The sequence below is a fragment of the Hippoglossus stenolepis genome, chromosome 5 (genome assembly GCF_022539355.2).
Source record: "Hippoglossus stenolepis isolate QCI-W04-F060 chromosome 5, HSTE1.2, whole genome shotgun sequence".
NCBI lineage: Eukaryota > Metazoa > Chordata > Actinopteri > Pleuronectiformes > Pleuronectidae > Hippoglossus > Hippoglossus stenolepis.
In genome coordinates, this window is record NC_061487.1 from 16,671,160 (window position 1) to 16,958,722 (window position 287,563).

General features: G+C 43.0%; 15 protein-coding genes and 1 long non-coding RNA gene across 23 annotated transcripts in view; 7 read left to right on the plus strand and 9 right to left on the minus strand.

Annotated features, from left to right (window-relative positions):
• The first annotated feature begins 17,795 nt into the window (after positions 1-17,795).
• Positions 17,796-29,100, plus strand: ttc23 (tetratricopeptide repeat domain 23). 2 transcript variants are annotated; one of them, XM_035156286.2, is made up of 11 exons: positions 17,796-18,162; positions 18,856-19,015; positions 19,209-19,332; positions 19,475-19,622; positions 19,707-19,832; positions 25,270-25,441; positions 25,594-25,699; positions 26,021-26,148; positions 26,493-26,642; positions 28,519-28,601; positions 28,965-29,100. In XM_035156286.2, exons 1-11 carry the CDS (start codon positions 18,122-18,124, stop codon positions 29,014-29,016), a joined length of 1,290 nt encoding a protein of 429 aa, XP_035012177.1. In that variant the 5' UTR covers positions 17,796-18,121; the 3' UTR covers positions 29,017-29,100. The 2 variants fall into 2 exon arrangements, with proteins under 2 accessions (XP_035012177.1, XP_035012178.1); XM_035156287.2 differs by having other exon boundaries at positions 17,815-17,893.
• A 130-nt stretch (positions 29,101-29,230) lies between these two features.
• synm (synemin, intermediate filament protein) lies at positions 29,231-37,315 on the minus strand. The gene is made up of 4 exons (XM_035156284.2): positions 36,385-37,315; positions 35,202-35,326; positions 33,794-33,873; positions 29,231-33,605 (listed from the first exon to the last, which is right to left on the minus strand). Exons 1-4 carry the CDS (start codon positions 37,180-37,182, stop codon positions 31,546-31,548), a joined length of 3,063 nt encoding a protein of 1,020 aa, XP_035012175.2. The 5' UTR covers positions 37,183-37,315; the 3' UTR covers positions 29,231-31,545.
• Positions 37,316-37,422: 107 nt separating this feature from the next.
• pgpep1l (pyroglutamyl-peptidase I like) lies at positions 37,423-40,654 on the plus strand. The gene is made up of 5 exons (XM_035156288.2): positions 37,423-38,254; positions 38,327-38,379; positions 38,508-38,624; positions 38,865-39,091; positions 39,161-40,654. The coding sequence occupies exons 1-5, from the start codon at positions 38,224-38,226 to the stop codon at positions 39,396-39,398; spliced, it is 666 nt and encodes a 221-aa protein (XP_035012179.2). The 5' UTR covers positions 37,423-38,223; the 3' UTR covers positions 39,399-40,654.
• Positions 40,655-41,921: 1,267 nt separating this feature from the next.
• On the minus strand, positions 41,922-125,064 carry igf1ra (insulin-like growth factor 1a receptor). The gene is made up of 21 exons (XM_035156283.2): positions 123,791-125,064; positions 112,805-113,368; positions 64,332-64,632; positions 63,197-63,333; positions 62,438-62,582; positions 61,414-61,622; positions 61,167-61,293; positions 60,125-60,360; positions 59,854-60,021; positions 59,209-59,416; positions 55,404-55,687; positions 55,158-55,300; positions 54,502-54,667; positions 54,280-54,382; positions 54,009-54,079; positions 53,688-53,917; positions 53,018-53,122; positions 52,462-52,621; positions 52,107-52,236; positions 49,740-49,874; positions 41,922-45,457 (listed from the first exon to the last, which is right to left on the minus strand). Exons 1-21 carry the CDS (start codon positions 123,894-123,896, stop codon positions 44,932-44,934), a joined length of 4,254 nt encoding a protein of 1,417 aa, XP_035012174.1. The 5' UTR covers positions 123,897-125,064; the 3' UTR covers positions 41,922-44,931.
• A 695-nt stretch (positions 125,065-125,759) lies between these two features.
• LOC118109287 lies at positions 125,760-129,812 on the plus strand. The gene is made up of 4 exons (XR_004696806.2): positions 125,760-125,923; positions 127,403-127,486; positions 127,605-127,908; positions 128,388-129,812. It is a non-coding gene; the product is annotated as an uncharacterized LOC118109287 (long non-coding RNA).
• LOC118109284 (high-affinity choline transporter 1) lies at positions 126,627-135,840 on the minus strand. Its single transcript, XM_035156285.2, has 9 exons — positions 135,562-135,840; positions 131,593-131,782; positions 131,340-131,453; positions 129,802-129,957; positions 129,540-129,688; positions 129,265-129,411; positions 128,382-128,535; positions 127,972-128,189; positions 126,627-127,882 (listed from the first exon to the last, which is right to left on the minus strand). Exons 2-9 carry the CDS (start codon positions 131,774-131,776, stop codon positions 127,364-127,366), a joined length of 1,641 nt encoding a protein of 546 aa, XP_035012176.1. The 5' UTR covers positions 131,777-131,782; positions 135,562-135,840; the 3' UTR covers positions 126,627-127,363.
• A 1,266-nt stretch (positions 135,841-137,106) lies between these two features.
• cfap161 (cilia and flagella associated protein 161) lies at positions 137,107-141,259 on the minus strand. Of its 2 annotated transcripts, none has more exons than XM_035157367.2 (8): positions 141,119-141,259; positions 138,767-138,856; positions 138,440-138,657; positions 138,267-138,348; positions 138,066-138,101; positions 137,827-137,949; positions 137,663-137,736; positions 137,107-137,401 (listed from the first exon to the last, which is right to left on the minus strand). In XM_035157367.2, exons 1-8 carry the CDS (start codon positions 141,185-141,187, stop codon positions 137,212-137,214), a joined length of 882 nt encoding a protein of 293 aa, XP_035013258.2. In that variant the 5' UTR covers positions 141,188-141,259; the 3' UTR covers positions 137,107-137,211. The 2 variants fall into 2 exon arrangements, with proteins under 2 accessions (XP_035013258.2, XP_035013257.2); XM_035157366.2 differs by lacking the exon at positions 141,119-141,259 and adding an exon at positions 139,845-140,056.
• A 1,033-nt stretch (positions 141,260-142,292) lies between these two features.
• Positions 142,293-146,223, minus strand: cers3b (ceramide synthase 3b). The gene is made up of 10 exons (XM_035157243.2): positions 146,051-146,223; positions 145,655-145,772; positions 144,989-145,107; positions 144,838-144,895; positions 144,525-144,575; positions 144,343-144,435; positions 143,778-143,906; positions 142,837-142,943; positions 142,592-142,745; positions 142,293-142,500 (listed from the first exon to the last, which is right to left on the minus strand). Exons 1-10 carry the CDS (start codon positions 146,221-146,223, stop codon positions 142,381-142,383), a joined length of 1,122 nt encoding a protein of 373 aa, XP_035013134.1. The 3' UTR covers positions 142,293-142,380.
• A 2,198-nt stretch (positions 146,224-148,421) lies between these two features.
• LOC118109027 (anoctamin-1) lies at positions 148,422-166,006 on the minus strand. The gene is made up of 28 exons (XM_035155816.2): positions 165,862-166,006; positions 161,820-161,989; positions 161,266-161,556; positions 159,521-159,619; positions 159,171-159,343; positions 158,914-158,968; positions 158,775-158,826; positions 158,572-158,627; positions 158,223-158,270; positions 157,621-157,685; positions 157,397-157,531; positions 157,148-157,308; positions 156,726-156,808; positions 156,030-156,041; positions 155,453-155,527; positions 155,306-155,362; positions 154,661-154,735; positions 154,062-154,263; positions 153,400-153,511; positions 153,255-153,312; positions 153,074-153,174; positions 152,820-152,983; positions 152,556-152,708; positions 152,227-152,279; positions 151,099-151,277; positions 150,787-150,892; positions 149,728-150,307; positions 148,422-149,621 (listed from the first exon to the last, which is right to left on the minus strand). The coding sequence occupies exons 2-28, from the start codon at positions 161,946-161,948 to the stop codon at positions 148,963-148,965; spliced, it is 3,933 nt and encodes a 1,310-aa protein (XP_035011707.2). The 5' UTR covers positions 161,949-161,989; positions 165,862-166,006; the 3' UTR covers positions 148,422-148,962.
• A 1,274-nt stretch (positions 166,007-167,280) lies between these two features.
• Positions 167,281-185,806, minus strand: vwf (von Willebrand factor). The gene is made up of 53 exons (XM_035157443.2): positions 185,624-185,806; positions 185,466-185,517; positions 185,226-185,369; positions 184,879-184,981; positions 184,553-184,761; positions 184,072-184,193; positions 183,470-183,689; positions 183,265-183,387; positions 183,074-183,185; positions 182,952-182,998; positions 182,709-182,845; positions 182,487-182,625; positions 182,295-182,395; positions 182,002-182,197; positions 181,499-181,714; positions 180,963-181,209; positions 180,788-180,885; positions 180,072-180,223; positions 179,882-179,985; positions 179,661-179,799; positions 179,447-179,581; positions 179,208-179,354; positions 178,981-179,121; positions 178,196-178,294; positions 177,943-178,099; positions 177,101-177,268; positions 176,894-177,029; positions 176,500-176,809; positions 175,198-176,329; positions 175,012-175,116; positions 174,644-174,787; positions 174,421-174,564; positions 174,152-174,316; positions 173,789-173,835; positions 173,516-173,693; positions 173,157-173,398; positions 172,853-173,042; positions 172,416-172,760; positions 172,063-172,301; positions 171,763-171,865; positions 171,554-171,625; positions 171,087-171,191; positions 170,777-170,982; positions 170,472-170,621; positions 170,275-170,391; positions 169,831-170,011; positions 169,482-169,522; positions 169,276-169,392; positions 168,882-168,980; positions 168,156-168,284; positions 168,000-168,039; positions 167,814-167,911; positions 167,281-167,579 (listed from the first exon to the last, which is right to left on the minus strand). The coding sequence occupies exons 1-53, from the start codon at positions 185,627-185,629 to the stop codon at positions 167,394-167,396; spliced, it is 8,535 nt and encodes a 2,844-aa protein (XP_035013334.2). The 5' UTR covers positions 185,630-185,806; the 3' UTR covers positions 167,281-167,393.
• A 3,294-nt stretch (positions 185,807-189,100) lies between these two features.
• cd9a (CD9 molecule a) lies at positions 189,101-196,383 on the plus strand. 2 transcript variants are annotated; one of them, XM_035156998.1, is made up of 8 exons: positions 189,101-189,294; positions 192,152-192,254; positions 192,348-192,445; positions 193,086-193,160; positions 193,374-193,475; positions 194,780-194,869; positions 195,227-195,310; positions 195,412-196,383. In XM_035156998.1, the coding sequence occupies exons 1-8, from the start codon at positions 189,226-189,228 to the stop codon at positions 195,475-195,477; spliced, it is 687 nt and encodes a 228-aa protein (XP_035012889.1). In that variant the 5' UTR covers positions 189,101-189,225; the 3' UTR covers positions 195,478-196,383. The 2 variants fall into 2 exon arrangements, with proteins under 2 accessions (XP_035012889.1, XP_035012890.1); XM_035156999.1 differs by lacking the exon at positions 189,101-189,294 and adding an exon at positions 191,184-191,365.
• On the minus strand, positions 196,379-200,920 carry bbs10 (Bardet-Biedl syndrome 10). The gene is made up of 4 exons (XM_035156996.2): positions 200,820-200,920; positions 200,067-200,266; positions 199,006-199,974; positions 196,379-198,844 (listed from the first exon to the last, which is right to left on the minus strand). The coding sequence occupies exons 1-4, from the start codon at positions 200,820-200,822 to the stop codon at positions 198,004-198,006; spliced, it is 2,013 nt and encodes a 670-aa protein (XP_035012887.1). The 5' UTR covers positions 200,823-200,920; the 3' UTR covers positions 196,379-198,003.
• A 3,177-nt stretch (positions 200,921-204,097) lies between these two features.
• syt1b (synaptotagmin Ib) lies at positions 204,098-207,602 on the plus strand. Its single transcript, XM_035157058.2, has 8 exons — positions 204,098-204,245; positions 204,917-205,098; positions 205,505-205,618; positions 205,705-205,872; positions 205,956-206,123; positions 206,423-206,540; positions 206,874-207,007; positions 207,094-207,602. The coding sequence occupies exons 1-8, from the start codon at positions 204,098-204,100 to the stop codon at positions 207,298-207,300; spliced, it is 1,239 nt and encodes a 412-aa protein (XP_035012949.2). The 3' UTR covers positions 207,301-207,602.
• Positions 207,603-210,585: 2,983 nt separating this feature from the next.
• On the plus strand, positions 210,586-235,139 carry otogl (otogelin-like). The gene is made up of 57 exons (XM_035155771.2): positions 210,586-210,936; positions 211,542-211,584; positions 211,881-211,926; positions 212,192-212,270; positions 212,369-212,461; positions 213,763-213,917; positions 214,705-214,826; positions 215,034-215,239; positions 215,916-216,040; positions 216,279-216,385; positions 216,512-216,618; positions 216,893-217,018; positions 217,105-217,213; positions 217,294-217,340; positions 217,424-217,569; positions 217,657-217,783; positions 217,932-218,109; positions 218,193-218,317; positions 218,569-218,778; positions 218,927-219,095; positions 219,187-219,261; positions 219,461-219,504; positions 219,794-219,959; positions 220,358-220,465; positions 220,709-220,847; positions 221,665-221,799; positions 221,943-222,089; positions 222,181-222,300; positions 222,481-222,597; positions 224,582-224,738; positions 224,879-224,905; positions 225,030-225,209; positions 225,291-225,569; positions 225,660-225,777; positions 225,869-225,948; positions 226,043-226,902; positions 227,274-227,451; positions 227,538-227,680; positions 227,773-227,796; positions 227,896-227,988; positions 228,583-228,772; positions 229,066-229,283; positions 229,541-229,682; positions 229,779-229,964; positions 230,110-230,322; positions 230,515-230,619; positions 230,757-230,864; positions 230,998-231,099; positions 231,181-231,285; positions 231,484-231,524; positions 231,638-231,701; positions 231,958-232,136; positions 232,233-232,337; positions 232,419-232,538; positions 232,734-232,779; positions 234,240-234,319; positions 234,443-235,139. The coding sequence occupies exons 1-57, from the start codon at positions 210,864-210,866 to the stop codon at positions 234,641-234,643; spliced, it is 7,788 nt and encodes a 2,595-aa protein (XP_035011662.1). The 5' UTR covers positions 210,586-210,863; the 3' UTR covers positions 234,644-235,139.
• Positions 235,140-236,254: 1,115 nt separating this feature from the next.
• ptprq (protein tyrosine phosphatase receptor type Q) lies at positions 236,255-276,662 on the plus strand. The gene is made up of 63 exons (XM_047339727.1): positions 236,255-236,299; positions 236,689-236,814; positions 236,899-237,043; positions 237,133-237,420; positions 237,500-237,717; positions 238,674-238,854; positions 239,079-239,429; positions 239,509-239,820; positions 240,576-240,851; positions 240,947-241,246; positions 241,972-242,102; positions 242,340-242,469; positions 242,562-242,715; positions 242,869-242,975; positions 243,781-243,878; positions 244,308-244,476; positions 244,644-244,904; positions 245,042-245,202; positions 247,068-247,179; positions 247,865-247,973; positions 248,594-248,708; positions 251,961-252,030; positions 252,213-252,412; positions 252,555-252,783; positions 252,881-253,009; positions 253,108-253,254; positions 253,467-253,630; positions 254,213-254,729; positions 255,342-255,503; positions 255,584-255,763; positions 255,854-255,961; positions 256,620-256,901; positions 256,991-257,272; positions 257,698-257,818; positions 257,907-258,061; positions 258,152-258,297; positions 259,553-259,724; positions 261,126-261,446; positions 261,523-261,798; positions 261,902-262,053; positions 262,334-262,475; positions 262,710-262,985; positions 263,129-263,494; positions 264,291-264,400; positions 264,567-264,753; positions 265,921-266,162; positions 266,323-266,392; positions 266,841-266,999; positions 267,195-267,486; positions 267,601-267,674; positions 267,780-267,879; positions 268,356-268,484; positions 270,713-270,757; positions 271,453-271,479; positions 271,640-271,721; positions 272,115-272,205; positions 272,349-272,425; positions 272,536-272,670; positions 272,860-272,985; positions 273,224-273,369; positions 273,686-273,821; positions 275,878-276,001; positions 276,090-276,662. Exons 1-63 carry the CDS (start codon positions 236,255-236,257, stop codon positions 276,125-276,127), a joined length of 10,776 nt encoding a protein of 3,591 aa, XP_047195683.1. The 3' UTR covers positions 276,128-276,662.
• An 861-nt stretch (positions 276,663-277,523) lies between these two features.
• Positions 277,524-287,563, minus strand: part of iqsec3b (IQ motif and Sec7 domain ArfGEF 3b) — a 38,634-nt gene continuing 28,594 nt past the window's right edge. For 2 of the 5 annotated variants that reach the window (XM_035156350.2, XM_035156348.2), the window contains 7 exons: positions 284,724-284,863; positions 284,452-284,583; positions 284,227-284,326; positions 283,117-283,275; positions 282,923-283,015; positions 281,277-281,323; positions 277,524-280,278 (listed from right to left, as the gene is read on the minus strand). In XM_035156350.2, coding sequence (XP_035012241.1) covers positions 279,859-280,278; positions 281,277-281,323; positions 282,923-283,015; positions 283,117-283,275; positions 284,227-284,326; positions 284,452-284,583; positions 284,724-284,863 — 1,091 coding nt within the window. In that variant the 3' untranslated portion in view covers positions 277,524-279,858. The remainder of the gene's footprint in view (positions 280,279-281,276; positions 281,324-282,922; positions 283,016-283,116; positions 283,276-284,226; positions 284,327-284,451; positions 284,584-284,723; positions 284,864-287,563) is intronic. The other 3 variants (XM_035156349.2, XM_035156352.2, XM_035156351.2) reach the window with 3 other exon arrangements.

Here is a 287,563-nt window from a genome sequence, read left to right on the forward strand (position 1 = left end):
ATAGTTTTGCCATCTGTCTTCCATCTGTCTTTATTACCTGGTAACACTTGCAATGTTAAAAAAGTCTAACCTGGAATTCCTGGATCTGCCTCTATTTGACTGATCTGTGCCAAAATAAAGGCCTCATAGAAAGTGGGTTATGCCAGCAAGAGGATTCAGCCAGGGCCTTTCTTTGTGGAGTTTGCATGTTCTCCCTGAACCTGCATGCATATGGGTTTTATCCATGTATTCTGGCCTCCAGCTTCCTCACACTGTATTTTTGCAGGTGACTCTAGCCATTTACAGTCACCGGTAAACTTACAGTAGTCGTGTGTCAGCCCTATGTTGCGCTGGCAATCTGTCCAGGGTGTACCCCACCGCTTGCCCAATGTCAGCTAGGACATTGGCCGTTAGCCATGTAGCTAATGGATGGATATTTTCCCCCATACAAAATGATTTGTTTTCATTGTTGTCCTCAGTAGTTCATAAGGTTCAGATGAAACTTCATGAGTGTTTATTTTTTTCATCAAAATTCATAAAGAAGAAAAAAAGAATTTCAAAGGTTGTATACTAGATGTCGCACTGGGGCACCAACATCTCACGGCCGTCTCTCTTCATGCCACATACACCTCAGCAAGGTGTTGCGAAGCCAGTGAGAGTGGCCTCTAAACACACTAGAAGGAATCACACCTGAATAAAGTTAAACTGTGTATACCTGAGAGCTAACAAATACAATCAATCCACAACCATTAGCTAAGGCTAGCATTGCCATAACACGCTCCACGGCAATGCTAGCAGTAAGTCAGAAAGTCAAAACTATCCGTCAACGGTCTCATGGCCATTGACGCTGGCCATCAATTTCTGATGTCTGTGTTATTTATGTTATGAGGTTCTTCATGCTCTGATTTTTTCTACGCTGTATGGTTTTTATGTATATACATTTAATACAAGCATAATTTTAGCTGTGTTTTTATAACCCCTTCAAAACTTGCACTTGATTCTTTTCTTTTTATTGTTGAGCCATATTAGGTTCACAGACGTGCTTAATCGCCGTCTGTCTTACAGGATTATTTTCTTTGGTGAAATTTGGTACCAACTGAACGAGACATATATAACAAATCAAACATTATTCTTTATTCAGCCTTTTATGCTCACTTTAGCAACTTAGCTTTCTGTCATGCCTACTCTATACTGGTCACCACTGAAAACAGACAAAACATTATGAACGTATCAAGTTCCTTCAAATCAAGGAGAAGAAAAGTCAGTCAAGTCGGAGGCTTTTCGCAGCTCTTACAGCTCCACAGCTCCAAAAAGCCAGAACAATATTGATTCTGTTCTTATGCCTCTTTTTGTTGGAGGCCTTGTTAGCTGAAGAACTCGTTCTGGAATGTCTCTTTCACCTGAACGTTTCACAATAACTACACTCGCCATCTCACTTTAAAAACATGGATAGCAACTCACATGCACAAATACGCACATGCACTACGGTGAACATGCACCGGGGCCAGCTACCAAAACAAAGATCTGAGAAGATTGGGTTACAGCACACAAAGAAGGAGTGAGACTTAATTTTCTGCTCAGGACGTACTGTAGTTGTTTCTTGTTGGAAAGTGTTTGAACTCTTGTATATATTACTTTGAAAGTTTGGGGGAATAAATGCTTTTTTTTCTGAAGCACTGCAAAGCAACACAAAATGACAGACTGTTCATCTGTGATCAAACGTGATCATTAATTGTCGCAGTCGTTAAAAAAAAGATGTGGTTTCATTTAGTTCTAACCCTAAATGAAATGGAGAATGCCTGTTTGATTTGCACTAAATGCTGGCACAGCTATCCTCCCAAAAGTCAAAAAGCAGACTACGTAGGTTCCCATTCTTTCTTCTGTCCGCAGAATTCATCTGTCTCCTTTGGCAAGCTGCCTGGGTAATCGTGGCACGGCCTGTGTTTTTCACGACAGCACTGTTATTTTGCTGTGAAAACTCTCAGCATGGGGTGGCACACCCACCTCTAGCAAGACACTGCTGTCAGAGCTGATCAGCAGAAAGCAGCCTTCCCTTTCAATTAGCCTTGTCTGTCTAAGAACAGGGCCAGGAGCGCCAGCACACAGCCACACGAGCGCCCAATGAAGCAACAGCGAGGAGAGCAGGTGGGAGGAGAGGGGAGAGCTGGAGAAGTAAGCCCCAAAACTCCAGACAGGGACTGAAATACCCTCCACTGCTGTGCACTAAGTCCCCTCTGTACCAGAAAGGGCCCTGCCATGGCACGTCACAGTAAACACAGGCAGGCACCATGGAAACACGGCCATTTGGCACAAAAGGACCGGATGAGATATGGCACCAATGAGGAAAATAATTCCCTGAATAACTATATCTTCCCCCTCATGTGCTATCACAGCGATGGAGAGAGAGTGCGCAAGTGTGTGTGAAAGAGAGACAAAAAAAAGAGCATGAGGAGCAGCCGTGCACACGCTACCTATTGGACATAACCCATCTTAGTTTACATGGCAATGATCAAGGCACAAATTAGAGGTTGTTTTGGGAGTGCAGAACAGTGTTGAAGGGGCTTGAGGAGGAGCGCTGGGAGTTTAAAGAGAAAGGGTGGCAGCCATGCCCCTAGGTTGTTTACTACAAATGCCACATCCAGGTGGGATTTGCAGAGTTGCACCCTAGCCAGCATCTTTTTCTCAGTGGAAAGAGCCTGAGGTGGAGGATGGTAAACATGGGCAGCTGTAACACAAGCACAAATGTCCCTGTGGGCTCGACTGAGGACTTTCAATGGAGAAACTGCAAGGAGGAAATACTGTATCGATAACCTTATGAAGCCTGTGGACGTTCAAATATACTGCTCAAAGATTCACTTCTGCAAAGGTCACAGCGGACTGACCAGAAGGAGAACTTGCTTCAGAGGCTCATCTCAGGTTAAAGCAGAGCACAAGCTCAACCTTAATCCTTTTCTTCCTGTTTCAGTGTATAGTTCACCATACGTCAAGTGTGCTGAACAAAAACAGGCAACAAGAAGTCACAGAGAAGAGGAGAAGACTTTATGGTAAACGCTCCACGCTGCAGTTTTCCAAACTTCAATTTTCCCGAGCAGTTGAAATGATGCTCTACTATAATGAGTATCATGTGTCTGAAGCCACTGTAGAGGGCCATTGCAGCCATAAAACCAGCGGCTCTGTCACCAGTAGACTGGGACCTGGAAAACCCATCACTGACTGGAGCCTATAAAACTTAAGGGTGAGTACAGTAAAGTATGGCGGTTATTTTGTCAACAGCTGTTAAAAACGTAATAATGTACTTTTAGGCTGCTTTGTTTGCGAGTGGCACCAGTGGGCTCTAAGCAGGAGGTTAATTCAGTCTCTTCATGCGCTGCAGCAAAGCCAAGGTAAAGACATCTGTTTCAGTGTAAACATGTTGTTCTGGATGCTCGTGCTAATGCACACATTTTTTGTGTTTTGTGTCAGAGCCATCACAGGGAACAAGACAGGCTATTGTTGCCTTGTGCATCGATGGGGATGTGAGATACTAGCGAGTGTAATGCTATTAGCAGTGGACAGGTAATTCTGTAAGTAATGCAATGCATTACCACAGAGCAAATCTAATGAGGCAGCTATTACCCATGTCACAGCACGAGTACAGTGTTATTAGCTGTCCTCAGTAAACTACCATTTGATTTATCTTTACTTTTAAGACTCAGGAGTTGGGTGAACGACACTCGCTCACAAGTTCATTATGTCATTTATCTATCTACTAATTCCAGAAATCTATGAAGCTCATATACCTCAAGAACCATTCATCTTACTGGCTTCACACTTTGCATATGTATTGTTAAGAACCCAAGAAAATGCAGTATTAAATTTTAAACATGAGGTACGTTCAATTATAACACACTTTCAATAAACAGGTGACCAGAACTCTGTAGCAGATACGGTTGCAACTAATCAACGCATGTGACGTTGTTTATCACAACATCAGCACGGTCGCGACAACAGTACTGTCACGATGACAACAGCGTTCATAAAAATAGGAACGACAGCTGATTCTCCAGTTGGCGGTTCTGCGTGCTGAGTCGAGCTTCGCTGAACTTTATACAAACAGGTGAACAGCTCTATGTGCAGCAGCTTCAGGGGTCTGTGGACTGAGATCTGCAGCCAGTCCTGACCCACTTACTCATTCCAAACAGGCAGGTTTACAACGGGCACTGAATACAATACTGGGAAAAAACTGCATTCACCTCTTATGCTCCTTACAGGTGGAATAAGCTTTAGGACTTAAATTGGACACATTTTATCTCTGGAACAGCTTAAGACTCTGTTAGGAGATGTTTTGATGACTGTTCTTGTTTTTTCTTGAATAACAAATATATATGAAAAAAATTATATATATATAATTTTTTCTTTAAAGTTGCATGACTCTGTATACCATTTTTTCATTACAGGCTGGACCCAGTGTCTCAGCACACTTTCAAGCAATGCCAAACTAAAAATCCAGCTGCTCTGTCATATCTCTGGCTCCATACGCATCCTGTTCAATCCATATGTAACTAAGGATATGACTGTATCTCTTTGTTCTTCTGCCATTCAAAAAACAGTAACATTTCTAATAACATCTGTTCAATACTTTATTTTTATCTTTTTTGACCAAACGACTTGTGCTGATGTGGTTTGACTTTGCTGAAAACCAGCAGAATAGAAACAAAATCTAATCTATTTATTTGTGTATCAATGGAGCAGAATATACACAGAACATACATCAACCATCTGTTTCTCATATGCAACATTATGTCATGTGACAGAACATTTAGTTGGTTGTATATATTCTACATTTTCTATTGAGTGTTGAATAAATACTTTCAAATCCACAGAACATCCATTTATGTTTAAGTTAGCAGCTGCTAGTTCAATGGACATGGTGTCACACTATCAGGGAATACAAGGAGAGAAGACACACTCTGAAGAGTAAATATAAGAATTTTCCGTAAGGAGGAACAGTATGACTCTTAGTACAGAGGGAAGGACAACATCCCCTCTCGCCTTTCCAGCTGATGTGTGGGACGGGGGCCCCTTTGGTGAGTGTTGTTGTCAGCCGAGACAAACTGCAGCTCCTGGGAGTGCCCCAGATCTGACAGAAACCTCCCCCTCCATCAGTCACGTCATCTGAGTCAGTGAAGGAGTCTGCGCCCCGGCTCGCGGTCACACTAACCAGGAGACACAAGCTGTTCCTCTCCAGGTGCTCATTAATGCACTTGTCCTTGATACCTCCGCCATACAAAAACACAAAGACAAACACGTGCCTGCCGTGTTCTAATTACACTTGTGTGCACAGACTTACAGGGATGGGCATTGTGTGTTTCACTGAGAGACTTGTAAATGTCAAACAAAAGCCAGACGCCCCTTCGCTTCCCCCTCCTATTGTTGCTGCTGCTGCTGTTTTTGTTTATATATATATATATATATATATCATTTTTTATGCGCACTGATAGGGAGATATGAAGTTCTGAACGCAGTGAAGATGGTTCAAGTCTTTGAAGTGGGGGACGTTGGGGACAGCTGATTGGAGAACCAGTCGTGAAGTGGCGAGCCGGGCTGAAGGAATTCATCAGGCTTCCGTGGCAATTAGCATATGAGCCTAATTATCATATGAAACCAATCCTCCATAACCAGCCTCTGCCTCCAATATGGCTCCCCATCCTTCTACATTATCGCCCATCCCACTGAAAAATGGTGAGCATCAATGACCCTGGTATTGTCTTATACCTCTCCTCTCCAAGGCCTGCTTGAATAACTACCATACCTCCAATGGTCTTTTTTCCCATTATGCAGTTAAGCCAGACAGTTAATTATCCAGGAGCAGGGAGGCCGGGTCTCTTTGCTGGCTGTGATAACGATATGCTTTGCTGGGCAGAGAATGAAGAGGGCCAGCCCACAGGGAGCCCTGCTGATGTCAGGCAATCTTTCAAAAAAGGGCCCAGGCAATTAGATGCACCAGCGCTACCAGGGATGACTAGTGTTATTGAGGATACTGGCTAGCTTCTCTAATGGGGGTATTTAGGGCAATTATGATAAAGATGTCAGGGCGACCTCCCTGCGACTTCTGCTTTTACAAGGGGTGCCTCTAAGTGCAAGATCACAGTGCAGAAATAAGGAGTGACTAAAGATGTGGCCGGTCCCGCGTGGAAGTCTCGCCACCAGCAGAACTGCACTTAAGACTTGTCTCATGTGGTTAATACTGTCTGGAGATGCTAAATGGGCTAATCTGCCTTCAGAGGTGGGTTTTTATGGGAATTTTGAAGTCTATTATGACATTCTCAAGAAAGTAAACACCCCAGTGCTCAATTAAAGAGTAAAGCGGGGGCTGATTTGTTTCCATTTAGCATCTTAAGGCTTCGGCCCATCTGGCCCGGGGAGAGATCGGAGCACTGTTGTTGTTTAATGGACGAAGGAAGCTGACCATCTGTAAGGTAGCAGGGGCCCCACATGGGGGCTTTTGTGTGGCTACTGCTGTACACTGCATGCATCTCAAGTGTGTCCACACCCACATTTACCTCGGCCGTCACCTTTCCACTGGCATCCATCACCTCACATCAAGGTTTCAGATCAGGGATATAACAAGAAGCTACTGGTCACCACACACCTATAACAAGCCAGCCCAACTGCACTGTTAGCATATGCCATCCACATGGCTGGCATGACACTAAACACACACTGACTAATGTTTGAAGTAGGTTCAAAGAGGCAAAAGCAGAGGAAAAGTGCAATGTGGAGGCAGCATGTATCCTCTTTCCTCCTTTAAAACAGCCAAACAGCTGGGGATGTTCTAGCAAAGTGCTCAGTACATTTCCATCATTGTTTTTTGAGCATGTCTGTGGATAATGCACCATGATATTCCTCTTTTTGTAATAGCCTCTCTGGATAGGTATTAGAAAGTCAGGAAACAGCCATTCCACTATTCAGATGAAGAAAGGCTCTTCTTTGAAGCACATTCCAAACGTAAGTGTTTCTTTCTGTTGTAGTTCATGGAGCACAGCCACACACTCAGGAGAGACCGAGGAGATTAGATATGAGGTTTAATGCAATAAAACCTGCAAAGAACACTGAGCCTCTCATTATAATGTTGTAATGAACGAGTTCGCATACAGAAAATTAAACGGAAAATAAAATTCTGTAATCTTGGTTTTAGCAATGCTTAAAACCTCTATAGGCTTGGTATTGTATATCTATCTGTATCTATTTGCTGGCTGGTCCAACATTAGAAATATACGGAAATATCTCAATGGCCTGTGAATTGCCATATGCACAAATTCAGAAGTGTATTTATTTCTAGCGCCAACAACAGATTATTGGCATTGGTAATTTTAATGAATTGCTGTATCTCAGCAGGTGAATAGCTACAAATTCGGTGCAAACAAATCCTGATGGAAGATGTGACAGCTCCCCAAAAGTGAAGCCAACACTACTGCGCAGTCTTTTACTCCAAAAGGATGTAAAACCGTATCTTAAATACTTTAGCTTCATTTCAACGACCGATACGTCATACATCTTTATGACTCAGTACCACCATAAAGTAAAACTGTTCTCAGTATTTTGGTTTCTGACTAACTGCCTGCAAAAATACGGGAATTCCCCATCATTTTTGCGTTTAGTGCAAATTTCCCCATGTTAGCATGCTAGCATTACCATTTTCGCATTAATGTGTCTCACAGGGCACTAGCATGTTTCCATATGTGTGGATACAGTATTTTAAAATGGCTGCAACTCGTCCTTATATAGATGCTTTATATTATAGTTCTGTTGCGAGTGTATCATTCAGTTACCATAAGTGAGTTACGCTCCTGAAATCAAACTAACCAAAAAAATATTGAATTTACTCATGAAGCATCTTTTCCTTATAATGAAAGACACTCACAATAAGGGAGCTTTTAGGACCTATACAGCAGTTATAATGTATAAATAATATAAACACTATGATGATCTCCTTGTATGACCTCATTCTCTTTTTTTACTCAATCTTTCATCTTACATGAGCCTCTTTTTTGTTATGCTACCAAAGAATTACAGCATCATAATCAAATGGGCACGGGGGCCTCTCTGATATACTCGACAATCAATCAGGCAATGTTTGCCCTTCTGGAGCAACAAGCCACCATCCTGCCCAGCCATCAGTCATGTCCCACCTCTGGTTGTCCTCTTACCTATTTTCACACCATCTCTTTCACTCCGCTGCAAGCACGATGACTTATTATGTTTTCCAACTTGATTCCCCTTGATGTTTGCTCTCTAGCCCTCTCGCTGCCAGCGAGTTGCGATCCTTTCTGCCTATTTTCCGTCATGATAGCTGGAGAATCAGCTCCAAATGTTTGGCAGAGCGTCAAAAGCAAGCAGGAGGGGGACCTGTGGAGAAAAGACAGCTTTGCATTTTTTTTTATTTTCCATTCACTTTTATCAATAATATGTACCATTAAAAAGAATATCTGCTTGGTTTGGATACTTGCAAAGAGTCTTGGGAAGATCTTCTACAGCCTCTAAATTATCTGAACTTGGCAAGTTAAAAGTTTCCGTGCACTCTTCTGCACAAGGTCAGTTGAAAAAGAGAGGATGTTTAAAAGCTTTCCATGACGAATTGCCACTTGAGCAAATAAAATTTATAATGTCAGGACTGTGTGGAGGTGTATTGTCTTCTTGTGAGTACAGCTTCACCCCAGTGTAATAACAAAGAAAAAATAGTTCCACAAGGTTGCAACAAATGCCGGCACTGTATGGGTCACCTTTAAGGCTGCTGCGCTCCAGTCTGCAGCTAAGAGGTACATTGAAAACATCAGCGAGGCATCAACTCAGTGATTACACAATTGTTTGTGTGAGTTCGCAATAAGCTTCTCCTCTCTCTAAATTCATCACAGATGTAGAGAGATGAGTTCAGGGAATTCATTTTGCCTTAATAAGCCGAAGTTCTGAGCAAGTCATCCAGAAAATTGCTGAAAAACTTAATAAATCAAAACCTTCCAGACTTCCACCCCATCCAGCAAAGCATGACCTTACAAATTGCGGCCTTCTGACTCATTTAGTTCCATTAGAAAGAGGTGTTTCTCTTAAGGCGAATGGATTATCAGGAGCTCTGCATCAGGTCTAGACTGAGGACCAGCCTGACCTGCTGTGTGTACACAAACCACAGCTGTAGTAATGGATGGCAACCCTGACAGAGTGTTGCTTTGCGATGCAGAGAAAGAACGATCCCACTGAGACTCCCATCCACCATCACGCACACAAACCTCTCAAAACACCACATGTATCATTGTCTTCAGATGCTGAAGGGAGCGTGTGAAACAAAAGGAATTGTTTGAGAGAGTGGGTGTAAGGTAAAGATGTGTGTGTGTGTGTGTGTGTGTGTGTGTGTGTGTGTGTGTGTGTGTGTGCGCGTGTGTGCGCGTGCGCGTGCGTGCGTGCGTGCATGCATGTGTCCGTGCATGTGCAATTGCATAATCAGGAACACCAAACAGCTCACTTTTCTGATTATATCAGAGACCTTTTCCGGCTCGACTCCTTTGCCGTTTTCTCATCCGTCTCTGGTCCAGAGGAGGATAACAAAGAGAAAAAGCAGAGAAAGAGAGTGAGAACAAGACCCGTCATACTTCCAGGAAAGGACCCTGAAGGGTTTTGGGCCCTGAAAAATAAGGCTAATTTGAAGGTCATTTAAAGAGCGAGAGGCGCTGCAGCTCAGGAGGGGGGCCTCGGAACAAGTGCAGGGGGAGCGGCTTGGGTTGCACCGCTGTGAGGTAGGCGGCTCCGACGCTCTCCCTGGTGCTCTTCATCAATCTCTGGCATCCACAGAGAGCCTCCTCTGACCCACATAGCAAGAGGGAGGGGGTTGCCTTTCTTCCATTATTGATACCACTGCATCACACAACCTGCACTCACCTGAACCAAGTCAGCAGAGGAACCACAAAGGTCAGAGAACCACAGGCAGACATTTAGCCTTTCATTCAGATTCACAGCCAAAGGTAAGCAAACTCCTCTGACATCCCTATTGTATGATCCACTCATTGTTTTATTCACAGGTGTTCAGGTTTATCCGCCTTTTTCTTCTGTTTTTATTGTGCAGAATAACTTTCCTTCTTTATAAAAAAAGTTACCTTATGTTACCTTTGGAAACATATTCTTGGCAGTGGTTTGAAGTGGTTAATGTGTGGTTTGGTCAAGTCTTAAGTACAAGCAGTCCATTTCAACTTAAAGAAGAATCGATCAGTTTTCTCTTGCAGGCAGCAGCGTGCTGCTTTAAGTGCACTCACTCTACAAAAGAGCCAAAGTTTTCTCATTATGACGAAAGAAAAAAATCATCTGAGACGTCACTGACTGACTTAGAGACATTAAATATGCAACTAGACCATATGTTTGTGTGGAAAGAGAAGTTGCACCAAAATCAAATGGGTTCTCCCCCGACCCATAACACGTCCTTCCACCAAGTTTCGTGGAAATCGATCCTATTGTTTTTTGGGTAATCTTGGGTACAAACAAACAAATCGATAAACAACCGAGACACGGGTGAACACGTAACACATAGGCAGATATAATACGTTAATTTGACTGTGGACTGCTGCACTCTGACTTGCAGATTTCTCTCTGGTTGACATTAAGATGAGAGGGGTGCACGGCTGGACCCCAGAGAGCCAAGGAGGAGGAGCGGCACCATCCTTCCATCAATACGGACACATGTCCGTGGGAGTGCTATCTTTGTGTGTGTGAGCGTTTGGATTTGGAGGCTGCAGGGATGCAGACAAACCCTCTCTGTGTAATTTTGGAAATGTCTGGTGAACAGTTGCTGATCCGTGTTTTAGCAGCTAAAGCTTGATCGTGGAGCCATTGACAGGAAAAGATGAAACTTCCCCCATAAACATATCTCCCTCTCACAATGCCGCTAAAACAGCAGCTGTGAAAGAATGCACATGCTGTCGACGCACAAAACACAGTTGTTGGTTTAGTGCGCCATTGTGTAAACTGAGAAAAGGCAATATCACCTTCAAAGCTCCCTATAATCTTTTGATTTTGACATTGAATAGAAAGAAGAGAAGAAGCTTTAGTGGTGAAACAATAGTAGATTTGTTTGCTGCATATGCCTCAAATTAGGCCACGGTTTGGGTAAGGATAAACACAAGTTTAAGCCATCCTAAGTCTTCGCCATAGCAGGGAACAATTCACATTTGAATATGAAACTATTGTTTAACAAAGCACTAGCATGGAATGAAGCCGCTGGATGGAAAGACAGCTTATCTTATCGCACCGTAACTATCGTGTCTCTGCTGCGGACAGCTTCAGTCGGTTCAGAGGAAGGGGTGCCTGGCTTAAAGTGCTCGGCTTTGTTTCTTCCTCTTAACAGCGGCATTACTCGCACAAATACTTTGATTACAGTACTGAAACACATTTCTCATTCTGTGTGCAAATAACACGCTTTATCTGAAGTGCAGCAGCTGTGAGGACATTAGCATATTTGCCATGAGTCAAAATAGAATGCCTTTGTTCGAGTGGCAAAAACCACTCATGCCGTTTAGCAGCAACAGAATTGTGCCTTTTTGACTCAAATTTAGGGGAAATTGTGAGTAAAGAATAAATGCATGATTGCACTAAGATAAATCAAGGATGTCAGACAGGTAGTGTTGTATTTTTATTGAATCGAGAACTGTTAAATGTCTGGGAGAGAAAATTATTTTGTCAATTATTTTTTTAAGTGTCTAAGATTCAGTGTATGTCACGTAAATAAAACCCAATCGATCCGCCCCCTGCTTTAAACACTATCTATTCCAACAGGGGCTTGAGTTCACTGCTGAGGGGCGGGTGTGTGTGGGTTAACTAACACAGGAAGTGGGGACAGCTGTTTAAAAGCTAGGTGCTAGTTTGTGGTTTTAACAAATAACTGTGACATCTCTGACAAGTATGAGCATCATTTTACTGATGACTGAACCCGGCTGCAATAAGAGCTGAGTTTGTTGGGCCTTCATGTGACTGTGAGTTGGACCCATAAATTGTTTTGCTGTTTGTTATGCAAGACTGTTCACATATTCCTGTGTTGACAGTTAAAGCTGGGTAGTTGTGAGATGATAATGTATCTCGGTTTCCTTGTTGGCCGACTGCTGAATGTAACAATCACACAACAAATGATCTCTTTATGAAACAGCTGTTACAGTTCCAAAGAGGTAATTTTGTAAGTGTATGACATTTTCTATTATCCTATCAAGCAAAAAAACTCACATCAAACTAAAACAATATCTTATACGACTTTGAACCACTAATGATGCATGACAAGTAAATTAAATATTTTGTTTTATTGTGGGGGTTTTTTTCTGTGAGAATAATCATGCCTCCAATTATATAATTCATGCAGCATGTCAGTAACCCTGTTCCTGCACAGGCCGGCAACAGTGTGGTTTGTTAACCTGATCTGTCTGTGACCGCACAGTTGTGTGGCAAAAGTTAAATTTGAGGTATTTGACCCAATCTCTTTGTGCAGATGGAAAACTTAAGTTTCATATAATCACAAGACTTTTTTCTTTAAATTAACCGATGAAAATCAGCTTTTTCGAATAAGTCGAGCAGCTGATATCCAGCCAAGTGTTTCGGCTGCTGTCACCTGCCAACAGACGAGGAGTTTTCTGTTTTCATCCAAGCTCTGGGTTTACAAGTCAGTTTGACAAGGTTGTCATGAGCCTGCTAAACTGTGAACAGGAAGGACAAGTGCTAAAGTGTTGGAGGGCAAATTTTCTGGTCCAGATGGATTAAAATGGAGTAATTGCATGCACAGAACCTACGTCAGGCAGTGGATGATTTGAGCTTGAAAACAATATTGGAAGTTCCTCATATTGCATTGGTCTAGCAATGCCAAAGGGCGAGCACTATTAATCCATTATCTATACCAGTTATCCTTTAAGGGTCACGGGGGAGATGGAGCCGACATTGGGCGAGAAGTGGGTTACACCCTGGACAGGTCCTCAGTGTATCGCAGGGTCAACATATAGAGAGAAACAACCATTTCTTTAAAAGTCTCATGTCCCAAAGTCTTTAAAGTTTGGGAGGAAGCCGGAGTACCCACAGAAAACCCAAGCAGACATGGGGAGCACATGCAAACCCTATGGATTGGGATTTGAACCGGGAACCTTTTTTGCTGCAAGGCAACAGTACAAATCACTGGACCACTGTGCCCAAGAGGGGAATCAAAGCCATTGTATTACTGAAAGAAAGCTTCTCATGTGTCTTTTACTAAAATAGCCTAAATAAACGTATTCACCATTAATGTTTGTTGGAACAGGTCCATGGAAAATGTCTGAGGTGTTTAGAGCAAACACACATTAAATGACGTGTTTTTCTTCCGCTGCCTCTGCAGTGTGAAACCAAACCTATGTACAGTGGTGAAACCAGGAACTATCGGTATCTCACATTCAAAGGACACCCTGTAGATCAAGATGTGGACACATTTCACCTCAAACCACAGGCATAAAACTCAAAATGGGTGTCATAGTTTTTGCTTAGATTATGGTCCGGATTCTCTGCAGCTCTTTTATAGAAGGTATGCATCGTTCATTGGAAGGCCAATCCTGATGAAAGAAAGAAAGTAAAAAACACAAGGCAGGATAAAACACTTTATAATAAAGATTTGTTAAAGTTTGGACACTGAGCAATGTTTGATCATGTTTGCGTCTGCTTATTCTACACAATATTAAAATGTCCAAGTATTTCAAAGCCCATTAATCCATATGTTCATCTAACAAATTGGCATTTGCAGATATCTTTTTTTTTTTATTGATGTTTATTAAAGTATGTTTAACTGGAAAACTGCACCAGAAGATATTTGAAAACTGATACTGCAACACCATTAGATGGCAACTTCAAATTAAAGTGTAACTCTTTCAATAATTTGTCCACTTGCACGTTCACCACACGTTTTACTAAGCAGCCTCAGAGTGTGATTGCGAAGAAAAAACAGAAGAATGATTAGATGTGTTTGAATGGAGTTTGGCAAGGGTGAGAAATTTTAAGTGCTCACCCTCCACCGCTCGTCATCCGCCCCCACACCCATGAGTGTCTACACACACACACACACACACACACACACACACACACACACACACACACACACACACACACACACACACACACACACACACACACACAGATGTCAGAGAGGTTTGAGTGACTCTCCCCCTGTCACTGGGTGCCTGTTGTGAAAACAGCACCCCACCCCGCCTCCTTCTCTCTCCTCTCCTCACCCCCTCCTCCCCTCTCTCCCTCTTCTCTGGACTCCAGCCTGACATACCAGACCTTGTTCGTTAGCACATATTTTTACCCACCGTTACTAAATTAGGAAGCCAGAGGGAGCAAACGGAGTGTGGCTGCCAAGGCAGAAGAAGAAGAGTCTGATCAGGCCTGGGTTTGCTGAGGGCCTATGCCAACCCGACCAGCTTCATTAGGAGCCACTTGGGTTTCAGAAATAGAAGCCCAACAGGGACCGGGGCCAAACAGAGCCCTGAACGGCCAGCCAAAAACTCACGGGACAAACAAACAAATAAACGGGCCGTCTCATGGCGTGCCAGAATCAACCGGCAGCAGCCATCCCAAGGAGCCACGAGAAGTTATCTTCGGCAGAATTGCACACAAAATGTGCCCTGCCCCGAGTTTAAAAGTGGTGACAGTGCACACACTGCCAGCCCGACACAGAATAAATTAACCTAGAAAGCTGCCTCCAGAGAGCAATTTCTCAAAGCAGCCACAGAGACGTTACTTCGTATTTATTTGGCGTTTTGGGCACTGATGTAAGAAAGAATATTTGTACAAGGAAATCTACATTTCCTCTTCTTACTACTGGCATGAAGCATTTATGTCTATGAAAGTACAGAATAATAATAATAATAATAATAATAATAACAACAAAGTCTTCCTTATCTATCTATCTATCTATCTATCTATCTATCTATCTATCTATCTATCTATCTATCTATCTATCTATCTATCTATCTATCTATCTATCTATCTGAAATCTGAAATCTATCTATCTATCTATCTATCTATCTATCTGAAATCTATCTATCTATCTGATATATTTCAAGTTCATTGTTTACTGTCTCATCTGAGTGACACCTCTCCACTTGTGCACTACATTGATTTCAGTCCATTTAACACCCACCCATTAAAACTAATGAGCTATTAGCAGTTGACTTTCAGCAACTCTAAGGTCAGTGTTGTCACTCCCTTACACCAGCTTGTATTAACCAATAAGGAAACAGAGAATGTATGGCCCTGCTGTCTGTATAGGATGTGTTTTCCTCTATCAATGTTGATGCTCTTCATTATATGGCCCACTCTGGTCCCCGTCATCATAAATAAAACTTTGATGGCATTGTGACATCATAATTTTGTATCTTTTGTTAGCCTGTTGGCATGTGTGACCAAATAATGGTTTGATTTACGAGTGACATCATAAGAGGTCAGAGAAAGCATGAAATATAAATGGTCTGATAAACGCTGATGGTGCAGTTATTTACAATAATATAGTAATACTGCAAAAAGAAAGGTTGTGCTATATATTGCTAAATGTAACATTGAGAAGTGTGACGGCTATCAGGTGAGGCCATCACTTCCTAAAAGAACACAGCAATAACATAATGTTCCTCCACTAAGTCCACAGCATGTGTGGGGGACTCACTGTTGTGCTAATATACTGACATCTTGTGGAGATATTTGACTATTACAATTCATATGTTCACAACACAGTCAACGTGTTCTCACATAAATTATGCACTACCCTTAATGTGATGAGAGAAAAAAAACAATCTTAAATGATATGTTTATCCTGCTCATTTCAGAGAGTTGTGCTGGAGCTGCTTGTATCAATCACCAGCCAGATTTAAAACGGTGATTTGACCCAGAACCTTGTGTCATTTCTAGTTTAGACACAGTACATGCATTTCTAATATGCATTTAATAAAGCAAAAGGCACCAACGTTTCACTAAAAATAATGATTTAAACTTATATTATCTGCTGACATCTATTAGCAATTGGATCATAAGGTCCAAATGTTTCTTTTTCTTATACAGCAACAGTTACCACTAGTAGGGTTGTTGTTGTTGTTCAACCTCAAGGTTCTCGAGTCCTCATCATTTTGCCTCGGTTACATACCCAATCCATGACCTCACTGGGTCTTTAGAGGTTATTTACCAAGTGGAAACCTATCATCACGTCAGCCATTTGTTTGGGAACTGCTATTTTGAAGCAGAGAGTTTTTTTATCTGACCAATTTTTTATATAACGTCAATGTTATTTACTCAAATCAGACAAACCTCCTCCAGGACCAGAGGAGACATTATACAACTGTTAGGATGAGAATGTAAACTGGAAAAAATATATATAATATCTGAATAAATAAGAGTAAAGTTGAAGATAAATGGAATAAGTATGAAAATGCAGATAAATTATGTTAAACAGCGTCAAACATGGGTTGGTAATATTCTAAATATGATATCTTTGTGTGCCAAACTTTTTCACCACCATAACAAACCACAGCCTTAACACACAGCCAGTGTCTCTGGATGTCATCAGCTGCTTAAGCTCTTTATTGAACTAGTAATTTTTCTAGATAATGAGTCCAGATAGTGAACATGCCCTCAGACAAAGCTCGTCATTCCACCTTTGAATAATTGCCTGTACTTTTGCTCATCGTATAGATGCCTATGTGATCATTGTTCATGTCATTTCATCCCATAAACCCATTAGAGCAGAGATTGCCTTTCTTCATTGACATTCAAGGTCCAGTGTGTAAGATTTAGGTGAAAGGGATCTATTGGCAGAAATTTAATACAAAATAATCCTGGTGATGTTTTCACTCCTGTGTAAAAATCTAAATTGTACAAATTGTTGTTTCCTTTACCCTAGAATAGGCCCTTTATATTTAAATACTTTATATTTACAGCAGGAGCAGGTCCTATCTATGGAGGCCGCCATGTTTTTACAGTAGCCTAGACTAGACAAACTAAATACCTTTTGAGTTGAAGGGACCACAGGTTCTCTTTCATGTTTGGAAGGGGAGGGTGAGGTGAGGGGTATTCAGCTGCAATATACAACTTCACCACTAGATGTCCCTAAATCCTACACACTGACCCTTTAAATGAGACAACACCAAATACAAACTGAGGTCTTTACTGAGGTTTTTAAACATTTAATTCCCAATGTTCAGCCAATGAGATTGTGTGCAGCTTTTCTAACTTTAAATATGGAGGAGTAAAAGTCATGATGGCACCAACCTCTGGAGAGAAGTGAGTCTGCAGAAGCTTTTACCACAAACACGGGAAACTTCAGGCTCTTCTCAGCTGTGACATGAAGACACTATCCGGAGCTGGAGGAGGGTCACAGCTTCCTCATCACAGATCTTCGATGGATGTGTTCGGGAGGATGGATCACTAGTGGAGGGAAAGCTGAAGTGGTTATATTTTGGAAAGAGGTCTCACAGTGGGAGGATGACCCTAAAATGTTCACTTTAAACCCTGAAGTTTGTCAAACACAAGAAAGCCATGATAGGCTACTTCCATTACTAGATATGTTTAAGTTAATGTGAGCTAACCCTAGCTCTGCTCCTATTTATTAATTTAACTACTTTTCTCTGTGTTTTTGTGTTTTTGTTTGTTATGCATGTTATGTTTTTTATTTTTTATTATTTATTTCGCTCAACCTGTGACATAATATTTGGTCAATATAACAGGAATGTTTGTTTATATTTGAATACAATTGAATAAAGAAACAAATGTATAGACTGGAGAAGTCTGTGGTGTTTTGAAATGACCGTGCGGCTCGTGAACGCAGCACAGTTCCTTTCCTCTCTGTAACAGGAAACGCTTCCCGAGCGATGATGGCCTCAGCGCCGCAGACTTTACTCAGCGTGAACAGGTGACGTTTTACTTCAGGTGCATTAACAAGACGATAAGATCATACTTAGAATAGTTTAAACCCATTCTGAACAAATGTAAGCAGCAGGTAGCACCGTTAAATCAGCATTTAGCTTAGTTAGCAGTTAGCTTAGCTCGCTGGCACGGTAACCAGGGAAACACAGGCAGCGTTCAGGGACGGTCTGTTGCTGATGCTTCACCCGTCACCCTGACCGGTGGTTTTCACACGATGGCTAAAACTCCACCATGTTCCTCCGACTCTCCTGCTGAGTAAGTGATTTGTCTTCTCTACACAACATGGAAGACACGATTCAACTGTGGATTCACTTGTTACAGCAGTATTCAATAAACATGAAACATTAGATACAGAATATGTAACATAATATACACCTTTCATGGGAATATTGTTTTGTATAGAATGTAATATAGTAAAGTGGCACAAGAGGATTGTGGGGATGTAGACTGTATTTTGTGTACTAGTGTATGAAGATGTTGAAGTATACTTAACCATACATAAGCATATTAAACTGTTTATATGGATTTAGGCCGGTGTGGTTAAAAAAGCTATGTATGTATATATCCAACTGTGTGTATAATCACCATAGTTTACTAAATTGCAGTTTATATCTTATAAAATAGGTTAAAACAATATATCTAGATAATTATCATAATATTATTTCCGTCACTAACAATAACACAGAGGTTTAGTATATATGCTCATGTATTGTATAAGCACACTGAGGAGATATAACACACAACTGGTCTACCTCAGATTTATAAAGTGTTAGTCTCATAATAAATAATAATAAGAAATCTACTATAAAAGTTAATTTATGTATTAAACAAGTCTACTTAGTTGGTTCAGATTCAGAACCTCTCCCATATCACTTACTAAAAGTATTTTCCTCCATATGTCCACTTTTTCAAAACACCATTGTTTGACCAAACCTTCTGTACATCCAGATGCTCTGAGAGCGTGGGGAGCAGCAGCAGGAGCGTGGACGATCCTCCTCCTTGTGGTTCAAAATCAGGTTTCACTCAGAGGGAGTTTATGATGGTGCCTCCAGAGGAGAAGCTCAAACACTTCTATAGCCGAGCTCAAGCCCATGAAGACAACCAGGAGGTGGGTTCAGTCAGTGCATGTCTTTCTGACTCTGGTCTTGTTTATAAATACATGGATAATCTGCACACACGTTCAAATGAATAATAAAAGAAATGTATGACCTTTTCATCTGATTCTTTACTGACTTTTCATGCATGGTACAGTTTTCTATCAGGAGATGTGATGCTGACAGATTTTGAATATGTTTTCCCAGTTTGATGCCTGCATCCAGGACCTGGTGCGTTGTGTGGCTCTGACCAGGCTGGTTTATGGGGAGGGACATCTGAAAGTAGCCCAGGCCCATGCCAGACTGGCTAAAGCATATTTCCTGTTAAAAGGTAATTTCAGAAAGACAATACTTTAACTACACTAACGATACAGTACAAATCATATGACAGTCTCTGAGGTGTCTACCTACAATTCACATTTTTACCCTATAACCGATTCCTCATGTATAAATAACTAAGTTTGTTCCCTCAGGCTGGGGACTGCAGGCCCAAGAGCACTCGGCCTTGGCCAGAGAGCTGCTGCCCGTCTGCTCCTCCATCTCCTCCTGCAGAGGTGAAAAGCTCCGATGTCTCCTGAGCATTCACCTCACACAGGGAGGTGCTGCGCTGCTCACAACCAAATATCCTTGCCATGACATGTTTGACAATAATAAATAAGATCAGAAGAAAAACCAACAAGCCGAAATGTCCTTAACTCTTTCCACTCTTGAGGAGGCAGAATCCTCTTTTCTGAGGGCAGAAGAAGTGCTTAAGGATCTTCATCAACATAGTGCCATCGACGAGGAAGACAAGATGAAGACTGCGCTGGAAATCTCCACCAGTCTATGCAGGTAGAGTTGTGAAAGAAATTACTAGTATTTATTTCCTGAGACTCTTGGAGTATCATGCTCAGGCTGAGCTGAATGACCTGGAATCATTCCCAATTAAAATGAGACAAGACAGGTCTCTCCAGTGGGGGAGAAGAGCATATAGCATTTTTATATTTTCATTATTTTTTTGTTATATTAAATAAACATTTTTCTTTGTGTCAAAGTTTCAAACCCACTTTCAAAACCAATACATTTAAGTTTAGCCACAAGATGGCGATAGACTCATACAAACCTTTGGAGTGTAGGGGTTTTTGTTGTCATAGTAATGTCAGAGAAGGGGTTATTATTTCTCGTCCTCCTGGGAACAGCAACTAAACAAATCAGGATTTCCCCTCCCTGACACTGTTCAGTCCACTCAGCAGTCTGTGTGGGGGTTTAGTGATGATGTTACAGACCTGCTGGGTGGAGTTTCTGCTTGTCCCCTCAGTCACCGCTCAAGCAGAGGTACAGATGAGAGGGAAACATGTCTCCTCTTAAAAGAATTTCTCCCTTTTCTCTAAGGTCTCTGTTCTTAAACAAACCTCAGCTGCTTTGTTCACTTATACATAAAGTACATATAGTATCATTTTACAATATACAAATGTAATATACTGTATCATAGCAGGTACAAAGAATCATACTGCATGCTTTCGGAAAGATTATGAAGTAGTGGTTCCTAGGTGGAGGCACCAAGCACAGACATGAAGTGCAGCAGAGACCCTTTGGTAAACTGAGAGCTCTGGTCACAGACAAATGGCAGCTTCTTGTTCCTATCTTAGATTACAGTTGGTGAAATTAGAAGCACAGACGGGAAATAAAGTCTAGAATCTCAGTTGAGTTATGGTAACCCTGCTAATGTCTCTATTTATTTTATTATCATAGATAGGGCATTTTCCACACACCAACATATTAAAAAAAAAAACTCAACAGAAATAACCAACACTTGAAGTGTGGCATGACATGTCACCAAAACAGCTCCCATGGGATTCTTGTGCTATTATGGATTTGTTTACTGCAATTTGAGGTCCTGTTACACTTGCATTGAACTTTAAGCAGCTGTCTAGGTCAACACTTGGTCCAGACCAGTCGGACATCCTCATTTTCATTTAAAAACATAGTGCTTGTGGAAAAATGAACAACTCTGAACAAGTGTGAGATGCTGCAGGACAGCCACAGATAAGCACCTCCCCGCTCTCATTCCTATGAAAGTAAAGGATCCTTGTATATGAAAAGATTACTTGTTTTTTAATATGTGTATTCTGACTCAATACATTTGTCACTGTTGGCATTGTGTACATGTATGATCTCTACAAGAGCCTTTATAATCCAGGCACTAAATTTATGGAATTGCAAAGCCATTAAAACTCAAAATTCAAATATGTCTTCATCAAAACGTTTGACCAACTCACAATGTCTGTAAAGCCTTGTAAATAAGTTATTTAAAATAGTTTGTATTCGTTTTAGAAAGGGAAATAAACATTGTGCATCCCTATGCAAGTGTTTCGACAACAGGAACCCACATTACAAAAATCGTGTTGCGGGGTAACCACTGGAAACATTTAGTGTAAATAGACCTTATCAGCAACAGAGCTTAGCTCCGCTCACAGGAATGTGTAAATGATGCCTTCTTGGTCTGTTTCAGAGAGTCAGAGTTTGTTGTCATGATGTGTGTAATTGAATAAATGTGCAGACTCTGGCTTGTGTGTAAGCTCGCTAAATCTCTTTTGTTAGGTGATGAGTAAGAATTTGGCATGCCTCTAAAGCTCTGTCAGTCAACACTGTTGTGGTGCAGGGGAATGTTCCCACCAAACCCTGAAACAATAAAGTTAGCTCGGCTCTCTTACAGATCCTGCTCCAAATATTCTGCTCATTTTCTGATTCACTCAAGGTGCATGGGCACTTAGGTGTATCTCTGTCAGGGGGCAAAATTTATTTGGTTTAAATTTACTATATGCATAAGATTGTATAATATGATGATGGCCATGGCTGCTTAAAGTATCTATTTGTGTCTTTATAACTGCTGTTAAATTTCTACATTCTGGTTACCTCCATCAAGGAGTTTATGTTTTCACCCCTGTCTGTTTGTTGCTTTGTATGTTTGTTAGCATTTTTGTCAGCATGATTACACAAAAGCAACTGAACTGATTTCCATAAAACTTGGTGGAAGGATGGTTCAGGGAAGAACCCATTAAGTTTAGGTGGGGATCCAGATCAGGGGGCAGATACAGGAGTTTATTTTTACCTTCCTAAACATTTTGAAATTTGAGGTTTTTTAAGATTTCATTTTACCATTTTCCCAGGAAATTATTCATGGGTCTTGATTTAAAAAAAACAGGCACATTACCGGACTGATATTCATGAGTGTGTGAAATTTGATGCAGCTTCATTGAATTTAATTGGACTGTTTGTTGACATTCTAGTTGACATTTTATTTAATTACATTTTGAGCATGCACTTCATAAATTCTTTCAATTTAAATAATGAACTTGCATAAATTCTTCCATATTTTCTGCACAATTAACCTTATATTCATGTGTATGCAAATTCATTTGAATGCCTTGTCTGTTTGACAACGTTGTGCAGAGTAATCAGTCATCCTGTTATAAATACATAGGATACAGTAGCTAATACCAGTATTACCCTCATGCTCAGGTTCCACAGTCTGGATTTCATTCAAAAAAATAAAATTGATTTAAATCATCTTATTCCAGATGTCGAAGGATGAAATAAAACAGTCTGAGAAAGTCTCATCCGACAGAACTTTGTCAGTTTAAAGCACCACACAGATTTGCTGGAGCATGCTGGCTGTGTTTTTGTCCCTCTATTTCCACTCCGCTTCGGCCTTATTATTGTATCATTTTCCGAGTCAGGGCCCAGAGCAAACTTACGTCAACCATGTTGTGGAAGCGTTTACAAAAGAGGGCTGTGTGGCTTGCTTGGCAATACATCTACAAATCCTTGATTATATAAAGTCCCTGCCATGCTGAATCTTAGCAGATTTGGGTGGGATGTGGCACATTACCAGGAAGTGTGTAAGGATGCGGAGTGAATGAGAGGATAGAGAAGCATTGTCTCTGTCTGACCACGCAGGCAGAAAGGCAGGACTCAAGCCACGGTGCAGGAATGTACTGTGCTGTGACCACCGCTGCTGGCCTAAAAAGGACCTGAGAGTCTGCCTCATGGACGCTTGTGGACAGGGCTCTCCCACTATCCATCATGGCTTATTAGGATAATCTTGGACTCATGGGAAAATTCATAAAAGAAGCATCTACAATGTTTTTGTAACCTGTGCTTTTGACATTTAACAACAGGAACAGAAATACCCAAACCCATGCTGCTGCAGGGATGAGAGCAGACGTCCGGTAGACACAGGCTTTTTATACTTTTGATACTGGAAGGCAGCTTGGATTAAACCTTAAATCAAAAGCTGTGCCCTTATACAATTACTTTGTGTACAGTCTGTAGATAAATGATCAGTTAGTGTGGATGTGGGAAGACAGATGTGTGAAATGGAGTTTCCTATATCCCCGTACGACAGCAGTGTAGCTAGTGGTGAGTGTTGTGTGCTCTGAGAAAGGCCACCCCCCTTGAAAGGAAAGCTGAATTATATTTAGAGTCCATTAAATGGTTTGGAGCTTTTAGTGGAGTCGACTGATGGACCCAGGGTCCTTGCAGTGGTTAGTGCAGCTATCATCACATCCTCTCTCTGCACTTGCCCAGTCCCAAGTCGATGCAGCATCACAGGACGTGTCGGTGTTTCAAAACAGAAAACACTCTGTTGTAGGTGTCGGCAAAACATGTGCAGCTTATAACCTTGTTAGCAGCAGTTCATATACAGACGGGTGACTCGCCTTCTCTTACAAAGATCCATTCTTCGATCTTCAGCTTTGCATCTGTGGTTTCCTGACACTACAAGGGCATTCCCTAATCTAGCTGCCCAGTAATGATAAATAACCCACTGCAGGAGTTATTCGTCTGAGGCTGTTAAAGTGGTGGGGGGGTTTAGCGGTGGTGTAGCTGTCAGAGGAGAAAGTTATAGACTTGTGAAAGGGGCACAACAAAAGCAGTTAAAATGGCAACGAGCAAGCTTTCCCTATTATAGTCTGCACTACTCCAGGCTTTAGCTGCAGCCATTAGCCAAAAGCTTTCACATCGCTACAGGACATGGGTTTGGCTGCAGACCAAGCAGTTACTTCAGTAATTTGAAACAGGCCCATTTTAATGAAGCAACAGGCGTATGGGTGAACACTAAATTTGGATAGAATTTATTAAAATGTCATTTCGCAATCATTCCAATATCTGAATTGGGTTCGTCTTAACCTCTTATCTACTGAACGCAAGAAAACCTTCAAACGTCCTCCAGCAGGTTGTTGGTGTCCATTTCAAATGATTTAATGTCTAAAAATACTCACTCTAGGGATGAGTGAGTCTTAACCTTGAGGAACGGGGCGTTGAACTTAACAGAAACAATATTCTCTATACATTTCTTCATAAATTCTGCGCACCACTGTACCAGTACTTCAAAATAAAGCTCACAGATAGTCCAAACTGTACTAAGTAATTGTAGCTAGAATACTGACGGTATATGCCGTCATGTTTTCTGGGCATGCCCTACGTTATGTAACGTAAAGTGTCCTGGAATAACTTCTTGACAGACACTTTTTTATTCATCAATTGCTCTGCCCTCAGTGGTAACACCAGATTAGTCCTAATGAAAAAAACACTTGTGGTTCTCCCCTGAGCATCAATTGATAAAAGATCAGTTTAATCATTTTAGGGACGTCGCTCTCACACAAAGATCTTTAGCTGTAATTCATAAAGCGCAGTCATCCACTGTAGAGCGTTGGGATATGCTCAGTGGTTCTCCTATGAATCCACACTTTCTTGTATGCCAGGTGCACTTTGACAGGATGCAGGAAAACCTACCCACACATTATCACATTAAATGAAGACTATAAATTGTCTGTAGATGTGAATGTCAGCCTGAGTGGTTGTTTATCTCTGTGTCAGTTCTGCGGATTTGGCTCAGATTGTACCCCGCCTCTACACTTTATCGATACCTATCCATCATCCATACTATATAACCAGTATAGATGATGGAGTATTATTACATTTTTTGACAATGCAGTGGTAATTTGAGTATTTTTCGGGCTTATTGCTGTTTGTATATACAACAATCCTTGCCTGTGTTACCATGTGTATAAAGATTTTCATATGAAAAGTAATATTTTGTTATTTCTAGTTAACCCTGGAGGGTATTTAAAGAGCAGCACTAATTACGTAATGGTTTTGGTGCATTTCTATACCCTGCTGCCTTGTGAGGCAGACTCTACTGGTCACTGTCTGTCTTCCTCTTTGTCTTCCTGTTTGTCTTCCTGTTTCTGACAGTCTGCCCATTTGTGTCCTTTCCGCTCTATAGGGTCTATAAGAGACAGAACCGACCAGATGAGGCTTTAAACCAGTGTGAGAAGTCTCTGCAACTGTTGAAGGACGGCGATAAGCCAGATAAAACCTGCTCTGTCTACAGAGACATGGCCGCCATTGAACAGGACAAAGGTCGTATGGACCAAACCATAGAGCATCTTTCAAAGGCAACTCAATTATACCAAACTCTTAAGTGCAACATACATAAACACAGGAGGGCCTCTTGACAATGGGCCAAGTTGGGATGTTATGTAATATTTCTGCTCGTCTTATTTGCTGATATGTAATATGTCTCTTTCATGTGGGTGTCTTCCTCTAGGCTCATGCCATCGCTATGAGACACAGCCCAGGGGCGTTAGAGGAGGCTCAGATCTCCCACAGCCTGGCCCTCATCCACTCTGCTGCAGCAGAGCCCCATCACAATGGTGGGTCTATTCACAGACAGGCCTGAGCAAAGAGCTTAATTAGGACTTGAATCTCCCATTGTTTTCCTATATGTCAAATTCTTTAAGACGGTGTTATGGAAACCAGACGTATAATAGCCACTTTCAAGACATGTTTAAGTTCGGCCACATCAGTATGATTCACTCATGTCAACGTATGTTCCACGGTATCTATGAGGCATAACATCTCAAAATTGGAAAGATGTATTTTGGGAAAATGGAACTACTGACAATTGCCAATTGTTGCCATGATTTAAGTCGCCAACTTGCATTGTTGTGTATTTTTTCCTCATGCTGGTGTAGAATCTGCAGGTCACTACTTTGAGCAGAGTCTAAGTGCCTACAAGAACTCTGTAGGTCCACAGGATCCAGCCTTCCTCGCTGCCCAGGATCATTTCTGTCGTTTCCTCCTCCTCAATGACCAGCAAGAGGTTACACACACGCACCACACACAGCACACACACACACACACAGAGACACACACACACACACACACACACACACACACCACACACACACACACACACACACACACACACGTCTGTAAGATGATTCAGAAATGTCTCCACTAAGACTACCTTCAGGCAAATCTCAAATTTCTGTTTGTGCAATTTTGGGATCCAGAGCAGACTGTCCCCTCCTGCAAATATTTTGTTTAGACAGCAGCACCATGGAAACCCTCCCTCAGAGTTTGTTATTGTGCAGGGGCCGATTCCCCCTGCTGAACAGGATGTGGCTCTTTCTAGCTTACCTATTTATGAATATACCATTGCAGAGATGTGTGGAGATCCAACGAACCTCTCTCACTCCGAAGAGATTTGCGTTCGGTGACCTGAGTGCTGAGGTTGCAGACACCCTTCAGCTAATAGGAAGTGTGGAGATGAGTGAGGGCAGGATGACGCAGGCCCACAGGACGATGAAGAAGGTAATCACACATTACAGAATGGAAAGGCACAGTGTTGTGTTTATCACCTGTAAACATATATTAGAGTCGTAGTTACTGTCATCAAACATGACATTATTCCTGCCAAACTATTTTGGTGTGGGACCACCTTTCGCCAGTGAGAGGCTTGTTGAAAATACACAAGGTTCCTGTCAAATTGCGAAGAGCTATTCCCGCCATCCTTTTTAAGATCAGTGCTATCAGAGCTGCATGCTAATCTTGGAAGGGTGCTGCGTGCAGAGCCGCCCTCCCTGGTGTAAAATATCACACAGAGTGACTTTGTGTTTCCTCCGTCTGGATGGAGCCTGGGCAGCTTTGGTAAAGGAATGGTAGGTTGTCAAGCACCGTCAGTTAAAGGGACACTGACTCTCATTAGTCCCCATGTCACTATAGCAGTTTTCAGACAAGAAGTCTGTGTGTGTGTGTTCTTTTAGTTTTTTATTTCAGTTTTGCTTCTATCACGTTAGAAAACATCATCAACACACCCACTCGCTTGTGGGGAATCCCCCTGACAATCTCCTGCTGTGTTCTCACATTGGCTCTTTCGGACATTACCCACAGCTTTTACGGGAGGGTTCGGAGAAACTCTGGAGAATGTCCGGAGCCTCTTATTTGGACATTTGCATTCTCACATACACCCCCTCGGGAGAATGTCAGGAGATAATCCGGAGCTCAGTGCACCTCTGAAAGCAGCTTGATTCACAAAAGTGGCCTTCTTATGCACTAAATTAAAAACAGCCTTGTAGCTCTGTGCTTTTCCTCTGTCACTGTTTTTCATTATTTCTTACATAAGGAGTGTTTTTACTTTGCATGTACAGTATGACTTCACATGTTTCCCCTATGAGCTCACTTCTGCCGCCCATCAAACATACTAAAATACACTAGTAGAGGAGGATTGCTTCACACTAGTAATAACATGCCTGTAAGCTAAGGAGGCTGGTTGCTATGTTGCTTCGTTGTGACATCTAAGTTCAGGGGTCGTGGTTTGACAGGGAATATCAGAGCTCACTCTTCCAACACCACATCCAACAAGTGACCTTTCATAAGAGCCCTGACACAGAGCAGATACGTGAGGACAGATTTTCCCCTTCAAACACACTCTTGAGTAAATCTGGTTTTTCCAGAGGAAAGCTGGCTCTTACAGTAGATACAGAACACAACCCTCAGAACAAGAGAACAATGGTGCACATACACAGTGACACACACTTCACATGCCCCCCCTTTCCTCTGTGGTGCTGCTGAAAAAACAGCCTTCCATTACATCAACCTTAGCAACGGTGAAAACAGCCATGAGAACAGATGGATCTGTTCCAGATTACCCAGAGTTTTACTTTCCCTGGTGAAGAAAGAAGCTTCACGCTCCGTCTTTTCCTCATTTAAAGTTCCTTTTACAACTTATTTTCCCGATGATTGCTGAAATGCTTGGCAGGGTTTTATTTACGTGTGTCGCATCACTATGTGAACCGTGGAATATTTTATACATGTGTTTGTACTTAAAAGTTGAGTATTTTCTGGATTTTGTTAAATTAGAAAACATTCTCTGATCCCATTCAACGAAGCAGTGATTGCTTATTCATCTCCGAGTGGAAAATGACTCAGGCCGCGTCTCAAATATATTTGCTGGTTTGGAGCCCCTGTAATAAATCTAGCAGATTCCCTCTTGTTGACCTGTCACTCCGAGTGCTCAGCGCAGGTGTTATCTAAACCTTGGGACTGCTACCGGGGTTATTTTAGGATGTTTAGTGTGTTCACACGTTGCTTGGTGGTGTTTATTCCCCTCCGAGTATGACTTTCCCCTCTCATCTTCCACTGGCGACTCATTCTGCTGCCATTAATGTTTTTTTATTTTTAATGTCAGTGCCTGGAGATCCAGAATTGGATGTGCGGGCCTCAGCACAAGAAGACAAAAGCTACACAAAAAGCCGTGGACATGCTGGCCCGGTAAATCTGTAGAACTTTCTTTTGTCGGCAAATAAATTGTATCTTAAGTAAACTCATGTGGTTTTCCAGATGATACAATGCCAATTGGTTGATATCATTAAATAGTCAACTACAATTGATAAAAAGTTCATTTGAAAAAAACTGATATAACTTGAGAAAAGAAAAATGTACCAACTTAAAATACTTTGGTAACACACCAATTATTTAGGTTGGTAACTTAATGTTAATAAGTTGTTTTAACACAATTTCATTCTTTAATGTGATAGAAAATGTATTAGTTTGTGTGTTACCAATAGAACTATTTATTTGATTTTCTGAGCCCGTGCATGTTTCAGTGTGTAACCAAATACCTCTGTCTTGCAGGGCACCAGAAGTGGCTGAAAGACTACAGAGGCAAAGCAGAAGAAAAACATAACTTTCAAATTGTACCATCTGACAATGATGGACACTCAATATTTGACCCTTGAAATAAAAAAAATATATTTTGTCGCTACAATAACTTTGAGGATTTGTGTTACATTATACAAGTATCACTGCTGATAATTTGTTTGGAATTTCTCTATTCGTGAAGATTTAGTGTCATTCACACAGTATAGTACCATGGAAGAAAATATTACACTCACAAAAAGTACCCACAATAGCTTTTAATCGTGTTAAGAAATGAATCAATTACAAAGTTACGGCTGGAACCAATTTTAAACAATGCAATGATAGTTTCAGTAGAAATCATCACTGTATGTCAATAACAGCAACGATGTTGGGGTATCCATGGTGAACGTCCTCAATCAACACTGACTCAAACATTCTTTACACGTTTGTAAAGGTTTGTTTACGCTCTGACATGGCACATGGTGTTCAGATTACAATGTGTACAAACATACAGTATACACTTACAAATATTCCTTGTTAATATTTATGTGCAACAATGTAATAATATCTAAATTACTGCGGTTAGCAGATGATCAAATGTTTGGAAATCTCCTGTATCTGGGCACTTTAATGCAACAAATTTGAAATAGAAGTTCTTTTTGTAAAGATGTTTATAAAAGCATGGCATTCACACTGAATATTTTATTTCTGCAGGTTATTTTAACGTAACAGTGCCAAAAAGCCAATCTGTGAAGACATTGCTCAGTGGTTGCTGTGTAAAACATTTAAACAGGCTATAAACAGACGTTTCTGCCTCTGCAACAAGAACACAACACAACAAACCCCAGAGAACGCTCGGTGCCACTAAGCTGTCCATCCAAAAATAGTGAGCATCATGAACACACTGCTATGTCAGAGTAAAGGTGAATCCCTCAAGCCAACGTTGTGATAACAAACACATGTGGACAAGCAATCGGCGTTGAAACACGAAATTAAAATTGGACATGACATTAAAACTCAATGTGATCATATTTTCTTTCACAACACTTGCTGCATCCTTGAATCATTAAGTTCTGCCGCTTCCTTTCATTCTTTCACCTTACTCTTTGCTTACTTTAAATGGTGTGATCCACCATTTCTATTTACCAACTCACAAATCACAATATTGGAACTAAATATTCACATTAGAGATTACATTGTTTACATTGATTATGTAACCTGCATTTCGTTATTAGGTAATGAAATGTGCAGTTATTTTTTTGAATGTGTAATGTGCTAATATTCTAGTTCAATCATCTGACCATACCTTACTTTGTGAGTTACTTAAACAACACTTAAGTTCCACATTACTTGAACTACACCTTTACCTCAGAATTCAAAACTTGCAATATATCATGAATCAAATTACCATCTATTTCTTCACTCCCCTCACACCACCAGCCACGAGTTTAACTATAAATCTGTTCACACTCCTAACAACTTAAAATAAACCATTGTGTTCCAGGATGCAGTACACACCAACATCATTCCATTAGCAGTGCCAGAGAAAAATAAAAAGGCCTGCGTAGGGTGCCCAGCACCTCACAACTATCACATCATGGCTGACACGACCACGATGTGACAGTTGGGTTGATGATGTGCTGTAAACTGTCTGTTGAAGCTGTGCAGTACAGGTTAGTACAAAAATAGAGAAATCTAGAGAGAATAAACAAAACAGTTTGAAAATAAACTACAAGCTATAAAAAGAATAAAACACACTAGCGCAACCCTCCCTCAGTATAACTGACCCTAAACATTGCTACAATGTTACAATCCCAACTTAAGCTGGCATAATTTTAATTATACTTCTGCAAAAACATATACCATAAAAATATGTTTTAATCTGGTCATTTTAAAGAAGACATGTTTTTCTCTTTCCTCTAGAGTGTTTTCGAGTAGAGTTTCTGTGTCTGTAAAAGTTCTGCAAAGCTAAAAAGCCCAAAGTCCACACTTCCACACCATCATGATGTCACATGACATCATAATAGCCAACATTTGCATAATGTACGCCTAGCGTCTAGTCTGGCACGCCCCCTAACGAAGCCCGGTACAACAAGATTGGATGCCAACATATCCTACACATGCTGGAAGCGGTTGACCAATCACAACAGATTGGGTCAGCTGGCCAATCAGAGCGAGTGGGCTTTATCGTTATGTTAAGAGACAGGAGCTAAGACCAAGCGTTTCAGACAGAGGCTGATAAGAAGTGCTGCAGCAATGGACAGTATGAGCAAAGGATGTGTTTTTGAGCATGCAAACCTTTTCAAATACCCTAAATTAAAACTATAAACGTAAATATAAGCATAATATGTCTATGTATGCAGTTAAGTTTTAGGTAAAACACTCTTTTAAGTCGGCACAGTAAAACAGTGTACCAAAAGGAATTAGATATAAAATGTTTTACTGCAACAAATTATAGCATCATTACAATGTTTGCTATCAGCATTTATGCCCTTTGATCTCTCTGTATCTGCACTTCGACACTTGATACGACTGGCAGGTACTGAATTTAAAATATTTCTGACCAAAGTCTCTTTTAATCATCTTGGCTTTCAAGGTATATTGTTGCAACTCTTTTCTCTTGAGAAAACTCCAGTGGTTTCTCTGTGGTTTGAGACTGCAGCTCTCGCTCTGAAGATGCCTCAGAACGGCTGTCTTGTATGTCCATCTGGAAGATGGAGGATTTCTCTGATGGCTCTAGTTTGATGTGTTTCTCAGTGATTTCAGACACAGATTCTCCTTGGTTTGCAAAGACATCAAACTCTTCGTCATAAGCAACATCCTCTTCTTTGGAAATTCTGAAGCTGTACCCTCCTCCAGCACCACCCTCAAACCCAAGGTTGGACGATCTGAATGCTGCCATGATCTGCTCCTCAGACAGATCATCTCCTTCCTCCAGCAGCCCAGAGTCTTCCAGAGTTTGAGAAACATTTAGCTCGGCAACTATAGTCATGGTTCCATTGTCACTTGACTGCTGCACTCTTTTGACAGCCACATTCTGTGGACTCTCTTTACTCAATTTAGTGAGGAAAGCCAACTCCTCCCTCAGAGGACCAGAAACGGAGCCTTGCAGCTGCTCTAGAGCTCCCTTCAGCTGGTCCTTGGGCTCCAAAGAGTCCTCTCTTAGGAACTCCAGCACTGACTCCTGCACTACAGGGGAAACACAAACCTCTTCTTCAATGATGCACTCTGGGAAACTCTCTTTGACAAAGTCGTGATCGTCTGACATGAACTTGTATTCATCACCTTCCTCTACAATCACTCTTTTCCGTGGAAGACTTTCATCTTGGTAGTACCTCTCATCTGACAGGTCATCGACAATGCCATAGTGGCCATAAGAGGACATGCCACCACCATCCTCGGTTTCAGAAAGGTTATCATCTGGTGTGGAGACAAAATACTCATGAGGCTCTTGGTCGTGGGAGAAGTATGAAGATTCACTATGTCTAGAGACCTGTTGAACATGAACAGATCCGCCCTTGGACTGATCTGTGTCTGCCTCGGAGGATTTCATGGCATCATCATCATCACCCTCTCGTCCGTGTACGTCATCAGGGATGTTTTCTAGCTCCTCAATTTGGAAATATGTTGAGGAGGGGGCATAAAAAGTGGATCTGGACTTCTCTTCAACCTCCAGCTCCTCATCACTGTAAGAGTCCACCGGTTCCTCAATGATTTCCACCTTGACAGACTTATTTCGCAGGTTCTCTGCTCCCTGCAGGCCACTTAAAAGATTCTTGATCATGCTTCCTGTTGCCGTGTCCTCAATGTCCTCCAGTGACACCTTCTTCATGCCTTGGCTCATAAGTTCCTCCAGGTCAAGGTCTTCAGAAAAATCCAGCTCTTCCTCCACTTTGGACTCCAGCACAATCTGTGTTTTAAACGTGCCATCCTCCTGCTCGGTTTTCTCAACATGATATCTGATCTTGGATTCTCCCGAAGAGCAAACCTTAGCTTCCAAACCAGCTGGTCTAATCACTTTCTCAATGATCTCCTCTACAGACACAGAGTCTAATATCTTCTTCTCACTTGGGCTTACCTTATACTCTCTTCTCCCTTTGTCTTCGAACTCGCTGTCATAAACAGAATCCATCTCCTCTTCATCCAAAAGTTGCTTTTTGTTTTCTGGTTCAGTTTTCGTGCTCAGCATCATCATTGGCGGGGACACGACTCTCACTGATTTGGTCTCAGGAGTAGAAGACTTGATGGGACTGCTTTCGTTTTCCATTGAAGAGACTTGTTTGATTTTCACAGTTTTCTCCTCTGCTGTTGGTTTTTGCACACTGTGACTCATGGGGTTTTCCCTCTTGCTTGTTTGTTCATCTTTGGCAGCAGTGGTGGTGGCAGTGGCAGTGGCAGAAGCGGCAGCCTGAGCTTTGCTGAATGAGATCATGTCCCTTCTGGATTCAGGACTTTGATAACGATCTCTGCTTGCAACTGAAATAGGAATGACTCTAGAGGGACTTATGGACCCAGAGGGACGCACGGGGGATCTGCTCAGGCTTGACGTCTGTGGCCTGTACCTGATATCCGTGTGTGGTCTGGTTGTTAGGATGGAAGCTCTTGGTTTGTAGGGATGAGCAGGCATCTTGATATCTAAGGCAGAGGAGTAATTCACATAAGAAATTCATGTGTTGACATTTTCTGTTTAGTCTTGACACTTAAAACTGACTGTTTATTTATATTATATATTCATACATATTTTCCTTTATTGAGGTACTACGAGTCTTAAAGGGTTCTCTTGTGATCAATAGCAGTAATGAAGTCGATAGAGGTCAACATACTTATTATTCTTTCTCTCTGATGCTGATTCACCCTCGGATGAGCATCCTGCAGACCCACTCTGTCACCTTCCAGGAGAGCCCTGAGCAGAAGAAACAAGAGAAAATGCTTAAACACATATAATTATACATTTATAACTATTTTTCATATACATGCAATAAAAAAGAATCCAAGACAAATACCTCACAAGATGGTGGACATCAATCTGCTCTGCCATCTCCACCCTCTCAAACTAAACGCAACAGGCTTACAAGACGGTATGAACACAGGACCTGGCCATGTAGGGTAGTAATCACCAAAAAAACATAACAAGCCACTGTCTTGTAATAAAGACTTTGTGGCAACTTGATCAAAACACCTCACCTTTCCTTGGCCATGATTCACCAAATATGCAAGAGCAAAGTAGGTCCATCAAAAAAGGGAACAACCTCTCCCAATAGTGTCTCCCGAAAGACTGACCTAAAAATAGCGGCTACAATGCAGAGCACTTCCCGAGGAATCCCAAAGCAAAAGCTGACTCGTGACACCTTCAGAAACACATGCCACCACCGCGTCTCCCAGCAAACATTCGGTCTATTGCAGACATTCAACACACACCAGATGTGCCAGTGGAGAACCGGCCATGTAGCGGCGCCCCGGAGCAAAATTAGATGACCTTCTAAAGAACTACTTTGGAATTGGCTGCATACTGTAAAAAGATGTTGGTATACCTCAACAACTAAGTCTGTTTAATATCCTGTCAAATGAGGTAATAGTTAATAATATGCTGTTATAAATAATACTTTGGAAAAAACAGCTAGATTTAACATTTGAACCCTGAAAATACAATGTGTTTATCAACTGCTTTAAAGATAACTTTGCAATTTGGTAAGAAATTGTCTATTTGTGCGTGACCATGTCTGTGATCCGGCTAAGTTAAGAACATAAAACAACACATTCCAGGCTATTGCAGGATATGAAGATATGCTGGTTAAAACTTGACTTGCTTCACACAGGGAACAGGCCCCAGTGAAAGTTTAAACAACTCTGTTAAAAAATGGAACAGTTTGTGTAATATTTATAGGAAAGTGAATGTGAGGTATTACTTTTCAATTTATTTTATTGAAGGAAAAGTCTTCAGACCACTGCACTCGGTGCCAAGACCGAGAGGAATTTAATCATCAGATTTGTTCTAATGCATTTGATGAAATAACTAATTAAGCTAAAAGTACTTGAGGCAGCAGGGGGCAGGTTTAGACATTAAGCTCCTGTTTTCATCATGCAAATGTCCCTGGAATAATGAGGCTGTAGTTGACCTTTCAAACTTGTGTCTTTCCAAATAAGACAAATCAAATGGTCTGTTGTGAAAAGTGAGGATTCTACCCAATGAGAATGTATTCACTTCAGTCTTGACTGAGAGCAGCTCATCACCTGTAGGCAGCCACCTCCATGCCCAGATCCATCTTCACCTGGAGAAGGTGCTGATGTTCTCGCATCTTTGTTTCTATGGTGTTGGCCATCGCGTTTCTGTCGTGCTCCAGCTGCTCTATAATCATCTAGAGGAGGAAAAAGAAAAAAGACATTTTCACTTTGCACAAAGTTTAATTTTACAAGTCTGTGGTCTGTCGTATATATTTTTTAATGACAATACTAAAATCATTCAGCTCCCTCGTTAACTAAAGTGTGTAACCACATTTTATGCAGTGTTGTTAACTAGATAAATGTTTTTTCTGTGTTTGAGTCCCCACAGATTGTTTGTTTACATCTTATGCAAAAAGTACACTTTTTTTTTTTCAAAAATCAAAGTCATTCTTGTTCACACTTGTTTTACTTTGTGTTTGAGAATTTCCAACAACATTTAACATCCTACAACACATATCTTGCTCATTTCTAAAGATCCCCCCTGTGCTTTAACTGTGAGGAATGTGTCCTTGTCGGCCGCACAAGTGTCCGTCCATGTGTAGTATTTGTGTCCGTCTGACCTGCCTGGGACTCCATCTTTAGGAGACTAATAGGGATTTGTCAGTCTGACAGCTAATTGGTTTAAGTGGCTGGTGTAATCTAGCAGCTATAAAACACATGGAGGGACATAGTGTGTCCTTTAGCTACTCAACCTATGCAATCCTTCTGGGGGTCAAATGTTGCACGCACGATCCATGATTCCAACAGTTCTGGGAACACAAACGTGTCAGGCACCACTTAATGTTGGTAATGTCATTATGCACTGAGGGAGGGTTACATTCATTTTAAAGCCAACATCCACTAATTGTATAGGACAGGGTTCAACCAGAGTGAGGTTGGTTACTGGTCACACAATCATATATTATTCCAGTTGTAAATTTCAGCCTTGATTTAGAATCATGCTTAATAATGAGATGGACCCTTTATAGATCCTCAGCCACTGCAGCAGCTGCGTTAGTGGGTGTGGCAGACAAGAGGGAGTGGCCGCTCCCTTGGCCCAGTGGGATAAATGGAATATTGTTGTGTTTTCTTTTTGTAAAATGTGTATTTAAGGGCTTCATAGTATATATAAACCTTAAAACATATCCTACAGTCAGGTCTCTTTTGAATCATTGTGGATGTTATGTGTCCTGCTCTCTCGTCGTGTTCTCACCTGATATTCACCGGAGTCCACATGGAATTTTTCCTGCATGTGCATCAGTTGCTCCTCCAGACGCAGCTGAGCGTGGCCCTTTTTCTCCGCCTCCGTGCGTAATTTGTCCAACTCTGACGCGTACAGCATCTTCTCCCTCTGCAGGTCGCCCAGCCTCGCCTGGTCCGCTCTGATCGACTGCTCCATCTCCTCCACCTTCTGCTGGTACATGTCAAACGTCTCCATCCAGCCCTCGGACAGACCCCGCGCGTACTCCTGCACCTCCTCCACGGACGCCACCGGAGGCCCGCGGTAAGTTTGCGTGATGATGGGCACCACCCGGGAGTCCACCTGACGCTGGAGACGCTCCTTGTCCTGCCTGTGCGCTTCCTCCATGCTTTTACACTGGCTCTCCAGCTGGAAGAGCCGCTGCTGGAGGCCACTGTTGGTCTGGTGGGCGAGGTGGAGCTCCTTCTCGCAGCCGTGCAGCTCCCCGCTGATGTCCCGGCACACCTCGGTCTGCTCGCTGCACAGACCCTGGACACTCTGCAGCTCCCTCCACAGCTTCTCCCGCTCCATCTCCGCCTGGGACTTCTCCATCGACAGCTGCCCCAACATCCCCCTCAGGTCCCGCATCTCGGCCTTGTACCTCGGCTCCCATCCCGCAGTCTTCGTCTGCCTGAGTTTGTTGATCTCGCTCACCAGATGCGCGTTGTCCTGCTCCAGCTGCTTGGTCCTGCACAGATACTGAGCCAGTCTGCTGTTGAGCTGCTGCAGCTGCTGCTTCTCGCCCTCGAAAGTTCTCTTGAAAGGCAACATGGTGGCGTCTGGTGACGAGGAGAGAGTTCAGAAAGTGTCCCGCCTGTGCGCTTTAGTGTGAGGAGCCAGGTTCCCCCGGTGTGATCAGAGTCTGCGGCCACAACTGTGATGTAATGTGCGATCAGTGGCCTTTGACAAGTGCAGGAGGAGGAGGAGGAGGAGGAGGAGGAGGAGGGCGGGTCCTGTCCTTCCTCACTGGATCGTCCGAGCAGGTCCTGGCAGATGTTATGCTGCGTTTAAAGGTTACCTGACATATCAACTTCATATGATCCCTGGTGGGATCTCAGGGAGGAAAGATGTTGTAAAACGCCATTATTAGACAGTGAATTAAAAGATGAACCAAGTTTTGGAGAAACAACTGCAGAAATATCACGTTTATTAAAATAACAATATATTTAACTCATGATTAACTCTCTTAACTGTGCAACATCCATTCTGTCTGTGCAATACAATGGTTCATATGCAACCCACTCTCTTCATATGTTTCTATATTTTATTTATATCTCCACACACTTAAGTATTGGATGTTACTTATTATTACTTACTCTATTTTTGACTCTAGCTGCTATTCTATTGCAAATTTCACCATGGTGGGACTAATAAAGGATTATCTTACCTATTGATAGATTTATGGACATGACACACTACTCCATGACACTGTTGTACTCCATTACATTGGCAGAACAAATTCTTTACTTACTGTCAGTGGGGTATACTTGTCTAACTAGGCTACGTTTTCCATCACTATAAATAAACGTAGGGATTGGTCGCCCACAGTACGATTTTCTCATACATTGTTGTTTTTAAAAATGAAATATAAATAACATCTGGTAAATATAAATAAATAGTAAAAACTAAGTGAGATTTACAAATCTACTGTCGGCCCTGAATGCATCACTTCCACACTGACCATCAACATTTATTTGGCTGGGAAGAGCGCCCTCAAGCGGATAAACGGTGAGTTGCAGGAGCGCAGATGTTTTTTTTATTGTGCGGACATGAAATGAGCAACAACTGTTTACAACAGCGAACACGTGGAGCATGACCGGAAGAGAAACTGTGGTGGTTACAGGTGAGCCCACAAAGGTTAGTTCATGAATACTCTGTTTTCATTCTAACGTGAGATTTATTATCTACCTTCAAGGGTTTGGACCTTTCAGACAGTTCCTGGTGAACCCGAGCTGGAGAGCAGCTCAGGTGAGGTGTGTGTGGGATCCTCATCGAACCTTTACGCATTTCGTTTTTCACCCAAACGTCTCCAGAGGGGCTCCACAGTCATTTGTTTCTATAATGCAATGTGATTTTAAACAGTCATTTACCTGCAGGGGTTGGAGTCGGTTGGACTGGGAGAGCAGGTGGATGTTTCCATCAAGGAGCTCCCAGTGAGTTATGTGAAGACTCAGCAAATCATCGCTGAGATTTGGAAAACTCTTAAACCAAAGGTAAAGATACAGTTTACAAGTCAAGATCAGGGCTGTGGCCTGTAGAGTATTTTGTTATTTACTTTACATGTTATATTGATTTTATATTGTAATAAATCTAATTGGGGGGTAGGCATGTTGTGGGACAGACGTCAGACCCATTTAACACTCCAGTACAGACGGTAATAAATGTGTATCATTTAAATGTATAATCACTGTTTGAATATCTGACTTTACCCTTTGTGTTTGTGTGTGTTCCAGTTTGTGATACATCTGGGCATAGCCAGAGGTTCCAGTGTCGTCATGGTGGAGCAAACGGGGAAGAACCGAGGCTACAGAGACAAAGACGTGTGTGGATTCTGTCCTGAGAGACACTGCTGCATGGAGACAGGACCAGAGAGACTCTGCTCAGTCGTCAACATGAGGGCTGTTTCCAAACAGTTCCAGAAAGCAGGGATAGATGTCATTTACTCTGGAGATGCTGGCAGGTAGGACTCTGTCTGTGGTGGGACGGAAACTCAAACCTCATGAGGTCATGTTCTCTTTCCTATTTTCAGGTACCTGTGTGATTTTGCTTATTACTGCTCTCTGTACCACGGGCAGGGGAGAGCAGCCCTCATCCACCTACCCACATCTGGCAGCCTGGCCTCAGCCGACACTCTGGTACCTCTGCTGCAGACCCTCATTCAGACCATGCTCGCTCAGCATGTTCAGTCACAGCATGAAGGGAGGATGACGGCTGATTCTGCAGCAGACACACTCAAGTACAGTTTAACTTCTAGGAAAGATATTTAACAGAAAACAAACAGAAACCATGTCACTGAATGAAGAAATCAGAGGGAACTATGGCACTGAGGAGAATGTTTACCTCCGCCGAGGCCCTACAGCCAACTTATAAAACCACTTTTAACTCACTAGATCCAGGTTTTTATTTGGATCTGCACCAAATTGTACACACTCATAAAAACCAGTCCCCTAAACATCCCTGATCTTATTCATCAAGATCCAAATCAACCATAATGTTCACAAACGCCTTATACCTCAATGTTAAAGAAAGTAAAAAATATTCCTGGATCCAGAACTAAATTTAACGTATTCTTCTCTGACTCATATCGCATCCCTCCACCAAGTTTCATGGAAATCCGTCCAGCAATCTTTTGCGTAATCTTGCTGAAAAACAAACAAACAGACATAATGGACATGGACAACCTCCCTGGTGGAGGAGATTGAGTAGAACAGGCTTTCATAGTTCTCATTCATTTATTTATTCAAAATTTCAGAGAGAAAAAAAGAAAATACAAGAAGTTGTCAGATACACATTTGGAGACGGCACGTCAGAAAAAATACCATCTCAGCTATAGGTGTGAAAAAACTTTTTGAGGCCTCAGATACAGAGTTTGAAAGAAGACAGAAGAGTCTAGTGAAGGTTTTTTTTTTTTTTTTTGATTATTTCTTTCTCCAATCAGGTAATGAACACACAGATTTTTTCTTTTTGTGAAAAGTTATTATAATAAAATGATATTAGTGAAACCAAGGCCCCCTCAGAAGGAATGCAAATCATAAAAAGAGAGGCATGATAATGTTAAACCTCAAACTTATTATTGCAGTTTGTTTCAATGCACTGACGCATCCTCCATAAACCTGAGGTTTGCATGAAGAACATTCTGAAGAATTGAAATTAAAGATGTTTTCTAGCTAGTGACGGTTTATATTTACACTGGAAATCTGCAAACAAGCGACTAGTGTCAAGCTGTTATCTTCCATGTTTCTTTTATTTTCTACTCATGTTGTTTACCATGTCTACCCGTAATCTATGCAAAACATCCCTGTCCTACTCTTCGTCCACGTGTTTTATTTTAAAACGCTGTATAGTATGTGACAGGTTTGTGATCTAGCCAGTAATCCACCTAACAACAGGTTGATGTAATGTCTACTCTCAGAATTTGAAAAGATGAAATATATAAGAAGTATTCATATTTTACCCATCGCTTACTGTACACCCAAACCGGAAAAACAGAAACTAAATAAACGCACAGATATGTTCAGTAACTACACAAGATGTTTGCTTGTCTGGTGATTTTTTGTTGTTGTACCAATGTCGTGTAAAGCAGCTGTTTTTCAACCCAAGGATTGTTCACTTTCTGATCATTCTTCCTTAAAATCATGCACAGATTCAATCCTCAAGGAGAACTTAGATTCAGCACCTAAATTTCACATTAAGTATCTTTTTTTTTTTTGCTTTTTGGTTTTAATTTCCAAATTATTCCGTCTTCAAAAAGTAGAACTGAGGTTTTTTCTAGGTGAAGCTTCGAGATGTTAAAGCTCCGTCGTCACCGTTACGAGAAACATTGGTGACGACGGTATAAGATCCACTGAGGTGTCTGTTTGAACCAGCAGCATTAACTGTAAGTAAGTAGCAGTACAACAGGCCAGGAACAAAAGTGTGTTTAGGTAACTCTAGAAAGTCATGACATTCAGCAGGTAGACGTGGAACAGGGGAGATGAAGAAATAAACCAAAGTGATCTTTGAAAATAATCTTAGCAAGGAGATCAAAGTTTCTTCTGCCGCTTTGATTCCAACACCGACTGACAAAGTAGAAACATGTGGGAACATGTCTCTTTAAAGTGTTTGTCTATTGAAATATCTTTTGTCACATTCACACTACAGATCCAAACACACGACTAAATCTGATTTTTTGAGAACGTGATCTGGATGTTTGGACTAAATTCCATTGAAATTGATGAAATGGGGAGTTGTGTGGTCGCAGGCTGCAGGTGAACCGCAAATGCTTTTTCCCTTTGTTACATATTCCTCACGTTGACTGGTCGGACTTCTACATGAGCCGCTCTAGATTATTAAAGTGTTTGTGTCTTTTGAGGATTGGAGGTTGTGACGATGATATTGGAGATGGAACGTCTGCGCTCGGCCTCTTACGTGAAAACGACTCGCAAATTAGAGCGTAGTTTGAGGAAGAATATATAATAAAACAATAATATAAATTATTAATCATATCATATTTTCTGGTGATCGTTGAGCTGAACTTCCAGCGCATGAATTCCATCTCTCGTCCTACATCGGCTTTGTGAGGTTTATCTAGAATCCCTGTGGGTTTCATCCAGATGATGAAGTTTGTATATAGACTAATGAAACAGAGTGAGATGTACTTGTTTTTCTTTCCATACATACATTTAAAAGAGTGAGGTAGGTAGATATTTATATATATATATATATATGTGTGTGTATATATATATATATATATATAATTGAAGAAGGAAAAAAAGTTTTTTAAAGTCCCCCAGTCATGACACAAAAGAAAATACATACAAAAAAACTTTATACTGAATCATGGGGCATTTATACAGTGATTCAAACTGATATCACAAAAAAAAAAGGAAGAGGAAAAAAATAAATAAATAACACTCCTACAGGAAGAAAAAAATAAAACTTCAAAAACAAAGAGGGGGAGAGAGAGAAAACTCACCAGGCAACATTTCCAACAATGAGGAGAAAATCCTTCAAAAACACTCTTTTGACCTTTTCAGCCTCCGTTTTAAGACCTTTTTTTTTCCATTCATGCCGTTGAAATGTGTTCCCTTCCCTGGACTTTAACCCATTCTTTTATTTGGCTTTCAGGAGCAGTGATTCTTTATGAAGACAAACAAAATAAGACCTGTTCTCGCTTTGAAGACAGAAGTGGCGTCGTCGTATTGCGCTTGTTTGAGTAATAATGATAACAAATTTTTAAAAAAGGGAGGGAGAAGAAAACTGATTTTGTGAATGGGTGAAAGATGGTCGGCGTAATTAAGGCAAACAAGACAACCCAAATTAGCCCTATAGGTTTTTGAGAAGAGGCAAGAATATGGATGGGTTAAAAATACCAGCTCTAGTACAAAGGTATACTGGAACTCATCCTGACTTCAAAAGGAGGCACGGAAAGGGGGGCAGGTACAGTTTGTTGTAGAGGTCACTGAGGGGCCAAAGGGAAAGATAGGGGGCGCTATTGGACTCGGCACAACAAGATGACCACGGGGCGGGTGAGGAGGTACAGGGGGAGACATGTAGAGGACGATCATGAGAATGTGTGGAGAAAGCAAAGCCTTTACTTGACCTGAGATTGAGACGCACCTAGAGGGCGACGCTAGGCGCAGTGCTAGACAACAAAGTACAAAAAAGTGTGCAGAAAGTACACGCTCACACATCGAGCTAAGGTGTCCATTCCAAAATAATAATAATATTAATAATAATATTAATAATAATAATAATAATAATAATATTGACATCCACAAAACAAATACAGAAGAAACATTTCATAAAAAAATTAAAGGCAATGAACATAATGTAGTGTTACAGAAAAGAAAAAAAAACTTTGGGGGAAACAGGAGCAACACTTTTTATTTTCTTTGTTGTTTATGTCTAAATCATTTTATTTTTGTAGTTTTACTTTTATTATTTTTTAAAGATATAAGAAATGGACTGTAGTGGAGACCATAAAATACCAAACCTGAAGGATTCCTTTATATAGAACATCCAAAAAGAAGAAATAAAGAATAAAATAGCAGCTTTTGTTCTGTACAACAATAGAGGCAAAACATTTTGAACTGTAAAAAGTTTTCTCTTAAAAGTGACAAAAACCAATGATGTGTATAAAAACGATCCTGCAGTCTAAAATGCAACTGTAAGACCTTTTATATGTGTTTTGAAATGTAGAGAAACGAAGGACTGTTCTAAAAGAGACCTGCTGTGGTTTAAAAGTCGTCTCTAGGCTACTTCACCGATCCAACACCTTCTCGTTTTATTCGACTCCGTTTGCCGCGGTGTCATTTGGTGCCGTTTCATCCGAGCAGCAGTTTCACCCTCCAGGTGCAACGCACACTTAAAAAACGTCAGATAAGGTTTTGAGTAAATGGGAGCGGAGGCGGAGTCGTGTCCGTCCATTCTGGAGTTGGGTTGTTTTTTTGCAGTGCGGGACTTTTGATGCTTTGATAGAACAAAGACAGAGAGAGGCTGTGATTCAGAGCGGACTGACTGGAGTCACATGTTTCTTCCCTCAGATGCTCACAACATGAAAGTGATGACGGGATCAAGTTTTTTCTCTGATCTAAATGGATTTGGGTAGAAAACTTAGGTGAATCCCTCGTTTGCAACAGCATGCAGGTTTTTTTAAATGTAATGATACAAGAAGAATATGTTGGTGCAAAGAGAATTATTAGCATTATCAATTAGTCAATCGATTCTTTGGATTTGGTTTGGAAAAATAGTGCAGACAGCCGGAGGTGATATCTTCGAACTCGGGAAAAGCTGGAACCAATAAAATCTTGTCATTTTGTTTAATAAAGGAAATTATCCCTCCATAGATTTTTGTGTCTATGGATCCTGTTGACAAGTTTTTATTCTACTTAAAGATGCCTGTGCTTACATTCTGAAATCCTGAAGGAAACTAACATAGTCTTGCTTTCATACAGGTTTCTCTGCAATTCACTTATTTACTGTTGTGTTTCTTTCCACAAGCTTTTCTAGGTTTAGTCCAGCCCCAGTGCAGATGCTGCATTCTGAGACACAGACACACACACACCAATTTTGGTAACATTTCCGCAAAAATGCAAATCTCAACTCTGAATCACAGCCTTAAACTAGAAGGGAGGCCTGTTTGAAATAGGAGAGACAAAGCTTGATTTTGGCAACAGTTTGGCAGATACACAACAGGCCCCTCCTCTTCCATTGTGACCCACTCCTGACGGGATCCACACCCACAGAAATATCAACAGGAAAACAAAACAATTATCTTAGTCCAAACTTTCTGATTGAGGCATCCTCACATGATACGAGCCGGTCTGCTCACGACCACAAAGTCATTGTTGATGGAAAGTCACTTTTAGAACATATTATAGAGAGAATCACGTGTTTGTATAAATACACACTCAGATATCCACAACATCCTCTCTGATATCATCAGGGGAAAAAGTGCTCTTCTGTTCGATTTGCTGGCAGATATGTTAAAAATTATTTTCTCAATGTTCGTGTCTGTAAATCAGGACACGTGCCTCTGTTTGTTTTCCTTCTTGAAGGACTCGATGACGGAAGCACAGGCCGCACAGGAAGGAGATCCCCAGTGTCGAGTCTGAGCCGCCAAACTCCAAATGCTTTAGCAGGTTTCTGTCATTCTTCAGTTTTTACACTTTTGAGTTTGACCTTAGAGGAGTGGAGAGACCATCTACTGGCACACAGTAGAGAAGCAAGTCATTTCTTACCTCAGCCATCCCTCCTTAAGAGATGGAGGAGAGGTTTGTGTTACCCTGTGTAAGAGGACAATGAGGGACTGGTCTGATATCAGCAGGCCGACGACTGGGGCAGTGGTAATGCCCGTTCGTTCTTTCTGCCCCCGTTCATGTGTGCATAAGGTTGCATCTCATCAAAGTTGGGCCGCAGCAGCACGACAGGCCCGTTGGCCGAGACATGTCCTGAGTGCTTGTCCAAAGCTTGGCCCGGAGACGCCAAGGCTGAGGCAGCCGGGCCCGGGGAGGAGGGAGACACAGGTCCCAGTAAAGGAGTACTCGGGCCTTGCATGGGGGATAACTGCTGCGCAGAGGGAGGCGGTGTTCCTCCCGTGCAACCCGACGAGGGGGCGGCGGCAGCACACGGCTGCCTGGTGGTTGCAGGGTCCAGTGGAATGTTCTCCATGTTTTCTACCTCCATGTCCAGCTCCTCGGTGTCCGGCGGCTTGTTCTCCTCACTGTAGAAGAAACTCATTTCCCTGAAGGGAGAATCCAGTTCCTCTTTGATGCTGCTGATAATCTCCAGGAAGGACGGACGCATCTTGGGGTTATACTGCCAGCACATCCTCATCAGCTCAAACCTGCGAGTGACAAACAAAACAAGAGTTAGTATTGTACAGTAGACAATTCAGTAAGGTCTTTTTTTTTTAATAACATAGGTTTTCTTTCATAAATATATACAGATATAAGTATAAGTCTATACTTCCATCTATAGTTATATATTATTTTAGGTTATATTTTTGTCTGCGTTTGTTTGAGGCATGTGTGCAATTTAGTGCAAATAGCAATCTGGACTGGACGTAGTGAATTTAAATGTGGTTTCACGAGGGGACTGTTGGCCATTCCAGTTCATACTATGACTTCCGGAGGTTTCTTCAAAGATCATAACTTTGGATTTAACTGTTGAAGCCTCATATTACTTGAGGCTGAACATAATGAAAACTGTGGATTTAGTTTCCCCATCTCTTTCATTACAACTGTGCTATGACGGGATTACTACAGTCAGTACAGACAGGTGGAGTGTTGAAAGCAATGTTTAATAAGTGTGAGAACACTTAATGGGAAAGTTGGGTCAGACTATTGGACCACACTGTAGGTTCATGTTTCCCACCAGCAGGTGGCAGAAGACACTGAAGTTTAGGTCCATTTCACTCAGTTTTCTACACAGTACTGATGTCTCTCTATGTAGACAGTATTTATACAGTACATTGATGCAATGCAGTAATTTAGACTGATATACCACAACTTACAAGATTATTATTGTTAACTACAGTAGATTTAAAATATTTATTCTGAGCCTTTCAGAACAAGTTCACAAAGTGTTCCAGCCCATTGACTGTGTATTAAGATGGAGCGCTGTTCAGAAATGAAGCTAAAATATCCCAAATACACACACAGCCATCCTGCACATTTGTAGCCAGCGTCTGTGCAGTAGATCGAGGGATGAAGGTCGGTCTCAGCTGTCAATCGGACGTTTCACCTTGTTGTTATAGCATCAAATAACTAATCAAAACCAAACTTACTGGGGAAACGAGCCCTTGGACACACATCAGTGATAAAAACCACAAATACATGGCAAACATGTATTTGACATGTACATTGACATCTTAATTAGGAAGGTGTATTTATGACCTATACTGGAGCCAGCCACTAGGTGGCGATTTAAATATTTTGAGGGGGGGGTGTCATGTCATCCGTCTTTATTTACAGTGTGTTAAAACCACATAAACAGACTCAAACATTCACATTTTGTGAAATAGTCCTATGTTAGTGTACGTGAATGTAACACATGTACCTTCAAGTCTGATGGCAGCAGCTACAGACGTGTAAATTCACATATAAATACCTTAGTAATGGATGAGCTGGTGAATGTAATGAAAGGCTGTTGCGAGGTAATATTAGTGAAATTTGTAACCACCTCACTACAAGCACATTCATGCAGAGGTATTCTACACTTGCTGACAGCCACAACAATGACTCAAAAACTCTTCTTCTTACAGCATTTAAATGGAGACGTCTGAAATGTTGACATGATTTATGTATGGCTACATGACTACACATACAGTAAGGCCCGTAATGTAGCATGTACTCAGCAGCGCGGTAAATCATGCGTCAGGTCGCTGTGCCAGGCCAGCAGCCGAGCTTTGGGAATGTCAAAGCAACATCATAAAACGGCAGCAATATTACAGTTTTGTGTGGTGCTACACCGCACACCACAACTTCAATTACACACAAACAAGCTAAGAATACTCTGAAAGACCCGCTGACATAAACACCTTGGTCAATTCTCCTCTGCTCTTACGGTTCCCTCACTCTTGTTTTCTTTCTCCCCTCAATCGCCTCTCTGCAGCCTCTGCAGCTGGATGCCAGTTCCTCTCCGCGCAGAGGAATTATGGGTAGAGCTTTTACTTAAACACACGCCTCACTTCATACTCTGAAGCAGCAGGGGGCTCTGACTTGTTTTTCAGCAGTGCAGCAAGTGTCTCAAAGCTGACGTTCAGATGTCCAAATCCAGGCACCGAAGACCTCCCATGAAAAGATGTGTAATGCTTGGAGCCGGGCCGACACGCCGGAGTACCCTGTCTGCTGAACCCCCCCACCATCTGCTGCTGTGCATGATGCTCATTGATGCAAATTTGGAAAACAAACTGCAGTAAATCCTGACGTCTTGTCAGCGTCATGTCAATCATGGCAACACAGACACATGGTTTTACCATGAAACTGAATTGACTTATATTTGACCTGTCGTCAGTGACATTGGCAACAAGCAGCGGCTCAGTGCATGTACTAACCCGAACATGGAACTGTGTCAGAAAACACTGGCCCCGATCTTCAGCTGCTATAACGCTCCTCAAGGTTTAACTCCATCCTCTGTTAAAGAATCCTTTAATGCACCAAATGATCTGTTTAAATAAAGCTTGACGGGCTGAAATTTAACTTCTTAGCTACTTTTTGAAGACGAAGATGTCGCCACAGATGGCTGCTTCAGCTTGTTCGTCTCATCCATTTTTCTGTAACTCCGCCAAGAAGGTTATGCAAACATGCAAGGATTCTTTTATCTATATCTTATATTTTCACCCCTGTCCATTTGGTTGGTTTGTTTGTCAGCAGGATTACGCAAGAAGCATTTTCAGAGAACATTGTGGAGCGGTGGAACACAGGCTAAAGAAGAACCCATTAAATGTTGGTGTGGATTCGAACAAAGGGGCAGATCCAGGACTTCTTTTTTCCCTTTCTTTTAAATGGCGAGATGGAGCATTAGCCTTGGTGGAGGGATGCACTCTCTAAGTGCTTCTAAAGCTTGATATCTTTGATAAGTTGTACGTCTGTACCTGGATCCTCCTTCGCCATGCTCTGTATATAGAGACAGTTGCTATGAACTGGAGTTAACTCCCTGTGTGAACATACTTTTCCATCACATCAATATATGCTGTGAGTGTTTTCAGCAAATGTCTAATAGCGATTGTGTTAAAATGATAAGTTCAAGATGAGATTTGGAGGCAGTCAGGCTTTTTGTGAAAAATTGCAGGGACAAGGCCAAAATGTATCAAAAGAGATGGACAAAGAGTCCTTGAAACACTCGAGACAAAATCAGAAACAGACACACTTCAAGGCCAAGTGTGAGTTCAGAGCAGCCTTCCACCATCCACAGTGGATGTTGATAAACCTAAACAGGAATCTCTTCCAGAACTGCAGAACAGAACTGCAAAACATCGCACATGCAATGTCCCCAGTGTGGTGAGACATTTATTCACAATAGCACTGTAAGTGATAGCGAGCATTCCACAATAAAATCACGATGTTTAATGTGATCACGGAGTCTGCGTTTCTTTTTCGGCCAAACCCTGCAAGACAGAATGCACTTTTGTCCGAGGGGAAACTGGAGACCGAAACATGGGAAATCCAATCAGTGACCCGCAGTTACCTGACCATGGGAAACACACACAGCACAAGGAGGAGACATTCATAGCTCTCCAAATGTGACTCATCCCTCTGCCTATTATTCTGCCAACTTCCTCTTCTTGTATCTTTCTATTCACCCTTTGTCAAGGACGTCTGGCCTCGCTGCACTCCAGCAATCTTCTGGAAATCTCCATTAAGTCAGTGCAGCAGAGGCGACCGGCCTGACTTCCCTGTGTTCAGCCCAGAGACCCAGAGGCTACCCCACCACCTCTGTAACACAATCCACACACTCCTGTAATCAGGACAAAACAGCCGTGCTGCCATGGAAACCAGAGGTTTGTGTCTGCACAACACTCGGCCCTTTTTCTTTTTTTTTTACGCTCGCACTCTCTTTCTAAGGTGAGGTCAGCCGTGGAGAGTGGGAGGGAGCAGCATGCCTTCTTATTGAGGTCAGAGAGGGAGTGGAGAAATGCATAGATGCAGCGCTGCACGCCGACCAGCAGCCTGCGCCGGGCCCTCTCTCCTCTTCTTTCATTCGTCCCTCACTCCCTTTGCTGACGCCAGACACGGTCGGTCCACGGCGGCAGGAATGATGGGCATTTTTCACACGGGTCATGGCATCCCTTGTATGGGCCGGCGATGACGGGTGAGGAGGGGGGACAGGATTCTTGCTGCCAGCTGACCACTGCAGCCATGTTGTCAACGGACCGCATTTAACCTGTGACGTTAATGTCAGGCCTCATCTTGGCTCTGCCTAAGCATGCACACCACATGATATCCTACACACTTGGAAGCACGACTCAAAATAAACGCGGGGTGAAATATTACCGGGGGCGGGGGGGAGCGAAGGACCGAAGAGGACGAAACAATACATCCTGCAGTGGTGTTACAACCTAAACCTGGAAGGTCAGAAGTGGGTGATAATACAGTTATTGATCAGGGATAGAGAGAGAGACTCACAGCATGTCAGGGCAGTTGTCAGGCTTGTCCAGGAGTCCTCCCTCCATGACGAAGCGCAGCACTTGCTCATTGGTCAAGCCCTGGTAGGGCTGCTCCGCTAAGGTGGCGATCTCCCACAGCACCACGCCAAACGACCTGTGACAAGAGAGGAGAGTTTCATATAAACAGAGTCCGTCTTATCGATGTTAATCCATTCAGGGTTTCTGCAGATTTCAACAAGGTACATTTGAGACTTTTTAAGAGCATAATTAAGTAGATTCAAGACTTTATGACAAGTATGACAGAAAGAAAAAGGAAAAATCCATCCCAGAATCGTTAACATTTCCCAATAACTGAAGATAAGGTGAAGTGGCCTTGTAGAGAAGAACCTTCGAACCGCCACAAGGATGAGGAACAGATCGGTGAAGAACCCATTCAACTTTGGTGCAGATCCTGAAATTTAATTGTTTTCACTTTCTTCAACATAGTTTTTTTTTTTACTTTTGTCACTATTTACTGATGGAAAAAAAATCATGGATCTTGATGACACATTTAGGGAGCTTATATTTATGAGTGTGTGAAATCTTTTCTAAAAGCCACAGGTATAAATTCTTAAATACAATAGTTTTACTTTGTTGTTTTAAAATGAACAAACTAGTGTGTTGGACATTTTCTCACCTCACGTTGTTTGACTGCAACAAATTTACTCTGAAGACACCAAAAAGTCCCACAGCCCCCCCATCACCTACAGTCAACTTTAATGGCCGTAACAAGTGTAACCTGACAGCGTTTGGTGATTTAAAAAAATGTTGCAGGGCTAAGAGAAGCACTTTGTATGAGCTTCTTCTAATGTTATCGCCATCACATTAATCCTAAAAAACTGTCGGCCTAATGAGCAAGAATAACGTAATCTGTGCACCATGTGTGCCAGTCAGTGGATCACAAGGATGTCATTAACACGGGACGAGCCAAAGTTTTAAGTGTTTACAGTAAAGTGCAGCGTGACCTCGAGCTACCTCGCACTGAGATAACCGTGTAACTATTCATGAGGAAAATGTTCAAACCCTACTCAAAAGAGACCACAATAATTGCTCACTCTCGCAAGTCATATTTTCACCACTGGCACGAGTTCTGAGAAAACACTCGCAGTCTTTAAAACAGCCTTGTTACGACACACTGCACATCAGCGGCTGAGGCTGTTTTGTGCTGACAGACGAAGCCGCATTCGGGCAGCTTTTCTTCATCCGCAAATTACAAGTCACCTCCTCGCGGATGGGTTCATTTTACGCTGAAACTTCACGTGTGCAGCTTTAAAGAGAAAGATAGAGGGCGTGAATGTGGAGGTGGGTTTGTGCGAAGCGGCGAAGCCTCTCATTTGACAACATCTGGAGCAGTTTAAGCTCGACTCTCAGGGACCGGCCCCTGGGACACTTGGAGTTGGGAAACAAAAACTTTCATGGGAGCTAGTAAACACTTGTATTTCTCGAGAACAATATCGTCCCTGAGAGAAAAAATGTGCACGGAACAATGAGCACGGATTTCACCAAAACACTCTACTGGTTCTTTCGTGTTCTGTCTGGACGCCGCTCTGAGGAATTTCCAGAGAACCAGCTGGAGGAAAAAGGGATTTCGGTGGTTTTGGAAGCACCACCTGTTGTGACGTTAAAAATGTCTGTGAAGTGATCCTTGACTCCACAGCATGAAGTGTTTTAGCGTATCCACAAGCTCGAAAACACAAAATATGCAGACATTTTTTAGATTCTTTGTAAACCCCCTGGATTAAGGAAGGTTTGTACATGTATAAGTCAGGCTGCAATATATAAATCCAATTTGTTTTTCTTTTCTAGATCCGATGTTTTGATGTATCTGTTCACATTATATTTTTTAAATGTGGCCTGGATCAGACAATGTGAGCTGGTCATGGCCTGCAGGCGCAAAAGAACAACAGGATGTCACACGCAGCCCCAGGGTGTACGGAGGTAAACAAGGAGGAGAGGCCGGTCATAAACATGGAGGCACAGATGTGAGCGTTTATGGTTTCAGTTTTCTTTTGATATGCTTTCAAACAAAGACTGGTAACAATACAACCCCTTAAGTTTTGCTTAGACAGATGTGTCACCCCAAGGACTTATGAGGTCTAAAACCTCTCTGTCACATGGCTGTTCAGGCTGAGGTTGCATTTCAAAAAATCTGATCTGTTTCTGATTTAGAACCACATATGAAAGTGGCCCGAATCTGAATCTGAAAAGCACAGATTCCATGAGATTTCTGCTGTTCACACTGTAATTAAACAATCAAAAAATATCAAGAAATCTGATTCTGAACCCTGTGTGAACGTAGTCTAAGTGTGCGTGTGCATGTGTGTGCAAGAGGGATGTGTTCTCATACCAGACATCAGACATCGTAGTGAACACGCCATCCTTAAGTGACTCTGGAGACATCCAGCGGACAGGCAGCAAGCCCTTCCCTCCTTTTCTGTAGTAATCCGTCTCGTAAATATCTCTCGTCATGCCAAAATCTGAAGGGAAAAAATGAACACAGAGTTGGGGGAAGCCACTGAGAATCACTCACTCTTTGTGTGGGAGAGGAAGCTGCTGAGAGCCTCATCCATTCCCCTCATCTCCTCCCTCCCTCTGTCCATCTACATTAAGACTCCGCAGCCTCCAGCACTCCCTGAAATCCAAAACACTTCGGTGCCGAGCGACCACAGCCGGCTGCAGGCGCTGTATTAACATCAACTCACCTCCGATCTTCACGGTGAAGTCCTCGGCTACCATGCAGTTCCTGGCAGCCAGGTCTCTGTGGACAAATTTGTTGGCGTTTAGGTATGACATGCCGTCAGCGATTTCCCCCGCCATCTGGGTCATTTTCTTGAGCGGGGGTAGGACCTGAGTGGTGGAGTTCTGCAGCAGAGTGAGAGGAGATGAGGTGAAGGGGGGGAAAGAGCACAGTGAAAACCCTGTTCAGTCTGAATTCATTTCAGGACTCTGCTTTCCTCAGTTTTGCATCACAAAGGGAGGGATGGATACTGTGTGTGGAAATGCAGGGACAGGATGTGTGTGTGGTCGCACATCAGTGTGTGCATCTGTACGAAAAGAGGCCATCGGCTGTTTCTGTAAGAGACCTGATCTGGACCATAGAAAGACATATTCTGGTGTGTGTGAGACAGCGACACTGCTTGTTGAGAGTTCAGACTTGGTTTGAGGGTTTGCAGTTTGAGCTGCGGAGTTTTTCAATAATTGGCGTCAAACCGGATAGTGAAATGTGTGTGTGTGTGTGTGTGAGGAAAAGCGTCTTACTTCTTTGCGCAGCGAGCGCAGGTGGCTCTTGAGATCTCCTCGTGTCATCAGCTCCATAATCACTAAGGTTGGCTGCCCCTGTGAGACCACGCCCAGCAGCCGCACCTGCACGAATCACAGCACAGGTCAGGAGGGAGGAGTCAATGGTCCCATCCCAAATTAATACTTCCACCTAATTTTAAATGTTTTGAGAGGAGGTCCCCTATGACAGATTACTATGAAGATTAGAATAAGTATAGACTGTACGATGCTCAGCTGTTTTGCTAATACACATCTGAAATAGGATATACAGAGTTTCTCTAAAACATACTTTAATAATTCAGTGTTTGTTTTTTTGGCAGCCAGACTTGATAAAAAGGTTTGAGCAGCTGCTTTCCACGGGGAGAATGGTGAACGCATCCGTTTAACGTAGTTAATGAGGCTGTGATCACGCTGATGAGAGAATGTGGACGATCTCCAGGAGACTAAACCCTACCTCAGGCTGCAGCTGCCTGGGTAAAGACAGCCACAGCGCTCCTGACCCGCTGACCTCTTTCTATCTACTTCTACGCAGATTAATTAGGAAATGATTAGAATCGAGAAGCAACTGGGTTCAATACTGTGTTGGATTATTTTTAGCCTGATTGTGATGATCTTTTTCAGTCTTTTCTGTCTCGTGCGTCCTCCTTACCACATGGTGACAGTTGAACTCCTTCATGACGGAGGCCTCGTTCAGAAACTCGATGCGCTCCCTCATGCTCGCCGTCTCGTTGACCGTCTTGATGGCCACTCGCGTCTCTGGCTCGTCCTTGACCACACCCTTGGCTAAACCTTCATACACCATGCCGAAGGAGCCCTGGCCCAGCTCCTTGTGCATGGTGATCTTCTCCCTCGCTACCTCCCACTCGTCCGGGACGTACACTGGCAAAAAACAACGGACGGCAGGTCAACACCACGTACGTGCAGCAAAATACAAACAGCAAATACTTGAGAAAATATTGAATAATCTTACTCTCAGCAGCACTGAAGTATTCTGGATTGACAGATGCATAAAGGACTCCATTTCCCAGTCTGTCGCTGTTCCTGTTAACATGAACACGGCTCGGTTAGCCGGCACACAGCTCTGATTGTGTAAGGCTCTACAGGAAGTCTACTCTTAACCACAGTGTAATGTTAAAACAACATCTAATCATCTCTAATTAACATTACAACAGGAAGTAAAGGTACATAATCAAGCTCCACCAATCAGGCGATGTGTGGAGCGCGGTGATAAAGACGCTTACCTCTTTTTGTTCACAAAGAAGAGAATTGTGGTGAGGCTGGCAATGACGAGCGTCGCTATGATGGGGATTATGATGACCAAGTAAAAGGCAACACCGTCGTCTCCTGTCCGGGAAAAGAAATATGATGGTGATTTCACTAAGAGGTGTTTATATCTTATTTACTTTAAGCTAGACAAGAAATTAAATTGTTCAGGACTGAATGTGTGAGAGCTGTTGCATTACGTTTGGGTGGAGGCACGTAGAAGAACACGCTCTCCGTCCAGGAGCCGTTCCCTGCGAGAGAAGTGGCGCGCACACGGGCAGAGTAGTTTCCTGAACCGAGGTTGGTCAGACGAGCTCCGCTGTGCTCCCGGTAGTGGTGCCGCGACACACACTCGTGTTTCTCAGGCTAAAAGAAAAGAGAAAAGTAAGATGTGTAAAACACCACTTACAGGGACTTACACTCCAAATGACCTTTTGCTTCTTGTTGTTGGATGTTTGACCTTCACTGTGCTGAATGATTTGTGTGTAGAGTTTAACACCACAAGGCTGTGTTCACATTGCTCTCCTGTGCTCAACTTCAATCTCAGTTAAAGACGTCAGGATCCGATGGAACAGGATTTTGTGTCATCACAACTAGTTTGTAGCTATTCCTGCCACAATAGGTGTTAATATGTCTGTGTGTTAAAGTTCACTTACAATGATCATGATCCTGAATTTTTTTCCTCACATTTAAACTTCAGCATTTAAAAGATGCTAAAATGTTTCAATTTTCTTTGTACAAAAGAAATGTAAGACGAAAATGTTTTTTTATCCCTATCGGTATTTTTATACTGTATATAATTTGAATTGTCTTTATTTGTCCAAGGAGTTCTTCAGTTTCATCCAGTCTGGCTCACCTCAGTCCCCAGACGGAACTTGATCTCATACATCAGGATGAGTCCGTTGGGCATGATGGGCTCCAGCCAGTGCAGCAGCACACAACCCTCGACCTTGTCACTCCGCTCATAGATCACCTTTCCAGGGATGTCGTCTGCTTTGACTGGGAAACACACAAAAAACACACATGCAGGATATTATTACAAGAATGTGTTTACATTTGTTACATGTTTCCATCATAGATCGTATCCAGGTCCGTTTCTCACCTGCAGGTTTGGTCCTGGAGAAGACGAATGCTCCGGCGCTGCAGCGGCCCACCTCCTCATTGCAGGCGTGGATGTCGAGGCGGTAGACTGTGAAGGGCTGCAGGTTGGGGATGTCTAAATATTCTGCTGCGCTCTTGTCCTCTGAGAACGGATACTCTCTAATAGGAGGAACGCCATCCGTACTGTTGCCCGGCCCGAGGCTGGTGTTCCCCTTCCCGGCGCTGTCGTGGAACAGCGTGTCGTTGGCCACGCCGAACACATCTCTGCGTCGACGGTCTGGAGGTCTGAAAAACAGGGAAAGCTGATTTAAAGGTTCAGTGTGTACGATTTCGGTGTAAGGGTAAATTCAGCTGCAACATGCAAATTCACCACTAGATGTCACTAAATTCTACACTCCGAGCCTTTAAGGACAGTGATTAATATTATGACAAAAAAAGGCAAAAGAGGTAAACTGTAAATTCTATTGTAACAAATATTTGTAGGTTAATGACTCCCACAAGCATTTTAAACAAAGGTTAAGCATCTTGCTGGACCACGTGGAGTGAATGTGTGTTATGGTGTGTGTGTGTGTGAGTGTGTGAGTGTGTTGTATGCGTGCACAGCATGTGTCCAGATGCTGCAAACTACTCCCTGTGGAGCTGTGTAGAAGAAGGATGAGGTCAGACGGATCATAGCAAGGTGGACAGACAGCGAGAGAAAAAAGAGATTTGAACTAATGCTGCTGTCCAGTTTTATCCCAAACAACAATAAGCAAGGATAGAAGCTGAAAGATATAAAGTGTGAGAAAATATGACTTATTCTTTCTGTTTCTCTACCGACTTTCTGAACCAACATGTTCAATCAAAATGTCCAGTTTTCAGCAGCGACATTAACGCCACCGAGGTGAACAGACACCTCGTCTCATAAGCTGTGGAGCCTCCTGGAGCTGGACGTCGTCATTACTGAGGGTCGGCAGCCGCTGACAGCTGTGACTGTAGCAGCAGCATCAGAAACACACAACACTGACCCTCAAGCCCCCGCTCAGCGTTACTTGTGAAAAATGTCGGGTCCTTAGGTGACACAGGGCGGACAAATAAGAGAGTCCTGGTTCTGACAGAGTGGGGAAATGAAAGGCAGCAGCAGGTAACACCAGAATGTTGAGCCTTTTAAAGAGCTCCTGCAAGTGAGATATATTTTTAGGATTTTCTTTGGAACAGTGTGAGGTCAACAGGAACTAGAAGCTCGATATTTCTACCTACACAGCTCAGCTCAGACTGAAGTAAATCAGGTTAACACTAACCATTATTTTCGAACCTGGACAAGTCGCCATCAGGGCCAACATACACATTCACGTGTACTGACAATGCTACATCCACATACCTATGTTTTGATTTGAAAACACATCAACTCTGCTACGTCCACACTACTCCAGAGTTTTAGAGCCGCTACAACTGAGAAGTTTGGAAACGCTGCTGAGCCCATTTTAGTTTAAAAACCTCGGGACTGTCCCTGATCAACCTAATCCCAATATGCATGTCTTTGGACTGTGGGAGAACAACGCAGGGAGAACACGGTGCAAAGTCAACACAAAGAGTGCTGGTCAAACTGAGATTCCAACCAAAAACCTTCTCTCTATCTTGTTGTGCTAACCACTGCACTAGAATATTATATTTCTGTCAAGACAGCTTCTTCTTTTCAGCACGAGCAGGAGAATTAAAATCTCAAACGAAGAGATCTAACTGAGCAAAGCTGAAGTCGAGCACCTTCTGCGTCGGAGCAGACATCCACATACAGGAGGAGGGTGCAGGCACACACAGATCCGTGGGAAACACCAGTCGCACTGACATGTTAACATTCCTCTCCGACTGTCATAACTGGAGCGGCTCTTCAAAACAGATCAGTGACCTCTGACGACACATTAAAAATATATGACAACTGACTGGAAAGCAGATACACAGATGCCGCGGGTCTGATTCGAACTGACGCGCGAACCTCTCGAGCCGCCTTGTATCAAAGCAACAGAAGAAGAGGGACGAAGGAACGAAAACCTGAGGATCTAATTTTTCCTAACGAGCATTAAGAGGGTTAAGCACGGCGGCTCTAACACTGTGAGAATGCTCTGCAGCTGATTTAAGCATGACCTTATAACTAGAGAGCCACCACAGTCCGTGTCCTGACCTCGACTGCTAAAAAAAGATCTACCTTTACGCAACGGAATCCAGTCAGGAAAGCCATGACTACACTCTCAGTCTTCGGCCTGTGGAGCACATTATTAGTGCCCTGGCCGCAACATATAGCAGACTCACAGAAAAATGACTGAAAGAGCCACAAAGGAAGAAGAGGTAACCATATGTATTCATCGTGGGTTTATCAGCAGGCGGGTGACACAGTGAATGAGTTGTCCAGGCAGCTGATAACAGGTTCTGGATCACACCACAAGGTCGTCTGTTCAGATACCGACAGACATCCTCTTTGTGCATCTCCAGCAGTAAATCAGTCTGCCCTCCTTCACTTGTCTGTTTGTATTCTGCTGCTGATGGGGCTCTTCCCTCATTCATTTAAATTCCACATGGATTCACTGTACATTTCCTGGCAGCTGTCTCGCTCCAGAAAGCAAGAAAAAAAAAAAGGAGTCTCAGACAAAGAGAGCATGCGAAGAGGAGGCGGAGGAGGAGAGTGCAGAGCGACAGAATGGAAAACATTTCCTCTTCTTTCTGTTTCTGTTTGCAGCCGCCCTCTCTCTCCTCCTCACCCCCTGGTCCAAACCCCTAAACTTTTTGAAAAGCCTCCCCCCCTCGATTTTTCAGGGGGCCTTTCCTTGGAGTGGTTTGTAATAATGGCCGGCTCTGTTACAGTGGAGAGCCTGGGCCTATATACAGGATAAGCCCCTCGCTGCAGGCCTGGGACCTGCCACCCGTCTGTTTCCTCGACAGCTATACTATAGCAAATCCACACAGCCAGATAGGGAGGAGGGAGGAAGATATGAGTTCAATTACAATAGAAAGCTGTGTTTTATTATTCTTTCTCCGCAGATATATCGATCCAATTCCACCAGAGCATTGTTAAGAAGAAAAGGGCAGCGTAACACCGTTAAATGGATGACCTTTGATGGAATCCTTTACAAGATGTGGATCTATAAGATACCTGCTGAGTGCAAAGCAATAAGTATATCAAAGGTCTCCATATTTCACCAGCATGTGCTACGGCACCGGTTCACAGAGGCTTAACGTGTGAACACAGGCGTGAGGGAGAGGAAAGAGAGCTGGAGTCTTTGAAACAGTTAAACGTCTGTAGCCACGAGCAAGTTCAATGATAACACAACACAACAGTCAGTCCCCATTGTGGCGAACAAAAGCCTAAGCAGCGACAAGCGTGCAGCCAAAACTAGGCCCTTCAGACTCCTTAATCATATCTCTCTCCTGGGTTTGTTTGTGTTGCCTAAATTGCTGCCTGCTAGGTCCCCAACATCCCCCCCGTGCCACCGTTGCCGTGGCAACAGAAAGCCACAAGAGCGCTAAGAAGGCTTTGGATCCTACTCAGCGTGTCTCCTCATCCATGCTGCCTGACAAAAAAGGCCGAGCCCAGCAGGCCGGCCAAGCCCCCGTCCGGTCTGTCAATGCCCCCGTGTTTGGATCCTGTCAGCTTCAACAGAGGAGCCCTTACACCCGGGGCCGCCACCTCATTCTTCATTTTGCCCCATTAAGGCAAAACAAGCTGCGGCGGCTCTTTGACTGCCTTTTCCTCGCAAGCGTGAAAAGGAGGTACAGAGCAGGAGCTGTAAACAGGAGATGACTGATATTACAGCGCCATACGTGGCTTACTGTACCTCGGCAGAAAGATGGCATTGTGGAGGAAGTTCTCGAAAATCTTCAGAAAGACGCGGTCGTCCTTCTCCCGGTCCTTCTCCTCGGGCGTTTTCTGGCAAGCGCAGCACGGGCCCTTCTCTCCCCCCGCCAAGTCGGACTTGGTGGGCTTGGTGTTGTCGTCCATGTCTGTGAGCCCTGTCGCTGAGATCCGGATCGGGATCTTCAGCTCTGTTGTAAGGAATAAACAAAAAGAGTTTAGTGATCCTGCATTATTAAAACAAACATTTCCCTTATTATAATTGAAGACAAATGACATTACACCTAAAGACATGAAAGACAATAAGAAGTTTACAGTTGTGCATGGGTGTGTGTGTGGTAGAGGGTGGGGGTGGGGGGTGTGTGTCAGTTTGGTGGGTGAGTACAAAAAAAATCCAAATCTAAAATAACAACACTTCTTGCACAGATTACGTTTTTAATGTTTAAAGACTAATTTAACACTTTGGGAAATATATGAATTCATATTTTACATACAGAAAGAGCAGTGTTCATCTTCTCGACTAACTCTCATCAAGAGAGGAAACAACCATTTTCCTCAAAAGTCTTGAACTATTCCTTTAAACAACGAGGAAAGCCGGATCAGTGGTTTTTTGTAGAGTAATGCCGACCTTTGGAGCAGTAGTTGTGTTGGTATAGCTCCCTGTCCTCAGACTGCTGCTGCCAGCGGACCAGGTAGTAGGTCAGGTTGCCGTTGGGAAACATGGGGGGCGACCACTTCACCACCAGCTTGGTTGAGGAGTTGGCGAACGCGCGGGCGTCTTTAGGCACAGAAGGAGCTGCAACAGGGACAGAGTCATGGTATGTTATATTTATATGTTGCATCACTTGTAATAATGTACTGTATAGTTATGGTGTCAGCAGACCGATGGTGAAACTTACGCGCTGGGCGTGTGCGGACGTAGATGATGTCACTCTTTGCCCCAGTGATGTGTTTGCCCACCACCTGCAGGGTGATGGCCTTCACGAAGATGGCGTACTGGGTCCAGGGCTTCAGGTGCTGAAGACTGACGTTGGGTTCGCTGTTTTCATCCTGAGGAAGATCCACGTCCACCATGTGCCAGCTGTTTGAGCCGCAGCCGTCCTGTCCGTCGAACTCGGTGATGTTCTGGAACGGCCTGGTTGGAGACACAGGACATGGCTGCACATTTAGAAAAAAAGAAATTGACTTGAAACATGAAATCTTCAACATTTACAAAAAAAGCCATATCAAACTCATCAAAACTGTTTTATTCTAGGTTATGTTTGAAGATATGATTCATCTCGACAACTCTTGCCAATTGTTTTGCATATTTTTGCCCGTTATTTATGCATGTTTTAAATTACCACTGACCATTTTCCAAAGAATATCATGCAGTTGTTTTTAACTGATATTTTTTTGGGACATTTCGCTCTTATTGACAGTACAAGCCTGAAATAGTGAGAAACAATAGGGGGAAGACTCTGGGCTATAAAACATAGAGTTTTTATTTAATTACCAACATCTGAGGCAGAACTTTGCTTTGCTGTGTTCGAATTCAAGAAGAAAACTATAACTCAAACAATAAGCAGATATTTGGTTGGGTTTTTTTTGCGAATGAAAAAAATCTTCTCTCTACAGCTATATTTAATCAAAGTACCTCAACCAAGTCTTTTGAAAATATGAAAATAACTGACAGTAAGATGAAGTACACACAGATACAGCAGGAATGACTTGTGTAAATAATCCTAAATCAGAAAGCTGCAACAATCTAAAGTGTTTTTTCTCCATAAATCTTGAGTTGAATACTGTCTAAAACATGATGTTTTAAATTTAAAGTAATATCTCTAAATTAGAGTAGGTTTTTGTATGAAAAAAATCCATATCCACTCTTCCTCAGTGTGGAGTTAATTGTATAATATGTGTTACAGGGGATAAGGAGTTGTTTGTCTGGTGGATACTCACGACTCCTTGTAGTAGACGATGAAGCTGATGAGGTCTCCGGGGTCTGACGGCTGGTAGCGCTCCCACATCAGCTTGATCATGTGACTCGTTGATTCGTTAGACTTGAACGTGAGGGTGTGACTTTCACCTGTCGTGACAGAGCAGGACCCTCAGTGAGACGCACGTATCGTGTATACAGTCATACACTCAGAGAATGAGAAGAGGAGCCCACGGAACCCACTGTAAAGGATCATGTGAAAATACTCACAGCTGGCTCTTTCGCCGTTGTTGCGGAAATCCCCCTCCTCTGGCTTCACGGTGATCCCCGTCTTCTCCCACATGGTGTGGATCTCAGACATGCAGAGTTTGGGGTTCAGGCGGAAGAAGAGGCGTCCGGCTCGAATAGTCAGGTTGTGCTGAGTCCAGTCCCACAGGTACTGCAAGTGCTGGTTGTCGATGGTGGAGAAGGAATACATGCTGAAAATGGAAGATAGAAATAAAGAGTGAGGTTTCAACCATCTCATACAGATCAAGAAAGTATTTGTTATTGTCACTGAAACATGGAAGCTGAGCTTGACTAAAATGTGATTTTACAGGATTTGTTTTGCCACCTGGTGGCAGCATCAGGCACTATCGCAGGTGGCCATCACTGAGCTCAGGGTTGTGAGACCGGGTTTGCACAGAGGAGGACGTGAAAGAGAAACAGCATGGTGCTAACACTCTGAGCTCTAACCGGCCATGTAATGCAGCAAAGCGAAGGGAATGTCTGCCATCCTCGACAGCATTCCTGACTGAAACTTTATCCTGGGAGAGACAGGGCAACAGACTTTCCCGTGACCCCTTTGGCCAGTACCAAAAAAACTTTCCCTCGTAGATCAGACTGGTGCTGATACCACAGTAAATACAGGGGCCGGTGAACATGAGACCCGCTGTTCAGAATAGTAGCCACGCTCACTTATCTGACCTGTCTGAATCACTTTTAAATATAATCGAACGCGTCTAATATAATGTTATCATGTTATCTATGATCTATCCATGTCACGCGATTCTACAAGAGATTCTAATTCCATTTATCATATTGTGTGAACGTGCGCATCCACCATCGAGGGCAGACACTCGACAACAATAAGTCCCTCTGACATTTATGCAACTTCAATGATATGTTGGTGACAGCCTCCCTGCTAGGCTGAGGTTTTGCTCACGTCCTCTAATTCCCTGAGTCACCGCACACACACACATACACACACACACACATGGTCACAGACGAGCAGTCGCAGACAGACAGGCCATACTTGTCGATGAGCTCCTGCCCATTGATGAAACGCAGGCTCTTGAGAAAGGACAGCGAGCCAAGCGCGTGGGAGTGTCGAATCTTCACAAAGCCCGTCACTGTCTGGATCAATCCCATGAAGCTCTCCAGCTCAGACGCTATGTTATCTGGGGACAGGAGATAAACATAAACATAAACATAAACACACAAACACAAACACACACACATAGCATAGGAAATAAAAGCCCGTGAAAGCCTTGTTTAAAAACACACAGGGACCTCTACTGCTACTGTTCTGGCTCTTAATGCAAATATCCCACCGAGCACTGAATTGTATTATCTTTATCAAATGTGGAGATTAGCTCATGAACCATCCTGTCAACTTAGCAATAAATAAACCACATTATAGTATAATGTGACAATTGGGTTAAAGTGCAAGAAGCAGATGGACTGTTGGGTTTGTGACCCTCCTGTGTGTCCCTGCAGCTCAGAGCGCCCGGCCCTCGTGCTTTAACTGCCTTAGTGATCATCATATGTGCAGGGCAGCAACACGGTGCAGCACAGATAGTAAACTGTAGTCAGTAAAGAATCATTACAGGAGACTGTATGGCAGGTTGTAGACGAGTTAAATACTCTGTTGGCGAATGTTTCAAAGCAGAGAACCATTAGTGTGTTTAATCTGCTTAGTCCACTAAAATTGTGCTGCAGCGTAGTGTGGTCTACGAAGCTAATTCACACTTAAAAAAAACGTTCCGGCAGGCTTCTGCTCAGATGCACTCACTTCCACGGCGAATGTTGATGTCCAGATTGCCCTCGATGACGGTGCAGTCCTTCAGCGACTGGGCAGCATCCACAGAGTCGATGATGTGGGGTATGCAGACCTTGTCGCACAGTCCGTTGCAGGCGCTGCAAAACATTCTGTGTACGGGGAAGAAGGAGAAGAAAGACTGAGAAAAAACAACAACCACCTTACTATCTCACGCTGAAATCATCTGTTCACTCCCCGAGCTCCCGAGCATTCCAAGGGATTCAGGCAAATAAATTCACTGCGCGATACAGGGTCACCCCTCACACGGAGAGTATAATCTTTTTATGGGCCCTCATCTGAACCCTCTCCCTCTCTCTTTCGTGAGAGAGTGATTCACCGTATTGACCTCAGAGACTAAACAGCAGCGGTGTGGCCAAACAAATATACGGCAGCAGAGAGTTGGCGTGGAAAGTTTGGGGAATTGACGAGACAAAACAGGGAGGGAAGCGTTAAACAAAGGAAATGTCCAGTGAAGGAATTGTTTGACAGTTACGAGTCTTGTCCTAAAACCTTTGACTGTTAATCTGTCAAATCTACAAGCTCAGTGTTTCTGGGAAGTCCAGATGTGAATCATTAATAGTGCAACAGGCTCTTGATCTTCACACGCTGACTCTAAGAAAGGAACCTGTGAGTGAGGGGCTGGTTCAGGAGAAGTTCACCTCAAGGACACTTTATACAAAAGTATTCATTACGCACAAGTGCACGGTGCACACATAAGCTGCTGTAGTGTGTGTGTGTGTGTGTGTGTGTGTGTGTGTGTGTGTGTGTGTGTGTGTGTGTGTGTGTGTGTGTGTGTGTGTGTGTGTGTGTACAAAAGAGAAGTGGCATGTCTATTTACAGAACAACTTGCCAGGAAATGAAAAATACTAAGTAAATATAAAAATACCTGTTTTCTCGCATTATGAGAAAGATCAGGTGATGATCGCCAATAAATTTAAATACAGAAGACTAAAGAAAACTTAAGCCTTGAGAATTTTTTACGAGACATAAGGTAAAATATCTAACACATTTTTTTCAAGAGCTCCTCCTAATATACGGTAAATTCGCTGTCACCCGGCACAGCATTTCCAAATCACACCTAAAGTAGAAGTGAAGGGCACGTCTTTACCGATTAGTCTCGTTGCGTGTGAAGCCGGAGGGGCAGTCGGGCATACATTCTCCCCCGTGGATGACAAAGTGAGAGTCGCCGGGCAGGTGCACTTGAGAGCACAGGTCCATGGTGATGCAGCGCCAGCCCTCGAACTTGTAAGTGCCCGGGGGGCAGTCTGGCACGCAGCGGTCCTCGTGGAAGTAGTGGAGGCAGGCGGAACAGGCCATGTCGTTGTTGGGTTCGGTGCAGCTGCCCAGGCACTGGCTGTGGCAACACTCCCCCTTGTCGGTGCAGGCGTGCTTGCAGTGTTCTGGGCAAACTGAGGAGGAGGCAGAGAAAGATGGAGGAAGAGGTCAGTTTTGGCGGGTGCAAAAAATAACAGTCTGCACTGCTGGACACAATTATGACAAAATAGAAAATGATAAAAATTAAAAGATGGAGAAATTAACAGATTTTGATTTAAATGTCTGTGTAAATCTATAACAGCTTCAGAACAGGGTCAATAATGAAAATCAGGATGTATTAATGATATTATCTGCTTACTAACAGGCCAGAAAGAAAAAGACAATGCAAATCTCCACTAAGGCCCAACAGTCCCCTTTAATTCAATCAAGCTGCACCAAATTTCACACACTCATAGATATCAGTTCCCTAAATGTGCTTGATTTGTTTTCATCAAGATCCATGAATTATTCTCTGGGAAAACAGAGACAATGTTGATAACGCCCTATCTCACAATGTTACATAAAGGGATCTGCCAGGACGACAGAAAACAGGAGGATAAAGCTCAAAAAGACACAAAATGATCAGCTATATTTGCACCGATTGTGATTTCAAAGTCAGTATAAATGTACAATAGCTTCAGATTTAGGTAACTGATGAAAACCAGGATGTATTAATGATATTATCTGCCAGATAGAAAATAGGTTAAAGTGCAGTGAGGGAGAAATCCAGTACAACATCTGTGCCACATGTTCTTGTAATGTTCAGTTTTTCTTTCAGAAATCAGTTTAATTCAGTTTCTGTTTATTATTGAGGTCATAGCTAGTGATTATGTTGTCCTGGACTGAATTATACTGAAATGTGTTTCTAATAGTCATCCTCCCTTTGTGTAAATATGGTGACCAAAACATTTGAAACGTCTCTAAATATAATCCATTCCAGTTCCACACGACTGTAGACTACGACCTCAAGAATAAACATATAGCTAATTTAATACAATACTAAAAGCTGAACATTATTATCTGTGTAAAAGGGGAATTGCCCTGAGCCGTTGCAGTGGATTGCATTGAACGTTACATATGTACCTAATAAAGTGGTGCATGAACAGGAAGATCTGACAGGAGACAGAATGAACGTGTAGACACTAATACAATATGTGACATTTTCAAATCCTTAAATGTCAGGTTTTAGGATAAGAAAGGTGCAAAACTATAATCAGCCAGCGGTGTGTGTGTGTGTGTGTGTGTGTGTGTGTGTGTGTGTGTGTGTATAACAAGCTGTTTTCTGCTAATGATTGTTTGAGGAGTCTCTGTCTAGAATAGATAAAGAGCCGGTCTGGGAAAGAGTAAGTCAAGAGTTAAGGTTTCTTTGGAGGAAAACGTGTGACAAAAGTCATTCGTTTTAAAATCTCTGAATATTAGAAACTCTGCATGTGGCAAACCCCAACCCCCACCACACACACACACACACACACACACACACACACACACACACACACACACACACACACACACACACACACACACACACACACACACACACACACACACACGTATTGTTTGTATATTGGGGGCTTTCAGTGATAACTGTTTATTGTTAGGGCCTTTGTTATTGCTGCAAGACAAATTTCCCCACAGGGGCAGAAAAACTGAACTGAACTGAAATAAGAGGCACATCTCGCCTGGTTCCTTAGCAACTGCCTCCTGGTGCAAAGCCAGAGCTGGAAGGAAATGTGCACACATGCGTGCACACACACGCAATCATACAAACCCAGACAAAAGTGCAATCAAACACACATTTCAACACTTTCCTTATAATTGTCAAATCTGAGACGTCTTTATTTTAGCCATCTTCATTGTGCACATAAGAGTGTAAATGATGAACAATGAGTGCATGTGTGACACGTGCACACATACTGGCATGTGCATATTTGTGTGTCGAAGAGGAAGAGGAGAAGGGGAGCTCTGCTTGTTTATTCACTTTTAAATGAAATGCGGGTGTCAGCGCATCAGTGGTCCAAACTGACGCCTGAGCTAATCTCTCGATGAATATTTCATGACGCTTTGCAAAAACATTTGTGTAGGTTAAGAAAGTGACAGTGCACTAAAGAAATGCTGCAGAGCCCCCCCTGATAAACACAACAACTCCCGTTTCGCTTCACATGGGAAGGGGTGGGGGGGAATGATCATTCTCACTCCTGACAGTTTCTCAAATACTTGTCATTCTTTCTCACATTCAGTCAAATCCAACTGTGCAGAAGAGGTGAAACCCCTTCAAGATTATTTATGACAAAAGAAAAAAAAACGTCTTTAGCTCTATCGTCAAAAAAATAAACAGATCTCATTCAGTTACACCCTATACAATCCTTTTCTTCTATACACTGCAGCACCTCAGGAATTTTAGATAAATGTCTCCTGATAAGATGGATCTGGAAGTGACTGCACTTTCTACACTTTCCCTACAGCACAAGTAATAAAGTTTAGCCACAAGGCCTTTAGTGTGTTATGTATAGCTTCACACATCGTATACGTTCTCCCACTCTTGCATTACTGCATCTTTTCTGGATCTGGTCCAAAACAAGCTCTTTTTTAAAGCTACAACATCAAATGCCAACACACACACTTCCACATAACAGCTGTGATTTGATGGTAAATATGATGCAGACATTAGTGTGTTAAAAGCAGTTAAATTAGTGAAACATCAGCCAGGCTTCATTTTCTTGGAATCCTACCAAAAGGGGGCAGCCAAGGCAAACTCTAATGAGCCTCATTGGAGGAGGTCCCTTTCCCCTCTGCATCATTTTAACAGATTCCTCAATGAAGAGAAATTCCAAACATGCATACCTTCTGCCAGAAGAAAGCTGGAGGGAGGACGCATTGCTGCCTCGAATCCATATAAGTCAACCGGGTTTCTGTGTGACACCAAACAACCCGCGGTATCAAGGATACAATCCTCTATTTATAGATGCTCCGAATGCAACCCTATTTCCACACCGCAGCTCTCCACACATCGCTATGCAGGGCATTGTGGGTTTGCACTACTTCAAAGCAAAGGGACTACCTAACAAGGGGCTCCTCTTAAGATAAGTCGTCATCGTTCCTGTCGTCCCCCGAGTGGGCATTTGATACGAGCAGGAATAAATGAGAAGCATCAGCCGGTTGGTATTTGACCCTATTAAAGTGCATACCAGATTATATAAAGCAATTAATGAGGAGCTGGACTGCAGTCTGTGGAGAGAAAAACTTTAGATACATTAACACAGCTACATTTTCTTTGGAAATGCACCAACTTTGCTACGGCTAAAGTTTGGAAATGCTGCTGGCTACGTCTTAGTTGGTAACGATGATATAGACACTTGCTGATTGGATCTTTTCGAGTAGCCTTTGCTGATTCGTCAGGATCCTATCACGTGACCCCCTTACGGAAAAGAAAACAACTTGCACTAGCCTCAACTTCCTCAGTAGACGGAAACACAGATAATAAGTTACAAGTGTTGCTGACCCTGTTGTCTTTGCTAACAGCTAATTCCTGCCGATTTAATAACTGCTTACATGCAAAGAAGACAAGCTATTTTACTAACAATCTGTGACAATTCAACCAAATGTTTCCTGTTTACACCAGAACACGCGAGTGGTCACATATATGCAAATGTAGCTGTGGAGAACCTTCACCTCCCATTCACCTTCAATCTTTGCGAGCAAGGAGGCAAATAAAACATTCACTTCCTGAAGCGAGGCAAATCGCAGCGTTGCTTGGCCTGGAGTTCTACTTTAGTGAACTTTCACCTGCGATATTCGATTTGTTTGTATGACTGTGCCCTTGTGTGTCCACTTGTGTGGGGAGATTGTTTAGTTTGAAAAACGCCATTTGAAAACGAAAGCCTGGTAGTATAGATGTAGCCCTTGTCTGCAGGATCAAGTAATTTAAAGTGCAAACAGGGAAGGATGGGGAGGTTTATGATGTTGTACGTCTCATACACTACTTCAGTTGTTACAGCCTATAACCCTGCTGTTCACCAGAGCACTGCGACATGAGCAGCATCGAAGTCCATGTCCGTGTCATCAATAGTAAACAAGACAAGAATCAGCACTGAGGAGTCTGCCTCCGAGCAGCCGGCGCATCCCTACGTCTGCCGTTAAATAAAGCAGCTGAGGGAAGGAGGAGGAGGAGGAGGAGGAGGATGCATCACTAATAGGCCCGAGAGACAGACAAGTGCTGTTCACTGTTGTTTTATTTTTTGTGTGTTCTAAGGTATCCTCCAGTCGCTGGACTATGTGAAGAATCCGCAGAATGTCCCAGACAGCAGAGGATTCGGGGGGGGGGGATGCTAATCCCCCGTTCTGCTGCAACTACGCAACAACAACTTGAGGAATTGCTGAGGAAACCTGAGAGGAATAAGCTATTTGAGCTGCAAACATGATCAAGGGAGAGAATGTGAGATAAGAAAAAATAGGACGTTGATGTGTTAGATTCCAGTTTTCGACCAAAAAATACAAAACATGATTATTAAGATTATTCCTCCATCAGGAAAAGCGCAGCATGAAAAGCGGGAGTCAGGGTCATGCGACTCCTATCCCCCTCTACTTCGCCTCACCCCTTCCCTTTCAACACAGTCTGACACAATCGACCCAAAAAAGTATCTTTTGCCTGATAACAGGGATGGATTTCTACACTGTCTACTTGGAGAGGGTGTGTGTGTGTGTGTGTGTGTGTGTGTGTGTGTGTGTGTGTGTGTGTGTGTGTGTGTGTGTGTGTAAGACAAGACAATGGGTTCTCACTCCTGGGTTTCTCAAACAACTGATCTTTATTGAATAAAACTGGAGGTGGTTTAAGAGGAAGAGGAGTGCAGCGCGGCGAGCCATCCCATCTGAATGCAAGTCATGCTCAGTTTGCAGGAGAGCGTGCTGCGTAAGGAGACTACTATGCTGTTTACATACGGAGGCTGGTGACTCATTTACTGCCAGAGGAAAATTTGGTCAAACTGATATCATTTTCCGATGATCCATCAAAGCTCTCCACCGTAGAGAAACGTAGAAAAAAACAACTTGTCTCATGAAGGATGAAATGTGTCATTCTTCATTACATATCAAAGCATGGTGTTTTTTTTCCCTGTGTCATCGGCGTTAGTATAGGAAGCGTGACAGACAGTTGGGAAATCATTCATTATTCACAGCGGGGCTGGGGGCGGCGGGGAGGAGGAGGGTGTCGGGGGAGGAAGAGTGGGGGTTAAACTCGGAGCCATCTGCCGGACCAATGGCAGGCGGGCAGGGGCGGTTCTAACTCCGATGACTGACATGTTATTGAGTCTGGAGCAGAGATGGTAAACAAGTCCTCTCTTGAGCAGGCGCTGGGGGGGGGGGGGGGGTTGTAACCATAGTGATTAAGCGCAGCTTTTCCACAGATTCCGAGGAAACCGTGAGTTAAGGAAAAAAAAACTGGACACACGCAGTTTGCACAACAACGAGCCTTAGTAACATTCTTCCTGTAAATAGTGCCGACCCTGAACTGGGACATCAGCAAAATAAGAAAACATGACTGGTTTGTACTGGAGCACGGATGAATTTCAAATCAAGGTATTTGTCAGGAAGTAAAACTGATATTTTTAAACTTGTGTAACAATATATAACCTTTATAAAATAAATATATCCTGTACATACTGTATTTTATAAATTTTGCTCAGGAAAATAAGAGCATAACACTATGAAGTGATTTTGAAGGAGTTTATTGCAGTGTCAATCACACCGACTTTCTGTGCTCCACTGTATAAACGGGGCCATAGCTCCATTAGGACATGATTAAATTTATCTCTACATCAGCTTCATTTACCAACGTATTCACTCTGCTGCACACTACAATAATCCAGTGCACTGTGGGGATGCAAAGCCTTTCTACTGTGTGCAGAGTCGGTGCCGGTGAGCTCAGGTTACTGGAGCTGAGAGCAGTAGCAAACAGTAAGGTAGCTGAACAGGAGTACAGTAGGAGACAGCAGGGCTGTCATGGGCCGCCGCAGCCTGGATCGCTGCCCCCCCCCCCCTCCAGTTCCCTGAGCTGCACCAGGCCACATCCTCATCCGGCAACCCGATCCTCCCTGGGAGCCCCCAGTGGATCGCTCTAGACACTTGTTTAAACCACATCAGCCCAGACAGCCAGAGAGAGGATGCTTCCTCCACTCACCGCCACAGGCAAACCACATCAGGGATTCCAGTGCTGTCTTACAGCTACAGTGATAGAGTCTCAACACGGACTGATCTAATCTGGAGTGGTGTTTTTCACCTTTTCAGGGAGAGAGAGAGTGTCTGTCTGCGCATGTTCGGCAAGATCGAGCGTTCTGCTGATCAGAGGGTTTTTTTTAGAGAGAGGGGGGAACACAGCACAGCGTCATGATGTGATTTTCTCACACAGACAGCTGGCTCAGGAGAGCTTGGCTAAATCTCTCTTCAGTCCTGTGCACAAAGGTGAGTGTGAGCCCACTCCTCCCTGTCCCAGTGTTTCTGGGTCTCTTCCACTCCCGTGCCCACTAAAGACCAGCAATGTGTTTTCCACACAACTATGTGCTGGTCTGTGTGTTCAGGCATGCGTGGCATTTCCCCTCACTCGCGTTCAGTCACAACAACACACAGATACACACGCACACCCCTTCCTTCTACCCTCGGGCCTCGTCCCTCTCTGCAGCTGCTGCTGCTGATGTTGTTGTTGTTTATTGGACTCTAACAGGACACAGGTATGCAGCACAGTCACATGCGAGAACACTTAGTGTTTTTAATCACAGAGGAGGAAGAGGATGCTCTGAAAGCTATTAAAGACATGTTAAAACAGTGGAAAAAGCCAGTAAGACCTACTTTAACTGGCATTTTACCAATATAATGCTGAACACAATGTCCCTGAATGCTCTGCTACCTTTTTCTTTATGAGTACTTCTCATCGCTGTCTGACTGTCACGCTACTGAATGGATTTTCTTGAGGTGGGGCGTGGGACAAGGAAGAACCTGTTCACTTTTAGAGCTGATTCAATCAAAGGGCAGATCCAGGATTGATTCCTCACTTTCTTTAACATTGCAAATAGGGCATTTTTCAACATTCAGATATACTTAAGAGGACTGATATCTATGAGTCTGGGCAATTTGGTGCAGCTTGATTCAATTTAAGGAGACTGTTGGGCCTTGGCGGACGTTAGTGCTCAACTGAGTGCTATTCTACTTGTAATTGCCATCATAAGCCCGAATTAGAGCCCTTATTATGAAACATAAACCAATATCAACTGTTACCTCCATGCCCGACGTCTAGTTAGCCAGAAGTCCCAGAGCCCTCATACATCCCTCGACAGAACCCCCCCCCCTCCCGAGTCGCACTGTGTTTGCAGCATGAAGACAGTCTGAAGCCACTGTCTTCCTCATTAAATCAGACAACTCTCCAGTCTACTCCGAGGACTCATGTCAAAAAAAACAGGCCCACTACGCTATCAGAAGAATTCACGTTAGAGTATCATTTCACACACATCTAAATCAAGAACAAGGTCGTGCTCTGTGACTTCTGTTAACCAATGAGGGGCGAGTAAGTGCGTCCCCCTGCTGCATTTCTGCCGCTGATCTAGTCATTTGAGGAAAAACAGAAAATAATGAGTGTGACAGTCAATCTATTCAGCAGGGGCAATTCAGAAATACTGCCAGCTTTTAAATGCTTTTGTTTGTGTTCAGCCCTTTGGTTAAACTCGCTAATGACACTCGCAGAAATTATCATGTCATTTCCAGGCACCGACAGTGACAAGCTCAGTGAGATGTTTGAGGCAGGAGTCAGTGTGGGGAAAAAAGCAACTTCGGGAGTACTCGGGCAATGTAGGCGATGTTTTCCTTTTTTTTTTCTCTTAACAGATTCTGAGATTTTTCCTCTCACTAAACGTGGCTTCTAAAAATACCTGACTTCCCAGATCTGCTTCATTAAATACAGTGTGTTTCCTGGCAGCGCTGTGCTGTGCCGCCTGACTGTTTTTGCACGCTGGGTGACTGGTTGGGGTTAGTGAGAGCAGCAAGTCCTCACATCTCTTCAGACTCTATACAATATATAATAATCCATACAATAATCTCTCTGGTGATATAGAGGAGAAAGACATGGGGGAAAAAAACCCACTAAAGACTTTTGTTTGTATAAAGTGTAAATGATATCCATGAAACGCTGGCTTCACTTTGCAACACTGGACAAAGTGTTCACATAAAATGAACAAGTTCGTCCTTCATTTGCTCAGGTGCTGCATGTTTGCAGGCTCAGACTAACACCTGGATGTGTACCCACCTGTCTGTAGGCCGGCAGCAGCCCAGAGAGAACTACAGCCATATGCACTAATGTTGATTCTACACATCCAACGCCACAGCACCTCAATTTTAAGCATGTTTTTAAAAAAAAAAACCTGTGAAATGTTGCAAGCAACCACATGCATCACTTTATGTAACATTTTTACTCCGTGCCCAAACTTGGTTCAGCCCATCATCACCAGAGCGTCAGAATAGTAGTGGTTCTGATGCCAAGGTCTATTTCGGTAGATGACCATCTGCAGGCTCTGTGGCGCGCGGTGCCCAGACATCATACTGGCACGCCGTCCGGCATACATTCTCTCTGCTGGCATGACGTCTAGATCCAAAATGACACATCTTCATTTCACGTCGACTGCAAGGCGGGCCCTAATCCTGACTAAGCATGGCAACATTTGCCTTGAGCTAAAAAGCTGACGGGGATAAGTTTGTGTTCATGGCGAGCATTCCTACCAGGTTAAAATGGAGTGCTCAGCAAACACAGCGGAGGCCATTAGTTGATTATGGAGCTGATAGTCAGTGGACTGTAAATCCTGAAATTACATTTCAGTTTGGTTACGTTTTACATGTGTATGTTGGGATTGATGTTTGTTTGCACGTGTATGTGCACGTCCGGGGTCATATTTAGGAGCGTGTAACCGGGCTGGATGTCATATACGTCTCTTATATTGCAGTCTCTGCCCGACTCCAGTTTCCTCGTCTGTCAGATGACGGCGGCTGCTTGCTGGCACCTGCACACAGACTGTGGTGAAACGCCACTCGCTCGGCCTGTTTCTCCAGTGCATCTCCCACTTACGCCTCAGTGTCTGCCACCTCAAAGGAGCCTGACATTCTGTACAGTCCTATTAGCCACATCAAACATGACATCTGGATTTAGGGTTTCCCTCTTCTTCCATTTAATTTATTTTTCACAGTGAGGTCCTTGAGGACGCACAGTTTACTTTTTTTGAGGCAGCCCCTCCGTCTTTTAAAAAAAGGACAAGCTACGGCTTCAGCAGGGACAGTTGTGCCCGGAGTAGACACCTGCTGCGATAGGAACCTGAGACTATTCTCCCAGACTCTTGCCTGCGCTGAGACTCGAGTCTCGTCGGACACGATAGCACAGTCCCAGACGGTATTGCAGTGAAACATCATTTTATTGATCCAGTATCTGTTGTACACAAAGAGTCATTTCACATGAAAGAGGCCGGAAGGTGGTTTACCTTTTTCTAATGCTTGTTCTACTAGTTTCCTGTCTGCTGAGGGAGTTCAAAGCAGCGTGCAGGACAGGTACAGCACAGAGGAATAAAGGCACATATTGCTGAGTTTTATTGCGTTTGCACACTGATAAGGCCGACGGTGGGAAATGTTTGGCAGCCTCCAACAATGCACTATATTGTTCATTTGATCCCTTTCCCATCAAAGAGTGCGCCTGAACACCCAAATTAGAGGCTACATTACCTTAAACGTCTCCTTTATTTCGAGTGGTTAAAGGTGACAATCAAACAGCCGGTGTGGGTTACCATTTTAAACGCAGAGGCACCAATTACACTAAAAAGCCATTACGCTGCAGTAAACAGTGAACTCATAATAGCTTGTCCTCATTGGTAATTGGGTAACAACACCACAGAATATGGCAGTCGCACAAAACCTGCGCAGCCGAGTGTGAAAAAATGTCACTGTTTACAAGTTTCTGAACAAATTGGGAGTTACGTCACTTTCGGTAAGTTTCACTCGCGGGCTCAGCGCAGACACAGCTCCTCAGTTTCAACCCAAAGTTTCAGTGTTAATCAGATTTTACCATGACGCAAGTCTCCCATTCACTCCTGCTCCTCAAACACAAGCAGTGCAGTCATGACACAGAGAGCAGGGAAACATAGAGGTAACAGACGGCAGGCTCCTATCTAATCTCTGCCATATTTAGTCTGGGGACAGAGTTTCAGTGGGAAATCAACTTCAGAGGGCAGGGCTCAACCATAGGGCCCAACACAGTGATATGATATACATGGCCCATGATACTTGGAAAAGGGGCTCGGGACAGGCCGCAGGGGGTCAAAGGTCAGAGACCAGACGTCCAAGACGGGGCAGGGCATGGATATGGCCATGTCTGGCCATACTGTGCCAACAGGAGAAGAGGAGGAGCCAATGTAGATGGAACAGGACAGCTGATGGGCCTTAAACAGTCCCCCAGACCACATCTCCTATTGGCTACCGGTGACATCATGGTTCTCTCCCCATTTTTCAACCCCTCTTTTCAGAGTGGGCAGAGAGTTGTACTCTTTCTCCTCCTCCTCTCCATCACACACACACACACACAGTTTTATTTGCCCCTTTTAGGGACCTCAGCTGCTCACATGACCTCCCTTGTTCTAGAGGATGAAGGGGCAAGAGAAGGAAGTTGCAACAAAACAAAATAAGAAAGGAAGAGCTGTGAAGGAATAAAACCTACGATGCCTTTGATGGAGGTGAGTGAGTTCCTCAGTCAGTGTGGACATTACATGCTGCGTGTGTGTGACACTCACAGCAGGTGGCACGCACACAGGGCCACAGAGTGTACCCTTCATAATGTCTCCCCCCTGCCACATCATACTTAGTTACTATTCATTTCCAGCATGTGGTCTCAGATAGGTCAGCATGTGGTCCAGTAGCCCAAGATACAAACAAACACACACTGCAAATACAGTATGTTGTCTTTCTTTCCCTCCAAGCAAACCTTTCTTCATAAACACAAGCCAGGTGAGGAGTATTGCTCGGTGCATCGTGCTTCACAACGTTCCATTGTGGAAGTCCAGGTTTGACATTTTCACCAGCTGACAGCTCACTAAATTACAATCCAAGCTTCACTGTGATACAGTATGTCTCCAGTAATGAAACAAAGATATATTCAAAGGCAAAGGGAGAAAGAGATCCCTGTGCTGTGCAGGTGTTCTATGTCTGAAGAGGGCGGGGGCAGAGGATGGAGCAGGGAGGTGACAAAAGTGAGTGTAAGTCAGACAGTCAGCTGACCTGCCGCTGCCCTGCGACAATCAGATGCAGTGTTCAGTCCGGGATCACATCCCTCCATTAGAGATTAGCTTTTAGTCGGATTAAAGAGGCCTCTCGCACCTCAGAGAGGTGAAACGTCATTATGGCCCCACAGGAGGAATCAAGGGGGCTGCAGAGGGTGAGAGGGGACAGGGCAGAGGGGTTTGCTGGGACTGAGGAGGATGGACAATGGTGCGCCTGACCTGCATGGACTCCAGATAGATTAGATACCAGCAGGGCACAGCACAAAAGTGCTTAATTTCCCTTCCATCTAGTATGTCCGACAACTAAGGCTACATCCACCACTACGTTAAGTTTTAAGTACCTAAAACGGAGAAGTTTTTTAACACTGCTGGTGCCGTTGTCGTTTGAAAACACCAGGGCTGTGTTGTAGTATGGTCAGTCAAAAACTGATTGGTTGTTCTCGGTCGCGATTCGACTACCGGCAGGTGAAGGCAAAAACCTCCACAGGTGAGAACATACAGTAAATTCAAGCGCGGAGGGAAGAGAGGAGATGTGCCAGGAGAAAGGCTGAGAAACGGGCACGGAGAACAAGCCTGCCTCCGAACACAGGAAGTGCTAAGCCCCCACCATGTCAAACACAAGACTTCCAGAAATGATTGAAACAAAATACCCACGCTTTCTCTCTCGAACAAACAATGGCCTCCATTGTGAGATGCAGTGGCACACTCACAGTCAGGGGAGACATAAAGACACAGTTTGAAAACAGTGGGCTGTTACCCCCCCCTCTCTTTTCTCTCCTCTCCAGGCCACGGACAAACTTTCTCCTTCAGCAGGGACGGGGACAGGGGGGGCACGCAACGCTGTGGCCCACTTTGGACCTACAAAAAATATGCCTTTGTTTTCGTGTCGTTGCAGACCTCACACGACTCAACGGACAAGGCTGCAACGGTATTAGAGGACCAACAGGGGGCCTAAGCCGTGAGGGAGAGAGGCATGCTTCACTGCAGACATGTCACACTCTTTCACGGAGACTGTAAACACAAGTCTGGAGAGTCGTTTGTTTCCTTGTTATGGCCCAAAATCCACAGCGTCTCATAAATAATTGAGGAATAATCAATAATATTGTAAGCAATGTCTTACACAGCAATAAATATATTGACAAAGATTAGTGGTGCACATAAAAAACCCATCTAAAATACAGCATATGTTCCTCAAAGCACAATAAACAATCTTTACCTCACACAAACTCTTGCTCACAACAATATTTCAGACTTATTCTAATTCCTGCAGCTCAGTTTCCTTCAGCCCGAGGATTTCTCCCATCAGATCGCTTCACATCAGTTTGATGCCATTCTCCAGAGATCACCCTGCTCCTCTCCTGTGCGTGTGGGAGTCTGCAGAAAGAGGACACTGCACCAACTGCACACGCCGCGTGCACCGGAGGAGCTGATCCTACATTTTACTTAGGATCTACTGCATCCTTGCTTTCCCCAGATGCAGTGATTTGTAGGGGTTATTTCCTAAATGTCTTGTAAACTATTATTAGTCCAAAAGCTGCCAAATTGCACATCATAAAGTGTAACTGTATAGCTCGAGGCTATATTTACTGGTCTATAGTAGCACTGCTGCAGCTCTGGAACTGGTTCAGAAAAAGGTGGGGGAATCCCTACACCTTGTAGTGATTCCAGTATTTAAATAAACCAAAAGCAGTGCAATGCAAAGACCTTGAGTGACATTTATATCCCTTATATTATTTCAAGCAACACTATGAAGTTTTTCTAACTTAAAGTAATTATAATTAATTAAATAAATCATTCTGATGAGACAAGTAGGACATAACTTTTGCTTGTTTGCCATTCCGTGTGCTGTTCTGCTTCCTTGACATTGGGTTGTGTAAGCGAAATTGCTACTTTATCATCAGAAGCAGGAAAATCTAATTTTGATGGAGGTTTAACTGTCAAGTTAGACAAATAATTAAATGCGATTTGATACATATTCTACTGGGACATCGATAACAGCGTCTGCCACTCGTTTGATGGGTTAGCCTGTTAGCTTATATGCTACTGTTCTACTCTGAGTTCAGTGCTGCGAATATGCAAACGTTTACTGTAAGACCCTAAGAACTGTGTCAGCATTAGTTCAGGAGATGTTTTCAAGACTTAAGTTGACAAATGCTATGTCACCTCTGCTCCTGAGGCTGCTGGTCTCTTCTCCGTCAGCTTCTCAACAAATGCATGTGTGTAAAGATGTGTGCGCACTGGGAGGCTCAGACGGTAACGCCTATTTGCAACAGTGAATGACGCATCCCACCTGTAGGGGTAGCCTCAATTTTTTCCGTGAGTGAATCTCGCATTAAGTCGCTTTAACTCAGAGATGTGAAGTGGTGTTGAACAGTAGACCTGTGGTTGAATCTGCTCAGGGTTTCAAAGGATCTAGTCCTCACTTCTGAGCAATGAAATCACAACAAGAAACCAGAGAGGAGCATGATTCACACCTGCTAGGATCGGTGATCTCCTCCAGAATGCACTTAGACAAACATGAATGTGCACACACACTCACATAGTTTTGGAACAGCCGGTGCTGACTGGCTACAGACAGCAATGGGACAGATAGCTGGCTGAGAGAGGGAATGGGAGCACGCTGCTCAATCAATGAGCCATCAATCACACACACACAGCGAGATGGCACAAACACAGGAAACAGGAGACCATATGTTTTAACTACCACTCAAAAGAAAGCCATCAAAGTGCTGGCTCTGACTCCAGGCCTTTTTCCATGGCCAAATTTCCAAGCACTGCTTTGTCTTGTGGTGGTTTGGTTAGAGTTAATATTACTTTGCCCTGACCCCTCTGAGAGGAGTTGTGTGCATGTGTGTGAGTGTGTGTGTCCTATACAGTCCGCTGTACCACAACAGCTGTCTGCTGTCCTAACCAGCACAATGCTGCAGGGCGTCACTGTACTTTTATCTGCAAAAAATCTTTTTATCTTAAAAGAAGTGACTGCCATGTAGCAATCCAATACAATCAATGATGCAACGGTGAAGATGTTTAAATACCCCCCACCAACCATAAATAAAAATGTAAGTGATACACACATTAGAGGAGAATTTGAAAAACAGAATAAAGTAGAATGTCACTCTGGGAGCATATCTCTCTGCCAACGTCCAGCTGTCCCCTTATGAAACCAGATTTAAATTCACTGAATCCAGACTTTTATTTGGATTTGCACCAAATTGCACGCGCTCATAAAAACCAGTCCCCTAAATATGCTAGATAAATTCTCTGAGTAATGTTGAAGAAAGTGAAAAAAAACGTTCCTGGATCCACCCTGCCACAAAACTGAATGGAAATCAGTTGATTATTTTGTATTTAATCCTGCTAACAAACAAAAAAACTAAAAGATACATAAATGAAAACATAACCTCCCTTGCAGAGGTAACACTGGCAAATAAAGGTTAGTAAAATAACAAGATGACATTAAAACCTGGTAAATGTCTGGATCGTATCTGGTTAATGTAGAAAACTAAAGGTTGTAGTTGGAAAACTGTATATTTGGATATTCACGATGGTTTCCTATTTGTATGTGTCAGCTAATTTCCGCCTTTATCTGTTTCCTCTTATTCACAATACATAGTGTGCGCCTAATCCAAATTTAGTCAGGGTATAGAACAGTGTAACACAGTTCCAGTCATATTTTAAAATCCACATTCTATCAAGAGATTTGGCGTCAGGACGAATGTTACAATGTGTCTTTGGCTTTATTGTAGCTTAATTTATGGTTGAACACAGAGCTGTAAATTAAAGTTGAATTGTGAATGTATTTTTAAACAGGGGATTTTATGCTGAAGGGCCCCACTGCACACTTTATTTGACACTTAACTCTTTTTTTGGGAAAAGCCTCTATGATGAATAATATGTAAAGAATGCTGAGACAGAGGTGAAACATTCAGGAGACTTGGAATAAATTACAGGTAAAATCAAGATCAGCTGAAAATGAATCATTGGCTCTCTACCTGCATGCCAGCCTGAAGAGGAGAAAAGTTTCTAATGATAAATTAATAATTGATTCTTTTAAATGGAACTGTTCTTAAGTGTTACATATTTTTCCCCCAGAATTTATATCCTGCCAAAAACATAAAAAATGACCATCACAATGTTCTGAGAACCGAGGACACATTCCTTTATAATTTCTGGTTTTGTTCGACAAACAGTCCAAATATATTAAATTTTAAATCATCTCACATTCGATGACTGGAACAAGCAAATGTTTGGCAATTTTGACTCATGACTTCAATGATTGATGACTTATACAAATTTGTGATGATTAACTTCTTGTGATAGACAAATTGTTCCAGCACTTCATCAGTGTCATCAGCTCCACATCAGAGACATTCCACTGTTTCTCCCCGGCTCCAGTCCGCCTGCAGGAGCACATTCCTGCCGTGAGTAAGCACACCTGAAGCACGTTATTGCTGCGTCGTCTGACCTCCAGCGGGGAAAAACACGGGTTCGACAAGTTGCCCCCGAGAGCAAATGAGCTCACCCAGCTCTTACGGCATGTTCCCAAATGTGTCTTGGTCGCGGAGCACGACCAATGCGTAAACAGAGTTTTGGGTCATCTCCAGGTTGAGCTGCTCCTCTTCTGTAGCCTCAGGGGGCGGAGATGGGGAGCAGAAGAAGAGGCAGCAGCAGCAGGAAAAGGCGGCCATCGGTGCAGGCAGGATCAGTGAAGAGTAAACAACACCAGAGGACGTCCTCGTGTCCCTGAGCATGTGACAGCATGTCCTCCTGTCTGCTCCGTCGTTCTGTGTCAGCTCTTATTACCTACAGCACTACAGGGCCAGCACTGACGGACTGACTGACGGACTGGCTGGCTAATGGCACCTGCCACCTACTGCTATATGTGTGAGAATAGGGGGCTGAGATCCTCATGACAACACAGAGGCTGAACTATCCCTGACCTCGTTCACAAAGACTGATACTCAAATATTAGCCATCAATTATTAATTGATACTACATAGGAAACAAATTTTAGACGTGTGTTTTAACGTCTTAAATATTTATAACCTATAGAGCAAGTAGAGCAGTGGTCACCAGCCTTTTCGAGCCCAAGATCGCTTTTTAATTCCAAACTTAAGCCGAGATCTACCATTACATTACATTTCATTTTGGTGACACTTTTATTCAAAGCGACTTACAATAAGTGCATCAACCATGAGGAACAAACCCAGAACAACAAGAATCAAGAAAGTACAATTTCTTCAAAAAAGCCAAACTACAAAGTGCTATAAGTAAGTGCCATTTAAGTGCTACTAAATTGTTTAAACTTTTATTCAAGGTATAGTCGGAAGAGGTGTGTTTTTAGTTTGCAGCGGAAGATGTGTAGACTTTCTGCTGTCCTGATGTCAATAGGGAGCTCATTCCACCATTTAGGAGCCAGGACAGCAAACAGTCGTGATTTTGTTGATATCTTCCAAGAAACCCACTTAGGAGGGTCATACTTATTATTTTTTGCAATTTCTGTTAAAGGCTGAATGTACAAGAAATAAATATACACAAAGAAAGGCAGTTGTGCAATTTTTTCTATTCAATGCACAATATTCAAATTAATATCAATTCATATTTACAATGCAAAATATGTAGCTTCTCAGTTCCACAACATGTTCTGCAGAGGAGCTGCTACTGCAGCACAATGTTTTTAAATATAGGCTTTGATTTGAATATGGCCATAAATATGATTATGTCCTTATATGAAAGAAGTCCCTTGTACTCAAATAAATACCAGTACTACACAGTATGAAGCCGTGCATCTTCTGCTCCAGCAAATATTTCACAATAAAAAAACCTTTTTAAACAAGGGAATGGATTCCATCAACAGAAACGCTCGAGTGCTTTTATTTTGAAAAGGCATACAGAAAGTGTTGCAACCATTTGTTTGTGACATAAATTCATCAGATAAACATTAAAACTCAGGTGAAAGATCATTTTCTCTGTTTATTCTGCTGTGAACCACAATGTTAATCTATGACACAAACGTATTTACATCACTTCCCAAACCCGTTTCAAAGTAAAAGCACTCCAGCGTTTCACCTTCTGAATCCACTCATTTGTTCCAACGGGGCTTTGATTGTTATCGACAGACCGAAAGATGCGCATCTTCATACCGTAGAGTCCTGACATTTACTTTAGTACATGAACCAACTTGTTCTTGAAGGAAATGCAGGAAATAAACCTGCAACTCCACCGCCAGTAGCGGACACAGACGCATGTGAAAAACAGACAACCGACACACAGCTGATCTGCGGCGCAACGACAGCCAGTGAGTCCAGAGAGTTGGGGGATCGACAGTGAAGACTGGGAGATCGACCGGTAGATCGCGATCGACAGGTTGGCGACCACTGAAGTAGAGGGTCTGCCACCAAACTAAAAATGTAACTATGGGCGTTTTCACATCTGAATATCTGAACCAAGCTTCATTTCTTTGTTACATTGTTCACATTTGATCTGGTTAGTTTTGGTTTCACATTGCAATTCAGAGAGAGGACCAAATTATTGTTTTATACATGTACGACCTGTCGTCATCACCAATGTGATGTCTGCATTTTCTCAATTTGGTTACTATATTCCATAACTTTCTGTTGTGCATAGAAAATAAGTAGTCATTCGGTTTGATGGAGAAAATGAATGATGTTGCCGCTGTAAGATCATTGTTGTGTTACTACCTGCAAAATTAACTTCCTCGTCGTTCAAACAAATCTTCGGGGTGTAGACGGCAACCAATCCAGTGAGCAACTTCTGCTTCTTTTCTTCTTCTATTGTTTAATGCTGTCTCAACTTCATGCAATATGCCTGAAATTCCAATTTTTTCAAAAAAGTGTTTTCACACTCCAAACAATCCAACAAATGAAATGGCAGATCAGGCGTGAACATTCAACCGCTCTCCCTCGGTCCCACTGCGCATCAAACAAAGCTGCACGCCCCCCCCCCCCAACTCCCAACTGAGAGCTGATGAACGGCCATGCCAGCATTGTGTCGGGCGGGTAAAGGGGAGACGCATGTCAGCCGCGTGATAGGATCAATACATCTTGGCAGCTCGACGCCCCATGTCATGAGCACCCATGTAATATACTGCCTCAGAACCAAGGAGAGCAGAGGAAACACTCTCTGTGAACTCACAGACAATCAAAGACAAATGTGACCTTTTTCAAGAAAAGAAAAAAATGTATTGATCATTTCATTCTGAGGAAACTGATCCACTCAAGGTTGCATCGTTACATAATTAATAGTGCAACGGAAACAAGGTCTCTAAAATGCATATGTCAATAAGAGGTATTTGCCAACATCTCCTCTGAGGAAAGGAAAATATCTTGGTATTTCAATAATAGTGCAAATAAACTATTGTTGTCTTCTCTGTTGAGCCCCTGGGACTCTCTCTACAGCTTGGATTCCATTGTGATGTTTCCAGACGACTCACACCTCACAGATACACAAATGCAGCTCAAAAGAAGAACATCTCTCGTCACCGAAGCTGGTGAATACTTAACGAAAAGTAAAGTTGTGCCTGTTACTCTTCGTCGTGACGACTGATCTGCCGCGGTGGCTCCTGAAGCGAGCAGCCTGACTCGGAAGCGCAGCCCAAATTGGGCCTTTTGTTTCAGACGGCACAGTGTCTCCGCAGAGGCAGGAACAAAACACAAACACACACAAAGCCTGTGAAGAGGCAAGAGTGCATGTGTGTGGGCCTACCCCAGGCTCCTCCTCAGTCACTCACCACACACACACACACACACCCACACATGCACGCACACACACACACACTAGCAATCACAGGCACACATTCACACACACATGCATACATACACATAACCAACCCCACCACAAGCGCCTCTGAGCCGCGTCTCACCCACCCACACACATACACAACACACAACCTGACCCGCCTCCTCTCCCTCTCCCTCTCCCTCCTTCCTTATTTCTCATCTCTCATTCTCTCCTTCCCACCCTCATTCATAAAATGGCCGCTTCACAACTCCAGCTGCTGGCATGGAATTTATGGATGTGGGGTCAGGGGCAGCAACGGGCCAGGAGGGACTTGTTTGTTCTATCTTCTTTCTTTTTTTTTTACCCCGCCCCCCCCTTCCCATCTCCTCATGGCCGTATACACTCGTCCGTCTGGCAATTTCCATGCCCGCACCAGACAGCAAAGAGTTGTCCCCCCTCCTCTTCACATACACCAGCCTTCCTCATATCTGTCCCCTTCCTCCTCCTCCTCCCCTCCATAACAAACCTGATACCCTCATGGCCTGGGAGGGAAACTGAAGCTATGCGTCTGGCCGAGGAAGGCAGGAGCAGAGCGGGGGCAGGAGCGAGCTCCGGTGGCTCCTCCTCAAGAGGCCAGTGAGAGGGGAACGAGGACATTCTCAAGTTCCATCCCTGGAACACAACCTCCATGTTTCTGTAGTTTTACCACATCACACACACACACACACACACACACACACACACACACACACACACACACACACACACACACACACACACACACACACACACACACACACACACACACACACACACACACACACACACACACACACACACACACAGACTCTCGAGGCATGCTTTCAAAGCAACATGAGATTCATTGCTATAACGTTAGCCTTTTTTTTTCTCCTCCAACTCTTTGTAGTCCAGATATAAAGAGGTTTTTTTATAACCAAACATTTTGCAAGGTGGTATTTGCAGGACGGACGATCTTTTGTGGAAGGAGTGACAAAATAAGGCAGGGCAGGCAGCTTTCCTTTGAGCTGCCAACCACTGTGTTTTAAAAGCTGATCAATCAGACAGGATCAGGAGAGAAAACAAAGCCTAAAGTGCCAGAACCATTCAGACGACACCGCAGGGTGCAATAATAAGTGTCGCCGCGTGCGTATTTGTACGTGTGTGTATCTAGTCTGAGGTGAATGAGTGCATGAGCGCTAATGCATCTGTTCCTCGCCACACACACACACACACACACACACACACACACACACACACACACACACACACACACACACACACACACACACACACACACACACACACACACACACACACACACACACACACACACACACACACACACACACACACAACACCACTCTGCGGCGTCTTCTGCTGTAAGCACACAAATTAAAACTCACTCAAGCAAACACTTTGGCTGCAACTCACACATACCCCCCCCACCCCACGTTCAAAAACAGAAAACTCATCCCTCTCTGCCCCGCTCCTCTGCGGCTACAGCCCCAAGGAGACAAGGGGACAAGGTAGGAGGGAAGGAAGGATCGAGGGGCAAAGCAAAGCAGAACAGACCAACCTCTTGCTGGAATTAGTTTTAATTTGGGAGGGTGGGGATGGGCCTGGCTTCTGTGACATGCACATGTGCCACACAAAAGGGGTATGTGTTTAGTCTGTGGCATGCACACGCACATGCATACACTCACACACACGGTAGACAAAGTGACATGGGTCAACCTTGGGATAAAAAACTAAAATTCAGCACTGTGGTTTACTCATAAATAACATCTCTCCTGTTTCGACATCAAGTGAGGACACCAGACTCCACTGAATATATTTGTAAAATAAAAGGTACGCTCTGGTTACATACTCTCTGTAGTAATGGAACTGTTACTGTGCTTTGCATTTCATAAAAGCAGCGCATTTGGTTGTTCAGCTATAACCAGGATATTGCATTTCCCCTCCTCAGCCCACAGGCTTCAGCCCACGCAGGCCACCGCCAGCCCACCCACCGCCCACCCTTTGCCTGTGCTTCGATCCTGGCCCCACTTCACTTTAACTCTCCACAGATGGGCACAGAGCTATGTGGACTGCGCTGAGCATTCAGCATGCGTCAGTCACACCACAGCCCCAGGATCAGGAGGATCAGAGGTGGCACTGAGGAACACACAGAGGTGGGGTATGCGCGGGGAGAGGGGGTGGCGACACCAGACCCCATATCTGAGCTGGCGCGAGCAAAAAGAGGGTCAGCAGCAAACAAATGAACTAACATCCAGGCTGCGCTACATAGTGTGGTTATGGCTGCCTGGCTATTTATATGTGTCCCTACTTCAGAGGAGGAAGCCGCTCCTATTGGATCCAGATGTGAGAGGAAGGACAGACAGCAGCCTGACTGAAAGGTGGCAGCCTGGGCCCAGAGGACAGCTACTGTGCTGTCATTTAGGAGAAAGCTGCTTTAGTCCAACGCGACAAGGACAAAGATGAGGTTACATTCACCTCTGGAGTCACACAACAGGACAAATTTGCTGCATGACTGGTTGTTGTGGTAAAATACATTCAAGCAAATTAGGCTTTCAGTGAAAAACACAGATCGCATGTAAATAAACACAACAATAAAGAATTGAACTATAACTGGACATAAATCCTTCATTTACTCCGCTCATGCAGCACAGGTGCGTCACGGGATGAAGTAGTTGAGGTAGAAAGCGTTCTTCTGACATGTTAAGGTCACAGCCCCATCAGAGGCTTCAAATGATTAAATCACACTGCTCTCACTCAGCCAACTAAAATAACTTAACACTGCTCTCCTCCTCCCACTGCCTGACCATGGCACTTGAATGAAAATGAGTGCTTGTGAGACAAGGCTAAATGTGTTGTGACCCCTGATGATGGATTGCCAGTAGCTGGCCCCCAGTGGGCTACAAGCCCATTGATCCACTTGAGGATCCAATGACACATCATCAATCCCTGGGCTAAGCTCCCTGTAGGGGTGGAGACTAGTTGAGAGGAGATAGGAAAGAAGGCCCTTGATATTTTCCACCAGAATACATTTGAATGATGGCGGTCATCAGTCAGTCGGTCCATCAGTCCACAGTCCCTTCTCTTACTTGTGTCCTTCCGTCTAAAGTGGGGCGCTCTTAGCCACTGTTGATGACGCCGCAGACAATAAGCAGTGCACAGCTGCAAATCTAGTCACATCTGGGTCCATCAGCCCACACTTACACCTCGTCCACGGTGAAGGGATACAGACAGGGAGGAGTGTTTTTCCGAAATGGCATACTGATCCCTTGATCCGCTGTTGCATCAGATATGTCTGGCATGAGAAAGTTGTTGCAAGCACAGACACATGCACGTACACACGCACACAAACACACACACACACACAAGTGCTGTTTGCGGTTGTGGGACGTGAGGTCTGAACAGGAGCCATTGTGGACTGTGCTACCGGGCAGCCATACTGGCTGGGGCCCACTCGCCCCTCTGATATGGCTTGAGTCTGAACACTGACGTCAGCCCACAAGCAGCCCGCGTGACGTCAGCACATGTGTGCTTTGACCAGGCGCCTGAATGAGATGGTTTCACACAGAGGGAGGTGGAGCAGATGGGACGGGAGGTGAATGAGCACAATCCGCATGTCACCGTCGTTGGCGGGGTGCCCCCCTCCTCCCCAAGAAAACTGAAATTGTGATCAGCTTTGATTAGAGCGAGCAAAATAAAACACCAGTATTTCAAGCGAGCATCACTGTCAGTGTAATGGTATAATTATGTGTCTGCTCTCAAATAACTCTGAGGCATTCCTGTTGCCCACAGTAGGGCTAGTGTTCAAATAAAATAGCACTGTCTGGTTGACCAGAGGTTGCTGGCTTGTATTTAAAGAGAAGTGATGGCACATGGCAAAGGGGAGAGAAATACAAGTAAATCATTTCACCCGTGAGGGGTACATCGGCGTCATGCCAGATTGGATAAACAGGTTTCTTGGAGTAAAATCAGACCTTTGCGTAAGTCAATATTCTCCTCTGTTCCTCGTGCTTCTTTTGTAATACAATATTCTGTGTCTTTCCCGTCCAGTGCAGGGTAACAAAGACAGCCATGGCTGGTATTGTATTGCATAAACTAATAAATGACATCCTGATACAGAGAGAACCCAGTTGTCTGTTTGGCTGGATGTAAGGTGCCAGGAGGTATCTCTCAAAAGGTAAAAAACTAGGTTTGCCCGTGCAACCACATATTTCACTTTCCATTTCACAAACACAGACGCACTATAACCGACTCCAGAGCACATTCCATTGATCCCTGTGTCGCCCCTGCACCCTCCTGGTACCCAAACTGCTGGCTCCACCCTCCCAGGCCACCCGCCACGAGCTAGGCGGGAGGACGGTCCACTATTCCACAAGCCTACGTGCTTCACGACACAACTGCAAAACAGCACACTCACCCACACAGAAGGGCAAGGTAAGGGTGCCCCTAGCCTCACAGCACACCCTGTCACTCTCAATCACAACACAGACAGACTTGAAAACACTTTGGCACAGGCCAGAACATGAAAAACTGAAATGATTTTTGATTTGTTTGGTGTATCTGTGGCCTTCAGTCCACCGTTTGGTCAAAAAGAGCACAAAGCTCCACCTGCTGCCCCAGCCACAACACTATCAAAACAGTTTTGAACTTGAGGGTGTTGACCAATGAGGAGTAAAGAGGGCATAATGGGCTTAAGTCATGGCCCAGACTGCCCACTGCTCTCCTAAGCCTGTTTGACCAGCTGTCTGTCTGCCTAAAGACGGACTCGAGAGCTCCTCACGCACACGCAGCCATCCACTTGAGGGAGGGAGCACCAAACACACTCCAACCTTCGGTCACCCCTCCCATCTGCTGACACCAACCAACCAACCGCCAAAATCAAATCACAATAGCAACAAACCTTTGGTTCGGCTTCCCTCATTAAAACACATCTATGTTGCAAGGTCACATGAAACCTGAGTGAGAAAGGTTCCCGAAACATCAATTAAAATATTTGTTAGTGTTATATTTTGATATGGCCTAATGGTTTAATGTGTAATATTGATGTTTTGTTCTTGCTTGGATTTAAGATCTCAGGACAATTATAGAAGTAAAATAAATAAATCTGTTTCAAATGGTGTAACAGTCCCTGCCCAAAAGGGAGGGATGGAGTTTGTTAGACCTCTGTTATCAGTGTACAAGCTGCCCTCCCCTGCTCTCCCTCCACTCCCCGGTCAACATTTCCTCTGGTGTTAACCAGATAGTGCTGTGAGATGAACGATTGCATTAATTGTCTTTGATAGCTCGTGGGATCTGCCTTGAGCACAGGCGAGAGCAGCATATATGTGTGCTGGATAGGGTCATCCGGTGCAATTGTGTAAGTGCATGTGACTGTGTGTGAACGTGCTTGCGTGCACGTTTACGGAAACAAATAAAAACTGCCAAGTTTGGACCACGCTCAATGGGCAATTCGTGCCTGTGCACCCACTGTCTCCGGCTCTAAATGAAGCCCATAATGGAACATGGCAGCAAGCTCTTAACCCCACTTTGTCAGATGGACACATGACTGTGTCTGCTCTTGGGACCTCCCATCTCCTCTTAAGGTAAATCCTCTGTTTACAACACTACCTCTGACTCTCACATCGCTGCAGCGGTCAGGGAGAAGACTCTGGCCTTTTTCCTCCCTGAAGAGATACTCCTTTTCAGACATACTCACTCTCTCTGATGCAAACGCACGTTTTTTTCGTCCATCTTCCTCTCCCCTTGGGGGGCAAGCTGTGAAGTGGTCACGCTATGAGATATGTACACACAGCAGGAGAGCATTGTAATGAGCACCTGTGACTGCTTTGACAGATGTGATACATTCCCTTACCCACACATCTGTGAGATCTTAGGATTCTCTTTTGCCCAAACACCAGCCTGCGGACTGTGCAGCTGAGCCATGCATTCAGTGTTCGCCTGCATCTGTTGTTGTGCAGCAGTGCAGTATCATTATGGCACCTTTCTCCAGAGGGTACCTCTAATCTAGTTACAGCTTTAAACAAGGGAAATGGTTCCAAGGCATCCATCCCACTTATCCGTGGATCACAAGGAGAGCAGAAAAGCTTCTCGTCAACCCAGCGGGGACTTCAAAGGGTTCGACAGTCTAAACAGTTCTTGAAACCTGTGGAATTCACCGTACTTAATTGCACCTGACCCGCAAGTGGACTTGAATTCTAGCCCATTAATCAAATCCAGTGTGAAAACAGTCACAAATTCTTAACCTGGGAATGTGAGGCATGTGAGGGGTACAGGGAAATCAACGTCTATTCATTCTTATTTACGCCGGAGGAAATGGAAGAAAGGCAGGCCGCCTGGCACCAGCTACAAGAGACAGCGAGCAGTCTCGTAGTAGATGCCGTAGTGGCATGACATCCAAAGTACATGATCGTATATCTCTGGAGTTAGGGAAGAATGTAGGTGACCAAGCCAAGAGCAACAACAGCAACACAGCTCAACTATTCCCACAGCAGGACTTCATATAGAAACTATCAGCACTCCAACAAGCTCCAGGAGAAGCCTGCATGCATGCGCACACAGACGCACACGCACGCACGCACACGCACACACACACACACACACCCTGATGTTCAGTATGGGAATCAGTCCAACATGTGACAATGCAAAAACAACAGTGACTAGATGAAAAAAATAATTATTTAACAAAGAAATAGCAACACCACCTAGCCTGGCTTTTCACAATACACACAGCTCAATAATACTACCCAAGTGGAGAAAAATATTAGATGTGTCGTCACTGGCTAATCACTGTTAAGAGGGAGCGGAATTTTCTAAAAATACCCTGATTTGTTGGGGTATTAGAGGCTAAACACTGCATTCTGGAGGAGCTAAGCTGAGTGCGAGTGACGTATCAGCAGATCACTTACTGTCATGCATTCTTAATTTGACCTGTGTCCTTCTTGATTGCCTTAGGTAACATCGCAAACGCATGCTACGGAATATGAGCGTAAACAGGTCTCCGAGGGAGGACTACAGTATATGATCCTGGATGTGACCAAGAGCTGTTTTATCTGAGACTCTCTTGCTGGTCTGGTGCACGCCATAAATGCCAATTGCCAAACATCACGAAGCTCCGGCATCTACAAAGAAAACTTGATTTGATAGCCGTCAAGGACTCTTCTATATTTTCCACTTGATTGTATAGCGAAGAAAACAACACAAGGAAAAAGTAATGAGTCACCTAGTAAGAATGCTGGCTTTCATTGTTTAGCCGCGCTGATCTGGTGGATGGGGGTTATAGAGTAAGCTGGGCTGTTCAGTGGCCATAGGGCAGGGCAAGCTCAGAGGTGGTGGAATGAGGAATTAAGTTTTTAGGGGACAGGGGTTATGTCCTCTTTCTGTCTGTGACGTTACATAAAGGCACCGGTGTTATCCTTTTGTAACAGTGGAAATGAACTGTACTGACAGCAAAGACAGTAGTCTTTTATGTAATCCCTGTCCAGACCGAGGCATTTTTTTATCCTGGGTAAGCAGGCCAACACTGCCCAAAGGCTGAATGGTCTTCCAGCTCGGCAGCTGTTCGGGTGAGGATCAGCAAGAGGATGAGGAAGAGGCCAGAAAAGGAGGACATCAGATGAGGAAGAAAGGAGTATGGGAATGCAGCCGGGTGGCAACAGAGGGAGGAGAAGTTGGTAATTGGATGGTGAAGGCTTTTTTGCGTATAGACTTGGTCTGGAGTTTATCAGACAAAGCAAGTGATGACGATAACAATAGGCATTCTTCCAGTCCTCCCTGTGAGGGTCAGACGGGGGAAAAGAACAAAACCCCCCCATGCTGTGCCCTACAAAAGCATTTAAAGTAAAGCACTGTTTGTGTGTTACACAAGCTTTAACTAAGGCATACACTGAGCATTAAGAACAACAGACAATTTCATGAAGCAGACATGACATCATCAAGGGAATAATACCAACGCTGTGACAATATGTGAGATGCAGTAAGCCTGGGTCAATACCAATTGGCTCCGTTTAACAGAATCTACCCATTGTCTGCCCTCTTTGGCCTCGTCCATTACTCTCCTTATCTCCCTCACAGACAGAGGAATCTTCAGTATGCACTGAGAATGCCAGCAGGGAGAGCAGCAGCAACACTGCTGTTTAGTAACCCTGGCTCTGAAGGGTAAAGTACTAAAGTATAGTCAAAATAAAAGCTGTTTTCAGACATGAACTGGGTCTGGACATTTTCCAGAGGTTGGCTTTCACACATGAAGAACGCAGCAGGAGATAGTCCAGGTCAGACGGGTTCACAGCAACAGGAACAGGTGAGGGGAGGTGTCCAGGTAGAGCACGCAGGAGGCAGGACATGAATCTTCTGATGTGGAAATCACGTGGTTTTGTTTTCACCAAAAGCTCTCGAATCGCGTTGTCTTCTGTCTGGATCGTATAGGAGACCAATTTTTCATCCTGAGGTATTTGTATTCTTTTTGTTTTTTCACTTTTGCGTCAGTCATGTGTTAGAAACATCATCAACATACCCGCTTGCTCAATTTCTGTACATTTTACTGAAGGGGGATGTCAGGAGAAGTTCCGGAAAATTTCTCGAGCAACCGAGACCATTTACATTTTCACTTAGAGAGAACATCCACTGTTTTTGAGCATTTGCAGATTTGCCAGATTGCAGTGCTTCAGTCACAACTAGTGACGAATCAACCCTCTGGTTATTTGTCTAGACAAAAATACATTCCGTGTGAAATCAAGAGAGACTTTCTTTTCAATAACATCTGCATGGTCTTGTTTATTCCTGTTTGAGGCACATTTTTTTTCCATGAGTTTAATAGTGTGTCACAATTTTGATTAGCAGATTTATGACCCTTCAGCCTTTGGTCACAGGCATACAGGGCAAGAGAAAATACAAAAAGCCAGTTAACGGTGAATGAAGGCAGGTGGATAAGCAATGAAAAGCTCAATAACACAGGGCCCATGCAGCTATTACCTCTTAGAGATCAATTTAGAAGCGACAACAGCAAAGATAACCGATATTCAGATTAAGTAAATAAACTACTCTGCTGATTCTAACACAGAAATCTAATTTCTTACTCAATGTAACCTCAATTTCATTGTCAATTAGAAAACAATGACAACAAGGAGCTACATGTATCTAAAAAAAAGTGTGTCCAATAGAAACGGCAAGTGCAACGACTCTGGAGCTGCTGCATTGCATAATAGAGTCAATGATTTAACCGACTTGGATAAAGAGAACAAACTAAACTAATAGACTAATGGCCATTTTTAAGAGGCTATTGAAACAAAAAGGCTAATTCTTTTCTGCTGAGTGGAGAAGCTTGTGTAGAACAATGACACTGGGCATCGATGAGCGGATGAGGCCCCACTTGAACTCGCTTGTGATTCACTAAAGACGCGGGGGCAGGGGAACAGAGGGATGAGGAGGGGAGAAAACTGAAGAATCTTGAAACAATAAAGCAAATGTTTCTCTGCTGTCTGAGATCAGAGACCGCCCAATGCAGAGAGGTAACAGCACCAGTCATGCCACTGCAATTCCGATCAGAGAGCCTTTTTTCTCTCTGAGGATGCCCAAGACAGACCTAAGATGGGGAAGGATGCCAAGCAATTAACTGGAGAACTCACTGGTTCAACAGTCATGGTCTGGAAGCGTTTTAATAAGCTGGAAACTATTTCCAAAATGGTTGACGGTTCCGATGCCGACCAAAGACAAAGGCCTGCATTGTAAAGGCAGAGCGTGTATTTTTCTTCGCTGATCAAGTTTACTGCCAAGAGGCAGTGAACAGGCGACAGACCCAAGAGCAGTCGCCGTTGTTTCTTTAGGCCCCACCTCCCCCACCCCCTACTCCACCTCCCAACACACACAGACACACACACACACAAGCACAGCCTTCTCCACCACAAAGGCAGAAATGTGAGACCTCCTCCATTGAGCTATGTCAGAAAAATGCCACGCTACAGACCATCCCCACAGTGGCCTGTCGCCAATATCCTGAATCAATGTACAGTATGATAACCCTAATTCAAGCCAGTAATTCAAAAAGTATTTACACAAGAAAATTAAAGTCAGTTAAAACCACTAGAGATTCCTGGAATGGGTGTGTCGGCGAGTTGACAGAAACAATGTAAGGAGAGCCAAAGAAGTAATGTGACAAACACACTTCCCAGCGTTATCCCACAGACCCACGGCAGAGATGCTTTTCATTGGTGTCTATTTGTGTCACCCTCGTACAACACAACAGCCCTATTCCACAGTTCAGTCAAACACAAACATACACACAAATACATACACAAAAAAACAGACACACCCAATTGAAAGAGAGATTTTACCACTTTCTATTTGAAAGTTTTCAGGCTCTTCTCTTCACACCTGGCGTCCACACTTCTCCAGAGTTTCAGAGCCAGATAAGTTCAAACGGATAAGTTTGGAAACATTGCCGGCCCCTTTTTAGTTTAAAAACAACGCGACTGCATTTCAGTCTGGACGGGCAAAAACAGAGATATTTGAAAAAAAAATACGTCGACCCTCACAACAACTTGCTGATTGGGTTGTTTGGTCAACACGTCGACTTTGCTGAGTTGTCAGGCTCCTATCACATGAACCCATTCTGGAAGAAATAACCAGCATTAGCCTCAACTACCTGTGTAGAAGGCAATATGGATAATGAATTACAAGTGCCCTGATGTCTCTGCTAGCAGCTGTTGCACAGTTAAATTTTGCATTTTATAATGATACATCTGCTTACATGCAAAGCAGACAATCTATTATTCGAGCGATCTGCAACAATTCAACTAAATGCCTCCAGTGAACACCGCCACAAGCATGTCATTTGTGTTAGTATGGATGGGGATTCAAATTGTTGTATAGAAACGCTTGTATAGACAGAGATCGCTTTAGTTTGAAAACACTGTTAAAACAAAAATGTAGTAGTATGACTGTAGCGTGAGGCTGATGGCTGATTAAGTTGAGGGAAAGCTTTCAAATGTGGTCTCGTCATAGATCAGAGCTGTGTGGGGAGGTTTCTGGGACTAAGGGGGTGACAGACCTGATTGATCTTGACTTTGTCTCACACAGATGCCGAACTGACCTCACTGCTGGGTGGGGAAATGAGAAGTTCTCCGCCTGCTCTTTTTGTCTCAATCCTTTTTACACTCTTGACATTTTCCCTCACCCTCTTCTCCTCCAGTAGCCGTCTTCTCTGGCAGGATATGACCCGCCCAGCTCATAGTCACTTCATAAATCAGTAGCCGGGTCTCTGTCGCTGCACTTTAAAAAGAAGCCCGGGCCCTGCCTCTTTCTTTCTTTGCTGCGCCCCGTGAGGCTGACTTCCTCCCACTGCACCAAGAGCCGAGAGTTTAAACATATGCTCAGGTGCAGCATTTTCTGACACCTGGAGGCACAAAGTGACGCGCCGAAGGGAGAGGTGTCTGTCTCCATGGTAGCACCAAAGAGCACGTTGGACAGAGCATGTACTCACATGCTAGGAAATGGCAAATCCCTTTTGATATTTACACACAGCCTGATGCAAAGTCACAAGAGGCTACTGTGTGTTGCTATGTGGTGTGAACAGAAACAGATACTGTGGTTGTTTTTTACAAGAGGATTGTCAAGAGGATACACCAATTTAAATTGTGTGCGTTTAAGGTAGGGTTGGTTAGCTGAAAAACGTTTAACTTATTTATTGAAATCCGTTCTCTTCCCGATAGCCATTAATGAAAGAAGTTGTCCGAAAAAGGTTGGTCTGTCTGTGGCCCACGCAGGAATGTAATAGACACAACCCATCATTTAATTTGGACATTCGCTGGTGTACCTGTTTGTCACTAACCGACCTGTCTGCCTGCGCACACCTGCCTGTGCTGTCACTATGCATGACCATAGTCTTCAGTTGGAGAGACGTACACCACTGAAGCAGAGACGATAGTCAGAAGTTAGTGAGCGAGTCACTGAAAAGTCAACTTCTAGCAGTTGTCGGGCATTGCATGTTCATGTGTTTTAGGGGCGTAGCTTCAGGGGCCGATAGGATAGGGTGGGATGCATCGGTTGAATCGGTTGAATGTGTGGTCTGCTCTTGTTAGCTTTTCCATGATAACAACACTAGCTTTAACAGAGGTTTAAGTGCAGATTAGCAAAAAGTAAAAAAAAAAAAAAAAGAGAAAATCGCTCAGAATACGACCTCCAAAAGAAATTCCCTAATTAAACAAAAACAGTTAAATCCAAATTCCACGAACTTAATAACTGCTATTAATCCTCAAGTAGCAGCAGAGGCAGTGTCTGGAGAAGGTCACATCCCTGGTGGTCTGAACTATTTCTCTTACTTAGGGCCAACATGTTTGTGTATTTACACCAGCCACTTTTAGGGTTTTACTTAATTAAAACACTAGCCAGTGTACCACAGGATGTAACAACTTCAAGAGCATTCCACTCTCGTGATCCTGTACGGTACCTGGGCCCCTCACCGGGCCAAAGGGGGCAGCTGGGTTGTTTTTATGACCATGAGGCTTCCAGAGACACAGGATGCTAATAATACCACGGCTGCAGTAGTGTAGGCCAGAGTCCAGCATATCTGACTGTTCTTTAATGTGCCAGTCATGGCACCGGTGCCAGCCCAGTTACTTAACGTCTGATTCATCTGCACAGCCTGCACACACAGGTCCGTCCTCAAGCACATGCAGAGGAGACAGCGCCTGAATCTGCCAGCTACAGTTCACATTTTCAGGTCATAATCCATAATGATCCAAAGAAGTGCTCTGATTGAACCGACCGCTCTCATCACCGTACTTCACCGTGAGTTATGGATTCTTCAGTTCTAATGCCGCAATTCACAGACCTTTCCACACCTCAGTGATAAAACAAAGTCTGTGTAACGGCCTCTTCACTTCCCACGCTCGCACTCTTTCTATTGCTCACTTACACAAACAAAGTCAGAGTGCGTCAAACAAACAGGCTACGGCCAGTTGAGGGACAGTCGATAGCGTAAAAGTGGCAGTGTGCTTCAAATGAGAGCATATTCGGCATGTGCTCCCAGACAAAAGTTAAGACCATGAAGTGATATTTGGGTTGGAGCAGCGGTAGCAAGGTCCCGTCAATACAAACAATTGCGATTCTGTTTCAGCTGTCAATCATGATGGTTCACCCCTTTTTATAGCATCAATACTTACTGGAAAAAGAAAAAGCTCTCTCTTTGAGAATAATTTATTTGACTAAAACTTTGACTTGGTTTGGTCCGTGTCCCATCGATTACCATGGACAAGGCGGGAATTATGACCCATGCTGCAGCCAGCCACCAGGTGGCGAGCAAAATGCTTCGTCTTCACTTTTAGGGAGCTGTGATGCCATCGTTATATGCAGTCAATGACTCTGTCAGATATGTCATGGTTCATTTTTATCTCTCAATTTTTATTTGTGCCAGTTCCCAGAAGGACTTCAGGTGAATGCACGGATGCCACTGAATGAACACACCTGTAGGTGCGGTACGGTGTAAGAGAGTAAGAGAGAATACATACTGTCGTAACCAGTTACATGATATCATTCCTTATAATCAAATAATGCAGAACAGGGCAGGTAGAAACAAGTTAAGAGCAATAAATAGCGTTTAACATTATTTACCTTGGCGCGATTCTTAGTTTAATTTGCCCTGGCACAATTACATAATTATCTGAATAACTATTTACAATTGTAATAATAACATAGAAAATGTCTAACTTTTGTGTTTTACATTGTTGCTCCACTGTAGCAACAACGGAGTGTTTTTTCTCTGTCTTCTAACAAATCAGTAAATGTGTATATAGATCTGTGAATGTGTAGATATATCTTTAAATACGTACAAAGATACTAATGACTGAACCGTAATTTTGCTCCAGGAGCTGGAAAACACAGAAAACTCATCAGTTCTAGCTCACACAGCTCTGTCATTTGTCTGTCTTTTTACGTGGCTTTTGCTAAACTTCTGTGGGGGCAGAGATCTGCGGACTTGTGTGGCAATTTGCAAATGTCTCTGCGCCCCAGCAGCTATACAGCCTGGTTTTTAACTGCGGTCATGCTGCTGTTCGCTTCTCCGTGGTCAAAACCAGCCGCCCCTAAATTTGGAGCATTTCTGACCTTTATGGTAAATGCATGGAAACGGCCCAGAGCGAGCTGGTGTCGTTCTGTTGCACTCTCCAAAGACAAGAGTTGCAGTCTATAAGTCTTACCTGAAGTGAGGCTATAAAATCATATTTTTATACAAACATCCAAACATTTATTGGAATTGATTCACAAGCTCTTGTTAATACTTTTGTTTACTTAAATATTGCTCAAATCTACCCACATATGTAAAAGTTGACCAACAGCAATGATTAATAAAATAGAATATATGTAAGACTGTCAGATGTGACAGACATGTTTGCATATCTCTTACAAACCATGAACTTCATCCTACATTCAATAGACTTCTATTGTCCCTGTGAGATGCTTGTGAAAAAGCAAATACTTGAGCAGCTCATAATGAGTGAACATGAGCTTAACATAAATAATGAAATGGAGTTTGTTGCATGAATAATCCGATGATAACCATTTGTCACTGTTGACCATTTGTGTGGCGCAATGCAGATGGTCTTGAGGCTTGGACCAGCGCCTTGCTGGCAGAGCTAATTATACTCCTTTAATTGCTCTGAAGTAAACAGAATTAGCCACTCATCTGAACATTTTTTTCACCATGGAGCAGAAGAAAGGGGGAAATTCTCCTCTACAATTCTCCTCTGAATGTGAGCCTGAGGAAACTGTAGTCTGCAGTGCGGATGAATGGCTCTCATAGGCAACGCAACAACACTGGCATCACAATTTAACAACTCCTTGAACAAAGCTACTTTGTGTCCGAGCACGCCACAGGCGCACAGGCACGTACGTACAGTGCAGTGACACACACACCTCTGGTTCCTGATTCATTGTCAGGACACGCACATGGAGTTGACTTTTGACGTCTACTCTAACACATACGCTCAATCTAAATTCGTTAACTTCAGAAAAGTTGCAATGCCATCGCGGTGACAACCGGTCTTTTGTGTAACGTTTTCGACCTTCAATCAGATTTGGACAAAGCTACATAAACAGAAAAAAAATGCTAAACCCGCTTGTGGAATGTAAATATTTCAAACAACCATTCAGATTCAAACGTCTTTTCCCCGAACAGGAAGTTCTGCATTGACAAGGAGACAAAGAAGAAAAAAGAAAAGAATTGCACAACACCCTGTACAGTAAATAAAGCATACAGCGGAAAAAAGGCGACCGTAACAAAAGAGAAGGAATAAAAGACTCTGGTTCTTTTGACTATAATGAAGAAAACAGAGGGGCTTTCACTAATGCAGCATTTGGATATATGAATACAAATGTGTCTCTCTTCTTTACATGGAGCCACACTAATTTATTTTAAATGGGCCATGCATCCTTTTTTCCATGTTTCTCTCTCACAACGACGTTAAGGCCTCATTCCTGGCCACAGAAAATTGATATTTTCAATGTGCGTCCATACTGTAGCTACGAGCGTAAACAGCAGATAAACAGAAAAGTGTGCGGTCCCCTCTATTACCGCCTGAGAAGACAACAGAGAACGTCCACAAGCGTGATGACGTTCCAGGGGTTTTCCTAAACAGGAGCATCGGTATCATTACCCCACACACAGGCAGAGGAAGGGAGAAGGGGAAAGAGAAGGGTTGGAAGATAATACCATATATTATGCAGAGAGGTAGGTGGAATGCAAAAACAAGCTTTTTTTACAAGCAAGTACATGTCTGGTCTGGGAAAGTGTGAGTAACAGTACCTATGGGACGGAGCGATGTCTCTGAGACACAGCAAAACACAACAAACTTGTTGAGAGCAAAAGTTAGTCATCGACAGCAAGTCACAGCAATGTTCAAACCACATCATAGCTGAAAGAGAGACGTGTACGAGAACAATCGCTGAAAGGAAGCTTAGGGCCACGGCGTGGGTCCGCTGAGGAAAAGGCTACTCTGAGTAAATGAGTGTGAGTAATAAAATATGAATGAGAATGGGGGGTGTTTACATTCAGGCTGTGGGGCTCATGTCCTGACAAACACACTTGAGTGCAAACAAGCCCCGAAAGCCTTGTCTCCGTAATTGATGCACTAATGGGAAAGGGTGGTGGTAGTGGTGGGAGGTGGGAGGTGCCTGGTGCTGGGTGTTGGCGTTGGACTGAAGGGGGACAAGTCCAGACTGGGACTTCAAAAGACCTGCTGGACACTTATTACCAAATGTGCTCTCATCACGCACAGGAGCAGGGACCAGATGAAAGAAGTGCTAATGCTCCTCCAGCCTGTTAGCAGCAGACCCGAGGAGCCCGGCTGCTGGAGGAGGACACACATTATCAAAACACACACACAAACAAAAACACACAGACAAACAGTCTGGGTCAGTGAGTCCCTAAAGTCAGTAAACACTCTCATGAGAGCAGATCTTTCACCAGAGAAGGTCACGTATATTCAGGAGGCTTAGACGAGGCCAGAGCAGTGATTCAATATTATTATTTATAGTTCTTCATAGCAACTGTAATGTGACAATATGATGATGCCAAGTTAACACTTTACAGAATTCAGTTTGACAAATATCAAATCACACCAAATTTAATATAATTTAATTTAATTTGTATCTTATTTTATTGCCCTTCGATACACTGGGGACTTGTCCTGGGCGTACCCCACCTCTTGCCCAATGTCAGCTGGGATTGGCTCCAGCTCCCCCGACGACACTCAAAGGATAAGCGGATAAAAAAATAGATGGATGGATATTAATGACAATTTTCATGCTGATTTGGTCACATAAGAAACCCATGGAACTGAAATTTCAATTAAGGGAGATATGAGCCAACAAGGTTTGAACTTTTACGTCACAGAATCTCTTCCAACTCCATATTTATATAAACAGTATGCTATGCCCAATATGAAAGATAACAACATTAGGAGTGATCATAACACTGAAATTGAATTGCAAAAAATGATTTAGTCAAATTTTCCACAAAGTCAGTTATAATATCATCAAGCCCTGCAGAAAAAATAATTTTTAGTTTTTGACTTGTTGCTGAGACGTCATTACTTATCTGCAGTGGAATCACATCACTAATTCATTACAATGTTGTTGAACAAACGTTAGTGATCAGTGCATGGACAGGAAGATGCACAATACCAATATATTACTTTGATGATGGGCTCCTATAGGCCACTGTATTAGTGTGTTCAAAAATATACAAAATGGTAGAATCATGCGAGTGTAATGATTTGACATTAAGTTAAAATACATTTGACAAAACAATGCAGACTAAACGTTCACTTGCTTTGATTGTAGTGTTCAACACATTTATTCTCCCATAAACTAATCAAAGACCATCCACAATGAGACAGTTCAGTGAAAGAAAGTAATGGAAATACAAAAAAATAATCTCATGACAGCAACTACTATTAAAAAACATATTAAAAAAATAATAACCTAACATAGTTGACTAACATGTCCTTCTGGATGGCCCTTTCTGGGACCTTCTGAGACCACCCTGGGAAAATCTTATTATAGTAAGGTTCAAGGTCAAGGGTACTTAACCTTCATTCATATATATATATATATATACAGTGCGTTTTCTCAGGACCAGAGGAGTGAAAATAATACTTAAAATAATTTTACCCACAGTGCCACCCCTGGACATGATCTCATTACAGGTCAGCACTGTGCTGTGGACTTATGGGAAAACTGTGGTCAAGACGCCATGTCAACATATCTTACCGGATCTGCCATGAAAGAGTTACAACAATGTTTAATGCCTGTGAGTCTAAAGTAAATTTAGCGAGGATGAATGAGGAGAGTGGCAGCTCCCGGGTGACGCGGCCTTTCCCTCCCTCCCTCTGAGCAGCGGGCGGAGATAGGGCTGCAGCGGGGAGCTCCAGAGACCTCTATATTTATCTGACACAGTAACAAGCCGCTGTCTGACTGGTGCAGTACAGCTGTACAGTTTATCTTCAACCAAAACTCCTGCCCCCCCGCCCTCCAGCCCTCCCTATCCCTTCTGCCTCTGCTCCACTGTGGCCAGTGATGAGGGAAGCAGGGATGACCCAGCAATATGTCATCACTTCTGTGAGTCATCATGACTGAAATGACAGCTTGTTTCCAGGAGGAAGAAATGCACAGAATTCTGTCACTGTATAGCTCATCAGCATTGCTGGATTTCTCTACAGGGAAAGACATATTTCAAAGTTGAGAGCTATATTTCAACCCGGGCCACCCCGGTGCTAACAAAGCCCCATCTGGTGATTGCTGTGTTGGAGTGGCCCATTGAAGAGGCCGGCCAAGGAGCTGCCAGTTTGCCAAGCGAGCCGTGCCAAGAAGGCCAGAGAATGCAGAGGAGCCCCAGCCACCTGTGCCCATTAGGCTGCGTGCTGACAACTGCACCGGACCCCGGGGACACCACCCAAACAAGCCGAGGAGAGAGGGAGGAAGGGGAGACACCAGACAGGGTCAAGGTCATTGTACAGCCATTGACAGAAAGCCGACTAATGACATTAGACAAGCCAGGCAGCTTTATGGATTGTTGACACTGAAAGTTATATGGGGGAAGATTTGCAAAGAGCTGACATGATCAAAACTTTGTTTGGAGATGATAAAACACAAGTACTCATGCTGGCGCAAGGTGAAATGGAAGAAACGGTTTGAGGGGAAGTGTGTGTGGCGTGTAATTCATGAGATCTTCTTTGTAATTCTATGAAGTCCCTCCATCTCCTCATTGTGCATGAAAAGAACAGTCGGCAAAACAGTGCTGGCACGCTGAGGCCTGCTTGATATCTCTTATGTGTAAAGTGCACACAAAAACCACACACAACAACACACACACCCATGAGATCAATGACTCATCTTGAGCACGGCTGCTGCAGGATACAATAAATGTCCTTTAGTTATTGCACAATAACTGATGATGTATGACGCATCCCGATTCAAACGGCGTGTGTACCTGCCAGCTTACTTAGTACCAAAGCCACTCGGTCACAAAGATGTAAAACAAAGTACGTCCCACATCTTCACACAGACACGCCCTTGGGAAGTGGATCCGTCTTCCAACAAACACACATTTCAGCCATGTGTGGAGGGAAAGGTAGAGGGAGTTGATCATATCCACCCCCTCGCCTCCTTACCACACACACAACAGGGGAAGAAAAAGAGGAGCAGTGTTTCTGTGACCTCAGTGAACCTGACTAACTATTCTGGCAAAGCAGAATACTCTCTCTGCTGTACGCCAGCATACATCCTCAACTCTGCAGGAGAGATTTGTCAGCAGGAGATTTCTTTTTTTCCGCTGCAGAATTAACCCATGCTCTCAGAGCTTACTTGCAGGCATGGCACATTATCTCCCAGGAAGAACTGCCAAGCCGGCCCAGCAGTGAGTAAATGGCTGCTCTGGCCTGCGCTATACGGAGGGATAGAGCTGGGGCGGGCGGGTAAGCAGACAGGGGCACAGCCCGGGAGCCAAGGGCAGGCAAAGGCAGCAGGCGAGGGCATTTGTGTCTCTCACTTCTCTGAGAGGCATCACTGAGAGGCGGAGATGGCCCTCATCCTTCCTGCCATTTAGCACGGGATTGGGGGGGGACCTACCACACAGCCGGGAGGCCCCGCGGCTCTGTGAGAGGAAGTTATAGTATTCACGCAGATTTATGAATGGGTGTTGAGAGCAAAGGATGAGTCACGGCTTCTGAGCTGCACAGCCAGAAGGCAGCAGGCGGCCTATCACCAGAGGCACTGGGTGGCTCAAACGGGCATCAAGCAGGATGGAAACACACTACACCCTGCACTTACACACATACACACAGACACACACACACAGACACATCGACAAACACAGCAGCCACAGTGGGCATACACAACCTGGGCACAAGGTCAGGAAAATTAGTCAACGAAAAGAGATGGCACGTGAGGGGATGGAGTGTGTGCATGAGTGCCTGTGTGTTTGAACGTGAGTGCAAGTGTGTCAGTCAGTCTTTTTGGAGGAGAGCAGCATGACACACAGGTCCTATTTTGGTCAATCAAGTCTATGAGAGGAACCATAGAAAAAAACCAATCTGTCAGTGCTTTGAGAGGAGTCCTTTGTAGGCCAATGAGGACAGGAGTCGGATAAACTCACAGCGCCAGCCATCAATGGACAATAAGCCCTGCTGTTCGCACATGGACAATAACACACTGTATAACTATGTCATCATGAATGAAGTTTGCTAACTTGAAATCAAATTGAAAATTATGCCGAGAAAGACGCCGTTGTCGATATTAAAAGTCAGCGCCGTCAGCCGACACGTGGCTGTGGCTTTTTGAGAGTTTCCCCACACTTTGCTAAAGCAATGAGGCAAATATAATGTTACAATTTTGCATTGGGGAAGAACTCAAAACAAATTAAAACATGAGGCAAAGAGAATTCCACTCTGACCAATCACGCTCGCTGCTCATGCTGCAGTTTCAGGTCTCCCAAAGTCCAAAGGCAACTAATAAAACCAATTGAGCAGAAAAACTATTTGTAACCAAACAGAGTTTTTCCCCTTCCTTTAAGAGGGCTCAGGTTCTGGGTACTCAGTGAAGAGGGTCTCTGTTTTAGGTGAGTGTACTAACATTGGCAGCTAACAGCTCCCCAAGAATGACATTCACGAACGTGACCTAGATGGACAGAAATGTGGCAAAGGCCAAGAGAGAGAGGGAAGGAGAGGGAGGGTGAAGGGACGTAGATGGAATGTACTAAGTCACACACACACACACACACACACACACACACACACACACACACACACACACACACACACACACACACACACACACACACACACACACACACTTCTTATCATTTCTGTTCACATTAAAATTAGATATTAGATCTAATAAAGATATAGAGATGGACATTGATAAGCTTATATGGCTATAGATTATAGATGGATGAACTCTGTGGGGCTGTCAATTTGTAAAATTAAAAAAAATTAAAAACGAGAAATTAATCTGAATGTGTAATGTCCTGTGCAAATTCGAAATTTAATTTAAAGTCTAGAAGTGCATCAGACCTTGTTAAATAGTTTACCTTGTCAATCTCTACTGCATGCCCTCTTGATCAATCAGTAAATAAGCAAATAATGTGGTGTTACTTTGCTACGAAAATGGAGTGCGCAAGCAAGCAAAACAATGTTTATGTTAAGCTCGCCCTTGTTAGCAAAAACAGTTCAAAATAATGCATTACGCTGGATTTCACACAAACTAACACAGTCGTAAAACGTCCACAGACAGTAATTGGACAGTACTGTGTGTACCACACATTTAATGACAGAAGTGCTGATAAACAGTCAAAACTACAGCTCTCACCACTGTTGATATACAAATGCGCCATCTAGGAAATCGAAGTCAGGGGTGGTGGGGTTCATCCGACCTTCCGAGTCGAAATTCCGAGCTCCGCGGTGTCATGGCACGCGGCATAAGCCCTCTCTCTACACCCACCCACCCACCACACACCAGTCTATTAAAGGTGGGTCACAAAGTGAGGACCGGCCAAAAGGTCCTCACTTTCCCAAAATGTCCTCAAGGTTGTAGGCTTAAACTGGTCCTCACAAAGAGAGCTGTACAAGATCACACACACACATCTGTACATCTACCTTAGTGAGGGCACTCATTGACATAATGCATTCCCTAGCCCCTTTCCCTAACCTAAACCTAATACAAACCCTAAAACCAAGTCTTCACCCTCAAATAGCCAATTAAAGTGTCAGAAAGTGAGAACTGGCCAAAATGTCCTCACTTTGTATAGGCTCAGAATGGTCCTCACTAGGAATCTATACAAGTACTTACACACACACACACACACACGGAACCCTATTTAAATCCTGTTGCCACTTCTCTTGTCCTTGGACGACTGTTTATAAAAGGCAAAAGCATCTGAGAACACAAAGAGAGGGAACGGCTGCTGTGAAGGGAGCTTTGTCTGCTTTCTGTAATGTAGTTATTTCAATGACACTATGGAGTTGTAAGTGTGAATCAATAGTCCCCAGTACTTTAGGGAAATAATAGAGACAAGGGCACACACACATGCATACACCCACACACACGCAAACACACACTATGTGCCAGCAGGGGGAAGAGTTAAGGGCCAGCACAGGTCAAGAAAATCTGAGAGTGGTAGTGGAGAAGATGATGTCTGATTATTCCATCTTTAGCCTGACGGGAAGGCAGGGATGAATGAGCCTGATCGACATGAGGGCCATCACTTTGGCACTAACAATGGCACGCTGCCTGAGCTTTGTACAAAATGGAGCAGAGCGCAGGCGAGCAGTTCATGCCTCATGGAAACAGCGGATGTATGGGCACTGAGTCATGTTGCTGAACGTGCCCCCAGGAAAGCACCGGACTCTCAAGACTTGGAATTTGAGCCCTTTGCTGCTTCCCGTCCTTGTGACCACAAGAGTTTGATAAGCTTCAGAAAAGCTAATAAATATCTAAAAGCTTCCTTGTGTCTGCTGATGGATGTTGGTTAAATAAAAAAAAGGACTGACAGATGGATCATGTGAACTCGGCCCACTTGGCTTACAACACCCTCGCGTTAACACAAAATAGACGACACCCACATTAATATCATCGCCGCCTTCAATTTAACTCCTCCTCACTCCCAACAAATACTTTCTGTATGGCTCTGCACATACAGCCTGTGCTGCCTGTTTCCCCCTCTTTATCCCCTCACAACTGTGATGACTAAGCCAGCAGGAATTTCTACCTTATACATTTAAAGGGGCAGTCTCAGTACACCCACCCTAACATACATGCCTTGTACTTAAAGTGTCAATATGTCTAGCTCTTAGCCAGCACAAAGGAACCATAAGTTTCACACAGTTTGATCTCGCTACTAATAAATTTGACCCCAAAAAAAAGTATGAGCCATGTGGTAGCTGCTGAAATCTTTTTACAAAAGTCTCTGAGAGAAACGGATAATGGTCAATCTGTTTTCTCTCTGACTACTTTTTATTTCTTCCGTCAATAACTTTGTGATTGAATAAATTTGCGCAGAGAGCCAGAAAAACAACCAACAGGGAAAATGGAAACAAAGCAAAATATCCTAGTTGGCATGTAACTGTGCTAAAGCCTTGTGATATTCCATACAGTATTTTCCATGTAAAGACAAAACCAACTATGACTTGATCCGATTAACAAGTACAGTCTGTGTGCAGAGCCATACACCTTCTGTGGGGTCCAAAAACGACCACACCATTTAACATGATGGTGAGCATGGGGATTGAATTCATTTTGAGTTACACATCATTCTAATACTCTTTTTTAAAGTAAGGTTTGCAAAGAATTACTTTGCCTTGTTTTAATGACATTATTTATCTATGACCCATGTTAATGTCTTGCACAGAAGTCAGAAAATTAGATGTCTGAGAAAATGTTTGTTTTAGTGTTTTATATTTATTGAAGAAACAACCTGATGACGCCAGCCTTCCTTTAAACTCTATCCCCAAAAAAGATCTTATATAGCTACAGTGTAAGATTCTCTCTGCCCGTCAGCTGCATCTCGTAAAATAAAGTGCTCTCCCTCGCAGTGGAGTGGGCTTCGGTCAGCACACTAAGACCAGAGATATCAAGTGGGTCTCTGGCAAGAAGGGAGTAAACATATTATCAAATGCAAAAGTCTTGCAGGCCGGTGGCAAAGAGCTCTCCTGAATGCTTTCGCTCTGCTGAGTTTCTTCTGGGTTCAGGACAAGGGCACACAGAGCAGAGACTGTCTGCGGCAAAACAAGACAGCGGGCCTCCTTACGTCAAATTGACCTTACATCACTATGGCTCAGACGCTAAAATGCAAACTGACAACTCACCACTTTCACACCAGTTACACCTCAGTTTTGTTTGCTCAAAGGCGAAAGACAGTTTCAGTTTGTGGACATTTTGAATCATTTAACATTCACAAGCAGACTTGGCTTCTCACATTTGTCTGTCAATATCAAAATACAACATTGGGGGACATGATGTTCCCTAGAATCAGAGACTAACACAAGGTATGGCTTGAAATACTAGAATGGAATGCCTGCGAGGCTGAGCATGCCATAAATTTATACTCTGTCACACAAAGGAGAGGAGAGCTATGGGACGTATAGCGATTGTGTGTGTGTGTGTGTATGTGTGTGTGTGTGTGTGCCTCCCTCCCTCCCTCCCTCCCTGTGGTGCTATGAAGACTAACCAGCCCTGAAGCAAGGCCTGAAAACAGCAGCTTGCTTTCCTGTTCGTCTGTCTAATTGTAAAAGCATCTTGTCTACCTGGCTTTGGCTGAGCTCCAGATGCAGAAGGCAGGGCTGTCTGCAGCAAACACACAGACCTGAGCAGGCCAGACACTCTTTAGTCATAGGATTCCCAAAAACTAAAGCAAACAGCGCATCAAGGGATCCAGGGCCTGGCCAAACTAGCTGGTGGTCTACGACCGCTGCAGTGTTGAGAGAATGCCTCCGACAAGTAAACAGTGGGGAGATATCTGACAGCCGGAGCTGTTAACAGCCCCTGATAAGCCCTGCAGAAAAGAGTGAGGTGAAAATAGAGGAGGAAACACCAGCAGAACAGCTGACAGGGAAAATCAGAGATGAGCTCCAGGTTGAGGTTAAGTGAGGTAGAGAACGCTGGTGAAGAAGAAGAAACAAACAGACAGCGTTTACAAAGAGGGGGAGAGCAGCGGCAGGAGAGCCGGGGAGAATTTACGAGGAAGAGGGAGAAGGTGGGATGAAAAACAAGGGGAGGGACGGGCATTTTTCAACCTTCCGAGCAGTGTGCTTAAGGGGCGAGCTTGCCGTTGAGCTTGTATACTTGACATTTGTCTGACATTTCCCCTCAGTGCCCCTCCTCCTGCGTACGGCTCCTCAGTCAGGGCCTCTCTACGCATCGCTGCCTGCCACTAAAAAGCACCCTGAACCAACCTCTGCATTTCCCTACACTGTCACTCCCACTCGCTTCCATCCTGCCACAAGCACAGCGTTAACATGGCTCCCCTCGTATTCATAGTCACATCCGAAGGGGCTCATGGAATACACCCCAAACTGTTGTGGGGGAGCAGTATCTGGTGAGTGGACAAACATATGGAAAGAGGGTTTTTGTTGTTGCTCCATGAAGCACAAGAAGGCCCAGAGGCTACGGTAGTGTGCTAGGCAGACAGCGCTCCCTCCTCATGTAGTGTAATTAAAGAGGAGAGCGGGCCGTATTGACTAGAAAACCACGGCATGCCCTTGAAGGAACATCTGTACTGGAGAAAAACAAGGCAATTATGCAGAGGGGTGGAGGGAGGAGAGAGGAATCTTAAGCCAGAAGGGGAGAGGTAGACACATCAAGCCTTTTAAAAGAGGCAGGATGAGAAACATTATCTGCGCACATTCTAACACATATCACGGACCCGCTCTAGCTTCATTGTGTCCTATTATTGTTTCAGTAACTCCTCCTTTTTCCCCACTGTGTCCCACCCTGAAGCCTTTATCTGAAGCCTTGAGACCTCAAGGCCCTCTAGATGAATGCGTTTACCCTGACCTCGGCCTGGGCCTCCGAGAGCAGTGAATCGCCTCAAACAATGCTCCTGCCCTGCCTCGCAAGTCTGACATGTGAGAACAACACTGCTAAACACTACAAAGTATCTGCTGTGGGACCTGACTCAAAGGTCATTGCAAATGCTACGTGCTTGCACAATGTAGTATTTTTTAAATGTGCGCATTTAACAAAGAGATATTCTTATAAAACCCCGACAAATGTTTTAGTTCGCTTCGGCAATTGTGTATGGATCACACATGCATTGGTTTCCAGCGGGTCAGAATAAACAGAGGCACAATGATAAACATCGTATCTTTTCTGCAGACACACGCGGTCACTAGGGAAATTATGCAAGTTAGATTTCCACTGTTTGTTCTAAAGGGTTCCCAAGGGTGAAGGAGGGTGGTGATTGAGACTCTACTGGCCATGGGAGCTGTACACAGGACCCCTATAGAGACAAGGCAGAGGAACATTTTCCCACCATTATTTCACGCAGATGAGAGAATAGAAAACAATGGTTCAGAGCCTGGACCAGCTCTCAATGCCAAATCAAGAGTTGACCTCATCCTATTCACGAAGAAAAACACATTGATCATTTTATCTTTTATTTACTCATTTGAGTTGTGGCACAGAGTTGATATTCAGACTCCAGAAAGAGAGAGATACAAGAGCCAGTCTCTACTCAAGTACTAGTGCATTAATGGTCTATGCAAAATAAACAAATACAGGGAAATGGTACACAACGCCTGTGCTGCAACACTGACATCACAATTTTGCCTGCAGATAAACTACATTAGCATCTGCTAACTATCAAAGCAAAGCAGTGAAAAGACGGGAGGCAATGTGTTGCTCTATTGCATCTTGTTATCAGCATTTAAATGGCCTTGAAGGGACAATTTTCACACAAACACCATAAAATTCAGCGATGGCCATTAGGACAGATCCAGGTTGGCCACAGCTTCTGTGGGCCATTGGACCATCCAAAATAATCAATCAAAATCGAAAATGTTTTTACAGGTCCGGTCCGTCTCTTTTTACTGGAACTCTCTCTATGCCAGTCATTCAGGGTGTGTATGACAATATGCTACATGCATGTTCCAGGGGGAAAAAAGGAAGCAGGCATTACAGGCACAAGCTTCCAAATGTAAAGAAAAAAAAAAAAGTCAACATACTGTTTGGGCCTCAGCTTCCACAAGTGGCCACCAAGGCTATTTCTGAGGAGCAGACTGAAGCAGTAAGATGGAGGGTAAATTACAGGCTGGGCTACATGTTCAGTTAAAGCTGCTGTAACTTGCGGTTACAAAACGACCCCACTGATGGGCTACTTGTGACTATTTAAGCCTTGCTGATGGTGTGTTACAATATAAGTCTGTGCCCTCTGAATTATGTCCTGGAATAGACACATGCCACTTACAATTGCAAAAGCCTTTGAATTCATCCAGAATCGCCTGTCAATAATAGAAAAGTGACAAGGGTGCTAAATCTACTGGGCTATGGCCCTTATGAGACTGTAAACCTATGTATTTAAAGAACGAATAAATAAATGAAAATAATCCAATGATCATCATAGTTCAGGACACGTTTTTATGTTCGGGTTCCGGTTAGGGCTCTTGTGTCCACAGTGGAGGAGAGCAAAGAGAGATGTGAAGACAGAAAGGGGGCAGGGAGGACAAGATAGAGGGCATACCAAGAGGAGGAGAGGAGAGGGGGCACGAGAGAGGTGGTGAAAGGACAAAATAGCAGGCATGTGGGTACAGTTTCATGAAGAGGAGAAAAAGAGAGGATATTAGACACATGAGGAGGAAGAACACAAGATGAAAGCAGGAGAGGAAAAGACTGAGGCACCAATCGATTAACACATTTGTTCCAATCCTAAAAGGCCTTTGGTTGTTTTTGGCGTGCCACTCTAAACGAGATGCAAATAACACAGCCGTGCAGAAAGACTTGTGGTGCAAGGTTGGCCCAAATAAAAGATGGCTAACCTTCTGCCAAGAATGTCACACATTGCATTGCTCTGTCTGCATGGCATTTGCTAAGTCAGCTGATAGCTTACCCTTCATAAGTGGCAGGGCAGACGGGAGATGGATTCTCAGAGGAACATGAATGGAGCACTGGCTCACTGAATATGTTTTCAGGCCTACTCTTTGAAGGCCCCCAAGTCTGATATTAAAAGCTTGTTGAGTAGTTGTCTAAAGGGAGTAGAAGTCAGGTCATGTGGTGAAAGCGATTAGCAAAAGAAAACTTGGATATAATTGGTCAAGGCTTGATGCTGCACAAATACTTGAAGACATCAGCGTCAATCATGGCAACTTCTTGGAGGTCATACTTCCATCGAAGTGGCCAAAATGTGTCCATTTACAGGTTTGTAATTTTAATTTGAGGGTCTACTGAAATGTTCAAATAAACATTACTTGTCTCATACCGTACATTGCTGAAAAGCCTCGTTCCACCCTCTCTCTGAAAGACTCCTGAAACCTCTTGCCATGACCCCCAAAAGAGCCCAGACAGCTCTGGCCCCCTACTAGTCCACCACTTAGAGCGTTTGTCAAGAAAAAGGCACGCTTTTCTGAATTTCTGTGATTACTGTTCTGATGGTTGACATGAAAAATTGCCTGTTAAATGTGGTATATGAAGGAATTTGAACTTTTAATTTTTTTTTAAATCAATGGCTCCTTTTGTATTAGAAGAAAAATAAAAATAAATGTGACCCGGCTTGCAAAAAAAAAGACCTTGCAGAGGAACATTTCTGCCAGAATCGTCATGTACAGCTCAGTTTGTCTGTGTCAAACACAGGCTGTGGAAGTATACAACAAAAGGCTAGTACTCCTCCTACAGTATTCTTAAAGAGTCACGAGACGGCTGATCTGTTTGTACCAGTTTCTAATCAAAAAGCACAAGCTGTCCCTCACTCTGAAATCTGCAAGAAAAGGAGCAGCTCAGATATGTAAAGTTGCCGCAAGCTGCTCCTTGAGTGCTGTGGCTGTGTATGAGACAAACTGAACACGGAGACATAACTAAACCAATTCAAACCTGCACACTGAGAGGACTTTAAAATGTAATACACATTAAGACGTATAAATGATATGACCCTCCTCTGAACTGTTTTAAAATAAGCATGACCCAGCCGCGGGGGCGAAGTTAAACGAGGATGACCCTCCCCCAGATTCTTCAATATGCCCCTTTTCATGAATTGCAAAAAGTCCCTAAGGCAAATATTTAACTGACATGGTCCAGACAGGTAGACTAGCTCATTTCTTGGCAGAGCGACTTTAACCTCAACTGAGCATGCCTTTCTAATACCTGGTGCTCTATATTGCAGCCATCCTTCACTCCACAAATAGCCTGATCTTAAGACAAGGTCTCTATAATGAACAGAGAGGAAATGTTTGCACTGGCCCGTGGACAATCCTACAGTCTGACGGAAATGAAGGAAAAACACTGCACAGATTCATGGGACTTGTTCAGAAACGCACAATTTAAGACTGTTTGTGAGACTGGAAACCACCTACCTCGATCAAAGTCACATCTGCATTTACTGTACTCGCAATGCACAAACACTGCCGCTATTAAAATGAATTCTGCAAAAATCCCATTGAGAGCATCGTCTGCTTCTTTCTTTCTGCACATTCTTTGCTATGATAGAGAATTAAATAAATCATGGGTTTCAAGTTACCTTTCTGGCACTGGTAAGAGGTCCAGCAGCGGTAGTCGTAGTTGTCATTGAACGACGTCCTCTGACAAAGTGGGTTATCCTCCATGATTCCTGGACAGACATTGTCGCACTCCTTAGCCTTCTTATTTCCATTGATAATGTTGTTGAACTCCGAATACATAATGAGAGACCAGTCCACCGAGTCAAGGTAGCAGAGCTCCGGGTTCTTCTCAATCCTCAAGGCTCCCCGGGTGATGTTCCTCAGGTTGTACAGGCCAATGTCCTTCAGGCTGGTCATCTCATAGATCACGAGGGCGTAGTTGTAAAAGAGCTGGCGCCCACGGATGACGCTCAGATTTGGGAAGAGCATGCTGAGGCTGTCCAGGCCAGAGACGCGAAACAGCAGCAGGTAGTCCGTGATGACGGTCAGCTTGGGGAAGCTGAGGGAGCTGAAAGCCTCTGGATGGATGTTGTTGGTCTTGTCGTTGATGAGGAGGATCTGCAGGTAGCCCTCCACCACCGTGCAGTTCTCCAGCCGCTTGAACTCACTGATGTCATTTCGGATGTCGATACTCGGACCACAAACTGTCGGACACAGAGAGATTACAGATGATTAAGAAACATGTAATCCAAAAAAATGCATTTACAATAGAGAGCATTACTGATTTTCTTTTGTATCATAGATGAGTGTAATATGAAGTGGGGAGTACAACAATGCTATGTATAGTTTAGCACCTGGATTACTTTTCCAAAAGATATTAATTATAATAATCTTCTTGAAGCATATAATCCTGTTAGTCAAGATAGTAAGGGTGCGACTTAGCTGGCAACACGTTATACATACAAATATACTACAGCTCGTAACAAAGAACGTTTCAACATTCTAGAACAGAAGTTAATCTTTGTTCTGAGTGTTCTCTCTGGTTAGGTATTATTATTGTAAAAAGGGAGAGACATTATCATCAGGGTCGGCTGAGGTGAACACGTTCTTAATAAAGAGGTGAGTGGGTAAATTGTTATTTGGTTTCAGGTATCCATCACATCAGACGCGAGCCCCGCATTTCTCAATAAAATGTTTTGTGTGTCACCTCAGATAACCCTTCTGTTTGAACAAGCAATTCCTCTGTGCTCGGAAAACAACGCTTGAAACCCCAGTGCCTAGAGCGTCCTCCAATAACACACACACACGCACGCACACTCACAAAATATTAACAATAAAGACACCATTTATTATTGACGAAAATCAACTCCGCTTTAATTGTGCCTCTCAATTACCACACCAGGGAATTAATGGTAAACAACACTTTCATAATGTTATTGTGCTCTAATGCAGCCGGTGGTTCCATAACCTCTTTCATCTGATGTACGTTCACTTCACAGACTTCATCAGATCTTTAACAACCCGCCATGTTTCACATAGTGATCTGATTTAGGTCTATCATTTAGACCTAAATCATTTAAAGATATAAAAGGTGGACAAAGTTAAATATATATATATATATATATGTTTTTTTAACAATTGAACAATGTTACGGTCAGTTTTGTCAAGTTCATATTTGTACTACTCAGAGTGGCAAGATATGTCAACCATTTATCCATTACTTTTAATAATAATAATAATACTTTTAATTATGTCTCCATTACTACTTGATAACTATTGTTTTTAGATATATATTTATTGGATTTTGCAGATTTAACACAACAAAAACACGTTCAGAGATGAAACACATTGAAAAACGAACTAAACCATTTATCCACAAATTTTAGCTATTTCACACTACATTTATAAGCTTTACCTAACAATTGTATCCATTTATAAATTATATCTTTTAAAATTAATCTGACACTTTAAGATTTCTATTTTCTCTCATTTTAGCTATTTCAACCATTTATCTCCATTGATTAGCTTCTTCAGCACCCATAACATTAAGCTGATTCAAATATTAATGTTAATGTAAATTTAAATCAGCATGTTAACACTATTTACATTAGCTATCTATTGCAACAATTTGCTCATAAATTTGAGATAAATGGTTCAACCATTTATCCAGAAAGCACTTTAGTCTTCCTACCTTGCTTTCTTACAGGTTTTCACACACTCTCAATCATTGTGTGAATACATGAAGTGTTTGACTGATTTGATCTATATTTTTTTAATCCAAATAAATAAAAAAATGTAAGAATTAGGCTACTTGAGCTCTCAAATCTTTTCACATGGCTCCAAGCAGCTACTGCAGAAGTAGCAACTACATAGCACTGTCTGGGAATCACTGCTTTCATCTAACAGCCAAGGTGTTAAGTTCTTCTGTACCAAGGTATTGCTGTTAACAAGTCGCACATTATTTTGAACTGTCTAAAAGAAGGTTCAACAGTCAGTACAGGAAATGCCTGGACATATAAGCTCCTTGGTTAAACCTGTTATGTTCTTACAGAGGCTTAGGATGCCGTAGCACTGAGCGACACTGTCATAGGGCCTGTCCAATGAGACAAACAGGCATGTTTTCAATAAGAGACTTTGATCCTCATCAAAACACCATCTAACCACCACAGCTCAGGGATAAAGAGCTAAACTGTTTCTGGTCCCAAAATAAACACTGCCACCAGATTTTCTTTCTAAAATAGGAAAAAGAAAACAGAGAAAATGTATAAAAAATAACAAATAGAACCAATCCTTGCACATTCAACCATAGGATGTGTATGTGCTGTCAAAATGTCCCTGTGAGTGAATTGACCCTCGAGACAACAACAAAAAGGCCATGTTTCATGTTCTTTGTTTAAACTAGTCTTGCCACATTGTTCAGGGGGATGAATGGGCTAAATTTGCTTCCGTTTCACTTCTCCAAATTTAGAACAGAAAACGATTACTTCAGTAGAGAATAGTATTTGCTTTCTCCAATCAACACCAATGCCCCTGGGATCCACTTGTGAGCCATCGAGCTGCATGTCTTCTTTGTTTCATTGAGAATTTTCTTCCAGCCTCTCCAGCAGCCGGAGAGAGGGAGGAGGGGTGGAGCCACTCCAATACAAAGACTAATTTGTTTGTTAGTAAAGAGAAACTCTAGGCTCCACTTCCTGATGAGGGCATTAATAAAATCAGAGGGTGTCTGGCCAGAGAATGGAGGGGGAGGGGGCATAGAGATTCTGTGGCGAGGGAGAGATAAGGTTTTTGCCAGCATAGCTAAGAAGCTGGAATAAAACCAAACACTACATGTGTGCAAATATATTTATTGACCAAAGGAACATATTCCACTGTCTCTACATGAGATGGATTGTTAGTCAAATAATGTTGGTAGAGAAAGAAGAATAGGGACAAAGGATTTAAGAATGAAAGAAAAACCTCTTCTTTGTGATTCCCTTGTTCTCCTCATTAGGCATGTTAAGTACAAGGAATTCCAATCATTTCCTTGGACAAGGCCTGAGTAGGATATTGCCTCTAACTAAGCCCCCAGGCATTTCTGATTCTTACCAGTCAATCCATTTGTTGTGAAGACAACAGTGCCTAAATAAGATTGAGAAAACCTTCATTCACCATTACATAAACAAAAAGAAAAGGGGGACCCATTAAAGTGCTGACGATAATGACCAAGGAAGGTTGTGGATATATTATCGTCAGTGTCCACAGAGAGGGATGAGCCTGCATGCGTTTGTCAGTATCCCCCCCCCCGTCTGTATTTGCTCTTCACACTGCTGAGCAAACACGCATATCTCCACAGCGTAACGGGATCCATTGGCTCATGTGTATGATTGATAAACCTTGCCCTAGTCCTCTGTGGAAATGTCATCACACAAACACAATCGCACACCTGTAAGTACACACAGTCAAACATGACCCTGTGTAAGTTGGTCAAATTAAGCCAAGGCTAATGGACACCATTTATCTTGACTTCACGTTAATGTAGATTAAGTAAACCTACAAAGGAGAGTCGGGGATCTCTGAGGGAGCCAAAATGGAGGAAAAGCTCTACAAATTGTAGACTGTGTGACAAAGTCAACAAGCAACCTGGGCAACCTAAGAGGGTAACAGGGAAATGAGCTGGAATTAAATGTTAAGGATGTCACAAGCCAGAGAGAGTTTCATACGACACCCTATCCAGCTCCACCTTTCTCTGTTGTTGGTACAGCAACATGGAAAAAGGCCCCTCTGCAGATTCTCTAAACTCCAACCTTCAGCACATTCTGTCCAGCTGTAAGACCATGTTGGCTAAAGGTTGCTACTGACAGCGACATGACCAGGTGGTGTGGAAAATGGCAGAAACCCTAGAGGCCGTTTAGCTGGAGCCAAATATTTCCTCAATAAACTTTGAAACATCAGATTGTCCCCTTCATTAGACCAAGAGGCAGAGGGCAGAGCATCCTGCGAGGGCACCGGTCCTGACACCTGGCAGCAACTGGAGCCTGAAAGTAGACCTGGACAGGAAGCTAACCACCACAACGGAAGCAATAGGAATCTCTCCAGCCAGACATGTCTGCAAAGACAAAGACTACCATGCTGGTGGAGCTGGAAGGAGTCAAGGCTGCAAACGATAGGAAGATAAAGTATGCAGACCCGAGGGCGGAATGCGTAGAAGCAGGATGGAGGGCTTCCATATTCCCTGTGGAAGCGCTGCAACTACAGTGGGAATATGGTTCTGCCATCTGCTGAGGGGTGTAGGAGTATCAGGGGCCAAGCTAAAGAAGACACTAAAACGGTGGGTGGAAGACGCAAGGAAAGGAAGGTTCTGGCTCTGTTTGATAAGACACCACACCAGGGAGGAAAGGATCCTATAGGGACAGCTACAGCAGGTGGTAGGTAGAAGTCCCCGATACTGCTCCCCCACTTGGTGATGCTCTGAAACTAATGGGGCGAAACATCAATGACAGTTGGCTCACAGCTGAGGACCTTGTCGTTGGCCCTATGGACCCACTGGAGGTGCAAAAGCCAAAATGATTTGCAAGTGGTTCATAACTGTGCAGCAACTCATATCCTATATAAATACATTGTATCTCAGAGTTTCGCTCACATATGTACATGAAACTAGATGAGTGAGAAATGTTAAATATACTAAGGAGCAGGTGTAAAGAAAACTTGTAGCATCTAGGCTGAAAAACCAGATGACGCTGAGGTACACAACTGATGATATGTCCCTTACATCTGCTGGTGGTCGATAATATCCTCTGGTCGTGAAACGTACGAGGGATATTAACCATCTTGTCCTATGTTCTAAATTTAAAAAAATTCAGCCAAGCAGAATCTATTTTTTAAACAAAAAAGTTATTAACACATTGGCAATGACGCAGTCACTGTGTTGTCCCCTAAATAAAAAAGTCACTTGATTCCGCGTGGCTCGCTGACTAAAATCAGAGCGGCACAAACAACATGCTCTCAAAAGCTGCTGTGTCTCAACAGGCTACATAGACTTGTTTGGCCTCTAGAACAAAGTAGAACTACTTCATTATAGAGATGTCACTATAATACTCCACAGTGACGCATCCTGCTGCATAAGACTGTGAAAATGAGTGTGTGTGAATGTTACAATGAATGACTTTAAGTTTAGACACTTAGGGAGTTCGGGAGTAGACACATATTCACTAAGCTCCAACACTAATAATCATTGGAACATCAGTGTAGAAAACCTTCAGCTGCAGCTTCTCTTTTTAAGCCAGTTCTTAGTAACTGTCACTGGTTAGAACAAAAAACATAGCAGATATCTCATCAACTGTAACTAATCAAACGAAACTGTTGTCAGAACTTGTCAAAGATAGTTTGTGAGGCCAGATCTGCTGCTCTTTACCAACACTGTACAACCACAAGTGTTTCAGGAGTTCCAGCAACAGAGTGAGACATCGCAATTTAAGTCATTTTCATTCATATCAGTAATTTTCTATCTTTAAACTTTATTTTTGAATCATAACCTTCAGTATTTGTAACAAGCTCATAAAAAATAAGGTGCGCATGATTAACTAATCCTCAGCTGTGTTATATCAATATGTCAGATACACTGGATGTTTTATCAACATAACATAAATATAAGTATGGAATAGTATACCCAATAAAAAAGGCTCAGGAGCAAACAACTTGAAACAGAAATACTTGAAAACTTAAAAACTTAAAAACAAAACTTAAAACTTCTATTCACAAAAAGTCCTTCTGCTTGTAAACGTCTCTGTGTATCCCTTTATTGAAGAAAATCACATTATTTTCAATTTTCATTGCGCCCCTAAAGTTTTAATGTGCCCCTACATTTTTCAAGTAAGGAGCATATGTGCTCTTTGGGAAAAAAAATAAGAGTCAAGCCCTGAATCTGAGTTTTGGCAAACGGAAACATAGGACTGAAATCTTTTGGATTTCCAGACATTCATCTGTAAACTTCAGGGAGGTTATTGAGAAGATAACATTAAGGACAGAGTATCTGATCTGGGAAAACCAAACAATGAGTGAGCCAAGCAGAGCTGCAAATAATTAACACAATTAATCCACTGATGGCTTTAGAAACAAATGATCATTTTACAATTAGTATTCCCACCATTTAAAATTGCTCAAAGAAGGAAGAATTAAATAAATAAATTTAATATGTTTAAAATTGGTATAAATATTCAAGCATATTAACCAGTATTAGTGTTAAAAGTTTTCCACTGAAGTCCAGCTCTCTGCTGAGAGCAGCCAGTCGTCACTGAGCAGGCATATCTCCTCACACCTGCCACATCAACTGGCCCTAATCCCCAACATACTGGAAGTCATCTGACCAGCGGTCTGGTGGGCCACTTCCCCTCAGCGGACCTTACTTCAAACACTGGGGCTCGGATATCACCGAAACCCCAAACAGTAACACTACACCCCCATCATAACAACTCTCACACAAAGACTCCCCTGCTCCCAAAACAAGGGGAGAGGGCAGGAGGTAACGGAGTCTGTGTTTAGCTGGACACTATCACGAGATCTCCTTTAATAACAAATATTTGATTTACTGTACGGTGTGCAGTTACCTGATTTTTATCAAATAATTGTTTTTTAATGTCTGGACTAATGTGAACAGGAAGTTTACAAGAGATCAAAGGAAAAAAATGTAATCAAGCGCACATTGAAATGTTGAATAAATGACTCAGTTTAACATCAGCTTTAATCTGAAGCTTTGAACAAACTTTCCTGCTACTTGCTGCTATGTATTGTGCACCTGTCCTCTCTGATCACATGTGTATACAACTTAGAAACTGACACCAGTGCATTTAAATAAAAAAAACTTGTGTATATATATATATATACTATATCCTATACTTTAACAGCTGTTTGCTACCTACCCTGTATGGAAGTGATGATTGCTATCATTGAATGGCCTAGCTCAGGTTAAACCCTTTGAAAAACAAATACATACAAAGAATGAATGCCATAGAACTTATTTCATTATCTAGTTTGACAGTCATAACTGAAAAAGAAGACAAATAAATCAATCTAGGAATACGCAACAATGAACTCAACAAGTTTGCCAGTTATCTTTGTTGCTTTGGGGCCGTCTTTGTCGCATTCATGGCGCATGTCAATAATCGGAGGCCGATACTTTCCGTTCACGGAATGGGAAAGTCTCTACTTGCACCTTTAGAGTTTAAAAGCAACCATCAGAAACTTGTATTCTTTCTTACAACAATCACAAACGACCAGGAGATGCCTGATTATCAAATATGAAGGATTTCTCACTAGGATTCTGGGAACACCTCGGTGAATCCTCTTTGACTGATGAATTCTCTCTTCAGCGCTGATTCACATTCACTCCTTGATGAACAGCTTTCATCTGATAACACCGAGTGCCCTCCATTCGACGAGCTCACATTTACAATTATCTCCCAAATTGTACGATACTCCACGGGCCATTAAACCGCGCAGCCAGTGATGATGTATGTGCGGCTGGCCAGAGAGACTGCATTTGAGCAAATCCAATGACGGCCCACTTGAAATAAAGTGTTTAATTAAGCATTGTAAACCTCAGCTGGCAGCCTGGAGGAGCTGTAGGACAGCGTTTGACTGCACTCTCACAAACTAGCCCAGTGACACACTTTCACATCCTTACACGGGGGCACGCCACTGACTCAGGCTGTCACGCTGAGTCCTGCTGCACTACAACACACACAGAGCTGCACAATAAACTCACATGCATGCACACAAACACTCTCGTACACACACCATAGGGGCCATGAACGCTCGCTACACTTTCATCGCAGGGGGTGAGGCAAGGCATCCCTACGTCCGGCTAAGCCAGGAGTGGGGGAAGGGGAAGCATGGTGAAAGGGCCTGGAGATGGGGGTTATGTATGCAACCATGTAGCCCCAATCACAAGATGCAGCGGGGCACCTTAGAATAGAGTGACAGCGGTCGTATCTGAGCCGCATGCCCCCGTCAGGACAAGGAGAGCCGCACTGCAACGTGCCATACCCCAGAGGGAAAGGTAGACAGGGGTGCCTGTCAAACACAATGCTCACTGACGTTTGATTATTTATGCCGCCATTCAAGTTTTCCAGAGCAACGTGTCCTTTCATAAATAACTGAACGGGAACACTGGTGTGCCCTCATGAAACGGGACAGAGGGTGCCTGTACTCACACAACCCGTGCACCAGTGTTGTTGGTGACACATCTATTTATAACTCCTAATAGTAATGGTGCCAAGTGATGCAGTTAAGCGCATCGCTCTATAAAAGAGGCCGCTCCGTGCGAACAGCGAAAGAGCCAATAAAACAGTAAACAAACTCTCTCCTCTTCCAATCAACAAAACCAAGTCTGTTGCTCTTGCATGTGTATTTTTGCACCTTCTATTTCCAAACACCTATCTCCCTCACACACTCTCTCTCTCTCTCCTCTCTCTCTCTCTCTCCCGCTCCCTCTCTTTTTAGAGGCTTGTTTGCTGCATACTTGGAAGCCGTGGAAAGTTTACTGTGGTGAGAGTTAAAAGGGAGGCTTAATTACGTTTTATTGGTGTGGACAGATTATCAAAATGAACAGAGCAGAGAAGTTTTCAAACGCCTAATGGAGCTTTGGGACGTCTGTGATTTTCCACTGATAGAAGCTAGAGATTCCGACCCCCACGCGCCACCCAGTGAAGTAAACATCATCATCCGCAAGTGATAAACTGGTGAAGCTCATGCCTCTCTAGATATTCACTGTAGCCATTGTCTCTGAGCCCTTTGTTGTGGATGGCCTGATGTATTATACACCACAGAGAGTCAAGATCTGAGACCCACCACTCTCCCAGCCCCCGGCTGCGTTCATGGGTGTCACTGAGCTGGGAAGGGCTGCACAGAGACACACATCGGCTGTGGTCGTATCACTGGTCAATAGGACTGAATTAAGTTCTTCCATTTGAATGCTAATGGGGATCAGTCTACATGTCTCCTTCCCATGTCTAGTTGTTTCCAGGATCCCATGTATCCTCTCCGGAAACAAATTAGTATAACAGAAGAGACGTAAGTGGCGGACACACACACACACACAAACACACACACACTTACACACAAACAAATCAAGCCATGCCACCCACGTTGGTCCGACACACAGTCCCAGACCCTGAGCTCACAGATCCACCTGGATGGGACTGTCAGGTTTACTGACCAGCAGGTAAATGAACAACTTCTTACTTGACAAATTAACCCATGAAATGTCTCCTACTTCAAAAAGGATCATGACTTTGACATAGTGGAAGTCAGAGACACATCTTATGACTAAAGGATATATTTTGTCTAAAAAAAATATTACTTCTCTTGTTAGGGTCACATTTAATCTAGTAATATTAACATAAATTATCACTTTTTTTTAAACAATGTATGATAAATTTGTATGAAACAAATGTTTCATACAAATTGCTAAATCATCTCTAGGGTATTTAGAGTTTGCAATGACAAGCTTGAAACATCATAAACAAGGAGTTACAGAAGAACATTCATGATAGCTGTAATAAAATAGAGGAAATCCCCACTGATCCCTCTAGATAAGAGGAGAAAACTTGTGAAAATGTGCTCATCAAAGCATTGATCTGCCCTTTCTAAATGTCAAACCATGAAATAAGATGATACACTAAACACAAAGAATTTTGGGGGGAATTTCCAGGGAAATTATTACTTCACAATCATTAGGTTAGGATACAACTTTAAAAAACGATCAAATAAGCACCCTCAGCTTCTCACAACAGGTTTATTGATTTATTTGAAAATGTTTGCAACAAAACTAAAATGTTATCCTTATAGATAACATATAATGTCTTTGATTGAGAGTGTTAAATCAATGAAAAGGAGCTTGATACTATGATAAAAACACTGAAACTCTGGCGCACATGTATTTCTATTCTTGCCTTAATCAACACTGCACTATATTTAATTGCTACAGAAACAGGGAGCAGAAATAAAACATCTACCACTCTATATTGTATTTCCCTCCGTGTTAATAGCCTAATCTATAACAACAATCGACTCACTGTTTATGTTTATTTATGGCGGCATCCTGGTGTGTGAAGAAGCAAAGGTTTTAATCTGATTTGGCTTGTTCATGCGCAGCGACGCCACACTACGAGATGCAAAATGGCCACATGGTAGTAACCTTCAGCTCTGGATTCATCCTCTGCTTTCTGCATGACTACTGTGGAAACCATGGCGACATGTGCAATGTTGTTGTTTCCCTTATTTTATTTCTTCTAAATAGACAGCACCGATCAATCAAATACTGGGATGTTGTCTGTGATGATCCAGATTCTGGGTTTACTGAGTTCACCTCCTGACGACAGCAACACCACATGGTCTCAGCTCATGCACGTCCACAGTCTACAGGCTCACTATGTTTGTTATGATACATGATTTAAGTCCTAACATAACACATATCCACATTAAATCGGATAAATCAGAAGCTATTTCTGATTTAATTCCTCACTATTCAGCAGAAGGACAGAATTAACAAGACGTAAAAATGGGCTGCAAAACCACTTGATCTAGCACATTGGGACTAAATCCATTTATCAAATAACATTTCATAAAACAATAATAGAATAAGTACTCACTCTCTCCATACGTGGGCCATATGCAGACAGTGGAGACAGACAGCATCAGACTCCAAAACAAGGTCGTGCTACCCATCAGTGAGTCAGATCTCATGGTCCTCAACATTATTCTCCTCTCAGAAATACAAAATAAGGCAAAAGGGACCAAAGCGGAATTTTAAAAAATAAAAATCCTCTGGGAAAAATAGAGCTTTAATACGATTTTTAAACTGAGAAAAATAAATGTATGCGTGTGTGTGTGTGTAGCCCAGGTGGCTTCTCTATGGTAGCATGCAAAAGCGTGGTTGCTTGTCTACCAGGATTTGATCTAGAATATATATATTTTTTTTTTTTTAAATCGAAATGAATGTGTAGGAATTGTTATAGAGCTCCCATGGAGAGCAAAAAAAAAAAGAAAAACTATAAATATATTAAAAGAGCCTCCTGTTTTTGCCAATCACAGGATACTTGGATGCTGGTGTGGCACACATGCCAGTGATTTGACTGGATAAATGATGGTAATCCCCATCTTCAGTCTCCATCTCTTGAAAACAGCGAGTGCGCGTTACACGGTGCGATCCGGGGCCTGGCGGTAAACAAACGAAATGAATATATGTGTCAAAGATAATGTGAAGGGTTTATTTTTATCGCCAGCAGCGTCCACAGAACATGGTGAGTTAGCCCAGGGAGAATGGTGAGGAAGGGTGGAGAGGGGGAGAGAGAGAGAGAGAGAGAGAGAGAGAGAGGTTAGGGTGGCGGCAGAAAATAACGTCCAGATCCAGAGGGGTGGTGGCTGCGAGGCTGGGGGGGAAATGAATGAAAACCCCTTCTATTTCTATTTGATTTGTTATTATCCTAGCCTATGCCATTCAGGCAGCACGGGATCTCGATCCACAACCAGGCCAGTCCAGAAAACAAAACCCCTCGGACCTCGCTGCGCCGCCAGTCAGGGATTCGCAGCTGACAGAAAAATACCAGACTTGTGCCACGCAGGAGGAGAATGGGTCTCCTGCTCGCTCCTTGCTCGCTCCTGCTAGACGACCTCGGCTCGGAGTGCGAGGGAGGACATGTCCCGAGGAGTTGCCTTTGAAACGCTTCAGCCTTTTATCCTCAGACAGGGTCCAAAAAACGAGAGAACGCCGAAAAGTCCCGTTGCGCGTAAATCCAGCGAGTGAAGTCCCACGGTCAACGCAGGCTGCGGGTCTCCGCTCCTCCGTGGAATCTCTGCTGTAAACAAGAGTCGGCTTCTCTCACGCAGGAACACATAGTGGTACGGATAAGGTGGCCGGCTGGAGGGCGCAAAAACCCGGACTGGATCCACACCAGAGACTGGATTTTAAAAAAACAAAACAAAAACAAGATACCTCGAACAGGACGCACAAAAGGAGCGCACGCACCCCCTGCTGGATGCCTCTGAGTATGACATGGTTTAAAACACGATTGGCATCTATTGAAGTTATAAAGTTCCCCCCCGAAAATAAGAGACCACTTCAGATCTCTACGAGTTCAGTATTTTCTAATACATTGCTGAACATTTGTTGACCATTTTTTACTTTACATCCATCGTTTTCTATCTATCTATCTATCTATCTATCTATCTATCTATCTATCTGTCTGTCTGTCTGTCTGTCTGTCTGTCTGTCTGTCTGTCTGTCTGTCTGTCTGTCTATCTACAACACATTTTTTTTAATTTTAAAACATACCCAAACATAGTAAACAAGAGAAACTGGTCATTTTCCAGGCCCATCACTTACTGTCAATATACCTTCATCAAAGGCAAATTGATCTTAACTTAGCTGAGGAGCCCTGAATAGATTTCATCTTGGAGCAGAACCGATCAGTTTTTCTTTAGATCAAAGGTAATTTCTCAGTATTTGGCGTTGGAGAGAAGAGGTGGCTGCTAAGTTCATCACAATTGTTTCATATCCTCACCCGTCCTACAGCTTCAGCGTGTAGGTTGTAGTGACATCTAGCGGTGAGGTTACACGTTACAACTAAATGAATACAGCTATGGTGGCCTGCAGGTGAGGTAAAAACCTGAAAGACCCCTTTTCCTTAGAGAATATATTTTCTTTTGTTTGTTTCTTGTTTGTTCTGGGCTACAGTACGAACATGGAAGTACACTCCATGGAGGAAGAACAACTCCCAAGATAGGTAAGGGTTGTTCTAAGATAACAATTCTTTGTTTCGGGGGTGAGTATACACTGATGAAAACATAATTAGGATTATTTTATTCAATGTCTGCCAATAGCGGCCCCACCAACCCAACATACCTGACCTTTAAATAATGTGAGCTCTCAAAGGCACCGTGTTGCCTGCGAGGTAGTAGCTGAAATGGGCGGTTCAGTGAGATCCTTTAGCAATGCCCTGTGTCAAAATGTTGTCTAGTATCATTATTATCTGAGTCCATATTACATGGATCATATGCTTCATGCTCGAGTTCTGCGTTCAGCAAACCTGTGCATTACTGGTTTTACGGAATTAGCGTAACATTTGGTGTATGGGCAAAATGTGTTGAGGAAACAAGTGCAGGGGGGATTCTGTGAGATTCAGCTTCAGCCGGTTTAGGCCGTTTCAGTGTTTATCTGTCGCCTTCTGCTGCTGCAAATGCTGCACTGCAAATGCAATGTAGATGAAGAGTAGTATATGTCAAATAGCACTAGAGTATGACGTCTGATGATTGCTCTGAAGGGAACAACGGAGAACACTTTAAGGTGGTGTAGTTAAATGCTGTATGTGTCTTTTAGGTGAAGCAGCTGAAGTTGTGGCCTTCTACTATAGACAGTGATTTAAATTTACACCCTGTTGCTTTTTTGTATTTTTCTCTCTTTCACGCACAAACACACAGATTCAAAGATCAGACACATAAATCTTTTATAATGAACACTGGTGATTACAAAACATTAAAAAAAAACAATTGCATTTAACAAAAAATAATAGCGAACACTTCTTCCAAAAGGCACCTCCTGCTGGACTGTCTGTTTCTGAGTAACACTTATGTACCATTATCTGACCTTACCACAACGTGTCTTGTCTCCTTGTATTCAATCAAGCTAGACCTAGACACTTATAGATTTCAGTTCCCTCAATGTTCCCTGATTTCTTTCTTCAAGATCCATGAATTATTCCCTGGAACAAAACCAAGGTGAAAATGTTGAAAGATACCTCTCATCTTGCAACGTCAAAGAAATTGTAAAAATTCTTAGATCCATCCCCTGATCCAGATCCTAACCCTAACCCAATTTAATGGGTTCTTTGCTGACTAATACCTCATCCTTCCACAAAGTTCCATGGAAATCTAGTCAGTTGTTTTTGTGTATCTTGCTTACAAACAAACAAACATCACACAGACTGGGGTGAAAACATAACCTCCTTGGAGGAGGTCATGATGTATGCTTGATAGAAAAATGCCAACTGCATCTGTTTGAAAAAGACACTTACATTGTGAATGGCATTGCTTTGAGATAATACTGTATATATACTATATTTTCTTGAATATAGCAGTATCAAACACATGTGGTATACATGGGTGGTAGGTATTTGTATAAAAAGAGGTTTGTGGATACTTTGGCTGAAGTTGTACTGAAGTGAAGCTTACAATTTAGTACTAAGAGTTTTGTTCTTTTCCTCCAGAGGAAGAGGTTCTTCCTGCACTTCTCCTTCTTCCTCGTTCTCCTTAAAAAAGCCCAGTAAATCCCAGGACCGAGGAATGACCTGGTGAGAGAAGCCGAGCTCCAGCAGCCAGGACACGCTAACAACACTTATCACAGAAGAAAGCATTGCCAGGGTTCTGAAGGGAAAGTGCTGTATTATAACTCCATTCTCCTCCGTCCAGCCGGGATACAAGACAACAGCAGGGATCCCGAGTACTGGTTCTCCACCCACCGCACGCAGCAGCATCCCAACTACGTAGCCGGTGATAGCGCCGTAGGTATTGGCGTGGCGGAAGTGCAGCACGCAGGCAAGCTGTGGGAAGACGATGCAGTAGAGCAGGTCTCCGCTCAACAGCCAGAGGGCAAAGACGCTGTCATCACCAAAGGCCAGGCCTGTTCCTGCCAGGCCCACCAGCACCACGCTACCACGGATCACCCACTGCAGCTCCCGCTCCGACGCCTGCAGAGAGGGGAGGTGAAGCGACGGTAAAAACTTACTTAGTTACTTAGAGCTGTATCAAACACACACTCACAGACACATGCACACACCTGCTTTCTCAAAGTCGTCCTGTAAATGTTTTGTGTAAACATTGATGCTGAGGACAGCAGCACTGAGTCCATTGAGGACATGACTGCTGCAGCCACAGAACCAATGCCTAACACTGATACCCAGTTGGGTGTGAGATATTGCAGGGCCAGTGGCAGGATCTTCACCGCCTCCCCTCGTTCGAAAGGAGGGGGTAGACCATACGCTGTCTGGTTCCAGTCTTAGAGAAAAGGAAAGGGGGAGAAGTATAGTGATGGTGCAAAAAAATAAAAACTGGGGAAAAAGAAGCAAAATTTCACACACACATACAAATGCAGTTATTTATCAAAGTAGTGGTACCTAACTGTTAGAACATGGTGTCTAACTGAACATGTATGAATGTACTGTGCATGCTGTTGACGTTCGTGTGTACCTGCAGAGGCCGCCACTGCTCCTATGATCACTGAGGGCATTCCCATCATAAAAACTGTCCCAGCAGCAGCGAAGCAGGTGATCTGAGCCTGAGCAGAGGAGGCTGCAGAGAGGATCCTCTGGTACAGAGACTGATAGGCCAGTCCGCCCACACTCTGTTGTATACAGAACAACAACAACAAAAACAAGCTTTGTCAGTGAACAACTTGGCAATTCATGCAGTCCGACAAAACGTCCTTTCTCACAGCGGACAATTTGACTGGTCAAACAGATTTATCATTTACATAGACCCATCATTTTCAACAACAGATACTGTACAAAGAAGTCGAATAAAGCTGCCTGAGTCAGGACAAGTAAGAGGACAATGTTGCTGCATGTAAATAAAAGATTACATGTTGTTTCTCTGCACGATTTTAGTGCAAATTTTTTCGAGGGATTTCATGAGTGTGTGAGCAAGTGTGTGATTCAAAGTTCAGTTGGGAGAATGTGATTAGAAAAAAGATGATGCCTCACTAATTTTTGGAACTGTGGACACTCTTCAGTGCACTTGTGGTTGTACAGTAACGTTACAGAGTGGCGGTTCTTCTCCCCCGAGGCTATCTTTGCAAAGTAGTGACGCAGACGTGCAGAAACCACAAAACTCAAGCCGCCAGCAGATAAGTTTAATTAATAACAGCTGATAAGACGCACCGCTCATGTTTGATATTTTAACCAATAGAGGCGGCGTTCAGAAAAAGAGAATAGAAAAAAGACAGCCCTATTATCATAAAAGTTGGCTCTCCTTAGTTCAAACAGTCCGCTAAGTTTGTTTTGGACACAGACGAGGTCACTGGTCCTGCAGCGTTTGTAAGCAAGTCGTTTGACTCGCACAAAACAAATCTCACCACTAATAGAAACTCATCCATCCATATTCCTGTGTCCGCCAGCTCCATCTTTCCCAGCCATGAGTTCCCACTCGTTTGGTTGACGTGGGGTCTTTGTGACAGGTCAGTAACAGCAGGACTGAGGAACATAAAAGGAACACAGAGCCACTGAAAGAGAAAGGAAAAACAGTAGTTATCGAACAAGCCACAAATTGACTTACTCGAATTTCTTAATGTTGTCGTCTCTCCCTCATTTCTGTCAATCACTACTTTAATACACTCCCTCTGTTTCTCACCATGCTGACAAAGATGAAGCAAAACTGGATGACATCAGTATATGCAACAGAGTACAGACCCCCTAATACTGTATAGATGATGGAGACAGCGGCCGAGATAACAATAGAGAGGGCTGACGACAACTCGAGAATCATGCTCATCGTTCCTCCTGGATATCACACAGAAAATAAACCAGAGGTGAACACACTGTGTAATGTGATGGACTGATGACCACTGTTTTCATTTAAAGGCACAAAGACGTACGTATAAAGATTGACCTACCCAGAGCAGAAAGGATGCAGGCGACCCACAAAATATCGCTGATCAGAGCAGGAAGCAGTAGCATTGCGGTGAACATGTTGCCATAGCGATACTGGAACGGGTCCAACATAGTCACGTAGAATTTTGACCTCATAGGTTTTGCAAAGAATAGTCCCGCTTAGGATGTACACAAAGAAAAGAAAACAACAGACGTGTCATTGAAAATAATCAGATGATTTTAAATTTAAGGGGGAAAAAAGTGTTATTAATTAATTCTAGAAATCTATACGGCAAATATGTTTTCAATTACAGCAATAATTCAATGTTTCTAGATTCACTAATGTGACTATTTTCAGTTTTTCTTAAATCTTCTATGACAAATTGAATCTCTTTGGGATTTAAGCAGTTGGTTGGACAAAGTGATCTGAAGACATCAGCACAGCATCTGAGAACTTTCACCTTCTGGCTCACATTGTAAACACCAAATGATTAATTTAGAACAACCTAGGAACTGGGAAAATTCCAAATATGCAGACTTCACCTACTAAACATAGTCGTCTATAAGATGGTCACAGAAATAAGTTTATATCTAATACCCCAGAATAATTTTATTTCTCTAATGCAAGAAAAGCAAAGCTCTTTGTGTTGGTATTCTTATTCACATACACTTTTTTATTCAATAAAATGTATTCTGTTGTATGTGCTTCTGTTTGCCAATATATAAACTTGATGTACACTCTATGACTCTATAAAAAGATAAAAAGCACTGTCAGTGAGTAATTCGTCTTGATTATAGTATTTACTGCTTCGTAGTTTATGCCACTGATGCTTATCTCTTTTACATGATGAATACAGATGACATAACTTAGAAGAAAATTTATTTAAAACTTTGGCACTTTACACCTGTGGATTAACCTTTAGTCTCGTAGGTTAGCATTCAGTTTCATCCTGTATTTGGTTGCAACAGCAAAAGAATCTAAATTAGTCCTGTTGCTTAGAAGACATGCACAACCGTATGCTTGAATTGAACTGCCTGAAAATCAGTCAACTATCTTTGTACTGAAGGTACCCTACATCTTGCCTAGTGCATGCTGGGATGTGTGAAAGCAACACACCACCATTAAAAAAAAGCAAGCAGGTAAAAAAAAAAGTAAAATAATGAAATCCTGTTCTTTGCTTTAGATGCACTTCTGCTGAATGTAGAGTTACAGAGGCTGATGTATCTCTGTAAGAATAGCAAAACCTGATCTGCTTCATGTGCTGTTGTTTCAAAGGCAAACTTAACTTTCAGTTTTGAACACAGCCTTCGGTTCTCTGTACATTTTCAGACACATCTCTGCAATTTCAGTTCAACGTCAACATATCATTGCACTCGCTGTTGAGATTCTATCGACTGTACAAACATAAATTTATCAGAATTTATGCACTTTAAACCGTCCCTGCATGACTTCTGGTGTCTTCATTACTAAACCATTGTTGAAGAGTATCAGCAGAGCACATGTGAGGGATCTCACACTGTGAGGCTGAAAACACAACACCAGGGCATTTCAGCTACTCACCCAAAAGAAAACCAAAAAGATGTGCAGGTGGCCCCAGAGCCCAAATGACACCACGGGTGGGAACGTAAACAGCCTCAGCGGTTCCCATGATATAACCTCCACCAACCCATGTCGCTGAAAGCAAAGAAAGCACAGAAAGTAAGGCAGGACTGGAGGAACAGAACACCAAGAGAGGAGCATAGAACACACACAAAGATGGAAAACCTAGTCTAGTACTGTTATTTGATGACGGACATGAAAAGAAGGCTTCAACCTGTCATGGTGAAAATCCCAACAACGACATTGATGTTGCGGCCACCGACGATGGTGACCTCGCTCTTGCTTCCAGTACATGTCTTCTCCTCTTTCTTGGATTTTCGAGATGCCCAGACCCCAATGACCAGGATGACCATGTAAAAAACCAACACAGCCACCAGTCCCGGGACATTCACTGCCATGATTGTCTGAAAACACAATGTGCAGCCCTTCAACAACACAAACTTATCAAACATGACAAGTACTGTAGAAGAAAATATTTCACTTTCTTCTGTTGATATTTTCTTAACGCACCAAGATCAAGTTCCCTCTTCATCCACATGACACAAAGGTCTGTGCTGAGACATGGTTTTACATAAATTTCCCAGGAAGCTGACCTGCCAGGAGAATTTTCTTACATCTGTCTTCAATTTAACTGAACTCCGCTGATGCAGACAGAGATGTCTTGTTAGGAAACGGGATGAAGGGGCTGACCAAACCGGTTAGTGACAGATAGAAGTGCTCAGTATTGTAAATCACCCTGTCCAGGACTTTTGAAGTTGTATTCACCTTTTGTTCTCATGCAGACCCTTTGTTAAGCTAAATCCACAGACAATTGTTTTAGATTTGCCCAAATTTACAATACTAAGAAGACCTTAGTATTGTAAATTAGCCTGTCCAGGACATCTTAAGTTGTATCCATCTGTTCTCATGTGGACCCCTTATTTGGCTTAGAAACAGCTGACTGTTTTAGATTTGCCTTTGTGTAATACTATAAAACTTCCTTCTGAATGTTGACCATCCTTACTGTGATGCTGTCTCCACTGCGCAGTGAATAAAACTCATCTTTACCAGCCACTGAATCTGGACCTGATGGAATTTTTCTTCTTCCACAGTCCAAAAAGTATTTTAAAACAGAAGCTGTTGCTGGTTTAATGCATCTTTTTAAACCTTTAGATTGCGTATGCCGAATATCACGCCTGACCTAAGTTTTGCCTAACAAGTGGTTGGCGTGAGAGGTCTGAAGGAGCTGGAATGTTTTAGATTAGGATTTTAGGATTTGTTGTATTAGGAGGTGCCATCCCGACCTTGGCATTTGGATAAGATGCGTGTCCACTCTGAAGGAGAAAATAAACAACCCTGACATGACTTGTAGGGTCCTTGACTTGTTATCTGCTCCCCCTCCTGTTTGTAAAATACTGAAATGCTTCTATTGTGCTTCCAGGTTTTTAAGTTTAACTGTTTGTGAGCTGTACTGAGAATTTTTCTGACAGATATTGAATATTCGAGTAGAGGAGAGGGATCCCTCACATGTGGCTCTCTGAGGGTTCTACGTTTTTCCCCCCTGTTTATAGTTATTCTTTGGTAGTTTTTCCTTAATCTTGTTGAGGGTTAAAGGCAGAGGATGTTGCACTATGAGACAAATTGTGATTTGTGAATATGGGCTATACAAATATAATTTGATTGATTGATTAAAGTAGACTCATCATGGAGATAAGTGTTTTATTCATCAATGTGGAGACTGATCAAAGGTTCAGCCATTCTTCATCACTAGTTTAAAATTGGGGCTGTGCTGCAACCCCTAATGAGAGTTGGTTCTATTGCCAGGAAGCACCCCTGTATAACGCGATAGGCCCTTTCCAGCCAGTCTCAAGTGGCTTTGAATTAAAGACAGTTTTACAGACCAATCCGTACATTAGACTTCCATTTGAACTCAAAATAACTAACATAACTCTATTGCTCATGGAGAAAGTCAATATTTACCTGGGAAACCCATTATTACGGGGTAGTCGTATGTGACCAATGTTACAGTAGCTCACCTCATACGATGCTACATGAAACTGATACAGAGCTACAGCATTACCTGACAGCACTTAACTTCTGGGACTAAACAATGACTGTACACCACTGTTTATAAGACTTTCATGCCAGGGCTATAAAACCTTGTAAAGAGTAACTCAAAGTGATAATCTCTGTCTGAAACCCACAATAGGCAAATAAATGATTAATTACCCAGGGATGCTCCACATAAGATCGCTACGCTGTAAAATTTGTGCAGTTGATCTTACTTAAAAACTATTGGACTCAAATTCTGTTATATTATACGTACATGTTTTTGTCAAGTTATTCCAACCTAAACATGGCAAGTGCTATTGTTGTTCTTGCGCCTTAAAGGTCCAGTGTGTAAGATTTAGGTGAAAGGGATCTATTGACAGAAATTGAATATACAATAATCCTAGTGATGTTTTCACAAAAGGGTCTTTCATCTAAATTATACAAATTGTTGTTTTATTTGCCCTAGAATGGGCCCTTTATATTGAAATACTTTATATTTACATATATGCTTGAGCATGGCTTTCATTGTCGTCCATGGTGACATTACCTTCCAGTATAATACTTTGATTGTCTGGGATTAACAAAGACAAGATATCAGGCACAGAGTAGCTTGCTGAGAATAGCTCAATAGTGATAGAAACCATTTTTTGCCCCCCACAGACTGTATATAAAGATAGACAACGCGTGTCTACTCCCCGCCCACTACCCAGGAATGAAGCCAATGCACCCTGGATAAGAACACTGCAAACTTGCACATTTGGACCTAGAATCAGCGCAGTAGCGACCAGGGGATGGAGCTGCCGTAGTGAGGTCCTGCCTTTAAACGCGCTCAACCACTCGCGGGTCTGTCTCAGCTGTCAATCATGTCTCATTTCATTATAGCATCAAATAACTAATTGAAACCAGAGTTACTGGAAAAGTTTGCTCTTGAACACACAACAGTGTGATAAGAACATACTGTAAACGACAGACGTCATCTTTCAGACATTTTATAAGCCGTAGTGATTAGATGCATCTTTATTTACAGTCTGTGGATCAAAGTAGGCTTGTGAATGGATTTCATCATAAAGCATGATACCATTATCTTCCAAAGTGATATAGTAATAGTATTACCTTACCTTACCTTACACAACTCAGGAATCTTTCTGACCTGTTTTTCCTTTTTCCTTACCTTCACTCCTGGTATCAAAATGCATCTTTTACAACAGCAACTGTACCTACCATGATGAAAACAACTGAAACTGACCTTTACCATGTAACATCTATAAAGTTTTAGAGCACAACCTACACAACCTAAATTTAGTTTACCCATCTCAACCCCCAACACACTACAATACCCACACTGGATATTGTAGATAGAAAGATGGATGGATGGATGGATGGATGTATAGCTAGATAGATAGATAGATAGGATTTTACAAATTACGGTGTATTTCAAACGAGTTTGACGAATTATTAGATAATGATTATGATATCATAAAGGATAGGTATATATATAGATAGATAGATAGATAGATAGATAGATAGATAGATAGATAGATAGATAGATAGATAGATAGATAGATAGATAGATAGATAGATAGATAGATAGATAGATAGCCTATTACCTATTATGGTGTATTTCAAAAGAGTTTAATTAATTAATAGAAAAAGATTATGATTTGATAAAGGATAGATAGATAGATAGATAATGATATGATAAAGGATAGATAGATAGATAGATAGATGGATGGTTGGATGTATAGATGTATAGATGTATAGATGTATAGATGTATAGATAGATAGATAGATAGATAGATATATAGATAGATAGATAGATAGATAGATAGATAGATAGATAGCATATTACGGTGTATTTCAAAAGAATTTGATTAAATATAAGATAATGATTATTATGTGATAAAGGTTGGATCATTCCACCACAGCTTAAAATAAATAAAAGCACCTTCTACTGTGGATGCCCGTAAGTCACGTGATCGCGTGCGTAAGACAATAGGTTGCGTGAATCTGATGACATTTAGTCAAATTAAACATTGCGCAGTGTGTTTTTCATTTAAAAAAAAAAAGCAGATAAATATTAAACGGGAGATTATAAATTGTATTCCCGGACATAAATTGTATTCCCATTGTATTCCCGGCTGAGGTAACGTACCTTTCCGCAGGTTCCTCTCCTCTGCACATCCGCAAATCTGCCGCTGGTCTCCTCTTTTGCGTGTTTATATCCCCCTGACGCGTGACGCCCAGGGTATGTGTTCAGCGCCGGCAAAACGTTCAGCGGTGTTTTTACCGCAGGCTGCGTGTTTATTCTCAGCGAACAAGTGTCGCCGACGTGCTGTATCGAGCCCCTGGTGGCTGCTGCTGCCGTGCTGCCCTCAGTCGAGCTTCTGGAGACATCCGCGTGTGACGCTGACGGTGCGTGCGAGAGAGTTGACCAAGTGTTGGGAAAACGTTGCAAACGTGAACGCACCCTAAACATGCGGGATAATTACTGACAGCGTTTTCAATGACTGATGAGAATAAAGATTTAACGGATAAAAAAGGATTTGAAAAAACATTACAACATTATGCAATAAATGAAAGAAAAAAACCCAGCCCAACTAAATTTAGACTTGTCTACTAGACCATGACTATAATTATATAACAATGTAGCAGGTTCACACAATAGATTGACTGATGCAATTCAGATCACAGAGTATTCACGTATTATTGCCACCACTAATATAATTTGATGACATGATACATAATTAGCCGAAATAGTGTCCACAATATTTGATAAAACCTGCATATTGGCCCCTAAACCTTCCCTGATTATGGTCTTCACACAAAGAGAGGGGTACCTGGACCAGGATCATGTTTGACCAGGAGGACATGAATCCCCCTGCCCTCCCCCTTCTCATTCGTTTGAAACCTTATCTTATTAATATCTCAGCTCTGGGCCTGGACGAGAGGAGCAAAAACATGCTGCAGGCAGGACTGGGGAGGAAACTGAACCAGCTGGATATGGACCATAAGAGATGAGGAAAGCTGGAAGCCTGGAGCAGATAGGAAGTGATTTGGCCCACCGCTGCTGACCCACCAACTGGAGAGTGTCGTGGTTAAGGGTCGACACACTCGGGTACCACCCGATGAGGTCAGCTCCAGGTGGAAGGCTATGGTTTACCTTAGGCTTATCTCATTAATATCTTCCATAAAACATTATGTCAGAGCAAATTTCTTATTCAGAGACGACTGGCCCAATCACCCAACTGTCCAGTATCATGAGTCTTCTGTATTGACCTTATGATGATGAGTGAATTATATCTATATTACATGAAATGTTATACAGACATGTTCTGGTGAACTGATGATGACAGCATAGAAGGGTTGTTTAATTTCAATACTTATAAGTTGGCTACTTTTGTTTTGAAATCTTTGAACAAAATGTCAGGAAGGTTTATTTGTTTAGTATCGTTCTTGATGCTGCTGCTGTGGTTTCTGGCTTTTATTCACTTCTCTGTTTTGTACTTATTTCTAAACAATGGTGATTGTAAGCCTCTTTCAAGCTGGGCACATACTGTGCATGACACAATAATAAAAATCAAACAATCAAAGGAAGAAGCATAAAAAATGCTTCTTTCAAAAGAGTTAACTGTTGGTTTTGTTCACATGTGTCAGGAGTCCAGTCTGGAATCTTTGCACAAAAGAAAATAATCCGTGATCCAAAAAGAAGAAAAAAAAACTTTATTTCAAAAAGGTTTAGGTGTTGTTACTAATGTGCATCCGTCTGCTGTATTTGTGTTAGACCACATGAGAGTGGATTGCCTCAGACTCCGTCTGTGTTCCCCTGTGTGGGCTCCTTGTTGTCACCCGCTGACTCTGGGTGGTCCAGAGGCACCAGCCTCGCTCCTGCAGGGTCGGGGTTGCACAGTATCCAGTGGTTTTTGTCCTCCTCAGCTTTGTGGGTGTCCAAGAAGGTGTGAGCTGTCACCTCGTACTCTTTGCCATATGTGGTCCTGCAAGGAAACAACTGTCAACCCAAAGAACGACAGCAGGTGTGCACGTGTTGTTACATTACTTCTGGCTGCCATATTGTTATAATCCCTCTTCTTTTGACAACAACTGGCAGAGAAGAGATGGCTGGCCATTTTTGGGGGGGCTCTGATCTGACATCTGACATATTTTGGTCAAATGAAAGCTGCACATATCAAATAACTTTATATTGTATTTTAACATGTTTTTTTTGTGTGGAGTTCTTTTGAAAACATTAAACATACCAAAGGATGTGATCACCCATAACAGCAAGAGCCTGGTTTGTCTTGCAGTGTACGATCACCACCTTCATATCAGCCTGTCACAAAGAAAACAGAAAGTCTTCTGTATTATTGCACAAAAGGCTGACGCTGCAACAGTTAATCATAAAGCTCCAGTAAAGACTTACAGGGACAGGCTCACCCTCGTATTCAAGCCTCTCCTGTGGGTCAAAGTGCACTATCTTCCACCAGGACAGAAAGGAGCCCTCGTCCACCAAGTTCACCTCTTGCAGACGTGAAATCTTTGCACACTGCCACAACAATATGAGATAGACTTTGGTTTGTAAGATTTATGCATTTCCACTTTCTGAAGCATGCTCTGAAATGACACTCTTAAGTAAATAATACAAATTAAAACATGATCTACCTTTTGGAAACTTTTGATATCACTTGTCAAGTAAAGCTGAGGAAAGAAGACAATATAAAACATGTTAAGTGACACACTAAAGAAGCGATTCATGTGTTTTTTTTTCTTCTGAAGTATTCATAAATATAACGCAAAGTTAACATTTGATGTTCAAACATCAATTCACAGCAAAACTGTACAACTTCATTGAAGTTCACGTACTCCTTGGGCAAAGCCACTTGTGGTTGTCAGGGCAAAACTTTGCTCATAGAGCAGAGTCGATCCTTCAGGGCTGCCATCCACACTGCAATCACACAAACAGCGTTACAACTTCACATCTGAGACTTTTACGTTGACAGGTATGTTGATGTAGTTGTGGGTGTGTTTGTGTGTACCTGGTGATGATGAAGGCAGTGCGCGTACAGGGCAGGATCCCTCTTCCTGCACTGACTCCACAGGGGCTCTGAATGCCAGGCGAAGGAATCGTTATCAAATTGTTAACGTCAGCGTTAATGCTGACTGCGCTGCACTCCCTGTTTTCTCCTCCCATGTTCACCAACATAACAACGTCCCCAAAGTGCAACCGTCCATCATTTGACATCGAGAGATTCACCTGCACACATAGACAAGAACCATCAACCTGATCATTTACCATCGCCATCATCAGTGGGATATTATTGCTGTTGTTAATGGTGTTCTTAATTAGGTTAAACTCAATTCACCGGTCCGAGAATGTTCTGTTTGAGGAAGTCTCTTTTTTGAGGAACAAGCTCGCCTCTGTCCTTTTTCTCCAGATACGCTTTCTTTGCCTCCTGGAAAACATTTACAACGAGTGTTATTATATATGTGCTCACAACCTCACTACTGCTGGTTAAACAAAGAAAAGTTGAAGTACAAAACTAAACCAGAGGGATCATTTAAATATTGTCTTTGTTGCTCTGAACCCTTTGTCTTGATATACTGATTAATATGGAAATATATCATATTTTGTCCTCTGTCCTTTGTCCTTTGTCACTAAAATACCCATAGAGCATTTATTTTTACTTGTGTTTTTTTTTTAAAACCTGTACCCATAAAGTTTAAACCCACAAAACTTTATTTTACCTGCTGTTAGACATTGAATATACCAAGTATGTCAGAATGAATTTCAGGGAATGTTCTATGAAATTATACATAAGACATCTAGAAACCCATGGGTTTGATGTATTCAACTAAGGGTTAACTTCATGTAGCTTTGATGAAGAGCTGGAACAGGTCAATGCTGTACATGATACTGTACATGATACTGTACGTGATACTGTATGTGATACTGTATGTGATACTGTATATGATACGTATATAACAAGCTGAGATGATAGATAAAGGAATTAATAAGGTTATTGTATCATCATTAGTTATATTTTGTTATCTTTCTTGCTGTAAACACTTTGTCACACAAACACACACACACACACAAACACACACACACACACAGACACACACACACACAGGCACGCACACACAGACACACACACACACACACACACACACACACACAGACACGCACACACAGACACACACACACACATAGCTAAACTCTAGAAAGAGGGAGGTAGAATACAATTGAGATTAAATTCACTTTACAACAATGGGTAGAATTTCAGAAACATTTCCAGTCATCATCCGGCTGCAGAACAAGTGTAAACACGTGACAACAACCATGCTAATGTTTTACATCAGTGCAGTAATTTAAGTTGTGATGTTAACAGGCGGTTTTTAAGCAAATTTCTCCCGTAAAAAACTTTCATCTTTAAAACAAACCTCTTCCCGGAGCAGCTCCTCGTTCCAGTTTCCTACTTTCACAGTACTGCTAAATACTCTCCTCTGAGCCATCCTGCCTGTAATACTGTGCTATAATACTATACTGTAATACTATGAGACTAATGTCCTGTAAATATTTGTGTGCTCACGATATAAGTGAAGCTGCGTATAGTCCGTGTACGGGTTTCTATGGTAACAAGACAAGTTACGTTCCAACTTCTCTCAGTTCTCGCGAGGGGGCGCGCGAGTACAACATTAAGGTGAGGGTCATATGTTGTGTGATGAAAAATGTCACTTTAGGAGTTATTGACTAATTTCACTGTGTTTATGTACATATGTAAATGAATGTTGATGGTAAATGTCACTGTCTTTTAGCTGATGATGTAGAAATCAAGAGACTTGAGGTCTTATTAGCTGATATAGTTAGTTTTCTTTAATTGAAACATATATTTAAATATATATATCTATATAGATGTATATCTATCTATATAGATATATATATATCTGAAAAAAATAGTTGAGAAAAAAAAGTGCATTTAAAACAGAAAACAACACAGGTGTTATTATGAAAATAGGTTTATAACCAATAGGAAAGTAGAAATACATGCAAATGTTTCTGGCTATTTTATGATTTTTTAAAAAGGATTTAAAGATACATTTAAACTAATTGATATAACCGGTAAAGAAGGGCCTATTAATTCTCAATTTGCAACAATGAGTACGATATTTACCAGTAAGAAAAACTATGTTAAACATGTCAGAAATAGAAGGGTCAGTTTAAGGAGCGGTAAACTAAATGGATCAACAGATACATTTAAACAGCGGCTATTGAACAATAAGATCATACCCATCAACATGCATACAAGAAATATTTAGTTTACCTTGTGGTCTAGGCCACCTTCACGTGTTTTCTTGTTCCAGCCCTGAGTTGTGTTCCAGGTTCAGTATTGGAGTTTGTGGCCTTACATACCTGTGTCATGTCAAGTCCATGTTCTGGTCACCTTCTGGATTCCTCTGTCCTCGTCCACTAAGTCCAGCTCCACATTAAAGACCATCCTGGCCTGGACACCTTATACGCCACAAATCCCTGACCTGAACCCCCACACCTGACCCACTCCCAGCATCACCTACTCTCCTCATTCACCTGAGGTCTCAGGTGATAAATTCAACAACCTGCTAATGTTTTACATCAGTGCAGTAACATAAGTTGTGATGTTAACAGGCGTTTTTTAAGCAAATTTCTCTCTTAAAAAACATTCATCTTTTAAACAAACCTCTTCCCGGAGCAGCTCCTCGTTCCAGTTTCCTACTTTCACAGTACTGCTAAATACTATCCGAGCCATCCTGGCTGTAATACTTTGCTATAATACTATTCTGTAATACTATAAGACATTAAGATTTGCATAGCTTGTGTATCAAAGAGTTTACACACATGGGTCAAAAAATGTCCTGTTCACAACGGAACACCTGCCATTCATTTCACACAGCTGCTCCTTTGAAGGGCTTCTTTGCTCATCAAAGGAGCCTTCTCCTAAATGACGAAGGAAGAATAAGCCATAAAAGAATATAGCAAAGAAACACCCAGCATGAAGTAAAAGTAGCCATCAAAGGGGCCTTCTTCATTTAGGAGAACTGGATTCCAAGACACACCCACAACTCCAGCTTGGAACATAGTAGTCTAGGTCATCAGCATCCGAGATTTCAGACTCAGGATCAAGGCCGTTTTATTTTGTTGATCTAGCTATGGTTAGCTAGCTAGAAAAGAAGCTAGCTAGCTCTTCTCACTAGTAATGGATTATAAAATCAGATGTTCAAAAGCAGCTGTGTGAAATGAATGGCAGGTGTTCCGTGGTGAATACATACTGTACAGCAGGGGTCTTCAACGTTTTTCAGGCCAAGGACCCCCAAACTGATGGAGAGATGGAGCAGGGACCCCCTACTATATATATATATATTGTATAAAATTGTGTTTTATATTAAACTGGGCCTAGTGCCATGTATAAACATAGCTACCCTGTTATTGTGCATTCAATACTAAGCTATTCAAATAATACACAGGTTCATATATTCATGTTTTTATTTTAAACATGTGCAAGGTATAGGAGCTGCAGTGTGTGCATTGCTGACTGAAAGATAACGTCTTCTGCCTCCATTTATCCGTTCGCTACAATATGTTGGATTCATGTTAATGTGTATTTAAAGACATTTAAATTTGTGGGAATTTTTTTTTTTAAATATTAAAAATTGTCTAATCAACCAAAAATGTCTTCTCATTAGCATGATGCAAGAAACCTTGGACTCACAGACTGTGAACATACATGAACATAACCACACATGACTTGAGGTTTGAAGGGAGTGAATTCAGAAAACATGCGGTGTCCAGTGAGTTTATGTATAATCCTTCATAGTTCCTATAAATACAATATTCTGTGCTAAAATACTGTTTTTTAAATATGCAATTAGGTTCTAAGAGCTGCAATCCAGACTGAATCTGTCCATGAGTCTGCTACTGACTTTCCCTGTCTGTCTGTATGTGTCAGTGGCCACTGGCTCGGTCTCTGGCTCCAGCGCCATTAATGTGACTCAGTTTGTGGTTTATTTCCCTCTGCGAGTCACTGTCATACTCCTCTTCGTCACTCCTGTCGTCGCCCTCCAGCTGCAGAAGAAGACGTGGACAAAAGTGTCAGAGGACGTGACAACTTGATAGAGATTTGCCACGGTTTCATTAAGAATACCATTCAACACACCTTGGAGAAGATAAACTTGTAAACCATTCGTGAAATGAGAAAAGCCCAGTAGAGGTGCAGCATCTGCAGAACCACCAGCATGACGTTGAAGAAGTAGTAGCCAAAGAAGGGAGGGAACCGCTCCACAGGGTAGACCCATGTGCAGTGGATAAGCCTGGAGAAAACATGCACCTGTATCATCTTCAAACTAAACACCAGAATCACAATCCTGCCTCATGTCGTGTCTGTTTATCTCACACACTTACCAGAAAGGAAAAATGACGAGTCTTGTCGCCATGAAGAGAACAGTAAAGACCACAAACATGGCGTTCGAAGTCTGGTGCCACTTGGCATAGTTGAATACTTTTGCCCCCTGTGACACAAAAACAAGGAATAGAATCAAGTTCATTTTTTTTTGTTTTTAAAGTAGCCAGTCAATAAGTTACAGCAGGTAATGTATCTGTTTCTATTTTGTTTGCATATAATGATAACCCTCATATTATGTGGACATTTTAGTATGTACATACATTACACAACTCTTCAATTGAATCAATGCAAATCAAATGCAATGACAACAGCCCAGCTTTCTCCTGCTGGTTGAAAGGGGGAATAATCCTTGACTCGTCTGTCTTCTTCCCTCAGGTGTGTCACGTATGTCAAAACCAATAAAGAGGGGACGGGGACATTGACCCTTTCTTGTATCTCTCTTTGCTGCAGCAGTTGTGTGTTTTGTGCAAACTTATGATTTAGGGTTATGTGATGTTGCTTCTTTTGTTTTCTTTTTTGATGGGGCCAATAAGTCCTACATTTGAAGCTTAGGTTCAGATCGGGTGTTGGTTTAGGTCAGAGGGAAGACATCAGATTCGACAACCTCTCGTCTGTGTGACTTCCCTTCTTTTGTGGATCTTGATTGGCCAATTGGTTTTTTACACGTCTTTAATTATAGACACAGAGTTTTTGCTGATGAGACATGAATTATGAATAGTGTATAATAATGTATGAACTTTTAAAATATGAAATAAAAGCATATGCAACTTAATTTCAGCCTTTTTATTAAACAACTAACTTGATCAAAGCTACACTTTAATCTTCGAAGTTACTTTACTTTTTTGAAGATGGGTTAGGGTTGAGTAAAATGGATTTTATCTGATTCTGTGAGAATTCTAAATCTCAGTTATCAGCTCACAAATGTAAGAACAGCACTGACCTCCAGCAGAATGTCGGCAGAGTCGTGAACTGCCATCACGAGGGTCCCGATACGGATGTAGTTGGAAATCCAGGAGAAACTCAGAAGAGTCAGAGTGGCTATATGATGAATCACCTGCTCTCTGAAGTCCTGCACACACATACACAACTGGTTAAAATGCATATGACACCGAGACACTTTAAAGTTCCTGCAAAACTTTGTGAATACTTTAATCCATAATTAAAATGATAAAATCAATAAGAACATTTAAAAAAAATACTACAACTATTGAATCAGTGTATTCATTGATTTTATACATACATATGTGTGTACTAAGATTCTCAGTCATCCACATCATAGTAATCCAAGACAAGTTGAATCGAGCACAACTGGATGTAGATAGAAGAAAGTAGAAATGCATTTTAATGGCAGGTGAGATCAGTAGTCTCAGAGATATTAAATACTTGGGTCTCCTCACCAGCCATTCAGAACCGAAGGTGGCTTATTAAATGAGAGGTGAAACATTTTTCAAGTATCTACAGTCCAGTTGACCTCGATTCGACCTTTTCTATACGTGCTCACTTACTTTCCGCTTCACATCAAATGTGAGGCTGAGGAGCAGAGACAGGTAGAAGCCCATTTCCAGGAGGTAATACCAGTACTGAGACGACAGCATGGACTGCATGGACACATGAAGCACACATGTGTAAACGTTGAGTACTGTAATATCATGTAAGACATCCTAATAGTACTGGCAGAATTACTTACCTGTTTGGGGAAACCTGCCCAAACCTCCTTCAGATTGTAAAGCCAAGGTTTCTACAGAGAACAAAAACAGAGGGAGAGGAGTGTATGGTTGGAGTCGTGGTGTAGTAACAGAGCGTGAGAAAAACCCTCATGAAATCAGTCGTGCACCAAAATATGGAGGCAAAGGTGAAAAGTTAAGAGATAAAAACAAACGAGAAAAATGTCCCCTAGCAGCAAATCAAAAAGTTCATGAAATAGAAAAAAATGTATACCATAAGAAATAAACTCTCTCGTTAACAGTCATCATGATACAGGATGGAAAAAAACTACTTACATCATACAGAGCGAGAACTCCGCTGACAAATGCGAAAAAATAAAATGAACATCTCCAACTGTTGACGGAAGAGAACAATAATGTCACATATTTACACACACACACACTTATATCGTTGTACAATCACACATAACAACACACATACACACACCTGGCCTCACAGAACCTCTTCCGAAGCCCCGGGCGCTCCTGGTTCCTCCTCCTCCTGAACCAGACCTGAATGCTTCTCTCTGACCAACTCGTCTTTTTACATAGTGACCTCACATCAGCCTGAAACACAAGGGAAGAGACTTTAATACACACACACGCAGTCATCATCAAAAATCCAGATTCATCAGACCAGGTTGGGTTTTTCAGGTCTTCCACCAGTGAGACTGTGCCCGTGCACTGCAGCAGATCTCGTCTCCTACTGTTGAATTCTGTCCACCTCAAAGTTTGACATGTTTTTTTCTAAGATGCTCATCTGTTCACCTGTTTTAAAGAGGGGTTATCTGGGGTGCCCTAGTTTTTCTTACAGCTACAGCCAGTCTGGTCGTTTTCTAAGTGGATATTTATTTTATTTTTTGGGTCCATTCAGAGAAAACTCTGTGAAGATTGGAAATCCTGGATCAGCGCTTTCAGAAATGCTCAAACCAGCACACAAAAACTGTCTGATATGATCCAATATCTGAAGCTCCGGACCCACATCTGCATGATTATATGTGTTTGTTACACTGCTGCAGGTGTTAGTACCTTAGTAGTACACATGGGTTGATTCACAGCATGTATGAACAAGACACAACTTTTTGTTTTACATTGAAAAGGCTCTTTAACAAACCTGTGATGGAACCCGTGCTTGGTGGCAGAAGTAGTTTTCTAGGGTGGGGTTTGGTTCTGCTGTCTGACGTATCCTGTCCCTGATCCCCCAAACATCAGCCAGTGGTGTGGCCAGATACCTGTGACACACACACACACACACACACACACACACACACACACACACACACACACACACACACACACACACACACACACACACACACACACACACACACACGTAACATTACAGTAATATTATATATTAAGTATATTTGGCATAACACAGCTTTGTGTCCTCCATCTAAACACAACAGACGTGTTTCTTTAGGCAACCAACATTGCTACAAACAGCTTGTGCAACTTAAATCCCAGTGTTTTGAAACCAGCTCGCACACAGAGCACAGCATAATCTCACCTTTCAAACACATATCTGACTAGAAGCAGGCAGAGGGCACAGGGCAGAGCTGCGTAAAGTTGAGAGGCTTTAGCGTAGACACGACCTTCACTGTCCTCCAGATCCGACCAGGAGACGTTTGCCGGCAGCCACAGACGCTCCCACCACAGCCACTCACCGACTGTCTGCAACATGCTGCTGGCAAACATGAAACACACCCACGGAAATGTATCAAGTTTTACAACTGTCATGCAAAACAATGTGTTTCATACTCAGGATTCAGGTATTAAATATTTCAATGATTATAAAATGTGCTATAAATCAATAAAAATATGTATTTGTTATTTTTATTTTATATCATATTATTATTTATTGTGTATTTATAAATTTGATAACATATTATTTATTTCACAGTTTAAATTCAATATAATTGATGAACATTTACAAACAAGTGAACCTTATATTAAAATAGATGTTTTTTTTTTCCTTTATGAAAAGTCAAATCTTCTCTTGAATAAGATTGAGATGAATATTAATTTTTTCCTCATTCACTGCAAAAACCTGTATCTGCTTGACAAAGTTATTGTGACTCTGTTGCAGTCAAACCCCCTTAAAAAAGTATCATTCACATTGGACACAGGCCGGCATGATGAAGCAGCTCGAGCTGTGTCCCATGAGCCTTTACAGCCAAATATGCACCACTTGAATGTGCAGTGCCAATTCAGCAGTTGTGGCCACCATGACTTCCAACCTCCCAGTGCGACTGCTATCTGAGCATGTGGGGAGTGAGGAGCAATTCAAGGCGATGGAGATTAGAGAGAAAGTAAGAGTCCTTCTTCTCGTGGACTCTGCCCATAACAGCACATAGATAAAAAAGACATGTTATCTGAGCAGTTAGGGAACTCCTTTCAAGATAAGCATGAATTATCAAGAGATATTTACTGCCGTTCTTTAATTCGCTCAGTGAGATCAGTATGTCATACTAGTGTGTGTCTGCACCTCGATAAGCCAGCATGGGAGAAGGAGCACTCATACCTGCAGGCAGTGTGGACTGAAGTTCCAACAGAAGAGAGGGACGCTGAGACACAAGAAAAGACGGAGTGTGACAAAAATCCACCCGAGGCTGAAGTAAAATCTGGTGTGAAACCAAAGCAGGTCTCTTTCTTTTTTACTCTGACTCCAAGTTCCTGATTACATCCCTCTCTGTAAAGCCATTCAGAGCACATATCAGGGAGAGTAAATGTGTGCACATGCCATGTATACAGACCCACTCACCTTCAGTATATCCACAATGCGTTTTGCAGGGTCCTGTGCAGCCAGTCTGTTACTCATACACTATATACACTACACGTATCCATAAGAGATAACAGCCCTGTTAGATCCAGTAAATCCACTGTTACAGCTTTTGTTGAGTCGTTTTCCAAAAAAGGACTGACAATAGCTTGAAGATTAAAAATTAAGGCAAATATTTACTCATGAGCTAATGCTTTCTCACACAGGCTCCATCGAGTGTGTTGATTCTGGAGCTTTTGTGTGGCCGCTCACCTGTTTCAGAGAGAATAGGATCCTGCCCTCCCACTCTGTCTGCTCCGCTGATCCCACCCTTGCAGTCGCAGCACGTCCTCAAAGGTGAGGTTATGTCTGGGCACTGGAAACTCCTGACTGCTCTCACAGTCCTTTTGCATTTGGAGTTGTAAATCCTAAGCTGCGGCAGTCGTGTGGGGATTGTTTGCATACCCTCACCTGCAAGAATTCCCTTGGAATGCTGGGAAGACCCCAACAAAGGCTCCATTCACTGGTGGGGCAGGAGGGGGCGGAGGAGGAGCCAGTTATGGATATGGCAGAAAAAGGGAACTTTTGCACCCAAAGAGAGTGTAAAGCATCACTTTGCATAAATGGCAACAAATATATAAATACATGCAAACTATCTCCCTGCTCAGTTTCTAGGGGAAAACAACTTTATTTCTGTTATAAATAGTTTTCTCTCTCCTTCTTAGTGATTTTGTAGCAAAAATGTGACATTTCACATGGATACAAATGTAAACAACACATCACTGATCATCCATGTTTAAATATATCACACTCAATACCGTGTGATGGTTTACCACAAACCAGAGGGGGGCAACAGAGACAACACAACAGGCTGTTAAATCTCCCAGTAAAGGATTTACTATAGACACGTTGTGAATGTTGTGATATTGTTGTTGTTGTTGTGTTTCTCATTGTTGCGTTGTCATCTCTGAATATCTGGACATCGTTACTTTGTCACCACATATGATATGGATGATTTATTAACTTCCATAAATTCATTTTACAGTTTTCTACTTTTCTGTCAACAAGATGCAGGTGTACCACTCATTTAGTTTTGAGAGTTCAAAATGAAAACCAGATATCAAAAATATGTTCTTCTTTTATTATAATTTTTCACATTTTTTTATATATCAAAACCTCTAAAAAATAAACAGTAGATCTACAAGCAATACTTGGTGAGACTAACTGTGCCGTATACATTTCCTTCTTCCTCTGGTCTACACGGCAGCACTGCTGCATGTATAGGACTGAAAATAACAGAGGAGCTGTTGCTAGTGAGTATGTGAGCTGTGGGCGATAACAAATCAACCAAATATAAAGAAAAGAATACAAATAATTAATGTTGAAGAGGTGTTTTCTTTGGGCATAGCAAGGGGAGTTTCAGAGCAGTCTTTCTCTGAATTGTCCAGCACCTCCCTTGTCAGGATCAGCCCTAAACCACTGAGCGGCATGAACATCTCTGTGAACATTAAGAGGATAGAAAGGAGGTTCATTGATCTGGATTGTCTCTCTTCAGGGGTGAGGCTCCAGGCACTGACAGGAGAGGCTAATCTGCATAGCCCTCCCCCTCCCTCTGTCACCCTCTGTCCCTTCAAGCTCTCCTCATATCAGCGAGTTGCGCTTCAGTTCACTGGGGGAGGGGGGGGTGCGGTCTCCCAGCTTGAGCTTGTGAAGCTGGTGGAGTGGCTAGGCTTGGTGGAGTGCTCCTCGGGACTCGGGGCTCTTTGTCGCGGCGGCAGGGTGGAGCACCGGGCTTTGCCTCTGGAGCGTGGCTTTTGGGGTGGAGGGCCCTTCAGCACAAACAGTTCGCTGGGGGCTTTGTGCTGGGGGGACTCAGAGTTGACTGATGGGGACTGTGTGGGTGAAGGTGACACTGGAGTGCACGGGGGAGAGTGCGGGCTGGACGAGGCAGACAGCGACAACTCCTGCAGGGGAATCAGAGGAGCGAGTGACGCTGGTGGCTGGAACCTGGTGAGGCTGGTGGAGTGGCTGGGCCGAGGCAGGCTGTAACAGGCCTCGTCCCCTCTGTGACGGGAAGGCAGGGTGGAGCAACGAGCCTTCGCCCGTGAGCCTGGCTCTCTGGGAGGAGGAGCAATCAGTGAGAAGAGCGATGTGTTTCTATCTGGTGTTGTAACATCAGCACTGGAGGCCTTCACGCTCTCACAGGAGCCTCTTTGAGATGCCGGATGTGACGGAGGCTCCTGCTCCCTCTGGTATTCCTGTTTGGAGGCTGAACGAGGAAACCCTGTGTCCATAGCTTTGCTCGTCGATGGTTCCTCATCTACATGATAAGAAAAGAAGAAGAATTAGACTCAAGACATAAATAAGACAGCTCGGTTAACTCTAACTAACAAAATGTAGAGCAAATGTAATGGACATCCTCTCACCTAGCAGGCCCAGCTCGCTCATGATGGTGTCCACATCAACGCTAAAATTCATCTCATCTTCCTCATTCTCTTCTTCTTTTTTTTGTCCCGCTTCCTCTTTATCCTCCACCTCCTCTTGCTCATCATCTCCCTTTCCACAATCCTCATTTCGTTCTCCATCTTCACCCTTTCCTCCCCCGTCCATCTCTCCCCCGTCATCCTCTGCTTCACCTTCGCTCTCTATTCGTCTATTTTCTTCAACTTCTCTGAACGTCTTTCCAAACTCTGGATCACTGTCGCTCCTCGCTCTGGGTTCCTCCACATTGACCTCAATCGCCTCTTCCTCCTTCTTCTCCTCCTCCTCCTCCTCCTCTTCCTCTTCCTCTTGCTCTTCTTGAGGCGCCTCTACCACAATGTCTATGTTGGGGGGGAAGCAGGGGATGGAGCGTTTAGGCATAGGGGATTTGGCACGTGCTTCCTGGTCTTGATTCAGCAGAAACTCCATCAGCATCATGTTCTCTTTCTTCAGCTGTTCCCTCAGAGAGCGCGGCACGTCTGGGATCATCCAGGCGACCAACATGCTGAGGAACATGGCGAGGTTCTGTAGGGAAATAGAGAAGAGGTTAGTTACACTCAGGACAGATGTCACTTTTAAATTGAGGGCTTCCATTAACAGATATACTTTTACAGTCATGGTTGCCATCAGACACTGTTTTTAGCAACATAGCCTCCCTGGCGTCATGTCACATAAAATGTTGGATCAGAGCGTCCCTTCTAATCTGAGGTATCACGTGTCAAGAATTCTTGAAGCAAGATCAGGTTTGTTTCATAGGATTTATGACCTATACTACAGTCTGCCACCAGGAGGCGATCAAGACGCTTTGGCCTACGTTTTGGAGAGCCGTCCAGTCATCCATCTTTATAAACAGTCTATGATTTGTTTACAGAAATATTTAAACCACTGAAGAAATACACACAGCAAATGGGCATTTTTAAAGAAAGACTTAGGGATCAGACACCACCGCCATTTTCAGACGATAACAAAGCCACAGTTGTATAATATGATAAAAATGTTCTTACCTGGAAGAATATTACAAAGGCTAGTTTTGCTGCCAGGACAGACCAGTACTGTTTTGAGAAGGTGTAGGCGTCTGATGCCCACGGTGGGTCTCTGTAGTCCTTATACCTGAAAAACACAAACAGTCTGGGTATTAGTCAGGAGGCACACAAAGGATAACATGAACTAAGGTGATTACAGATCAGAAAAAATGCTTTGAAAGGCGTGGAAACTCCAGACAAGTTTGGGATTTAGGTAAAGTAAGAGTTAAGCTGCTGCTCTCAAGGGTTTACAGGAAGCGCCAGGTAGGTCAAGGTCAAGAAAGTCACTCTGACCTGCACATGGCGACTCCTGAGATGAGGGTGGTGGTGGGTGCGGTGCCCACTGGGAAGTTGCTGACATTGAAGTAGGACAGCGAGTGCTCGGTGTAGCCGTTCATGGTGCCGTTCACGCTGTACATGTACTGGTAAACCATTCGTGGAACGAACTCTGACGTGAAGGAGATGACAAACGCCTGAGTAGACAAACAAAGGATGGGATTAACAGCACTGTAGTACCACACATATAACACATGACCATGTACTCGTAGCACTAGAGCTCATTAACGGCTAAAGCCCCATTCATTAAGGCAAATAATGTAACATCAATAACAACATCTAATACAAATATAATACTTTTACCAAACATTACATGATGTCTCTCCATGTCTCTTGTGATACTGCTGTACCCCTGAGATCAAAGCAAAAATCAAAGGATGGATTTTTGTTTGGTGTCATATAATTTACACTGATACTATTCATATTTGTTACCCATCCTTCAGAGGCTTAGAAATTCATGTTTGACCTTTGCGGAGTTATTTTTTATATCCCAGAGGTCACATCTTATTGTGTTAAGTCTTGCTGCCTAACATCCTGAGTGCTCTAACACATAGTAGGTTTGGATCATTTTCAATATAGTGCAGTAATGGGTCAAAAAGGGACAGGAAGAAGAAATGACTACAATTTCATTAATGGCAATGAATTAACATATTAGTAAGCAAATGATTTAATGCGGATGCAAATACATTCAAAACATTTGTTACTTGTCTTTAGTACACACGTTTGAATTAGAGATACTAAAGTGAAAAAGACTATTGTAAACAAAAACCCTGCATTGCACACTGAGCACATGAGGCTGTGCAAAAAGTAACTGTGTTGCAATGAAAAAGAAAAGACGTATTTGATAATGTAAAAAGAAAATCAATGAATGCATTTATTAACATTTATTTACATGTGGATACTGTGAATGGTCTCTGTTTAAGTGTTTCACACACATTCATGCACAACTACACATTCATACACAGTGCTTTTTTCTTCACACACCATTCAAACCACCGGCCTTCATGTTGGTACCCACCCCACCTGCTCTACCTCCTGAGGCAATCTCTTGTCAATACACACACACACACACACTCACACACTTACATTGGTAATGACAGAGAACTTGCTGATTCCACAAAGAATGTTGTACCAAATCCCTGGAGAAAGCGTGGGCATTATAAGAGAGAAAGAGGGAAAGGAAAGTGTGTGTGTCCATGTGTGTGAGTGTGGTGTGTGACAGGCAGGAAGTCAGACAAGCAGACAAACGGACGGACAGACAGACAGACAGACAGACACAGAGACAGACAAAGAGACAAAAAAAGGGACAGAGTGGAGTAAAGAAAAAGAAAGTGATTAAAAGTCACAGGACAGCTTATTTCAGATTCACACAGAGACTGACAGAGAAGACGTGATGTCACGCGTGTGATCTGTACCTATGTCTTTACACCTCACGGCATCGGGCCGCCGGATCTCAGTGACGAATTTTGCAGCGTCGAGGCGAATCTCGATGACGTTGTTGAGCAGAGCAAACGCTGGTGCGAGCGGGAAGGAGGCCACGAACAGAGACACAAACCCGTACTGGATTACTGCAAATACAAACACATACACATGGAGAGGGTTGAAGATACACTGTGTGACTCCAGGAGCAGTTGAGTGAGTGAATAAAAGAGTGAGCAGAGAGACGTAGGGAGACTCACTCATCTCCATGTACTCGGGGGTGACACCCTCAAATGGTTCAAGAGTGAAATCTTTGTCAAACTGTTGTTTTGGTCTCCTCTCTTCTGCTTCATTCTCCTCATTTTCTGCTGCTCTTTTCTTTCCTTTTTCCTCCTGCATTGTTCTGTACATCTTTTTCAGCTTACTGCGAAACAAAATGCAAAGACACATTTAACGATAGAGTCCCAGCAAAGACATCATAGGGTAAAACCTTGGTGAATAAAGAAATACGTACGGTATGAGGACCTCAAAGACGTTATTTTGAATCAGCTGCTTCCCGAGCATGATCATGCTGAGCTGGATGCAAAGCTCAATGAGGCAGCCTGGAGGAGCACACTGTGGAGCATAAAGCACACATTTACTACAAAACTCAGCGCCAATATACACAATGAATGAACGTGTGTATGTGAACTCACTTCCTCCATTCGATAGTCTCCAAAGACGTAAACATAATCACCAGGCCGCCCAGCAAACCTGTGGGAGGAGAAGACCGAGTCACGCGCTGAGAAACAAAAGACCAAGGATGATGAGTGAAGACAAATGAAAGACAGAGACACACACCTGCCCTTGAAGAAGGCCACATAGAAAATAGGTGCAAAGGCGTTCATGGATTTGAGAAAGAAAGACTTGAAGATCAGCCGCTCTTCAAATTCTTCCTTGGTCTTCGGGAGTTCTGTCGGAGCAACGAGTATAAGATCATCATCCTCATCCTCATCCTCATCATCCTCACCCTCATTATCATCATCATCATCATCCTCATCATCATGTTACACACACCTTTTTTTGATGGTTGTTTCACTCACAATGAACCTTCTTAATCAGTAATATGGCCTTTGACATTGAACCAATCTGGGTTGTAGAGTTTTAAAGTTAATTTCATCACATCTGTGTTTTTAATAAGCCTATATAATAATATATAATACACATAAAAAGCAGATATTAAATTACTAAAAAGGAAATAATTAGATTTTATTAGATTCCCATGTCGAGCTTCAGCTAATGAACCACACAAAACATCAGTTAAGAATCTTAAAGACAAACAATTATGATACTAAAACTATATGTATATTCCAATACACCATATATATGTAGAAAATGAATGCACACGTACTATATTCTTTTTTGTTAACTTCATATACTTATTCAGGCATTATCCAACATATCACTATTTTCTACTCATACATTTTTAAGCCTTTGCTTGCTAACATGATAAAATACAATACCCAGTTCAGTGAGCCACACAGCGATTGCTCCATAAACCTCCTCCAGCACCAGAACGACCAGCATGTTGAGGATGATGCCCGTGGTCGTGACGGTCATCCTCACGCTGGCCTTGGCCTCAGGATCGGGGTTCATGGACCAGACGCTTAACATGCAGATGCGGTAAACAGCCACGCCAAACACGGCCGAGAAGGTCACGAAGATCTGAATACACAGAAAAGACACAGTTACACACCTTAAAAAGGTGAGATATTCCTATCTGGAGGAATATCTGTGTTTTTTTTATATTTATTTTCAGCATTCTGTTATATTCAATTGGACTGAGTAATAAATTAGGATCACTACTGTTGAGATGTAGATCGATGAGAAATGAATGGATATAAGAACTGTGAAGAAATCATGTAGATAAATAAAATGTCTATAAATGGACACATTTTTTTATAATGTGAAAAAAGCCTTATGATATCTACATAAAAATGACTATAATCATGAAATATTATGTGATGTGAAAACATTATAATAATAATAATTACTAACAATTAATGGGGGGGTACAAATATAGTTAATAAATATAAAATGATATATGTATAATATACAGTACCAGTAGCAGTAATGTGGACACATTGATGAGGTAACCTGACAGGTGATCCTCAATGTCCAGAGACTCAGGCTCTTGCTGTGAGGAAAAACATCCATATTAATTTGGTACACAGTAACAAACATATTAATATATGCAGTTGTGTGGGTAGAGTGTGTAGTGCACAGGGCTACACACAGGGAGGGGGGGGGAATGCTGATCACATGTTTTGCACACAGACGTTATGTTTTCTATCTGCCAGGCGCATGTTTGCCATCTGAAAGGACAGAAATCCCCTCTCCTTCCTCCTCTCCCTCCTCCCTCTCCTCTCTCCATCAGTAATCTGAGCTAATCTCAGCCAGGTAAGCAGCTTTGGACTCAACCACCCACAGCAGGTGAAGGGGGTTTCCTCTCCCTCCGCAGACATGAACTCATACAGTCGCAGTCTGACTGCAACTTTTATTGTAGACGCAGAACCCTGCGATGGGCTGCCAAATCTGCTGGGTCAGCAATATTCTTGTTTACCATCTTAGAGAGTCGTCTGGTTAAGGACGTTAGATCTGTGTTAGTGTAATAAATGCGGAGCAAATTTAAATAACCCCAGCTCTGCCCTTTCACCCTCCTCCTCCTCCTCCCACCAGCAACTCCCACCGAGCGGTGCAGTGATACCTGAGAGGCCAGCATCTGGTCAGTTTCTCTGTCTGCACCCTCTCCAGCCTGATTCAACTGCACCAGAGAACACACAGGGAAACACGTGTTGGTAAAAACAGTGAGTGAAGTTTGTGTCACAAGTCATGAGACTGCATCTGAAAATACCTTCTTCTTCGACTGTGATTTCATCTTCGCTTTTTTCTCCTGCAGAGCTTCTTCATATTCAGGCCTCAGCTCCTCCTGCAGACAACCAACACACACACGTTAAAACATGTGCACATCACATTCAGAAATATAATCACCATCATACAACACTTCGTTTCCAATATTCTCTGAAAGTTCTTTTTCGCCATTTCCTGATAAGAAGACCCAATTTACCTTCTTTTAGATTTCACAAGGTTCTCTCGTTTATTTAAAAAGAAATCTAATAAATACCAATACATCTTTTGATAAAAAAAATAAAATTGAATAACTAATAATAATAGATATTGATAATGACACAGCTTGATAAACCACATCCTGATATACTCGCAATTTGAATTTAATATATGTGCAATACGTCATGCATATCACTTTCTATTTTGTTTCTTTTGTTCATATTGTATTTTGTTTCACATTTGTATTACTTTTACTAAGTGTGTATCTCACAATCCACCCTTTGCTGGTAAATTCACCATAGTGGGACTATTCTATCTTACTTCTTGAGTGTCAGGATATTTAATGGGTACAGAAACTTGCCCACCTGGACTCGCTCCTTCAGGCAGCATGGAGGAAGACAGAATGAAAGAGAGACAGAGAGAGAGACAGACACAGACAGAGAGAGAGAAAGTGTTGCATTAGGCTCAGAGTGTCGATGTTGCGACCCTGCTGCGTCACCTTATCCAGCAACCGTACTGTTTTAAGAACAGACCAATCCCATTACAGCTCTTCACAGGGTAAGAAGTGCTGTTACTGCATATATGTGTCAGTGTGTGTGTGTGTGTGTGTGTGTGTGTTAGAGGGGAGGGCTCTGTTTTGAGATAAATGATAATCTGCAAACTAAACCACAACTGATCTCTCTCGTCACCATTGACCTGGGACACGAGGTTAATGTTCTCACCTTGCCTGACTTGGCTCTTTAGCAAACACAGCTAATACCAGAATAGAAAGTGCAAAATATTGACTCAGCAAAAATGTATATTATATCATGTGACAAAGAAAAACAAGCAAAGGCTTAGACTGCCTTTACTCTCTTTACGTGTGTGTGTGTGTGTGTGTGTGTGTGTGTGTGTGTGTGTGTGTGTGTGTGTGTGTGTGTGTGTGTGTGTGTGTGTGTGTGTGTGTGTGTGTGTGTGTGTGTGTGTGTGTGTGTGTGTGTGTGTGTGTGTGTGTGTGTGTGTGTGTGTGTGTTTATTGTACAGTATGTGTAAGTACAGTATTCTTTAATCTATTTTTGTACCTCCTCATCCTCCAAGCTGGTCAGGTCCCAGGTATGTTTCAGACACATCTGCCGCCTTTTCCAGTGCTCCAGGAAACAGGCAGCTACAAGAGGATACACAGAAGGAGGGATACAGAAAATCACCAAAATGAAAAAGACCCTAAATGAAAAAGTGAAAAAGGAACTAGTGCTTGTTCAACAAAGGGTAATGATATGATAATATGATGATATGACCTAATTTGTATTCAGCTCTGTTTCTAGTGCAAAGGGTTATTGCTGTATATATATACACATGTACTATTTATGTATAAAATGTACTTTATTGCATTAAGGGGCAGGTGGAATTGGCACATATTCCCTGCGTCTAAACGAGTCTCCTCTGGGCTCTCTAGCTTCGTCCCACACTCCACACTGATTGGTTCGTTATGAGGAAAGCATATTACCCCACAGAGACATGAAAATAGCGAAGAGGACAGTGACTCCATTGTCAAACAGGTATGAGGTTCGGGCCAGTGAGCACACGGTGCTGAGAAGCCAGTAGTCACACACTCCGTCACACAGGGGACACATGGTGATGTTCAGGTTGTCGTCACACGTCTCCTGACTGAAATAAATGAAGACGAGAAAGATATAATTTACATGTACAATGATAATACAATGTGCTTTTGATGAGAATGCCTGTGTCTGCCTACCTCGGTACATTGGCGTCCACAGTGAAAATGCCGTACAGGAAGACAATGATGCCCAGGACAGAGGGAGGGATGAGGAGCTGAGTATAAACACCCAGCCAGGCAAAGTACAAGCCAATCTGCTCTCCAAAGTATTTCCTGTTAGAATAAAGGTATGTTTTATAGTAGCTGCCATATTGAACAATTCAATCACAAGCTCTGGCTGGACTTAGATGTGAAGTAAGTACCTGATCAGGTCCACAGGCTGGTATTTATGCATTACTCCATAGTTAGCCCATTCTTCATGCAGGAGCTGAAGGAAACACAAGCACACGATCATAGTACAGGGATACAAATTAACCATAATATATTATAGGGATAACAATTAACTGTTATTAACAGGTAATAACAGTTCAATCATTAAATATACAGGGCAGAGGAATCAGACACAGAATCAATGAGCACTAATGGATATGTTCTATGAATGAATAACAAATGATCAATTGCTGCAGACTTTCATAAAATCATTTACCGGGTTTGTTACAATGACTTTGCACATTGAGATGTGCATGACTTAATACCCCACTTCTAAATGACACAAAATAATATATATTAATATTTTAAACAGTCATTTTAAATTTTGTGCCGTTTCTGAGAGGTCTGAAAATCAACTGAGATTTGAATCCTAACAAAACCACATCACTTGTCACGGACAAATCTGGATTCTAATAGTGTCGTCTGTTGCTCTCTCGAGAAGCATGAATATCATCATCTCCAGTAAATCCTGTGAATGCAGTAGGTTGTATGTGAACAATTCGTCAATCACATTTGTCAAAGCCACTCGACTCACCTGTCTGTCATTTCGCTGATCTTTCCGTCCTCTCCTTGTGAACGACCCCTGAAGAAATAAGATGACAGGCACTGTGAATGAGATCGATTTCTATACAGTATGTCATGTTTCATACATCAACATGGATGCACATTCGATTTTGGGATATTTTTCAAAATTTCTTTTTAAAAACACCCCTGTTTTTCACAATTATCTCCATAAAAAAGCTAATATGTTGACTACATGAAACAATAAAATACTTTTTTGAACAGAACATGAAACAAATAAAAAAAAATCTAATAGATACAAAAGCGCTTATGAGGAAAAGCAACAACAGCAACATCACAGTGTCCAGGGATGTTGCACTCACATCGTGCAGAGGGAAGGCAGATTCGTAGACACCCCGAGCCAATAATGAGTTGATGCCTAGTGACACAAAGGATTGAGTGTATCACAGTGGACATGGACACAGTCAGTTGTGTGACTGCTGGCATATGGAGATCATTAAATCAGACTGACAGGAAGCACATAAACATTACGAAGAGGCAAATCACAGCGAGAAATAGACCTCACCAGTGGTTTGGATAGTTTGTCTGCAGGTAGTGCGGGAAATAATCTCAGCCACCTGGAAGCACGAGATAAATCACGTGAGCTCACATGAGATTGCAAAACAGACAAAAAAGGAAATTGGAGGAAGTGTTTGTGGACTCACTATTCTGCTGCGCGTTGTGTTATCAAATAATGTTTCTGTCGATTTGATGTCATACCTGCAGGAAATGGCAGGAGGCAGTCACAGTTAGCAGCAGACCTGCTCATCATGTGGATATACAAATGGTTTCTTTTGTTTCTGTGTCCCAGCACCATATATATTATACAATTTCCATTTCAGTTTCATCTATGTGAGAGCTGCACGTTTAGGTATGCTGGTGTTACCTGAAGCCAAGAGGACGACTCAGAGCAGGTACTCACAGGTGAAGCTTGTCTCTGATGAAAGGGTGTTTGAGCGTTTTGAGATGGGTGTGCGTCTCTGAGTCCCTGTGGACGTCAAAGTCTGGGACGTCAGGATGAAACGGCGTGTTGACTTTGTTCACAATGGAGTCCCAAATCCCAGCGATGCCCGTCCGTTTCCGCAGCTCACACTTCTGCTCGATTAAGAACACACACATGTTTTTTGGGGATCAAATCCACTCAGTCCCGCTCTGTCAGGTTTGTTTCTCTTCATGTCACATTCTACAGCATTTTGATTAACAACTCGATTGTGATGTAAAACCAAAATCATGTTATATTAAACGACAACATCAGTAACTTAAACTTCTGACCTTTTTCACAGCAACTTTAATCTTCTGGAGTTCTGCTTCTCGACTGAGTATCGGCCACGGGATGTGCAGCCGGCTGAAGCTGATGCATCCATTTGACCTCTGCACATAAACAATAACACACACAGGTAAAGAAACATATATAACACACATAACATGTGAAACACTGTGTACATTACCTCATCACCTCAACCAGTGCATACAAGTCAAATTAAGACAGAGAATATCTGTTTCAGTGTTATGACTGCAGCATATATGGATAGACTATCTGAGTCTTCTTTACTCTTCGTCTTTGCATTAAACTCCTGCTGCTTCTTGTCCTGACGTAGCCAGATGAGCTTTCTCTAAACCTGTAAGTACACGACTTTGTGATACATTGAGGCCTTTCTGAGGAAAATCCCATTATTTCAAGCCCGGAAAACCTGTGAACATGCAAAGTATTAAAAAAAAATTTGCATAATAATGTATTAACCATTGGGATCGGTACCTGATCTTCAGTTAAGCCAATTTTCCGTTTTCATGTGAAAATCAGTTGCAGAGGCTGAATCACTGGATTACAACCTGTCCATGATATTAGAGCAATGACCTAAGTACAGATCATGTACAACTGCACCGGCTCAAACAGCAGCTGCTACACCTCTGATATTGTGTTTCATCAGCAATTTACAGGCACTTTTTCAGTTGCAGCATGAGATTAGGAAATGAAAGCTGAAATACATCTATACAGCAACTTTTAACCATAGCGGTTTGCAAAGAGCTTTACAATTTCTGCCTCGGATTCATTATTTCAAACACACACATGCACACAGCAGTGGTGGCAGAGCTGCAACGCAAGGGGGAGCAACCTGGGGTTCAGTGTCTTGCCCAAGGACACTTCAGCACAGACATCCCACTTTACCGCCTGTCGTGTCACTGATCAGAAATATGAATATTACAATTAGGCAAGATATAAATAGAATAAAATCATTGCAAGATTATTTAAAGGAGAATTGATGAAAACATGCTCCAACATTTGATTAAATCATGCAACATTTTCTGCCCCTTTATTCTCTTGAATCCTTCACTGTCCACTTCTCTAAACATTGGCCTGATCATATCTGGCCACAGACAGACTGTAACAGATTCACTCACACTGATACAGTGACCACAGAGCACGTCCTTCCACCCATTCAATCAAAATGAAACCCACTAATCACACATCCCCATCCCCCCCCCCACCAGCCATACCCGCCCATGTGCCAGCACACATACTTCCGAGTAGTGGATCACTCTCTAATAAGGTCCTATAATCTGGCCTTTGGCTTCACACTTACGGTCAGCGGTCTTAATCCTCAACCAAAACAGCAGCTGATTTAACATGCAAGCGTTTCACAATGCGCACAGACACAAAGATTCATGCACACACATATACACACGCACACAAAAAAACAACAACACACGCACCCAATGGAACACACTGTGGAGCACGTGGCAAAGTGACATGCGACACATTTCTGGTTGTTATTATTATTATTGTTGATGTTATTATTATTTGTATCATATTGTCCTGTGAGATTAATAAGTTCTCTCTTTAATGAGGGACGAGGCGTGAGCTGAGACAACAGACCCAGTCTTATCCTCCACCTGTTTGGCAGCCATCCAGTCAGAGGATTTGAGGTCACTCAAGGACTGACCCATAAATGTCCATGCAGCAGATGGAAAAATAATCATGGTGAAAGTGCTGTAATAAAAAAAAATCAAATACACACCTCTTTATCGCGCTCTATCTGTAGTCCAGCTTCCAGCAGCCCCGCCTCAAACTCCTCCCTCATTAAAGCCTTCTCCTCCTCAGACAGCTTCGACTCCTCCACATCTCCTGCAGGTGCGTCTGCCTCCGTATCCCATTGGCCCGGGATCACTATTGGTATACTCCCATTGGACACAATGGAGAGGCGTGGCTTGGAGGATCGCCTTTTCTTGTATTTGTAGCAAAGGACGTAGTCAACTTTCCTCTTGCCATCCGAGAAAAAAAGCCCAGGGCCTAGATCTATGCCGGAATCCTGACAGACACACACACACACACACACACACACACACACACACACACACACACACACACACACACACACACACACACACACACACACACACACACACACACACACACACACACACACACACACACACACACACAGGTGATTAATGAAGATGTAAGTGAGACAGACAGGCAACGCTCTAAGTGTGTTTGGTCAGGGAGCAGGAGACCTGTGTTACAGGATGTTAAAGCCACAGGATGAGTGTTTACAGTGAGAGGGGGCCGTACCGGGTGAGGGGGGTCTTGGATGTCAGGTGGGACGATGGCGCCTCCATTGGCGGCGTCGAGCCCGAGCCCGGACAGTGAGCGGGCCAACGAGAGAAGCTTCACAGAATGAACTGACGACGACTCACTCATTTCTGTAGTGACAGGTATACGCTCTTTTCCGTTTCATCCCTCTGTCAGCACATGGAGAGAAGAACAGGAGGTCAATATCTAGAAGCTGGGCAAAAAACATGTTTCTGATAAAGGCAGAACAATTGATCCCAGCAGGAATTTATTATTTCAGCACAGGGAAAAACAGTGGAGCAAATTGTTACTATGCTTTTCCTAAAAAAAAGGAATTCAACTCCATAGAGTTAATTTGACTACATTACAACATGCAATTACGTATTTTTCCTGAAAATATCAATTAATATATATTAGAAATTCACCCATAATTCTACTTAATTAATACTATGGTAAAAATAATCAAATCATGAGAAAAGAACTGTTGCAGAAATGTGGTTACATCAGTTCAACATCTGCAGACCCGTCAGGATTCCAAACCTCAGATTGAGAGCCACTTATGAAATACAGATAATATATAAATGACCATATAAAAATATATAATATGAAGACTTATTATTCAGATACATAATGAGCCAGAGATATGTAGATCCGAAGGTTTCAGGTTGATTTCATTGTCGAATACCATGTGTGAAAAATCAGAGTAATGTGTGTTTTAGAGCGGCAGATCAAATCGAAGCCAAAGTTAAGCTGTTTCGTCTCTTTTTGACCCAATGGAAGCTGTGGGCTCAGATTAAGCTCCCGCTGCAATCCAAGCGGCACAGTTTACAATCTGTTGGGGTAATTTGGTGACTTGGCTCATTCTTTTAGAGATGAAATGTTACTGAGTGGTTAAGTCTCACACTGCACTGTTTCCCCAGACTCACACACATAAAATATGGAGCTTGTTTTGTATTTATTTAATTTTTTTTAAATCGCAAAACGACACAGCTAATCCTCTTAATTTTTGCAATACAATCTCTCAAATGTTTGTCGAACTCAGAAACTACAAAGTAGATAATGACACTGGTGATATGGATAGATTTAAGTACGTTTAGGTTAGTTACATCGTCATTTGATTATGAAGAACACTGATCTTTTTTGATTAATCCCCTACAGCCACATTCAATCTACGTTCATGCAAATGCTCCTAAAGATAAAGACATTTGATTCATTTGTTGCAGTGATCTCATGTTTGTTAGAGGTTGTTCGTGGCTCTATCTGCAAGACTCACATTTTTATTCACTAATTCTTCACATTTGTATTTGTGCTTTTGTGCCAATGCTTATGTTTTCATATGCCGTACAGTTATGTCTTTGATTCAGTCTTTATTTATGCTAAGAATATGTACTTTATACATTTGTCTATATATTATTATAAATGTTTTTTACCAACAACCTGTCGGGAACTGCAGAATGAAAACGTGCCTACACGACTAAATCTGGCTGATTTACAGGTTGGACTTAAGAATGCATGTTAATGGATGTGCATTGTCCCTTATAAATAAACAAACAAACATTTAGCACCTAGCAGCTGTGAGAAATGTGAGTTTCTCATCTGTGAATCATTATATATATAATTATCTAACAATATTTAACACATTTTTTTAAAACAAAATTGAGCAAGAAATGTCATTCATTAAAATAACCTCACAGTATAAATACTTAACTCCATTTTGAAATTTTACAGATGCAGTTTTTACAGGTCAAAAAAGGAAGCTAACATTTTCTGAACCCTCTCTGTTCGGAGTGGATAAATAGGAAAATATATTTACGTGATTCTCAGTGATCACACTGGTTGATGCCCTAATCATTGAACTGATCCGACACCTATACTTCTACTTAGACACGTGAAACATTTATATTTTTAACATTTAATGACACGTATTAAACAGATTCACTCGTCTCAATGTGTCACTGGGTGAGGAGGATTGCATTGGAACAGTGGTGCGACATGTTGTGGTGGCCTGACACAGTGGGGAAGCTGTGAGACAAGTAAATACGCCAACAACAGACGACCAAACACTGTACACACAACACATAGAGGCCTTCAGCAGTCAATCCCCTTACACATGTCCACACACATCCACCGTAATCCCCGTTTACCATGTGTTAGCAAACACAGAGATGGAAACAAGGAATATGCCACTTAAGCTTCAGTCCAGCAAAGACATTATATCAATTCTGAATCCATAAGAACAGAGTGACATTTAGACATGTGGTTCTCGAGGGTTTTCACGTTATCGTCTTAAAGAGCGCGGTCCAGCTCTTGTTTCTGACGCCTCATTGTGAGCTATTCAGCCAAATCAGAACAGGATTTGAATGATTTTTAAAAGAAGATGATAGCATCAGTTATTTTACAAAAAGGAAGATGATTTAGAAAAAAACAGGAGATAATTTGAGTCCCACAGCGACAGAGTTAGTTGAAACATTGAGGTTTGTTTATCTCATGAGACGTTATAGCCTCAAGTCCAATGTGTGGTGCGTTAGCTAATTACTGAGCCTCCAAGAGTGTCAAACATCATAATCAATATGAATGTGCAGTTTGCAGACACTAAAATCAAACTTCCACCAGAACATGAGTGATAAACGACCATTCCTTGCACATTTTCATCCTTTGATCTTATTCACACTCTCTCACTGAACAACCAATGCATTTATTTAAAATAAATAGAGCAAAACTGAAGATGTAAATCATATATTGTGAGATCAGTTTAAAGAATCTGGCTCTTAATTTATTGCGGTTTTTAGAAACTCATACTTCTTGTCTTGCTTGTGCTTCTTATCTGGATGTTGTCTATATTCTTTGCAGCATGTTCACAGACTGTTCATGAGACTCCTCCATTGTTTCTATGACGCCCTCTTGGCCAGATCTCTCTTGATTCTTCTTTAAGATCTGAAAACGACTTCTACCTCGTTAAAAAATGGACAAAATATTTGAAAAACCAAATCAGCAACTAACTTTCTCATTGTTTGCCATTATTTTTTGTATGGACAAGGAAAATAATCTAAGTGCACCAAACCTCTCGCCATAGCAGATCCTGCAATACAGTCATTATATAAAATACCAACTATTTCACTATATTAGTTGTAGTTTGCATCTTCCATTTGTAGTTCTCATGTATTTCTGCCAAATACACATACTTTAGGAGTACTGGAAGAAAGAAACCCATCTGAGTTCCACTATATGATCACACACACCACATTGTGTCTCATGTTTTTGGTAAATTTGTGTATGTCCCCCTTGCCTGTTCCTCTTTGCACAAGTGGAGCGCGCAAATGAGTCCAAGTGTGCGTCTCTGCGCGGGGCTTAAAAGTCTGTAAGCTTGCTGACAGCTCAGCACCAGAGGCTGGAGGGTCAGCTGAACCCACACCAACACAGGGGAGTGGTCTAATACTGTCTCTACTGGAAAACAGCAGATTATTCATTGCTAATTTTAACATCTGCTCGCCCCCTTTCTAATATTACAACAGGAGCACACATCCTCTAACAAACGCACACACAAACACTTTCAATTTGTCAAATCAGTCAACAACTACATGGACTCACACCAAACTTTCACTTGGTCTGAGTTTTCATTTTTTGGGGGGACAAACCCATCAACAGCACCGACTTCATCCAACTGATTCATTTTTCCATTTGGGCTAATTAATCCTCAGCCAGTTGTCAAGTGATGCAGTTTTCGACAAATGTGTTTAATTAAACGCTCCTGTGCGTAAAAGTCGTGTGCGCACAGATGGCAGGTTGGGAGAAAGGCTCCAGCAGCCTGACGCACAGCGCTGCAGCCACCAGAGGACTCACATGATAAAAGCTGGTTTTAAGGTCGAGCTTTGCTTATGGACAAGTGAACACACAAGCAGCTTCACTCCAAATATGTGAGTGCGTAATTCCAAAAAGAGAAGAGTCCCCCAAATAGGACAACAACAACAGTGGTGAAGATGATGAAGAGCGCAGTTTTTATCCCTATTGTCGTTTTAAAAGTGATCAAAATAGGTGGACTCACCAGTGCTCGTGGAGGATCAGTTCTTGGAAATGGAAACGGATGATAAGACGCGCGAGGTGCGCAGCCTGGCAAAGGGGCTGAGATGGTAGACAATCCGCGCGCGCTCCCGGAAACCCCTGGCTTAACGCGTGCGCGCACAAGGCGGCTAATTCCCTGACCGTTCCACAAGGGAGGAGAGGAAGGTGTGATATATGTGTGTGTGTGTTTGTGTGTGTGTGTGTGTGTGTGTGTGTGTGTGTGTGTGTGTGTGCGTGTGCGTGTGCGTGTGCGTGTGTGTGTGTGTGTGCACAAGAGCTTATCTGAAACTGAACCATGTCTACCCTCTTATTATCTCAATTATTATTTATACTATAAATATATTAATTCCTTATTTTTGTTATCCAGATAATAGTAATACTATTAAATGATATCTATATAAATGTTAAATTAGTATGAAAGGCAGCAAGAAAACCCCAAAATATTTAATTATAAATAATATTCAGGGCAATTCTTTTCTATTAGCCACCTCTAAATGTTTAGTGATTTTTTAGTACTCAAATCATTCAGTAAAAAGTAACAATATCTCAACATAAAAATACAAGTAAAATCCCTGCGTTGAAAAGATCACTTAGGTTGAAGCACATACTAACAACAAAATGTATGAAAAGTGAAAGTATTCAAAATGCTCAAAAACACACGATCATATCTCCCATATTTCAGGTTCCCTTGGTTGGCTGCCTGTGTACTTTAAATATTGAAATATTGCTGCTGTTAGACTTAAGGCTGCATGATTTGCCACAAAGCTGTTTGGTGGCGCTCCCATTCACCAGCCTGTAGTTTGAGATTGTCTCATAAGATCCTGTTCGCTATTCCTCCCTCAAGGCTGAAGACCGAAGATAATGAGAGGGCCTCTGTTGTTGCTATGTTACTTGTTTCCCTTTATTCTAAATTATGTATTTTTTGTAATCAGCTGCTTACTGAGACAAACAACCAGTGATGCTCACATTCACACCTACGGACAATTTTAAGTCTCCAATTAAATGAACACTAATCTGCAAGTCTTTGGACTGTGGGAGGACGCTGGAGTACCTGGAGAAAACACAGAGACAGATGGAAAACCTACAAACTACACACAGGAAGACCTCGGCCTAACTGGGATTCAAACCTAGAACCATTTGTTTACTGTGAGACAACAGTGCTAACCACTGCATCACCGTGCCATCCCTGGTGCTAGATAAATAAGGTAATATTATTATTATTATTATTAACACTGATCTTTTTTAATGTTAAATTGTTACATAGCTAATCTCAGAAATCTGGAAAAACTGTCATCTCTTTTAAATAACTCAAACATCTAGACAACAAACATCAATCTCTAGAAAAAAAAAACACCATTTCAATGGGAATATTCACATGACAACAAAACACAGACAATCAAAGTGGTGCTCACAGAAACTGGCAGGTTTGTTTTATTGTGACTTGTGTTGCTGTTTTATACGGGTACATTTAACTCGGATACACACATACCATCTGCATGTCTAATCTCTCTCTGTTTAGGTGCAGCGTTTGGACAGACAGTCGCATGCGGTGACTGACAGGACAGTGTGGTGGCTTCTAGTGCCGTTGGCACACAGGACGGGTACTCTGAGGGGCTCTGTCTCCACGGCAGCACAGCACACACACTCCTGCTCCACAGCGGCCCTCTCCAGGGAGTACATGGCCTTGCTGCGGCATTTGCCCTGATGGACGGACAGATGGACAGCACCACAGGGAGAGAGAAAGGGTGGGATGGTGAGGGACAATGTTATGATTGAACTTTGCTAATCCTCGAGGGAAAACCTGTACAAATATGTGTGTGCATGACTGCGTGTTTACTTGGTCTCTTAAATGAGCCTTTAGTCTTTAGGAAATTAATGCGTCTATATAAAGTCCCCGAGGTGACAGCATGTGTGCATGTGTGTGCAGTCTCTCACCTCACAGTAGTGCAATTCTATCTGCTGCTCTGACTGGCAATCGTCCACTTTGATGAAGTTAAGAGTTCCCACTGTCCTCCGACACTCTGGCTCCGTACCTTTGCATAATCACACACTCTAGTTAGAATCAGAGCATCTAGACTTGTCACAGTAGTTTGGTCTTGCAGAGGCCACAGCTCAACTTACACATCTCACAGCAGGTCGTTCCAATCTGGCTGACTTTCCCCTGAAAAACAAACAGAGCAGCACAGAAAGTCTTTGTTAATATTTGTGGCAGACACTCAGGTGTGGGTGTGGGAACACTGTGAGATGGACGGCGGGCGGTTGGTGTGGTCATCGTACCCCCTCATCCAGACAGGCTTGGCGGTTAAAAGGAGGGCAGGTGGTCAATCTGGTCTGCTGGACAAGATCTCCTTTACTGTTTACACCACAGGTATGAAGGCTGCAACCGTCCTCCTTGGTGGTGTTCACCTGGAGGAACAGATAATAGTATAGTATAGAATATTATAGTACAGTACAGTAAACCATGATGTACTGGTGACAGTACTGGATTGGTGTATACTATACTATATTGTACTATTCTATACTGTACTGCATCATAGTACATTATACTATACAATACTACTCTATTCGGTACTGTACTATACCATACTATACAATACTACAGTATACAGTATTATACTCTAGTGCACTATACTATACTGTGCTATACTATACTATAACATAATGCACTATAAAGTACTGTACTATGCTATACTATATAGCACTATACTATACTATACTAAACTACTGTACATTGCACTGTACTGTCCTATACTACACTATACATTTAGTTTAGGTAAGTGCAGCACAAACCAATCAGCCACAACATTAAAACAGGTAATTTTTTTAATGTTTTGAATGAAAGCATATCATGACATGGCACAGTAGTTTTTATAGTAAACTATAATATAGAAGAGTATATTATGACGCATGAGCCAGTCTGGATTAAATGATAAGAAGATATTTTCTTGCAACAGTAACTGAGTGTTACATGATGTCCGGAGGCTCCGACCACAAAGCACCTACCTCCACAACGATCGTTTTTCCATCCGGCCTTTGCAGGAAGCAGGCGGTGGGAACACAGCGGCCACAGCAAGAATTTTCCTCCTTCTGCAGAGTGTATCCCTGAAAGTGTTGCGGTTGATACCACATTTTATTTCATATTTCAAGACATCGGAATGACATTACTGTAAATACAAAGATATAAATGGTTATAAATAATGAACTATTTACCTCTGCGAATAGAGTAACTCGGAAAATGATGTGGTCAAAATTTAAGGATGAAGAGGGAGGAGATTTGATGAGAGGATTAGAGAATATTTGATGAAAAGGATGGACATTAGAATTTATTGGTTAGTTATGATGATAATAAACAATAATGGGGATAATACAAAAATAATAACGAGGGAACGATGGTTACCATGGGGCAAGTGGGGCATCTGAACCGTCTGCAGGATAGACTGTATTTATTGATAGCACCATGCTCTATCGTACAGTCACAGTGTGTACACACATCCACCATCAGGCTCTCCCCTGCCTGCACAAGCACACACAGATCAAGATGGATGACTGAAAGTACTATTCAAATTGTTTCAATATGAGGGTCCTGCTTTCTGCATGACTTACTCCTATCACAGTGTTGTTGAGGACACAGGCGTCCATGGGAGCTGTAGAAAGAAAAGCACAAATACTTTATTGCCATTTATTAAAAAAGGAAAATAAACCCAAGGCTTTATCAGGTCATATTCAGGGTAATAGACAAAACAAGGTGAGAGAGCCCCCAGCTGGACGGATACTGTAACTGCAACTTCTGACTCATAAAGCCAGCTTGCTGTACCAGATTATATGGCTGCAGCTGTGTTTTCCACCCCTGTGTGTGTGTGTGTGTGTGTGTGTGTGTGTGTGTGTGTGTGTGTGTGTGTGTGTGTGTGTGTGTGTGTGTGTGTGTGTGATCTTCGTATGCATGTGTGTTTACCACAGTGGCAGCGGGGGCAACAGTCCTGGGTGTCGCAGCGTAACTCGGTTCCCAGCGGGCAGGACGGAGTGTCCATGGCGGAGCAGCTGACGTTGGTGGCGGAGACAAACACGTCGTCTTTCCTTTTCACACACTCATTTAACACACATTTATCATGTGGGGACTGCCACACCTCACCCACCTATAAAAAGACACAGGTGAGATTAGACTCAACAATAAAATCAATGGATGTTTAGATTTTTTCCCCTTATAATCTACATCCAAAGCAATTATGAGCAAGGTGCACATGAAAAAACACTTCTAATATGTCATAACTTGTATAAAGTATTATTTTAATGAGCTTTGCCATGTAGGGTATTACAATAACTGCCTTTAACCCCAACAGGAAATTAACAATTCTATGCATTTATTATTTGTATAAGTACGATTCATCTGTACACATACACTTCTGAGTCTTCCCCGGATTAGTGTGTCTCCTCGCATCGTTCCCCCTGACTCCACACAGCTGCTTGGTGAGCACTTCCCACAGCACGCTCCTTGTGATGAAGTGTATGCTGAGCCCTTGAATGTACAACAAATATGTAATAATTAATGGTAGCTAGAAACATAATGCAGCCTCGTTTGGTGTGTGTGTGTCTTACCCAAGGGCATGTCCGATCGCAGAGAGGCGAAGTACACTGATGGATGTGCAGAGATGTCTCTTTGTCCTGCAGCTGGGTGCAACTGCACTTCTCACATCCGTCGTCCCATCCACTGCCCAGTGGGTGAATCACCCCACCGACCACACACACCTGCAGAGACACACAACAAGAAAACAGGACAGTGTTAAACAGTAACAGCACAGAAATGGAAACAAATGCACTGAAAGTTGAACCCAAACACACACACACACACACACACACACACACACACACACACACACACACACACACACACATGCACTCACCTTGTCAGGCAGGCAGCTGGTCTCTGTGCAGCCACAGTCGTTGGTTGAGGAGGATGTGATGAACCCGGGGGTGCAGGTGTGTGTGGAGTTATGGCAGCTGCACGCACATTCAAACGCATCACAGCACGTTGTCTTTTTCACTGAGAGCTGGCGATGTGAGGGACAAGTCGGGGGGGCTCGGAGAGGGCACTCTTCCTTTTTGCAGACTGACACAGAAAAGAGTTTTGAAGCATCATATCTAAGAGAGTTAACATGGATGAGCTCTCTCTTTTACAGAGTCTGTATAATGGAGGGTGAGTTGACAGCCTACCACATTTATGTATGGGCTGACATTCCCCGGGGTTTATCAGAACCACAGTCTGCCCATCCTCACAGCGCGGCACTTCAGGCGGGTCACACTTCTCTCGATCACACACTGAAAAGTCAGAGTGATAAGGTCTTTTGTGGATGTGCATGATGAAAACAGAGCATAGGAAACTGCTTATACATTATCGTGCCAATATATTTCCTTCACTGTCGAGGTAGCACAGGTCTTTTTTTACTACAAGTTAATTTGTCTATTGCAAATAAATGATCTCGGACTTAAACAGAGTCTAAATTTGTAGCATCAAAGCTGTGAGGTTTCAGCGCCAGACTTCCACCCTCTCTTCTGGGATTGACGTAGTTTCACACACGCACTTTGCTCATTTCTGCATTTCATGTACTTGTTGTGTTGTGTGTCCATCTGGAGGTGCCGAATAAAATCTCAGAAAGACCAGCAATGACTTGTTTACTTACCACACTCGTACTCTGGGCAGCACTTCGAACCTCTCTTCTCCTTCAGGATCTCACAGGCTCCACACACTGGATCTGCACACAGACACACACACGGACAACTCATTTGAAAGGTGTGATGTTTAAATCCACAAAGCAAATAATTCAGGCTTTGCAAAACCACAAAAACAGACACTATGAGTAAAAACAATAATAAGAGGACGGGTGATTACTTCTGACGTCATTGCAGGGCCGGGCAGTGCAGTTGATGTGTTGTTGGTCCAAACACATGCAAATCAAACATGGGTTCTCATCTGGTACCCAACTTTGCATATACTGTAAAAACAAAAGAAAACCATATTCATTTTTATTGGTTACATTAAACACCAGGGGGCGCTCACAGCACACTTTAATAGTGCACACTTTCTTTGCTCTGTTATCATTTATAAGCATGTGTTTTTCTGTCATTAAGACGTTTGCATTATTCCCTCACACATTCAGTCATATTGTTCTTGTCTTGTCATGTGTCTCACCGTATACGTGCGTCCACCGTGGTCGACACACTGCCTGCAGGCCTCTGGTGACACACACTGTCCGTGATGCAAAATCGTCCCTCCAGTACAGAAACAGCCTTCAGTAGGCGTGTCCATGCAGGATGACGCGTTACCCCTGGCAACTGACCAGTCACCACGCAATGTCTGTATGTTGTCACATGTTTGCACACAACCTGTCCGGCATGCGTAATAGTCCGTGGATCTGGGGCACGGGTATGCTACAACGTAAAACAGGGAGAAGTTTAGGTACATATTCATATTTTACATGTGTCCACTATTGTGCATGAACTGAAACCTTTACACCTCGGTGCATCAGAAAAATAGAGACTCACGGCAGAGGTGGTGTCTCCTCCAGTCCACACACACGCCCCTCTGTCTGCAGAGGCGTGCATAGTGCGTAATGAGCTCACACACATCTGACTCCATGCATGCCTGCTCCTCACAGTTGGCAAGGAACACCTGAACGGGAACGAGCTCGTGGCACGGCTGAAACACCTCTGAGCGCAGGGCCTGACATCCCATTGCTGCGGCAGGCGCACACCTTTCTATTCCCTGCCTAGGCAGACACACACTGCCATCGGCAGCCACGGTCCAGTCTGAGGTAAAGGCTAACAGGTCAGCGGTTGAACTGCCGTTACGTAAAGAGAGGACGCTCGCCTGTTCCTCCCCACAGGCACCTGGAGGAAAGAGACAGTGTTGCACTTGTGATGGAAGCAAATAAGAGGAAGAGAAACAGGGGGAACGTATAATCGGGTGTTGTTTCTGTTACCGCAGAGTCCAGCAGTGTGGCTGGTGGTGGAGGAACTCCGCAGCGTGATGGTGAACTCGTTGTTCTGAGGTGTGAAAGCCACGACATAACCATGGTCTGATTTCAGCTCCAGCATCACTCCGCCGTAACGCACCACTTCCAGACCACCAAAACGCCACGGCAGTCCAAGCTCTTCCTGGTCAATCACTGCCTACTCCAAATAAAACACACACACACACACACACACACACTTTTATAGTAATAGTGTATATTTCAGTATATCAGTCCAGGTATCCAAACCAGCAAAACTCACACACACACATACCGTCATATCATCCTTCAGCAGCAGCTTATGTGCTCCGTGAATCACTTCCACTGCTTTCATGCAGACCTGGTTGTAATTCCCTGCGTCCTGACAAGGTCCGCTGTGGAGTTTGACCTCTGACCCCTCGCCGAGGCTTCTGCTGACAGTGAGAAGTGTGTAGGAGCACAAGCCCTCCCCGTGCAGCCTGAGTGCCATGCCGTCAAACCTCACCACATGATTGGTGGAGCTGCCCATACACATGCCTGTCAACACACACCAGGCAGGAGCAAGAGAGGGTTTTGCACAGTAGTCAGGACAATGTGTGATGAGTTAAATGTGATTGCTAGAAACTTTAAATCTGATTTTGATGATGCACATACAGGGGCACTCCCAGTGGCAGCCGCAGGCCTCCTGGACTTTGACGGGTGTTATGTTGTTTCTGCAGGCCGGTGGCTCCAGTCGGTCACAGCTGACTTTGTGATTCTGCACAGTCACCACCCCACTGGGACGGCACAGAACAGAGTGGCAGCCGTCCTCCAGCAGCCACGACTCACCAGGCTGAAACACACGAACACAGATCGAGATGCTCTGAGGACTGTTGAAGGTTGCTGCATTGATGTAAGTGGTTTTCAAACTTAACACACATTACTCACCTTTCTCTGAATTCCATTATCATCCACACACATTCCTGGTGGACCAGCTGGGAAACAAAGCACAGAACATCTCTACTCATGCCATCAATCGAGGTTAGGGTTTCAAACCTGTCTGTTTGTTTGTCAGCAGGACGATTCAAAAAGTGTAGTGCAGGTGTTGCCTGCTCTTGCTAGATTTTCCAGGATTACCAACCCTAGCTTTAAGGGGACTTTGGGCCTTAGCGGGGGTATGAGCTTTACTGATTTCCATTCTAGTTAAAAATGTAATATCTTTGTTAAAACTATATCAAAAGAGACAGAATTATTTCTTGCCTTTAAATAGTTATGCCAAAACAATCTAAATGTATCATTCTGTGTAAGCACCTCTGCAGATCCTCTCTGTGTAACCATGGTCCAGAGTCAGCAACATCAGTAACTGATCCATGCTTTTCAGATGCAGGGTGTTGTCTTGGTTGCCATGGCGCCCGAGTATCCCAAGCTCACTGCTGTCATAGCTTTGTCCCACCCCGACGGGGAACACCGACACACCTGAGGGATGACACTCTTATCTGTGAACTCTGACAGAGGAGAGCGAAGGACTGAATTCTGAATTGAGGCATCCAAAGTTCATTTCTTAATTGCGGCTCACTTACCTGCCACCAGTGCTTCATTAGCTGCTTCTTTGACATCATCGCTCGATTTGTCAGTCACCAGCATCACCACGGCCTTGGCGACGCCCACTCTTCCACCACTGCTTGGTGAGATGGACATCCGCACGGCAAACTGCAGCGCGGACCCTGCAGAGAGTCGGACTTAGCAGTTAAACTAAGTGTGAATTAGTGTCTGCTTTAATGTGCGTTTGTGTGTATGCACTACCGAGGGCGGGGGCAGCGGTGGTCCTGCTTGGGATGCTCTCAACCAGGTTCAGGAGCTGTGATTTGCTCTGTTCTTCCTTCCAGGTGAGCTCTGCCGTGTTGGTGTCTCCATACTGAACCACACTCACCTGAGTGCCATTCAGACCTGCACTCACAAACAAGGTATTAAACCACTGGATCAATGCAGGGGAGGAAGATCGTAGTAGTATATACTGTATGTACCTTATGGATAGAACAGAGCATTGGGGCCATAATAAAAAACTGAAGACAGGTGGAACTAATAACAATACTACACAACAGTAAGAATCAGCTCACATAACGACATGCAATAAAATGTTGTAGTACTTTTAGGTTCTGGGTGGAGCCTACCTATGTCAGCATCCTTGATGAAAGCTTTCACAAACGTCTTCATGTCCTCAAACTGGTTTCCGGCCTTCAGCAGGAACATCACATCCACAGGCTTCTTACACGGCACTGTGCAAAAACATATTCACAAATAAACAGTAGCTAAGGACCCCGTGTCGACTGAATGATTAACACGTCTGTCTTCCATACCTGAGGGTGGCAGAGTGGAGAGTGTTGGGGGGACCAGTGTAGGGGACTGGGCCACCACTGTGGTGTGTATGATGTTGACTACGCGGTGAACCACGGACATCAGATTGTTGGGGTCACTAACAATAATCGGACGGTCAGGGTAGCTGTACTGCATCAAGTCTATCTCTTGCAATTTTGGTCCAACTCCAATAGGATACACTTTTGTGGTGCTGGTGCTGTTGGGTGTAGGACGTGTCACCGTGTCAGTGGGGGGGTTTTCTGTCACCAGGAATACGAGCTGAGAAGGGGTGTGGCCACGTGGCGGCTTGGTGCTTGCAATGTCCTGGAAGATGGTGGAGATGGCTGCGCCTGTGTTCGTCTTGCTTCCACCCCTCCAATGAATCTGCCTCAGTCGCTGCAGCAGCTGGGTCTTCTGTCGCCGAATTTCCCACCGACTGATCTCCACAGTGACTGTTACTGAGTATTGGATCACAGTGATGCGAACAAACTCCTCCTTTTCTGTCAGCTGTGAAATAACTTCCGTCAGGAAGAGGAGCGACTTGTTAAAGTTGCCCTCACCAACCGCATCCGAGCCCTCCACTATAAACGTGACATCATGGACAGGAGAAATGGGAGATGCTGATGTGGTGGATGGAGAGGTGTTGTGGAGTTGTTGTGTGGGGTTCGGCTGCAGACCAGGAGTCAGGGTAGTGGTGGTCGTGAGCTGGCGTTTTTTACCCATAGTGGGCTTTGGCGCAGGAGGTTTCGGCTGCTCAGGCTCCAACCCCAAGGTGCAGAGGTAATCTGACAGCTCCATCATACGATCAGGCAGCTCAGCGGTGCTGCTCAGCACGTAGGCCCTGTTTTCTTGGTTGGCCTTTGTGATTTCATTGATCTGACCCATGTTTACCCCAGGACCCAGCGCCACTGTCAGGGTGGTGATGGCTTTTCTACGGAGCATCTTGACAGTGCTGCGCATGGACCGAGGGTTAGCACTGGCAGTCAAGATGATGGCAATACGGCCAGCATGCTCACGCTTGTTCTTATCATAGATGTTGATTACCAGATACTTGATAGCCTCATCCAAGAAAGCTGAATCTCCCCCCGTGTAACGCAGATCACGCACAGTCTTCTTAAAGAGCCATTTCTGAACCTGCAGGCAAATGTGATGGAAAGAGAATCAGGACGATGAGGAAACCATGTTTATTTTGAGCCAGCAAAAAGGTTATTTCTGAGCTACAGGCACCAATGACACATTATTCTACACTTGTTGATATGTTAACAAATTTACTCTTTATTTTGTGTACAATATTCAGAATCTACCTGCAGGTCATAAGTTTTCACTCCAGAGTGGTAAAGCAGCACTGTGGCTCGAGTGTGAGCCGAGCCCATGCGAAACCGTTCCACCACTCCCAGTATGAACTCCTTGGTTGCCTGAAATTCCTCTTCGCTAAGGGCTTCCGAACCATCCAATAGGAATGCCAGATCCATGGCGCGGTCACACGTTCCCTCGGGCATTAAGGTGGTGAAGGGCAGGGTCGTGAAGGCGCTGTAGGTTGGTGTTGGTGTGGGAGTGGTAAACGTGGTGAGGGAGGTGCAATCTTCACAGCTGAGGGTGTTGTTGTCACAGTGACTGAAAGAAGAGAAACGTCAAACACCCGGAAACGTGCAAAGAATCGAGTGCTGCAAAACGCTGAGTGTTGTGATGCAGCGTTACCATATTCTGCAGTGGTCTGGATCATCATGGTTCAGAATGACCTTGTTGCCGTGGGAGATTCTCTGACCCTCATGGATACACACCTGACACTGAGAGGGATCCACACAGCGCATGGCCACCTCGTCCAGTAGTTGGCCTGAGAAAAAACGTTTGTATTTCAACGTGTCCAAATATATCAATAAAGTGAGTGTTGAGTATTTGTAGTACCTGAGGGGCAGACAGCATGGCAGCCTTCCACACATGAGAGCGAACAGTGGAGGGGATCTGGGTGCTGGCAGGTGATTGGGCAGGCAGCCCCACAAGTGTTATACCTCCACTGACATGACTCCTCCCCTAGGCCTGGGCTCCTGGGGTTCAGCTCCTCACAGCTCATGGCTAAGGAAACAAAGGGTTCAAATTAAAGCAGAATTCTGGTAAATAAATGATTTGGAATCTGTCCAGTAGATCACCTCCACTGGAATTTAAATGTAATCATATAGGGCAACTTTGACAGGTCACGAAATGTCCACTAAAAAAGATTTTTTGTTGTTATTCTGGATAAGAGTCTGGCAACATTACACACGTGTCGCTCAACAAAAAGTCTAAAAATGTGTCCAATTAGTGGACTGGCGCTGTTGCCCCATAACATTACCTTACAGCCACTGCTGCCGTGTCGTGACTGCCGGCAAAGAGATGTATTGGTCCGATTCCAAATGAAAGGACCATTCATTCACACACACTAACATTTGTAAACATAAGGCCCAGATAGAAAAAGACTGTAATTCTCTTAAGCCTCTGACAAAATTTGACCTAACTAAATATGTCTCTCTCTTAGTAGTAAAAACAAGTTAATTTTCTACTTCTACCATTAAAGAAGAGTTTCAGAACATCGCATCACATCTTATATGAAAAAATAGATAACACAGACAAAAAAAATGTAATAATGCTACAAGTAAAAAATGAATACAAAGACAACATAGACAAAATAGGGCAACTTCCAGTTCAGTGAGCGGAACAACAAACGTGTTAAATAACATGATGCAAAAGATGGAGAAGTTCTTCACACGCACGGCACAGATCATTAGACCTCCAGCTGATAGCCACACCCCTCTCGGAACAAGCTTGAGCGTAGGACGCGATGACGTCGCAGAAACACGCGCAGTCGCCCACTGACGGGCAGTCGCACGCTGCCTCCACGCACATGTCCACATACGGCTCTGCATCCACCTGGAGACACACAGGACAAGGTAAGGAAAAGACCAAGAGTATGAGGAATGCACATGGGATCATGGTGATATCTAGTGTGTCTGTAATAACACTCACCTGGCTGTTGCATTCTCTAAAGGGGGGAGCTGTGATCACACGACAGGACTGCTCCACTGTTACTAACTTGACAATGTTGTCGCTGCATGGAATCGGTATCTACACAGACATGTACACAGACATGTACACAGACATGTACACACACACACACACACACACACACACACACACACACACACACACACACACACACACACACACACACACACACACACACACACACACACACATATGAACATATATACACACACCCTTCCATTGTATTATGATGACAGCATAAATATTAAAACTGGAAACAGGGCAGGAGAGAACACATGATATTTCCCATTTTTTTAAATAGCTTCCTCTCTAAAGCTGTGGACATTTTTTACTTTTCCTCCACTGTGCAATATCATCAAATGTATCGTGTGACATTTTTATTTATCGTATTCATCATGTCACCTTAAAACACTGTGCAATAACTATCATATTTATCATACCTTAAATACATTGTGCATTATCCATCTTATTTATATTATATCATAATTATCTATATCAGCCACTTTACTGCTGTTGTATGTTCTTTGCACACGTCGACCTGTGTTTACTATATTTTATTGTAGAACTATATTCTTTTTTTGTTCCTGTCAAAATCTTTTTGCTTTGATATTTGTATATTTCCCTGTTAAATCTTTATAGGTACAACTGATATGAGAATGGTACTTTTATAATTTCGTCATCCTTGCACAATAACAATAAAGTTCTTGAATCTTGAATCTGAGTTCCCTAAATGTCTGAGAATTTACCTGTGTTACGTCGGCACAGCTTGGAACCACCTTCCAGGAATTTCCAAAGTGTGAGAAGTCGACCTCGAGCTGATTGTTACTGCTGATCAAGTCGTTGTTGACGTTCCCATCAAAGTTACCACACAAACCGCACACCCGGCCCTACACACGATGAAAAGAATGGAACAAAAAAGTGAATAAAAACGTTTCAAACAGTACAAACAAAAGGTGTTTTCATACACATGTACCCTGTACGTGGCTGAGATGTGGACCAGGAGACGGGTTCCCTTGTCCCAGCTGAGGGAAATGTGCTTCCCCAGCAGCAGAGTGTAAAACTGACCAGATCTCACGATCTCCACCTGTGAGCCTTGCAGCACCGGTTTCTTCATCTTCACCTGTATGAGAGAAAGACCGAGTGATGGCACAGTCACACTCACATGTATGCAATGTACTGTATGCCACATCCATGTGTCTCTGAGTTTGTTACCTCTCCATGTTGCATTAAAATCAATCCTCCATTGTAAAAGACTGTGACAGATTTTGCACAGCGATGTCCCACAATTCCACAGGCCTCATTCTCCACCAGCACCCTGAATGAACCCTCTTCTCCATGACACATATCCTGATAAATGATAGGTTAAGAGATTAACTATATATATTTTACATCTATATTAACAACAATCTTTTTCTGGATCTCTTACCTGGACCAGGACATACTGGCAGAGGCCAGGAAACGAATACTTGTGGCCATCGAAAGTGATGTAATGCCCCTCCCCCACCGTGCGGCACACGCCATCACACACCTTCTCTGTGCAGCGCCACTTCCTGTTCTCACACACACTGCAAAACCAAAAGACTGTTGAGCCAGCACAGTGCAGGTATTACCCATCATAGACCCACACATGAAAGCCATTCGTTTTACCAAGTGTTGCAGTCCACAGAGATGGCCTGTCCTGATGTATAGGGTCGGTTGTTATGGTAACAAGGACACTGCTCCGGTGCAATGCAGTCTCTGCGGTGACGCACCTGAAATCAATCAACTCCATCTTAGATGTTTGGTACTTTATCTACAACACACACACACACACACACAAAGGAAACACGCCACTTACTGTGCCGGGAGGACAGAGGCAGCCGGGGATGCAGGCGAGGCTGACACAGGGCAGGTCCAGGTTCTGGCAGGTCCTGGCACATTCCAGGCCTTGTTGTCCAGCATCGCACTGAGCACGAAATAACGGAGGAGGGCACTGGGTTGACCGCCGCTCTGCATCAAGAAAAACAACATGTCGTAGTTGAATTAGATTAAGTTATCGTTCAATTTCTACAATGAAAAACTTATTTGGGGCCCACAAGAAATTATTAACTCCGGGAAGAAGCTTATGTTTTTGCCCCTTTCCATTAAAAGCATCAGGCAAAAACTACAAAACGGATTTCCACGAACATGGGCCAGGACAGATTGCAATGTTTTATGTGTGGATCTGGACAATCTTTTTCTTTCACATTGCAAGAGTTTTCGTGACTTTTTCACCTACTTCCTAGAGAATAATTCATGGATCTCGATGAAGAAAATCAAGTATATTTAGGGGAACAATATCTATGAGGTTTGACGGAAATTTGGTGCAGCTTGATTGCGTTTAAAGGGAGTGATGGGCCTTGGTAGGTGGTGCGAATAATTTAACTTTTTGGACAATCAGACTAAAGACAGACCCAGTTGTTCACTGTGTAAAAGGGTAAATCTCAAGTTAAATACAGTCAATCAAATGAAAGATGTGACAACACAAGTCATATAAACTTATATTCAAAGGTCATAGGTCAAGTCTAATTGTACCTCTGGTACCAGGTGCCAGGTCATCATCGTAGAAGAGGTCAGACAGAAAACTGCTAATTTCAGGGGAGCTACAGCGCATGGAGCCATTCTCACAGTAGCTACACACACAAAAAAAGGTAAATTAATATCATATAATTAGATTCGTTTCTGAAGATACACACACACAGTCACTGACCAGATACTGTTGTGATCCGCGTAGACGTCATTCGGCTGGTAGAGCTGTCCGTCATGCAGGCAGGTGCACTGGTCAGCTGTCACACATTCTCCAGTGTCGCTCAGATAGGTTCCACTGGGACAGAAACAGCCCTCTTCACACACCCTCTCCCCCTCGCATCCGGCCTCAGCCCCAGACAGAGCAGTGCACGTCCGGTCACACACACTCCCACAGGCCTCATACACTCGGCCTGCAGGGCACTCCAGCTCTGACAAAACCAAACCAGGCCCGCTCCTGATTAGTCATCTGTTCTCAGTTCAGTTTTTATCTGAATAAACATGTGTAAACATCTTTTTGACAGAAACCATTTGAACCATTATGATACGAACAGATTTTCATGTGGATTTGATGTCCTGCTCTTTACATACTTAAAGTTAAACCTTACCTAGATTATTACTGACTTTTTAATTGTTCCACAAAGCTCTGTTCTGTCTAAAACTGCAGTGAAACAGTCGTATATAGTGTATGTGCATATGAATGTTTGGAGTGAGAGTTACCACAGAGTGAAGGAGACCTCCAGTTGAGCAGCACTCCTTTGGCAGCGCAGGCAGCTGCGTAGGCAGACAGAGAAGAGCAGAGACACTCCTCGCCATCCACACACGCGCACACGTCGTAACGACAGAATCGCAGGAACTGAACCGGGTTCACCAGAAAGTGGCACGGACTGAACACGTCGGACATTATCACCGCACACGCCTCCTCTGCAAAACGTACTGAAAGGGGTAGGAGGGTAAGAAGAGTTTGGTTATTTTTATTGGATGACATGTCTCTTTGTAATAATAGTAATAACAATAATAATAATAATCATAAAACTATATCTCTGTTGCTTAGAATCTTAAAATCAATCAAAAATGTATCTGGCAGCCAATGAAGGGAGGTAAGAATAGGAGAGATTTGGGCTCTCCACTCGGTGTCCATCTAAAGAAATGCGAGCAGCAGCGTTCTGCACCTCCTGAAGCTGAGACACTGAGGATTGACTAGCACATCTTAGTGAGGATACCTCTTTTGGGGTTCGTGGCACATGGATCGATCTCATGTTTGTGCACGGATTCACAGTCTCCATTGATCCTCCAAGACTGGCCGAAAACCTGAGGAGCTGCCTCCACCAGTCCAGAACCAGTCAAGAAGTCGTCACCTTGGTTACCGTTGAAGTTACCACAGAGACCACATGTCTGGCCCGCCCATCCTGGTCCCAGCTGGGGCGGTAGACAGAATTTAGTACAATTGTTTGATTCTCTTTTTTACGCATGTACTGTCACCGAATTTTTTTTTTATCTTTTAAACATAATGCACCTTTAAGAGCACCCGGCCACGCCCATCCCAGTCGAGACGCAGGTCATCTCCGAACTTGACGCGTACAGAGGACTGGACAGACCTCTGGATATGCAGACGGCCTGGGAAATTGCACAAGACAAGGAAATGAATCGTTGAATTCAACACATGTGGAATGTAACTCTAATCCACTCATCTACCAACATGGCGTACCATGATGCATTGGGGTCTGGATGTCCATGCTGTTGACGGAGACAACTCCGCCGTGCTTCAGCTTCACTGTCATGTCCTCCAGAGCGGGCAGGCTGAGCGTCACCGAGCGCGTGCACACAGCATCCTGATCATCTGCACACTGAAACAATGACAGGTTAAAAAAAGGCTAGTGGCAGGAAAGTGACAGAAAAAAATCTGTTAAAAACAAGAAACACTGATTACCTGCACATTCTCAATGATGACAGAAAAGCCGTTCTCTGTGCAGTCTCTAGCCAGCAGATACTGACAGTGGCCAGTGAAAGTGAAAAACTTGTTGTCGAAGGTCTTGAAGTGCGACTGTCCCACCACCAAGCACTCACCTACACACAGACAGAACAGACGGAACACAAAAATATGAGAAACACAGCAAATGTATTAACTAATGGGATAAAGTGCAAATCGACTCATGCCGTGGATCTCTCTCACCAGGGCAGCCTTCGTTGGTGCATTCCCAAGAACCGTGACGACACACGCTGCAGGAAAGAGACACCCTTTAGAAACATTTTGAAAGAACGTCCGTGAGGTGCATGCATAGTGCCCCTTCTCACCAGGTGTTGCAGTCCTGGGAGATGGTGGATCCTGGAGGGAAATGTCGTCCCATATGCACACAGGAACACTGAGATACCTCCACGCAGCGATCGCCGTCCAGGACCTTACCCACTGAAACACAGGTACACACCACATCACGACGGCTACCAGAGAGACAGAGCGAGAGGAGGTGCAGCGAGCGGGAGGTTACCAGGGCATGTACAGCCGTCCACACACTCCTCCTTGCAGACCTCCTGGATGTTGAGACTGTGGCAGTTGGTGGAGCAGGACTTGGTGCATTCACTGTACTGCATCCCAATTGGACACTTGGGGACTGTTCGGGAGAAAAACACATATTATGATTACTGATGTAACTTGTTAGGTTTCTATGACCTTTTGTTGACGGACACACTCACAGCACTGGCTCTCCTCCTGCCAGCCTCGCAGCAGGATTCCATGGGCGTGGCACGTGCGGGCATACTCCAACAGGATTGGACAGTAGCAGTCTTCGCCCTCCTTCTGGTCACAGTGACACGCCTCCTCCTGACACAGTACCAGGAAGGCCTCAGGAGAGACCAGGTGGGCACAGTGCAGGAAAACACTGGAGGTCTGCAACACACTGCAGCTGGACAAGATCTACACATACACATGCACAGAAACACACGCACACACACACACACACACACACACACACACACACACACGTGCACACACGCACACACACACACACACACACACACACACACACACACACACACACACACAAACATACGTACAATGTGAGGTATTGAGTTACATAAAGAGGAATTTCATTATGAAAAACGTTCTTTATAAATACTGTCCTGCTTGATTAAAATATTAAACCTAAAAAAAGACCTTGATTGTTGTTGACTGAATAAAACTCCCGACTTTGTATTGTCCCTGTCATATCGCGTCAGCTTAAAAAAACTGTGGATCAGCAGTATGGCATTCAGTGAGTAAGTTTAAAGATGGCAAATATAAAAAATAAAATATTCACCAGTGGAGTCTCTCTGGTGTTGTTACAGGACTTGCTGAGCTTTGAGACACGTCGACAGGACTGCTCGGCTCCCTTCACCGCCCACGAATTTGCAAAATCATAACTGTCCTCTGTTAGGAATCCTGAAAATACACACACACACACACCGACCACACACAGCACACGCGCGCGCGCACACACACACACACACACACACACACACACACACACACACACACACACACACACACACACACACACACACACACAAATGAGTTGACAGATTTCTCCTTAATCTCATCCTACCACCACTGTTTCTCTTACCTTGTTATCTTTTCCTGTTCTAAATTGCTTCTCTTCCTGTTGCTGACTGGTGGTAACCCAAATCATTTCCTTAATTCCAGTAATAATGGACCCTTCCTACAGTTTCTTATCCATACATATCCCTTATAGGCACAGTTAAAGACGTTTGACTCGAACCCATTTCCCCACGTGTACCCACCCTCTTGAGCGGTGTATTCATCAGCCGGTACAGAGTTGAAGTTTCCACAGAGGCCGCAGGTGCGGTTGGCATGGTGCTTGGTCAGTGCCAGGGCGATGTTGGCTGCATTATCAATGGTGACAGTGAAGCCAAACTCCTCACTCCAGAGCTTATAAAAGCCCAGCTCAGAGCCCACAAACACAGCGTGAGACGCATAGGGCAGAGACAGTCTGCAGAGAAAGGAGACACACATCAATCTTGGTGGATTTTTTCTGCAACAAGTCGTAAGTGAACTTAAGCATAACTGATGATTGTTGCACGACAACTTAAATATTGTATTACTCCACCTTGTTTCGCCTTGTGTGAGCCTGCCATTTACAGACAGATGCAACTCAAAGGCGTCTCCCAGATACAGAGTGACTCCTGTTCTTTTGCCATTGACAAAATCACCTGCAGATGCACAAAATGTCGTTTTTTTACCACAAGAGCCTGAAACAAACAGGTCTGTACTTCGAGACTGCATAACATTAACAATGAGGGTAAATAAGCTTTGAAACTATTTTAATTGGTCTAAGGTACATACACTATTTTATATCAGAGTGAGTATCAAACTCCTGCCCGATGCACAGTATGAGCCACCATTAGAATTCAAATGTGCTTTGTTCTTTTATTGAATCGTCTGACTATGACTCACCCAGTAGTGTGAAGGAGCGATGGTTGCAGTCTCCAGCCAGTAGGTAGCTGCAGTCTCCAGGAAACTCGTACAAAACTCCATCAAACGTGTGAACGTGGTGTCGCCCGAACAGACTACATCTCCCTGTCAGACCTGCAACACAAGCTGGAAACACAATATATACAAATATATATGAAACAGCTCAGATTTGTGTGCAAACCTCAGAAAGAATGTGGACACCCCCTCTGATGTGACACTCACCTGTCAGATGCAGGAGAATCCAAATCCCTGGCAAACACTTCCTCGTACACACCTGAAACACACACATCTCCATTATCACCTAAACTGACATCGACACCATCCTCTGATGTCTAAATATCACCTCCTTCTCCAGCTCTCTAAACTCCAGTCAGCCCTACCTCCATGGCTCCAGATGCAGGTGATTCACAGAATTGCAAAGAAAAAGGACACAATCCGCATGATGGTATAATGTGATGCTCTTTGTCGAACAGGCGGAACGGAGAAGACGGTGAAACACTGTTACACGCAACCCCAATGGAAACTATTTTATAGCAAAGAATGTGTCCACCCCCAGCTATTGTTGACTTTCGTTAAAAAGGTCCCTCCCCTCGCCAGGTTATGTCAAGAAGGGCAGAATATCATTCTGTCCACAACTCGGTGCCCTCAGACTGACACCATCAAACAGCTCCGGCAGGACAATACCAGGATATGCCCACTGATCGCCTGGCCGAGTAATTAGTCTACACATGCATATCTGTGTCGGCGCCAACCCAAACAATTCTGGTGGAAAGCACACTTGCTGGAGATATCTCACGCAACAACAGTGCGTTGCTGGTGCCACATGGAATAACACATGACTAAGATGTGCCAAAAGGACACGCACACATTAACACACACACACACACACACACACACTGGGAACGTGTAAGGATCAACACTCTCAGGTGCAAACTGCATCGATGAGCTAAAACAGAAAGAACAGAGGAGGAGAGAATAACATCTCCTCTGTTCTTTCAAACACGTTGACTCATTCAAACAGTGAAACAATAGATCAAATATAAACTTGTATATCTTTAACATCTGAAACCTCTGTATTTGTGAGTCCAAATAAAAGCATCTAATGATTTTGAATCTTTGCATATTCTCACAGAGGCTATGTTGAGTAAAGTTATGCTGTCAATCAATCAATCAATCAATCAATCAATCAATCAACCAGACTTTATTAATATAGCATTTCCATACAAACGAAATGTAACAAATTGCCCGCACACACACACACACACAGCAAAATAGAAAAGTAAAGTGAAAAGAACAGAAATAGATTGAAAGATAGAGGAAAGAAGATAAAATAATAAAATCCTAAGAGAAACAATGTATTAAAATGAGCAAAATCCTAAAATAAAATAATCTGAATGAATGGATAAACTCAACTAAACTACTAAACTATGACGTAGGTAGAAATCAAGAGAAGTTCATGAGGAAGGATGTCAACCAAGCAGATGCGGGAAAAAGGTCTAATCAGCCATGCTAGTGTGTGTGTGTGTGTGTGTGTGTGTGTGTGTGCGTGCGTGTGCGTGTGTGTGTGTGTGTGAAAAACTGAATTGAATTACTTTGCCCAAAGAACATGGGGAGGATAAAACAAATTTCATCAACAATGCATAAGTTCCATCTAATGTCACTGAACCATCGTACCAGTAAACCAGTACAAACACCAGACCTCTGAAACACACTGGATTTTCACATTATTATCGTTCTTATTACACCCCTTCATTTCCTGGTGTGACACGTCAAAATGTTTTCCGTGAGAACAAAAATGTTTTCTGGTACCACCCTGTAACAATGTGTTGTTAAAAAATGTTTCTTAAGACTGTGTGGGTGTGGTCAGACGAAGCTGTGGCTGAAAGCACTTTCATTTTTGAAATAACACATAATGCAGGTATTAGCCATGATAAGAGCTGATCTAAATCTCTAAATTCTGAGGAAAGGTGCATCATTGCTTCCATTCTTATCTGCTTTAGCCAAGGGTGCTCAAGACCAATAGTTTATAAAAGGAAAAGGGATAATGCCATCCCACAATTCCTTGCAGCTGCAATATTTAAAGCGATGCACCTGTCCATGTCAATAACATCCACAACCGCATGATGACTGGTCCATGCAGTTGGGTTCTATTGGAACCGCAGGTTAATTACAAATTCTCCTTCACGTCTTTCCTAGGTCTCATGACATTTTTATTGGGGTCGAGGAAAAGTGAATAAGGCTAGTGATAAATTGACTTGACTGTGTCGTGCTTGATTTGTTGCATCTGTAAGGAAGGAACAAATTTCATTTCATTCTATGGCAATTCTTCAATGATATAATATCTGAAAACACCTGCAGGACCAAGAAAAAAGGTTTCTATGTTTAATCGAATTTAAATGTTTCTCTCACTTTTTCTGTATTTATGTAAAGTATTTAATACAGAGACATGGATTCCTGACTAGTCTGTAGTTTAAAATGTTAAATCCATTAATAAAGTGGGGTTCATATTTAGTAATAAGCCAACAAGAGACCCTGAATAACATGGATATTTTGGGGGGTTTGATATTGATTCAAAAAATGTGAACTTTTAAATTCAATTTAACAAGTTTGGCAATGATTCCCAAGATTACATTATAAAACCCTTGTGACAAATAAATTAAACTGGGACATAAACCATTAACTTAAAGGTTCAGAGTGTACGATTTAGGTGAAAGGGATCTATTGGCAGAAATAGAATATAAAATAATCATAGTGTTTTCACTTGTGTGTTTCATCTAAATTGTGCAAATTGTGGTTTTCTTTACCCTAGAATGGGCCCTTTATATTTAAATACTGTATATTTACATCAGGCGATGGTCCTCTCTACGGAGGCTGCCATGTTTTACAGTAGCCCAAACTGGACAAACTAAACACCTTTTGTGTTTTTATGACAACCGAAGTCTACCACAGGTTCTCTTTCATGTTTGGAAGGGGAGGCTGAGGTGAGGGGCATTCAGCTGCAACATGCAACTTCACCACTAAATGTCACTAAATTCTACACATTGAACCTTTAATTATATTACTATAAATTAAATAAAACACAAATACAAACAAATATAAAGAATTTGAACTTATATAGGGCAACCGATAAATTGGTTGGGTTCTATAGCCATCAGTAAAACTTTTTTATAACAATCTATCAAGTGAGTGATTTTAAAGGTTAATAAATTAGTGATGAAACATTTTTGTCCAGATGCTCTGCAAACACTCTCAAAGAGATAATTGGTCATTCTACTGGGTTGAGTTTTTATAAATGAATACAACATATCTATGTCTTAAAAATGATTTTGTTCATTTATTAACTTTCATTAATTAGTAACATCCAAATTGACTCATCTACTACTTATTGACCCCATGTGCTGTCACGTGATCGAGAGGGCATGCCCGTGCACCGTGTTCATTCATGCACACTGGACCATCGCTATAATACAACCCGTGAACGCGCTTTTCTTATTCTGGGAGAATTACGTCATCGCACTGGCCAGGGAGCTGCTGCAGAAAGTTGCAACCAAGAAGCTGCACAGCAGGAAACCCACATAGAATACAGGATGTGGGCTTAACACTTATAGGCGGCAATATGAAAAAGAATAATCATCTTAGGCCACTTTAAAGACTAAGGAAATTTAACAAAGAATATGAGTCCAATACATAATATATGAAGTAATTTATAAAAATAGTAAATATTAAGAGTTGGGGTTTTTTTAATGAAGAAAGAAAGACTGAAAGAAAGAAAAAGAAAGAAAGAAAGAAGTACAGGAGGCTGTGCAGTCCGTTATGTGTGAGGGGGCGGACCACGAGAGGCGCGCACAGCACGACGCGCGTAAGAGCCGTCGGCGCGTCGGCAAATAACCTCATTGTGCATTCACACAGTTATTCTGCTTCTCTTCTCCTCCACCGTCCGTCGGAGCCGCTGAGAGCGTGAAGCCGCAGCTCGTGTTCCGCCATGGCTGCGCTGTCGGGGGGAGAGATGTGCGTCAAGTACCTGATGTTCGCCTTCAACCTGGTGTTCTGGGTGAGTTTGAAGCGAGACAAGCGCGTTGTTCTCTTAAAAAGAACAGCCCGTGTGCGTGTGTGAGCTGGACGTGCACGCGCATCCGCGTGTGAGCAGGTCTACTACACTGTGAATGAGATGATCCGGGTGTCTCAGATGTACTATGGGATCGTGACGAGCCCTCGCGGAAAAGCCCCGGGTTAATTATCCCAGTTTATTCGGCGGTGCGCCCTCGGGTGGTTTGTGGCTCCGGACGCCGGTGAACACAAAGTGTCCCAGTGCCCGTGGAGGCTGATGGAAGAATAATCCCCAGTGGCCAAGTGACCCAGTTCCACAGCAAAGACCACACTGTGGAGTTTGCGCGCACGGCAATTGAATAATTGCAGTGTGGGGGGAGGAGATACGCTGCTTTAGTGTGGTGGTGATACTGACTACTGATATAATAAGAATTAAGACTTCTGCTCCGTCACGTGACGTGAAGTGTTGCGCATGTCAGGGAGCCAGACTGTGCATGTGTATGTGCATGTGTGTGTGTGTATATGTATATGTTGTGTGTGAGTGAATGCTGGGATCACATATTGGCTATTTGAGTCGCACTGAGCCTGCAGGGTGTGTCCTGGCTGCTGTGTGCGTTTGTTTGTGTGTGGTTTCAGATGGATGTTTTTTCCTTTTAGGGACGTTTGTAATTTGTGCAGCTATACATAGAACCGAGCAGAGGCATTCATCGCAGGGCAGACAGGGGTTTCCCACCGCTTCAATGTGTGTGTGTGTGTGTGTGTGTGTGTGTGTGTGTGTGAGAAAGAAATGACGAGAAACCACAATCGATCTGAGATATTCAATACTTTGCAAGGCCCAAATAACCCCCCTATTTGCTTAAACAGCACCAAATTCACCTAAAGTCACCTAAACGTGCCGGATTTTTTTTTAAATCAAGATGCATGGATTATTCCCTGCAAATGTAAAAAAACTAACTATCTTTTAATGTTAAAGAAAGTGATAAAAGAAAGTCCTGGATCCAGCCACTGATCCAGATCTGCACCAGAATCTATTGGGTTCTTCCCTGACCAATAATACTGCACCTTTCTACTAAGTTTTGTGGAAATCGATCCATAGTTTTTGTATAATCTTGCTTATAAACAAGCCAACCATGCAACAAACAGACTGCAGGGGTGAGGTATATGCAAAAATACACAGAAAGTGCAGTGTTTCAACAATGAAACACTTCAAGAAAGGAATAAGGTGACTGTCCATTTTAACTCCCTTTAAATCAACACTTTCTAGATTATTTAGTTTTAACACAACCTGTTACAATCTCTTAGATTCTTTCCTTTTTGAGGTTTATTAAGCATGAGGTGAAGACACTCTTGTCATATCCGGTACATGCAGCCACAAATCACAAATCACACAGCACACACACCTCGGATTTCAGCTCAATGTGGACACGACACGAGAGCACGTGTTCCACATGTTCAGTGTTTGGTCAGTTGATCAAACTAACACACAAAACTACTAATAACGGCTTTTGGGAGTATATACACAATATACAGTAAATACTATATTCCCATGTCTATAGGAATGGGAAGTAGCCATATTTAAGAGCAGCCGATTACACAGTTCAGACAGCAGAGCAGTAAATATGCTGCCGAGCAGGTATTTTACTAAATGTTGTTTAGTGAACGTGTCTGAACGTGCAGAGCCCTCCGTGCTGCTCCCTCCCACATCCAACAAACTCTACGTGCCCACAGGGTTTGCACACATGCACCAGTTATAGACGGTGTAGGAATTGATAACACGTACACAAGTAAGGACAGTTTCTCATGTAACACCACCACTCCTGCTCCTCCTGCTCCTCCCGTGTGATCAGGTGATCATGTGAAGGTGTGGTATTGAAAGCATGTTCCCTTTCCACTAGCTGACACCATTCCATTTTTACTTCCTCATTGGAAGGTGTTATCCAAAAGAACTCTTGTCGGTACAGTGTGTGTGTGTGTTTGTGCGTATTTCTGCGTGTGTCGACGGAATCAACATGGCTGTCGGTGGGGGAATCAAGTGTGTGAAACATCTCATGTTTGTCTTCAACCTTATCTTCTGGGTACGTGTGTTTTTTATTGTCTCCTACTCTGCTGTGGAGTGTTGTGTGCTTGTAACTCTATCTTTGTGAGGACCTGCTTAAGTTACAGAGTTACAGACTGAAGCCATTTTGAGGAAGTGAGGACATAGTTAGGTTAAGGTTCAGGTTAGGGCAAGGGGCTACGGGGGGGACAGAGAGGGGGTAGAGAGAGAGAGAGAGAGAGAGAGAGAGAGAGAGAGAGAGAGAGAGAGAGAGAGAGGTGGACAAGTTTCCTCAGCAGTGGTGTTATAGATTTACACATTTCCGATTGCTCTGATCTGCCTTTTTGCTCAAACAATGGAACATAAATCATACAACAGGAATGAAAGAGGGTGAAAAATTGTTATACAATAGAATACAAAAAGAGCACCCACACCCTTTGCATAAAAACGTTTTGTTTCACAAGGATTCTCTGGGCTGACCTGTCTGTGCTTACAAGGCTTTTAAGTAAGTGCCTGTCTATGCACGTTACACAGTGAGGCTCCATACACCGACACTCGTGGTGCAAAGTGCAACTCAGAACAGAGAAGTATGACAGGATATAAGAAGATGCACTCAAAATATCATGACGTCTCCCAAAAGCGCATTTACACAAAAAACAAACAGGCAAAAGCCACAACACAACTGCAAGAGCTACACAAAGGAGACACACAGCCACAACAGAAGTGAGCGAAATCGGATTTGGACCATTGAACATGTGACATTGTGCAGAATGCATTGAGGGATGTAACTGCAGACCTGTATGTGAGAATATGCTCTTGTCTCCAGCTTGCAGGCACCGCTGTCTTTGCTATAGGCCTTTGGCTGAGATTTGACCCAAAGACCAAAGGCCTGTTTGAGGGACCAGACTCTCCATATGTGTTCTACACGGGTAAGACACTCTCAGTCTTAAAAGAAAGATTATGTGTACTCTGCAATACATAAACTATATATATATATATATAATTAAATATTATGTGTGCAGGTGTCTACATCCTGATAGCAGCTGGAGCACTAATGATGCTGGTGGGCTTTCTGGGATGTTGCGGGGCCATCCAGGAGTCCCCTGTTATGCTGGGACTGGTTCGTACCACTTTTTGTGTTTTCATCTGCATTTCTTTGACTGTTGCAATTTTAATGAAATGAGGAGTGGGGCATGACTCAAGAACTTTTACAATTTTGGAGTGGATCCCAATAAACCGGCGGATCCACTTTTTTAAAGACATGGTGAGATAGGGCGTTGACCTTGCCAGAGGTATGCGCTCTCCATTTACCCTTCTAGTTCTTCAAGGCCTCTCCCTTCTTGTTCTATTCACTTCTATTTACTCACAGTAATTTGTAATATAGAAACTAAAAGCAAGGATTTTCTTCCTCCAAGTGTTTTTCTAGTGCTCTCAATCAGCGGCACTTGACTTAACATGTGAGAATTGTAGACTGACCTTGGGTGCAGTAAGAAATATAAGAGTCTGCCTTCGTCGTTGTTTACTGAACAGTATCAAGGCCAGAGAAGAGTCTCTGTACTTGTCCAATCCTTCCCTGCCTCCCTCCCTCCATGTCTGGCCCTAATCTTCTTGGACTAAATCTCTCAGGAGGTGGAGCCTATGCAAATTAGTTTCAGCTACACTCAGATGACCTTACGTGTTCATACATGCACACAAAGCACATGCGCACAAGCCTGCATGGAGGCAAAACATTCACGCAGTTTTGTGTTTCCTTTGCACAGTTCTTTGGCTTCCTGCTCATCATATTTGCCATAGAGGTGGCAGCTGGAATCTGGGGATTTTCCAATCAAAGCAAGGTAACGTAAAACCTTATAAGTACGTTCAACTGATTTAATTTGTGTAAGCTCTTTTTAACCAAGTTAAATGGAGTTTACGTAGCAAACTAATGGCCGACAGCAACAAAGTGAGTGAAATACTGCTGCTGAGTTTAACATGAAAATGCTGCATGAAGAAATGTTGTCTGCTTGAGTGATCCATGTTAATAAACCCTCCTTGCTGCTGTGCTGCAGGTGGTGAACGACATCACAGCGTTTTACATGCAGACCTACAACAACTACAAGACGACAGGAGATGAGCGCCTCAAAGAGACACTGCGATTGATTCAAACAGGGGTCAGTCTTCTCCACTCATTGGACATGACTCAGATCTTATCGAAGGAATTTGGAACAAATTGCATTTTCAAGTGCATGCAATGTTTTCCCGTGGGAACTTTGCAAGAAGTTTCGGTCCACAGTAAAAAGGATCCATAATGTTTTTGATGACTAGAAAATGTGAATTCAGCAAATTAACTTAAAAAAAAATCAGCATGTTGGTATATAAGAGTATATAATGTAGAGAGTTGTATAAGGAGATCGATACCACTCATGTCTTTGCGTTAACAGTGGCGCTAAAGCTGGGAGGTGCTTAGTGTTGCTTAGCTTACACACTTGAAGCAGATGGAGACACCTCATTTCCAAAGGTCACACACTTACCAATACATTTCATGTTGTCTGCTGATTGTTTGGCTGACTTGTTCACTTTGTGCACAAACAATAATGTAAAAATCAGTCGTCGTTTAGGGCGAGTTGTGCTGTAACTATGTCTTGATGAACAGTAGCTCATGTATACATCCAGGACATCTGTGCGGCATTTCCACTGGTTGCCTAGCAACCTCACTGTGACTACAAGACTGAAAATTATGGCTTATCTGAATTCACTCATTATATATATTCCCCTCATGCTGAATGCTGAAAAACAGCCAACGCACAAGAGGAGAGAGTAATGTATGAAGGCAGGTTGAGTTTATTTGTATAGCACATTACAACAAGAAGACAAGGGCTTTACCTCAAATACAAAAGGCATAATTACAAATTGTAAAAGCAACATAAGACAATACAAATAAGAAGCACTGAAATATGACCAAAAACAAATGACATTGAGAATTAAATGTTTTTATTATAAAATATAAATAAAAAATAAATAGAATAAGACGTAAATTAAGAGGTAAAGGAGTTGAGGCGGACCTGCAGTGGCTTCGGAGCTGCTTCTCCATGTTTAGTCGTTTTTTTGGAAAAGTCGTTTTTTTGGAAAACAAAATTGTGCCATGTCTGAATAAAAAGCCTAAATAGCCTTGATTGAAAAAGATTTGAAATTTGAAGTTGTGACACACAAAATGCTTTCTATATATTTAAGTAGGAAAATAGGCTTAATATGACATGTACACAATGATGCTGATAAGGTGTGTGTGACAATAGTGCAGAGAAAATGACCCAAGTACTGAAAGTGAGTAGAGAGGAGTGAGTAATTTCAGGCATAACCTAAAATTGGAATCAATTTGTTGAACTATCCCTTTAATAGGAACACATTTGTAAGACATATGTTTTCTTTCTTCAAGTCTCCTTGTTCACTAACATCATGATTTTGTGTGTGTGAACAGCTGAACTGCTGCGGTCCAACTGGTACTGCAGCAGACACTGCCAAAGACACCTGTCCCAGAGGGGAGCCGCTTGAGGAGCTCATTACTAAGGTACAACCATCCTGAGAATGTGTGTATAGATTGAATGCCAACACAGCTAGATTCGACGAATATTTTTGTCGAGATGGGAGACAAGTCATTACAGATCTCGGACACACCTAAGCTCTGTGAGCGCTGATACTGTGCGTCAAAATCATAACGATGGTCTGACAGGTGTCATTATTTCATCAAGTCTTCCCTTTGCAGACTAATTTCCTCAGCCTTTTTTGCAGTGTTACTATGGCAACACTGGTGTACTGAAGCCTGTGCGCTCCCAGGCTGTCTGTTACATGGGCCATACCCTAAGCCACGTTCAGCATAGCTATATAGAGACATTCCGCTGCATTAAATCCTGCCCGTGTGTTGCAGAGCTGTCCTGACGCCATCGATGACGTTTTCGATTCCAAACTACACATCATAGGAGGAGTGGGCGTCACCATTGGGGTTATTATGGTGAGTGTGTTTCACTGGAGTTCACCAAATTTCAATGTCTGCTGACCTGGAGGATGAACACGGTGCAGACCCAAGTAATATGTCCTCCCTCTCTCCTGCAGATGTTTGGAATGATCTTTAGCATGCTCCTGTGCTGCGCCATCAGGAAATCCCGGGAGGTGGTGTGAAAACCCACCACGCACACCACATGTCGTTGTTAATGTTGCATGATGTCATTCCTAGGGTCCCAGACTCTCCACTTCCAATCGACACACTGCTTGTTCAAAGGGGATAACATAAGTATAGACTGGGTGCTGATATTTCTGTTGTTTATGAGATTATTGGTCAGTTCTTGCTGTACTCTCAACACGCTGTACACTCCTGACTTTCCTTGACTAGACAAGTGCGATGTGGTTTTTAGGCCCAACTATCATCTGTGCTTAAGTAGCAAAGTAGTAAAGAAATGTGTTATCTGTGGTCATTTGATTGAAATTAGTGTTTTGTGAACCGCTAATTATCGAAACAAAAAATTATATTATTATCTACTGATCACATTTCTATTGCTACCACTCGAGGTCACTCACAAGAAGAGTCATATTGGTCCAGGGCCACAGAAAAAAGGCCACCGGCACCACTTTAGCACCAAACAGAAGCAGCCAACGAAATTCTAAGATTGCTGTTTTCTTACAACACTGACGTCAAACCATGGTGATGAGTAGCCAGTTCAATGCTGAGCTGTGAACTGCTGTGGCTGGTTTTTTTTCCTCTCCATTTTTTAGGTACTTGTGTAGCATCTCAGTTTCTTTGGTGTGAGGAAATTTTGTTCATTCCTTTCCTTACTTCCCCCATCTCCTCATTCGCACTTGTTTAAAACAGCCTTCATTATTTTTGGTCACATTTTGTAAATGTTGCTTTTGTTTTTTATCTGCAAAACATTTTTAATCTTCGATGTTTAAATGGTATGTGTGGTTTGATTGTGTATTTTATAAGGTCCATTTCATTTTACAGAGACTTGCTTGATTTATACCATATGCACTATGTTTCACAGAGACAAAAATGATTGAGAACCAAATAAACAAAATGTACTAAGTCAAGACTGAGGGTTTTATATTATTCAATTCATTCAATTTAAATAATCTAATTTATCTGTTAGCTTTATTTGTATAAAAGCATTATTGTGTATCATCCACAAATAACACAATTACATACAACATGCAGCATACCACATTCATATCACATTTAAAGAGCAATCAGTGGTACTCACAGCTTATAACTGTAATAGTAATGATTAAAGATTCAATAGTGTGAAAGAGTTCGATGGATGTCGGCACAAAGCTTGACATGGCTCTCAGCCCTGAGTGTGAGTGATCTGTATCTCCGACCAGAGGGTGAGTGTATTATAAACTGTATTGTGTGTGTCGTGTCAGAGGCTATTTGTATTGTAAATGCTGATTAACGCTTCCGGCTCCAGTCCGATTCTTTTGCTGCTCATTCTTATGAATGTGTTTTGTGGGCTGCGATGAATGTCAACGAGACTTATGACAGCTTCACTAAAACACAATGGGGACTAATTGGAGGATTTGATGTTTGCAATAGATCTGTAATCCATCATGGCAAACAATCAGTGCAGCCAAATAACATAAAAAAGGTTATCAGGCCTATTCTCTGAAGGGCACTAAGATTGACTAAAGGCAAAGTTTTCAATAATACGTTGACTCTGCTTGGCGTGTTACATTAAGTTGTTTATATCATGGTCCCGCAGGGGTTCGCAGGGTGTGGGTACCGTGACAAAGCTGAAAACACTCTGTTGTTTTCCATTGCGCAAACGGAAAACTCCCCCAGGTTTCCACCCCTTTGGTATTCCAAGACCAAAACAGAAAGACAGCCAAGAACTGTCTTTGTTCAACTTGACCTCATCACAATTAATTTCTGGAGAATTTGTGATCAAAATTTGTTGCACACATAGATTACAGCAAACAGTGTTCTTTTGTGTCTGGCTATGATTAGAGTTAATGTTTCATGACTCACCATTTCCCCCAAAAAGAGGTCAGAGCAGCATTCATCTGATAACAGCACGAGGAAGTGCATTTTGATTTGGTTGTTGACAGCCTTGTGTTGCTGTTCAGATGCCCCACCCCCATTATGGAGATAACACTGATTATAAAAAGGGGTGTGCGTTAATAAGTGAGGCGACGTGTCCTTGTTGTTGAGCGTGTGGGACTTTTACACAGCAGAATGTTTACTGGCAAACGGAAGAGGGCAGGAAAACTGAGATAAGGAGGGAAAAAAAGAGAACATAATGGGAAGCAACAGAGAGATGAGCCAACATCAACACTTACAAAACATTTTAACTTAAAATTAACGAAATGTATTTGATAACTGGACACCGAGTACTTTACAGGGAATAACACTTTATCATTTTCATTTTACTATTATTGCCAAACGTGGCCTTGTTTCAAGGCAGAGTGCTACAGGACCATGTTCAAATTTTATTGGCCTATAAATTGCACAACACAACTGTAGTGCCATAATTGAAAATAACTTTCTCTGTAGTAATGGATTACAGATATATTGCAGTGGGACAAGCAAAAAATAATGTGGCTATAACATTTATTTAAACTGTAGCAGCCAAGTGCAAATAATATCTTCTGAATGATACCTGAGTGCCAAGAAAAAATATGTTTATAGTTTTTAACATGGGACACAATACAATCTCAATCTTCAGCCTCATCCTCTGAGCCCTCCGAGGAAACGTCTGCTGGTCTGCGTGACTGTGCGTGTAAGGCAGAGTGTGTGTGCAGCACCATGTCCACCCGGAGGAGACTCCTGACACACTGCAGTACGGCCAGAAGCAGCTGGTATTTGCAAGAGACAGATTCAAGACCCAAGTCCAACATAAAAGCTTTGGATAAAACGTCAGTCTTTCTACAACAATGCATGCTCAGTTTACAATCCGCTACAGGAAATCCACTAGTACAACAAGCCTGTACGAGACTTGTGCTGGATTTTTGTTTATAAAGGACGCTGAACGTGTGGGAATCTTTTGGAAGAAAACTGAGGATCCTGGTTTGAATCTGCAGGAAGTGTCGCACACTGTGGGAGTAAATCTGTTGTGGTACACTCAGGAGAGCATTTGCCAAGAGCTGGGAAACAGCAGGGGTACTCATCTTTGTACCATTAGAAACACAGCGACAGCGGGGATGTTGTGAGAGGGCATGATTTAAGAGAAACTCGAATGTTCCACCAGCAGATATAACACAGCCTGGCTCCAACACACACTGCTGAGAGAGAATTGCATTTGAGGATGTGTGGGTGGTTCTATCAGAGTGATCAGATGCATGTGAAGATGTGCTATTGTGAAACTGGTAGATCCTGTTTGATGCTGTAGTTGAAGTCCTTCCCATGGGCTGGAAAGTTACAAGTAGCATGCGGATGGCATCTTGAAACGCACATGCACACTGGTCTGTCTGCCCTTCCCCCGCGCCACAAATGACCAGACTACAGGGTTTGAGTGTGACCCTCTTCTCTAAATCATGGAAAGCCACGTGAACATATCTGTGGAAGAGAAAAAGAGATTCATTTTAATTTCCCTCATGGAAACCAGATGAAGAAATCACTGAAATTCAAAGCCTAGTGATATATATATATATATATATATATATATCTCTGGGACAACAGGTATATGTATGCGAGAAAGAAGTGACATGTTATCATACCTATGTACTCCCAGTAGTATTGGCCGGCAAAAGGTCAGAGTAGAAACATTCTGTGATTCAATCGTCCAGCAGTCTGACACTGGTGTGGTTCCACTTAGTTTGGCAAAGAGGGCCAGCTCATCTTTGCTGATGCACTCCACAACACACATCCGCGCCTGTGCAGCTAAAGCCAGAACAGCCGCAGACTGTTTCACTGCAGAGAGAAGCACAGAGACACCCAAACGCTGCAGGTTTGCAATGACGCACTGTAGTGACCTTTCTGACCATGCACTAAACTCCACTAAACTTTTCTCCTCAGCCACTTGGCCTCCACATCCCACCTTAAGCACATCTCCAGCACTGAGTATTCTTGGCTGCAGGTACCCACTGAAAACTACAGCTTTAACTGACTGATCTTCAGTCCGAGGGCAGGGCACAGCAAAGTCCCTGTGAATGACCTGCCCCTCAATCAAACGTGAGCAGCTTATAGGGAAGCCTGTCACAGGCGTATGCAGTGCAGGGAAGTTGTCATTTACAAAGTGAAGTGCTGATGAAGGTAGGTCATTTATAAAGGTCCAGTTCCTGAGAACTTCACAGGTGAGGTTGCTTATGAAGTCACAGTGGGTGTGACCGAGACGAGTGTGAAAGAATGATGCCAGCAGCTTTTGAACGCAGTGAGTGTCTGAGTGAGCAGCTGGTGGATGTGATTTTGCAGTGAAATCCTCCCACGAAACACAGAATCCATACGGGGCCACTCCTACAGCGATGAGATCCTCCAAATCTTCCAACGCAAATGTGAGCAGTTCATCAGCAAAGCGCCTGGCAGTGGCAGCTTCTGCTGCCTCCCTAGAGCTATAAGTGTGAGACACGTTAGGCTCCTTGCAAGCTTTTGTATGAATCATTCGCAGTAATGAGGCCAGCAGCAGAATAAAGGTCTTGGATCCATCTCCTGTTGAACTGCTATGCTTCCAGACACACTCCACCACCATCCTAAAATGAAGAACACACAAATATAATGTTAACACAAATTACACTTGATATATAGTATTGTAAAAGGAAAAAAGTAAAGGTCTGTATGTTACCTAGCGAGTGGATATTCAAGTCGCAGTGCTTTGAGGATGCGTGTCCCACTGCGGCTCAACATGGCCTGTCCTGTGTCTCGGGTGAACAGCACCTGTCCTCCCTCTGGACCAAAGCTGCGGAGGACAGTTGCCTCCAGTGCACCAACTGTCTGCAGGACATGTTTGAGGTGAAGACGATCCACTGGTAGCATCTCCACAACCTGGAAAACACACAGGATCAGTGGCAAGGATTTAAACTGTTCACTACAAAAAAAGTTTTTTGCCCCATTATTTAAAACAGGATTTATTAAATTTAAAAACAAAAGTCCTCTCAGAGAACCCCTATTTGGATTCAGCTTCATATAAATTGTGCAAATATAAGATTTTGACTCATCATGTGAAGGCTGAATTTGATTTTATCACCATTGATGCTCAACAGGTGTCCATTTAGGAAAATAGCTTACATTTAAGAACCATGTCTTCAGTTTTAGATTCAAACAACTACAGTGAACACAACGAGGATCGTGTACTTATACTGTTACACATCAGTGAAGTTTACATGACACGAAAGGTTAGCAAACTCGCTACTGAAAACACTAGTATCGTTAGCATCTGCTAGCTAGGTAACCAGGCTAAACCAACCTACTCGCTGCGGTTACGGGGAGTTTAATTTATTACAAACATTTACTATATAGACATGACTTAAACGCATCGTCAGATAAACTGTAAAAGTATTTTAAATGTAAAACACGATTTAAATCTTACAGAACTCACCATTAGTCCAACAGGAGGACGCTTTCTTCCTCTGTATCCTGGAGACCAGTCTTCTTCTGGGGTTTGTTGTGATGTAACGGATTATACTGCCACCCAGCGTGCGGAGTTATGAGTTGTTTTTCTATCTCTAAATACCAGCCACATATTTCGACTGTATATGTGGTTATATAGGTGACTGTTCTTTTTGTCTTCACATATTTTATAATATTATATATCACATGTGAAAGTATTACTTGATGACTATTAATAAATATATAGGTACTAATGATAACATGTTTCCATGTGTGACTGTATGAGACATTCTGGATGTTTACACAAACACTTTGTGGACCTCACATTGTTCTCATGATATCAAATAAACTGTAAAAAAGCGATCATGTGTGTGATGGCTGCTTTTTCTCTTTAACTGTCCTGTTGTGATGCTGAGTGTGCACATTGTTCACGTGTGTTTCCTTTGCATGAGGCAACAGCCCACATGTTCCGATTTACACTGTAAATTTGTGTGTATTGATCCCAGCACATATGAAGATAATCTATTACTAATTGTGCATTTTTTTGTTTGTTATGATCTGTTATGTCAAACCAATTATCTTTGTTAACCACAGCAAATAATATATCTAACATGAAAGCTTAATGTCACAACTACTACTAAAGTAGAAGAGGTAGGGTTTAAAAAGAATGAATACTCATGACACAAATCAGTTGAACTACAAATAATTGAAGGGCTCTAAATTCTAAATGATGTTCAAAGATTTTCTCAGTTTAATTTGCTCAATAAATTGGGCCATTTTTTCCCTGAGTTTATCTTAACCGCAGGGAGAATTTCTGAAGAACTATTAGTGTTTGAACCACATCTTCTAATAATTCACACATAGTTCTGACCTCTGATAATAATACGACAGGACATTATATGATGATACAGAGATGCATATATTTGTCTGTTAGTTAGCAGGATTATTCAAAACCTGCTAAGCTAATTACATTTCGGAGTTGATCAATGATTTCCTTTCCACTTTCTTTAACACGAAGTGATAGGGCATTAGATTTGCGCTCTCTACGCACCCTTCTTGTTATTAAATGTGAATTCTATTAATACAAAAAGCTCAATTTACTACAGGCATAAAACTGCTTAGGCCTAAAAGTGATCTATACTGTCAGCTAAATACTTCATTACAGCTTTAAATCAACTGGCCTCCACGCTGCACCTCTTAAAGGAGTGACACTCACAACTGAAACTTTGTTATATTTCTTTATGTGACTGACAGAGGTTATGTCGAGCTCCCTGTTTCCCTGCCCATCCTCCCACCGTCTCTCGTCCTCTCTTTCTGTTCGGCGTCTCTGTGCATCTCTGGTACCTCAAGGTGAACGGGGCGGGGCTAGAACTTGATCTCTGTGTTGCTGCAGAAACCACATCCTAAGTTTCTAAATCAGGCAACATCATCTATACATAGGCGATATGAGACAGTTGTGCAGCCAGATGTACAGATGCCCTCACATACAGAGCCGTCCACGCTGAACGTAAATGTCCTCTAATGCTGAACTGTCAGTATGCTAATGAGACTTTAAAAAGCCATGTCACTACCCTAATGAATATGCATCGCTGGCCCGCTGACCTGTCGGGGGGGGACAGAGGTCACAAAAGGCGGGACATCAGAAATAAGGAACAGCGGTCCCATGAGACCTGAATGGACAGAAAAGTATACATTTTTCCTCTCTCCCTTACACACACACACACACACACACACAAAAACATAGGGAAACAACACAAGATGACCAAGCTACCGATCTCACCCTCAACTCCATCTTGTCCTACCCTCTCACTTTCTCTCTTTCTCTCTCGATGCAGCTTCACACACTGCACTGTTCGTGTTGATGTCTCAGAACTGGAGACACAAAAACAAAGGGGCTGACACTTGCCTCACTGCTCTCCTCCATCTCTCTGCTTTATCATTTTTTCCTCCTCCTCCTCTTCTTCCCTCTGTAAAGAAAAGGAATACCTGTGAGGCTGAACGCTGCTGCTGAGACCACTGAATACAGGTATGTCTCAAATTTGACTATTTTTTAATCAATCAAAACTTTGATTTCTTTCTCTTTTGAATGTGCTGACTGAAGTCTAACTGGGTGTAAACAATGTGCACAAAAGATTGCTAATAATAATAATAATAATAATAATAATCATCAGGTCGATGCAGGTCATTCTATTGTTTACTGGATCTGCAAGAACACAATCAATATGAGTAACTTCTAACAGTTTTTTCTAAAAGTGTCTTAAAGTTGACATTTTGCAAATTCAGATGGTAAATTGTTTTTACTGTCAAATGTGTAAACTTGTTGGATTAGGTGTTAAAAGAGTTTTAGCTGCATTAACAACTGAAGTTAGGTCCATATGGTGCGACTGTCTTTCACTGTATAAATACAATAATATTTATAAATCATTATTAAATAATTACTATATTAACAAGTTGGTAATTATGTAATGTTTGTTTTATATTGGCATAAAAAAATTCTTAATCAAAATCATAAAAGCACTTCAGAATCTGAAATATTCAGTATCAGACAACTAACATGAGAGACATGCAGTTATGTTCCCTTTGGATGTATCATTAATGTTTCTGTTTGCTCCTGTAATAGCCTCTGACTTTCCAGAAAAAATGGTAAAGTATCCTGAAGAAGGAGAAAAAAGTCGGAGATCACGTCTGCTGATTCAGCCCCACATACTTACTCTGATTACTGCAGAGTAGAAAATAACATATCGCAAAATTATTTCAGAGTCCAGTCTTAGCTTCGATCCTTTGTTAATGTGCACAGAGCGTGACCTTGGTACATCATCACCTCTGGCTGCTCACAGAGGAACAGCAGAGGTCCACGCGTGACGCTTCTCCTCTGCGTCTCCCTCGCAGCCTCCTCCTCTCGAGTCCTGCCCTCTCCCCTTCATGTCAGCAGGTTTGGCAGAGACAGCAGTTTGCATATCCTGTGTTCAAGTTTGTGCCAGACAAGCAGAAACAGGAGAAGTCATTTGACTCCGATGTTCATACCCTGTCCATAAGCACATTATTGCTTCAAATACATCCATCGATGGCGTTTTGGAAAATCTGCTCTATTGTGTATTTGTGTATCGTTTAGGTGGTTCCCATTTGACTGTTGCACATATGGAGGCATATTATGCCTGTTTCGTTGAAGTATAATGTATGTTTCACATGTTGTGACTGAACCGTCTTCTCCAGTCTCTCCGTTTCTCTGGCCAGTTAAATTCAGGATCTGCTGTCAATCATCAAACAATGACCGGGACCCGTCGAGCTGCCCCGGCTGCACCGGGCACCCCGGCTACAATAACGAGTTTGACAAATGCAACGACAACCACAGGCCAAACACAATCCGGAGGCCACAATCCAAAGAAGTTCATGAGTGAACTACACAACATCCACAGTGAGTTGGGAAACCAAGATAAATGTTCACCTCCATGGATTACTATCAAAAATCTTGATATATATATATTCGAGAAACATATCTGAACACCAGAGCCAGAGGATAATTGAGAAATAATCTAAAAGGGACAAAGAATTTATATTTCATGGACATTTGGGCAAATAACACAGCTGCAGCAGCTCATACAATATCAACAGAGATTTGAAGTTAAACTATTCTCTATGATAGCATATCATATTCTCTATTTTAGTTCAGATCGACATGTCCAACTTAAACTGGTTTGTCAAGCTATCTGCATTCATGTCAGAAAGTCAAACTTGCAAGTCATAAAAAATTGTATCTTGGATTTGAATATGTCGCTTGCTATCTGAGTCATACATCCCAAAATACACAGGAGACGGACAAATGAACCCCTTACAGTAATAAAGTACAACACCACAACAAAATATGGCCTAAAAATTACCACAGATCTGAGTCAGCATCTCTCTGACAATAGCATTTATTACAGAAGTACTGGATTGGATTAACTTTGTCAGTGTGGATGATAATTTGTTCACATGTGATGTTTTAAGAAGGGATGAGTAGGGTTTAAGTGGTTAACAAAGATTCCATGTATTTTAAGTATGTGTAATCTGTATGTGTGTGTGTGTGTGTGTTATATGGCTTTTCAGTGCCATCTTGGGCTGTTGCCGCCCTTTGCATTGTGAGTTTGTGCGTGGTGTTGTCCTGTGCTGTGTGCGTCTGGAAGAAGTGCTTGAAAAAGAAGGACAAGGACAAAGAGAAGGACAAGAAGAAGGGAAAAGAGAAAAGCAAAGGAGGCTTTGACACTGAAATGGATGGAGGTTGCAGCGAGGTAGGACACACACACACACGCACACGCACGCACGTATTGTCCTTCCAATGTATCACAGTTCTGACACTTGGGTCGACCCAGACTAGTAAAACTGTCCGTGTGTGTTACGACTAATGGATGTCTCGCACATCGCACAGTTCATGGTGTAGGTCTGGAGGACTGAGGTAACTTATTTTGAAACATCTTCAAGGATACAAGTTCTATTAAACTCACTGATGGTGTTAAACCTTGATGGTGTCAAACATAATCTTTGTTTGATTGCCTCTGACGTTGTAACACTATATAACGTAGGAACACAGCACAAATAACTCCTTCACACATTGTTAGACGTGGTTTTCATTGATCACTTGTATCGCTGCATTTCTACCTGCATGTGATGTGTTTGTGTGTCTTTGTGTTTGTGCAGCAACCGAAAGATGAAGGCAACAAAGAAACAGAGTTGTCAGATAAAGAGCCCAAAGAAGAAGAGAAGCTGGGGAGACTACATTTCACACTAGACTACAACTTCACAGATAACACAGTAAGATGCACACCACCTATAAATTCTTATATGTCACATTTTAGTGTCCTCAGATCCTCATTTCTTCCCGTGCTCTTAAATTCTAGCTGGTAGTGGGCATCTTGCAGGCTGCTGAGCTTCCTGCCATGGATGTGGGAGGAAGCTCTGACCCATACGTTAAACTCTATCTGCTCCCGGACAAAAAGAAAAAGTTTGAAACTAAAGTTCACAGGAAGACGCTTGAACCGGACTTCAATGAGACTTTCACATTTAAGGTAAATCAGGAAAAATAAAAAAAAGACTTATTTTTCCAGAGCACGTTCCCTATCAGCACCTTGATGTGTGTTCTGTACTACAGGTACCGTACACTGAGCTGGGCGGGAAGTCACTGGTGATGACGGTGTACGACTTTGACCGTTTCTCAAAGCACGATGCCATAGGAGATGTGAAAATACCGATGAGCAGCGTGGACTTCAGCCAGTCTCTGCAGGAGTGGAGGGACCTGCAGAAGGCAGAGAAGGAGGAGGTGGGAGCCAAGTGTTAGAGGGGGGGGGGACAAAAATAAATCTTGCTTTTAGGTTTTCCAAAACTGTTAAGATATCCTTTTTTAAATTTGTTTCCTTTTATTTGATGCCGTGTTTTGTGTTAGGAGACAAGCTTATTGATGCTCAGTGTTCCTTTGGTGTAATTAAAATCTAATTCTCCTTTTGAAGTTACTTCAAAACCAGAAGACTGCAGCCTTGTGTGATATTTCAGCTTCTCCATTTAATAATGAAGCCCTGACAGCATACTCACTTCTTTTATTCTTCCCCTTCCCTGTGCCAGAGCGAGCGGCTTGGAGACATATGTTTGTCCTTGAGGTTTGTGCCCACAGCGGGGAAGTTGACGATGGTGATTCTAGAGGCCAAAAACCTTAAGAAAATGGATGTGGGAGGATTATCAGGTGAGTCAAGCAAGTTACTTTTACTAAAGAGCTGGAGATCTTTCAGTATAGAATAAAAATAAAAATGCACTGTGTTGATCTATTTAAGTAACAAGACTTAAACCACTTTTTATAATCTGACTTAGTGCACACTACTAGATTTGTCCGCTCTGGTTGAGCATTTAGGCCTTATAATCACCTTTTTAAGTGGTGTGTCCACTTTCAAGCACTTTCTATGTAGGGGAAACCACAAGGAGCTACTACAATAGATGTGGTGTTTCACTGATGGAGTCGCTGCATCAGTGCCAGGCATTTGGTCGCTCTGACACAAAACCTCTCTGTTCTCACTCTCAGACCCTTATGTGAAGATCCACTTGATGCAGAATGGGAAACGACTCAAGAAAAAGAAAACAACGATAAAGAAGAACACTTTGAACCCGTACTACAACGAGTCTTTCAGCTTTGAGGTGCCATGTGAACAGATAGAGGTAAACAGATTTATACACACAAACGTATGCACACAGATACAATCCAGCAGAAATGCACTTTTTGTTCATGTTATTGTCATCTACAGAAGGTGCAGATAGCAGTGACTGTGCTGGACTATGATAAGATCGGGAAGAACGACGCCATCGGGAAAGTGCTGCTGGGCGCTAACAGCACTGGGACCGAGCAATGCCATTGGTCAGACATGCTGGCTAACCCCCGGCGGCCAATAGCTCAGTGGCACGGCCTCAAGACAGATGACGAAATTAACCCACTAATATCCAACAAGAAATGAAACTGTGAACCCAGTGAGCTATGAAATCTTGCAGCATTTACCTCAGTTACTTCCAATTTATGTTTTTACATTTGCCTCAAGTCCCATTGAAAATATTTAAGCTACTTAACTGAGTAAATGTACCAGTAATACTCTGTTTTCGCCTAGATACCGTCCGAGACACTATTATGGACTTAAAGCCTTCAGTAACTGCCAACTGCTTCTGTCATAAAGACTTGTAATTAAAGATTTATCACCAGTTACAAATGCTATTAAATAAGCTGAGATTTTTTCACAACCTTTGTGATGTTTCTTTACGTTTTTTCCAGAGTTGTTCAAATGAATTTACAATGCACATAACACAGACCTGCAGAGGGAGACAATCAAAAGGGACAATGAAATTACAGATCCCCATGACTGCTATGTGCTATTATGTTAGTAATTTCAAATAATAGATATTAAAAATTCGAATGCGTTGTTTATTTCCCTTTTTCCATTTTTATCCCATCAGACCATCTTCCATTACAATTTGTGCTTATAAAAGCTGAGGCAGTTCACTGATGATGATGTTGGAGTACAGCCTAGAATGAGAGGAATGCTAACATAAGCGTTTTGGCATCAGCATTTATTGACAGGTTTCTCTGCAGCATCACGACCAAAACGGCAAAAGGGGCCAGAATCACAACAAGAACACTTCTTCATCAAATAAAATATGTGAAGTAAAGCCTTGCAGTGTGAAGTTTATAGTAATGACTTGTATCGAGTCATTCCAAAGTTTATTGTGTGTCCTCCCTCATATTAGTCCACCCCTGCACACAGGACTGTATTATACTTAGCAGATTTTCTTTTATTGTATCATCACGCTATGTCAGGTCAATTTTCTTTTACCAGGTTACATGCAGTGTTTCTCTGCTGCTGGTCTTTGTGCAATTCATTTACTCATGTAGAACATCCTCCACCTTGTTATCTCATATTATCTGTGACGTTTGCACCACATGTTTGTCAAACAGCTGTTGTTCAGATGATGTGTGATGTTTGCTGTGACTGACATAAGCTGTTCTACATGCTCATGATCCTAGGCAACATTCTCTTACAAGATATTTTAGTAAAAGCACAGGTATAAATTATTAAAGTATTTACTGGGGCTCTTGAAAAGAACCAATGACAGAACAGAGACTTTGTTAATGTTACCAGGAACACCTGGGACCTCCCTGCTGTGACAAGTCAAAATGTCTGCTGTGGAAGGGGACTATTTAATTGTTAAATAGAAGTGAGGAGCAGCACAGCACATCACATCTATGGAGAGTGTGAGGCACGTCTCTTTCTCACACGCACACACATAAATTATGCACAATTAAAAAACATGCACTTGAACTCTGAAAGGTTACTATTAAAAGTTCCCCTTACCAAACTTTTAAGTAAAAAGTATCACCCAAAGCCATTTTCCACACTATCTGAAAATCTCACATATGGTGTTATCAAAAAAATGAATTTATACACAATGAGACTGGACATGGTTAGTCCCCTGTTATTGTAACATTTTGTATAAGTTCACATATTGTCACTGTACCAGGCAGAAGATGTTGAGTCACTACACCCCCCAGCAGCTTTAAACAGATCAAGCTAGATTAGTTGTGGCCCTGAAAATTAAACATACTGCAACTTAAGAAAACTCATGCGAATAGTCCGAACACAAGCACATACAGAAAAGAGGAACGCACAACCACATGCAGTGCAAATACTCATAATGTGTCCTGTGTGCAGGGGTGGACTGATAGGGAGGAGGACACACAATAAACTTTAGAATGACTCGATACAAGTCATTTATATAAACTTCACACTGCAAGGCTTTACTTTGAATTTTTTCTTTGATGAAGAAGTGGAAGAAACTGTCATAAAGTGTGACTCTGAAATGAAGTATCACCTAAATCACATTAATATCTGAAAAACGACCTAAAACCAGTTCTATTCTTGTTGTGATGCTGCAGAGAAACCTGTCAATCAATGCTTTTGCCAAAAACGCTTATGTTAGCATTCCTCTCATTCTAGGCTGTACTCCAACATCATCATCAGTGAACTGCCTCAGCTTTTATAAGCACAAATTGTAATGGAAGATGGTCTGATGGGATAAAAATGGAAAAAGGGAAATAAACAACTTGCATTAGAATTTTTAATATCTATTATTTAACCACCATAATGAATATTATGAAATTACTAACATAATAGCACATAGCAGTCATGGGGCACAAATTCTACTGGAAGATGGGATCAAAATGGACAAAATTGAAATAAACAACATGCATTAGAAATGATAATATTTATTATTTAACCTCCATAATGCAACTATGTTAAAGACCCACCGAGGTTAAACACCTGACACCTTCCATCAGACTGTTAGAACTGAATATTTGTGTTTTGGGTGAAAGCTCCTAAAGAATCACAAGCAAGTCCAGTTGCCAACGTACACGTGTGAGTTTTGAAGATACTCTGATCTGGATCTTCACGGATTTACTCACATTTAAATGAAAACACCGGCACCGCGACGATACGTGTTTCATCCGGATTCATCCCAGGGGACACCTGACCTGGAGAATATCTCAGCGGGGTTCGTCTCTATTTCATGTCCCCTGGAAACACGTCCCGTCTCAGCCCCCCCTAGTGGTAAACTAGCTTATCAAGCTAGTGCCAGTCTTGGGTAAGAAGTTAATAAGCTACCTGAGAGGTAATATTCGTCTTTGACTGTAAAACTATATTTATACTGAAGGTTACATTAAGCTAGCTTAGTTGCTTAATATAAAAATGTGAAACAATGCTAAGCCAGCTAGCTTAGTTGGATTTTTGTTACCTCACTGTAACCATACGTTGGCTAGTGTTTTCATTTAGAGTTAGATACAGAAACAGCTTGATAACTTTATATTATTTTACACTATTCTACCCCTGAAACTCCAAAAGTCTCTTGTGGACTCAAACATTTCACCCGTACCCTCCATCGGCACAGTGGTGAGTAGATGATGAGTGAACTTTCATTTTGGGGTGAAATATCCCATTAAATGTGAAATGTTTTTGTTTGTTTGTATACATATTATGTCTTTGTGTTCCCTATGCAATATTTCGTTCCCCACTTGAGTCTGTAAACTAGAATTGTTCAATTTAAAACCAAAAAACAACAACAAAAAAACTTGAAAGAGCTTTATCCTGCGTTAAGAATCTCTGCCCTCTCATTGGCTCAGAGCCATCACCGTTTACCACAGCTCGTAGCTCATACGTCAAAAATTCTCCCACCCAGGAAACGCGGTCAGCCGGAAATGTGCCGGTACCGTTAGAGGTGAACACGATGTGACGTGAGAGGTGAACACCCGAGGTCCCCCTCACGTGGGCTCAGGGACCATGTTGCCTGCCCACTCAGGTGTGGGCTCCTCGTCACCGGCTCACGTGGCCTGTCGCCTCCTCCACCAGGTGAGTTCTCCCACAGACGAGCAGGCATCCATCGTCCGGTGCTGCCGAGCCTACCCCGAACCGTTTCCTCCCGGGACCAGTGAGATGCACCGTTAACGTGTCGGCGGGACTTCCTTTCGGACTCTGAGATGAACTTGAAGTGGACAGTGAAACGATTTCTTCTGGTGTCGTTGTCAGTCTCCCACTTGCTGTCACTTGAGGGTGAGTCTCACAGTTTCAAAACGATGTAGTTACTTTTTTATAAAGTTGTCTGTGGAGACGTGAACTATGATCTACGTTGAAAAACACGTGGGGATATTAACAGGATGGATTCTGTATGTTATAAATTCAATTTACCCATGAATTATTACGTTATTGTATAATATAATTATCTATCTGTCTGTCTTTCTGTGTTAGATATCACATTCTTTCATAAAATATCATAAAACAAATTGTATAAAACTGATCTCTCTTAATGTGCCTTAATTTTATGTCATAATAGGTGATTACAGACATTAATTACTTTAATATTTATGTTCGGGCACCTCTGGATCTACCTTTAACTGTAATCCTCTTACACTTGTATCCTCTAAGGTTTCTACTATTTTATTTATAATAAAAAAAAATGATTGCGCTCTTTTACTTTTATTTAAATTTACTTTGCTATTCTCTACGACATTTCCCTTGTTGCATCGCTGAGCTGACCCGTCCAGCACTTTTTGTTTCACCGTTGATTCTGTGTTAACTACCAAATAAACTTGAAAATGTGTATATTAGATGACTGATATTTATTTTCACAACTCACCGATCACTGTCTTTGCATTCAGGAGCTCAGAGCCGACTTTCTGTGAGAGAGGAAAGACTACAGAGGTAAATCAATAGAAATAAGAAATTGAAATAATAATTATCTGTCATCAATATATTATGTAATTGTAATATGTTCTTTTTCCTCAAGTCATTGTTACGTTACTTTACAGCTTGGCATTTGCACTTTCTTTTTTTGGTCACTAGAGTGTGTGACAGAGACAACATTTGAGTGTGTGTGTGCGCGTGTGAGGGTGCAGTCAAGAGTACTGTGGAGTCTGGATTCAAGTGGTGTAAAGTGCACTTTAAGTCTCCCCTCTGACTGTTTCTTCCCACTAATGTGCATGTTTGTGTGTGTGCAGAAGGGCTAATGCACTTCGGAGGAAACGGGATCTCCTCGGGGAGGAGGTTGGTATACACCTAAGAGAACCAGAGGAGGTCAGGGCACCCACATGCGCACAGCACCAAAAAAAGCGTCACAAAGCTGTCTTTGTACAGAAACAGACGCACTCACTAACACACACACCTTCACCCCACTCAGTCTGACACAACTTTTTTAACTTACAGCAGCAAGTTCACCAAGCGTACAGAACTGTCACTGATGCTGTTAAAGCTTGAGACGTGCTGTATTTAAGAAACCGCTCTTAGTATTAATTGTTTATTGTTCTCCAAGACATATAGGCCGCTGCTGTCGGAGGGTACACTGTCACGCAGCATTTTACACAACTACACAGCCAGAGATGCCTCTTCAGGTAAATACACCATGTATCACATGAACGCAAATGCAGTCATAAAGGATTAAAACTGTCTGACTGGGGAAAGTGAACTTGAGTCTGTTCATGTCTCCCAGAATATTGCGGCTGCCTCAATGGGGGCTGGTGTCAGGAGGGCGGTGTGTGTGACTGCGCTCAGTTCCAGGCACTGGGAGACCGCTGCCAGATCAGTGAGTAACACACACACACACACACACACACACACACACACACACACACACACACACACATTGCACACTAGTTACTACTTGCCTAACCCTAAACTTAACCTTACCTAAACAACATAGATGTAACCTAAACCTAATCCTTAACATGTCTTCACTTTCAAATGTAATGATTTATATTATGTGGACTTGCTTTTTGACCCCATAAGGAAGATAAGTCCAAATAAGGTAACTGTGTAAACACTACTGGTAGTTGGTAATTGTGCAGAAGACCTTCAAACGTACAAGGGATATTCAACATCTTGTCCTATATTCAAAAATATAAGTCCCTACAACATGAGTAATACCTGGACCATACAAACACACACACACCTCATCCACCCATGGACCCCCTTGCGTGCGTGCGTGCGTGCGTGCGTGCGTGCGCGTCCTACTCTTCAATCATTCAGCAAATATTAATTACCTGCACAAACTCCCTACACACACATACACACACTTTACCCCCTAAAGGAGCAGCTATAAAAATCACTTGAACTGAACTAAGGTAATAGAGTAAGAGCTGAGTGATGGAGTTTCTGGTTTCTATATTCTGAACAGGCTACCTACACAGTTTATCAAGAGATCTGAGGTCACAGATATTGTCAAGACATTTTCATTTCAACAAACTAATTTAGTGCTGACACATGTTGGAAACATAACTCCTGAGGGACCTGCAACTGAACTTAGGCTTGAAATTTTAATCCTTTGATTGACTAGAAGATAGAGAACATGTATTTTTATTAAAATCAAGTAAACAAAGATGACGTCTAATTGGCCATGACAGCGAGGTTTCTTACAAAAATACATAAAAGATTCATCCAAGATAAATGGTCACGTCTCCCAGCGGTAATGCAAAATTTTAAGATCTGTGTAACAGAACTGTCTCCAGAGATTGTATGTTTAAAATATATTGAATAACACAGGGAAACTTTGTTGATTTAAAACTTGTTTATTTTAAATCAACATGTAGAGTATCCTTTACAAAATCAATCATCCTCAACCCCCTCAGAGTTTGGGGGAAATCTTAGGCAGCTTCTTGGCACAGCCAGCTACTGGGATTTCCTGTAACAAGGGGAATATCCAGGTATCCATTTTCCACTGATAATTTCAATGAAATAAAAGACGGTGAAAGATAAAAAGATGATAAAAGAGCATTTGCCTTTTAGTTCAGTAAAGGTTTCAATTTAGCAGAAATTCATTTATGTCACCACATGAGACTGAACCACTTAATGACTCTTATCCGAGTGAGTTGTCCATTTCCCTCTCAGTACCTAACCAGGGCCAGGATAGAGACGGGATCTGCAGGTCATGGGGTCAGCACCACTATGAGACATTTGATGGAACATACTTCTACTTCCCTGGAACCTGCTCCTACATTCTGGCCCAGGACTGCCACTCAGCTACACCACAGTACACAGTGTGGGTAAGAACATGTACATCAGAATAACACTGAGATATTTAACCTTTCTGTATTCACAGTATTGTAACTGAAAATGCATGTTCTTGTATAACACTGAGGTTTCAATAATATGCACACACATCATGCAAAGAGGATATCTGATTTTGCCCCATGTAAACAAAAGGTCTAGTGACAGCATGATATAGAGGATATTGAGCAGCGTTGTTGCACCAGGTGACATCACCACTATGAACATGGGCACTGCAGATCATTCTGAGCAGATCCACTGTCACCATTTTGCCGCAGTAAATACTCAGTACTGCAGCAAATCCATAGAAGGAGAATTTGTCCCCAACAAATACCCAATTTTTGTTGTAGTAAATCATAGATCCTTTTGAAGATGAAACCACTACTGAAGATTTGTCCTTGTAGAAGAAAAAGGGCTGGGGGCTGAGAGACATCGACAGTCTGTGGAGATAAAAATTAAAGGACTTTATCCTTCAATCATCCTAATCGTTAAATCTGATGAATAATGCTAATTAACATTCAACATTGCAACTTTTCTTGTTGTTAAATTACATCGAAATTAAAGGTTCTGAAGTTATTCTAACTCTGTATTTTTCTTGGATCTACAGTCATTGATTGTTTGATAATCGTAGCCTAGTAATTGCAGCAATTCGTGTCCATTACCAGACAGCTGCCTGTGTTTATTAGATCACTAGTAATCGATAGCTGAAGGTTGATGTTTGTGGTTAACCGACCTTTTGACCCTTCCTTTGATTTTCTACCATCATCTTTCTTGTCTTCTCAGGTCCACAACAGCAGAGTGTGTGATGGGAGTGTGTATTCATGCCCAAGAGCTCTCAGTCTGTTCTTCCCAAATGAGGAGGAGATCCATATCTCTGGATATCAGGTCCACCAGGGAGGTCGCAGGTGTGTGAGCATGTAGAGACAAAGACAGAGATTTTATTTATTAATAATAGACACAATTAAACAAAATTATAGGAACAGAAAGGAAAACTTGGTTAATAACCACCTCATCCACACACCCTGGGAAATCACAGCAGAGCATTATCATGATTTTCTCTGTGTTCACTGTCACTGTTGTCTCTTAATGCATCTGTCTCTGTAAAATGTCAGGCTAAGTCTACCTCAGACTGTAGGCGGTGTGTTTATTGAGCGACTGGCTGATTACCTGCTAGTGAAGAGTGTGTTTGGCTTCTCGTTGGCCTGGGACGGAGGCTCAGGTGTCTACCTGAAGATGAGCGAGGAGCACCAGGGTGCTCCCTGTGGCCTGTGCGGGAACTTCAATCACCTCGCTGGCGATGACCTCACCACCGCTCGTGGTAAGACCAGCCTGACCGGCCCCTCATCCTCTTTTCCCTTCTCTCAGCACCCACTCTCCTCAATTACTATTATTGTAGAGTCCACGGTAATTAGGACCAATTATTTTAGTAGTGGGGCCTGGAGACACAGCGGAAGGACAGAAGAGACATGATAGTTTGGGTTTGAATGGCTGGAGGGAGCAGGAATCCTTCCTCAGATGACTGAAATATGATCTGTGGTCCCCTGCTTGTGTGAGCAGAGAGCTGTCCAGTTGAGTGTGGATGAGCTCAGAGGAAAAAAAGCTCTAGTTTTCATGGTGCATTTACAAATACACTGTTTAACTTTTAGTAGACCTCTATTTTGTATGTGATTTATGTTTGTTGACAGTATAGAAATGCATGTGTGCATGTTTGTATGGTATAAGCTGTATCTTCGTCTGTGTATGAGGTTAAGTTTAGTCAGGTTTATTCATAAATAACGTTAAAATCAACCAGTCGAGTGAAGTCCTGCACAATTAAAACATAAAGAGAAGTAGAACCATGAAATGAAATAAAATAAAATAGAAAGCATAAGAAGTGAATAAAAACAACCTTAGGACACAAAGCATGAGTAAACATCTCTTTAATTTAATCTTAAATATGTTTATGTGCTAGCTGTACATTCATACTGTATGTGTGTGTTGATGGTGTGTTTTAGGAATCCACACTGATGAACCTGCAATGTTTGCTAACAGCTGGTCAGTGGATTTGCCTCATGAGAGAGCCTGTCCCTCTGTAGACCTTGACTTCAATGGGCCCTGCCAGTCTGAGTCCGACATGGATGTAAGAACCACAGAGACACTCATTCTACTCAGTATTACTATACTACACTCCAGTTGAACAAGGGATGGAATGTAATAAGGAAAATTTGGCCCAGAACATTACTCAATTTAAACATTTTTATTTTTTAGCTCTGAAAGAACTATAGTGGTCCCTGTATGTTAGAGGACTGGAGCAGTGTCTGTCATTGATCATGTGCTGTATATTCAAACAATACTGTATTTTCTGTGAATGTGTGCAGGACGCCATAGAGAAATGCAGTGCGCTTCTCTTCTTCCCGTTTCTGTCATGTCATGAAAACATTGACCCAAATCCCTTTGTGGCCAGCTGTGTGTCTGACCTCTGTGTGTAAGTCAAAGCATTTCATTTGATTATTGTTTTTATTTTCACTTTTTATTCACCATCTTCTTTGTCTTGTAGGTTAATGGCCAAATAACTTTTGATGCAAGGTTTTTTTCTTCTTCTTTGTTTCAGATCTGATGATGAGGAAACGTTTTGTCGAGCCTTGGTGGAGTATACCCGAGCCTGCTCTCATGTTGGATATCCAGTGAGGGAGTGGAGGGACAGCTTCCCTTCTTGTAGTAAGTTTCCATTACAGCTCTTGACACGGTTGGAAGAGATGTGTACATTTGTATTTTGTGTATTTTTAAACCATAAGCTTTATTCTTGCAAAAACATTTGCAATTGATGACAATCAGAATGAATTTCCGAGCCTTTAGCCCTGACACACATCTGCTCTCTCAGTGAGAACACAAGTTATTCCACACTATATTATGTGTATTTATTTATTTATTTGATATTCTGAAATCGGTTCTGTAATCTCTGTGAAGCTCAGGTGTCTATGTTTGTATACAGATGATGGCTGTGAGGAGAGCTTTGTCTATAGAGACTGCATCAGTTGCTGTCCACCGACCTGCACATTTGAGAAAGAGTGTCTGGGAACCAACCTGCATTGTCTGGACGGCTGCTACTGTCCTGATGGTATCTGAACAAAAACGATATTCTAATTTCTGTTCTGTTAATTGATCTTAATTGCAATTTTGTTTTACAATCCTCTTATCTCACAGGTCTTATCCTACAGAATGGAACATGTATCGCAGTTTCTCAGTGTCCATGTGTTTATCATGGAGCATCATATATACAAGGACATGTGCTTCAACAGGGCTGCAGTGTTTGGTTAGTGTCTATATGTATTCCCCAGTGAGCAGATAGAGTGGCTAATGTGATGCTAACCCACAGTGCTGCTCTTTCTTTAGTGTGTGCATGGGAGGAGTGTGGAACTGCACCGAGAACAACTGCACAGGTAAGATTACCTTAACGCTCACTTAAGAGCATCCAGAAAGAAAAGATGAAGCCCTGAACTTGCTGCTCTCTGTCTCTTGTCAGCGGAGTGCTCGGTGGTGGGGGACGTGTTCGTGACAACGTTTGATGGGAGGATGTTTCTCCAGCCGGGGGCGTGTCAGTACGTCCTGGCGAAGAGCCGCAGTGGCAGCAGATTCACTGTCACGCTGCAATATACGACCTGTGCAGAGGTATTGTGAACAAAGGCCCACACACCAATCCTGCAGTATCCTTTCTACCTAGGATACTAACCATCCCTCCTGTATGTGTGTCCACAGCATCAGGTGTGTATTCAGTCAGTGACAGTGGTGCTGGATGAAGATGTGAGTCATCAGATCACTTTGACCAGAGAGGCCGAGGTGATAATAGGTGTCAACCCGGCACCTGCCCTGCCATATATTGATGGTAAGAAACACAAAATCATATCAGGTTCATATGTGTCCGAGCTCAAAAGAAAAAAAAGACAAAAGATTTTTTTTTTTATACCAACCTGATTTGTAGTAAAGCCATGTGATCTCATGGTTTTTGTTTCCTCTTTGTTTTGGGAATCTAGGTATAGTGGAGGTCCGGAGGCTGACCTCAGTGTTTACACAGCTGAAGGTAGGGATTGGTCTGAGGCTACATTATGATGGTCGAGGAGGGCAGGTTTACCTGCAGCTGGACAGCCAATGGCGTGGACAGACATTGGGCCTCTGTGGAACCTTCAATGGAAATCTACGAGATGACTTTCTGTGAGCAAGTACCTTCCAGCTATAAATCAGTGTTGAGAAGGTCCCTTTTCCCTGACTCTCTGTGTGTGTTTGTGTATCTGTAGGTCTCCCGCAGGTATGATAGAGGGCACTCCCCAACTTCATGCCAATGTTTGGAAGGTGTCATCTGCTTGTGTTGCACCCGTTAACCTGCCCATTATAGATCCCTGTGAGATGAACCAGCACAATGGTAATCATGCTCTCATTTTCTTTTGGTTTTATCTGTTTTTAGCTTTAATCCTTTATTTGACAGGACCGAGTTAAGCATGAAAGGGGGATAGAGAGTGGGGAAGACATGCATGTACTATTTTTTTTACTTTACTGTTTAATATAGTGAAGGTGGTGGTGTGGATTATACAGGTTTTGTCTTTATGTCGTCTCAGTTTGTACGTACTAAAAATATCTCAAAATGTTTGTTTTATATTTTGTTGCATGTTCTAGTTTTCTATGCAACCCAGTGTGAGGTGCTCTTGGGGAGTGTATTTGCTCCGTGTCATGGTTACATCAGTCCAAACGTCTACCAGCAGCAGTGCCGCTACCAGGCCTGTCGCTGTGGGAGCAGCTGTCTGTGCACGGCGCTGGCTCACTACGCTTACCTCTGCTCCAAACATGGAGTCAACCTAAATTTCAGATCACATGTCTCAGAATGTGGTGAGTGGGTCATCTTGTAGGTAGCTTTTATTCATACTTTTTACATGTTTACTCTAATATACCCTAATTAATGCATGTTCTACATTATGTTTGTTTCAGAATCATTGGGTTATACAGTATAAAAATCGATGTATTACTTACCTTACAGGGGTGGTGTGCCTCGGCGGCATGCTGTACCATTCTTGTGCGTCGTCCTGTGGGCGGTCATGTCGGGCTCTGTCGAGCACCGAGACGTGTCACCCTGACGACTGCGCCGAGGGGTGCGGCTGTCCAGACGGCAGCTTTTATGACGATGTGCGCCAGCGCTGTGTGCAACTGTAGGACTCCATCACCTCATTTATCATCCTAATCATCCCGAACGCACACACACACAGAGAAGTAAAGTAATTAATATTGCTTTCCCCTCAGGTCTCAGTGTCATTGTTACTCAATGGGCGGTGTGTCACAGCCAGGAGAGGTGACCTTCAGCGCCTCGGGCCCCTGGTGAGTCACAACTGAAAAGTGAAAACTCACTTTGGCTGCTCTCCCACCTGCACTCACTGTAACATCCTCACGCACATTTGGGAAAGCGATTAAAGCTTGAATGATTGTCGCTTAAACGGACCTTGTGTTTGATAACATCGCTCTCTACTCAAAACAAAACACTGATTCCTTTTTCTCCTGTATCCTGTACCTCCATTAGCCTGTGCAGAAATGGGAAGATGGAGTGTGTGCCCGAGGAAAAAGGTAACCTCACACACACACACACACACACACACACACACACACACACACACACACACACACACACACACACACACACACACCTCCCTTCAGATCCTGCTCTCGTTCGTTCCAACAACAAAGTGTTATTTCAGGCTGTGTCCCTCATGCTGAAATCAAGAGCCTTATGTCTGTAGTTGTAGCTTGTTTCCCATGACTGGCTGTTGCGGTTGATGTTTAAGGCGACTGGGGCATTGGTTTTCTTTTTGTGTGTGTCTGTGTGTGTGTGTATGTGCATATGTGCACATTGTAGAGCCTGATAGTGTGGAGGTCGGCGATTGTCCAGAAGGGAAAGTGTACCACAGCTGCACTGAGCAGAGAGGAGGCGTGGCGTGTGCACCGACCTGCCGTAACCTGATGTTGAACCTCACATGCCCTCCCAACACACCATGCATCCCTGGCTGTGTCTGTCCTCCTGGGTAAAATGAGAACCTGCTGCCTTCAAGTGTTACAATGTATTTATGTTTTAAAAGAGCTTAAAATATTTTTGCATTAGTACATGCAGGGAGTAATTTCTTGGTAAAGTTTCAGTATGAGAATCTATTTTTAGATGTAGAAAAATATAGATTCTTCCTTTACCTGGTTTTTCTACTTTAGAATTTTAAAATGTATGCTTTTCTCAGCTGAGAATTAAAAGCCTTCATCGAGGGCTTGTTTACTTCCCATATCTATTATTTCCAAGTGTATTAAAAATCTTCATTCAATGTTACATATGCAAAGGTTTAACTTGGAGAACTGGGAAATGTGGAGGAATGTGAGTTTTAAATCAGGTGTTTGCATGTTCTGTACCTCCTCTGTAAATTGTGTTTTGTCCAAGGCTGGTGCTGCACCATGGGGGGTGTTACTATCCAGAGAACTGCCCCTGTGCCTGGCTGGGCCTTGAGTACCTGCCTGGAGAAACTGTGGAAACATCATGTTACAAATGGTATACAGCTTTACCATAGCTAACCCATAGCCATATAAACACCAGACTGAGCAATGATAGGATTATATTATTTAGACATGTTCTTTTACTGCATTTTTGCACATACGATGAGTATTTCTAAGAAACCTAATCTTCAAACTTAAAATAATATAATTCATAGTATAATGAAGTTGCATGTGGGGCTTCAAATAGCACTTCCTTCCTCTTTTCTTCTCATGCACATCCACCTGTCCATCTCCTCAGTGTGTGTCACCGCGGCTATTTCAACTGCAGCTACTCCCCGTGTCCAGCTGTGTGTACAGTCTACAGCGACAGACACTACCACACCTTCGATGGCCTTGAGTACGACTACTACTCTGACTGTCAGGTCTATCTGCTTAAAGTGAGTGGTGTCTGTGCATCTCTATAAAGGGTGTAAGGTGTTAAACTATGTAAAGATTATGTAATTGACCTCTAGGGAAAGACATTTTTATAAGGTGTGTGTGTGTGTGTGTGTGTGTGTGTGTGTGTGTGTGTGTGTGTGTGTGTGTGTGTGTGTGTGTGTGTGTGTGTGTGTGTGTGTGTGTGTGTGTGTGTGTGTGTGTGTGTGTGTGTGTGTGTGTGTGTGTGTGTAAGGGCATAGTAGGTCCACTTTTGCCCTTTCTTGGCAATTTCCAGGCCCGTTGTGATTTGGATCTGGGAAAGAAAATCCAAGCCTATTTCTAAACTTTGAAAAGCGAGTGTTTTTTAATTAGAGCAGATTAAGGTGTGTATGTGTGTGTGCCGGTGGCTTTGCACCATGGTAATGCTAGCAGGTGTTGTGCAAAGCTGAAGCGACACAAAGAAACCAGTGTTCACTGTTCACAAACCCCAGGGCTCCTGCGCTCCCAGGGATATACAATTAGAATGAACAGAACAGGAATTCCAATTCCGATCCAATAGGCTGCCGGCCACCCTGCAGACCTGCAGAGAATGGGGAAGCAGGTCAGGGCTGTGTCTTATTAGAATAGAGCAGCATCCTCTTCTTGACACTGATCATGTTTGCACAATTTCAGAGCCTCAGGAACAGGTAGAATCCAATTTCAGGTTAGAATCTGTCATGTGGCGATTTTGCATGCAATTGCTGTTGTCAGGGAGAAAATTGTAAACCAACAAATTAAAATATTGTGTTGTCCTCATTCCCTCCTAAGAGTAACATTTTCTCTTCTCCCCCTGATCAGAGTGCAGGAGAAACCGAGGTGTCCATAGTTTCCCAAAACAAGGACTGCTATGAGAGCGGCATTGTGTGCATGAAAATACTGGTCATTCACGTGGGACTTACCAAAATCTACTTCACTGACAACTCCGGCAACCCTGTACGAACTATACACACATTCCTGCTCTTTATATATCATATAATCGAATCTATTCTTCAAGTTTTTTTTACTCTCAAAAATAGACCAGTTAAATATATCAATATCCTGCTAATGCCTTCTAACAATGCTTTGTTTTGTTTTAGAGTCCGTCCACTGTTGTGGGACGAGGGTCAGAGTTTGAGTTGTGGAAAGCCGGGTACTACACCGTGGTGCAGTTTTCCAACCAGGACTTGACCATCCTCTGGGACCGCAAGACGACTGTACACATCAGAGCTGGACCTCAGTGGAAGGTCTGAACACGGAGTAGAACATTTTGCTTTCAAATCGTCTACAGACATAGAATCTGAACACATGATTCAGCCTCTTGCTTTTTAACCCCAGGGCCTCCTCAGCGGGCTGTGTGGAAATTTTGACAGCGTGACAGTGAACGATATGACCACCTCCAGCCACATGGAAGTCAATAATGCGCAGACCTTTGGAGACAGCTGGGCCCTGGGACAGGTATGACTCAGCTTAGCTTCTCTCTTCCATTGATTTTCCTTTAACCTTCTTTCCTCTTACACTCCTCCGCTCCTTAGTCACTCTGTCTCTGTGTTGCTGTACTGTGTGTGCGCACTGTGATATTTACAAGTAATCAGACTCTCGATCTCTTCCTGTATGTGTGTACTTTCTGCGTTGTAGTGTGAAAGTGACCATGTAGTTGAGCGACCGTGTGAAGGGGACTTGGGGAGACAGCCGTACGCCAAGAGGGAGTGTGCTCTCCTCTACAGCGATGTCTTTGCACCCTGTCACAACGTGGTAAGTGGCACTGAACACGCACACAAATGTCCGTACAGAGTGAATGCAGCTGTATAAAGGTTATCGTGTGTGCAGCAGGGGAATAGAGGTTGCTGAGAGGTTATGGGAACAACTCTTAACTGATCCCAGCGCACTGGTCTCTAAGAGATAGAACCAAATGCCACACCAGATGCTCGGCTGCCACACACACCCACAGACACACAATCCTCAATACTCTATTACAGTGTAGTCTTTCTAAATGTGGCCAGCAGAGGGAGCTCTGTATATATGCACATGGCCATTAACCAGTATATGACAATGACTTTATTAGTAATATGCATATATATATTTAGAGAGGGCGAGAGATGAACATGCTAGAACTAATGAACAATGCATATTTTGGTTTAACAGTTGCTAAAGTTAATAATTGATAATTAATTTTTGCCTCCTCCAAGGAAGTTATGTTTTCACACCTGTCTGTTTGTTTGTTGGTTGGTTTGTATGTTTGATTGTAAGCAAGATCACACAAAAACGTCTGAACAGATTTCCATGAAACATGGTGGAAGGATGAGGTATGAGTCAGGGAAGAACATATTACATGTTTTGTGTGGATCCGGATCAAGGGCAGCACTTTTTCATTTTACTTTACTTTAACATTGCAAGATGGGGCTTTTTCCAACATCATCACTATTTCCCCAGGGAATAATTCATTGATCTTTTGAATAATTAAATCTGGCATGTTTAATGAGTTCAATCTATGAGAGTGTGGAATTTAGTGCAATCTAGTCTTTAGTGTTGTTTGGTCGTGCTTCCCCGCTTAAATAAGTATTGTAACAGCACCGATATATCCAGATATATTAACTCTTATCCTTTGTTGCTAGTGAGTTCCTCTTTCAGCATTCTTTTTATCACTCCCCTTTTATGGCTTTTATGACTCATATAGACATGTCCTTATTTGGCACTGTAACTATAGCATTAAAATACTGGTACAGTACACTTGTCTATACTAGTAAAAAAAATCCTCCTTCTTGTATTTCACTTCTGTTTCTAAGTGGGCAAAGAGACGACGTCACTGCTGTTTTCCTGGCAGGGTTTGTTTATGAGATTGGATCAATATGTAAAAGATGTCTCCACACAAATAAATAAACGCTGAGGGCTTCAAAGCTTTAATCTATAAGGTCAATTATAGATTAAAGCTTGGATCTGAAGACTAGTACAGCGAATCCCACGTTCACTCGAGCTGTTCTGATTGTTTTTTTTTATAACAGAAGTAAGGGATATAAAACAACACTGGAGTTAGCCAAGTTTCTGCTGCATCCTATTTATTTGTGCATCTCGACTTCTAGTGTTTAGTGAGAAACCCCTTGACTCAAAACCAAACAAGTAATACAATCACATTTACCATTTCTGTTAGAAACCAAATTAAATAAGAAAGCTGTATTGATTAGATTCATTTAACTTGTCTGATATTGCCCCCATTTCACAGATTGTTGTAAATTGTTCATAATCAATATAAAATGAATAGAACGTCTGCATCACCCTTTTAGTAGCATGACTTTCATATGGAAATGAGAGTCTGCAGCTCCAGCCTGGATACAGCACAGTGCCTGATCAATATCTGGGCCTGTCACATCATCACAGAAGAGAAGTTAAACGTTTTGAAGTGTACTGTGTATGTGCACTACAGCAGCCAGTGTCAGGAACACAGAGGTCCAGCTAATCTTGCCTTCGGATGGACCCACACGTCGCTGAGGCATTTTGTCTTGTCTGTCATCCGAGTTCATCCAATCCCCTCTGCACCAGAGGTTGACCCACATTCCTTTGTCCTCATAGCTCATCACTCCTCCCCTGTCTGAATTATTGAGAACTCCTCACCCCCTAAACAAGACCTCCCCCAGTTTCCCCCAGTGAGATTTGGCCCGGTTTGCTTCATGATTGTTAGTGTGTGTATGTGTGAGTTTGTATATATGTGTGACCGTGTGTACATGCTGTGTATACTCCTCAGGTGGATGTGGCCTGGTTCTATAGGAACTGCCTGACAGACACTTGCAATTGTAACCGCGGGGGTGATTGTGAGTGTCTCTGTACATCCATCGCTGCGTATGCTCACAAATGCTGTCAACAAGGTGTCACAATACACTGGCGATCTCCCTCTGTTTGTCGTGAGTACACACACATACACACATGCTCGTAGTACAGTGGTCAAATCTGTGAATCTGACTTCTTACCACTTTCACCACTTCCTCTCTGCATCAGCCAATATTCTGCTTTATAACCCATTGACTGTGTTGTTCTCTTTCAGCCTATGATTGCGAATATTATAATCTAGGTATGTATAAGTAAGGTTGGTATTTATAGAATAAAATTGATTTCTGTTTCCAAGCATCACACTCAGTTTTCGCTGGGATCTTGCCCCCACTTATTCCCTCTCTGGCTCTGACACTTCCTCACAGAACTCGGCAATGGCCCATTTTCTTTGGTGAGTGCCGTCTATAATGACACCATGTTTGGAGTGAATCGCACCAGCAGCTCTGTGTTTCCTCTGGTAAGAGAGAGATTGGGGCAGTTGCCTGCCCCAGGCCTACTGTTCAACTTCATGATCACAGCAGGCCTGCAGAAGGAGAGAACATCACGTGAGCTTCAGCGTTCGCACTATTACACACTACTGTTAGTTGTTTGAAGGGAACATTACCCCCATTTGCTTCTTTTCCCAGGTGTCCCTGTGGTGTCACTGGAGTCTGCAGAGAGACCAAACTATTTCCTGGCCGTGTCCGGGCGCAGCCGTCTTCAGCTGGAGCACTGGAGTCGAGGGGAAGAGTTTAGTCGCCGGGCAACCTTTATCCAGCACCAGGGGCTGTTTCTGCCAGGTCACACCTCGTTCGAGCTCATCGGCCAACCAGGAATCTTTCTGACGCTGACACGCACTTCTGCACGAGCCCAGAGATATGACACCTCAGAGGGCTTCAAATCGGGAAGCAGCTTCACGCTGGAGGGTCAGAAACACATTAGCGTGCCCACAGCAAATATGCACATGCATACACACAAACACTAACTAGTGTGGTGCTTTTCCTCCTCTCTGGCAGAGAGCAGTATTGTGATACCTTACCGGATGATGTGCGAGTGGCGTTACCAGGCCTGTGCGAGCCCCTGTGTCCACACGTGCAGTGACCCAGATGCCACACGCTGCCAGTTCCTGCCTCCGTAAGAGGCTTGTCTCAATAAAAGCACTTATTACACAGCCAACACAATCTATGCTGAGCTGAAGTGCTGTAATAGGTTTTGTATGTTGCAGTGTGGAGGGCTGCTTCCCACGTTGTCCGAAGAACATGGTGCTCGATGAAGTAACAAGAAGATGTGTCTACACAGAAGACTGTGAGTACAACGGATTAGTTTGTTGTCTTAGAAAAAGACAAAAACATTTTAGCATGTAATATAAAGATTGATTGTTTTTTATTGTCTTCTCTAGGTGTGTCCTTACCTCCGACTCCCACACCCTTTGCATTTGTGACGCAGTCCAACAAAACTACTACACCTTCAACTCCAGCCACAACCACCACAGCTACCACTACCGCAAGGCCGACAACTACCACCACCACAACTCCCACTACCACCACCACCACAACAACAACAACCACCACTACAACCACCAGAGCAACAACTACCTCCTCCACTACTGTCAGGCCCACGACAACCACAATCACCACCACTACTCCCAGTACAACATCATCCACCGAGCGTGTCACCACTCCATCCGCACCTCCTTCTGCTCCTCCCACCATTCTTACTCCCTCAACACCTCCAGACACAACCACTCTCATCATGACTGAAGTGACCCCTCCTCAAACCACAGCGGCCACTCCTATGACCACCACGGCAACGCCCACCACTGTACCCACTGAGGCCACCACAATATCTGTGACTTCTTCTCCTCCACCCCCTACTACCATCGCTTCCACCACCTCCAGTCCGACTACCATTAGCACACTAGCATTAACACCTCCCATAACCTCCACCCGACCTCCTCTAACGTCACCCACCACAGCTGTCACAACGGCCCCCACCTCCACCATTTCTGTCCTCGAAACCACCACTGAAACTGTGACCACTCCCCAAACTACACCAACAGATTCAACCATCACCACAGAGACCCCAACCCCAATGGAAACCACCACAGTAGCCGTGACGACCACAGTAACTCTCCCTACAACTGTAGAGCCCACTTCTGAGCAGGTGACCACAGAAATAGTGACAAGTCCTGGGACCTCTCCTGTAACAGAAGAAGGATCGACCACACCTCCATTTGTTTTCCCCACAGCCCCCTGCACAGTAAGAGCTGCTGCAGTTAATGCACAATCATACAAACACCTAGATAATAAATCTGTGTGTGAAAAGACGTGTTGCATTCTTAGAAATGTACAAATTATGAAATACACATGTCATTTTTAAATATGAATATACACACTTTCTCTATATATATATATAATATTCAATTAGCAAGAGGATTTGTATATACTGGTGGACACTAATGATTGGTGGATATAGAAACAGAAAAAATGTAGAAATCCAATTTATTCTGTTTACTGATGGAAACTAGAATGACTTTCTTACAATTATTTCCGCAGATGTCTATGAGGGCCACTACATGTGATATGTAATAATGCTTAGTAAAACAAAGGTTGTGTGACTTATCTCTACAGCCGCCATACTCCTACCGCATCGACGAGTGTGCAGAGCTGATCTGTTTCAATGGAGAGCTGCTGCTTCACAACTCCTCTCTCCATTGTCGCCACGACAGCACCCAGCCCCAGTGCAGCCTGCTGGGCCTGCCCATCCTCACCAACACAGACCCCTGCTGTCCACTGTGGCAGTGTCCCTGTAGGTTTGGTTGTTCATGTTAAATATCAGGATTCCCTACTGGTCCAGTCCTGTTTGATTTTACTGATACGATTGGCTTTTGTCAGGTCGCTGCACTGTGATGTCAGACCTGCGTGTGATCACCTTCGACGGCAACAATGTTGCCTTGTATGACAATGGCTCTTACATCCTGGTCAAACTGCCCATAGAGACCATTATTGGAACTGTGGAGAAATGTCCGACCAGCCAGGTGACGTACAAACAATTCAATTTCAACTACATCCTAAGACTTGATCTGAAAACTGATTTTGTGTTTTGTAAAACATTTTGTTTTCTTTGTAGAGTGTGAACTCCATCAGACGAATTGTGAGTACAGTCTCGTCCCCATCATTCACTACATTTGTGTTTATATCAAGGTCAAAGTTACTCATGGTCATGACATTCTCTAATCTCCCTCTGCTGCAGAGTCCAACAGGTGGAACATCTGGTCTTTGTTTCAAGAAGCTGAACATCACAACCTCCTCCCACAGGATCATTATCAACCGACTGGAACGCAAAGTGACCCTCTTTACTTCATCTCCTGCCAATTTACAAAAAAATCTAAAACTTATCCCTCACAAATGATATGATTCTTAAAAGAGCATGATATATTTATCGGTTTGCCAGTAAAAATCCAACAATGTGTGACCGATAGCTCCCTTGGTTTAATGGGCACCCCATGTATGGAGGCTTTAGTCCTCCTGCAGCTGCCGCTTCAGTTCAGACTTGGCCCTCGGCTGCAATTCTCCCCTGCTCACTTATCCTTTCACACTTAAGGTGTATGAGCCTCTATTTTTGCTGAAATGGGATGATATGAAAAAAATATCTTTTACAGAAGAGACCATGTTTACATTTAATTAAAAAAAATCTGTTTTGTTTATTTTCTCAATTCAAATTTGTTGTATTTATACTTTCTTTAATATTTATTGTTATTTATTATAAAGTTTATGGTTGAACTGTAAAATATCAAGCCCCCAGTGCATCTGTTTGTCACAGGGGTTTCATAATGATATCTTAGAATATCTATCGATATCTGAAATTGTATTCCTCAAAATACACCCCCAATCCGTCTGGCTCTAATTCTCGTTCTCCTGTGTGTCCATCTGTCTCCAGGTGACCGTGAACTACAGACCTGTCAAACTCCCGTTCTCCCGTCACTCCCTGTATGTGGAAGACACAGGCAGCATGTATCTGATTCATTCACCTGGTGGGGTCAGCATACAGTGGTATCACAGCACTGGTATCATGGTGCTGCAGTACAGTACCCCTTATAATGCATCTATGCCGACTCAAGGCCTGTGCGGTGAGTCCACACACACACACACACACACACACACAAGCTTTGACTACACCAGCAGCAGCCTAATTTATCTAAGTGCCAGCTTTCAGTGCCTAAAGGCTTAATGTCTAAACTGCAGCATCAATGTGACGTGTCATGATAGGATTTGACAATTTGAGATGTTCAGAGCCATTAGATTTAATTAGGCAGGTTCATACACAGTTTATCTCACACAACAGTTACACAACTCACTGTAAATGCTGCGGTATAACTGAAATACACACCTACACCAAACATCTGTCCGCCCGTTACGCCAGGTTGTTGTGATGGGAACCCAGAAGACGACTTGAAGCTGCCCAACGGCACCGTGGTCCGAGAGGTGGGAGACATGATGCTCTTCCTGCAGGGATGGAGAGTGCCAACCACCGATGAAACCGAACACGCACGCAGGGTCGGAGACAACTGCACCACCGGGGATTGCTCCACCTGTCTCTCCATGCTGCGCCAGAGAGCCTTCATGCCATGCCACAACAAGGTAGCTACAGGCTTGATTGTATGTGCATGTGTTTAGTTACTTTGTCAGTGTTTGTGTGTATTTTATATCATATTGTGTGTCTTTGGGTTTTTAAACAGTTTTTCAGAAAACAACAAGCTCTTTGATGATGTCACCATGGCCTTTTCTATGACATATGGTAGAATCATATGTTATGTGATCAATTAACAGGTTAATTGATAATGGAATTAATAATTAACTGTCCGACATGACCTTGGCTTGTTTTTGTGTGTGTGCAGGTGCCTCCGGAGCAGTTCTGTGACATCATGTGGGCAGGAGACCTGCACTACAAAGATCACCAGTGTGACTTTCTGGCGGCGTACGTGGCCGTCTGCTACACACATCAAGTCTGCATCAGCTGGAGACGACACAATTTCTGCCGTAAGGAGACACAGGCAAAGACATGACACATATGCAGACGTGCTCACTCGTGTTTCCCGTTTGCTCATGCATTACTAAGTGCCTGTCATCCTGCAGCGCTGCGATGTCCCCCTGGTAAGGAGTATCAGCCGTGTGTGAGCACCTGCACCAGCCGCACCTGTGTGAACAGAGACTACTACGAGGAGACCACCTGCTCCTTTGTCAGAGAGGAGTGTGTTTGTCGCAGTGGAACCATCCTGCACCGTGCTGACTCCCCGTACTGTGTAACTGAGGATCGCTGTGGTGAGTGAAAGAGTAATTACTTGCCATTGTGTTGAAAACTGCACCATCTGAGAGTCAGAATGAGTTTTGGACCGGGCTTTATATCGCTCCAAGACTCGGATACAGCTCTATTATCAGTGTATTTATTTGACTCTGTTGTGTCTAGTGTGCACAGATAATGAGGGTAACCCCCGGTCCCCGGGCGAGGTGTGGAACGGCTCTGCTCGCGGCTGCTGTCTGTACACATGTGTGGAGAATGGCTCTGTGGTGGCTGTTGAACCAGACTGTAACACTGTCCTGACACCACTGTGTGAGAGGGAGGGAGAGTATGTGCTGGATGTACTGGAGGAAGGAGCCTGCTGCCCCAAGAAGATCTGCGGTGAGTTTACAAGTTGACAAACATATTGTGTGGTTGTAATAAAGGGATCACTAAAGTAAATCTATCTCTCAATCCGAACATCCAGAAATTGTGATTTTTAGAGATGATTGATTGCTGATGATTTAATTTGTATCAGTTCATTAGATTATCCTTCCTTACCCTGTCTGTTTCACTTCCTTCACTACCTGTCAGAGTGCAACATGACCATCTGTGACAGTGAAGCTCCACCCTGTGATAACGGGAACAGGCTCGTCATCGGTTACAGCGCTCTGTCCTGCTGCCCCGAGTACAGATGTGGTACGAACACACTTTCATTTTTCAGATTCAGATCCTTCAATGTTTTCAGACATTTTTTTTTAACTTTCTGTTAAAAAACGATATCGGGCTGACATTAACTTTTACATTCACTGAATATTTTGTATCGTCTTCCTCAGAGTGTGACCCCATGGCGTGCCCCCCCGTCTCGCCCCCCAACTGCAGAGAAGATCAGTTCCTAGTGGAGGTCCGGGGGCAGAGCTCCTGCTGCTACTCTTTCCTATGTGGTGAGTTTTAATTGTGTTTCACTGCTTTATTGTGAGGTTAGAGTGAGGTTCGCCATGTGTCCCTGTCTTTGACATTTTCATTCAATTATGGCAACAGCGCTGAGTTTGTTGTTTGTGTTTTCTGTCTGAGCAGTGTGTGAGTCGTGTATTGAACCCATTCCAACTTGCTCAAACGGGGAAATTCTGGCTGTGGATCTAAACACCACCAACAGCTGCTGTCCACACTACCACTGCGGTATGTGTGTGTGCGTGTGTGTGTACTTTTCTGTCTGTGTCTGTTCAAAGTCAGGTTTATAGATTCTCCCGTGTCTTTCAGTGTGTGATGTCAACCTGTGTCCTGAATCATCTATGAGCTGTGCACCTGGTCTCTCTCTGGTTCAAACTACTCTCCCCGGGCTTTGCTGTCCACAGCATCACTGCGGTACACACACACACACACACACACACACACACACACGCACACACACGCCCCCACACCCTGTTTATCACTGGTGTCACTTCACTGCTCTGTTCATGCTGTGTTCATGATTGGAATAATCCCATAAGTTATTTCGGCTGCCACCCACTTTCATAAACTCCACACCAGCTCTCCTTTTAACTTCCTCTCCGTCATTCCCAGAATGCCAATGTGAGGACAGCTCTCTCCCCATCTGTCAGGTGGTAAGTCAGCAAGATGCTGCATCACAAGTCACTATCTAATCACGTCTTTGCTGGAAGGTGTAGGTACAAAGTGAAACAAATTCAGTTAAGTCAGCGCTCGTGTTTCCTGTCAGGGAGAGGTGCTGGTTGATGTTCCAGAAGGCAACACTAACTGCGGCTGTCCTCAGCATATATGCCGTATGTATAATTCCTGCACGCAAGCACAACACCTGTCAAGAGTGTGACAGTAGACATGCTGGAGACATTGTTTATCCACTGATTCGATTTCCAGGCTCCCTGCTAGCTTCAGAGTTATTCATCCTGTGTGTGTGTGTGTGTTGTGTGTGTGTGTGTGTGTGTGTGTGTGTGTGTGTGTGTGTGTGTGTGTGTGTGTGTGTGTGTGTGTGTGTGTGTGTGTGTGTGTGTGTGTGTGTGTGTGTGTGTGTGTGTGTAGAGAAGGCAGAAGTGTGTATTTTCCAAGGGTTGACGGTGTTGAGCCCAGGCCAGTCTCTGGTTCAGTACTTTGAGGGCGAGCTGTGTTACACCGTCCACTGCCTGCATCACAGAGATCCAGACTCAGGCTTCTACTCTTTGGAAATCACCTCAGTCAACTGTTCCCAGAAATGTGGTCCAGTATGCATCCGGCACTTTCAGCGTATCTCCATAGATCATTGGTCATAGGTCATTGTTCTACTCGTCCTTCATTACTGCATTTGCTTGTGTTTTCAGCACCAGGTGTACGCGCCATCCTCAGACCCTCAGGTGTGCTGCGGCTCCTGTAAAAATGTCTCCTGCACTTTCACCAATGAAAACGGCACAACAGAGATTTTCGCTGTAAGAACAAATACGTCAACATCGAAATCCGCCCTGTGCTCCCTTTTTTCGGAGCAGTGCTGATTCTGGCTCTGTGTGCAGGCAGGGAGTACCTGGGTGGAGAACTGCACACGTTACGACTGCATGGAGACTGCAGTGGGAGCAGTGATCCTTGGCTCTGGGGTGGTTTGTCCGCCATTCAATGACACAGAATGTACTCAGGTCAGGACCTCAACAGTATATCTGAAATTAAGGTTAAACGCCACCATCTCTCTTATGCTCTAAAACTGTTTTTTGAGTGAGCAGTTGACATTTATATACCTTTTTTTTGACTTATCAATTACTGCACCCGTATTATGTATAAAATGTGCATAGACTGTGTTTCTCATGAACTCTCTTCTTGTTCTCCTCCTGCAGAATGGCGGTATGGTACAGAGCTACGTGGACGGCTGCTGCAGGACATGTGAGTCTCCATATTTATTTGGTGCTTCTGGTCTGGTGCTTGGAGCTGTCAATCAGAGGGGTGAGCGCCTTGTTGCCTGGCAGTGGATGATGGGCTTAATGGCTGAGTGGTTGGGGGTGAGGCCTGTTGTAGAGGGTGGAGATGAAGCCTGTTTTGGGCCAATTACTACATTACCCACAATCCCTGGCTTTCGCAGTTTGTCTGCTGACATATTTGCAAACTCAAACAGAAGGAAAATCTGGTGAAAAACTGAAGTAAATAATAATAAAATATAATTGTAACATTTGACTGTACTCAAAATTTATTATTCATTACTAAGCCAATGCATAACTTCCTGAACTTGTGCTTTGAAGATGCTGATCTGTGTTTGTCGTGTTTCCTTTACAAATGCTAATGTGACATTTGGATGTCATGTGGAAGAAACCTGCACTGGTGACATTTTCTCTCTCTGTGGATTCGGCATTGCAGCCTCTCCCGCTTTAGCAGTGACCTTGCAGTCTGGGCCAATCGGGGCGCGCCATGGTGAGCGTTTAACCAATGAGGAAGCGAGTTGGTGCAGGGGTTAGGGTTTGCCCTGCGGAGCTGCTCTTTGTGTAGTACATCAAATGACTCCGTTCCTTGGCTGGCTGCCTGGAGTGGCCTAAAATACAAAAATAAGTGAAATCCATGTGCTTGCCAGCTGCACTGATTCCATTCTCTGTGTGTTTGTGTGTAACATTAACTGTGTTTTCTGAACCAAACGTAACCTCGTGTGTGTGTGTATGTTCTCCTGCCGTTCTTTGAACCTGACGGCTGCGTTCCTGACGATGCTCCCAGGTTCTGGAGTTGGTGTTTTGCCATTTACAGATAATCCACTAACTCCCACTGGTAGTACTAACTGTGACACAGGTACCACCACCTTGTTCTGTTTCCATTTACACAATGACATCCTTGACGGTGACTCATTCACTGGCACTTTCAGACTTTGGTTGAATGTGTGCGTGTCTATTTTTGTGGTTGCGTGTCTGTTTATTCGTCTTCCTTCTCTCACAGTCAACATTTAACCATTCATAAAGTGTTAATGTCAACACTGTGATCCACTGAGACCAAGCTCAAGATCATCTACTCTCATTTCATGCATTTTAGCCTTACTCAGAATCCATTTGTCCAGCTTTGATTGGCTTAAAAACAAGGTTAAGTTAAAATCAGTAGCCAATAGGCAAGCCAGGTCCCTGCTGTGAGAACTGTGCCCCCGTCACCCAACTGTCAATCAAAGCAAGATCCTACTGCTGGGCAACAAAGGGCCCTCATCAAAAGGCCTTTCAGGGTGTGTGACTGACAGGTCTCTGATGTGAAATGATCAAGAGTGTGTTTGTGTGTGAGCACATGTTGTCCCGTGTGCGTCTGTGTGTGTTGTTGTAGCTTTGAGGTTACTATATGTCATGAGTTATTTCTGAGCATTAATGTGTTTGCATGTGTAGGTAAAGAGGATGGTAAGACGTGCAAACGCGTGGCCATCCGGACGACCATTAGAAAAGACGACTGCAGGAGCAATACACCGGTGAGAAAGAAAAGAGAAGTGGAAGCATAAAATGAGAAGTTAGCTGAGGGTGGGGGGGGTGATAAGTGATACCTTCTATTGTTTTGAATCCTCCTTTTCCATCATCTTCCTCCCCCCTCACAGGTCACAGTATATTCTTGCGACGGGAAATGTCCGTCTGCCACCATATTCAACTTTAACATCAACAGTCACGCCAGGTTCTGTAAGTGCTGCCGCGAGAGTGGACTTCAAACGCGTTCCGTCTCGCTCTACTGCTCTCGCAACGCCACGCTCGTGGAGTACCACTTCCAGGAGCCTCTGGACTGTTCCTGCCAATGGCACTGAAGGAAGAAAATCAAGAAGAGAGTGTCTGAAAGAAGGGGTTTGAGGCATCAGTATGAAAACCAGCCATGTTTTATTGTGTGTATCACTATAGTCCTTTACAACACTGACCGTGAGTCGTAGTCGTAATTTAAAGATGATTAAATCCCTGATGTAAGTGGGAGATTGTTTTTAATTAGTTAGACTGCACATAAGTTTTTATTTTCTTTGAAACAGTCCAGTCAGCTTTTTAGTTCTTACAAGTGATGGTACGAAGTCATTAGGCCTTTTATCTTACTGTATAAGAACAGTTTCGATTGTGTACACACAACGATTGTATTTTTTATTGTACCAGCTGGTGGGTTTAAACACTGTATGTGCATTTTGGTAAGTTTTAGAAACAAATGTAGCCTTTGTACAAATGGAAGTGATACGGGATGTGTAATGTGTAATGATTTTCTAAAATATCTTTGTAGTTAAATGAATAAGTAATTTTCGTTGAATAAATGATTGAACAGTATGTCTGTCTGAATGTTCAGTGATTTGCAGTGTGTCCTTTTCGCTCAGCCTTCTAATTTGCCCTCCTCAAACACTTCCTACACACACATTCTCATCCTGATTCAGCATGTGCGGTGCTGACCTGTGTTTGTGTTCCACTTCTGGAAGCTTATTGCTGTGGGGGAGTCGCCTCCTTCATAACAGAACCCCTCAGTCGGACTCCGCTCTCTTGTCTGTCCATCACATTCTCCCTTTTCACATTCCTGCCATTCCACATGGACCAGTGCTCCCACCACACCCCGTCTCCGAGCCAAACCATCCTCACCACTGAAATGTCATGAACAATTCGGAGCACATGCGCTTATTTTAGAGGTTTGCATGAACTCATGGAAATGAAGTACAAACACTTGGGACATGTGTCTGCTGTGACTGCAGCGGCTGACTGACTTTCTGCTGGGGCACATCTCAATTCCCCGTAAAAACCTCAGCACCACATCAATCTCCCCTTTTCCCCTCAGTATGCCCCCCCCACCACATCTCACTTCTCCAGCCTCCCCACCTCTCATCTCCTCAGGAGCCCAGCTCTGGCCTTGTGCCCGTGGTTACCATGGAGAGCTGCACTTATTCCAACAAAGAGGCAAAACAAGTTGGGTTGAACTCATACACACATACACATACACTTACACAATCTCTCCCCCCCTCTCTCCTCCCATTCACACAGGAGGTCTCTCTCCCTCTTAAAAAGTCGTTGCTACTAAGGATAAAGAGCCATTGAGAGCAGACTTTGAGATCGCGCTAAATTCAAAGTCCAAGCTTTGCGTCAAACTAAAAAAAAAAAGATTTCACCATGATTTAAGACAGATGGGCGTGTGCCTCTTGCTTTCGAACCCTTGAAAGTCTGAGAGAACATTTTCTAGAAAGTTTTACACCGGTCACTTTTTTTTTTTTGACGCTTCGCTGTGCGTCACCGACACAAATAGTTTTTGGGAATTTCCGCAGACCGATGTTTACGCACAGCTGTCTCTGGTTTACGCATGAAGCCACCGGGGGCTGAAGGCGCAGGCAGAGGTGGTTGTGTGTCCATGTGGATCAGGGACTGAAGACATGTGCACCGGATGAGATGGAGTGACATTTCCAATGGGTGGAACCGAGCGGCTGTGGCTGTTTGCAAGTCTGTGTCAGGTAAGAGGCCTCCGCAGATTCACATCGTTGTGAAGCAGATTTATCTCTTTCTTTGATGTTTTAGTATCTTTCCAGGACCAGGAGCATTAAACCATTACACAGCTCGATTCTGAACAAGTCCTTAAAAAAGGCATTAAACATTATCAATGACCCAAAACATCCTTTGAGATAGAGCTGCTGCCATTAGGTGTTTTTTTAGATTTGTCAGTATTTAGTCATTTATTTGTGTGTGGATACATTTCCTGTGCACTTTTGTTCGCTCTCCTGCTCGCCTTGAATTGCAAGAATTGCAGAATTAATCATTTTGAATTGATTTGAAATGAACATAGAAGCATTTTGAACCACTTTTCTAAGCAAATACATACATTCTTCACCCCCCTGTTCCTCAGGTGGCTTTGCTGACCTGTGAACAACATTCAAATCCTGTTGAGGTTGAAGTTGAGTTTCAGTCCTTCCCTGCCAGTCAAGATCCAGACACCTACACAGTCACCTGCAGGACTGCAAGTAACCACCTGGTAAGAACAAGAGCAAAGCTGGGTTATGGCAGAAATTTGTCTTTCTATAAAGCTTGAGTTTAGTGTGAGGAATCCTCTCTGCAGGTGTATGTGAAGCCCATTGATCCGCCAGCATGCTCTCCTGGTTGCAAGACGTCCCTGCGATTGGTTGAGGACCGAAGAGGATATAACATCACACTGAGCTCTGGCAGGAATGACACCACACTCGAGGCAAAGACCTTTCACCTAAGTGAGTGTGTGAACTCGACCTGCACCAAGCACCACCATGAAGAAAGTGTTGATGTTGATTAACGATCCGTCTTCTTGTCTCTGCCCCAGTTCCAGTCTCCTTGGCTTCCTTTCGTGTCCACACCACAACGACCTCCGCTCTGCTGACATGGAAACTTCACAGACAGCAAAACATCTCCACCCTGAGTCTGTACAACACTCACACACAATCTGTCACACACACATTCAACGTGACGCCGTCCGAGGTAGAAAAGTCCCAGTACGCGGTGACAGGTCTCCGGCCTGGTACACGCTTCAAGGTCAAAGTTGTGGTGACCACATCGCTCGGACACCTCAATGTGATCTTGAAGCAGAGACTCAGCATCAGCATGGAAACAGGTACGGTGCGACATCATCATCAACCTAAAAACTGACTGCAGGCTGTTTGGTGTAAGTCGATGATCTTTTCTGTCTGCAGCCCAGTGCCCCCCCGGGTGGCTGGCCAGTGGACGGAGCTGCTACACTGTGAGAAGAAGAGCTTTGACATGGAGCGACGCCCGGCACAGCTGTAAACATCTGGCAGCTGGAAGTAACCTGGCTGATCTCAAGAGTCCCGATGATTTGACTTTTGTATCTAGTCACCTGCTGAGCCACAACAACCTGCTGCTACTCTGGACTGGACTCAGTGACCAGCAGGTGACTTCTTATACATAGGCACAGAGGCACTGGATATTATATCAGTTATGGTCGTAATATTTATTTTGATAAACATTTTGTTTTATTTGACAATGTGCGAAATTATTTTTTATATGACAGTTTATATTTGAGAATTTTAATGAATAAATAAGCATTTAGTGATTTAAAGATTATTATAGTCCATTATATTTCACTGAGTAGAAATTAAATGGTAAATAGAATGTATTTATATAACGTTTCCCACTCTCATCGACCACTCAAAGCACATAGCATTTTAGCGCCAATTTTGGGTTCAGTGTTTTACCCAAGGACACTTCAGCATCCAGACTGGAGGAGCCAGTCGAACCACCAACCCTTTTGGTTTGTGGACGACCTGCTCAACCTCCAGAGCCACAGCCTCCCTCAAGTTCAAACAGAATTTGATCCTGTTGGATATGGAGGGCTATTTGGGAAGTAAACTGCACGGCAGTAGCTTTGAAAATTATTATTAATTATTAAAAAGGAAATGTTGAACATATTCGAATACCCCAGTATGTGGGTATCTGGTGTCTGTGACAAAAATGAATGTAAAGGAACCTGTACACTGGATATGACTATATAGAGAATTATGATTATGATAGGTATGAAAAATAGGTATGAATATATTGTGCATGTTAATAGCAAATGAGGTATAAAAAATTTAAAAACCTTTGATCTGGTTGATTGATTAAAACAGGTTATTATCTTACAAATACAATTATTGTGGTACATGTCCTATGTCACAGAATCAAAGATGATGATGGTATTTAAACTTAAACACTGCTTAAGTAATATTGTGAAAACCATCAAAATTAGTTTACTTTGAAAACTGAGAAAGTGTCTTGGTCGCAGTAACTCCTGGCAGAGGAGGTTTGTTTGTGACAGTCAGGAATGTCTGTGTATGCAGGACATAATCTCTCTGGTGTGTCGCCTCACAGGAGGAGGGCCGACCGCTCTGGACTGACGGCTCGTCATATAACCTGACCGACACCATGATGACGCTACTGCCGGCCAATCAGACGGACTGTTTCGCCCTCCAGAGGAATGCCACAGGACCAGGATACTTCCTCACTCCATTCTTCTGTAACATCAACTTACCCTTCATCTGTCAGTACCAGAGTAAGTTAACCTGACATCTTCACAAATAAATCCCTTAATGTCACAATTAGGAATAGTTGTCCTGCAAAAATATCACTTTTGGAAATTATCTATACTCCCAACTTTCTCATTTTGAATTTTCACCACACTGAACCCATGATATCGCTCAATCTCAAGATAAATAACTAATGGATAATTCAACTTGCCCTATGTGATTTTGTTTCTTTCCCTTATTTCCTCCTCAGCCCCTCAAGTCCCTGCCTCCTTTTCCTTTGACCTGGTTCAGGTGACGGAGCATCAGGTGGAGCTTCGCTGGAGTGACTTTTCCCCCCTGAGCTCACTTGATCATTCCTCCTTTGAGATATTCCTCCAGTACCAAAAGGAGGCATGTGGAGAGTTGGGGCAAAGTGAAGAAAGTAGAAGCATGACCTCAGAGGACAAAACAGAAAAAATGGTCAAAGTCCCCATCTCCCTGTCGTCCAGAGGGGTAACCGTGGCAGGTTTGTCTCCAGGGAGCGTCTACTCTTTCACCCTTGGAGCTTCTCACCCTGCAGGCTCCAGCTGGAGCTTGGGACAGACACAGACTGCGTACACCAGTGAGTCTGCTGACACACAACAAGAGCAACACAAAAAGCTGTGTTGTCTACTCACAAATGTAACCTCTCTTTCTTACAGGGCCGCTTCCTCCTCAGAACATCACTGTGGGCTTTATAACAGTCAGTCAGATGAGTGTCCACTGGATGCTGCCAGATGTGCAGCACGTTGCTGGAGGGACATTTGTCGTTCGCTATGTGGACACGTCCTCGAGACACGAGAGGATAGTTGGAATGAGCAACATCTCCTGCTCATCAGAGACTAGTGGGTTGCAGTCATGCAAGGCTGTGATTGGAGGGCTGGCGTCTCACAGGAAGTACATGGTTGAAGTTTACGCAGTCACGCAGCACGGGATCGAGAGCTGTGGACAGACGCCTGTGACTGTACAGACCGGTAAGCATGTAACAAGCCCTCTTCTGTGGATCAGGAGAGTGAGCGGGTCATCCACTAACCAGAGGGTTGGTGGTTCGATCCCCACTGAAAACCCCATCAGCCAAAGACACTGACGCTGTTCAGTCAAAGTGTGACTGATGTGTGATGGGAAAGAATGCAGCATAGAGAAGTGCTGTATAAATGGGTGAATGGGACCTGTAGTGTAAAGCACTTGAGTGATATTAAAACTAGAAAAGCTTCATATAAATACAACCCATTTAAATGATGACTCTTCTTTTGGCAGTGTGACAGCGAACCACAACACCAGAACCCTGACGCTGGGCAAAACTATTTATATGATTAGTTTTTATCTCTTGAAAAAAACTAGAAAGGTGGAGTTTGAAAATTAGAAGAAACGTGCAGTCACTTTAAAGTCAGGTTACACTAATTCTCCATGACTGCTACTGTGAATCATCTAATTCAATCAGGTTGTTTGGCAGACCCAGTGACATCTGAAGAGTCTTTTGCTGTTGAGTTGATTTTATTCGTTTGGTTCATTCAGTGTAATCCAAAAACGACATTTACAAAAGAAAACAATATAATTATACACATTCCATGAACAAAAAAGGAGCAGGAAAAAGAAAAATCTTAATCTGTGAATTTTAAGAAATTAGATTTGTAACTTTCCGAAGTAAAATCATGCAAACATGATTAACTTTGCAGATGCTCTTTGCACGTCAGTTGAAAACTGAACCTTCTGCTGTTGTGCCTCTTAGCGGTGAGGGCCCCTAGTGGTCTGGTGGTGTTGAGTTCCAGGGGAAATCTGACATTCTGCTGGACCCGTCCACATGGCGACCCACCGGATGCTTATTACATCACAGCCCACCCACTCAGTAGCCCCAGTGCTTCTTCACTGTGGATAAACCAATCCAGTCCTGGCGGAAACTGTGTTGATCTGGGCCCATTTACACCAGGTCAGACTTATGAAGTAGGAATCGCTGCACTGATTGGAAGAGACAGGAGCCAGAGGACCAGCATCACTCACACCACAGGTAAGACAAACAAGAATTCAGCCTTCGACAATATGCACGTGTTTTAACCTCTCTACTCATTTAGTAAACTCTAAAGTCTCCCTCTTTATGTGCAGATCCGTTACCTGTTCCGGTCGCGGTGCCTCTGTCAGTCGGCTCAACCTCTGCACAGCTGTACATTCAGCATCCACAGCTGGGTCTGATAGATGGGGTGAAAGTGTGTATGTGTCTGGGAGTTTGTGACACTGTGTGTGAGGGATCATGTGGGTATTCGTGCGACTGGTACTCTCTCCCTGCTGGCGTTCACACTGTGACACTCAGGAACCTCAGTCCAGGAGCTGAGTACCAGCTGCGGGTTCTCAGCACCAGCCGGGAGCAGACGGGACCTCCGTTCTACACCCGTCCCTTTAGAACCAGTGAGTTATCTCTGTTCATTCTAGTGTGTACAAATATTTTTCTATTCGTCTTTCCTGTAGTCAGTACGTCAGACTGTCTCACTCTTGTGAACTTGATAACTCACTACTACCGTGACCAAAATGAACTGATAAGATATTGATGTCAAGGTCACTGTGACCTTCTGCCGGTGAGTGTGGTTTGTTAGGGATGCTGTGAGGGAACATCTGGGATAAACGTTACTTAAGTTGATGATGATGATGATCTGATTTAAATTTGTTGGTCAAAGGTCAAAGGTCATTGTATTGTCATAAATTAAAATAAGAAGGATTATCCTTATTATGACAAAATACACTCAATACACTAAAGTCTGGACAGACATGGATGTAAACTGTAACTTGCCAGGTTGTCAGAGGTTGGCTGACTTTTCCTCTGGGTTATTTGCCTAAATTAAAATCAAATAAAAGAATAAATTATAATATTTTATCCAGACTTTAAAACAAATGTATAAAGTCTCATATTTACTTTCCTTGTTTTAAATATAATTTATTGTAACGCTTTGCTTTAATTGTAAAACACTTGTTAACTAATTAATATTATGATTACTGTAATGATTCTGTGATTAATTAGGCAACATAACATTATACCCAGTTTTTGTTTTACATGCCCGACCATGGATAATGAGTGTTTTCAGTTTGTTAGAGTAATAATTACTGCGTGCATTGTGGGATATGGTTTGTGATTGTAGGTCTGGTCCCCCCCAGCAGAGTGAGGGAGGGCGTGGTGACGGACTCGTCCATTGAGCTGCTTTGGGATCCCGCACGTGGACGAGCTCTCAGCTTCGAGGTCGTCTGCCTGAACTGTGACCGTCCGCACACAGTAAACAACTTTTAAAAATGCATTGTGAATCTTAACACCCGGACTTTTCATGGTTAAGAAGAGTTCGAAATTTGAATCTGATTTCTGAGATTCTGCTGAAGTATGGATAGATAATTAAATGAGAAGACTAATGGATTACATTTTCATGGTGACCTGTTGTGGACATGTTTCTGTGTAACTTCTCCTCTATTTGATGCTTTTACTGTACACATTATGATAAAGCTCCTATTGCTACAGGTGCAGAAGGTGTTCAACCAGAGCGCAATGTTCTCCAGTCTAACTCCAGGCAGACTCTATCACTTTACAGTACGAACGGAGAAGGAGTCCTTCACTGACAGCTCCCCTGTCACCATCAACATCACAGCAGGTAAACGTGCACGCACACACACACACGCACACGCACAAACACGCTGCTCAGGCGTCTTTTACACAAGTGTTGTTTTCTGTATGTGCCTGTAGCTCCCAGCCCACTGGAGGTGTCTCTTGTCAATAAAACCACATCATCCATATGCATCAGCTGGAGTCCAGGGAGGGGAGAGATGAGCGCACTCATCCTGTCAATCAAAAACACGACATCCCGTCAAGAGCTGATCATTTCTGATGTGGCGCTCAGGTCAGTCTCACTCATGTCAGCCAACACGCACATTTCTATAGTTTTATGAGACTGGGAATTTATTCAGCTGATCCAAACTTTCTTTTACGACAAAGACAACAAGGAACTTTGATAATTGAAAATAACTGATTGTTGTTCTGTGTGTGTTCATAGGTTATACAGCTTTACAGACCTGGCTCCTGGAAGCCAATACACAATTGGCGTGATTTGTACCAGCAGGGAAAGGAAAAGTAAACCGGCTTCTATAAACCTCAACACTTGTAAGTTTAAGTGTTCAAGACACAGAATGCTTTGGGTGTGTATGTGTCCACATTTGCATGATTTTGGATTATAGAATTAATGTCGAAGGAAATAAATAGTGAGAGCAGAGCAGAAATGTATCACTTAGTAGATTAAGAATGCATTATTCATTATGAAAACACATGCACTCACAAAAGTGCAGGTAAACAAATGGAGACAGGATATGATTATTAATATTATTATCTATATTTAGTTTGAGGATATGAATATTTGTATTTTGGTTTAACTTCATGTCTCTGACAACATGTGTCAGAATAAGATGTGAGGAATAAAAAAGAAAAACTAGAGAAGCACTCAGTAGAGCTGATACCTTCCCCCATGGCACAACCGTACCCTTAAATCCAATCTGCACCAAATTGCACAAACACTTATCAGTTCCCTAAATGTGCCAGATTTTATTCCATCAGGATCCATGAATTATTCCCCAAAAAATGAGTTATAAACAAGTGATAAAAAATGAATGGGTTCGCCCCCTGATATTGATCCACACCAAAAGTTTGACTCACAAAAGAACATATTAAAGTTTGACCCATACCACATCCTTCCACCAAGTTTTGTGGTCATTTGTCCTTAGTGGAGGTTATTATAACAAAACTCTTGAAGCATAGACCAGCCAAAGAGGAAATCAAGTCTTTAAAGCATGATTCTACTTAAAACAAGAAATTATGTTTAAATATCAGGACTTGTTTAGTGCCAGTATCAACCCCTGCTGTTTATAATAAAGTATGTAAAAATCTGAATATAATGTCACGTCCTTGTCTCAAGTCCCTGAGGTGCCGCAGGAAGTGGCTCTGTCAGCGCACATCGTGACATCAGCGTTTGTCACCTGGAGACCACCGCCTGGTCAGGTGGAGGAGTACAAGGTAAGACGTGTGTATGAATGTATCTGTGCAGAGGTAGAGACAAGCATCACTGAGGTTTACACCCTATCAACTGTTAGACAAGTCTGTGTAATAATGTGCGTCTTAGTCATTTGCCTCAAGACATCCATTACTCAAAATGTTAAAGTCTTTCAAGGACGATTAAGGCCACTTGCCTCAGGTTCCGCACTCACCTGTTGGTTACTTGGCAACCGGGGCTGGACTCGGCACACACCAGATTGAGTTACGGCTTCTTTAAAGATGTATGGCCTTCATAGAGCCATGGCCAGGAGGAATGACAGAGCACATCCCTCATTGCCCGCACGATGCAAAACACTCACTAACAGATATAAGTTCGACACTTGCTCAACAAAAAAACATGTTATCGCCATCAGTAACTGAAAAATGTGAATTTCTTTTTCTTTTTCTCAGTTTGGCTTTGGCCTGCTGTCCATGGACAAGACATCATGGATTGATGTGCTTCTCCCCGGCACCAGTTATGAGATCAGGGGTTTGATCCCAGGGTCAGACTACGGTGTGAACATTCAGAGTGTGTTGGGCTCCGACACCAGTCAGCCGGTCCACAGAGAGTTCAGCACACGTGAGAGATGCACAAACACACGTCATTTCCACTCTGATCTGTAAGAATAAAACAAACTGTTTCAGTGGGAGGATAATGCTCTCATAACACATGTGAGAAAATTATAAAATTGCTGTCTAAATTTATGAAAACTGCAGTTGTAAAAATTGCAAGTCATTGTTTTCCAGGCCCTGCAGGACTGTGCAGCCTCTATCTGGGCAACGTGAACTCTTCCTCCGTCTCAGTGAGCTGGGACAGTGCGATCGGGGAGTTCGACTTTCACAGAGTCACGGTGGCCAACACCTCGGACACACGCACGCTCACCGTACCCAAGGAGCAGCAGGTTGCCGTGGTTACGGGGTTGCTGGATGGCTGCAGCTACAACGTGAGCGCTGAGAGAGTGAGAGGAGTGACAGCGGGGAGCGCCGCCTTCCTGACCGTAACCACAGGTAGACCATGCAACAATATTTTTTATTATTTTTATTTTTATTATTATTTTTTTATTATTATTATTATCACACATCCTGATTACAGAGACTCTCTCTGCCGCTCTGACTCTTTCTATCCCTCTCCTGTGCTTCATAAGTGCCGGCCCGTGTACGAGGAGTGCGTGTTTTCAACGTGTCCGCACGAGCGTTCTCGCTGCGCTGGGAGCCGGCGGTGGGATGTGTGGATCATTACCAAGTGAGCCTCCATCCTGACCAGGGAAAAGTCACAGTGCACCCTGGACATGATGGATACATTCAGGTACTTTTACACAACACACTAACAAGGGCCTTTCTCAACCCAGTGGAGAACATGATACAACAGTTCCAGCTGAATAACACCAATGCAGGGTTGTCAGGAGCAGTAAAAGGGGCGGCTGTGGCTCAGGAGGTAGAGTGGGTGGTCCACAAACCAGAGGATGCCACATTCCAGGTGCTGAAGTTTCCTTGGGCAAGATACTGAAACCCCAAATTGGCCCCTGATGGTTGTGCCGGCAGCGTTTGAGTTATGTAGAGAAAGTGCTGCACATATATACACTGTATGAATGCGTGGATTAATGGGTGAATGGCAAAACTGGACAGTGAAGCTTGTTTAGTGGTTTCATATACACAAAAAATCATACATTATCTCTCCTCCCATTCAACCAAGTACCGCCCCATACTGGCTTCCCGGCTGCCAGGTGTCAGATACCCCCTAAAATGTAACCGTACACACACACACACACACAGACACACACAGCACACAGAACACAGAGTTGAGTAATAGATCTCATTATTTATTAAGTTGGTTTCATGAGCTCAACCCTGAATCATTCATTTGCTTAAGCAGCTCTCTCCAGAGAGTGAGGGAGACCAGAGGAAGAGCGATAGCTTTGTGCTATTGAAAAGAACCCGCTGCCCTTTCCTGCCAATAACCACTAACCACCTTTTTGGAATACTTCAAGATCCATTACTATCCAAATGCCTGGACAACTAACCCGGTGACCTTTTTGTACTCATGCCACTAACCAGACTCTAGAGTCGGGAGTCACGTCTGCTCGTCTCGGTGGATTCACCTGTAGGTCGCTGCTCACTTTCCTGCACTAACCCTGGATGCAGCTCTCCCGGCGAGGCCTCTAACCTGCTGTGACTAAACTAAAGCTAACTCCTGCTTCCCAGTATGACCTTACTCTCACTTATCCTGCTGCTCACACTCTGCCTGGGAAAGGTGCACTTGCAGGTAAGAATTTAACACCCAATGCCTGACATTGCATGTGCACACAGATCTTAACACACGGATAGAAGAGAAGAGAAGAGAAAATGATCCCTTATTATTCCAACTATGGGGGAATATTCTGCTTGCAGCAAAGAGATACAATACAAACCCAAGGAAATCTAAAAAGTATATATAATATATACAATGTGAACAGAATATAGAGTGTAACAGGATTGCACATGTATGATATTGGAATTGCACAGATAGAACACACAAAAGGTGTGAACACCCAGTAGAGCGCATACCTCCACAAAGACCCAACAGCCAAATTGCACACCCTCAGAAATATCAGTCCCCTAAACATGCCTGATTTTTTTTCGCATCAAGATCCATGAATCTTTCTTTGAGAAATAAACATAAATGTCACAAAACACACTATCTCGCAATCTTAAAGAAATTGAAAAAAAAAGGCTGGATCCCCCCCGATCCAGATCCGCACCAAAGTTTGATGGGCTCCTCCCTGACCCTTATATCCTTCCACCAAGTTTCATGGAAATCCGTCCAGTAGTTTTTTTGGGGGGTAATCCAGCTAAGTAACAGACAAACATAACCTCCCTGGTGGAGGTAAAAATGCTTGGTCATATTTGTGGGTGTTCCTGTGTGAGCCAACAGGCTGGTGTCATAGTTGCAAGTGCTAATTGCAACTAACACTAAAGCTAAATGACTGCAACACACAGACAACTCAGTTCATGTGAGTCACACACTTAAACAAACATACTGAGACAATTATTAACGAAGATATTAAGCCCCCCCACCCTCATCCAACATTAACAGACAGCTCTTTATTACACTGCCTCATAAACTAAAACAACAGAGGGTTGACTGACTTTGTGTGTTTATATTGTATTGTTTATTATTGTTGTTTTTCGCAGGCTGATGTGGTCAATGTCAGTCCAGGGAAACAGTTCACTGTAACGGTCTCAGCGGCCTCGTCCTCCAACATCAGCCCCGGAATCAGCCGCATGATCAACACCAATGAGAGCCGTGAGACGTGCACACACACACGCACACATGTTTGTTATTTTTGTTTTGGGGCCTTTAAGTGGCATCAGGTTCTCTTCTGCCCTCTGCTGTTAGATTCAGGTCCTGTACGGCACCGTACAGGACCAAGGTAGAGGGACGAGTACAGTAGGTGTGTGTGTGTGTGTGTGTGTGTGAGCGCGCGTGTGTGTGCATGTGGGTGTGTGAGCGTCCTACCTTCCATGTTTAATTCCTTTTAGGTAACTTAAGCCCGAGCTTTTGAACCGCAGGATGAATGGGTCGGTAGTGAATGTCAGTGAAATGCCACTGCTGTGTGAGGCCTTATTCATCAGAGATCGGCCCATAACACACTCATGGAGACTCACACAGACGGATACACACACACACAGCCCACTTTACACAACAGCACTATTCTTCAAATCACTGCTGCTGTGTCCTGTTGGGTTCCGATATGCAGAAGTTGTTATTAATCAAAAGACTTTTACACATTTCTGCTTATTGATGGTATTTTACACAGCTTGACTCTGACACGCTTATATTAAAAATGATTTTTGAATACCTGGGTTTTAATCACTGATTCTCCTCTCCTCTCCTCTCCTCTCCTCTCCTCTCCTCTCCTCTCCTCTCCTCCTCTCCTCTCCTCTCCTCTCCTCTCCTCCCCCTCCTCCCCTCTCCTCTACACTTGCAGTTCCTGGTCCCCCTTTGGGCCTTGAAGGAGAGGCTGTCGGGTCTAACGGTATTCTGCTCTCCTGGACCATGCCATCTGATGCCAACAATATCGATGAATATGTCATCAGGTATGTATTTTTCTTTTCTTTTTTTTTCATGGACCATATAAACAATAAAAAACAATTTTACAGGACATAGAGTGCAAGCTAAATCTCTTCTGTAAATTTCACACAAAAGTACAGTGCACATAAGGACTGATAGAATTAATAAATTATAGATACAAAAGAAAAAATAAAGTAGAACATACGCCATCAGGTAGTTTTCTGTTGTTTGGATTCAGGATCAGTTTTCATTAAGGGTTGGGTATTAAATTCAACATTTCAAGGAACATTCATTTCATAGTCTTAAAAAAACATAAACAAATACATTTTTACCCTGATAATGTAAAGTAGGTCCAGTAAGAAATGCTACATGAATTTAGTGAAAAGTTGTGTAAACTCTCTGATCGTGTTTGAAAGTACATTAATGTTTCTGTCAATCAACAAAACACAAGATTTATAAAAGAACAATAATCTGCAAAATATATATTACCTATAACTGTCTTACCTATTTCGTGTAAAGCAGTTCAGTGAAGCTTTGTTAGAAAAGGGTGGAGTAGAGGGTTCAAGTTGCATAAAATGGAAAAATGGACTTCGTCACCCTGATCTTAAAGTTGGGAAATGATGATCTTACTTTGTTTTTCTCAAAGGTACAAGGAAGTGTGTCCCTATCCTGATCTCACCTTCACACAGGTGACCAAGAACCTGGAAATACCAGAGACGCTGATCACTGACTTCACCTCAGGTTCTACATACCACATTCAGGTGAATTTCATTACATTGTATTCTTGGGATCCCCATTAGCTCATATCAATCAATCAAATTGTATTTGTATAGCCCATATTCACAAATCACAATTTGTCTCATGGGGCTTTAACAAGGTGTGACATCCTCTGTTCTTAACGCTCAACACGAGTAAGGAAAAACAAAAAAAATAAACAGCGTAAAAAATCAACGTAGAAACCTCAGAGAGAGCCACATGTGAGGATCCCTCTCCCAGGACGGACACAAGTGCAATCGATGCCACGTGTAATGGAGAACATCAGAAAAATAAGAGTATTTGCAGCATTGATTAGAAGAATACGTTTGTAGCATAATGGAAGGTAAATGATTCGGAGGTAAATGATTTTCTTTGGAATAGAAACTTTCTTACGCAATCTTTCCAAGGTTCTGATACGTGGTGGTGCTGATCTGCCAAAATATTAAGTATTAAATTATTTGTGAAACCTAAGCTAAAGTATAACTTAACAAGATGCTTCACATTTCTCATTTTAACTCAGGCAAATTGAATGTTGTCAAAAATTACGACTTTTTTCTTGTAAGTTTTCGACTTTAATCTCAGAATCTCATATTTCTTTCCCCCTTTAAGAGGACCCAATATGCTGTCATACTTAAATAGTACAATAAATAACTAGAAGGGCACTTGGACATTGCATACATCCGCTCAGGCTAACACCATCTCATCATGTTACACAAAGTAAAAAAAAATATATCCCTAAGCCGCTCGTTTACTCCAATCCACTCATTCAATGAGTTCTTCCTCCCCCTCCACGATTTGGTGGAAATGGGTTCAGTAGCTCTTGAGTAACTCTACTGAAAGTAATTAAAACATAACCTCCTTGGCTGAGCTAATTAGAACACGTTATCCTACAGGGAAGCTATACATATTACATACATACATATTTCATACACACTTTTCATGGATATTACAGTTGGACATGAGTGTCAGTATATTTCATTAAATATTCACTTTTAGAAGCTAGAGCTTTGTTTCTCATAACGAACGTATTCCTTTACAATCGCCCTCCTGTGTCGTCATGCACCAGCATGTGACTCGCTCATGATCCCCCAGCAGCAGGCCATTCTCTTGATCTGGCTGAATAGCAGTAATTGATCCCGATTGCATTATTAATCAGGTAAACAGATCTATGGATCAGCCGCAGCTCTTTCCACTGCCTGTTGTCAGCGAGCTTGAATGTGATCATGCTTATTACTTTTCAGAATTCATTAACCCACAACGACCTTCATACAAATGGACTCTGAGAGGCTGACACAGTTATAATACCTGCACATACTGTATTTGTGTGTGTTGGAGTGTGTGTGCGTGCGCGTGCGTGCGCGTGTGTGTGCGTGCGTGCGTGCGTGTGTGCGTGTGTGTGCGTGTATGTGCGTGTGCGTGTGTGTGTGCGTGTGTGTGTGTGTGTGTGTGTGTGTGTGTGTGTGTATCACATTACTTAAGCTCACCTGTGAGTGTGTTGGTCTACTAAACCCTGCAGAGAGCTGAACTCATGAGCATCTTCAGCCTACTTCCTCTCTACCACAACCAGACAAAGGTTTTCTTATGCCCAGGTGCTTGGGCTCGAGGCAGGATTTGAACTAGATATCTCAAGAACGCTTTGAGGGACTTTGGTACAAACCTTCAGTTGGTGGTCAAAGGTCAAACATCAAGGTCACTGTGACATCACAAAACAAATGTGTTGCCTTGTGAACGCAAAGTCTCAAGAAAGCCATTGCGAGAATACTTTCAAATTTGGCACAAACGTTTAGTTGACCTTAAGGATGAAGTCATTCGATTTTGGTGGTCAAAGGTCAAGGATGCTATGACCTCCTAAAGACCTTTGAATGCATCATCTGAAGAATGCCTGTAGAAAATACCTTCAAATTTCACACAAATGTTCACTTGTGGTCAAAGGTGGCTTCACAAAACATGTTTTTAGCCTCTTGGTCATAATATTTCAAATCTGGCTTTAGGAAATTTCTTCAAATTTTGACTGAAAGATGAACTGATTATGTTTCAGTGGTCAAAGGTCATGATGACATCATATTATTGTGAATGCGATATGTCAGAAACACTGGGGGGGGGGGACTGAAACCGCACTGGTTGGCAGAAGAATACAAGCACAGGGCGGTAATTCTAGTCTCTCTGTGTTATGTTATGTAGACTTCTGCAGCCAAAAAACACATACTGACACACACACTGCAACAAATATGAATCAGTGTGAGTGATTCTGCCAAGGTGAACAAGTGATTCAAATCTACTTGTTTTCGAGAGCACTCCAGAAATCAGGAGAAATAAATTCCCTTCAAACCGCAAAGGAACAATTGAGGAAGGACAAAATATTACACTTGTACATTCTAATCCATTACAATAACCCTCAGAGAACAATTATATGTGAAGCAGGAGATGCACAATCCAGAGAGGCATTTATTAAACTCTATGGTAATGTTTATGCTCTGCTGTCTGTAGTTATTATATTGCTTTTTATTCTATAACAAATTGTACCCACCGCTTTGCTCCCTATGATATACATGCTCCTCTATAATCTGACAGTTTTTCTTCAATTAGTTGCACAATAAAATCCTTGGTGGTGAAGCTAAAAAAAGCTGTTTTTCTTCTTTCTCGATAAGATTACTTTTTCATTAAGTATCCAGTATTTCATTTTTAATCATTGGGCCCCAACATTTGTAATAAATTGATGAGTTTACAGTCAAGTTACAGTCGATCAGTTCCCAATCAGCTTAATGAAGACTCAAGTTGCATTTTTGTAAATTTTCACTTCATTGTTAATGAATTTTTTATTATCTTTCATTTATTCTGTTTGAATATCGGAAAATTCAGAGGCTCATTCACCACCTGTTTATATACAGAGCATACCAGTTGTTACCAGTGCCTTACATTAGCACCTAATCATGTTTGTGAATGAATCGTAATACTCTCTCTCTCTCCGTCGATCTGTCTGTCTCTCCCTATATCTATCTTTCTCAATCCGTCTATCTTTCTCTCTCTCCCTTGCTCTCTCTCTCTCTCTCTCTCTCGCTCTCTCTTTCTCTCTCTCCCTCGCTCTCTCCCTCGCTCTCTCTCTCTCTCTCTCTCTCTCTCTCTCTCTCTCTCTCTCTCTCTCTCTCTCTCTCTCTCTCTCTCTCCCTCTCTCTCTCCTCGCTCTCTCTCTCTCTCTCTCTCTCTCTCTCCTCGCTCTCTCTCTCTCTCTCTCTCTCTCTCTCTCTCTCTCTCTGTAGGTAGCAGCCATATCTCCAAATGGAATTGGAGCACTGAGCAAATCTATCTACATAAAGACTGCTGAGTCACGTGGGTATCCATGCACGTGCACACACTCGTACACAATTGTCTCAAAATCTAAAATAAGGGTGTTGTAAATGCTTTATAAGTGTGTGTACGTTGATCTGTGTGTGTGTGTGTGTGTGTGTGTGTGTGTGTGTGTGTGTGTGTGTGTGTGTGTGTGTGTGTGTGTGTGTTTGTGTGTCCTGCAGCCCCTGGCCTGGTCACCAACCTCACAGCGTATGCTCAGAACCACACCTCCGTCATGGTTACCTGGTACCTGCCGCACCGCATCAACGGCCTCATTAACAAGTTTGCAGTCAAGGCAAAGCACGCTCGCACGGGGCAGACGGTCCGCACGCTGGAGGTCAACGCAGAGGACATCATGACTATAGGGCTGCCTCACTGCAATGTACAGCACTGCATTACACTGTCACCTCTGTCTGTTGTCCCTGTGAAATGTTCTGTCTCTGTTCTGCATCTCTGTCAGGAATATAAATGCTACACATCTTACCCTGTGTGTGTGTGTCCCTGATGGATTTGTATGTGTCTAGGATGCAGCTGATATCCTGTCTCGTGCAACTCCGAGTCCCCTGGAGATAACGGCCTCCTCTCCACCTATCACCCTCTCCGCCGTGCCCCCTGCGGCCTCCTGGAGCGTGCCCATATCAGTGGGAGTTGATCAGCTGCGTCCTTACACTGCCTATCTCTTCGAAGTGTCTGCCTTCACGTCTGATGGAGAGGGACAGATAGCCTCCACCATGGTCCGCATGCCAGAGTCAGGTGTGGGAGATAAAAAAGCTCACAAGGATGCAGTTCTGTGCTTTATTTGGCTTATTCTGTTCTTATGTGTGTATTTCCGTGTGATTGTTGACGGCAGCTCCAGAAGACGCACCGCAAAACTTCGCTGTCCTGAACATGACATCAAGATCAATCTCTGTGTCCTGGAGTCCTCCCAAAATTACCACAGGGAAATTCAGCTACATGCTCTACCTTTATGGACCCACAGGTTGTTAATTATTCTCTAAGATACACACTTTGTAGACATGTACACAAAAACAAACCATAAAATCTATATTCTTATTTTCTATTTCCTCTTCATGTCAGGATTTCTGTATGAGAACAGCACTGGGGACATGCGGTTTGCTTTTAGTGGTTTGATCCCATACACAAGGTACATGGTGGCCGTCCGAGCCAAAGCAGCTGGTGAAGTAGGTCCAGCAGCGCAAGAAGACGTAGTTACACCTGCTGAAGGTGAGAACACCCATAAGCTAATGTAATAACACTTGAATGACCTTAAACCCACTTTACATCACTTGCTTAGTTCTTCTTAATTTGACAAGATGAGAAGGAGCACATGGAATTAAACACAGATACAGAGACGTCCAGGATAACTCAGTCATGTCCAGTGATGAGCACTGAGGTGTGTTTTCTGTAACTATGTCTGTCTGCCTCTGTGTGAGTAGCACCCAGTGCAGTGCAGAACCTGGAGGCAGTCGCTGAGGATTCAGTTTCAATCCGCGTGAGTTGGAAAATTCCTGCTCAACCTAACGGCCCCATCACCCAGTACAGACTGCAGGTCCTGGTGGACGACACTCTGCTGCAGGACATCACCCTCACTGCAGAGGCGGTACGTCCCATGTTACAGCCATGACGGTCCCCATAAACCTATCCCATGACAGATCACCAATCTTTACACTTATTGTACAAATTACAGACTTCTGCCATTGTGAAGCACATTACAAAATATATATGAGGTTTCTATTATATACAGCTATTTATTACGGTATTAGGTATTATTATTATTATAAACTATATTTTAGTTGATATCAACATTTATTTTACAATATAAAGTACCATGTAATCAAAACAAAACACAACTGCAACAACACAAATCATGTTAAAATGTTACACAACAGCACTTTCTCAGCAACTGAGAATTACATTTGTTGCATCAGTGTCAGTATATATCATTGTGAAGCACTTTGTAACCTTGTTTAGATAATTGCTACAAAAATAAAGTTATTATTTATAATGCATGAATTGCTTTCAATTCAATTCCTGTACATACTCCTCTGTGAACCAAAAACAAATTTCTATTTTTATTGGAATTATCACACATTTTTATTAATATCTTTATATACAAGCAACTGTCAGCATCTACTGATTCAAGTAGATATTATTATTCTATATATTTTTTTTTTTCCTACAGAATGGAACTGATTTGTACGAAGAGGAGACACTTTCTCCCGATGTCCATAACAACTCACGTCGACGTAAGAGATCTGCTGAGCTCGGTCTGATCACGTCTCCGCCGACTTTCACAGCCACTGTTGCTGAGCGCACGCTGCGCACTGACATGACTTCCTCCACCGTCGATCACTCCGGACTTAGCAGCCCGGCTGACATCACGAGCACTGATGTTCAACCCACAGCTGATCCCATGGTCGCTGAGAAGCCCAGCACCAATGTCACCTCTGCTTCCCAATCTAGCACCACTAATGTCCAGTCTTCGGACTCTTCGGTCCCTGGAACCACTGCTTTTTTTCTTACCTCCGCACTTCCTGCTACGCTCCCACCCTGGCTGACAAAGCAATCACAAGCTGGCGATATGACTTCCGGCTCCTCCCCTATGGCCGTGACCCCAAACCCGGTGCGCTTGTCCACACGTGATGCATCAAATACGGGACACTTTTCAACACGCAGTGCAGCAACTTCTGGTATTACGGGTGCTGCTGGTACTACAGGTGGGAGAGCATGAACTCTGCACACTGCTTCTTTTAAATTCCTGCAGCCCTTGATACACATGGGCTTTTTTTCGTATCTGTATTCAACAGCGTGGTCTTTCAGTTTGAGAGCAGGAGTTTCGCATTCAAATTTTGTAATGTTCTCTCTCAGAATCCTCAAATACACCCTGCTCCTGCTTGGATTTCCTGTGCACCAGCCTCAGCTTGTTGCACACAAAAAAAATCCAAGAGCAGAGGAGAAGTCAGAGAGGAGCTATTCCCCCATTCACAGAAGCAGCGTGAGCGCGAGGAGAAGAGCTTAAGCGCAGGAAATATGTCCAAGCAACAAAACATCTGAGTGCAAGTGCACAGTTTGAGCACAAGCAGAGAAAATCTAAGCACAACAGGGGCTATTTCCGTGCAAGCGCAAGGTTTCGAGTGAGAGCATTATAAAATCTGAACGTGAAATCCTGCTCTCAAACTGAAAGCCCACGTTCTTGAATAAAGATAGGGGAAAGAACATGCATCCAAGGATTTTTATCTGTCCCAGTGATTGTGAAACCTGTGTGCACATGTGGTTGTGCTTATCCATCTGTGTCCTCATGCCTGCCCCAGGTGTTACAGTGAGAGAGGAGGTGATGGACGGTTTCTCTGAGGATTTGTCGTACCTGGTGTTGGATCTGAATCCCTTCACTGAGTACACGTTCAGGGTCACTGCTTCCACCACTGTGGGGGAGGGCCCTTCCACGAACACCTCTGAGAAGACCAGGGAGCAGGGTGGGTGGTCACATATGTCACATACACCTACAACACCTTCAGTCTGCCTATTAATACCTTGCACTGTGTGTGTCTTTTAGTCCCGAGCTCCGTTCTTGAAGTGTCTTATCAAAACATCAGCTCCACCTCCATACAAGTGAGCTGGGTCCCTCCAATCAACCCTAATGGACGGATCACACACTACACCGTCTACGGCCTGCAACTGTACAGCAAACAGGCGCTGTCGTGGAGTAGTAACACCACCAGCATATTGATAACAGGTGGGGTACTCCTCTGTCTTTCATTGAAAACATCCTAACCCGGGTCTGTAGCTCATTTTCATTTTCTTTCCTCTCTGGCTTAATGTCTAGATCTGGACAAGTACACTGGTTATACGCTGCGTGTGGCTGCATCCACAGCTGTGGGAGAGAGCTCTCTGACTGAGGAAGATGACATCTTTGTTTACACCTTAGAGGACGGTATGTGCTAAACCATAGACTGTATTTAAATATGGACGACGCGTGCCCACTTCCTCCCATTATTCAGAAATAAAGCCAATGCATCCCGGATACGAATGCTGATGTCTTGTGCCGAAAACCTAATTTGGAGCCAAAGTCTGGGCTGTAGCGATTGCTGGGATGAAGCTGCGGTAGTGAGTTCCCCACCGATATACACGCTCACACAATCACAAGTCGGTCTCAGCTGTCAATCATGATGTTTCACCGATGTTTCACCCTGTTTTTATAGCATCAAATACCTAATTAAAACCCAACTTACTGGAAAATTTTGCAGTTGAACATACACAAGTCTGATAAAAACTACCTGAAGTGACAGGAACCATCATTGAGACAAAATTGTACTTTGAATTTTTTGTTTGGTCCATGTCCCATTCGCTAACATAGAGGAGGCTGGATTCATGACCAATACTGCAGCCAGCCACCAGGGGGTGATCGAGACATTTTGGCTTTACTTTTTGGGAGCTGTCATGTCGTCCGTCTTTATAAACAGTCTATGTGCTGAACACAAACATAAACAAAACTGATGAGTTATATTATTTGTTTGATTTGAATGTATCTCAGTTCACCTCACATTCCACTGAATGAAAGAGCATCCTGGGATTTTTTTCTTCACCCTCAGAGCCTGACTCCCCCCCTGTGAACCTCACTGTGGTGGACACCAGCCCCTCCACCGTCACACTGGCCTGGTCTCCACCTGAGAGAGCCAACGGGCTGATCCAACGTTACGAGGTCCTGTACGAGAACGAGTCCTACTCTGCTTTGATGAACACCTCCTCAAACGGAGTGACTCTGACCAGCGTGAAGCCGTTCTCCTACTACAACGTGTCTGTGAGGGCGTACACGCGTTACGGCAATGGCAACCAGACGTCAGACATTTTGCACCTCCTGTCTGGAGAGGATGGTGTGTTGAATATATACACCAGTGGTAATTTTCAGAAATATCAGATATTCGGATTTTAGTTAACGTGCATCTCCATGTTCTCTCTCCAGTCCCGGGCAGTCCTCCGTACGGCCTCTCCTACGAGTCAGTCAGCCCGAGCGAGGTGAATGTGACCTGGCAGCCGCCTCTGCTTCCTAACGGCCTCATCACCCACTACAGCCTGGAGCTTTGGAATTCCACTCACTACCTGAACCTCACCTCCCCGACCGGCTACATCCACATCACGCACCTGCGGAAGTACGCGCAATACCGCCTCATGGTGCAGGCGCACACACGTGTCGGGCCGGGGAACCACAGCAGCGAGCCGCTCAACGTCACCACACTGGAGGATGGTGAGAGGGATGGGTGGGGGACGGGAGGAATGGGGCAGGGTTTGTTTGCACTTGCAGTAAGCCGCGCGGTTACATGACTGGCTGACGGGTTCAAAGGTCATCTGATTAAATCTGACTTTTCCTCTCTCATCTTCTCCTTCTCCGTTACATCCCTCTGCTTCTGCTCACACTAATGTCATTACCTCACAGGTATTTGAGGCTGGCGTTTCCCATCCGGAACGAGAAGAGTCTACTAAAACTAACCAGTTTCCATTTCAGGGCAATATTCGGTTTCTCTCCGGCACGTTCCTGGACGCCTCCCTCCACTTTCTGATTTGCCGGGTGCAAATATCTTTAAATAATTACTCCTCTATTCAGTTTCTGCTTTGATGGGCCCACACTCCTGCTTCTTATCTTAACTGGAAAGTCATTCTCCTGCATCTCAGCTCCAGACACACCTCCTCAGTTCCTCCTTGCCAGAAAGCTGTCAGACTACGAGCTGGAGTTGTCATGGCAACCACCACTCGAAGCAAATTCAGACATACTCTACTACATTGTCAAAGTTTGGTGAGTTTGTAAATCTACACAACAATCCCTGTAAAAGAAAAATTAGTTCATGGGGGAAAAAAAAGGAAATGGGTGTTTTCTCTGTCAGGAATGAAACGAGTGAGCTGTGGCAGAATGTGACAGACACGTCAGTGGTTATTAACGTGGACTCAGAGAGTCTCTACAATGCGTCTGTCTCCAGCTGGACCAGACTGGGAGATGGAGGCGTGTTGATCTATATCAGCTTCACCACCACAGATGCAGGTGCGGGATAAAACAAAAAAATTGACATTTTATTATCCACACTTACTTTGCATGTTTTTCTCACCCAAAACGTTTCTGTGTGGCTTTCAGAGCCGTTTGACCCTCCACAGAATGTGACTGTTACAAATGTGACGACCTCCTCCATCACCTTGCTGTGGAAACCACCCACTGAACCAAATGGAATCATTGTACACTTCACTATTTACTACTCTGATAACAACACTGTGACTGCGCAGGTAAGACACATATACTGCATGAAGACTCTACAAGGTAACAAAATAAAGTTGTGCTGATTAATACTTTTGCATATAAAATGTGTTTAATGGGGTATTAAGGGTCGCTTGTAGTGTCGTACCTACAGATAATAATTACTCAGCTCTACAAAACATTTTGGGGACTTTTAGCAATTTTCTTTTGATTTTATTGCATTTTTTATATCTAGACTTATTCACTTTTCCATGACCACTATAGTAATAATAGGATTTCTCTTAACTTGGGCCTTATCTGCACAACTGCAGATATTTGTTGAACAGATATTTTCCCCTCCAGTTTAAAAAAAGTATTTTTTTTAAACACACAACCTTTGTTTCACAAAATATCTCCAGGCGAGAACAAAATAAAGTAAAATGTCCATCAAATACCAGATCAGTAGGCTTATTCCCTTGTCTACCTGTAAACAGTACATCACCATTGTTCATGCAGAGTTTTTGAAATCAGTACTTTGTCAGGTGTTTGTTAAAAGAGTGTGGACAAGAAGCTAAATATCCTCATTAGTGTGGACAGGGCGTTAGTCAAACTTCTTTAATACTAGCTCCTGCCAGTGCGGTGGCCCGACCACATCATTACACTTTTCTGTTTCACTGCTCTCATTAACCTTGTTTCCAGCCGACATCTGTTGAACCCTCATCAAGTGGACACGAATGTGACTCCAAATGAGTTATAATAATGCTGCCGTTCCTAACAGGTTCATATGTTAATTGTTATATTCATAGCTGAGTGTAGAAACATAATAAATGCAGATGCTCATGCTGGACCAATACTTTACTGAGTTACATTTGTCACTCATCTGTATATGCAGAACAAATTTTGCTCATGTATAATGTCCATCTCAGTGTATGGAAGTTATCCCTCCATCCATCCATCCATTATCTACACGGCTTTTGAGGATTAAAGGGATTGGGCTGGAGTTAATCCCAGTTTGCAATGGGTGAGAAGAGGGATACACCCTAAACAGGTCACCAGAGCAACACAAGGCCAACATATACAGACAAACAAGCATTTAAGCTCACATACTGTACACACAAGTCTCCAATCATAACCTTACCCCTATCTTCATGTCTTCCGAGTGTGAGAAGAAGACGGAGAAAGCCCACACAGACTTGGGAGAACATGCAAACACATATGGGCTGAACCAGGATTCGAACAGAGAACCTGTGTTAACTACTGCACCACAATGGAAGTAAACCTGAGCCCCTTTTCTTTTCTCCACAGAGGGTTCCCATGTCAGACTTACCCACCCCTGCCTCTCCTGACTCCCCCCTCTCCTTCACTCTGACTGGGCTGACCGGGGGCACTAATTACACCATGTGGATGACCTCCAGCACCGTGCAGGGGGACGGAGGGGTCCAGAGCGAGACACTGACACTGCTCCTGCCAGAGGACGGTCAGTCAGACACACACAGGCACTCACAGACACACACAACAGCATCCAGAGACCAAAATAAATTAGTTCAAATGAGCAGACATACACATAAAATGCAGCTAAACGATTCATTGAGTCAGAGTATCACTGTGAGGTTAAGTCTGCACACTTTTTCCATGACGCTTCAACTTCAAAAATCACATAAAAACTCTGCAATTGAAGACGTAACTTTCAGGCTGCCAGTTAAAGGAGATAACTGTCAGTCTCGCAAACTGGCTCTATTTTTGTCCGCCTGTGACACTGTGCGTCGTAGACAGCCAGTTTGTATTTCCTTTTACTGAGCATGACGAAGGTCGTGAGGGACGAGAACCAAAGAGAGACAGAAAGTGCCGAAGCGTTTACGACTAATGATAGAGAAACAGAAAGCCTGATGTTCTAAAAAGAAATTCATGCTGTGCTTGTGCTGTAATTGCACTGTTGCCACGGAAATTAAAATGATCATATGCAGATAAACATAACATCTAGTCATACTTTGATTTCCTCAGTGAAAAGGTCTTTGTCTTTATGTGATTTTGGGAAAAATGGTGCAGACAGCTGCCTCAGACTTTGTCGCACACAGTCACATATTTTTCTATGTTGTGATTTGTTTGATTCTCTGTCTCTGAATAATCGCTGACTCTGTATCTCTGCCTGTGCTCCAGCGGCTCCGCTCTCAGCCAAGCACCGGACCTCCAGGGCAACCCTGTCTCTCTCCCCGCCCTGCCTAGCCCAGCGGGGGGGAGGGATGCTCCCCTCCGTGTGCTCAAACCCCCCCACACACACCTGGCCCCTTACCCCCACTCACACACAGCTCCCAAGTTTTATCTCCCCTTCATCTCCACCGACTTTTCCTTCCTCCTCACTCTGTCTACCATGAGCTGTTCCCGGAGACGCTGAGACGATGAACACGATGAGTATTTTCTGCTCAAAACCTTTTCAATCCCAAGGTTTTCACGGCGTGAGTTTTCCTACTAAGTGACTCTGTTTGCCTTTGGATGAGCTGTTTATGTCATTGATTGATGTTTCTGTGTCTTTTCACTCAGCTGTTTTGCTTTGCTGTGTTCAGTGTTGCTACTGTTCAACTTGATGTGCTGTTGATTGGTTTTCTTGATCATGACAATGCCACCAATGATTGTGACGTTGCTCGTGACACATAATAATGACGATGATGATGACGATGATGTTGATGATGATGATGATGATGATGACTGCTGCGCTGTTCATTTTCTCTCCCCTGTCAGCGTCTGTATGGTTGATTGATGCCCTAATTTATCAGCTCACAGCGTGTTGTTAACTCACATTGAGAGACTTTACTTTTCAGCCAGTTTCACCACTGACAGGAACAAAAATAGTAATGCCACTCTACTCGTCTCCTTTTTTCAGTGCCGAGCGACTCCGTTCGAAACCTGACGGCTCAGATCTTCAGCTCCACGGCCATTATCGTCAGCTGGGACCCGCCCATGGAGCCCAACGGCCGTCCTTACTACCTGCTCACCTTACAGGAAGCCGGCATCCCCCCAGATGTTCCCAACCAAGGCGCTCCAGCTGTCAACAAGACCATCAAGCACACCACGACTGACAATGTCTTCCTCTTCACCAGACTCAGGAAGTATTTCCCTTATGTGCTCACTGTTACCCCAGCAACCGGTGCTGGCCCCTCCTACAACCACACCAGCACAATGTACCTGAGGACGGATGACGACAGTGAGTCCATATACACATTCACTTTTGGATTATGGGTTGTATATTTATTATGACTCTGACGTGTGTTTCTCTTCAGTCCCTAGTTCTGCTCCCTTGCTGGTCTCTACCAGGAACCTGTCGTCGTCCGCCATCGCCGTGGTCTGGCAGCGCCCTCTGGAGGCCAACGGGGAGATATCTGAGTATACCCTCACTCTGATCGGCCCAGCGGGCTCCAACACAACACATACCACCAACACCTCGTTCATCCTCGATAACCTACTTCCATACACGGCGTACAACCTCACCATCACAGCGTTGACACGTAAAGGCTCGGGGCCTCACCTGCTGCTGCAGCTGCACACTGATGAAGGAGGTTGGTTTGGACGCAGGTTGAGAATTTAATGTGATGGTACCTATGGAGGTTTATGGGTGTACTTTGCATCTTCTGTCTTTTTGAGTCTTACTTTGTGCTTCAGGCCCCATGTCCCCTCCCCGTAACCTGACTATATACAACCACACGGACGTCTCTGTGTGGCTGAGCTGGGAGCCTCCTTTGGAGCCCAATGGTGTGGTGATCCAGTACGGCTTCAGGACCCGAGACCTCATCACACACACCGTCACACACCAGGTATCGCTAATATGAATTTCACATACCTTAAGCCACTCCACAGTAACATAAACACACAAACTCACACTCACACGCACACACACACACACCCCAGAGAGACACCATCCAACCGATGCTATAGCTCTAATTTCACACTCCAGATACCACTGAGCAGTAACTTTATACTTACACATGCACATATGTTTGCTGATAAAATAATACTTTATCCACCTCAGAAATAAGGGTTGGATGATTTAATCTCCCATGTGTCGTTTTTTTTACCGTGTGTGTACAAATGTAGAATTCCTCCGGTCCGTCGACCACAGAGTATCTCTCTGGCTTCAGGCCTCATAGCTCCTATGAGATCAGTGTGTACAGCTACACCAGAGTGGGCCATGGGAATCAGTTCAGCAGCCCCGTGACCTTCACCACTAACGAGTCAGGTAAAGTACACACCAGGGGCATGGTGCTTATGTAAGACACCACTCAAAGTTTCGTGATTGGAATAAAAAAATACGATTTGGACAAAATATACTCAGGATCTGCCTCCTTCAGCAGTACTAGTGATATAAGTCACTGCATATGTATTTTAAAAAAGCATTAAAAAAAAAATGTATTGATAATTTTTTTCCTCCTCCTCTGTGTCTCTCCCTCTGTGTCTCTCTGTCCCTCTCTAGTATCTGATGCTGTGGGGAACCTCTCTTGCTCGGGAGGGAGCTGGGATTCAATTCTGCTGTCCTGGGAAGTTCCAGTCAACCCTAATGGACAGATCGTTTTTTACGAGATTACAGTGGAGGTTGACGTGCAGTCGTACACACACCAGGCTCAGTCACCAGAGTACACAGTGAGCGGGCTGTCCCCAGATCAGACGTACACACTCACCGTGGCAGCAGTCAACTCCGCAGGACCTGGAGACGCAGTAAACTGTACTGCCTCCACTCTTTCTGAATCAGGTAGTCAATCTCAAGTGCCTTCATTATCTGTACATGGAGGAAAAGATGATTATCTGATCAAAGCATCTCATTTTGAATTCAGTGAATGGCTGATCTAATACGGAATGAATACTTGATTAATTCCTCTTTGTCTTTTCCAACAGTCCCAGCTGCCCCTCGCTCCCTCACCGTCTCTGAGGTCACACCTACCAATGTGACACTTCACTGGGCTCCGCCGCTCTCCATACCTGGCCTGCTGAAAGAGTACCACATCATTGCTCAGCTGCTTTCAACTGTTTGTGAACCAAACATCGTACCCACGGCACAGCCCCCCTCAGAGGACGAGCTGACCTCCGACTGTGTGGACTCTCATGTCCTGGTGTCAGTAAATAGCAGCGAGGAGAACCCCAACAGCATCACACTCCAGTCCCTCAATAAATACAGATACTACCGCTTCAAAGTGGCCGCTGTGACCAACGCGGGAGTTGGAGAGTACACACGCTGGAGTTATGCACGCACCCTCGCTGGAAGTAAGAACATCACAGTGATTGTACGACCTCGCCGTGTTGCCAGCGCAGAGTTGGCAGTTAGTCAGAAGCTTGGCCTCTGGCAGCTCCTCCACGAGATCTAAACAACACAGTGGAGCAGCATAACTCTCACACTGACTTTGTGTATTATGGAGGAGTTTTCTTTCTTTGTGCGGAAAATAAGCAGCAAAGATCACTGTGTTCATGCCTTCATGCCGACAGTAGCGTGAGGGAATATCTTCAAATTTTGTACAAACGTTCATTTGGACTCAAAACTGATTTGATTTTAATGGTCAAAGGTCAAGATCACCGACCATCTTTTTATCCTTGTGAATGTGTTTGTTTTAAGAACACATCGAGAGAATCCTTTCAAATTTGGCACAAATGTTCACTGAGACTCACGGATGAATTGATTATATTTTGGTGGTCAAAGGTCATGGGGGTCCTCACAAAACATGCTCATGGCCTCTTGAACATGATATCTCAAATCTGTCTTTAGGGAATTTCTCCAAATTTTGACCAGTTGTCACTTGGACTCATGAATGAGCTGATTAGATTTCAGTGGTCAAAGGTCACGGTGACCTCATATGAATGGAAATATATGTGGACTGAAACTGTACTGGTTTGTGGAGGCATACAACCACAGTGGGGTAATTCTTGAATTCTTGTTTTTTTCTGTTTTAGTTGATGAAGAACTGATATTTCTTAAACCATCTTTAATTTTCGGTGTATGTTAATCTCATATAATTTTAAACCGGTTCATTGAGTTGAGTATAATTAGTCTTTGTGTTTTTCTCAGACCCTGATGTCCCTCCCCGTGACCTGAGGGTCACCCCATCTTCCAACAGCCTTCGCATTGCGTGGAGCGCTCCAGCTGTTCTCTCTGGGCCGACATCATATCTCGTTCAGGTCACCTCACCGTACAGACGCACTCAAACACACACACACACAAATATTTATGTCACCAATGAAGTGTGAAGCTCAGGTTGATGTTCTCAGAACAGATGACAGCAGTGTGATGTTGGTCAGAGTTTTTATCCTATAATAAGTGTGAAATCTTGTGCTGTTACATCAGGTGGAAGGTCCTGGTTGGAACATGTCAACAGTCCGGGCTCCAGGAGAGTTGACGACTGTTGTTGTGACGAACTTGACCGCTTTCACCCTCTACTCTGTGACCGTCACTGCCTTCACTGGTCCACTGGCACTGGCTGCTAGCGATGGGAAAGCTGTTGGACCCACTGGATTTCAAACGTTGGAGGAGGGTAAATTCCTTCATCCGCTCCTTAATCCCTATCCGCACCAAAATGTTATAGGTTCTTCCGAGGGCCAGACCCCATCACTCGACCAAGTTTGGTGAAAATTGGTTTGGTAGCTTTTGTGTAACCCTGCTCAGAATCAAACCAACAAAAAACACAGTTCAAATAAACCACATTTTGGCACATGTGCCCACTTGGACTCACTGATTAACAGATTTCAGTGGACAAAGGTCACGTTAGCCTTAGAAACATGTTTTTGGCCTCTTGAATGTAATATAATAACACAGACTTGAGGAATTTTTCAACTTTTCAAAGATGAAGTGATTACATTTCAGTGGTCAAAGGTAAAGGTCACAGTATATTAAGCTGCACTGGTTGGCGGAGGTATACAACCGCAGTGTGGTAATTCTAGTTATTAAAGAAATTATTTGGGTCTGGCGGGGGTTCTCGTTGGCCTGGGGCCTTCCAGGCCTGTAATATGATAGAGGAAACTCTGAAAAATGTTCTTATTCTTGAAACAGTGTCCACTGTAAGTCAGTTGCCACACTCTCTTGCCAACCACTCCATCCATCAACGAGCCTCTCTCCAAATTCAATCTGTAACTGCCAGCTTCCTTTCCACTGCTGATACACACCCACATGCCACCACTGTGGGAGATATGATAGAAGCCACCTGTCCAACAATGGCCTTACTTTTCACTCACACTTTACCGAGCTTTACCTACACATCGTCTGGTGAGTTCACCCCAGCTGTCCAGCCCATGTGTAGCTCACCTGGGTGGATTTAACTTCTGGTTGGCTTTGGTTCCTCAGAACGCCTCGTCGGATTCAGTGATGTGGCTGCGTCCGTCTGCTGCTCTCCCTTGTGCGTCAATCTGTTTTCCTTGCCAGAAATCACAGTCTGTTGTTCTGTTAATTACCTCCACACAATTGAGTCCATTTCATTGATGGCTGTGGCGGAGTCATAACAGAAAGTAGACAAAACACATTAAGATTCAACACAATACATGCACAGATTAAATAATCCAAAATGAGAGTCAACATTAGACACAGTGTAATGCACGCAAGTCAGAACCCAACGATCCAACATATTAGTGCACAAAAACAAATAGGGACAGTAAGAGGTGACATTCTCACATATTAATATTCTCCTCTTGTATCATTTCTACGACAGAACCCAAAGACCCTCCCAAGAACGTGATCGTATCAGTCATCCCGGAGGAAGTGAACCGTGTGAAGTTGACCTTCACGCCCCCAGAAGAGCCCAATGGAAACATCACCGCCTACTTTGTGTACGTGTACGAAAAGGAGCGGCTGGTCAAGAACATCAGTCTCAATATCTTTCAGAGAGAAGACAACAACACGCTGGCGGCTGTCATCGAGGGCCTGAAGGGAGGACACAACTACACTATACAGGCGAGAAGGATACACAGGTTGCACACATGCACGTCTGGACACCTCTCATTGGTCACACGCCCGGAGGTGTAACGCTTCCTTTTCTCCAAAGCCCCTTCAAGTTTTCTCTTGTCCAAATTGTTGTTTCATTCTATTTAACATTGCTGTGCCTGTCCTGTAGATTTCAGCCAGGAACGGGGCCGGCAGGAGTCCGCCCAGCCCACATGTCCAGATAACCACAGGAATCAAAGGTACAGCTCTCTTTTTTTGCCTCCACTCATGCTGCAGCAGTGCAGCACAAGATGCTAGGCAGGGAATTACCACTGCACAGTGTTATTGCTCAAAATGACAGTTTTCAGTTGCTCTCACACAGTAGAATAAAACTGTATATAGTCCAGACTATAGCAATATAGTCTGAACTGTGATGATGATATAGAGGTGTAGTTTTAATGTGACTTTTCAGAGCAGTGGCCTGTTTGTCATGTTTTATATGTAAAAGCAAGAGAATAGAAAAGCCTCTTCATACACATACTGTATTCACACTGCATATGTGTGTGTCTGTGTGTGTGTGTGTGTGTGTGTGTGTGTGTGTGTGTGTGTGTGTGTGTGTGTGTGTGTGTGTGTGTGTGTGTGTGTGTGTGTGTGTGTGTGTGTGTGTGCGTGTGTGCTCCTCTGTGATCACACATGCGTGCGTTCCAGCCCCGGCCAAGCCAACCCAAAGACCCCAGGCAATGCTGGGCCACGGAGGGGTTGCCATAGTAACCCACAGGAGTATCACCATCCACTTGCCTGCCTGTTTCTATAGTGACAACAATGGACCAATCACAAAAATTCAGGTCGTCGTGGCCGAGTCAGGGGGTATGACTCTTCAAAAACACTTTTATTCAAATACACTCTGGTTTGTGTTTAAGGCCTCAAGTTGAATCTTGTTTCGTGTCCTGGGCTCGCATATGACAAAATGTAAAGTAAATAGCTGAGGGGTTTGACGTCAGCAGAAATTTGACTCAGTTCCCCTGCGATTCCTCTCCCCCTCCCACTTCCATCCTGTCATAGTGAAGGACGTCCAGAACCTGACCAACTGGAAGAATGCATTTTTGGATCGTCCCGGCCCCTACCTGACTGACAGGGGTTTCCCCAACCCGCAATGTTTTTCGGGGGACGGGCTGTCACGCACGGGCGCACACTTCAGACGCAATCGCAGTGTGCCTGGAGACAGCCGGCCCCTGGTGAGGCAGAATCACACTATTGCAGGAACCTACGTGATCGGGGAGAATGATGACTGTATGCAGCAGAACAACACCGATAATTTCTGCAACGGGCCTCTGAAAGCGAACACGGTCTATGTGTGAGTGCCCTACACTCGCATACACACACACACGTGCGCGCACTCAAACACACAGCTGCTGTATAAACATGTTATTTGATAATATAAAGCTGACTGTTATTTCATATTTACCAGGTTTATGTTCAGAGCTACTAACATCAATGGCCAATACACAGACTCTGATTTCTCTGACCATGTCAAAACTACAGGTATTTATTTTCATATAACTCTCCTATCAGAGCATGAAAGCATAACATGTAAAGTCCCCTCTGCTGTGTCATGTGACATTCTGTCTCCTCTCCCTCTCTCCATAGCGGACGGGCTGTTGACCAGAGAAGAGCAGATCATTCTGGGTGTTCTGCTTTCCTTCTTCTTGGCCGTGTTACTCATCATCATCATCTGTGCCTCAGTCAAGTGAGATGCCAACATTCATACACGCTCTGCGTTTACATGCACACTAGTATCCTGGTTATGGACAGGTTTTTGAAGCATGCTGTTTTTGTGTTTAAGCAGAGGGGTTAGCAAAGTGGGGGACGGAAATGTTAATATTAGCTGTAGCTCTCATCTTTCAATCCTGGCAATAAAGTGGAGAAGCTAATAGACGTGAGCCAAAGTGGCCTCATATTCAAAAGCCACCTTTCAGGAATTAAAATTGCCAATAGGCTGTGATGTTGTAACCATGGTAACGTTAATCATCACAGACTGGGATACTTGTATTCATCATGTTGACGGGATATGAATAACCAGATTTAGTATTAATGCACAAAAAAACATATTGTAAGTAATTACTAATTCTACAGTTCTACTAATACATCTTCGTTATTAATTTGGATCCTGAATCTACCCTGTTAATAACCACTTTGTTTCACGTGCTCATCATCAAATGTCAGGATGCATCAGCGCAAGAAGGAGGGCGGGACCTATTCACCACGAGAGGCGGAAATCATAGAGACCAAGTGTAAACTCGATCAGCTGATCGCTGTGGCCGATCTGGAGCTGAAACAAGAGAAACTCAACCGGTGAGTCTGTGTGTTTAGTTTGAATCCAAAAGCATCAGTTTTCCTAGCACGCACACACAAACACACACACACACACACACACACACACACACACGCACACACACACACAATTTTTGCAGCTGAGGTTGTAGCACACTACATGACTTCAGGCTTGATTTAGCGGCTCCAGACAAGATTTGAGATCTAAGTCAACAAGACAAAAAACAATCTCTTTCCTGCAGCCAACTTGATATGCTCTCCTGTCAGCACTAAATCTTCTCGTTGTAGAGTTTCTGCAGGAAATAGAGGCAGCAGCTCTTCAACATAACACGGGATCATTGTGGCTTTATAGTTTACCCTCAGTTCTGTGCAGCCCAGGCTTGTCATCCTGTCTGCATCTCTCTAACCATCCACTCCTACAAATTCACGGTCTAGCTCTCCTTGTTTTTTATCCTTTTTCTCGCACAAACAACTGCACAGACACTTAAGGGCTGAAAGCAGCTTTTCCTTCTCGCAGTTTCACATCAGGAAACACATTTAGTTTATGAGTCTCAAGATGACAGATGGCGAAGATGAGGTTGGAACAGGAAGGAAAAGCTTTTAATATGATTAGCACCAAGATGTAGCTATTTATGTTTTTATTAGCCACTATAAATAGACATCAGCATTGAAACCCCCAATAAGCACATAAAGCTCTCTGAGCACCTTCCCCTCTCCTACATCTTCAGAAGACTGTCACCCACACAACGACCACGAATAAAAAAAGAAACCAAAAATAGAGGGGTCAAGGTAGTGGTAAGTGTGGCTGTGTTCCAGAGGACTTAATTAAAAACATAAAACCCATAAGATAAAGGATAGAGAAAAAAGCTCTTCTTCCTGGCAGATAAATGTCCCCTTATCTCATATGTGTAAAAGTAGCACAACCGTCCTTTAGCAAATATTTGTCTGCCTTGTTTTACATAAATATACCTAACAGTATTTTAAAAGTAAATGTTGGATTTAAATCCCACAGTCCAAAGACACAGGTGTGACCATAGGTGTAAGTGCGGGTGTGAATGGTTGTTTGGCCCTGCGATGGACTGGTGACCTTTCCAGGGTTTACCCCGCCTCTCACCCAATGTTACATTTTTACATTACATTTTATTTAGCTGATGCTTTTATCCAAAGCGACTTACAATAAGTGCATTCAACCATGAGGGTACAAACCCAGAAAAACAAGAATCAACTAAGTACAATTTGCTTCAAGAAAGCCAAACTACAAAGTGCTATATGTAAGTGCCATATTGGTGCGACTAAATATATATATAGTGTTTTTTTATTTTTTTATTTTTTTTATCCAAGGTATAGTCGGAAGAGATGTGTCTTTAGTTTGCGGCGGAAGATGAGTAGACTTTCTGCTGTCGATGTCAATGGGGAGCTTGTTCCACCATTTAGGAGCCAGGACAGCAAAGAATCAGTATTTTGTTGAGTGGTTAGCTCGCAGTGAGGGAGCAGCAAGCCGATTGGCAGATGCAGAGCGAAGTGGACGGGCTGGGGTGTAAGGTTCGACCATGTCCTGCATGTAGGCTGGGCCCGATCCGTTCGCAGCACGGTACGCAAGTACTAGTGTTTTTAAACGGATGCAAGCAGCCACTGGTAACCAGTGAAGGGAGCAATGTCAAGCGGGATTGGCTCCAGTAACCACGAAGTCGGTAGTTCGATCCCCGGCTCCTTCAGTCAACTGTCCATGGGCAGGACACTTAAGATCAAAATGCTCCTGACAGCTGTGCCGACAGTGTGTGAATGGGTGGATGTAGATGATGATCTAAATAAACACAATCTATTTACCATTCTATTTATCCAGCATTCATCTGACATTTTTCATATGCAATGACTTGAAAGTCCTGAAAAAAGAGGAAGATCCTGAATATAACTTGCCATCCGCTCATGTGAGGTGTCACACACATATTTAATATTGCATGTTTCTGACAGTTACACTTTGTGCTCCTTCAGCAGTCATGGTAGTTCAAGCTGAGGACACTCATCGGGACTGTGCCTCTCTTCTTTCTTGTCACCAGAATCTATTCCTGACTTGGACTGTGTGATCTATGTAAATGCCACCTTTTCCCAGCACAGTTTATATGAAAATAACACACTTTCCTTGACACTTATCACATGAATGGCGCAAATAACTTCCCTTTGTATGCACACTCATGCACTGACTCGCCTTGGCTTTATTTTTCTCTCACTGAGCACTCTTCTCCCTCCAGGTATTCTTCCTTCTTCTTTAGACGGAAAGAGATTTATGTCATCCAGTAAGTTGGGCTTTTGACCCATGTGTGTGTGTGTGTGAGCCTCATTTTGCTGTGTATAGTGTGTTGGCATGTTGTACTCCACTTTTCACCCATCCCTTAGTGTGTGTCAGCGTCATGCTTCCCATCAAAGCTCATCTCAAATCATTCATCTGTGTTTGTTGTGTCTTTGGTGGAGGGCGACAGTTTAATGAATCAGTGACGTCAGAGTTGTGCCAACAGCCTGCTCATTTTCCTGCCAAGAGCTGCAGAGCTGAGCTGAGCTTGACACTTCACTGCTTGAAACCATTTTTAATTTGTTTACCCTCTCGCCGTCTTGAAAATGCTTGGAAGGCTTAAGCCGTGTTAGGGGGTACAAATGTTAAGCCTTATCGATAGCTGAGGGTCTGCGTAGCTACGAGTCTTGAGTAATGCAAATGAAACGCTAGGCACAGGGGAATAACCACATGCTTCATTCAAGTTTACTGATGTTCACATATTCCTTTAGAACGAAACATCAAAGTTACTGTCAGTGTTAAATCAAAGTGGATTTGATTAAGATGGTTAATCCCCCACTGGTAAAACATACAGTATCATCCACTATCTGCAAAGAGGATCATTTCATCAGCTGTAGACAGAAATACCTCAGTGTGGGCTGCGAATATTGAGATAATTTGTTTATTTTTGGCTGATGTTTTTCGCTGTCTATTTTCATCCAGGCTTCTCAGCTACAGGAAATCACTCAAGTAAGTAACCCTGCATAAATAATGTGAATGTGCAAACAGAAGCTGCAGCACAGATCTGCATGTTCTCTACTACTCACTATTACAGACTGTGGCATAGTTGTTGTATCATGTCTCTCCCTGTTTCGCACATTCTCTCTATTTTTCTTCTATCCTCTGTCAGGCCCGTCAACAAAAAGTCTTTCCTGCAGCATGTAGAGGATCTGTGTGCCAATGACAACGCCAAGTTCCAGGAAGAGTTTGCTGTAAGTGTTTGTGAACAACCTGAGCCTGTGTTGCTTTAACATATAAGCATGAATGTTATATATAAAACCAAGTTTGAGTCATTTGGAAATTGTCTGGAAACAAATGGCGGAAGGAAAGTCTGCCATAGTAAAGGCGAAGGTGCACATCAAGAGCGCTATCGACACAGTTTATGCTGAATTCTACCTGCCTGCAGAAGACGGTAAAGACATTATGGATATTTTAAAAAGCTACAAACTTGAGGAGGATTTCTCCCGGTACAGCCGATGGTCCTGTTATCTTTCACCTCAATCCAAAATATTATTTCTCGCAGTTTTACAAATGGGGTCCCTGACCTTCAACCTCCATGAGTGTGTTTATGTGAATTCTGATATATGAACATCTTATCTTTGCAGGAGCTCCCAAAGCTGCTGCAGGACCTGGCCACCACAGATGCTGATCTGCCCTGGAACAAATCCAAAAACCGCTTCCCTAACATCAAACCGTGTAAGCGGTCAGGCTGAAAATTAGCTCCCAGGCTAATGAAAAATACATCACATTTATTCATGTCTTAATTTAAGCAGATTTCACCTCTACTTGCACAGTTGCACACATTTCAACCAAACTCTTTTTCTCTGTACCGTGTGTAGACAATAACAACCGAGTGAAGCTGCTGTCAGAACCGGGCACTGCAGGCTCGGACTACATCAACGCCAGCTTCGTCTCAGTGAGTACCAGCCGTTAAAAGCTGGTGACACTATCAGGTTATAATCATTATATACGTGGGACACATTTGTTGCAAATAAAGGAATTATTTCTATTGTTCTGTGTTTTCAGGGCTACCTGTGTCCCAACGAGTTCATCGCGACTCAGGGTCCTCTGCCGGGCACAGTGGCAGACTTTTGGAGGATGATTTGGGAAACGGGGACCCGCACCATCGCCATGCTCACACAGTGTTACGAAAAAGGCAGAGTACGTCATGGAAGATTTTACCCTGTTATGAAACCATTAGCGTCAGCATTCAGAGTACAAGCTGGGCTCTGCTTATGAATCATTACTACTAGGAGGGTTAGATCTGCTGCTGAGATCTGACGTGTGTTTTTGTGTTCGTGTGTGTGTGTGTGTTTGTGTGTCTTTGCTTGTGTGTGTGTGGCATTTCAGATTCGGTGTCACAAGTACTGGCCTGAGGACAACAAGCCAATGTCAGTGTTTAGTGACATTCTCATTTCAAAAGTGTCAGAGGAAGTCCTGCCTGACTGGACTGTCAGAACCCTGAAAGTAGAAAAGGTGACAAAAACACATACACACACACACACACACACACACAAAACACTGATTGCAAATTCTGTTACAGTAATAGTTCATGTTAAGGTACTTTGAATGTCAATGTAATATTATTACAACATATATACAGTTTTAACCATTATCATGATGTAAACCATTTGATTTACATGATAATGAAGGAAACTCAGTCGTCCATATGAATTTTAACTTCCTGTCTCGTTGTGATAACTCCTCTGTGCAGCACGGACACTACATTCTGGTTCGCCACTTCAACTACACGTCGTGGCCTGAGCACGGGGTCCCAGAGTCCTGCAGCACGCTCATTAAGTTTGTCAAAGCTGTCCGGGGCCACAGGCACGAAAACACCACCATAGCGGTTCACTGCAGGTACTGTGGCATGGGCGGCTGTGGAGTGAGAATGATGCGTGATAGGAAAGTGTGGCATATAGAAGTGAATTGGTGAATGTGACTTGCTGTGTAAAAAGCTTTGTTAAGCTCTATATAAATTCAGTCCATTTACTCAGTGGTAACAAAATAACACTGCATAAATTATAGTATTGCCCTTAAACATAAAGGGCACCAATTATACTTATTCTGTCTGTGGTCACAGTAGTTAAGTTCATACTGTGCTTAACCCTCAGATGAGTCATAAACAAGTGAGCCGTAATGGTATAATGGTAGGTTTTCCTCTCTCTGTCCTCAGTGCTGGTGTGGGGAGAACAGGTGTGTTTATCGCCTTAGACCACCTCATCCAGCACGTCAGAGATCACGACTTTGTGGATATCTACGGCCTGGTGGCCGAGCTGCGCAGCGAGAGGATGTGCATGGTGCAGAATCTGGTGAGACCTCATCCATTTTATTTCTCTGTTTTCACTTCACGACTTGAGAGAATAAACAAAACACGAAAAGAACTGTATTTTGTCTCAAGTTGTTCCACTAAACCTCGGAGTCATCTGAGACTCCAAATGGAACAACAGATGTAGTAGGAGTGTAGTTGTCCTACTTTCTACTCCGTGTCCTGCTGTGATCCAGTCTCAGTGAGGAAATATTGAGAGAATTCTCCTTTCGACAAAGTAAATGATCTGGCAGTGGATTAAAAGCGTGTGCCGAGCAGGATTCCCCCTCTTGAAACAGCAGGAACCTGTCCTGAAATTACCTCGCTCACTTGTTTCTTACGGAACCTCTGGAGTGTGTCTGCAGGGACCCTCTGCGTCGTGCCCAAGCTTCTTCTCAGTGTTTTTTAATTTATTTTATCACTTGGTGTTCTGTGAGTTTCTTTGCATCCACGTTTATGGCCGTGGAGTTTGAGCCTGCGAATCAAAAGCAGCCAGTGAGGACATGATTGTTTGAGACAGCAGCGTTCACCGTGTCAGATAGACCGCTATTAGCTTTAATAGCCCATTATTCATTTTTAGTGACACCGGTGCACAGTGCATATGCAGACAGCTTTAAATCAAATCACGATTTAAACACATTATGTAAACTACTTGTGTAGATTAGAAGTTAGAAGTTACTCTAAATGTCACATCTCGCCAACGTACGTCTTACTTCCAGTTTCCAATCAACAATGGATGACAATTATAACTTGCAATTCAGGTCTGTTCACTAGATAGATGAGTGGAATTTGGAGTTTAATAAAATCTGTCTTTCACTCTGATGGCTCCTGTTGCTTGACGTATAGACCTTAAAAAATCGTTCATATCCACATCCCTGGGTAACAGCCTGAACTGATATGAAGGAATAAATATTAACAAGTTATACAAGCCAATGCACTCGCCTCAACTCAGCTTTAGCCGTCTATAGTACATTAGGCACAGGTCGTATCAGTACATTATTTTTAAGTTGTTAATTTTTGCAGGAAGTCAGCAGGAAGAGAAGGGGTCTACTGAGCGTGTTCAATGTGCCAAAACACACAAAACCCAGAGGAAGGATGAAAAACATTTTGGATCATTTGTGTCAGGAGCAACACGTCCTTGAATGAATGATGTGGCATCTTCACAAATATCCATCAATGACAAAATATAAAAAAACATGTTTTACATGTCTCAATGTGGTCCAACACTGAGTTTGCACATATTTTTGATTTGATTGATACAACCTTGATCTTATCTAAGTTGTCCACAATCAGAAAGTCATGTGTTCTACTGAATTGTAAAAAATAGTATTGCTGTTATTATTCAAGGACATTTATATCAGTCAGGAGGCACTAGAGAGCTGAGAAAAGCTGAAGTCAAACCAGGTTTTTAGCAATTCTTCAGTCCATCAGCTAATGTCTGATGTTCGAGTAGCCTCTGGCGACAATGGACAATATTTTGGGGCTTCTGGTGTAGACAGCAGATATCCAGGCCAAGTCTTCTATTGGCTGTACACAGTTTATAGCCCGACTGGTTTTTCTTTTATCGCCTGTGTTGAATGTTTCCCCGCACACAAAACACAAACAGCGAAACTTTAATGTGGGTGTTTTAGGACCAGATGACATTTTGGCTAATCTCTATTAATAGTTATCTGCACATGAATGCAGATTAAGTAAAAAGCCGAAAGCCAATGCATCTGGTCAATGTGTCCTGCTTCTTTTGTTCTCCACACAGACTGTTTATCCACGAGCAACCAAAGCCTGCTCAAACATCATTAGTCAAACTTGAGACAGAAACCAGAAGGCTTCCACCCACAGAATCTTGTCCCTCGCCTACAGACTTTTCATATTCACATGTAGAAACTCTTACATTCAGGTTTTTTGTAATTATATGGTCAGAATCTGCCTCTGCCATCAGCACACCCTGAAAAGGAATATTATAAGACTTAATACTACACCAAATGAATTGATATGGACATTTGTTCAATGTGGAATTAATATAAGATACATCAAAAAGTAAAATATTTGTCATTTGCTGTCAGGCCCAGTACATCTTCCTGCACCAGAGTACGCTGGAACTTCTCAACAACAAAGGCAACAGCCAGTCCATCTGGTTTGTCAGCTACTCTGCTCTGGAGAAGATGGACTCGCTGGAAGCAATGGAAGGTAAACACAACACTCAAAGTCTTAAAGTCTTACGAAGCCCACTCCCCGCAGCACAGTGTTCACACCACACATTTGTCCTGGTCTTCAGGTGATGTTGAGCTGGAATGGGAAGAGACCACCATGTAAAGACAAACCGAGGGACACCTGCATCCGAGTGAGACGGGACCTGTGCACAGACCCTGGACAGGACGGCCCGCACCACGTAAAGGAAGAGGAAGTAGGGAGGAACAGGAAGTGAACGACACAGTCTGAACTGGACGGCCCATTGGTTGACTCAAGGCTTTGATGCTCCACTTCAACCCATTTCTCAGCTCAGGCCTCCCTTTACTCCACCACTTGTCTACTTGTTTTCAAAGAGAGTCAGCGAGACAAAAGGTAGACGGTGAAACGGTGAGTTTCAGAAACGACAGGGATAAAGGAGAAGCGGCAGAGACAGAGCACTCTATCACGTCTGTAAGCCGACAGGTACTTTGCACAAATTGATTTCACTGTGTATTGTAATTACTGTATTATATTGATATCATCTATGTTTTTTGTAAGATAATTTATTCAAGCCAAAATGGTGTTTTTTTTTCAATCTCTTTGTAATTCTGCCTGTGTCGGGGTTTTTGTTCATTCTATCTCAAGTGTGATTTGCAGAAATAAAGAAACTTGTATTTTTTCTGGCCTTGATACTTTATGCTCCAACATTTGGGATCTTTTCTCATGTAGCCTTTGTTGAGTATGATATTCCAATTGTTACCATCTTGCTGGTCTTTTTATTCTTCCATGTTGGCAACAGCCAGCGGCCTGAGGCATAAGGTTTTTGGATTGTCTGTCCGTCCGTCCCACTTCTGTGAAAAAAATATCTCAAGAGCACCTTGAGGGAATTTCTTTAAATTTGGTACACACAATCACTGGGACTCAAGGATGAACTGATTCGATTTTGGAGGTCAACGGTCAAGGTCACTGTGACCTCACAAAATTGCGTTATCTTAAGAACGCCTCAAGGGAATCCTTTCAAATCTGGCACAAATTCCAACTCAGACTTATCTAATAACTGATTAGATTTGGGTGGTTCTCCGTGGCTTCCAAGGCATGTTTTTGGCCTCTTTAACATGATATCTAAAGTTAAAGGGAATTTTTTTTAAATTATGTTGACAGAAACTGCACTGGTTGGCAGAGGCATACAACCACAGGTCTGTATTTCCAGTTCTTTAGAAGACAGAGTAAGATTTGAGTCGAAAATAAATACACACACTGATGTGCAGACTCACTGCAACACACAATGAGACATTCAACACTTGCTTTCAGATTCAATACTGACCTCATTCTCTAATGAACGAGTTCAGACCTGCCGGTGTGCAGGGAGGACACAGGAACACCGATGTCCAATGATTTCCCATAAGCTCCTTCATTCCACCTTGTCCTCCTTGCACACCTGGTGCAGATTCATTCATTAGAGAGGCGGCAGAGCTACAGACGCCGTAGACACGATCCTGACGTCGAGAGCGGTGGAGCATCAACAGACGAGTCAGTCTGAGACAGAGAGTAAAAACTACTTTATTCTTTCATTCTCTTCAAACAGAAAAAAATTGAAATAACCCTTTAGTAAATGTGTTGATCTTTAAGAAATCTCCATTGTATTTTTTCTTTTTTTTTTTAAATATTGTGAGGGTGCAAAGATTAATGACAGTGCTCCACGGTAAGGATGCAGATTGGCACGTCTCCATGGCAACCACAGAGAAGCCGGGGGTTGGGGATAAGTGGGGGTCGGGCAGAAAGGAAGGGACGGAAGTAGAGCGCGTGAATAAAATGACATTAATCAACCCATCATGCCCTGACAATAATGATACAAACGAATAATCAAACTCTTCCCTCTGGAAATGAAAAAGCCAAACAAAAATAAAGACATCATGCTAATTAGAAGAAGTCAGTCAGAGTTTACAGTAAACAAAGTGGGGACGCTGACTTGCGAAATCAAGCCGTTTTCTAAAGAGAATCGAAGCTGGATTTGTTGTTGCTTTGGCAGCTATGTGCATGTATGTCAGTGTATGTGTGTGTGGCTGAGTGAGCATGTGTGCACTTGTACAGCATACAAACACTGTGCATGTGTGTGTGTGTGTGTGTGTCCGGTGGTTTACTGTACGTATTCACCAATACAGCATAGCCCTTTAGACACCTTTAACAGGTGACACAGCCATCTCTTAATAATCCTGTAATATGACATGGTAATTTAATGAAAAATGTAGATCTGTAATAATATCGGTGTGTGTTACCATGGTAACTGGAGTGTGTTCTATAAAAGCTGCCTGTTTCCCATCTCTAGTAGCAGTAGGATGTAGGACACCCTCCTGGTAATAAATGTGAATAATAATCATTTTAACTATAATAATAATAATATTCTTTTTTTCTCTTTTAAACTAGATCTTCTCTGTACAAATACATACGTAGATACACACACTGGGCAAACCAATCACTTTTTTTTTCAGAATAAATCTATATTATCTATTTACAATATATCCAATATATTCTGTGGTGCAAAAAGGTACAAGAGGTGTGTGGTGCGTCTCAGTTGGATGATGATTCGTGATCTGCCGTACAAACTGGCTCAAGCTCGACAACATGACAGACAACGCTTGAAATAATTATTCCATGGACATCTTCAGTTTTCCCCCTGATTAAACATTCAGCGAAGGAATGCATCTCTGCTTATATAACATTTTCAGTGTGCAAGAAAAATAAAATATGTGTGAGTGATGTTTTTATTATAGGTGACCTTAGTCTACCCTGTGTGGAGCCATTTTTATTCATTTTCAAGCTAAAGCTAGGATTTTTTCTGGGTGTAGATATTGCCTAAATCCAAAGGTAACACTAATATTCACACTCATTAGGAGTAAATGTACAGGAGGAGAAAGGCTTCTGCCTGTTTAAGTCTTGTTTTGGATGAGTTCTGCTCCCACAAATGAGCAGAGTGAACACACAATCGCTCAGTGCGACTCAGAGGTGCAGATATTACACGTTCCAGTGCCGCACGTTTGTTCCTGAGCTCTGTGAGAGCCAAACGCCACAGAATCAGGGTCGTCACACACACACACTACTGTGAAGATATCTGGTCACATGAGTTCAGAAAAACACACAACGAAAAAGCACAAACAGTATGATTGTCATCAGGATGTGGTTTTGGGTTAGTTTGGTGAGTAACAACGTCCTCGCTAGAGTCCTCGAGTACCTGCGCCTCCACCTGCGTCCTTACACTCACTGATTCTCTGTTCCCCACAACATGAAGGAAACAACTAAGTGGATGCTCCGTTTTCTTCACATTATGCAGATATGAAGGAATGAAAGCATTTCAGTGTGGGGAAGCTGTGCCGACACTGTGATTGTGTTATCTTAGACCAAAAAACCTGCACCTTACAAAGAGGTGTGAACTTCAATATTTTGGAAGAAAACAAGACAATGCAGACATTTTGTCCGCTAACATTTAAAGCCGGTCAATGTCCCTTCGTGGCCGCCAGAGTTTTGTTTTCTGACGTCGGCATCACAGTCACAGCTCACTGACACATTTGTTGGAGGGGTGACATTTAAAAAATGCAAAGTCACATGATCTGTTAAAGATTGTGAGATGTAGACAGACAACACCATCAGCTACCGGGTGACATGTTGGGGGAGAAATGGCGTTAAAAGCCACAATGCTGCTCAGTCAAGACAGTGATTAGATTCTTGTTGTTTTCCTTTGTCCCTTAATGCGACTCACACAGTATAATCCCTTTTTTTTTTGCGTTTATCTTACCATTCCAAGTGAGTCGACTAGTGCTAGTATGTGTGTTTGTCTGGACGAAGGTAACAGTTCCACAGTTCGGAGAGTAATCCACGACTCAGACAATGCTGCGGGAGCCACTAGAGTTGCGCCTGCGGGTGAGAGGCATGGTGTGGTGAAAGGGCATGGGCGAGTCAGGGGGACAGAACTGGTGGGGGTGGTTGTACGGTGGAGGCGGAGGCGGCAGTGGGGGCTGAGGGCCGTCCCCCTCTCTGACGTGCACGGGCGTGGACAGGGCTGACTGGATGAGCTGATGAGTGGCCGGGCCTTGACTCAGGAAGGCCTCCATCCGCCCTCGCCCGCTCTGGTCCACGACGATCACCTTCACAATCTGCTGGCACTGGATGAGCGTTTCTGGGCGAAGCTCCCCGGCCTGGACGGGGCTGAGCAGGGCGGGCGGAGCGGCAAGGGCCAGGGGTGCGGACTCAATGCTGGGCTGGCTCAGTTGATAGGTCTGCAGCCTGTTGTGAATTGACACCTAGTTTAGAAACAGTCAGAGAACGCATGAGGAGTTACCAGCCTGAACGCAGCCTCTACGCAGCCCTCTGGTGTGATACGCACATGGGCATGCAGGCATGCAGGTAGGTAGTATGCAGAGCGAGCGCATGCAAAGATACACACACTCTCGTTTTTAATTCTCAATCATGTTTCTTACATGATTTACACTTTCTCTAAATAACATTGTCACACATTTACACACACACACACACACACCAGCCCAGACAGAGAAAAGGATAGGACGAGATCATGACAGGAACGTTTTTGGATTGTTTTGTCTGTGTGTGTGAATATGGTCAATTAGTGGGAGAATAAGATGCTACGAGATAAAGGGAGTGTCGGGAGAGGAGAGAGGTGACACCGAGGGCTTAGTGTCTCCCTAACACAAGAATTTACAACGCTAAGGGACCGAGCGAGAGGCAGGGGCGAGACGGGCAAAGGAATATAACGAAGAGGAACAATAGAGGGGGGGGCAAAACAGCTTCTATCTCTGTGCTTAGTTAAAGGAAGGGCTGGTTTTACAACAACACATAGCCACCCACGCACACTCTGCAGTCTGTTAACGCTATCAAGCTTATCTGGCTTTGTAGATGGTATTCGAGGAGCCAGCTTGGCTTATGGTGGCTTGCTAAGGCTTAAACAGTATAAGGCTGGCAAACAGCAGCTGATGAAAGAAGGGGTGTTGTGCAGTGAGTGGTGTGGCTGCTGATCCACTCGTGAGCCACAGAGAGAGAGACTGTGCGTAGCGTCACTACAGCAGCAGACTCCTCTCAGTGGCCTTAGCATCCCTGGCTGCATAGGAGGGGATGGGCCTCAGGCGGGGCTCCTTTTAAAGCAAAAGCATTGAGCAGACTTTCTTTTTGGGATGAGGCTCAGTCCCTGTCCAACCGCACACACGCTCGCATACATAGAGCACAACCACAAAGCAGAGGAGCCAGATACTCACCTGAGGGAGACATGAGTAGCTTTGGCACTCACCTCTACTGTGTTGTTGTTGCCGGTTTTATCGTACATATCCTGTTGGCCTGTGGGAGAACGAGACGCCTCAGTTTGCAAGTCAATAGGCAGATTTCAGCTTCACATACAGAGAGTCAAAAATGTCACAGGCAGGTTTTCCAACTGGGGACTGACAATTGTTTAAAGGAGTAGTTCGGGAAAATGCGGATATTTGCTTTGCAGCTCCCTGTTTCAAGCGTTAGAGGAGAAGATTTCATGTTTGCACTGGAACTACGGTTTGAAACCACCACCAGCAGCCGCCTAACTTAGCTTAGCAAAGGCAGGAAACAGTTCTCCTCGTTCTGTCCAAAGGTCCAGCACCTCTAAAGCCCGGAAATCATATATAAAACACCCGTCAAAAGAAATATCCATCACATGAGCCTCTGTAAAACCAGTGGTAGCTTTATATTTACTGCACAGACATTAAGGTGGAATCTAAAGACTCTAAGATTAAAGAATATACACAACATGACTTTCAAATATCACACATTCTCACTCATTTTATGTTTTTTTTTATGCCAAAAGAGTGATAAGGGAGTGTTGCACCAGGAAGTCTGGATCGTGGGTTGAACCAATAATTTGTTAGTTTTGGTTTCAAATCGTAATTGAGGAAGTGCACTACTGGATTTTATATTACATACATACTACGTCATCATCACCTACGTGGGCTGCGTCTACCTATACTTGACATTGATTGGTTTGTAGACGTGCGTGCTTCTAACATCGGTGTGTTGTCACTTCTCCGAGAAAATGAATGAACTGGTTCATTTGGTCAATTTCTTTGCCACTATAATATCATTGTTAAAATTGATATTAATACTATTTCATTTTTATTATTACAACCAGAATCCTCAACTTTGGGCGTAGTTCTCAATGCTAGTTTAAATGCACAACATGAACGCCCTCGTTGTTCAAACTTATGTTGTTATAATGTCGAAGGAGAAGACTGAAAGGAATCTGTGAGCCTGTGCAGCTCCGTTTCTGGAGAGACCAAAGGCTGCTGCCTCTTGTCTCTCTTCTTTTCTTCTTCTAATGATGTCTCAACTTCCTGCCACTGGTCCAAAACTCCTAACTATTACTACTAAAAATTGTTCACACTGCAAACAAACCAAACCATGATTCATGATTTGTTTCGGACTAAACTGAAAAGTCAGAAATTACTACAAAACAAAACATTGGTGTGAAAGCCCCCATAGGCTGAATACTATTAATTCATGTTTTATTCAAAGATTTCCTTTTTCAAATAACAAAGTGAGACAGTCAGTTATTGATGCCAGTAACCCTACAAAAGTATTTTGTGTCATATCAGCTGAAAAATTGCTGTTTCTGTTAAAGTAGTAGTTTGAAAGTTTCAGGGTATCTGCTCAATCACTTCCTCCCTGAGACGATCAATACCATCATGTCCCTTAAATAGGAATCTAGAGTCCGAGGGTCTGGAGTCAAGGTGTTAAAGCCTCTTAACAGTTCTGCTGAACATAATCCACTCTCTTTTCTATTTTCTTTTTCCATGATTTCATGCGCCTCCATGAAGTCTTCCTATTTTCGACATTCCCCAGAGTAACGTTTGCATTGTTACGAGTAATGTATGCTGTGTTATGCATTTCGTGCTGCGCAAGCAAAACCAGCACCTGAGGGAGAGCCGTGTCCTGTGTGTGCATCCACTTGCCCACCGTTGGTGTGTATGCCGTGTGGCTGGATGCCTTGTTGCCTCTCCAATTCCCCTACAACAGCAGAAAGAGAGATTGTAAACAGCTGTATACATTTCAGTACGAATTCGTTTTTGCATTTCCCTGAGCTGAGGGGTGTGTTCGTCTGTCCTTACACTGGATGTGTATCTGCTCCATCTCGTTGACCTCTGTGATGGCCTCTCGGAGCTCCTCCGCAAACTTCCTGAGCTCCTCTCCACTCGGGGAGCAGAAGCTCACCAGCTGCTTCTTCTCCGAGGTGAACGGGCTCAGCATGGTGATGCCGTGGGCGTAGTCTGATGAGAGAGAAACCCCCACAAAGACAAAGAGATATCACCAGGACTTTGATTCTAAAAAAAGGATCCAGGCTTTTTTGTAAAACATCTTTGGAAACACTTTGCAGTTTTTTACTCAGGTTCCTACTTTACAAAACGTTCCTGCTAAGAATACTATGGCATTGATGACCAATTGTATTTCTGTTGACAGCAGTGGCTTCTTGAAGGTCTGCAGAAGTTTAAGAAAGTTCATAATAGAATCAAGATCAGAAGTTGCCTATAAATTTTGAACAACATGGATAGAAACAGTCCTTGATTTTTCATTTAGAGCCGACAACACGTCAAAGTTTGAATTGGTCCATCAATTTTGTTTACATCTTCAACATTAATGACAATCCCATCAGTTTCAGCTTTTGTTTGGTATTTAGAGATTCCTCCGCTAAATGACCCACATTTTAATATTGTAATTTTAACTTCTATAAATTACAATTCAGTTGTGAGCAATTTAATCACAAACTGTGCATTAAAAGTCATACTTTTTGAATCCAGTCTCTCTAAATCTACATAATAGGGACTTATTATTATTATTATGACCTCAAAAACTGTCAACAAAGACATTTTTGTATTTTCTTACTGTATTAAAATTGTTAGTTTACAAGAGATTGTTTCATATATTTTGAAAAGTGTTTCATGGTTCACAAAAGCTCTCTTCCATATCAGTCCTTATATTAACACTTTATGTGATGCCTTTTGCAGGTTCAATTACAGTAAAATCATATTAAATGTAATTCTAATATCTGTGAGATACTGTGTGCAAAACGACACCAGTGGGTTAACTTTCTTTGTACTGGTGACCACTTGGAAATTCATTCGATCCTGACAACTGTGCTGTTGATGGCTCAGACAACATTTTTCCAGCACTCGGTTCAACTGTAGAGAAGAAAAGTGCCGCAGAGTAGAACAGCCTCTTACACTCATTGCTGAAGAGGTGAAACTGCATTCCCAGGAGACCCATCGCTTTGCAGAAGGTGTATGAGGCCGAGCTTTTTTTCTTGGGACACAGTTTGAGGATCTGCAATCAACACAGGAAAAGCAACATGTACTGTATCTGATTATGTCTCGCTGTTACGTTCATTATATTTTGTGTGTATGTGGAGCCTGGTAGTGAGTCAGATGATTTCAGTGGTGTGACGTTACCAGCAGCAGGTCGTTGAAGAGGAAGACCTCTCTCTGAAGCTGCGACAGTTTTTGCTTGTGAGGCTTGTTGGCATCGGGCACCTCAAAGAGGCGGCAGCAGCACACCAGACGTCTGTGAGGCACGGCCAGGATCTGTGGAGGCGAGGTTAAAGACAAGGAGATGACGGAGGACAGACTGCAGTGAAATATTGCAGGACACCAAAGGAGTCTGAACAAACGGTCACAGACAACTCCCTGAAATGAGAAATAAAGGGGATATTACTATTACTCACAGTTTTCAGGCCCAGGATGGACTGCTCCACACGACTCACGTACGTGACGTGGTCTTCATTTGAACGGAGCTCTCGCTGCTGAATTCTCTCATAAATTCCTGCCACCATCTCTCTGGGGATGTCTGCTCCATCATCCACACCTGAGGGAACAAGGACTCTTAAAATGTAGGCGTATACGAAGGTAAGAGCCGTGACGGGTGGAGGTGAGCTACTTATGGAGAGATAAGTTGGGTGACGTGTGTGGCAGCCAGAGGGTGGAACAGACAAACAGGCAAACATCAGGTGATCCTGAAGCTCAAGATGACGATGTTTGCTTAGAGAAAATTACAATCCCAGTTTAAATACATCCAATAATTGATTTTTCTTTTTTAATTTAAATTTTCTTTGAGCTGTCTTTTTTAATATTTACAAATATTGTCTTTGAAATCTGACGATTTTATTACATATTTGTTTTCATTGCTACCTTGTGAAGCACTTGGATATAATAATGTAATGTGGATTTTGAAAAGTGCTTTATAAACATAGTGTTTTATTACTATATTATTATTTAAATTGTTGTAAGATGTAGCAATGTACTGGCATCTGCAAACATCAGAGGTTTTTCTCATAAATGTGAATTTTTCCTGTTCCACTTTAATCTCGAGATTCAGAAATGCATTGTTCAATTTTATGTTTTTCATTTTGTTATTTCTTTTTACCAACAATGTTCTGAATACAGAACCGTACTCGTCTAACCACATTTCCTACACGCGCTGGAGGCAGTTGGCCAATCTCAACAGAGTGGGCCAACTGGCCAATCAGAGCCGACTTGGTGTTTTTGAGGGGGCTCTTAAAGAGACAGGAGCTAAAAACAAAACCTTTCAGACAGAGGCTGCTGAAGCAATGGGTTGTATGACCTTTAAGAAACAGTGTGTGCAATGTTCAATAAAATAAAAAGTTATGTTGTCTGAAAATGTTCCCCTGCTGCACCTGTGTAGTGTGCCTGGGCTCATTGTTATGTCGCTTTGGACAAGAGAGCCTGCCAAATGCAATCCCTGCACAGGCAGTGATGCAAAAGAAAGCAGGCTCTCAAACATTGCTGTAAATTATACATTATTCAAAACACTCCCAAAAAAAATCAGTTTTGCAAATGTTTTATGAAGAGGTAAGTGCATTCACCATTTTGCAGACTTCTACGACACACACAAAAAAGGAGAGAAACTGAAGTATACATAACTTTTGTTTTGTTCCACAAACGACACTGAGTCTATGTGGTCTTGGCACTTAAATGCACATGACACAATAGTAAATATGTTGTAACTAAGGAGATATCAACAACATTTCCAGGAGGAGCAGGACAGAATCTGCTGTTGGGCCATGGTTTGTGTGAAACCACCCTTCGGCCTACATGTGCCATCAACCCTGAAGCGCATGTTCCCCAGGACTCCGTCTCCCAGGGCCATTAAAAACCAGAGCAAGGAACTCAATGTCCCAGAGGGCATCAACTTCACACAGAGGGGTGAAACCCCCAGGGACACAGGTTTCAACTCCCTTGGTCCTCTGGACCCATGACCTGTAGGTCACCGGGCCAATATAAGCCAAGTTCTCCAGCTTCTTGCTCGACTCTCTCTTCTAAATCCTCAACGGGAGAAGGCTGTTGAGCCTCGTCCTGCCTCTTCCCACAATCCTTCCACAGGAGGAGGCTGTGGAGCCTCTTCTCAGCTCACATCTTCTCTTCCCATCCAACTCTTCGAGAGGAGCACAAGGTGCAGCTTCCAGCTCATCTCACCAAGGAAACCTCCTCGCCTCCAAGCTCTACCAACGTCCTAGCAGCGACTCGATGTCCTGCTGGCAAACTTCAGCAACTGAACTGAACTCAACCGAAACCAGCAAGACGACACAAAACTGCGAACTGCACAGCAACTTCCGTTTTCCCTTCCACGGACTGGTAACACATCTGGGCTTAATAATTATACTAGGCTAAGCAAGACTGTTTATTCGATTCGTGTGAGGTTTATAACTTTGATTTGTGGTGTTGTGATATTTTGGTACAAGTTATTGAGAAAGTAATGTTAGTCTGTTATGCTCTTCACAGTCTTTCGTTGCATCAATCTAGTAACTTCCTCTAATTTGGCACACACAGACACACATAACTCTTCACCTCATTATCTCTACAGGTCGTAAACATTCCAATAGGTGGGGAAGGGTGTTATCTCTTTGGCCAGCCACCATCTTGAAAGCACGCTGACTCACACAGACACACACACATGTATACACACATACCTATCTTTGTTTAGCAATTAGACCGTTAGTAATTTGTGTTTTATACTTTATTATATTCATAATAAATGTTTTTCTTTCACAAATGTTTTTCCATTAATGTTGCATAAGTGAATTTGCCAACCTCTACACTGTCAAGAACCCATATCTTTCAACTTAGCTAACTATCTATGGGTAATTTTGGTTATAGTTATTAATTTAATTGTTAATCAGAGTTCCAAATTTGTAGTTAGAACCTTAATAATGAGACTTAATCAATAAATTGGCTATCTTTCCTTCCTTTGAAGGGTGGTCCGAGGTAACTTTAATCAATTAAGTTATTATTTAATATTAATAATAAAATATTAATATCTAATATTTTATTTTGATAACCAAATTTATTGAATGCGAAGGCACACCATTTTATGGTATCACGTTTGATGCATTATGGCACAACATTAATGGCGTCCTGGGTGGACAGAGTACAGTTGGCAAAATTCATAATTATGCAACATTAATTGTTATTTAATTAGCAATTAGTAATTTTTATTTTAATAATATTTTTCCAACATTAATGGCGTCCCTGGGTGGACGGAGTACAG

Bases quoted from the DNA above. Each gene is read 5' to 3' on its own strand.
- ttc23 (XM_035156286.2), top strand. From the start codon at position 18,122: ATGGCTAAAACTCCACCATGTTCCTCCGACTCTCCTGCTGA. The intron at 18,163-18,855 runs GTAAGTGATTTG...CTGTACATCCAG, and splicing joins TCCTCCGACTCTCCTGCTGA to ATGCTCTGAGAGCGTGGGGA. The intron at 25,700-26,020 runs GTGGGTCTATTC...ATGCTGGTGTAG, and splicing joins AGCAGAGCCCCATCACAATG to AATCTGCAGGTCACTACTTT.
- synm (XM_035156284.2), bottom strand. From the start codon at position 37,182: ATGTTGCCTTTCAAGAGAACTTTCGAGGGCGAGAAGCAGCAGCTGCAG. The intron at 33,874-35,201 runs GTGATGAGCTGC...TCTTCTGCTCAG, and splicing joins ATGGAGGTGGCTGCCTACAG to GGCTCTCCTGGAAGGTGACA. The intron at 33,606-33,793 runs GTATGTTGACCT...CCTCTGCCTTAG, and splicing joins TCAGAGAGAAAGAATAATAA to ATATCAAGATGCCTGCTCAT.
- pgpep1l (XM_035156288.2), top strand. From the start codon at position 38,224: ATGACCGGAAGAGAAACTGTGGTGGTTACAG. The intron at 38,255-38,326 runs GTGAGCCCACAA...TCTACCTTCAAG, and splicing joins AGAAACTGTGGTGGTTACAG to GGTTTGGACCTTTCAGACAG. The intron at 38,380-38,507 runs GTGAGGTGTGTG...ATTTACCTGCAG, and splicing joins CGAGCTGGAGAGCAGCTCAG to GGGTTGGAGTCGGTTGGACT.
- igf1ra (XM_035156283.2), bottom strand. From the start codon at position 123,896: ATGTTGAGGACCATGAGATCTGACTCACTGATGGGTAGCACGACCTTG. The intron at 60,022-60,124 runs GTAAGTTTCACC...TCCCTGTTGCAG, and splicing joins CGTCCGCACACGCCCAGCGC to CTCCTTCTGTGCCTAAAGAC. The intron at 45,458-49,739 runs GTGAGTCTCTCT...TGTCACTCGCAG, and splicing joins GACAACTGCCCTGACATGCT to GTTTGAGCTGATGAGGATGT.
- LOC118109284 (XM_035156285.2), bottom strand. From the start codon at position 131,776: ATGGCAGTGAATGTCCCGGGACTGGTGGCTGTGTTGGTTTTTTACATG. The intron at 128,190-128,381 runs GTACACACGAAC...CTTTTCTCTAAG, and splicing joins AGCAGTGGCGGCCTCTGCAG to ACTGGAACCAGACAGCGTAT. The intron at 127,883-127,971 runs GTGTGTGCATGT...CCCTCTCTGCAG, and splicing joins GGACGACTTTGAGAAAGCAG to GCGTCGGAGCGGGAGCTGCA.
- cfap161 (XM_035157366.2), bottom strand. From the start codon at position 139,916: ATGGCTCAGAGGAGAGTATTTAGCAGTACTGTGAAAGTAGGAAACTGG. The intron at 138,102-138,266 runs GTACGTGAACTT...TTCTTTCCTCAG, and splicing joins CAAGTGGCTTTGCCCAAGGA to CTTTACTTGACAAGTGATAT. The intron at 137,402-137,662 runs GTATGTTTAATG...GTTTCCTTGCAG, and splicing joins ATGGGTGATCACATCCTTTG to GACCACATATGGCAAAGAGT.
- cers3b (XM_035157243.2), bottom strand. From the start codon at position 146,223: ATGTTGCAGACAGTCGGTGAGTGGCTGTGGTGGGAGCGTCTGTGGCTG. The intron at 145,773-146,050 runs GTGAGATTATGC...TGTGTGTCACAG, and splicing joins GTCAGATATGTGTTTGAAAG to GTATCTGGCCACACCACTGG. The intron at 143,907-144,342 runs GTAAGTGAGCAC...ATGTGTGTGCAG, and splicing joins CATTTGATGTGAAGCGGAAA to GACTTCAGAGAGCAGGTGAT.
- LOC118109027 (XM_035155816.2), bottom strand. From the start codon at position 161,948: ATGAGTGAGTCGTCGTCAGTTCATTCTGTGAAGCTTCTCTCGTTGGCC. The intron at 151,278-152,226 runs GTAAGTGTGTGA...TTGTCTACTCAG, and splicing joins AGTTCTCTGTCATTACCAAT to GCGTTTGTCATCTCCTTCAC. The intron at 150,308-150,786 runs GTAAGAACATTT...ATTTCCCTACAG, and splicing joins CCTTTGTAATATTCTTCCAG to AACCTCGCCATGTTCCTCAG.
- vwf (XM_035157443.2), bottom strand. The intron at 181,715-182,001 runs GTATCCTCACTA...TACCCCTTTCAG, and splicing joins TGCCACGAACCCCAAAAGAG to TACGTTTTGCAGAGGAGGCG. The intron at 167,580-167,813 runs GTGAGAGACTGC...TCCGTCCATCAG, and splicing joins TAGAATTGCACTACTGTGAG to GGCAAATGCCGCAGCAAGGC.
- cd9a (XM_035156998.1), top strand. From the start codon at position 189,226: ATGGCTGCGCTGTCGGGGGGAGAGATGTGCGTCAAGTACCTGATGTTC. The intron at 189,295-192,151 runs GTGAGTTTGAAG...TCTTGTCTCCAG, and splicing joins CCTTCAACCTGGTGTTCTGG to CTTGCAGGCACCGCTGTCTT. The intron at 193,476-194,779 runs GTCAGTCTTCTC...GTGTGTGAACAG, and splicing joins TGCGATTGATTCAAACAGGG to CTGAACTGCTGCGGTCCAAC.
- bbs10 (XM_035156996.2), bottom strand. The intron at 199,975-200,066 runs GTAACATACAGA...TCTTCATTTTAG, and splicing joins CTTGAATATCCACTCGCTAG to GATGGTGGTGGAGTGTGTCT. The intron at 198,845-199,005 runs GTATGATAACAT...TCTCTTCCACAG, and splicing joins ATACTACTGGGAGTACATAG to ATATGTTCACGTGGCTTTCC.
- syt1b (XM_035157058.2), top strand. From the start codon at position 204,098: ATGACCGGGACCCGTCGAGCTGCCCCGGCTGCACCGGGCACCCCGGCT. The intron at 204,246-204,916 runs GTGAGTTGGGAA...ATGGCTTTTCAG, and splicing joins TGAACTACACAACATCCACA to TGCCATCTTGGGCTGTTGCC. The intron at 205,619-205,704 runs GTAAGATGCACA...CTTAAATTCTAG, and splicing joins ACAACTTCACAGATAACACA to CTGGTAGTGGGCATCTTGCA.
- otogl (XM_035155771.2), top strand. From the start codon at position 210,864: ATGAACTTGAAGTGGACAGTGAAACGATTTCTTCTGGTGTCGTTGTCA. The intron at 212,462-213,762 runs GTGAGTAACACA...TTTCCCTCTCAG, and splicing joins GGGAGACCGCTGCCAGATCA to TACCTAACCAGGGCCAGGAT. The intron at 231,525-231,637 runs GTAAGTCAGCAA...GTTTCCTGTCAG, and splicing joins CTCTCCCCATCTGTCAGGTG to GGAGAGGTGCTGGTTGATGT.
- ptprq (XM_047339727.1), top strand. From the start codon at position 236,255: ATGGGTGGAACCGAGCGGCTGTGGCTGTTTGCAAGTCTGTGTCAG. The intron at 264,754-265,920 runs GTAAATTCCTTC...TTTCTACGACAG, and splicing joins ATTTCAAACGTTGGAGGAGG to AACCCAAAGACCCTCCCAAG. The intron at 273,822-275,877 runs GTGAGACCTCAT...ATTTGCTGTCAG, and splicing joins TGTGCATGGTGCAGAATCTG to GCCCAGTACATCTTCCTGCA.